The following is a 288,358-nucleotide window of genomic DNA, read 5'->3' on the forward strand; positions in this document are numbered from 1 at the left end:
TTATAGCTCAATCTCAAGGCTGTCGTAGGAAAAAGAAAGCGACAGCCGTTGGAATACTGTCATGAGGCGGTACTTTTGGTATGCCTGAGCGAGGTTCTCTCTGTTTATACTCTTTAGTGGCTATGATTGCCTTGAAAAGAACCTTTTGATATGAATTTTAGTTGGGCAGTTGGGACAGCCTTGATAACTAGCTGCTCAGGGAGCCTTTCGTTGTGTACTGGAGAACAAAGTTCAACGCCACGCGCCGAAAGCACTGCTGCGAACACCACCACACACGGTGATTGGAACCGAATCCGATCAGCGGTTGAGAGCAGCCTTTTTTTTTCCTTGTCGGGTATTTCCATCACTGCGACCATTTTTCTGATCTATTGTGATATATTCCCCTTTTTTTTCTTTAGCTATATCAAGATGCCGTATCACTATTATTAGGAGTGATCGTCATCGTTTAACTAATAGCATTATCCCAGCACGGCATTATACTTCGAATAAAGTGCACTGCCGTACTGGGAGTTGTTCTCCAAATGTCAAAGGGTTCTATCAGCCCCTTGTCGAAGAACTTACGCCTTTTATTGAAAATTGCCGGACAGTGGCATAGCAAATGTTCCGAGTCTTCCTTTTCTATGCCACAGAAGCGACATACATAATCTTGAAGTTTTCCAATCAGCTTCAAGTGATAACGGCTCGGACAATGACCTGTTATAAGACCTGCATATATACTAAGATCTTTCATAGAAAGTTCCAGGATTTTGTGGGTTACAGAAATGTTTGGATTAATAAATCGCTTCGACTGCCTAGCAATGGAAGTGTTCTTCCAGTTTTCCTCCACTTTTGAAGATTCCCACGCTTTTAGCTCCATTCTAAGAGATGCAGCCGATAAGCCACAAAAGGGCTCTGGCCCGATGAACTTATGAGAAGATCCGAGTCTTGCTAGTGCATCAGCTCTTTCATTTCCCTCAATCCCGCAATGACCAGGAACCCAATATAAGTTGACTTGATTATGACAAGACAATTTTTGAAGTGATTGAACACACTCCCAGACAAGTTTTGATGTGCATGTCGCCGACTTTAAAGCATTTAGAGCAGCTTGACTGTCGGACATGACGCATATATTTGAACTCTTATAGTTTCTACGCAAACATATAACGGAACACTCTAAAATTGCTTGGATTTCAGCTTGGAACACAGTTGGCCATCTGCCCATAGGAACCGATATGTCTATCCCTGGGCCAGTTACTCCTGCTCCCACTTGATTGTTCAATCTTGAACCATCTGTATAAAAAACAATCGATCCGGGCCACCAAATTGCCATGAATTACGCCCAGGGTCAACTACTCGAAAAAGTCGATTGAAGTTGTATCTTTTCTCCATCCAGTCTTCGTTGTTCCTTACTAGAGAGTTGATACTAACAGTTTTTAGAATCCTAAGATGTCCTCTAAGGTCTCCTTCAAAGAGTTTCACTGACCTTGTAATCCTTAGAGCACACTTTTCGGCTTCTAATTGTACAAATTGATGCAATGGTAGCATATAAAGCAGAGCATCCAATGCCTTCGATGGTGTACTTCTCATTGCACCTGTTATTGAGAGCAGCCTTTATAGCTAGCTGCTTGCGGGAAGCCTTTCGTTGTGTACTGGAGAACACCACCACTCATCACGCGGTGATTGAATAAACACCGTTTGATGAGACCGGATGGAATTCAACTTTGAAATCTGTGCTAGGGAAATAAATTTTCGCAGGCAATCGGTGATAATTTTAATTATCATAGCAAAAGTTGCACATTCGTGCAATTTTCAATACTGAAATTTTGCAAAATGATAAAACCTTAATTGCAAATAGATGCGTAGAAATATTTCTTATCGATTGGTGATAAAATTATTGAAATTGGTCCAGGGGCAGCTGAGTTATTAACGTTCAAAATCTTTCATAATTTCGTTACATGTTCCATTTTTGTTTCACAAAGTGTCAAAGTGTACCCCCATATAGAAATCACAGATGTAGTCCTACATAAAAAAAAACAATTACAATTAAATAAAAATTAAATTCCTACTCTGAAAAAAAAAATAATTATTATTAATTTTTTTTTTATAATTAACGGTAAAACGTTGCAAAATAAGCACATTTATAGGAAGCAAGTTTTCTAATAAAATCTATTTCTTGTTTGTACTGAAGAAAAAACTTAACCTTTAAAATCCAATCAATCTTTGTGGACATGAAGGTTTAACATGTTTCAGCAACTTGACATATTTGTATAAACAATTATAATCTAGACTACCATTTATTTTATTTTTTTTAATAACAACATATATAGCATATATATAGCCATTCCATAGCAAAACGAAATGGTGGTTCTCAGAATTTCGTAAAAAATGGTTAGTTTTGTTCCTTATCGCAAAATATTAGAACAGTATTTTTTATGTTGTCATTAGGGTGACCATTTCCATATTAGAGTAGTCCAAAAAATCTTTTTTTTTTCTCAAAAATAACTTTAAAAAACATAATTTTTGAACCACTAGGACGATTTCAAAGATCAAAATATCAAATGAAAGGTAATTTATAATTAATTATATATTATAAGGTTTTCATGATATGTAGACAGAGGGCGCAATATGTTTTTATATTTTTCCTTGAAAATTTAGGCTTTTTTACAAAACCATAAAAAATATCAGCGATGTGCTTTTTTTCTATTTTGAGTTATATCTTTTTAAGTTATCAAGTTATCGCTCAATACTCCTATGTGACTAGACTACCATGCGTCTCCATTTAATTATAGCGATTTGAACATGGTCACGACATTTGATATTTTGATCTTTGAATCGGCCAAGTGAAGTTATACATTAAAAAAAATCAACTTTTTTGACCACCTTAACATGAAAATGGTCACCCTAAAGACAACATAAAAAAATGCAGGTCTAATATTTTACGATAAGGAACAAAACTTCCAATTTTTACGAAATTATGAGAACCACTATATCGTTTTGCTATGGAATGGCTGTATATGTATTGCAAAATGTTATTGCTACAGGAGCCATTACATTTCCCTTTTCTTCATCTCAAAAATCAAACTTTCATTCTCAATGTGATTCGCATATTTTCATTTACCTGACCCAAACACACCACGCCAGTTTCACATAAGAGCGCTTACAAATTAGTTGATTCCACATCGTTAAGAATACAAAAGGATCATTTTCTACACTTGAGTGTAATAAGAGCAAGAATCATCCTCAATGCTACCGTCGTTGCCGGCTGACGACTGGCACGATAGCAAACGGAGCGGACTCAGTCGTTGAGATCGATCCGACGCGACAATGCCGACACATTTCGTGGGACCTATGTTGCTTGTCACGTAAGTTCATTAATTCAGCTTGAATATCCTATTTTAAATTTCGAATCCTCGTTCCGCAGAGTCCTGGTCAGCATCGTACCGCAGGAGCTACTGGCGCGCAATCTGACCTGTACCAAAAAACCGGAAGCCTTCTGGCAGGATGAGCCGGACACATGGTGCGTGATCGAGGATATCGATCTGGAGGAATCCTCCGAGGATATCAACTTCCCGGAGGTACCGAAGATCTATCTGAGGAATTTCAACGTTTCCTACCTGTCGCCGACTCTGCTGTTTAAGATGAAAAGTGTTCAACATCTAACCGTGGAACACTGTTCGATGACAAAGTTGTTTATGAAACCGACCCTGAGTAGTATGGAGATTAAGAATAGTAACATATCGGAGGTGATCATCGACAAGGACAGCAATTATGAGCTGCTGAATTTCAGCTTGGAAGGGATCTACCGGAAGACGTTTCCGAATAATTTCATAAGGTTGGTGCATTTGGAGGAGCTATTCGTGAAACACAACGACCTTGTCACGTTCAACATGAGGCAGCTGAATGGTTTGATAAATCTTAAAACATTGGATTTGAGCTATGACCGAGTGGAGCAGGTGATCATTCCGGAGGCGTTGAATCTTCCAAACTTGAAAGAGATGTGTTTGGCAGAGAATAATTTGCAAAAGCTACCCATGAATATACGTCGATTGAAGACGCTGGAGAGTTTGAATTTGCATTCCAATCAAATCGCTTTCCTGGAGATGAGTCACTTTAACGGGTTAAACAATTTGAAGAAGCTGGTTCTGAGTGGTAATAAGCTGCAGATCAGTACCATGGAGCCGGTCCACCTGCCTAGTTTGGAAAAGTTGGAGATGATTGGGTGTGGTTTGAAGGAGTTGGATATGCTATACTGGAAGCTGCCGGCTTTGAGATATTTTAACGTGTATGATAATAGCTTAGTGGCCATCATCAATTTTCCGGAAAGTTTCACAAAAGAGTTGGTATTCGTTCCGGTGGGAAACCGTTGGAGTTGCCTGAAATTGGAGGCCATCAGCAGCAAAGTGACGATCAAGGTGAAGGAACGGGATCATTACTGCGAACATAAGGTGGTGGATATTTGCTGCAACGGAGGCAATATTGACTTCAATTTGGTCGATACGTTGGACAGAAAGGTGCAGATGCTGAAGTTTCAAAATTCGATTCTCTACGAAAAGTTGGAAGCAACTAACGAAAAGCTGGAGAAGGTAATTGGCGTTGTAGATCAACGGGTCCTCAAAAAGTGATCAAGAAGAAGAAGAAGAAGCAACTGTGAAAAATGAAGAGCTTACGATTGTATGAATTTATTTGCGAAAAATATAATGTTGCAGTTTGCGAAATCGATGCTACGCTGGAGTTAATTTTTATCTTCGTTTGAACATCCAAAACGATCTACGAAGGAAGCGAATTTTGACGGCACCCCACCTAAAATAATGGTAATAATAGGTGCCGGGCAGCTGTGCTGCAATGCGCGGGAAGTTCGGATTAACTCCGCCCGTGCCGTCAAATTTTGTGAGATGTGTGTTATTTTCGGCTTATTTCTAGAGTTTCACCAAAAATACAACCTCTCTCCGTCCGCTGCTGATTCTGTTGCTGCTGCTGCCGCCATCGTGGACCGGTTGATCGTTGGATGTTTATTGTGATGTGAAACGCCTAGCCAATAATAGTAGCCACCCTCGCATCGGTGTCCATGTTCCGGGGCGGCTTTGGGCGATCACGACGACGACGACGACGACGGAGGTAACTAGCGGCGCATGTAGTCGAAGTTGAATGACCCACAAAATGCCGGTAATTTGCCCGCCGGGGATTCTTTGTGTTGGAAGGTGTTGGATGAAGTTGGCAACTTTGTTGTGAAAGCCATTCAATGAGTTCCCATGAACGTGAGAGAATACATTATCTTGCCGGACATATTAACCCGGTGTTTCATGATGAGACGTTTTTCTTTATTGGGAATAAATACGACAAAATCATGATTGAAAATATGATCACTTAGTGGCGTTTTTTTTTCTAAGTAGATCGATCCTAGAACGGTAAAATAAAATTTAAATTTTAAGAATAGAACTATGTTCAGTAGAGTGGGTCACCTTAGAAACCTCCTGCTTCCCCACTGATTTTTTGATCTGTATTAAGGTTCCCAAAAACTGTCCCAAATTTCAACGAATTTGATAACAATCTGGATTTGCTGGATAATTTTAAAGTTTGTAAGGAAAAATGTATGGGAAACGACACTATTCAGTTGCTCAGTTAAAAAATTACTCAATTTCGACAAAACCTGAGATTCAGATTGATCGCAAATAGATTCCACTTCTGTCCAAAAAGTTATTTTATTATTACTTTAGGCCAACTGCTCCTAAGATACGAATAGTTTCGTTCCGTTTCCCATGCAATCTTTAAAATTCTCCCGCAAATCCAGATCTTAACCAAATTCGTTCAAATTTTGCAGTTATGAGGGTCGAAAGAGCAAGGGGGACCAAGGTGTTGTGATTCGTCAAACAAACTTGATCCACCCTAAATGTTCAGCTTACTATGTTCAGAACTGGTGCAATTATCTGTCCAAATTCCTCATGCCAATCATCATAATTGATAACTTATTTTGTTGGCATTTGAAGCTCGAACATATAAATTAGAACATAATTATAACACTGTGGAACACTGCTTTCTGGGACAGAATTTGTTTTTGCCATATTTGACTTTCTTATGGTCTCCGGAGTTTCTTGGTGTTGCTCCTCGCTCTTAAAGACATCGGAAATATCACCGAAATAGCTATTTATAATGGTCCAGACAAATGATCCTTGAGTTATTTGCTACAAATGGTCCTTGCACAACAATAACGCCAATTTCTCAGGTTTTCAGTAAATGGCCAAAATTGGTCACAACATCCCAATTCGTAAAGAGGACGGTACCTTAAAGATGTGACGTTTGCGCGTAAGTAAAGCACTGGACAAAACTATATCACCTTGCTATTTTTTGACGTAGAACTACCTGATTTCTTTATGGGGGTACACTTTGTAAAAACCAACATGTAACAAAATTATGCAAGATTTTGAACGTTAATAACTCAGCTGACCCTGTACCAATTTCAATAATTTTATCACCAATGGATCAGAAATATTTCTACGCATCTGTTAAATTAAAGACTTTATCATTTTTCAAAATGTAACTATTAAAAATTGCACGAATGTGCAATTCTTGGTATGATAATTAAAGTTATCACCGATTGCCTGCGAAAAGCAAATTCCCTAACACAGATTTCAAAGTTGAATTCCATTCGGTCTCACCAAACGGTGATTATTCAATCATCGCGTGGTGAGTAGTTGTGTTCTCCAGTACACAGCGAAAGGCTCCTCGCAAGCAGCTAGCTATCAAGGTTGCCCTCAACCGCTGATCGGATTCAGTCCAATCACCGTATGTAGTGGTGTCTGGTCGTCGGAATCATCATCATCATCAGCAGCAGCAGCAGTGCTTTCGGCGCGTGGCGTTGAACATTGCTCTCCAGTACACAACGAAGAGCTGCCTGCAAGCAGTGAGCTGCAGCCCACATGAGCATCCATAGAAGGAAGAAGAAGCCGCACCGCTATTGATCGAAATCAGTACTGCCGATGTCCCATCTTTGCTTGATTTCCTATTCATATGGGACAGTTATGCTTTTATGGGCAGAGTAGCTCTTCGTGAGTTTCTGTGGGCCATCTATGTCAAGTGCGTCATACTAAAAAGAATAAACAGAGAGAACCCCGCTCAAATTCCTATTCCTACACAAAACACAAGCTCCTGCTGCAGTTAACAAATAAGATTTATTATATAGGACCACGTAGTCCTACGTCGTCATTGCGTACAACCCCATAGGGCTGTCCCTTGTAGTTTTTTTTCTTTCGAAAAAAAGATCAAAGAGCTCTAACTTTTCCGGATGTACATATGAAATTTGACTGCTGGTTAATCTGAATAAAGTTTTAGCAATTTTAGTAAAATGGCTCTTTTTTTGTACCGTAAAACGGGGTAACATTGATAGTTTTTTTAAGTATATTCTAAATATTGTTTACATCAATTAATGTTTCTGTACTGAGGATCCTAGAGTCAATTTGTTAGTAATATGTTTAACGAAAATTATTGCATTTGCATTATTTTTTTAGTCTTATGACCGAACATCAGCATTTTGATTTGGGGTTACTTTGATAATGCTCGATGAATGTAGACAAACATGCGTGAATCTCAAACAATTTAGTTCAAGAAATATGAAACTTTGAATGAGTATATAATCAGAACACCATAAGCAATAATAAGACAACATTGAATTTGTGATGGCTATATCAGAAACACATAAGTCATGGTTCGAGTGCTTTTTCAAACAGACAAGAAGCAAGAGAATTGTTTTTCAATATGTTTGACAAACATGTAACACAAACTAGGGGAAATGACGGCTTCGGCATGCCAGACTATTTTCGGAAACCCAAATTGAAACACTATTTTCACTGGATTTTCTTACGAAAACACTTCGCTGAATGCATGCAAACGATTCTTTATGCTTTCAGCTTCAATTTGACTATATTTTTACCACTGAGAAAAAGCAATCTAGCAAGGTTTTCTTGAAATGCAACACATGCACTACAAATTGTAGCAGATTTCGAGTTGCCGATAATAGAACAGTAGATTTACATGCAGTTGGAACGGTTGCCGAAGAAAAACTGCTTGCCGACAATACTCGCTCTCACTAGAGAAGATTGGAGCTTTGTAAAAGCGTTTCAAAACAGTTTTTGACAATTCTTTCGACTGAAATTGTTAGAGCAGCTGGCAGCAAAAGATTGTAAACAAACCAATACTGCATATGTGTGCGTTCCTTAGAGAAAAAGGCTATAGAAAGAAGGTCACTGCTTAGGTTGCCGAGAATACGTAAATTCCCCTATATAAAAACTATATGCGATATCAAGGGAAATGTTAAGCTACAATATGGAACAAATGTTACTTATTCGGAAAAAAGGCAGAGAGTAAATTAAATCATTATATTTTACTATCAAAGAAACCCGCATTATCAAAGATAATACCCCGTTTTACAGTATCCTTTTTAAAACTGCATTTTCTGGAAGTACAAACAATCAAATGAGCAATAGTTTTGCTCAATTGTAGTCAAATCATGAATCATTAGTATGGTTTTGGTTTATTCCAGACTTTACCGCAAGGGGCTATATAGTGAAAAATTAAATTCTTAAATTATTTCGTCGTTGAAAAAAAAAAATATCTCGTTTGCCGCACTGTTATTCATGTTTCAATTTATTTTCAAAATCAAATTTTAAAAATTTCATCATGTCATTTTATTTCTCAAGTTGTACAGTTGTGATAGGTTTCAAACATTTTAATTTTTAATTCATTTAAAAAAATTAAAATTAAATTTCCATTGCTCTAACTTTCCTGAACTGAGAAGAAGTATTTTAATGTTTTACAAATTCTAACCAACCAGGTACTCCAATGTTGATCACTGTCCAATAGGTCAGCGTATATATTAAAAATAAAAGTAATGTTTTAATTACTTTTAACAAATAATTTGCCTCAATGCGTAAATCGGAACATACGAAAGCTTGTATGAAAAAAAAATAATTTCGACGTGGTTCCATGATGTGGCCCCTGGTTTCAGCTAAGCAAGAAAATAACGATTAAAGTGCGCAAACAGCACCAATAACCATTCACTCACAAGTACCCTTTTGACACCAACAAGAGCGTTTCATACGACGCATCTTCGGCTATACATCTTTTCACCCAAGATGAGCCACAGCACGCTTAAAATCTCGGCAATGGTTTTCAAGTTTGTTTTCAAAACACGAAAACCATTGAAGCATCCATTCTCACTCAGACTTTGTCCAAGCACACAAGACTTTTCGGGGGTAAGCTCATTAGTATAATATGCTAACGCCAATGAGGTGGTGGTGGGGATGCGATGGAAGAACCCATCAGAGAGTATCAAATAAACATGCAAATGCGCTTTTGTTGCTCTGCTCCGTTATGTGTTTAGTTAGACGAAAGGGGGCAGCAACAGCACAACCATGACCAGCTTGTGCCGAAACAAACAAGCGAACCGAAATTGAAGTGCAAAATCGAGAAAGGCGAAATGTTGCCTGCCTGTGGGGTACTTACATTTAAGCCGGTTGTCGTTGATGTAACCAACCGCGGCAGACTACGGAGGAATCCTATTGATTGAATGGTTGTCACACAAAAGCTGACGCTTGTTCTACTTAGCGGTGTTTGCTCTTGCTGAGTACGAATGAAATCTGGTGTTTCTTCTGTTGAAGTTTGCGAAATGACATTATTTTCCGCCTCAAGGGTGCCTTCGAGAGGGGAGTAATGCAACCGACGAAACGATTACAATAGCTCTTAGGTACCAACTTGTCATTGAAACCATTCAATACCGCCATGCGCAGGTGCATTCGAAAAATCTTTCATCGCAAAAAAATACCATCGAGTAAACCTTACGACCTCTAGCATCCCTGAGCTTCTGGCACTGAGATTGCCCTCTTTATCCAATTGTTTTGCTCCTTTCGTTTCGACGTTCAATCACAGATGCCGCCGCCGTCGTTGGTCATAATGGTACCGAACGTAGATCTTGAACTTCACATCCATTATTGTGCGAGAATCATACCGATAAATTTGCGTTGGGGTAATTATCCTCCATCGCTCCATCACGACGACTCTGTGGCTCGGCAACGCTCAACGGATCGTGGAACAGTGAGTGGACGACCAACGGGATAGACAGGCGGTTTATGGCCTACCTACCATGCGTACGGTTTTAATTGATGATCGTTGAAATTGAACATGATTAAATTTGTCTTGCCAATTTAGTGCTCCCGTTTCACCGATTTTATACTTCATTATTGCAAATTAATTTTAATTATTTAACTTCTCTTTCTCTCTATCTGTTTTAGGTAAGTCGATGACGTGATGTGACACTTCCCTTCCGACTAATTTGGAACCTAAATTGCAAGTAAGCAGCATGAAATCCCGTCGGGTATGACCTTTAACTCAAATTACACAATGCGCCCATTGAATCAGTTTCGATTCGATTCGAATTGAGCTTTCGACTTAAGAATGTTCGGCAGCACCAGAATGTTGCTGTGTGAACACACCTTCGCAAATAGCTGCTGACGCATACCTGGCCTGGGGTCTGGTCTGAAATCAGCTGTGGAAGCCGCGGTGCAGAGTGAATGGAGTTCTACCAGCACGAGAGCTGGAAATGTGTGTCATTCGAAAGCTTCGACGAATCTTAAACTTTGCTCGTGGTTATGTTAACTACGGGGCTAGTGAATGCAAGAGTAGCACAGCTCAAGGCGGGAGAGTGAGAAGCTTAAGATGAACAGCAGGCTTAGCTCAAACTAAGCGTGGGAGAGAACATGAGAGGATCTGTTGTGTATGGTGATTGCATGAAGTCAGAAACGACTGAAGCGAACTCGGTTGTAGGTGAGCGGTATAGTACGTTGTGCATATGCATTGGTACAATTTTAATAATTCATGGAAAATTTGATACTTTTTTGACATAATTTAGAGACCTTCCTGTCTTTTTCATGACTATTCCGAACGTATTTCTGTTGATGCACTTTATGATGTTCGAGAATTAGGACTATTAGGACCTCACTATTATGTATCACCCAGGATTATGGATCACTTCCATTTGATCAACACGCAGGGCTACCTGATACATAATTGATATTAGCTTATCCATAATTGTACCATTGGTGACTGTATCTGTGTATTGCGAGTGAAGCCTTTTAATGGTTTTTATAGTACACTCTAAGTTATATTTGCCGAATATCGATTGTTTTTGCACCTCCGATGTGGGTACTCCGATGGTACTCAGATGTGCAAACCTCGTCTAAAAATGTCGAGATTCGGCAATCGAATCTAAGAATAAGGCTTTCTAAGTACTGCTTCAAATTGAATAAGCACTGATTTTTTAAAGCATTTCTAGAAACCAGAGTTTCTCATTATCTGTTTCTTAATGTAAACCTCTATGATGCCATCCTGTTAAATTTAATTTTTAATTTTAATTATTTCATAAAATTACAACCAATTTGACTGAAACTGATTTCAATCGATCGCAGAAAAGCTGAAGTTTTTGAATGCATAATGATTGATCAGAATTTTTTACCAGAGCAAAGTCCAACATCAAAATGACAGAAATTCGAAATCAAATTTTGAAATCAAAATCAAACTGAAATCATAATTTGTTTTCAGTTTACGCGATTGAAAAATTGTACAACAAATTTTGTTCGTTTGTGCTGTACATCCGATCAAAGTCGCATATCAAAATATTATCAAAATGGTATCAAATTTGTTTTTGACATCATGTTGATAACATGTTTTGTTATATATTCATATTTTGAAATGTTTTTTGATGTATTTGACAACATTTTGAATTGAAATCAAAAGTTATTACTTTACATAAAGAGCATGCACATTTGACTGATGCAAAATTTGTCATTTTCGCTCCACAGTGGTGAATTTATAGATGGATATGAACAAAAAGTTGGATTCCCCATAGAGCAGTTCCACACAGATTCGCAAATCGCTTCGGATCGACCTTTTACGATTATGATGAAACTTTGCACAGTTGTTTTTTTATTGCCCAACATGCCATTTTACATATATGGTTCCCTAGTTTTGCACACGACTAACACTTGAAAAGGGCTTATGCAAAAATGATACGCATCAATAGAAAAATATATATCTCGTGAACGATTTGTTTGATCGTGATGATGTTTCAGAAAAAGTTGCGGACAAGTATTGTGCCTTCCAAGAAAAAATATACACTGTAAAAAATTATATTTTTTTTTCCAAAAAAAAAAAAAAACAAAAAGAAAAATTAAATAGGGGAAATGACGGCTTCGGCATGACAGACTATTTTCGGCTACCCAAATTGAAACACTATTTTCACTGGATTTTCTTACGAAAACACTTCGCTGAATGCATGCAAACGATTCTTTATGCTTTTAGCTTCAATTTGACTATATTTTTACCACTGAGAAAAAGCAATCTAGCAAGGTTTTCTTGAAATGCAACACACGCACTTCAAATTGTAGCTGATTTCGAGTTGCCGATAATAGAACAGCAGATTAACATGCAGTTCCAATGGAACGGTTGCCGAAGAAAAACTGGTTGCCGACAATACTCGCTCTCACTAGAGAAGATTGGAGCTTTTTAAAAGCGTTTCAAAACAGTTTTCAACAATTCTTTCGACTGAAATTGTTAGAGCAGCTGGCAGCAAAAGATTGTAAACAAACCACTTCTGCATATGTGTGCGTTCCTTAGAGAAAATGGCTATAGAAAGAAGGTCGCTGCTTAGGTTGCCGAGAATACGTAAATTCCCCTATAAAAAACAAATATTTAAAAAAGATATGCAATTTGAGTAAACATCTCAAAAGGGCGAAAATTGCTCAAATTATGCGATAAGTGAATTTTAACCTACGAGTATCTCGAAAATAGCAACTTTGGGCAATTTAAGCATAATGAGCTTTTTTGTTGTAAATTTAATGTGTTTTAATATTAACACTATTTCAAAGATATTCGATAACTATTGGTAGTATTTTGCAAAATACTTATTTTTTCAATAATTCATAACTTTTTTGTTTATGATTTTCCCAGCAAATGCACAGTGTCAGTAGGTACCGTGCCGATTCAAATTTCGGACACTTAAACTCGAATTTCGGACACTTTTAAAAGTTGATTATCTCGGTCGAATATGATCCACATGACTTGTAAATTTTAAATTTTTTTGACTTATGCCCTCCACGATCATCTAACATTATTACTTTGTTTCTAACTGGATTTAATATTTAATTAAAAATGAAAGTGTCCGAAATTTGAATCGTCCGAAATTTGAATCGGAACGGTATTACTTTATATAAACTACAAAATAAATATAAAAAAATAATTTAAAAAAATTATGCAATTTGAGTAATTTAATTTTTGTGATAATTTTGATTTGTTTTTGTAAAAAAAATATAATTTTTTACAGTGTATTTTTTTTTTCTTGAAAGGCATAATACTTGTCCGCATCTTCTTCGTAGACACCATCTCAATCAAACAAATCGTTCGCAAGATATATGTTTTTCTATTGATGCGTATCATTTTTGCATAAGCCCTTTTCAAGTGTTAGTCGTGTAAAAAACTAGGGAACCAAATATTTAAAATGGCATGTTGGACAATAGCAAAAAACTGTGCAAAGTTTCAACATAATCGTAGAAGGTCGATCAAAAAATTAAAAAAAAAAATGTCGTTTGAAATGGAACTGCTGCATAGTAATTTCTATATAAACTTCAAATGGTTTGTGCCAAGTCAGTTTCTTAAAAAATAAGTTCAAATTTTGGGAGGCTAATCAGTATCTGAAATTTTCAAATTTTGCATCAGCACATTTATCACTGAAAGTTACTTTTTAAATTATTTTGTTTTGAGTCAAAATAAACTTGTTACCTAATGAATTCTGGTAGCTTAAAGATAATGTAATGAATTCTAGTAAAATAGTAATTAAGAATATATAGCAGTATTTGTTCATGCACAACACATGGTCAATTCTGAAGCCCTTTCTTGATAGGTCCTTTGACCATTTGTCGATCAAAAAATCGTCCAACTTGATTCGCTTTCTACCGCAAACTGTTGTGAATATACCGTGGTGGTGGAAAGCGAATCAAACCCTCAAACTCTCTAAAAATCTAAGACACCTTCCAAAACGTAAGCACAACTTTTAACAGAATGCCCTTATTTACAAACGATGATTTTAAAACACCCCTTTAGAAAAACCTCCACAACATCAAACCATATGGATTCTATTGTTAAATACTCTGATCTCAATCTTTAACCACTTCTAGCAAAATCAGTTAAAAACTTTTGCGAAGGATATTATACAGCTTCGAACTAAAAAGGGCGACATTTCATTAAACATTCATAACATTTGTACAGGCTAACTTTTAACGACATCGGTCATTACCTTCAAATCATGCATATATTTCAACGAAAATAGTAAGACATTTAAACAAAATTTGTCACAGTTTGCTTTCAGGCTGTGGACTCAGTTGCACTTGTATCTCTCGGCATCGATCATGTTTTGGTTATTTTGGTGCGTTTTGTTAATTGACTGCAGCTCGGTCAGTGCCCTTTGCCGTCGCCGTTGTTTGTATGTATGTATGTATGTAAAGGATAATTGTTGCAGGGCACAGCCATTAGACAGTGGACTGTCCACCTCGTATGCCTTGATCAAGTACGATACCTGATTGTATTCAAGTTACCACTGTATGGAGGGCCAACAACGGAGGGTGAACCCGTAAGCAGAGACATCCCGCGTGATCCACGGGAGCAAGAAGAATCTTCATCCAATGACAAAAATGTTCATACCCGATACAGAACAAGCCATCATACGAGGAGATGACCGCATGAGTGGGGAGAAAAGCCCACATTCAATTCACGGAATGTTAACAACAGGGAGTTGGCAACTCCACTCTCCCCATTCAAATCGCTTCAATTAGGCGCTCTGATGGTCCCATCCCTACCCAATGAATTTATATGATAATATAAAATAAGTATATGCACACTAAGATTATTTTACCGAAATCTGTGCAATTTTACCGAAATCTCAACAGCTGAACGTTCGGTAAACAGTTCGGTGATTTTTCACAGTTTGAAAATCTGTGAAAAAGCACCGAACTGTTTACCGAACGTTTAGCTGTTGAGATTTCGGTAAAATTTCACAGATTTCGGTGAAATAATCTTAGTGTGTGTATATGAAATTGACAATATAAAATATGATACGCGATAATTCATATAGTTTCTGTGGTTGATGGTTCATTTTAAATATACAAATGGTACTGCCAACGGCGGCTACGACGATGACAACGGCGAACTTTAAACTTACCATTTGTCTAGGATACAACACCTTTGCCCGGTACCTTCACTGGATCTTCATGTCCACCATCTGTCGCTGTCTGCAAAAATATATAATAGCAATTAACCTGTGTTGTGATACTTCCTTCAACGAAAACAAATGTTCTTGCATTGCCAAGGTCGCTGGTCCACCGAGCACTCGGAATGAGCGGTCCGTACGTCATTGTTGTGATGTAGAGATTAGTATGGGATGGTGTTATATGCAAAGTGCGAAAAGAGAATGGAAGAAATACAAAAGGGATTAGTTTCAAGACGTATATACAAGCTATATTGCGGCTATATGGTTACTTGGTAACTCATATGACCGTCAGAATGGTTCATCGGTTGCTAAGTGAAGTATTTCTGAAAGTGATGCGTTATATTTATCAATGTTTTGATTTTATCCTAACGTTTCCCAATATTATAACACGGACAAACAGAGTTGGATCTGTATTGAACGTTTCTCATTGTAAACACTACCGCCATCTTTCGAATACACTGTGATGGGCAATACACTCTACAAATGACTGTAGTGTGTAAACGTCAAACGCAAGAAAAGTGGCGGTACTATCAACTAAGAAATATTTAAATTTACCGTTAAAAGCTATTTCGATTAGCACAAATTAGCACAACGACGCTCTCTGACCAAAGCGCAGAGAGTGCCCTTTGCCGTCGCCGTCGGAACCAAAACTTCGATATGGTCGAAATAAAGAACACCATTTCTTTTGCCTATCCAAATGAAAGCGCAAAGCCCACCATGGGCGAGATTGCCCATTTCGTGAAAGCACGGGCTGCAAATCCAGGTAAAATGGATGCAACGTCCAGGATATCAGAGAAGAAAGCAGTGTTCATCAAGTTTAAATCTGAAACAAGTATGTATAACCCCGAGCAATTAATTTTCCATTATGCTAATGGAAAAGCAACGGGGGAAAGCAGGTACGGTTCATCAATTATCAAACTTGACAAAATTTCATGAATCATGGATACCGTGCAAACTGACCATATACACAATGCAATGGTCAGTTAACGGTCCCAGAAATGTGTTCATCATAAATTTGCAATATGTCATGCCGACATTTTCAGCAATTCTTAGGCATCCCATCGCCATCGTACGAATTATGCCAAATTCGGACCCTTGAACCAAATGATCGACTCAAAAAATAAGCACTGCGATAACATTGACTTTACAATTGAAAAAACCAAATTGAAGATTCTTAATTCCTCGCGTAACGTCAGCTAGTAGGATTTTTGTTTTAATTTGTTTTCAAGACATAGGGTAGAGAACTATTTCGGGCTAAGCGCTAATTTTGGACCTATCAAGCAGACAACATCAAATAAAGTCATGATTTCGGCGTTAACAGTTATATTATGCGTTTGGTAAGATACTTTAGTTCAAATCCTACCGAACGAAATATAATCAGAACGCATGATATGAATGTTTGCACCCAATATTTTTAAATACAAATGAAGTGCTCCGACCGAATCAATCTTTATCTTCATCGGATAGGCCGAAGTGAATTCATTGCGTTAGGCCGAGTTTGGCGTCAAGAAGCAGTGTTAGACTTTTACCAATATCTCAAAAATTTGTTTCTCCTTATCAAATCTTACGGTACGTACGTAAAGGTAAATTAATTTGGAAGCCATCAGTAATAATAACATTCCGTTTGGTGCTAAACTACGCTAGAAAGACTAAGTGCGGGTTGTGTTTAATAGGCCAGAAATGGGGGTAGTTGACCCTTTTATAATTTATATAACAAAGCCAAAATCGTAAATAATAGCACTTAAGGCAACTATTGTAAAACGGTCTACACTGATTGACGACCAACAAATACATAAATACTAAAAGTGATCAGAATTTAAATTATTTACTGTCAGATATCTCCTGAGCCGCTTTTGGCGTCCCGATAAAAGTGTTCAAATTTTGGAAAACCAGTTAGGATCTGGGCCCATATTATGTAACCAAGACAAAGCGACTTTTTCGTACAAGCGATCGTACGATAAAAAAACTTCGTTTCGATTTCCCCATGAGGCCCCTGCCTTTTAACTTTGAGCACTGTGGAGCAAAAATTAGAAACTTAGCATCAGTCTCGTGGTCGGTTTCTTATTACTGCAAAACCTTTTGTTTTCCTTGATTTGTTTTCCGTACTGAGTACCACCGCTACCGAAGCCAGGTAGTCAGCTCCCACACCTGGACCCTACCTATCATCCCATCAACTCATGGACCGGGGACCAACGAACGAAGGAAGGCGTGTTCAGAGATTTTATGCCTAAGTAAATCCCGGCCGCGCCGACTGTTATCGAGCTCAGGCTTACCACTACACTACCGGCGCTGCTACGGCAGAACATTTTCATTAGGCTAATGTTTTTTTCTCTCTGAAGTCCTCAACCGGCTCCAAATCAGCTCAATAAAGCTCTAGCTGAGAAAAATCCTTTAAGTACAAAAATCCTAACAAAATAGGGGCCATTGCTAAATGACGTAGTATATTTTATATCAAGTTTCCCGCATTGTAGCGTATTTTGTTATACCTAATAAATGGCCGGCAGAACTTCTGAAACTCCACCCTGGCCGTCTAATGCTACTTTATTAATGTTCCCTTAATGTTATATGGTAAATGTGACATGAACAAAAAATTGAGTCGGAACCGGTTGACCCCCGTTGAACAAAACATTCGAGATTTGCAGAAGTCTTAAAGACAAGATTGACGCACTTATCTCTAAATCCAAACTACGATAGATACGTTTTGAACATCAAACATCAAGGTATAATTTAAGAAAATGTATAAACGTAAATTTTCATTAGAATTTCAATATCTTTGTAAAATATTTTTAGAAAGATCAGAATGTATTTTTTTTTATTCGGGGTGGTAAGCTACCTGTTAAAGTCCAATCGGATAATCAGGGACAAAGGACAACATTTAAACATTTGTTGCAATCAATTGAAGACTGATTAGCTGAATATCGCTTACAAGCAGTTCCTGGCAAAAAGCAGAAACGAAATGTTTTGTATCTGCCTTCTTCGATTTGTGCGAAACTTTGCACAATTATTTGTTATGGGCAATGATTCACATTTTTGCTGAAATTCGGCCATTTTGGAGTTATATTTTCAAAAAAAAAAATAGGATCGAAATGACGTCTAAGACAAAGAGAAAAATGTTTTTTTATTTACTTTAACTAGAAGTTGGTAAAATCCCAAATATTTCAAAATACATTATGTTAAAACCTCAAGTATCACAAAATGTTCATGACCGATTTTTGAAATTATTTCTTCTAAAAAAAAAGTTTATGCAAAATGCAAACTTTTGGAATGTTCAAAACCATGGACATTTGAAAACTGACAAAAATCGTAAAACAAAAACTATTTGAGATATTTTTTTTTTACTTTTTATTAGTACGCTGTTATGTTCATTTTTTCAAAGAAAATGATTTAAAATATCTCAAAAGTTGTTTTCTGAGTATAAATTACACGAAAAAAAGTTTTAAACAATAAGTTTAAATATTTAACCAAAAGCTTTTATTCTACAATTTTTTACAATTTTTAGGTGTCCATAATTTTAAACATTTTAGGTTTAATAAACTTTTCATAAAATGAAAATTATAAAAAAATTATAATCGGACTAGGAAATTTTGAAATGTTATTTGAATTTTTACTTGAAATTACAATACCAAACTGTACGTATATTTTTCCCAGGAAATCATTATCTTTCTCTACAACTTGGTCTCAGGCGTCATTTCGATCATCCGCGCTGCAATTTTTTTGAAAATTTTCAAAGACGCCATTTAAGAAATTCCAATTTTGCTATTTTGAAAAGATTCGAAAAAACCGAATTTGAGCAAAACTGTGAATCATTTGGCTAGATTTCATGTTGTCGTGAAGTTGACTCAACACAACACAACAAAATAAATAATTTCAACACCTATTTAACAATATTAAAGCAACTGCCCAGCAAGCCCCACTGTGCCTACCCCTGTTGCGAAGAACTCAATTCCACCGCACACCCACCGTGAGAAGGTGAGCTACCACCGACGACCGGTGAGAAACGCCGATGAACGGTGTTTGCTGTAAGAAAAAATACAGAGCGCAAAAAAAAATAGCGACGACTTGACACGCGGCGGACTTCTCCGCGTTTGTTTGGCTGTCGGGCCGGGCTTGGCAGAGCTTGGCTACGTTGCTGGTGCTCTCGCACCTCACCGCAGCACCGTTTGTTGGTGTTCATTTTTAGTCTTACCGTAAGCGCTAACGTAGACGGACACGAGTTTGCTTTAGTATCTCGTGGCTCATTTTAGTACATTTAGGCATTTAGTTAGAAGAGATCCGCTTCGACGAATAAACGAAAGAACTTTAAGAATTTTTAATTTTGTCGACTCTTTAGTGCAGGTTTGTTTGATTAGAAAGTCGTAGAATTCTAACCGCGATCGTGAGTGAGTGCAGTCAAATTCAAACGAAGCGGAGACAGTTTGACATTTTGCTTTGATTTGACATTGAACAACTTTCAAGCTGCTTTGAAGCTGTGCACAGTGTGTCAGTGTGTTCGATTCTGATGGTATGCTGCAGAAAAGCTCCGTCCACCCAAACACTTCCGAACCAACGAAACAGGAGAGGTTGGGTGTTTCGAGTTCTTTAACATTACGGGGGCCGTCTGTTTTTGGTGGGTTGGTGGTGTGTATTTACGATGATGATCGAATGGCATTCGAAGACGCTGAGCTGAGTGTTGTTTTCTACTGTAATTTATCTTCGGCGCTTCGGTGAGAAGCAAAGTTGGTGGCTCTCGAATGTCCGACTATCACCGCGGAAGAAAAGTTCAATCCGGACGGTGAAAATTTCTACACAGCCACACATTCACCGCATGTGTGTGTTTATGTGTATTTGTGTTTGAAGGCATTCCAAGTGTTTTGAAAATAAAATATAGAAAAAGTATCAATCATATCGTTAAGGAAATTGGAAATTTGGTGAAGCCATGAAGGCGAAAAGAGGAAGCACAAATGTTTGATAGAGAAGAAGAAGAAAAATAAGAAGAAGAAGCGTGTCAAGTGACGACGAAGCTGCCAATTTTCGTGAGTTTCCGAACGTCGAGCGCAGCTGGTGGAGCTTAAACGATTAATTAGGTGAAATTTAACGGAAAATTAGACCAAATTTGAACCATGTGTGTGAGTCGGGCAGCGTGGTGAGGCGATCGCACACGGGCTTGGAGAGTGACGGTGACTGCCCAGCCCTACCCAACTACCAGCTGAGCGCGTTTGAAGACGTGAAGTGAGCACGCGAGAGGGAGAGACCACTCGGAGGGAAAATCATGGTAGGAAACTGTTTGATTGTGATTTTTGTTTGCACTGAACGGACGGCGGTGCAGCGTTGATTTACTGAATGAAGGTGGGTTGGGGTTCTCCCAGCCTAGGGGGGGAATGGAGGAGATGGATTAAATAGTTTATAGCTACCGATGTAATTGCTGCTATAGTAACTTGGAAGGAAAATCTCGGTCAAATCGCTGCTGCTGCTGCTGCCGAGTTGGGCTATCTTGGCTTGGAGAGATCTGATCGAGTGATGATTTTCGTAATAATATGTTGAAAAGTGCGTTCGTTATCTTGATCGGTGCACATGTTGGTCATGCCGGGTAATATTTAGGCACGTTTAATCACGGTTAATTATGGGATACCGCGCGGTGTGTGCACCAATAAAGTATAACCGCTGTTGGTTTTAAGGAACAGTGTTTGCCCAAGTAAACATACAGTTAATTTTTATTTGTTTTTATGTGCAACGCTAAGGCTGTAGAATGTAGGAACGATTGACGGTTTTTTTTTTCGAATTAATTTGATTATTTTATGCGTACGAATTTTTTCGGGTAAATAATTTAGATAATTTCATTAGAAGTTCAAATATTCTATCATTATTCATTTGCTTATGAATTATGTAAGATCTATATAGTTAGCTTAGAAATGTTGTATACACAAGCTGTTGTTGGTTACGAAGTTTTGTAATATTGAAAAAAATGGAAGATTAAGCATTGTAAGGTTCTCATGATTTTTGGAGACTGAAACAATTACCATAATTTCTTATATTACTTATTAAAGACTGTACTCGGAAAAAATGCAACACACACAAATTTTCACCAAAAATTCATTTTTAGTCGGATATTTTTGAAACTCTCAGGGAATAAATAAACACATATAGCTATTTTTTTTTTTTGCAAAGTTGGTTTATTCAACCTCCTGTCCTAGCCTAAATGCCCGCACCTTGGACTTAACGCTACCCATCAAAACCTGTGCAACACTTGCGGCATCTTTCTTACACACTTTCATCTACTCTTTCTTCAAATCCTTGTCGTTTTTGAAGACCTTTCCTGTTTTCCGGAGCTTGCCCTTCATAATCGCTCAGATCTTAATTTTGCATGTTATATTCAGCGATGTATGTTTTCTGAGCAACAGTTTTTCGGATTCGGATTCCTGATGTTTTTTTTTTGACTGTGACCCCTCATTGAGGTTGGTACGATTGTTAGTTAATTTTTTTGATTTTAATGTTTTGTCGAGTTGGTAGACAAGCTTTTTTAACAAGTTAAAACTGATTGATTTCTCCAAGGCTATTTTTCCCTGCAAGCTAATAAAAATATTTAGTGGAATGCTACATAATTGAATTTTTATTTGTACTACTGAAAGAGTACAAGTAGCGTGACAAACAGATTTAAAAAAATTAAGGAAACAATATTTAATTGAGGAAACAATATTTCCAATGGTATAACAACACTATAAAATGGATGAGATATATCATTTTGGAAAAAAGTGTCCACTTCATTTTCAGTTGGGTGCTTGAAGAGTTAACATGATCAATTTTTGTCCTTTGAAACTTATTAGGAACGATTTTCAGCTTTAGAAACTTATTAGAAGCATTTTTCGGCAACTTATTCTGAATGGTTTTCATCTTCTGCAACTTTTTAAAATCAGCAGTTCCCAGCCACATGACGAATCGGCAAAACTCGACCTTCTCCGATTTGCATGAAACTTTGCATAATTGTATATTGATTGTTAAAATTTGACCATTTTGGATCTTGTAAAATTTTCAGAATGGCGTCTTTGAAATTTTTCATATAGTTTTAGCACGTAAATGCCACTTCCGATTGTCTGAGACGAAGTTGTAGAGATGATGTTTTTCTTGAAAAATATACAAACAACATTTTCAGTAATTTTGAGTAAAAATAAAAAAAAAAATCATAATATGTACAAATGTTTTTGTCCAATTTGTTATTTTTTTCTACAATCTCATGAGAAATGCAAACTTATAGAAGATTTCACTTGGACATTTAAAAACTGAAAAAAAATCGTTAAACAAGAACTTTTGGTCATTTCAAAACTGTGCATTTTTCAAAAGTTTTTTTTTAACATTGTGAGATGTTTGTGTTCAAACATTTTTTTTTTTTTAATTTTTCTTGAAATAAATTAAATTAAAACATTTAACGTTTATTTTTTCTAGAAATACATTATTTTTCTCTTAAACTTTGTCTTAACATTCGATCAGAAATGACAACATTTTTTTAAAAAATTTCAAAGATGCCATTTTGAAAAATTTTCAAGTTTCAAAATGGCCGAACTTTAGTAAAAATGTAAATCAACAAAAAATGTAACGCAAAGTTTCATACAAATCGGAGAAGATCGATTCAAAAAATATGTTTTTTGCCTGGAACTGCTCTAATGATTTTTGGCTTCTGAAAACTATGATTCAGCTTCTTTCACTTTTATTTTGCTCTTATATATAGAGACCTTCAGCTTTAGGCTGTTTCGACTCCTATTTAAGTTTTTAAGAACGACTCTGTAACTCATGAAGATTGACTTTCGGCTTCAGCAACTCACGAGAAATGATTTTCAGCTTCTTTAGCATAGGGAAAATTATTGTTGATTGTTCTTACTAGGAACGATCTTCGACTTTTGAAACTTATTAGGAACGACTTTTATCGAAGTCATAAGGAAAATAAATTTTAAATATTATTATCAAGATCAAGAACCATTAAGATATTATAAAAAAGTTTCCAGAAGTCCTAACCAAAAGTACGAAAATAATGCTTAGTCTGAGTTTTCGTATATTTTTCAATTTAAATATTTTTGTTTTCGGTATTACAGAATTTTGAAAATGTCTCGGCCAAATGCCAAATTTGAGTAAATGGGTCATTAGGGTGATTGACCTGATTTAATAAAGTAAGTTGTCGAATTTGAAAATAGCACTTAAAATCTTGAATTGAACAAAAACTGCGCTACAGGGCTCCCGAACTAAGCTTCTTAAGGCTCGCAAAGTAAAACCAAAACATCTCTAGATTCTCAATGTCAATAGATAATCCATGTGTTTTCGGACTTGATTATTTCAATATCTTCCAAATATGTTGAAATCTACACAAAGTTTGAAGATCTTAAATTAAGGAAAATTGCCGAATTGCCAGAAATTTATTATCATACAATCTAATATAATCTAACACCAACACCGATTTTTCAGAAATAAATAATCATAGTTCTGAAATGTTGGTATTTGAAGAGTTTTAAAGATTCTAGGGCTAACTTAGTAAAATTTCCGACATCTCGATCTTATGTCCTGGCTAAGTGAGATACTAGCTAAGATACCGGCCAGCCTCGTAGTCTGCGAAGGGTTCGCAGGTCGCCTTCCACTTGGTCAATCCACCTGTTGGGTCGCTTTCGAGAACCATTTTCACTGGGTCGTCGTGCGGCATTCTTACGACGTGCGCAGCCCACCATATTCGTCCATTTTTTGCAATATGGACGATGGATGGTTCTCCCCAGCTGGTGCAAACCGGGGTTCATTCGTCTCCTCCACGTTCCGTCATCCATATGCACTCCACCGTAGATGGTACGCTACGCCTTCCTTTCGAAAACACCAAGGATGCGTTGGTCCTCCACGAGCATAGTCCAGGTCGCGTGGTCGTAGAGGATCACCGGTCTAATCAGCGTCTTGTAGGTTATCAACTTCGTGCGGCGGCGAATTTTATGCGACCGGCGCGTTCTCCGGAGTCCAAAGTAGGCACGATTCACTGCCATAATGCGTCTTTGAATTTCTCTGCCTCTGATACTTTTCGGCGGTCACCAGTGAGCCCAAATACACCTCGATTTCATCACCGTCAATCTGAACTCGGGGTGAGAGGCTAACATTATCTTCCCTAGAACCTCTTCCTCTCATGTAGGGGAAATGTATGTAATGTCGGCCTAAATGGCTCTAATTTGGGCCCATACATAAATTCAGCAATCGACTAAATTTTCAATAGCGACCAAAAATATCCAATATTACCGTCCCAATGATGTGTTCATCTAGATAAAATTGATAAATAGCAGATTTTTAGCGATGGGCCCAATCTTAGATCCATGGGCCAACATTAGAGCCATTTTCCCTATTTCATCTTCGATGCGTTGATAGTAAGTCCAATCCGCCTAGCTTCAGCCTTCAGTCTGATGTACGTTTCCGCCATCGTCTCAAAGTTCCGTGCCATGATGTCTGATGGACTTCCCACTTCCTGAAGATCGTGCCACTCGTGTTTATCCCAGCTCGTCTGATAATACCTTCTAACACGATGTGAAATAGCAGGCATGAAAGTCCACCACCTTGCCGCAGCTCCCGTCGAGATTCAAAGAGACTCGAGAGTGTCGCCGATACTCGAACAATGCACATCACTCGATCCATCGTCGCTTTGACCAATCATGTCAGTTCATCCGGAAATCCGTACTCGTGCATAATCTGCCATAGCTGAACTCGATCGATTGTGTTGTATGTGGATTTGAAATTGATGAACAAATGATATGTGGGCACGTTGTATTCGCAGCATTTGTGCATAACCTGCCGAATCACCAAAACTTGATCCGTGGTAGCGCGGGCACCCATGAATCCCGCCTGATATTGTCCCACGAATTCTCTGGCAAATAGTGACAGGTGGCGGCATAGAATTTGGGAGAGTACCTTGTAGGCGGTGCTCAGCACTGTGATTCCTGTACTTCCACAAAGAGAGAATATCTGAATTTCTATGAGATTCTAAAACGTTTTTGAAGTTATCTGAACTTCTTTGAAGTAACCCTAACTTATCTGAGGTTCCCCTGAACTTCCCAAATGCCCTTTGCGTTTCCATGAAAATGCGTGTTCCACTAAATGTTCCACTAAACTTCACTGAGGCTTCCTGAGTCACTTTGAGGTTTAAATATTTACTATGAGACTACAATCACATTCAAAAAGACGTAACTCTTTGGAGAACTTTTCCTTCAATACATTATCGTTTGTGAAGCTTGCTGATGACGCGATCCGACGGCAGCACTGTGGCAGTTGGTAAGTTGAACGATAATCCAGAACTAGCTGTTTATCAACTGTGCTACAATGAAGTACCCAGAGCTTCTCTGAATTTTACTGCACTCGATGGTCTTCCTTCAAATTCAAGGAACTGCTCTAAAGTTCGCTGATCGTCTTCGAAGATCTTAAGGTGATTCCTTGTAGAGTCCACAAATGGCCACCATGAGACTATACATGCAGTTCCACTTCGAATTTTCAATTACACAAATCTCGGAAATCAGTGCTCCATTTCTCTTTAAATGTCTACTTCATGTCTACTGCAGTGCAGCAAAAGTGGATTAACCATTTTAATGTTGCACGTATCGTAGAAGATGTGCTCTTAAAGTTTTGAAGTGGTTACGAGAATAAGGATCTAACAGCGAAACACCTTAAGCGTGTCTCAGATAGATTCTTTTGTAGAATTTCGGCAAATTTTAAAGAGGTTCTGCATAGTTCATAGCTGTTCTGGAGGAGCTCAGTAAGCGCCGTAGTTTGTTTAACTTTGCTAAAATTCACTTAGCATCTCTTAATTATTTGTTTTTTATTTCTCTGAAGTTTTCTGAATTACTGCGAGGACTGTGAATCTCAGAGAACTTCTGAGAGGTTTGGTAATGTACATAGAAGCGTAGTAGACTTTATCTAACATTTAAAAAAATTAGAGAGACTCTATAACCATTTTTAAGTTTCGGCAGATTTTCAATATGTTCTGCTAGGCATGTTCAGAGCTTTTTAAGGGACTTTCGACGACCTTATGAAATTCTAGAGGTTTTCAGTAAGCTTAAGTCACTCTTTAAAGTTAGCTGATTTTCTTTGAAGTTTATTAATCTTCTTCGTTCTATGATGGTCATTAACTATATCTAAAAATATCTTACTTGAAAGGATCAGGGAGCTGCTGAATGGAAGATATTATAAAGATTAGAGAATTTCTGAGAATTTCGGTTCGTTAGAAATACTACAAGGGACAGCCCTATGGAGTTGTACGCAATGGTGACGTAGGACTACGTGGTCTTATATAATAAATCTTATTTGTTAACTGCAGCAGGAGCTTGTGTTTTATGTATATATATGGCCCATTGCGACTCAGTAAGAGCTTCTGATTCCGATCATTAGCTGTGTGGCTTCTTCCTCCTTCCATGGATGGTAATGTAGGCTGCAGCTCGCTGCTTGCAGGCAGTCTTTCGTTGTGAACTGAAGAACATCACCACTCACCACGCGGTGATTGAATAAACACCGTTTGGTGAGACCGGGTGGAATTCAACTTTGAAATCTGTGTTAGGGAAATCGCTTTTCGCAGGCAATCGGTGGTTATTTTAACTATCATAGCAACAGTTGCATTCGTGTGATTTTCAATAGTGAAATTTTGAAAAATTATAAAGTCTTAACTTACGCAAATGCGTAGGAATATTTCTGATCGATTGGTGATAAAATTATTGAAGTTGGTCCAGGGGCAGCTGAGTTATTAACGTTCAAAATCTTTCATAATTTTGTTACATGTTCCATTTTTGATTTTCACAAAGTGTACCCTCATATAGAAATCACAGACGTAGTCCTACGTCAAAAGATTCAGTGGACTTCGAGGATCTTAAGTACGTCTCAGAGGGAGGGAGATTCTGTGAACTTTGAAGAGTTTCGGCCAACTTCAGAGAGGTTTTGCGGAGTTCAAAGCTGTTCAGGAAAAGGGCCCAGGAACTTAAAGAACATAACAGCTTTAAGTTCGCTGAAATTCACTTAATTCACTGAAGTGGCTTTTTTTTTATTACTGTGCAAATTCAGGCTAAATAGGGTAAACCTGCATTCTCTTTTTCGAATGGATTTGATCAAATAATGGAATTGTCTCATTTCTAAATGCTTAGATTTGATATAGATTCACAAACAGATGAGTTTTTGTTGAAAACAAACGCTTCACTTGGTTCGGTAGGAGCGCTTCTTTTTGTTTTTAGATGTGAATATACATACTATGCGTTCTTACCCAAGTCGTATTGCAAGTTTTATTAAGGTTTTAAAGCATTCTTAAATTATGGTTTACATGGCTGATTGAAGATCTTAAGTGTGTCTCAGAGAGATTTTGCTAAATTAAAGTTTCGATAAACGAACTAGAGATTCTGCGCACTTTAGAGCCAATGAGGAGTGTTCGTAGGGGTTTAAGGATCTTTATAGGTACGCAGTCAGTTCTGGACGGAAAGCTCAAGAGATTTGTTTCACACGGTCGTGGAAGTTATGATAAATTGTAGAGACTTCATGAATTTCTGGGGGCTTAATAAACGTTTTGAATCGTTTAACCCTTTGTCTGTACCTCTAAAATAAAGCTTAATTTCATTGCAAAAATCCTTCAAAACGGGTATTAAATAAAATTCGAAATATGTCTCAACTAAGAGGCAGGCATATCAAGAAGACTTTAGCATGCAAGAATATCAGAGAAAAAATCCTGTTGATGAAAAATCAAGAGTGCAAAAATAGTCTGGGGTCATATTGACCCCAAGATACAGAAAAAGGGTTTATGGTCTTCGTGAGATTCGATGAGCATAGTAAATATTCTGAATTTTGAAGTTGCTTATGGATACTTTGATAATGAAAATCCAAGACGTCGCCAAAGTGCTCCGAAGAAAGTTGATTGATTCAATCACTCGCTCAAGCATCCTGAGCGCCACCAGTGGTACATATGGCCAACGTGAAAGATTGACTCCGCCGCCATGACCTCCTAGGCCTGTCTCAGCTGCGATGACCTGCCGGATTCCAATCCAGTGCTGGCTTGCAGATTTCGTTTGCATCAGTTCGCAGTATTTGTGGCTGAATTTATGTTAATATCGGCTTCTAATGACATTGACGATTCAATATTCTAGTATGATCTCCATTTATTTCGTAAACTTGTAAAACCTTCTTGATTCGTGTGCATATCTAGCTCTTGGTTTAGCCGATTGATGCTATCAGGCTCCCGTTGCATTCATATTTGTTATCCGAACGTTTGATAGAAAGCATGTTGCCAAATCGGACACTTAGTTTGTAGCCTAAATATGACCACAACTAGTGCAATTCCCCTATTTCATTTTGAAAATATTGAAACTATATAAATAAGAAGTTCGTCACTTATCCCGCTGATGTCACTTCGATCAATTGCTATCAGGCTCCCGTTGCATTCATATTTGTTATTCGAACATTTGATAGAAAGCATGTTGCCAAATCCGATGCTTAGTGTGTAGCCTAAACATGACCACAACTAGTGCAATTCCCCTATTTCATTTTGAAAATATTGAATCCATCTAAATAAGAAGTTCGTCACTTATCCCGCTGATGTCACTTCGATCGATACCCTCAAGAAGCTACAGCTTGATGATTGGTCTAATTAACCCCATTAATGTGGTGTTTACATCTGTTTTGGTTTGCTAATACTAGTGTACTAGAACTGTACTAAAAAGCAGTCAGCATCTACCAGCATGAACTTTCTGGAGCAACTGCTAGTAACTAGTAACCAAAAGCGGCGCCGGTGATGTAGTGGTATGCGTGATTACCTCTCACCCCAGCAGGCCTGAGTTCAATCCCAGTCGGCGCCGCCGGGATGTTCTGAGGCATAACATCTCTGATTACGCCTTCCTTCGGAAGGGAAGTAAAGCCATTGGTCCCCGGTTCATGAGTTGATGGGTCGATAGGTATGGTCCAGGTAGGACTAGGCATCGGTAGCATTGGTGCTCAGCACGGAAAACAAGATCGACGGAAAACAAATCAATGAAAAAAAAAAAACTAGTACCCAACTGTTGGTTAAGCTGGTGGAGCTAGTAAACTAGCATAAAAGTAAACACCCCATAAGTGTCGTTTCCATTCTCACATAAATCTCGAAATGTGTAAGTATTTCAAATAACCTCAATTCCGACGAGCCAAGTTCGAAGACCTCTAAACTCGTTTGTCGTCACCGTCGCGTCGTAGTCTCAAAGTCCCACCAATGAATCACCCATTTGCGTGGCACCAGTGCCGACGCTGCTAGCTAGCAGCTGTTCCGGTACATTTTTCATTTGCCCAGATTTTAAACGAACCCCCGAGTAACAGTAAATGGAAAACGAAAATATTGGTCACGTCTCTTGTCCTACTATTTATCGTGGACTGTGAGCTTATGCTTTATGTTGGTCTGGTCGGTCGGTCGGTATCACTGGCCACTCTTTCCCTCCGTATATATCACTATAACTGCGGTCGCCCGGTAACCGAGTTTCCACTGGTTTAATTTATATGACTTCTTTTCGACACTGCAACTGGACAAAAATCTAGTCGCTACCCGTTCCCATCAACTCCTATTTGGAAATTTGACTAACCTGGCAACAGCAGTAGACATTTGCAATTTAAAAATTCACGTACAAAATTGTTCAATCGAATTTATGACTGAGTGGTTTCAAATTTCAATTCAACTCCTTGACGGTCACAAAGAAAACTGTAAACAGATAAATCACTGGCACGAATTCCACCGCGTGGAGCGCGGGTCTCGATGATGGTGACCAAATTTGTCATTTTCTCCCAGTATGGTTTGATGGCTTTCCCAAGATCTTGGAAGGCCTAGATATAAAGCCCTCATGAACGGCTACTGCTGCTGAGAAGCAGGAGGCGGCCTCTTTGAAGTTCCTTATTAAGATCAACCTCAAACGACCACCCCTGAGTTGCAAATAAAAAATATGTAATCATGAAAAAGGCTCCGCTAACCAACCGACTGCCAAATGGAATGTGTTGCAAAAAATAAAAAAAAAATGTGTGTAACCACCAAAACCGGAGGGGTCAAATCGCGTCGAGGAATGAAAATTGCGCGAAAATCCGTTTTGCTCACATTTAATGAGACAAATTCGATTTGGAGGTGGTTATGGAGGTGGTGGGCAATTTTCAAATAAAACATCAATTTAATTAAAGTTGCCTTTTTCTATGGAATAAAAAAAAAATCCAGATCGGTCACCGTAAGGATCGGTTGATTTGCCATCCGTCCGTTGGAACCAAATTGGTGGTGGCTCGATGGTTGGGTACAATTTAATTAACGCCCGCTCGTCGGTGGATGGTTGGAATTCGGAACATGTGCTCGGCAATACCAAAGCTGACTGAGATTAAGCTCCAGCAGCTTCCGAAAGGAGGGCAATTAATAAATTCCGAATGATTGCAATCGGCTACGTGGTGGCGGCGGCATGCTCGGTAATTTATGATTGATGCTCGCTGGGAAGGATAATTTAGGGTTGCGACGTCTTGCGTTTCTTTTGAGATTAATTGGCGTAACTTACAAGGTTTAATGTGTCGTTAGTGTCGTGCCATATTTCCATACTTTTGCATATACAGCTTTGTTTAGCAGGTAAATGTCTTGTATGTATTCGTGAAAATGCATGAGAAGCTTAAGCATGAGATTTATTTGCAAATTCTCATGCGAGCTTATTCCCTCACGAGAGCTCAATGAATGAGATTTATGAATGATTTTCCCAACACTGCTTGTCGGTACACACAATGCTCGCTAAATTTTCACTTAACGAACGAAATTCATGCCAGTTGTCAAATGCATTTAAAATAAATCAATGTTCATCAAGGTTCATCTTGACATTTCGAAATGTCCATTAACTGAAGCTTGTTTCAAGTAGTAAAGTTTCAATTGAAAGACATTTCAGCAATAGTCTTTCACTTAGCGAACGTTTAGTGTAGTTCGTCAAGTTTTAGAACTTTGGAGTCTTCAAAAACTCTAGAAATTCTGATAATTTAAAAATCCGCGATACTCCCTAACTTGGAAAACTATTGAAATTCCGGAAACATCCAAAACTCTAGAAAAAAAAACTTCAAGGGGTTGTGCGCAATGAAGAAGAAGCTCAACTCTTTTGTAAAATCTTGGTGGCAGCTGGATCAGCAAATCGGACCGGACAATCTCATATTCTTCGGTTCAATTATTGGGCACTCGTAAGAGTCTCGGCCGGTCTGCTGCTGGACAGGGGTTGAACTGGTGTCTGCGACAGGTTGGAAGGCCGCAGAACATCAGTGTCCACCCAGCTAAAGCGGAAGCACTGCTATCGATGCGTAGAAATATTTCTGATCGATTGGTGTTAAAATTATTGAAATTGGTCCAGGGGCAGCTGAGTTATCAACGTTCAAAATCTTTCAAAATTTTGTTACATGTTCTATTTTCGGTTTTCACAAAGTGTTCACCCATATAGAAATCACAGACGTAGTCCTACGTAAAAAAAACTATCTTAAAATAACAGAAGCTCTTTAGGCACTTCCGTAAAATCACAAGGAACTTCCTTAAGTTTGATTAACCTTGTGTTTAGTTTGTATTTTGTGTGTGTGTGTTTTTTGTATATTTGTTTCTGTAATAATTGTATAATTACAGAGTTGACATAACGTCGATAGGATTAAGTATATGTTCTAGAAATAGTGAAATTTTTGAATTATAAATCATATTCTAAATTTCCTTTTCCGATTTCCGATCCAAACAATTGTCATCCACTAACCTCGAGAAAACCGCGAGTAATCGGTCAAATTCTTTAATTTTAGATTTAAGACATTTATAATGTATAAAGAAATTGATAACTTGGCTCTGTGAAGTTTATTCGATTGAGCGTGTATAAATATAATAAGAAAAAAAAATTAAAAAACGAGGCACTTCGAGGCCTTGCAGAGTCTTGTAGTTCTCGGAGAAGCAAAAAATAGCATGTTATCAAAGTTGTTTTTTTCTTGGCGTTCCTGGACATTCCTTCTAGTACTTTAGATAAAGAAAAGTTTCAATTTGTTACATTAAGTTGATTCAAATATATTTTTAACATAAAGCAAAGGTTACAAAACATTTGTGGAAGAATTCTTGAAGAACTTCCGAAGAAGTTTTATGCAAATTTTGATTCCTCATTAAGGCGAAAGTTACCTGGACCTGTACCAGAGAAAAATTCTGAAACGTTATTGTTTGTGGAATGAAAACAGGTCCAATCTGCATTCATCGATTATCTTCAACGACATTCTCCTTAGTTAACCAAATTTGTTATCTAATAATGCACAAGTTATGAACGAATTTGATAACGAGAAGCATGCAGATAGGGTCTTCTAAAATGTTCATCTTGAGTTGTTTAAGAATTTCCTATGAACTCCTATCATTTTGATACAGGAAAAAACTGAATTAATTTCAATTCTACTAGAGTAATTCCATGTAGAAAGCTGTAGAAACTGAATATGAAACTATTTGAGCAGCTAAGACGTATTTCTGTACACAATTCTCAACAAGAATAAAAATACCCCAAAAAAAATCGATGCAAATTTAGCGAAGCAGTGAGTACGCTATCATACTACAAGTATTTGCTTTACTAATTCCGTTGTGAAATCTGCACTTACAATGCATCTACCTTACAATCCCAACCTAGAACTATTCTCTGTTTTGAAGCCACTTTCCATACAACGAAAGTGGTGGGATCTAGTTTTAGATAGCTGGTTAGGTGGTAAAACCGGATCTGCATTTCACAGCGTCGAGATCCCGTCTATAACCCCTGTCTGAAACCGACCAACCGTCCGACCGACTGACCGTGTGCTGTTGGTGCCAGAGTTAGCTAGCGCGCGTTGCGGGCGTCTCTGCTCTGCTCGCCTTACCGCAGCAGCCCTTCATTTGCAAACCATATTCGGTTTCGACTGTTGGGCGCGTTTTAGTTCATTCCCGGTGCTGTTTGCTCCAAGCTTTACTGCCACAAATTACCACCATCACCGCCTTATAGGTGTACCTATCTTCAAGCGTCTTCGACGTCGTCGTTGCCGCCGCATTTGTTTTTCCTTCTATGGCTCGTTGCAATCCGCGAGATTACGTGGTAAGTTCGAACGGTTCGAGCCAGCAGTGGATTAGTACAAATTACTGGCTGCATTTTTAAGACAAAAAACTTTCGCACCGGGGCTAATTTCAAACTGACTGCCATCATGCTGACTGCATTGGCTTTCCCACGAATGGCACCGATCCGTAACGCACTGTGACGCCGCCGCCCCGGCCGTCAAAGAAGCACTTTGGAACTGTTTTCAAAGTCATCAACCGCAACCGCCGCGACGACGATGACGACGTACATACCACACATGCAACATGGCACCGGGCACAGACACCAATTGGGACAAATTGTTTCAATTTTCTTGAAGGAAAATAAAAACAATAAACACAGCCATCATTGGCATTTAAAAGGCGCACTGTGAGTCAATCGATTGAAAGCGGCGGAGAAAAATGATGCGTGAATGTTTCCTATAGGCAGCGCCGATGTATTCATGTAGGTATTTTAGATACCTTCATACGTATTCGTGAAGCTTGTGTTAGGGCCCTACAAGGGGCCCAGCTTGCTACCCAGCAATGTTTGTGTTGTAGACAAATAGAAAGTATTGAATTGGACGTGAAATGGCTATGTCGCGGTTGATCTCGTGCCGAATGACTAGCGCATAGATTACAAGGGAAAACGACGTGACTATGCCAAAAATACCACGAAAGACCCGTGGATTTGTTTTGATTTCTAAGCAAACGTTCGCTTTATTCTGTGGTTAATCCGCGCGTTTATCAGTGTCATAAAAAGTCGTGGTGAGATATCCCATCCATGGCATGGAAAAAGCGCGGATGGGGGTGGATGGCATCAGTGGGGGTGTTTCGTAGAAAGCTTAAATATTGAGCAATGAGTGAACAGTTAGGGGAATTTGGATTAGGGCTTTGTTTGCTGTAGTCTTCCACGTGATAATTAATTGAATTCCAAAACTGATTAAGCCCGAGCTCGAGCGGCTTTACAGTCAAATTATGGCGTTGTAAATAATCAGTGAACATTTTAAAGGTGTTTTGGGAGTACTCTAAGTCTCTTGTTCGAGTTCATAGTGTAATTTTTAGGTAGTTTTGTGGAAAATTCCATGACAATTGTGAAGAGGATTCCAGGTCCATTTGTAATGAATCTTCTAAATAAGTTCTGAAAATTTCAAGGAGAGTTTTCAGAAGAGTGTAGAGGAGAACTCTAAGATTATTTTGCGTAGAATTTCAAAACAATTCTGAGGTGCTGATTTTCATGGGAATTGAACAGAGTTTAAATAAAATTATGAAGGAAGCTTCAGTATATATTTGGAAGACTTGTTAAAAATTCGAATAAAATCTTAGGATGAAATTTTTGGTTTTTTTGTGAGTTGTCTGCAACGTTTTTCTGCACAATAATAAATAATTTTTTAAAGGACTCCCAGTGAGAACTCAATTTGATTTTAAAGGAATTCAGAAAAGAATTCTGTGGTGAGAAATAATTCTATAGGAAACTATTGAGAAAATTTCAGAGAAATCTTGTAAAGAGTTCTGATTGAATTTTCGAGGTGTTAACATATGGGCAAATTTTGAAGACGCAGGATCAGGCATGGAACATCATAGTTCTTTGTAGGTTTTTATATTAGCTAAAACTTATGTGAATAACTCAAATCTGTATTTCTTATACATGATGACCCAGCACGGGCAGAACCCACCATTATTTTTCAGTGAATTTAAATTACATTCACTGAAAATAAAGTTCTGCCCGGTTCAGTTCTTCATGCAAAAAAGTTGTAGCTAATATCAAAACCTAAAAAAGCTTCATCATACTTTTACGGAATTCTGTTGATGAGAAAAGTTAGATGCACGAAATTAATTTGTATAATTTTGAAATTCAGCTGTCTCTGAATAATGGCATATTTATACCACAATAGATCAATAAAATCAATCAAACTAGTCGCAGTGGATTTATGTCCCGAACAATGCTGTCATGGTAAATTTAGAGCTGGTACTCATTGGTTGTTTCCTCAAATTCATGCGCTCCCTTTGAAAAGAGCCCATAATTGTGTGTAATTTGAGAATGTACACAAAATTCCATTCCTTCTAATCAAAACTACTAATTTTTCGGACTGCGATGTTAAATGTTTAACATTTCGGTCTGTGAACTTGGAATATGGGTCATTCCAGCTCAAGTGGGTACACCACCTGTGGTCGATGTCACCGATTTGAGCCAAACTTGGCCAAAACGCTTATTTTGGCATTCTGAACAAACGCCTTTTTTTTATTTTGCTCTAAAGTGCCTAGATCTTTCTGGGCTACAACCCTGTATTTTAGAGATTTAAAAAAATTTAATCTTTCAGAAAAGATTACTCCACAACCAAATAAGCTATTTGTGATCTTAGAACGTCAATTTGAAGGTTTTTGTTAATTCTTATAGGTGTACCCCAATTTTGGTTTTGTTATAGTAACTACAGTTAACAGGCTGATTATCGGCACCAAAAAAGCTCAAAACTACCTCTCACTCATCTGAAAAACTATTTGTCCAAATCATTTACCCTTGGAAACACATCAAGTACAAGAGTTTTCCAAAGTGTGGTGAAAGTTTGAGCCCAAAATATTAGGAAATAAAAAATCCCGCCCATGGTGAAAATAGGCAATTTTTTTTTTAATTTGGATACCTGCCGGTAATCAGTCTGTTTACTGTAGTTACTATAACAAAAACAAAATGTTTGTACGTTTATAATAATTTACATTGCAAAACCTTCAAATTGACGTTCTAAGATCACGAATAGCTTATTTGGTTGTGGAGTAATCTCTTCTGAAAGTTTAAATTTTTAAAAATCTCGAAAATACAGGGTTGTAGCCCAGAAGGATCTAGGCACTTAAGAGCATAATCAAAAAAGGTGTTTGTTCAGAATGCCAAAATAAGCGTTTTGGCCAAGTTTGGCTCAAATCGGTGACATCGACCACAACTTTTTTAAATTTTGTACCCACTTGTGCTGCAATGACCCATATGAAGTTTAACTTTCTTTTGTGCAGCGCAAAACGCTTTACGATTTAAACCTAAAACTAGCCCTAATAAAGATCTCAACCCATGAATCGAAACGTTGGCAATGGTAAAGCTGCAATCAGCACTTTTCTTAAAGACTTAAAGCTGAAACAAAGACTTAAAAGCTGAAATAATTCTTCAATACAGTACTTTCCCGATTTTGTCAGCCCCTTCTCAAATTATAGGCAATTAGTCTTTTAATAGTACGAAAAAAAAATGCTGTTGGTCATATAACGCCAGGGTTCGTTTTACACCACCTTATCCTACATATGGCTATTATTTGTAAAAACTCTTCTAAACCATCAAATAATTAGAATTATTGAAGCAATTTTCCTTTGACGGTAATGAAATACCGTCTCCACGTTAAGGACAGGCATTTTCCTTTGCACTGTCTCGCACCTTGGACAGTCGAAGACCACATGCTCCGACGTTTCATCCACCTTGTCACACTCCGGACAGAGGGGTGACGCTTAGTGTCCGAACCGATGTAGGTATTTCCTAAAACAGCCGTGGCCAGATAGGAACTGCACCCGGTGGTGCTTTACTTCTCCTAATCAATCTCTATCCCATATCTGTCTCGTAGACCAGAACCAGGCTCTGGAAGTAACTCCTCAGAATCCTGTACAGGTAGTCAGGGACCCTCATTCTATGCAGCGCTTTGGCAATGGCTTTTCAGCTGCGCTGTTGAACGCATTCTTGACGTCGATCGTTATCACAGTGCAATATAGATCTCCTCTTCGGTTCTGTTTGTCCATTGTCCGAATTGCATCCACGGTTGATCTCCCTTTCCGGAATCCAAACTGCCTCTCCGACAATCCAAAACAAAAGCTGATAGGGCTGATTAGGTTGAAGCATTGTCCCTTTAAATTGACGATGTTATTTATCTCCGTTGAATTCGAGAATTTGCGATGACGAAATCTCTTGAAAATTGAAAGTCAATCAAAACTTTATGACCAATTCAATGAAATATGTAATGCTCTTTTTTATTTTCTAAGAATAAATGTTGCTGACAATGAAGCAATGTTTTTTTACAAATGCAAAAAACAGGTTTTCTGTTATAAAAAGGATATTTCCAGCAAACAGCAATTCAAAACTATTAATTCCTAATAGTAGTATATTATATTAATGTAAATGAATTAAAATGTTAAAGGTAAAGGGTGATACGGTCAAAATTTGGTCAAGGGAAAACGCGTGTAAATCGGTGAAATCGTTTATTTAAAAAATCAAATTAAATTTGTTTTTCAACTTCAATTAGTATAAAATTCAGGAAAAATATTCAGTTAGGCTTCCGCTTTTCCAAATCCGAATTGCCGGGCCTTACGCTTGACCCCTGCCATCAGATTTTGTACAGCCACCTTGTCCTCCTTCTTCGCCGCAGAAAGCCAGTTTGCCTTGAACTGCTGCTCGCCCTTAGCAGTTTTTTTGGTCTTCTTTAGGTTCCGCTTGACAATAGCCCAGTATTTCTCAATTGGGCGGAGCTCTGGCGTGTTGGGAGGGTTCTTGTCCTTGGGAACCACCTGCACGTTGTTGGCGGCGTACCACTCCATGGCCTTTTTACCGTAATGGCAAGATGCCAAATCCGGCCAAAACAGTACGGAACAACCGTGTTTCTTCAGGAAAGGCAGCAGACGTTTATTCAAACACTCTTTCACGTAAATTTCTTGGTTGACAGTCCCGGAAGCTATGAAAATGCTGCTTTTCAAGCCACAGGTACAGATGGCTTGCCAAACCAGATATTTCTTTGCGAACTTTGACAGTTTCATGTGCTTGAAAACATCTGCTACCTTTCCCCTTCCTTTTGCCGTATAAAACTCCTGTCCCGGAAGCTGCTTGTAGTCGGCTTTGACGTAGGTTTCGTCGTCCATTACCACGCAGTCAAACTTCGTCAGCATCGTCGTGTACAGCCTCCGGGATCGCGCTTTGGCCGTCGTATTTTGTTTATCATCGTGATTTGGAGTCACTACCTTCTTGTAAGTCGATAGTCCGGCTCGTTTTTTGGCTCGATGCACGGTTGTAGACGATACACCCAGCTTATTTGCGGCATCTCGGAGAGAGAGGTTAGGGTTTCGCTTGAAACTACCGGCAACTCTCTTTGTCGTCTCAGCGGCTTCCGGTTTTCGATTTCCCCCCGATCCAGACTTCCTGGCTGTCGACAAACGTTCCCCAAACACTTTAATTACATTTGTAACGGTTGATTTGGCAACTTTTAGCGATTTTGCCAACTTTGCGTGCGAGTAGCTCGGATTTTCGCGATGCGCGAGCAAAATTTTGATACGCTGCTCTTCTTGCTTGGACGGCATTTTGACAACTGAAGAGTGAATTCCAAAATCAAAATAGGAGCAACATTCTACACACACACACCTTCAAAATGAGGGGTGATCAGGTTTTTTAAATGCAAAATTGAAAGAAATACGTCAAGTTGATATTGACCAAATTTTGACCGTATAACCCTTTACATTGGATGAAAGACCTGTGATATTTGAATGAAAAAGCACTTAAAATCGTCAATTGTTAATTTTACCCCGTATGCTCATTTTTCCCCCGTTTCCCCTAACATTCACATTACAGCGAAGTGTAAGAATAACAATTACACTGGAGTCGCTTTTTACGCGGGTAATATGTCCCGCGTAAAAAACCGCGTAAAAAACCGCGTAAAAAAGACCGTGTAAAAAAAAACGCGTAAAAAGCGACTCTAGTGTATAAAGATAAACCGCGTAAATTCTGAAATCCGCGTAAAAAAAAATCCGAAATGCGCGTTAAAAAAACCGCGTAAATTTTGAAATCCGCGTAAAAAAAAACCGTGTAAAGAAAACCGCGTAAAAAGCGACTCCAGTGTATTCATAGCGTAGAGCTTGAGAATCCATGTTTGAAAACTCAAAAATTTATTGAAATCTGTAGGCTGACAAAATCGGGAAAAAAAGCTGACAAAATCGGGGTAGACAAAATCACTGTATATTTGAAGCTTCCTGACATATTTTTCTGAAGCTTTCGATGCTTCCCTGAAGTTATTGGATCTGCCCTAAATATTTCTGAATTGAATAAAGCTCTCTAAACTTCTCTGAATTTCTTAGAACTTTTGAAAATTCCCGCATTTTTCCTGAAGTAAATTGAACATCCTTGAACTTATTTTTCCTTGAAGTTTTCGAGTTAAACGTTCTCTAACATCCCTCAACCTTTCTGAATTTCTCGCACTTGCATGAAGTTTTCGTTTCTTCATGAAGTTTCCTAAATATTCAAGACGTTCTCGAAACTTCTGTATCGTTCTATCAATTTTCCTGATTTTCATGAACTGCCCTGAAGCCTACATTTTCCTATTTTTTTTTTTTTGGAAAATTCCTAAATCGGTATTCTGAGGAACCTTAATATCAGTAGATCGGTATCAAGTTCGAAAATCAGTATATCTGGCAACGCTGAACGTAGGTGTCAGCAGTGCTTGTGCATTAAGGGAGAATGATAGCCAATTCCAAGCAGCCATCTGTTGGTTAGTTTTGCAAGTACAGATCTGGCAAACATAGCAGCAACTACAGGTGGTCAATCACGCTCAAGTTTCAGAATTCACAAAACATTCTGAACCATCCGAAATGTTCAGGAATTATTTCATTTTTTTTTTCAAAATACGACATCATGTATTTTCTGTTCAGTTATAGACATAATCTAGCAAGGCGTTATTCTTGCAATGTTTCGATCCGGAATTTAAATCATTCTCAGGTTTAAAGTAGTTACCGATTTTATCCACAAGTTTCACGAATTTCGGTAAAATAAATCAAAACTTAACTTTTGTCTTTATCTCTATTTTCAACTTGAAAAGCCAGCAAAATTAAGTCATCAAACTCGTTAACAAATCTCAATAAACCTTTACCAAGCACGTCACTTCTCTGTCGAACTTCCTTTCCAAGAAATTTAAAAGTAATCACAACTAAACATTACACGCGGTAAAAAGTTTTGCTGTGCACTCGGTGGTGCGCAAGAGGGAAAGAAAATTATAATGTTATTATAGAAAAGAGAACAAAAAAGTGAATCCCCGGTAAAGCACTCATACCCACCATCGGAGGAGCTGAGATATAATTGAGCTTTCAATTACCCCGAAGCTCGACGACGGAAGCCGGGGACTACAGTGAGCAAGACACGAAGAAGACTCCATGATAGAGGTAGCCTTGGAAAATACGACTTGAGCTAGATTCTCCTTCCACATCCACACAGATACACAGCAGTCAACCTTCTTCTTGACACGAGCGAGACTATGAATGAACTCGAATGTTTTGCATTGAGAACAACAAGATCATACAGCGGGGATGCGTGGGCGATTGCAACGTGTGCGTACGACTGCGATTTTCTGATCATCTGTTGTGGCGGAATGTCATTTCAAACACGCCGTAAACTAATTGAGATTCACTGGAAAGCCAGCGATCGTACTACTTGATACGGACTGGAGCAACATTTCAAGAGTGGTTTCTTTGTCGTCGAAGATGATCGTACAATTTCAATGTGTGTCGCGGACTCCCTCGCTCCATTAATCATCCGAGGGGGGGTGCTTTATTGGACATGGTGTCGGACCACCTCCGCAGCTCCGAGCAATAATCAAAACAAATCATTTCTGTCCAAAAGGTGGATATGGGAATCGGTTACACGCGCGCTTATTCACACACATACACCCTCTTCTGAGGCGCAGGCTTATGTGTCCTTACCGTCTGTCAGCGACATAAACTGGGCAAATTTACGACCTCGATCGCGATAAATTTTGCACACCTACCCCCAATATCTACCTATTCGGAAAGACTTCCTCTTCTCAGCGGTCATCGAAAGTGGGAATAACGTCCGCTTCGGTACTGCGTCGTTTGTTTTGTGTTAAATTCGAGTGGAGTTTCTGGAATAATTTTTAATCCATTGTTGAACAAATTTCAACGAATTACCAACGAACTCCTGGAGCTCCTTCTGATGGAATTGCATTTCTCGCCACTTATTAGGACGTTCTCCTTTAACATGGCTTGATGTTGCAATGTTGAACAGTCTAAGTTAAAAAATGCCCCTTATCTCAACCACTTCAAAATACCAGCACAAGATGAGTTCATAGATCACCTCAAGGCTTAACCAATTTAGCTACCGCCGATAATTTAGTCAAATTAGCACTCATAAATTTCACTATCAACAGAACATTTTTCCTACCATGATCCAAACAAATTCAGTGGCTCGCTTCTCTGAAAATCAACGAAAACTTGACTCGTAAAAATAGCGAAAACAGTGGGCGTCCGTTCATCGCAATCATCACCACCAAAAACGGAAACGGCTGCGCCTTGATTAAAAGACTTCCAACATGAAATGTGACAAATCTTGTTAGCTATCAGTTTTTTTTTGCTTCTCAGAACAATACCTTAACGACGAACCGAAAATAATCAAAGTACCAAAAATCCAAAATGGTTTGAAGTTGCTAGAAGAGAACGCGCAACATAAGCACTGCGACGAATGTCAAATGACGGCCGTCGTCATCGTCGTCTGACATTCGAGGGTGGGGGAGTGTGAATTGGTTCGGTTGACTGATTTGAATATATGCAAATTTAGCGTCGCGGTCGCGGCCATCACAGGAATCACCGGAGGAGAATCGCAGCAGCAACTTGATCAGTTAGTGAGTGAGCGAATTAAAGCAAAGTTTACCAACCAGCAAAGTAAAGTTGACGGGTAAATAAACCAACAAACACAACTTCTTTGGAGAACGTCGTCGTGGTCGTCGGGTTTGTGTGCTATCGCACAAAATATGAGAAGAAAATCTCCGTGACAAGTTGATGACATAATCGGACGGAATTTCTTCCCGCACGTAAGTTCCGAAAAAGTCGTCAAGAGTACAGGAAAAGGAAGAGCGGGAAGCTGGTCGAACAAGTTTATTTTGGTGGTGCGGAGGATCAAACCGCGCGACATGGAAAGTGCAAGTGTAAATTCGTTGATCAAAATGATGCAATATACGAGTGGGAAAACGGCTGTTGTCAGAGTGGATAATTGATAAGCGACGCGAAGGTGCAGAAGCAGACGGAAAAGGATACAAACACGTAATCGGATTTAAATTCAACTTTTGTGGATCGGTTTGAGAAACGAGAAAATGTTCGCTCCAAGGAATTCATCGCCGCTGCACATCTACAACAGCGACGAGGTCGCAGCGTATCAGGTTTGTTGGTTTTGTTTTGACTCGATGCTTCATGTTGATTGATCTGGGCAGTTATGCAAATTGGACTTTTTATGTACTTCGTTATGCGAGTGCTGAAAAGTTGTTGGTCGATATTAAAACTGATAAGAATATAGCAAGCAAGTTTATAGGTGCCTCACTAAGTGGGGCCATCATTCATATGAATTTCTTATCGATTTACATAAAATTAAGTAAAATGACATAAAAGAATAAGTGAAATATTGTGGATATTTTGAATACAGCTCACGAGGGTTTCTCCTGGTGTTTATGCAGAATTAATTTTCTTATTTCAGGTTCCATGGTGTTTTCGGTGGGTATGGGAAACTTATTTGCAATCAGCTCGTAATACAACTACTGGAAATGTAATCGCCAACTAGAGTTGAATCCCCCTTAATATGCCAAATTCCTAATCACTGTTCAATATATCCATGCTTGTTTTACTGTCATGCATCGGGAAGCGATAATAACGAAACTCTTCGCTGCATTACACGATAACAGTCAATAGACGCCACTAAATTCAGCGTGAATATAAGTATCTGACTGATACAGACAGACAGAGTAATTTGGAACATGTAATTTGCTACAGTCAGATATTAAAAGTAAGGAAAGGCCATAGAGTTACTGCAATTTTCCAGATGACATAAAACAGCCCTGAAGATCCCGGAATTTTCCTAAAGCTCTCGGTTCTCGTAACTTTTCTTAAGATTCCAAAACTATTGTGAAGATGTTCTCTTGACTTTCCTGAAACTACACAGTTCGAAAAAAAAACATGTAAATTTACGCCTAATCTAGCGCACATAAAATTAACGCGCCATTAGCATAATATTACGCGTGTTTAGAAAATTACATGCTACTTTTTTGGAGTCACATAAAATTACAAACCATCATCGTGGAATTTTCCATGATCGTGTAATTTTACTCCTCTTAGTTTAGATTGTGAATTTTCGTTGCTATTTTCTGACTTGGGTACTCATGATGGTCTGCTTTAGTTAGAATTAAATTTTATCCCCAGACCTGGCTAACTTTGAAATCAACCCAAGCCGATATCACTCAAAATCAGCAGATCAGATATTCAGAAACTATTAATAAAGTTTAATCATATGAGAAGCATTCCACAATTAATTTTCACTAATAAGTAACTGTAACATTTTCTGCAGAAAATCTTGTTATAACTATTATGTAATTCGAACGAAAAAAAAACAAACAACTACACAGCAAAAAAATAATTTTGATATCACGTCAAAGTGGATGCACTACAATCATGTCCAAAATATGGTGTAATATTACTTGCTAAAAAGGACAAAATTATCATTAATACAATGCATGAACTAACATTACGCTGCTTTTACTGCATTTGTTTATTTATGTGGTCATAAAAATTACATGAAATTTTCGACATGATTGTAGTGCATCCACTTTGATGTGATATCAAAATTATTTTTTTGCTGTGTAATTATCACGTATTGCCAACCAAACATTACTATTACCATCAATTTACAAGATTTTAGAATTGAAATAAAGCAGATTGATTGATCATGAAACTAAAAATCAATCAAAACGCACAAGAAAATGGCAGACTCATTTTTCTGCTTCCTGACAGGTACTCTGAACACGTCCAGAAAGTTTACGCGAAAGTCGTGTAAATATATATGAGATGCCGTGGAGAATTAATTGCGCAGTGCAAAATTCAGATATAAGTAGTAGCATTTTACGCGATGTCGTGTAATTTGCAATGATGAGTGAGATACACTTTATGTGCACGATATATTGCAAAAAGTTACGCGAGCCTTTTTTCTGCTAGTTTTTAAATTACACTTACGTTAAAATTCATTATTTTTTGCTATGTATCTGGTCTTCATTGAAGATCAGTGAATTTTATTCAAGTTCTCAGCACTTATTAAAAGTTCTCCCAATTTTCCTGGAGTTAATGGAACTGCTTTGAACTTCTTTCAAAGTTGCAAAGATGCTCACGGCACTTCCCTTAAAATCGGTGAATCTGTGTACCCTGATCTTCTTTAGACTTGCCTAACGTTAACGTACTGGAATTCTAAGAACTTCCTGAAGTTTTAATAATCATCCTGTAGTTTCTAATGTTCTTGAATATTTTATGAAGCTCTTGGTGCTTCTCTGAACTGTATTGTACTGTCCTAATAATCTCTAAACTTCCTTTAAATTATATAAACTTATGTGAAGTTCCCACAAATTTTCTGAAGTTTCCTTAACACCTCTGAAGACTTCGTGAAAACCTTGGAACAATTCGAAATTTCCAACTATTATTCTTATATAAATGGAACAACTTCAATGATCCTCAATACCCCTGATTCTTGGTTCTAGCATTTTCCTGATGGTCATAAAACTTTCTTGAAGTCTCAGAGCTGTTCACATCTTTCCTGTTACCAAAATTTGCATGAAATTCTCTGAGCTTCCCCAAGTTTTCTAGAAATTATTTAACTTCCCTGGAGTTCTTTGGACTTGGACTTCCCTAAATTTCTAGGAATTTCTTTAAGGTTCCGGTTTCTAGGAACTTCGCTACGGTTTCTTTTAGGTCAATGTAGATCTTAGATTTCCACTACAGTTCTCAAAATTTTCCTAATTTTCAAAACCTGCAATATTTCTAGAGTATCGGAACATTCATTCAATTCTCGGAATATCTCATAATTCCCTGCGACTGGAAGTTACTGCCATTTTCCTTAAGTCAATAGAATCTATAAATCTATGAAAATCTATGTCCAATAAATTCTCATACACATTTTCATTGCGTTATTGTAGTATAACTGCGGCACATACAATGCTGTTGAATTTCCTTTAAGAACATTGCTTCATTTTCCCTCCCCTTGGCTAGTTTTTGCACCTTGTTGCTGGTGGGCAGGCTTAATTTCATGCTTTATAGTGGAGTGTTGGAGACGGTTGGTTTATGGCCGGCGTTGCTGGTTCATGCCGCGAAAGAATGGTGCCATGGGCAGGCGATAGGGATTACTAAGCTTCACTCTCTGATGAACCACTGCATGAGAAAACCAAAGATCTAGTCTAGCACTGATAGTATCACACTTGTTACTCCTTTGTTTGAGAGCCACGTCGTAGTACGCTTACGTATAGTCACTGACGTTGGGTGCGATACTGGCGGATTTTGCCGCAAATCACTCTTATTTTATTTACACAGATAGATTTATTTAGGGTTGCAAGGAAATTATACTATTGAAATATTTCAGAAAGTGCCCAACAGTGCTCCTTCTACTTGCGTGACAAGCTTTCATTGTTGTTTTCTTTGAGGAACTCAGGAAACAGCGTTAAACACCATTGCACATGGTATTGTAACTAATCTTATATGTGCTTCATTTTGATTTGGAATAAATGTTTGAACTATGGCTCGGGATTTCCACTGTGGCGTGCTTCTATTGTGACATACACACCTAGAAATAACGAATTTTACACGTGACGGAATCCATCTTTGACATAAAAGATGAGACGTAAACAAACATGTCATGTAATATTAAGTGCTCCGAGACTGAAAAGTTCGTTGTTCGACAAAATGTACGTTTGATTGAGCTATATTTTGCGTCTGTTATGACTTAAATTTATGTCAAAATTGACGCTCGTATATGTCACTCTCAGAACACCTAAATTTACATGATTTTTTCTAAGTGTGTACCTATACATATTTTTGTGGTGTGATCATAGTTGGAGCATATACCCTATATAGTTTAAAAATCAGCTAGGGAACTAACTTCAAATGAAGGATTTTAGTCACTTGAAAGGTGTCACCTGGGTCGAACTAAGATATAATAAATAGGTATAGGTCAAAATCAAAAGTACTTAAAACACGTTTAGTTTTAGATTACAAGCACAAGTGCAGGTACTTAATAAAGCATGGGTTATGATTGATTAGGTGAATTAGGGATTTCAATAATTTATTAAATTAGACTAATGAGATATCATAATCATCAAATGAACTTAAATAAGAAACTCCAGAAAGTCTACTAAGAAGATTAACAAAAGAATTAGGATGCGGGGGTCCGCTTAGGGAGACAACTAACCTTTAAAGTTGTTGAATAAATCTTCTTCTTTACTCTTGAACTTCAATAAGGAAACTCAAGCAGACCAATAGCATTAAGCAGATTAACAAGGAGAGGAATAGTTTAGGAAATAAGTAAAAGTAGAGGTATGTGACAATTAATAACTTTTAATCTTTTGTAGGTATTGTTTTTCCCTGAGTTTATTGTACTCGATTACTATATTATTCTCTTAATACGCGAAATCTCTGATATATGCGGTTAAAGCATTTGGGTTAACATATTTCTTAGTGTTCAAGTACTTACATTTGTAAACAGCAGTCAATGTTAATCTATGAACTATATGTGACTGTAAAATCGATCTTTCCTTATGTGGCATTGATGCATGTTTAGCTTTTCGCGGCTGTCGGAATCATCGCGCCTACGTCTGCGGAGTTTACGCAGAAGTGATTCGCAATTCGTTAGAGCTTACCAAAAGTTTTTTTGAGCTTATGTAGTTTAGAATTTGTTCGGTACGGTACGGTACGGTACGGTACGGTACGGAAATTTTGAAATGATTGATAAGTGCGCTAAAACAACTAAATTGAAACAATAGAAAATAGAGCTCAATAGTAAATAAGTAGAATATCTAAGGAGGAAACCAAAATTAATCAACTAGCCAACATAGGCTATCGCATTTATTTTGGTGGCACTCTTTAAGGGGGTATTCCCGATCTTTTTTTTTTCAAAAAATCAATTTTTTTTTTCACGTTTTTTTTTGTACTTTAGACTATATACTTTCATCCCCCCAAGCCGTTTTCCCATCAGCGAATTCGGTGTCCAGGCATAGCTGACTAATGGTTAGAACCCCCAAAATGGTTTTAACTAAAGTCAAAACTTTAAACGCGTTTTTCTCGAAACCACATTTTTTTATCGGGCGAAGATTTTTCTCAGAAACTTTAAGAGATATTGACTTGAATCTTTGCGCATTTTGTTCCTTATTAAATTCTTTGGAGCTTCTCCCACTTTCAGCCAAAAATATTAACATTTAACATTGTTTGAAGCACCTTAAAGCTGTAAAAAAGTGGGCTATAAATCGCCTGTTTTTTCATATGGCCGCCATTTTGTTAATTTGCAAGATTTTTTGCTGCCAACGGGAGAAGCTCCAGAGAATCTTATGCAGATTATTAATTTCATCACGAAATCTGTTTCAGATGAAGCCGTTCCAGAGAAAAGTCTTCGCCCGTCCAGGCGTTTGCGGCGAACAGGGGTCTGTTTGCCGCCATTTTGTGACGTCAATAATGTCTTTTTTTATGTCGAAAAAAAATTATTTGTAAACTTTAATGTTCAATAAACAAGAATCCCAAAGAGTTAGGCGCATTACTATTCATTTTCCTTGAAAAAAAATTAATTGAAAAACAGGCCGAAAAAAGGCAAAAGATTGGGAATGCCCCCTTAAGTGATAATAAGCTGTTTTTTCTCTATGGTTGACTCGCGCGGCGTTCGCATTAGCGCGATTGTCGTATCTTACGTAATTTAGATGTTTAGCTCTAAACGGTTTTAATCGAGGTCGTTCCTTAAGCGGTTTTGGTGCAGGTTAAACCTTTGGTGGCTGTCGGAATCAACGCGCCTACGTCTGCGGAGCTTACGCAGAAGTGATACGCAATTCGGTAGAGCTTGTCAAACGCTTTTGAGTTTATGTAGTATAGAATTTGTTCGGTAGGTCGTGAAATCTTGAAATGATTGATACGTTCTTTAAATTAACTAATTTGATACAAAGCCCAGTAGTAAATAAGTAGAATATCTAGGCAGGAAACCGAAACTTTCCAACATAGGCTATCACATTTGTTTTGGTGGCACTCTTTAAATGATAATAAGCCTTTTTTGTCTCGCTCCGGTTGTCTCGCACGGCTCTCGGAATTCGCGCAGTTTTCGTAACTTACATAATTTAGATATTTCGTTCGAAACGCTTCTAAATTTATTAAAATGGGTCAAGTCTTGAAAACTCCAGCTTGATACCCTAAAAAAAGATCATTACTTCATTTTGATGGCTACCAAGCCTTTGGGAATTTGCCTTATTAAAGAGTTGTTGCATCTAAACAACTCTTAAATAAGGAAAATTCCCAAAGGCTTTGTCATAATGAAGTAATGATCTTTAGGGAAGTTCAGAGATCTTAAGGGCAGTTTTATTAATTTTAGAGCAATTCCAGAAACATCCTCAGGAGAATAGCGAAAACTTCAGTGAAGGTTTGTGTATTTACGGAAATATTAGGAAAAGTTCCATCAATTTCATGAACAAAAAAGTTCTGAGGAATGATGCCGAGAGAAGATTCATTAACCAACTGCGGAAGTATAAGAGTAGTTTTTAGAAACTTCCGGGAGATTTAAATTTCCCACAATTTTCTGATATTCATGGAGCTGTCCTGATAATTGACTGCCCGAAGTTCACATAACTACCCAAAGTTCGATATAATTAATGTTTTGGCTTCTTCTGAAAAGTTATTGAAATTTTCCTGAAGTTAATGGAACTAACCTTAAATTCTTTGATGCGTCCCTGAATGAACGCATAAAAAATAATTTGCTAGGAGCGTGAATTTATACAACGCGGTCGTATAGGCTTCGTTTTGTAAGTTATGAGCTAACGCATCGAAACTAACGAATTATTGATTTGTGCACGGTGAAATCATTGATATTATTGCTGTTTTCTGCTCGATAGAACAGAAATGGGCGATTACGGCGAAGTAGCGCTCTACTACTTCTTCGTATTTCAGCTTAATGGTTATCGTATTTTAGCTTATTGTGTGCTCTCAACTTAGTGTTCTAAATGCACTTCCACAGTTATTAATTGAGAGCTGTCGATGCCTGTATCATTTTTGCATTAGTATAATTGTGTGGCAAGTACAATCATACGCTATGCGCCCAGGGAAGTCGAGAAATTTTCCAACCCGGAAAATTCCTAGACCGGATCGGGAATCGAACCCAGCCACCTCAAATGTCCAAATTGTTGGCAATGGATTTGGAACTGTGATACATTGAGTATGTGACCTAACCTGAAATTAAGTCGGAATTCTTTATCGAATAATCGTACATTTTAGGCAGTTACTTATTTGACGTATTACGCGATACCATGATGCTATCAGAGACCAATGAAAAACCATTAGGTTGGAACTCCTGACAGTTGGTGCGCAATTTTTCGCCACGATTAATCGCACTGCTGCCACTCACCCGCTGCTGGATGTGCATGATAGTCAAAATATGCTAATTTCTGTGCATAACTGTTTTTAATACATTGTTATGTATTGGCTAGCCAATGTGACGACAAGACTACATTGTTTGGCTCTGCTACAATCAAGCGATTATTCTCTCACGTAACCCACGCCCGGTAAGGTAAAGCCCTCCAGCTGAGTGGTGAATAAGCTTTCTTTTGGGCAGACCACGTCGCTCATGGCTTGATGGTGGTGGCGGTGGACGGTTACGGACCTTTCAAGAGCAGGCGAAAGGTCTGCTGTTCGGAACGGCCTTTTTCTTGCTGGAATGAGATGAGGGTTCACTATCTTGAGTTGTAAAAACATGTGTGGTACAAAACCAGAGCACCTCAGTCAACTTCGAGAGCACAAAAAGTGTGAAAGTGAAACGTGACATGCTTCCTTATTGGGCTCTTTCGAAGAAGTTGGGTATCTATATCGATAACCGTATCTCTTTGGCTTTAAAGCGTAGGTCGTCGCTAGGTTCGTGATGACTAGGTATGTCTATCTGTTGATTATGAGGTTGGTCTAAATGTGTTGAGTTTGATGTGGTTGCCTGAAAAAAAGGGTCAATTAAACTGTCTAATGATGGATAATTTTTCACGCTATCTTATGCATTCGAGGCAATCATGTTGGTCGTATACTTTGAGGATATTATGTCACTGGCCTCTGCTGTTTATCTGAATTCAATAGAAGTTATTCAAACTAACTGAATGTAATTGCCTTTAATTGTCTCTCAATCATAACGCATGCCTATTGACTACATTTCATTGACCTCCCCCTAGTAAAGAATTCAAAAATACCAACGCATCAGCTGATCATTAGTAAAAAACCGAAAGTAAAGGCTTTCCCTTCCCTGTATATGTGAGCGTATGGAAATCACTATAATTGAAACGTTTTGTGCCCATTAACACAAGGCATAACTCACAAAATACTAGCAAAACGAAAGATGATGATGATGATCGCCGGAGGCTCCACTTCTCCACCGGTGGGCACTACAAAGGCAGAGCTCTTCCAATTATGATTGAGGTTCGAAAGACCGAAGATACGGTAGCTACTACTGCTGCTGCAATGCAGTGGAAGACCCAGGCGCACATAAAAAAGGTTCATTTCGAAAGTATTCGAAACGTGAGCACAATTAAACCAGCGCTCCTCCGCGGTGGTGAGCGCAAACTTGTACCACGGCTCGAAAGTTTGGTTCGATCGAGAAGGTTGCGCGGGTTGAGGCTCTATGCATATGTACGTAGATTTGATTTTTTTTTTTTTTCGGATCGTATGAACAAGCATGGCACTCTGGTATGCTCGACATTGAGATGGTAATTGTTGGAAATGGATTTTTTTCTTCGTTCGGAATGGGTGCACGTACTTGCTCAGTGCGCTCACCGATTCAATCGAGGACTGAGTTCAGATGAAAAATGATCCCCTTTCTTATACGGAGCGTACTAATTGAAACGAGCCGATTTTGCAATCCGATAGAGCGTTGTACAATTCTCACGACCTAATCGTCGCTGACAGCTGAGTGATAGCCAAACCGGCGCAAGATCTGATTGATAGCCGAATGGAAAAATGACCCATAAATATTTTGCCATCTCCAATCTTGTCGTTGTCGTCGTCGTCGTCGTCGTTGTCGATACTCTTTGAACGGTTGTCATGTTTCAATAGTCCGGCCATATTTGGCTGGGCTGGACTGTTTGCAAACACACATATTCCATTTAGTAGGAGACCGATCTGAGATCGACGACTACCAGCACAGCGATCAATCAATTAAAATAATTATCATAAACGTTTGAGATTACTGCACTGGTGTAGCCAGGTTTGAGCTCTGTTGGTTATATTTTAGTCATTGCAGAATATTGTGGAAATGTTATCTGAATTTACACTCATAATTGATTCACAAATTATTTCCTGACATCCTGGTCATCATGAGACTTATATCAACAATATGGTCCTCTCTTTGGTCGTCTCAGAGATACGACATAATGTGCGGTCTTGCTTCAAAAATGGCAGAAATTATAGATAAATTATGAGGGAGTCACTGGCGTAGCGAAAGTGGGTGGGGGGTGGTCTAGTGTTCATACCCCCCCCCCCCCCCAGAACCTTGTGACAAATATAAAATTGTCTTTTTATGCAAAATGTGACTCGACTTTTGCATTTTTTTTTCCATTTTTGCAGAATATGAATCAATTTTAGCAATGTTTACTAAGGACTACTTTGTATGACAAATATCGATGAACAGTTTGTTAGTTCAAGATCGACCGATGAAAATTTTCTTTAGTTGTCTCAACATGCAGGAAAAATTATTTTTCTTCAAATCGGTATGATTTTGGAATGCCGATTTTTTGTATTTAGTTCATTTTCGCAAACACACCTTTGGATGATTTAAGCCGAAGGGAGAATGACGTTGAACATCAGTTTATATTTTTTTAATGAATTTGTATAATTTTGGATAGTGAGTTACTAAATTTTTATCTATGAACTCCTGTTATAAACCTGTGCGCCGCACCGGCAATTTTTTAACACGTCGCAACCGCTTACAATTTTGAGTCGGCACACAGCCGTAGTAATTTTTGATGCGCCGACACTTTTAACTTTTGAAAGACGTGTATCTCGCGAACCACTGTACAAAATTATGCACAAAAAGGGCCTAATTCCTAGTATTATTATCATAGATCTAGGAATCTTTCAACTAGTTCTGGAGATTCGGCCAGAACATGTCTAGTCAGTACTTATCCAGAGACATAATAAATAGATTTCTAAATCAAGATTAATGGAAGTCATAATGAGTTACCAGGACTTAGCGAATCCAAACACATAAAGCAACCAACGATACAGACAAAATGGTTGCTACGAGTACCATGACAAACTCGCTCTATAACATAGCTCGATCCGAGTGGTAAAAGGATAATGATATATTACTTGCCTGCTTTGTTGCAATATACACGGATGAGGACATAGCTTGATATGAATCGAGAAAAGACATAAAAAAATTCCCATTAACACACGTGTATCATCTTCGGCTTTACTTCGTGAAGCAGCTTGCCAACAATTTGCTCGTTTCCTTCTACCGCCCCGAGTGAGTTGTGTCGCACGGGCTGCTTGTCATGAAAAAGAACGAAGAAGATTATATCATTATTGCTTTGCACTTCTGGCATAGCGTTGTTATTCGGTTCGTTGATCGCTTGTCATTTTGCCATTTGGAGATATTTTCGATTCCTTGCCAGGACTACATTGTTCACATCCGGGCATGCTGCAGGTTTCAAAGCCCACCATGAGGAACTTAGTCACATTATAGATCAAATTTCTTTCGTTGGTGATATAAAGGGCCCAGGCCTATGATGATCATAATCGTAAATGTTCCGGAAACCCCATGGAAAGTGGCTGAATTATGACATTTGCTTGAATCTATTAAATGACTCATCGAGTAGCAAGATGGACGTTCAAATGTGTTCCCCCGAGAAAGTAAAAATATTTGGATTCTTAATACAAGGTTCTCAGAATTTTATGTTTTATGGTTGAGTTAATAGTTTCATGATCGATCGATAAGGGGTGCTAAATTTACCCGGAAATGTCACCCATGCCGATGCACGCCGCCGCCGCTACAAATTAAAGGCTATCGCGTCACACCGATACGCCACGGTCACCAAGGCAAACATTTTTTCGACGCCTGAATTACCATAAAGTATTAAATAAATTTAGCCATTTATTTTGAATGATAATCACCCGTAAGATGTTTTCAAATTCCACCTAAATGTTTGTTCCTATTTTTCTGGATGTTTTTATTTTCAACTTGTTCAAGAAGCTTCATTCAACTACTCCAAGAAGTGTCATCCGACTTCCCCAGAATTTGTTTACCAACTTTCCCAGATTTCTACTGCCTTTCTTCGGTAGATTCTTCTTATTACTTCCTTAAGTTTCTTCTGATTTCTTTTGACTGATTCTTCAGGCATCCCCCAAAATATTTGTATTTAACTTCCTTCGGAAGATTCTTCCAACTTAAGTTAAGTTAAGTTTTATCTGTATTCCCTGCAACTTTTGATTATCTTTCCGCCGAAGCTTGTTCTAGTTTTATTAAGATGTTGTTCTAAGATTTTCTTTTGGCTTCCTTCATATACATTCTATCGACATGGAAATTTCTTTTGACTTCCACTGAAGGATACTTACAATTTCTCTTGGAACCTCTTTTCATATTTCCCCAGAAATACTTCTACCGACTTTCGCTGGTAGCTTCTTCCTACTTGCCCAACATTTTTTTTTCGACTTTTTTCTGGATATTTATCTCCCTACAAAGCTTTTTTATATTGAGGCTCCGATCACCTATATTATAGGTTGTATTTTTTTTTATTAATCGGCAAGTTTTGAAGTAATGAAATTGGGTTGTTAGCGGAATGCTTAAATAAAACAGCAAAAAAGGTTATCTTCCCACCTTTAGTTTACTTAAATCTTTGGTTTTCATTAGTTAGGTAGGTTCTGATTCAACACATTGTAGTTTCACTTTTATACCTGTGATCTTGACTTTTTTACCTAGGGGTTGAGTACTTAAGGGGGTTAGGTTTTGATAAGTTCTTTAGTGGGAATGACACTGATGAAGACAAAATTAATTAAGTGGAATTATTTATTGAGCAATTTTTTTGTTTTTTGACGCAAACTTTTTTTCAAGTTTACGAAAATAAACTTAAAAATTTGTCACGATTTCAGCTTATGTGTAACTTATCCAATTGGTGTAATATTAAAATAACCAATTTCAAAATTGGAACTGTTTTACATTAATGCTGATTAATTTTCGGTGACTCTAATTCTAGATTCAAACTAGGAGTTGTAATGTATTATTTTATAAGTTGTTTATAGGATATCAGAACAATTATGATACATTATTTTTGTATTTCGAAAATCTTACATATAACACTTTACAGCATTAGTGTTCACTCGGCTGTCGACAGAATAAGGCCTAAATGCCCCTAGTTGGCGCAATCGACTAAATTTTCAATAGCGACCAAAAATATCCATTAGTACCGTCCCAATGACGCGTTCATCTAGATAAAATTGATAAATAGCAGTTTTTTAGCGATGGGCCCAATCTTAGATCCATAGGCAGAGTTGCAACCTATCACAATCACTATCATCAAACAGCTGATGGTAGTAACGCTTTGTACATTCCTATCAATGTGCTCGTCGAAGCTCTCTCCATGACCATCCATCAAGTTGACGAAAGAAGTAAAAAGCAACTGGTGAATGTCGTCTTCTGTTGTGATCCATCACCGATCTGGTCATTCCTGACAATCACGACACTCATCTGTGCTCCAGTTGCTGCTTTGCTTGCTTGTGTGAGTGTGTTGGTGAGTGAGCCCAACAGCTTCCGTTTAATGTTGCTTGCTTTGTCTGTAACCCACACAGTCGCGCCTGCCGAGACGAACTTGGAATGCGTAGGCATTGTTTTTATTTTATTCTGTCGTTTCGCTTTTTCTCATCATCGAACTGCAGAAGTCTTCATTGTTTTCGATGTGCTTTTCATCATTTCAATTTTTCATTATCAGCAGCGAGTGTAACGTTTTGCTTGTGAGCAGCGACCATTACTGGTGATTGTTATTTGCCATGGCTCTACCTCTCACTGCGTGACAAAACGTTCTGTCAGCGATAGTCAGTTGATGCGAAGACGAGTGTCACGTGAGTGTCATGATATTTTGCATCACTGTCCATAGGTCAACATTAGAGCCATATTCCCTAGATACAGGGCTGGTAGCAGGTCACTTTTTAGTGACTTGGTCACTATTTTCAAGTCAGACACTAAAAAGTCCCTTTTTTCATCAAAAAGTTATTAAAGTCACTATTCCTTAAAATTTAGTCACTAAAGTCACTTTTTTACGACCAATGTTGAGAGTAAAGAATTTGACTTTAAAAACTCAGAGTGAAGTCTGACAAGAAGAGTTTCGAACATATGAAAACGTTAACTGTTGACGGAATCTAATATTTTGATTTTTTTTATCTTGAAATTGTCATAGACCTATTATAAATTTTCAGAGATTTCGAAAAAAAGTTCTAGACCCAATATTCTGGCTATTCTACATTGAGATTTTAATAGTTGTCCAAGTCTACTCTGCAAAAAAAAAGTTGCGTAAAATTCACCTGAAAAGTCACGTACATATTTTCAATCACAATTTTCAGGTGAATAATACGTGTTTTGGGGGAAGCATTACATTTGAGTGATTCACATAGAAATCAATTGATTTTCACGTAAATTTTATTGGACTTTCCGATGATCTTCAAATTAGCATCTTTTAAAAGTTACGGAAATTAGCAAGTAAATGTTACTGGATCAAAATCCAGTAACATTTACTTGCTAATTTCCGTAACTTTTAAAATATGCTAATTTGAAGATCATCGGGAAGTTCGATAAAAAATTTACGTGAAATACAAATAGCACCCCTATAGTTCGGCAATTAATAATTGTTAGCACCTCGAACAACCCATTCCCGTATTCTGCAATTTCATTTTTGAATTTATAAATTAACGCTTGAAAACACGAAGAAACCTGGTAATATCAACTTGTTCAACAACGACGAAAGTACACTTTCTTCTATCGCCATTTTCTAATTACGAATACGACGAAAAGTTGTTCATACCATGAAATCACGAAAAACTTACTTTAATTTCACTCAACCTTCACCAGCATGACATGTGGACTGGTCCAGTCAATCAAGTGGAATTCATTACCATGTCTTTGCATTTAATGTGCGGCACGTGAACCTTATTGAATTCCTATTTTGAAGAGCTTACCTGAATTTTCAGGTAAAAATTACTTTTCCCGGTGGTTCAATGTATAATGTCGGTCTAGGAAAATTTTCAAACTCTCAAAATTCTTTCAAAGGCCAGAAATTTGAATAATCTTTAACCCCCGGTAGCTTTAGTATTTGTCCAATCATCGAGTAAAAAAATCATGTCTGATTCTTGAGTTCCTTTTTAAGTCCATTAAATTGTATTGTATCATAGCAAAAACAATAACAATTGTACCATAGCAAAAACAATAAAATTTCTAGCCAAAGCACACTACTGACATCTAGCTTCGTGTTCGCGGGAAATATTTACATAGCTAAGCTATGAAACCGTATGCAAAAGCTGTGAATTGGTTCGTGTCCGATCTATTCTGGACAAATTATTTTTATCTAGATCAAAAACTCTTATGGTTTTGACAGTTCGGATCACTGCACGTTTAAATCTGCCGTTTACGATTATCGGGTATAAGTTAGAATTAAGTGTCATGTCGGTTTGTCGGTGCTAATATTCCGGTAATACAAAAACAAAATTCCAGGTCCAGGTCTTAGAAAAAAATCAAAGAATTCTAAAATGTATACCTAAATCTCCAGTTTTTCACGATCGAGATTTTAAGTCCTAGACGCATTCAATTTTGTTTTATGTCCGTGATCATTCCATCTGGGAAAATTTTCCACGTGCTATAATAATGAGATTTTTTTTAAAACGGCGGTCTAGAAAAGTTGTCTAGATCCCAGAGTTATGATTTTTTTTTCTAACAAATTCGTGATCTGCGGAGTGAGAAAATATAGGCTAGAATTGAACCGTGCTCTTGCTTATTCAATTTATTTTTTATAACAAATTTATGTAGTCCTTATATCATTTGTTTTATTTTTAAAATGCATGAAAAACACCGGAAACCATATCTTTCCAATCAATAAATGTCACTATTGGTCACTTTTTAATTGTTTAAAGGTCACTATTTGGTCATTATTTTCGTAATTTTGGTCACTAAAGTCACTACTATTACATCACATACCCACCACCAGCCCTGCCTAGATAAAACCAACAGCCTTTAAGGAGCGTTATCGGCAGTCCTTTGGCTCCTCTGAGCATATCTTATTAAACGCCCTTGGGAATAGTCCAAAAAAGTTCTTCGAAATTGCCATGGCATCTTCTGCACATGTCTGAAAGTCTTCCGATCCTCCACATTTTCAGTTCATTAGATTTGCTCTTTTATCCAACGGGACTTGCCCCAAAGCTTAGAAAGCTGTCAACTAACAACTGTGGAAAAGTTTTTTTTTATTATTATTTGAAGTTGAAAGCAGGAGCTAATTAACAGTTAGGACACAAAATAAAACAAACAAAACGTTGATTTATGTCTTACGTTTCGCCCCCTTGGCTTTCACCAGCTACGCCAGGTTAGATGTGAGATCTTACAATGCCTCAAGCGAACGATCAGCACGGCAACTGGTGGAAATTTCGTCCATTCAAAACAGAGAATCACTTGTTCAGGTGAGGTGGGTGGGGTGTTGACTGTACCTTGCTCAGAGCGATACACGCTAGACTCTCTCACACAATGCGATGGGCGCTGAGCTGAGGTCACAGAAAATAACCCGCTCTATCTCCGGTGCAGTGTTGGTGTTGCCTAGAAAATAAAAAAAAGCCCCGTAGCTTTTGATTGCAACATCGCTTAGAAACTCGGAGAATGCCGCCGCCAAACGATTACTGGAGGAGATGTAAAAAAGCAACAGATGTGACGTGACATGGTACGGCAAACACTAAATTGCGCACTTAGAGAACACTGCTTTTTTGCGATTGTAGGGTAAGCGTGGAAATTGTGGGATAGAATTGATTTGGTCAACACGCACTTTTGACAGTTTGAAGAAGAAGTGAAGCCAAGTGAAGTGGTGACAAAATCGGGTCATCGCTGTGACGAGCTTTGTTTTGATCTTGAGTTTCTATATTATAGGGCAACAATTTCCAATCAGTCCCTCCTCGCCGAAGGGTAGTGCACAACCAATAATGAATTCAACACCAGGTTGCAACGCGTGTGATTTTAAAGGGGAATCAAGAGATGAATACCCGCCATTATTGTGCTAAGTAATTTTTGCACGACCGTCGAATCTGCGACACAGATCTCGGAACGGTGTAAATCATCAGTACTAAGCAAAAGCAATCAATGAATCTCCCAACCCTCGTGTGCCTCGTGAATGACCAATCACATGCGTGGGTCTTCACTTTGTAGTCGTTCGTCCACTACTAACTGTCACTGTGTATCTGTTTACAAGCCAATGATATCATTGAAAGGTAAACAAATACGTTCGGCTAGATCTGATCTTTTTTGCTTGCTTTGGTCCAGAGCAACTAAGAAGGACCAATATTGGAACTCGGTTGATTAATAGTATAACGTCTTGAATAGCTCTGATGGAAATAACTTCCATCAAACGGATCATTCATTTTAGCTTTGATGACATAATCAGAGGTGCCTTATATGGCGTTTTCCGTGATTGTGTGTAGAGAGACAGGATACATCGTAAACTTAATGAACCTCGTAGAGTACTTATTTGCGCGCGCTCTCGGATTTCCATTTGAAACAAGACCATCGATACAACGCACCTCTCAGCTAGCAACACCCGGCTACGTTATCTAAATCTTAAAAGCACTCTTGCTTAATCTTGTATCGGGAGCTGTAAAACCAACAGTTCCATAAAAACCTACTTATTCAAATCACTTCAACGCCCCAACCAGGAGGTAATCGAGTTCGCTGACAAAAAAAACACAACCTGTTGCTGAGTTGCGGAGTGCGATTTCCTTCGGATATTACCTTCTAATAGCTTCGAATCGTTACGGCGAAATTGAGAATAGTTTTGCATTGTCATTTACGTGCTCGCGACCCGCACCGCGTCGTTCCCCGTCGTCGCCTACGCTACTACTGTTTAGCCTTTGATCGGATACCCCAGAGATGAAAGGCGTACATTATTTTACGACAGACTATTGAGGGAGGCGATCGATGGACAAGTTCAAAGGTGTACCATGAAAAATCACTTGATTGTCAATTTTCTGGTTGCGTAACAAAGCGCGGAGGATGATGACTTGGCTGAAAGGCTTTCCACGTTGGGTGGATGAATTATGACTCGACAAGGTGATAAAATCTGTCATGATTTGTTGCAAAAGGTGAGCGGAAAACAGTATCAGATAATTAAATTATGGAAAAAGATCGAACATGATAGTAAGAACCTTTTGAACCAGCCCCGACTGACGTAAGGGCAGTCATAGCTTTATGAGTGATTGTTATTGGTTGACGTAAGTGATGTCAGCTTTTTTGCAATTATTCTATTAGCAGATAACTGATTATACAGTTACCTCTTCGTATCTTGATATTGACGGGACCATCGTGATAAGCCGAGATCGAGATTCAGAACAATTAATCACTGATAAACTATTGAAATTGGTATGGTTATTGGTATGGTGGATTACAATCTAATCGCCTGTTTCCCATTGCCCTTTCGATTTGTATTGAGGTACACACAACTGTACCAAATTTGAACCCCCCCCCCCCCTCCATCTCTCCTCCAATCCTGAATCGATTCGACTTTCGTGAATAAAAATATCTAAACGAGTATCAAATGAAAGTTACAATTGTCCCATAGACCGGCATTGAATTTTTTTTTTGAATTAGGTCCACTGGTTCTGGAAATATGGTTGCAACCAAGGTTGCAAATACTCATTTCAGCTAAAATAATGATTTCGGAATAATTAAATCAAAAGATGGTATGATGGTATGTTTTACTTGTAACTTACAAGAAGAGGTTACAAAGTATGCGTTTGAAATATAAAACCTGTAAATTTTGCATTCTATGAGTCACAATCAGCGATTTTCGGATCGCTGAGTGAGTGAGTGAGTGAGTTAGTGAGTTTGTGAAAAATCGCTGATTGTGACTCTCATGAAGTGAAATAAACAGGTTTAATATGTCAAACACATTCTTTGCAACCTCTTCTTGTATCCTACCAATTCAAAATATGATCATGGCATCTAATTACTTCATAATTTAAAAAAAAAAAACATTGTTTAAGCTGAAATGAGTATTTTCAACCTTGGTTGCAACAACACAGGCAATGATCCAAATCGAACTGAAAACAATACGTGATTAGTGGGGTTCATATTGGGTACCCATGACCACATTAGACATTAGACCGGGGAAATTGGTAATATCTTAAACGAGTTAAAACGCATCAAAGTTTGTTTCTTTGAAGAACTCGAACTGCTGGTACAATTTGGATCTTTTGCGTCTTAAACGGAAAAGGGACAAATGGTACAAAAAGTTTTATAGATCAAATAATGACAATCATTGGAATAGGTACACAATCGAGCGTAATAAATATTCACAATCGATAAAGAAAACTCGTTGTGAATATGTTCAAAGGAAGATTGATCAGCATCAAAACAACAGCAAAGAGATATGGAAAATTTTGAAATCTTTATTAAAACCTAGTGATTGCAAACTGCGGTCCATAACATTAGAATTGTCAGAACAAGTAATTGCAGCTAAGTTTAATGATTATTTTATAGGCAGTGTTTTATTGATTAATCAATCCATTGAATTGGTCGATGAACCTGACGAAATAAAACAGCCAGTTAATAGTAGTTGTAGATTTGAAGTTTTTCACCTAATTACATTAGATGAACTTAGAGTTATTTGTTTTTCATTAGAAAAATCGGCTTGAGTAGATAATGTTAATGCTAGAGTTATTCAAGATTACTTTCATGTCATTGGCCACATCTTGCTGGACCTTATTAATGAATCATTGCAAACTGGACATGTGCCACAAATTTGGAAGGAATCCTTCTTCTTCTTCTTCTTACTCGCATTTCAAGCTTATTGCGTATGGCATATTAGCTTATTGCGTGCTCTCAACTTAGTGTTCTAGATGCACTTCTACAGTTTTTAATTGAGAGCTTTCGATGCCTGTACCATTTTTGCATTAGTATAATTGTGTGGCAAGTCCAATCATACTTCTATGCCCAGGGAAGTCGAGAAATTTTCCAACCCGAAAAATTCCTAGACCGGACCGGGAATCGAACCCAGCCACCTCCAGCATGGTCTTGCTTTGTAGCTGTGCCTTTACCGACTGAGCTAAGGGAGGTCCCTTAGCTTAGGAATCCTTAGTGGTTCCTATTCAAAAAGTTGCTGGAACGATTAAAGCCGAAGAGTTTCGTCCCATCAACATGTTGCACATATTAGAGAAAATTTTAGAACTTGTTGTTAAAGACCAGCTGTAGGAGTATTTAAAATAGTAATAGTTTGTTGATACCAGAACAATCGGGATATCGGGAAGGTCATTCTTGTGAAACCGCGTTGAATTTGGTATTACCGAAGTGTAAAAATAACTTGGAATGTAAAGATACGATTGTTGCTGTTTTTTTGGATCTTAAACGCGCTTTTGAAACAATTTCTAGGTCCTTATTGTTAAGATTAATAAAGCGCTTTGGAATTACGAGTACTGCATTTAATGCTATATGTCTGACAGAACTCAACGAACTGTTTTTAATGATTCTGTTTTCAGTCCCGTGGGGAATAACCTTGGAGTGCCCCAGGGAAGTGTATTGGGGCCCCTGTTATTTATTATGTATGTTAATGACTTGCGACGTGTTTTACGGTTTTGCGACATTAATCTTTTTGCATATGATACTGTGTTATTCATTGCAGCTAAGGATTTAGATGATTCCGTTTTACACTTAAATGAAGATTTGCGTTCTCTAAATAGATGGTTGATGTATAAGCAGTTGAAATTGAATACAAGTAAAACTAAATTTATGGTTATTTCGCGGAATCAAGTAAATGAGAACGTCTCCTTTGTAATTAATGATGAGACTATTTATCGCGTTCGGGAGATTAAATATCTTGGCGTGATTATTGATGACAAACTGAAGTTCAACTCTCACATTGACAATGTCATCAAGAAAATTGCCAAGAAGTATGGAATTCTATGTCGACTGAAAAACGATTTAACTATTGCCAGTAAAATACAGCTATACAAATCAAACACCTCTCCTCATCTAGACTTTTGCCCTTCCATTTTATTTCTGGCCAATGAAACACAAATATCAAGATTACAGCGCTTGCAGAATAAAATAATGCGTTTGATTTTGAGATGTAATAGACACTTCTTCAACTTTGATACTAGACGCCTTACAATGGTTGTCGGTGAAGCAAAGAATTATATATTTGACTATGGTGTTCATTTTTAAAGTAGTTAACAGTTTGCTGCCTCGATATTTGTATGCTCGAATTGAAAGAGAAAGTGATTTTCGTAGATATAATACTAGAAACGTGGTTGAAATAAGAACACCACACTTCTTGACTTGTGCTTCACAAAATTCATTATATTACAAAGGAATAAATGTTTCAATTCGATGCCTAGGCATATCAAGCGTTCAGCAATACTTAAAGAATCTAAAAGACACTGCATTTCACACGTTAAATCTGTCGTTTGAACAGTTATACAGTGATTTTTTTTTTATGAATTGGCAAATTATGTATCTTGACGAAGTTATCTCTAACGGATTATTTTGTATGGATAGCTGTCAAAATGACTTTTAATAATTATTGTAGCACTGCAAAAACTATTTTTGTTCGCCACGATGGTGATGATGGATTTTTTAAATATTTGATTTAATAGTAGTAGATTAATTAAATTAAAAAGTAATCTACGAAGGTTTGAGGCTCGCGCGCGTATTACGGATATAGAGGTCTAAATTTAACATTTGATAAAAAAATGTTGAGCAGTCCTGACATTGCAGAAAATTATGATAGCATCACATTGTGGGGTTGCTAGTGTAATAGGATGCTCTGTTGATTATTCATTAACTCTTGATTGCTTGTAATACTTATGAATATTTTAGGTGGACAAAAAGGCGAACTAAGAGGTGGACGCCAGAGCTTTTCCACCTTTATATCGCTGTGAAGCACCTGTAAAATTTAGAAGGAATTTATATCTGTAACTGGAACCAGTTCGATTTTGTTTGCTAACCTGGTTAAAACGTCATATTTAATTATCTTTAAGATAAATCGTCAAGCTCAAACCTTTGTAGGGGTAAGAGGTGAGACCATCATCATCATCATCATCATCATCATCACTTAACAAAATTTAAAGTGTCCAGCATTATATTGGTAGTATTTTACATTTTGTATGGGAAAATGTATGAGAATCGAAACGAGCCTATTTATTTGCTTGCCAAAAATTCAAATATTGGCTTAATTTTCACCTCTTGGAAATAGATTGGGAATACTATGCGTAACAACTCGCTCTAAGACCTCAAAGCGATTAGATTTATGAGAAAAAAAGTTAATATTATATGAATTTAGACCTATTGCTCCGCCCATACCTACATGCGTATATATGATCTTGTAGGTACGTGTGGAATACTAAGCCTACAGTGGAAGATTAGTAAATTTTTGTACAAATATCAAATAGATTTGCAATCTTCGACAAAGTTGTTCTGAGAATACTATCAATCAAAGTCCGACATATGGTGAAATTTGAGCAACATTTAGATCTTTGGTAAGCAAATGATTAAAACCGTTCCGTTTCGCATACCTCATACTAAAATTTAAAATTCTTCCGCAAATTGAGATTGTAACCATTTAAAATTAATTTTGGACAGTTTTCGGGGACGTCAAAACGCATTGAAAACAGTGGGAAACAAGGGGTTACTTTGAACCACCCTAATGCTCATGTTGAATATAAAAGATCTGTTGATTGAAAACTTATCAGATATTTCGTCGTAATTGACATTTTTTTTTTTAAATGTAACTCTAACATTATAAAAAAAGAATTTAATAATTATATTTAAAATAAAGAAAAAAGCTAGTTTGTACAAAAAGTTCACAAACTCTAGGGTAGACAAAACCAGGAGTGGACAAAAACCAATTTAAATATGATTTTCATATAACCCATCGATCAATCAATCGATTCACCAATCTCAATTGCATCTTTGAAGTCGCTCACTTCATTATAATTATTCTCTTCCTCTCGCCTCAAAAACACCAACGGATAATCGCGATAATCGCGATTGTGTGAAGATGATGATGATGATGATGACGTCGTTGATATTATCGATAATCTTTACACATCACATCCCTTACATATATCTCTGATTGGAGCTGTAACGAGGCCGCGGTTAGTTCATTTTAGTGCGATTTGAGATGTGCCCATCAACTGGATCAAGCTTCTTCCCACCCCTTCTAATGGCTGTGACCAGATATTCGATTTACATAATTTTCAACCGGTTATTATAGCTTACGACTTGCCCATACATTCCCACATGGCGCATATCTACCGGCTGCTGAGTGCTGCAGCAGCAGTTTTTGCAAATTGATTTCGGGGCTACTGCTGCTGCTGCTGCTGAATTCAACGTTTGGCATTTGAATGAACCACGTCCCGCATATTGCAACATAACCCCTAAATTCGTGAGTTACGTGAGAATCGATCAGCATTGTTATTGAAAGGTTTCCTTCCCCTTACAACAGGAAAAATGGGCACCCATTTTTTCTGCGAATCGTGATAAATCAAATCTAAATTACAATACTTCGACCTGACATAATGGGACTAACGATTGTTCTGTTTTCTTTTCTCCTACAATTTCAGGTAAGTGGCCAGGATCATAATCGGGAGCCGTGCGCAAGCTGTTGGTAGTAGCTTTTGGAATGGAACACAGTTGAGGAGGTAACACTTTTTAAACTCTTTGAACTTCAAGCGCCGACGTGTCGACCCCATCGTTGCAAAATGTTCCGTGTAAAAGTCAAATGATGAAAAGTGGTAATCGTGTTGAAGCCTTCATTGAAAAGAGGTGAGATGTGAAAACTTCTGAGGAAAAAAAAGATGAAATTTGCATACAAGCAGAAGAAGGCTCGAAGGAAATTAACAGAGTCAACGGTGCGCAACAACCTTGACTTCTACCAGTCAGTGGCGGTGTGGCGGTGCGGCGGTTTTATAACGTCTGGGGATTTCTAGTTTGCAGGTTTTTCGACTTTTCTCGTGGCTATCTGCTTCTTCCTTTTTTTTCCACTTCTCTAATGATTATGATGATGATGCTTGATGGTGGTAGCTATGACGGATATGAGTTGGTTGGTGCTCTGGTTATTAATGGAAGTGAAGTTTAATGTGGAGTACTTTTTGCATGGATGAATACGGGATAGTTTATTCTGGCCTTGATAATCCACTCTAGCAAACTTATCTTGATTAACCTTGTTTGCTAAAATCTTAATGTAGCCATGAATCGTTGCAATGACGTATCATTTCCGCTCTTCAGACACCTAGATACAAGAATACAAGGTGTGATTTTTTTTCCGCCGCTTCCATCAGTTTACCTGCAACAACCGCCGTAGGTACCAACAATCGATTCATATACAGTAAGCAAAACAATTGGTTAAACGATCGCTCTAACAAGCAAAAACACCCCTTAGTCTTAGTCCGTTACACGTGTTTTCGTCTTGTTTCACTAGAGCCGCCGCCGCCATTCACCGCCACCGGCAATGTTGGTTTTGGTTTAACAAATGCACAACACATTGCAAGAAACGGTCCGCTAACGGAGGATCCATCATCCGTTGTACGAAGGTACTGCTTTGGATTAAATTGGACCTACCAATTGGTGTGCGGAAGTATGTGCCGCTAGGTTGCTCTAAAAATAAACTGGCGAATAAATTAGAGAAGGTATAATTTACGAAGTCGGTGTTAATTTGACGGAAAATTTTAATGACATCTTTCGACGGACGGACGCTTCATCTTTAAAGTAATCTGTGGAACTAAGCGAAGGCTCATCGTGATAGAAAAAGTCACGTAACCGTGACTAATTAGCTATACATATTTGTTTTTGATAAAGTTTGTAAGTTTTTGTAATGTGCGAGTATTATAAAATTATCGAAATTAGTAGACTCTTCTTCATCCTGGATGACTGTTTACTAATTCCAATTGAAACTTATGCCTGCTCTCAACTAGTTTTCTTTTTGAGCATTTTCAAAGTTGCGTATTGCGAAGCAAAGCCTTCCATTGCAAGACTTCGTATATTGTATGACAAGCCCAATTATACCCTATGTCTAGAGAAGAATTTTGGAAAATTTCAATCCAAAACAATTCTCGACCTTACCGGCAAAATTAATAATAACTACTTTTTACATTGTTTCCATGCCTAATATCACTCTTCATTCCTCTATTTAACATCGGTCTCTGTTCCGCAATCTAATGCCTAACACCGACGGCCATCGATTGCCATCCATTGACGGCAATAGAATGTGCAGGAAGGCAGCTTCCACACCTGCGTAGGATATCGCACCCATTCAACACACATGGGCCGGGACCAACGGCTTTACTCCCCTTCCGAAGGAAGACGTGATCAGAGTTTTTTATGCCTCAGAAAAATCCCACTGACCTAGGCTTGGATTGAACTTAAACCCTTTGGGGTGAGAAAGTAGTCATACTTACCACTACACCACCGGCGCCGGCTAATATCACTCAAAACAGCAGTAAATTATTTTGGTCCGGTTTTTGCCCTAGCTACTCCTCTGTGTGCCGGATCGGGCGTAATTCCTTTTGAGATGATTCATAATCATAATGCTTCTGGGGTTGATCTGCTGACCCTTGATTTCTTAAGTTGAGTCAACGTCCATAGTTTTTTGTTTGTTTGACTGTTGTTGAAATTAACTCCTACTTCTTCCTGGTTTTGACTCCTGTACAATTTTTGGTCATGCCAAACGAAAACCCTAACTTTACCTTTAACAATGGTGCAGTGCCTTCCTGTTTTTATGTGAACACATGTTTTTTTATTTCTTTACTATCTAAATAATTCGTCGAAAACTTTATTCCATTTGTGATTCTACCAGTTGAAAAACGTTCTAATACATTTGTTATCATTGTTCTTGATTTCTTGATTTTGTGAGTTTTTAACTAATCGGAATATGTGATTGGCATTGGTTTTCGAAATCAGTTTTTAGTTCAGTATTTTGACGTAGGACTACGTCTGTGATTTCTATATGAGGGTACATTTTGTGAAAACCGAAAATGCAACATGCAACAAAATTATGAAAGATTTTGAATGTTGATAACTCAGCTGCCCCTGGACCAATATCAATCATTTTATCACCAATCGGTCAGATATATTTGTACGCGTCTGTTAAATTTATGACTTTATCATTTTTCAAAATGTCACTATTGAAAATTGCACGAATATGCAACTGTTGCTTTGATAGTTAAAATTATTGCCAGCGAAAAGCGATTTCCCTAACACAGATTTCAAAGTTGAATTCCACCCGGTCTCACCAAACGGTGTTTATTCAATCCCCAAGTGGAGAGTGGTGGTGTTCTCCAGTACACAACGAAGGCTCCCCGCAAGCAACTCACATGAGCATCCATAGAAGGAGGAATAAGCCGCACCGCTATTGATCGGAATCAGTAGCTCTTCGTGAGTCGCTGTGGGCCATCTATGTCAAGCGCGTCATTCTAAAGAGTATAAACAGCGATAACCCCGCTCAAATTCCTATTCCTACACAAAACACAAGCTCCTGCTGCAGTTAAAAAATAAGATTTATTATGTAAGACCACGTAGTCCTATTATTTTTTTTGAAGTAGAACTACGTCTGTGATTTATATCTGGGGGTACACTTTGTGAAAACCAAAAATGGAACATGTAACAAAATTATGAAAGATTTTGAACGATAAGAACTTAACTACCTTTGGACCAATTTCAATAATTTTATCACCAATCGAACAGAAATATTTCTACGCATCTGTTATATTTAAGACTCATCATTTTTTCAAAATGTCACTATTGAAATTTGCACGAATGTGCAATTGTTGCTATGATGATTAAAATTATCACCGATTGCCTGCGAAAAGCGATTTCCCTAACACGGATTTCAAAGTTGAATTCCATCCGGTCTCACTAAACGGTGTTTATTCAATCACCGCGTGATGAGTGGTGGTGTTCTCCAGTACACAACGAAAGGTTGCCTGCAAGCAGCGCACTGCAGCACCATAGAAGGAGGAATAAGCCGCACCACTATTGATCGGAATCAGTAGCTCTTCGTGAGTCGCTGTGGGCCATCTATGTGAAGCGCGTCATACTAAAAAGTATAAACAGAGATAACCCCGTTCAAATTCCTATTCCTACACAAAACACAAGCTCCTGCTGCAGTTAACTGGCTGTCCCTATTAGTTTTTTATATAGAAATAATGACGCGATAAACATTAACTTTTGTTTTTAATATGTATATATATATTTTAAGCAGTGAACTTGGAAGAGCGATTGATTTCAAGCTTATGGAAAATGGAGGGTGGCTAATTATACATCATTTGGATGAGATTCTTTCCAGTTATTTGTTTAAATTGAATTCAATATTTTACAAATAACGTCTCATTAAATTAATTTAGAAGCTCAGCTACCCGAGCAAAGCCGGTTAACAAAATGAAAGCAAATCGATATTAAAGTTTGCAGTTCCTATCATAATGAAAACTCATTTTGATTTCAATTGTCGCGACAGAAGTCTGATTTCATACTGTGCCTTCATTATGCAGTCAAGATATTTTAAATCAAAACAACTTAACTTGAAGTTCTGCTATTAATTTCTTGTTTAAAATTTGATTTAAGTTCATCTGCCGAGGTGAGATTTGAGATCAAGTCTTTCAGCATGAAAAGCATGGATGCTAACCATTTACGCTAGGCCCGTATTCAGTTAAACATTATGAATGCAAAACCAGCTATTAAATTGATTTAATTGAAAGCAGGATTTGTTTTCCGTTTGATTCAACAGTGTAAAATGTTGTTCTCATTTTTGCTGTATTAACCGTTAAGTAAACCAAAATGAAATCAAATGGAGTATTCAAAATAAGTTACATCATAACAGCAAATTCTGATTTCAATTTGTTCTCTAACTTTGCTCGGGTAGCTTGACGACTGTCTTTTTTGCTTACTGAATAGAAGATCGTATGTTTAAGACGTATTGATCGGAAATATCAAATCCTTCTCAAGAGCAGTTGTTGTCGTCGTGTAAGGTTGCTGCCGGAACCGAAATCTAGTAACAGCAAGTTGAACGGGAACTCGTAATTTGTTTGTGATATAGGGAACTCGGTGGCCTAGTGGCAACCGATTTTGCTTATTGAGCAGAAAATTATTGGTTCAATCTCAAATTCTTTTTTCCCCTTGATTTGTTGTTCCTTCGATCTTGTTTTCCGTGCTGAGCACTAATGCTACCGACGTCAGGGAGGCAGCTCCAAAACCTGGACCCTGTCTATCGACCCATCAACTCATGGACCGGAGACAAACGGCTTTACTTCTCTTCCGAAGGAAGGCGTGATCAGCGATGTTATGCCTCAGAACATCCCGGTGGCACCAACTGGGATTGAACCCAGGCCTGCTGGGGTGAGAAGTAATTACGCTTACCACTACACTACTAGCGCCGCTAATCAATCTCAAACTCCTTTCACATTAAAGAGTTGCAATGTTAATCGGATTTATTCTTAATATGATATAAAGCGTATTGAAATTCGGTTGGAGGAACGAGTACGTAAAAGAAATAATATTCGAGTTTTAGGAAAGACGTGTTTATCGTTAACCTATAACAAATCCTTCTCAAGAGTAGTTTTTATCGCAGTAACAGCAAGTTGAACAGGAACTTGGTCGTAATTGTTCTGTGAAATAAGGAGCTCGATGGCCTTTTGGCGACCGATTTTGATTACTGAGCAGAACGTCATGGGTTCAATCCCAAGCTCCTTCACATTATAGAGTTATGCTTTAAAGCGGCTTTCTTTCATTATATGATGTAAAGCGTAACGGAATTCGGTTTGTTACTCATTAGGGGTATTCTTGTAAATTTTCAAAGATGCATATAATTATTTTAATGCATCAAGAATACTTAAAAATTGAGTATTTTTGAAAACTGTTAGCGCCCCTTAGTTATATAAATTTGACCATTGGTGACCTTTTTTTCTAGTTAAATAACTATAACTTCTTAATGAGTGCAACAAAAAATGTTTTATGAAAACCAGTAGTAGTTTCAGCGAAAATTGCTCTCCTAACTAATACATCTACAATTAGGTCATAAAATCCTAGTTCAAATTCAAATAAGGCCAACATACCTGTCATATGAGATCACTAAAGTTTATCCATAAGGCATCTGTAGTCAACTGAAGAAATATCTGGAGATCACACATAAGCCCTTTTTCAAGTTGATCCACGAAATACCTGGGATTGACTTATAAGGCCTTTAGAGCCTATTTTTCTTCAGCAAAATGTATTTATTTCAAATAAAAAAAATATGTCGTGGTAAACAGATGCTTGGAATTGGAATTGGGGTCGGGCCGGCTTTTTGGTTAGCATCCATATCTCTTCCGCCAAAGTCACAAGTTCAAATCTCATCCCCGTACAAGCCACGAATGACCCAAGGGTGTTAAGGAAACTATGATTTTAAAGAATGTGCTTGAAATCGGTCAACACAAATTAGTTGCACATCATTAATAATCAACAACTCAAACACGTGACGTGCTCAATTGACTTCCCAGAAAGTCTATTTCACTCAGTTGGATTCAACCCCGCCAAAGCTATTAGAGACGCAAGGTTCGCTCGTTAAGTCCGATTCCTGTCCATTTATTAACCATGAAATTGTTCAATTCAAATGGAATTCCTGTTCTATATTTATTTCACACTTTACCTTCGGACCCATCGGACTCGGCAGCTGTGGGAGTGCTTCCAGGTAAACAGAACTATGAATCAGTTTCTCTGCCGTAGCCCACGCCAAATTCCTACTTCTTGCGCACATTCCGCCCTATGAGCATTTCCAGGTCAAGTAGTAAAACAAAAATCAGATTCAATCTTTTTCAATTTACTTGAAACTTTGCATAACTGTTTGTCATCCATAATTCACATTTTTGCTAAGATTCGGCCATTTTGTATTTCGAAGCAAAAAAACTTCAGGATTGCATATTCGAGATCATAACTTGAAAACGCCACTTCTTATCAAAATGACAACTGAGACAAAGTTGTAGGAAAAAAATAATTATTTTTCAGAAAAAAAACTTAGTAAAGAATGCGTGCTATAAAATCAAAAATGGGTTTTAAAACATAAATATCAAAAAAAAAATACAATTTTCATCTTTTTTTAAATATTTGGTCTGGCTTAGCTTTGGCTTATGAAAAATGTCAACTTCTGTGAAAATTTCAAGTTGTGAAATGTTGCACAGAAATTAGTTTGAGGGTCTAAAACATTGTTTCCTTTTCAAAATTTTACAAAAAAAAAAGTTCAAAAGTTTGTCCTAGAGTTGTTGTTCAAGGATATTCGTTAATTTTTATGTGTCCAACTTCAAATTTTCACAGATGGTATCATTTTTCATAAGCTTTTAAATATATTTTTTTTTTATTGATGAGAGAAATTTATTGATTTAAATTTGGATTTTTTTCATCCAAAATTAATTAATTTTTTTTCACCGTATTTATTTTTACTGAAAAGTAATGTTTGCTTCTAAAACGTTATGTCAGACGTCATTTCAATTGGAAGTGACGTTTTCGAGTTTTTGATTGTCGACAAATCTCGAATAAGCCATTTTGAAGTTTTTTGCGAGATTCTAAATTGTCGTATTTAAGAAAAAAAATGTGAATAATTGACCATAACAAACAATTCCGCAAAATTTCATGTAAATCGGAGAAGGCCGCATCAGATCGATTCGTTATTTGGCGTGGAATTGCTCCAATGCCATTTTCCATATCGGAAAAACAGTCATCTGGTGTTATTTATTGGTTTTTTATGGCACCTATAATTGAATCGATATAGTTTCCCCCTCTCTCTCTCTTCATTATCGCCAATCGAGCCAATAAAAATATCTTCCGCCATTGATTGGAAATCGTTCCAATGCAAATCTTTTACGCTGTTCGCGTTCGAGTTGTAGGCGTTTTCCATCAGCTCAGCGTCGTCACCATCAGGTATCACACCTCTATCCTGCACGAGAGGCGACCAAAGAAGCGATGGCTTATCTCGTTCGCAGCTTCAGAAATTCATCCATATTCAACAGCCAAGTCCGCATTGAAGCGCATCGGTGGTAAACGTGTGAATTTGCAGAGGTTGATCATTTGGCAAACCTGGGATCCCGGGATGTCTTTGGTGTACTCCAGCACTCATATGATTGTTGCTGAATATGAAGAGGCAATTCAATTAGAGTCAATTTCCATTCGGGAAGGCGCGTTTCGGGATGGTGTTCTCTTGACAATGAAGTTTTTTTTCGCCTTGCCGTTTTCGGTATTGAAACGTAGGCTGGTTGGTATGTTGGAGCTAGAGAGGGCCCACGTGCAACAGGTGAAGTGGTAGTAGTTCAACAAAGGTTTACAGATTCCAATAAAGTTGAGCTTCTCTTTTGCCAATCGTGCGAGGTGCATGGGTATCTGAATTGCTTTGTAGGCAACTCACAGGGTTGTGAATCAGTCTGTAGCAGTCGAGCATTCCAAAAGCACCATACTACTGCTGCTTCGGTCGGGTAGGAGGTGGTATTACCAAAGTACAAAGAACAACTCTCTGCGAGAACGTATGCCTACTGCTTACGAAACACGCGGAAGGAACGGTTATTTCTGATGGATAAGCTAATGCACTTAGGTTATAGCACTATTGTGGCATATGGGATCCATTGCCGTCAATCACGTCAAAAAAGATGAAGACAAACAAATTCTTTGCTCACGAGTTAAACTACTAATGCTGTAATAAACATTCTACGATGCTGTCTGGAAACTGATTTAAGGGGAAGTGTGCCGAAGTGAAGTCAGGTATGCCGAAATGGTACCGCACCCTACAGTGTGCGTTGTTAGTGCAGTCGTTGTTTGGCGTTTCAAAGTACATCAAGGCTGCTGTTGTGCGGCTCAACGAATCGCAAAATTTAATTGAAATGCTTTTGAAACTGAATCTGTTCGTTTAAGTACCTACTTACTACAATGGATCGTTCGGTTTGGTATATATGCCATATGCCTCGCATGTAAAGATCCAAGTATTATAGCGATAGAGAGCTGGCTGTAAAGCAACCATCAAAAGTTCGCGCGGTAACCTTGAAAATGGAATGAATTTTTAATCCAAACTTAACTCCACCGAAGACTTCATCTGCAGCAGCTGTGCAGTGTTATAATACATTGCCATAAAAATCAGAGCGCTATCATTCGGGGGCTTTCCGATTTCCATATTTAGTAGGTCGTAGCAATGGGGAAGGTCATTAAACCAAGCTAAGAGAAAATGTTTTTTTTTTCACTTTGATTCGTGAGGTTTCAGTTGGATTGTAAATGACGTCAAGCAATACAATCTTTTGGGTACTATATAAAACAGTTAGATTTTTTTCCAATATGAAGGATATTAGAATTGCTGTTTTAAGATATTCTACCAAGCGTAGGTAGCTATGCATGGGCAAATTATTAACTTGCAGAAGCACTTCGGAAACAAAATAGTCATTCTCGTGGAATCTGCATGTAAACTAGTGACTGACAGCAATATGACGAAACAGGAGAGAAACTGAGAGTATGTGAAAATAGTTCTTTATCAAATTCAAACCCTGAATGTCATAAAAACAGAACGGCAAGGATCTGCCCATTATGTTTTTTTTTTCTTTTCTAGAATACTGTAATCAGAAATGAACCATAGTCTTTGACACCATTAAAAGAACAACTGAATAATTTCACAAACACACACAGTTCCCCTATCGTTCATACCTTGCCTCTTTCCAGAACAGAAAACAAACAAACTTAATTTACCAGCTCCAAATTGAGAGACCAAAAACCTCAAAACAAGGGCAAAATAACTTACCCAAAGTTCAATCGCCTGGTCTGACTCAACGTGTAACAATCGGCGCTACACTGCAATGAACCTACCTGTTTGCCCGTGAAACCATAACAGTGAGAACACGCCGCATTCGTACATACTATACTTTATCTCTTTACGAGCGTGGCTCATTAAAACCGGCAAAGAAATGGTGTGAACAATGATCCAAGAATTACAGTTAAAACGAGTTGCGCTACGTTTCTCTGAGTCAAGTGTAGAACACCTCCCGAAAATAAACGCGGGCTGGTAGCGATAACTCACTCTGCGCGTCAGGTTAAAGAACTTCCTTCAGCAGGCAATAACCGAAAAAGAAAAAGAAAAAAGAGCAGCTAATTGAAGTTGGTTCACATTGGAAGCCGCCGCGCAAAACGCAAAGCCACGGGAAAGTAGTGGGTGTGCTTCGCGTTTCGACTAATTTCAAACTTTTGCGCACTTTCGTGTATGCTTCGACAACTCATCGAACGAATACACGCGGAAAAATGAATATTAATCCAATGAATGGGTCGTCTTTCTCTCTCTCTCTCTCTCTCTCTCTGCTTCGGTTCAATTTTTTATTGTATTATTATATCGCTCGTCGGATACATTGTTTTATGCATCCGTCGAAGCGTAGTGCACTTTTTTGCATTTCGTTTCTGCTTTGCAGTGAACACTACAATTTGCATAAATTTACGGTACATGCTGTCCTCTGCCCGTTTCCGATAGTGCAGTGGGTGGCTAGATCAGGAAAGTACAACAATGCAGGAAGGAATCGCCCGCCGCTGCTGATAGACGAGCACCTTCACCGATAGCAGTATGTAGTAGGTAGTGCCAACCCGGGAAAAGAAGGAACCCCTCTCGCCGACGATGTTCAACGGGCATGAAAAATGAGCTTGCATTTTCCTGGAGATTTTCACTCTCACTCGTCTACGTGGGAACTGGCTGATGCAGACAAAAGAGACTCAAGGGAGTTTTCCCTGTCCTGTCATCTAGTGGGGGAAAGTGGCTTTGTTTCTAGTTCCTGTTGAGAGATACGTGATCAACATTAAGTAGGATTCAGGTTGAATGGCGAAAATCGTACGCTTTCGGTGGGTTCAAGAAAATCTTGGCATGATTGACCATGAGGGGGGAAAAGTGCATCCACCCGTTGGGATATTCTCACGCTTTGCCTAGCTTTGTCTGCACTCTCGGTCGTCGAGTGAAAATAATGATGCGTAGTACCTGGTTAGGATTTGCATAATGTTGCTCTTCAATCATTGGCTGCAGCTCCCGGTAAGCTAATGCTGTTCGTTCACTAGTTACGTTACATTTGATTCAGGAGAAATGGCTATATATGGTCAGAGATAGTAACGTAAAAAATGTACACACCAAAAATTGGTCGGGGAAAAATACGTTCCAAAAAACTATGCAGGTTATCATGTTGGCAAAATATAGCCAGTTTTGAACCAGCGTATCAGGCTTTATTTCGAACTGAGTGAACTTTTTCCTTATCTATGAATTTGTTTATGCACAAAGTCTTTTTTTTCAATTATTTGGCTTATTGACCGATACTAAAAAGGGCGTGAAATGAGAAAGATATGTCGAATATTAAGAGTTTTCATGAAAATTTCAGCTTTTTCCTTATCATGTCATTTTTTGACCTTTTTCACCTGGTTGCATGGAACTTTTTCAGAAATTTATTGACTTTTTGCAATTCAATGAATGCACTTTTAATCACTACTTACTGTGGTCATTCTTATGATTGGTATAGTAACGATATCCCAAAATCTTCACAACGTAAAGCAATATCAGTTATCGGATGCGTTGATCTTTATTTTTTGATAATTCAATCATATTGATTTATTATCTGAACATTTGTTATGGTAGATTGTATGGGTTTTAGCGACTTTTAATGCCATTTGAGTAACAGAAATTGTCATTTTGTTATCACTTTGTATTATCATTTTAGTTTTCCGTTTGGTCGAATGCCATTTGGCCGAAGGGGTCGTTTGGCCGAATTCCGTTTGGCCGAATACCATTTGGCCGAATGGGTCGTTTGGCCAAATGCCATTTGGCATTCTTTTTTTTTTTTGAATTTTTTATTTATTTATTTATTTAGATGGATGTCCACATCAACAGACCATTTTGGTCCTAATAATGTTTTACTTAAGACTAACATTCATAATTTAAGTGGTAAGAGAAAATCATAAAATAAACTAAACATTCACTGGACACTAATAATAATAATAATAATAATAATAATAATAATAATAATAATAATAATAATAATAATAATAATAGTAATAATAATATTAAAAGAAGATCTTAGAGTTTTTCTAAACAATTATTGTTCGTCGCTTTAGTAAAGACCTCAGTAAATCGGTGGTGTAGCCTAAGGCGAGGGATATCGTAGTCGAATACCGAGGCATTCTATTGAAGGTCCTTTGAATGCCATCGATAGCGGTATGCATCCCATAATTTGTCCGGCGTAGAGGTAAGCGCAGCATATGATTGTTCCGTAGGGCTCTGGGCTGGACATTTATGGCGAAATCCTGCAGAACGGCGCGGCAATCGATTCTGTTCTGAAAAATGTCTGCTACGAACAAGGCTCTGGATACGTTTCGTCTAGACCGCAGGGTCTCCAGATTGATAAGCTGGCAGCGGCTCTCGTAACTGGGCAGATGATAAACATCACGCCAAGGTAGCCTTCCGCTAGGCAAATCTTACGAACCTTCATTGTACAGATTCGATCCTTTCCGCGCCATTGAGGTATACTGGATTCCACACTGCAGAACTGAATTCTAGAATTGGGCGCACTAAAGAGCAGTACAGCGATTTTAAACATTATACGTCGGTTAAGTTCTTAGCTATGCGTATGATGAAGCCCATTGTTCTTGATGCTTTATCAACGATGTACGATACGTGTTGCTTGAGGGTAAGTTGGGTATTCAGTATAACTCCAAGATCCTTAACATGACTGACGCGTTCGATTTTCGCTTCCGAGAGGGTATATTTGTAATTAATTGGTTGCTTTTTCCGTGAGAATGAAATCACTGAACATTTACTTGGGTTGACTACCATTCGATTCAGTGCACCATCCGGTAAAGCAGTTAAGTTGATTTTGCAAGAAAAGAGCATTAAATTCTGATTGGTCTTAATTTTATGACAAGCTGCGTTTACTAGGGAACTACTAGAGAACTACTTCGGCCTAATCGCCCATTTTGGGCCTATCGAGCAGAAAACTTCAAATAAATCCATGATTTCAGAGTAAACAAGTCAATTATGCGTTTGGTACGATACTTTAGCTTATAAGGTACGGAACGAAGTCACTGAGAACGCGTGATATGAAGGTTTGCACCCATTATTCCCAAAAACAAAAGAAGCGCTCCGACCGAATCAATTTTTATCTTCATGCGATAGGCCGAAGTGAATTCTTTGGCGTTTCAATGGCGTCTCAATGCGTTAGGCCGAGTTTAAAATCCGTAGGCCGAGTTTGGCATCAAGAAGCAGTGTTTGACTTTTGACAATATCTCAACGATTGGTTTGTCTTTATCAAATCTTACGGTACGTACGGAAAGGTAAATAAATTTGGAAGCCATCAGTTATAATAACATTCCGTTTGGAGCTAAACTGCGCTAGATTAAGAAAGAGTAAGTGTGGGTTGTGCTTAATAGGCCAGAAATGGGGTAGTTAACCCTATGCAAAAAATAACTAGAACAACAAAACTCCAAGGAACTGCTCATGTTTGAAAGAAGGAAAAATATCTTAAAATTGTTAAAATATTTTTTTTTAATTTGCTGCGTTTACTGTGCAAACAAGATCCTCAAAACACAAAAGAACTGCTCATGTTAAAAAGGGTGGCTAAAAAATACCAATTACATGACTAAAAGCTTATCTTTAAAAGAATCCATCGACAGTATAAAATTTCAGTACAATTTAACAAAAAAATCCTATATTGCTAATGTCAAAAAACCAGAATTGTGCCATTTAGGAATCTAGTAGTGTTCAAAAATTGGAAATCTCTTTTCAAGTATTCGGTCAAACGGCATTCGGTCAAACGATCAATTCGACCAAATGGCTGGACACCGTTTTTCCAACTCCATTTTATGATTCCATGATATTCAGCTATGTTTTTACGAATATCTGTAATAGTAATCGGGAAACCTGGAAAACCCACGAATTCGACTAAAAAACCGGGAAAATAAATAATTCTTAATTGTGAAAAACACGGCTTCGTCACTTCTTAACCTATTATCGTCAGGGAGCTGATTTTTGCATGAAGATGCATCATCTTCCAGAGTATCGCTTTGCAAAAAAAAAAAATACATTGTACGACTTAAATTTACCGTCAGACGAGGCGTGGTAGCTCAGTGGTTACCGTTTCTGTTTACTGAGCAGAAGGTCGGGATTGAATTTGATAAAGAGTCACACATTGTTGAGATATAGCTTAACATCTAATACTGCTTCTTGATTCTAAATTCGTTCCCCGAGTTTCAATTCCGTCCTAACGCATTGAAACGCCATTAGATTTTCTTCGTCATACGGATAAACGTAGAAAAAGGGGATACGCTAGGAGCGCTTCTTTTGTTTTGAGAACAATGAGCGTAAATATTCATACAATGCGCTCTAATAGGATTTATGTTATATCTAATGAACTAACGAATTGGAACAAACCTTTTATTGATTTGTGCACGGTGAAATCATTGATATTATTGATCTTTTCTGATCGATAGAACGATGTAGCGCTCTACCCTTCTATCCCCACTAGATTTAAATGAAAACGGATTCTGCTTTAACCAACCGATCGCATCATTTACCACAGTTGAATCCTGATCTAAAAATAACCCACCTCACTAACACAACTATCCTCTCCGTGAAAGCCATGGAGATGCAGAGGTGTATTCGGTCTCTAGTAACAACGGCCGTCGAACTAATCATCCTTCCCTCCCTAAAGCTGGGTTTGGACTAGGCAAGTCAAATGATCAACTCAGTTGAATTCAATTGGCTTGAAAACTTGAGCCTTGTTCAACTTTTTTTCAATTCAAGTGAGTTGATCTAGTCAGTTGAATGGCATGGTTTACACGTTCAAGTCAGTTGAATTCAACTGACTTGATCAATTGACTTGCCCTGTTTAAACCTAGCTTAAAAGACCGTGAGGACGTGGCCGGCGCTGTGATTGATCTATAAATAGATTGAATTAGTGTGCGTGAAGATGGAAAGCTAATCCCATGCAACATCTACTTGATTCTCTCTGTACAAGTGCATTAGTTCTGATCAATCACGGTGGAGCAACTACAAAATGCGCGGTCTTTTTATCGAAAAAAAATCTAAGACTTACGTCTGAAGATAATAGGTAGAGGCGAGCCTAAGTCGTCATTTCCCCTTATATGGTCACTTTAATCATAAGTTGTATTTTTATGTTTTAGTAATGTGCAAGTTTGAGATCTTCAGTACAATAGAACCTGATATGCAGACGACTTTATGGAGATGTTAAAATGTATGAAGGACTGAGGAATAATTTCAAAGATGCTGTGTTTCATTTGAGAGAAAATCTGAGGGATACGGTATGAATTATGATAAACTTGGTACCTGATCAATTTGAAATCTTGAAAAAAAAACAGCCCGGGATTTTAAGGTGATCTCTTATCACTTTGTGTTATTTTAAATAATTTATGAGCAACTTGGAATTTTTGAGAATTTTTTGGAAATGTGATTTGAATTTTTGGCAGTTGAAGATCGTCAGAATGATACCTGATTAAGCTGAAGTCTAAACCAAATATCTTGAGGATATTTTGGAGATCAATATAGTCTTTTGAATGATTTCTGAGCAACCTGGTATCATAAAAAAATGGCTGGAAGATATGATTTGAATTGTCGGGCAGTCGAATATGAGAAATCTTTGATTACCTGAAGGTCTTTTCAATATTTTTTTAACAAACTGGTATGACTGTTGAATATTTTCAGAACTATACCTGATCACGCTGAAGTCTAACAGATATATTTTATTTTCTTGATTTGTTTTCCGTCGATCTTGTTTTCCATGTTGAACACCAATGCTGCCGATGCAAGGGAGGCAGCTCCCTCACCTGGACCCGGACCTGGAAGGCGGGATCAGAGATCTTAAAGTCTGGAACGCGCAAAAATGGGTCAACTTCAAATTGGTGTATTTCTGTTAAAAATTCATTTAAAAAACCTGAAATGCTGCATTTGGAAGTTGAGTGTATATACAATGGTTGCTATGATGAGTTTTCACCATTCGCTCTTCAGTTTTCAAAATGACTTCCAAGCAAGAGAAACAGCGTGTCAAAATTTTGCTCGCGCAGCAAGAGAATCCGACGTTCTCCCACGAAATTTATGTGAAGGCGGATTTTAAGCAGGAAGAGGGACGGTGGCTGAAATTTTCAAAACCATCAAACTATCGAAGTTCCCGAAAAAATATATCGTCTAGCAGGCCATATGCACGTGTGGTCTAAAAAGCGGCATTTTCATTACTACGGGAACCAATCAAGAAATCTACGTGCAGGAGTTCCTGGAAAAGCTGCTACCATTCCTAAAGCAACATAATAGACCTGTGCTGTTCTGGCCGAGCTTGTCGAGCTGCCACTATGCGAAAAAGGCAATCGAGTGGTACGATGCGAACAACGTGGTTGTGGTACCCAAAAACCACAACCCTCCCAACAGCCGAGAACTCCGCCCTATAGAACGGTATTGGGCCTGGGTCAAACGGAATCTCAAAGAAACTAATAAATCCATGGAAAACGAGCAGCAGTTTAACTGGCGTTCGGAGGCGAATAAGGTCGATGAGACCTCTATGCAAAATTTAATAGAAGGGGTTAAACGGAAGGCACGGCAGTTCGGATTTGGCAAACCAAAAGAATAAACGAACATTTTTTCCTTTAAATATATGAATTGCACTACGAAAAGAAATATAAGAAGATTTTTGTGATATGAATTTTTACTGAAAGAAACGTAGTTGAAGATGCTAATTTCAAATAACAGACTAAAGTGGTAATTTTTATACGATTGATGGAGGAGATGAAAGTCTAGAGTTGATAGTTCCGTTAGAGTACGGCAGAAAGAAACGATTTTTTGCGCGTTCCAGTCTTTATGCTTAAGAACATTCCGGCGGCGCCGACTGGGATTTACCCCAGGCCTACTGGGTGAGAGGTAATCACGCCTACCACTACACCACCGGAGCCGCTATTTTAACAGATATCTTGAAGATGTTTTGGAAATCTATGATTACCTGGATGTCTTTGGATTAATATCTGAGATTTGGTATTTGAGAAAATAACAGAGAGATGTAATTTGAATTGTTGGGCAGTTGGAGATTTTCAGTTTGATACCTGATCAACCTGACGTTTAAAACAAGTATCTTGAGGATTTTTAGGAAATCTATGATCACCTGGAAGTCATTTGAGCATTTCGGAGCAAACTGGTATCTTGAAAAAATCTTCAGAATGATGCCCGATCAAACTAAAGTCTTGAACAATCCTTAGAACTTTTTGGAGATCCATGATCACCTGGCTTTAGAATAATTTCTGAGAAATTTAGTAGGGAAAATGTTGGTCTTAACCTATTATCGTCAGGGGGGGGGGGGTAAACAAGGTCCTTGGGAGCTCAATTTTGGTATGTGGATACATTGTGTTTGAGTGCATCTATTGGCCAAATTTGAGTGCTCTAGGACTTTTTTTACCTCCCTGACGATAATAGGTTAAGGTATTGCCGAAGCCAACATTTCCCCTACTAGATCCCCCCAGTTTAAGACCTTCATAATGATTCTTGATCAAACTGATAAATATATTGAGGATTTTTAGGAGATCTTTTCAATAATTTCTGAGCGAACTGATTGATGAGATGTCCTCAAAAGTAAAATTCTCAATAATTATAAAAAATGGTTTGAAAAGATCAGGGGTTCAAGTGTTTTGATGTTGTACTTATTCTATATATCAATTTTATTAAAAATTTCTGTAACTTTTAATAATTTGAAATGTAATCCTGTATTGATTCCCAGTGAAACTAAACACAATTAGGTTGATTAATTTCGAAAAAACAAACCAATTTTTCACCTGAAAGAGTTTCGTTTTCTGAACACAAAAATGTATTTATCGATACCATAGACATTATTAAATTTTTAAATATTGATAAGTTTTAACGTTCGACACTAAATTAACTTGAAAGTCTCCTTAATAAAGATATAAAAAAATATATATATATTAGCTGACAGGTCGCTCCCATACAAAGTTTTTGTGATTTTTGTTAATGTAGTCGCACTTATTTAAAATAGTTCCAGTGCACCAAAATTGATGAAATTTTGGAATTCGGTTCCATTTTTAATCCAGTTTACGAATATGTATTTACCTCAATACCCCTAGCTAACCCAATTGCTAATTTTATGCAGGTGTTCTAGTTATATTGGTATGTGTATAAAAAGCGATTTAAAATTTCGTAGAAATCACATACTGCTTCAAATATATTGTTTGTTTTTTTTTTTCTATGTTGCGCAGAGCTTCAAAAAAAGAAAAACAAAAAACTGTAACTGAAAGTGTGAGTCCATTTTATAAACTCATCAGTCCTTATGAAAAATTTCGATGTAAAATCTTACCATATTGCTGATTTTCTTTGATTATAAAAATTTTAAAAATCACGAAATTATTGAACCGGGGGTCCCATCTTGAACCGGGATTCAAACCCACCGCATCCAGCATGGTTTTGCTTCTTACCCACTACTATTCCGATGAGGCTAATGGAGAAAATGCATATATTAATGCACCACTTGATTACACAAGTAGCTAGAATGCATTGAAATTGATTGGCATTGATCCAAATACTAATGTAGATTAACAAGCAAGAGCTGATCCATGGCTCTCGAGCGGACACCACCGGATCAGATCAATCCAGAACGCACCGAAGTGTGATGCCAGCTGACAAACAGTAACTCAATATTCTGACCGCTCATCGGAAACCTACACAACAAATTAGTTCCGACACCAGTCGGAGGCTGCAACTCAATTGGCTGAGGCAGGAATCAAATCGCTTCGCAGCCTAGCACTGCATTTGTAGGTCGTCTCTCAGCCGTGGCTTTTTATGGTCCTTGCGTCTGCTGCTGTCCACGACGCAATAAAGTCGTCATCTTCCAGTTGTTGAGATTGCTAATTAGTTGACACCGCCACAGCATCAGCAGTCAGCCTACCAGATTTAAATATGACATGTGTGTGTATGTGCTGCTAAATAGAAGTCGGGTGTCATAAAACTCGTATTAATTATCAAACCAGCTGCCGTGTTTGTTTTTCCTGGACGGTGTGGATGAAAATGAAGTTGTTTGTTTCAGGAATTTATTCCAGTCGGGGACCTTGGAACGTGCGGAATCGCCCACTTTGGGGGGAGGGGAGTTCTTCAGCCTTCAGCCGTCCTTCTTAGGTTGGGTTGTGACACATGATGGAATGCCTGCACTTCCCTTGAGCGGTACAGCAGTTCACGAACAATGGGGGTGTAGTTCAATTTCCGCTTGTCAAAACTCTACAAGTACACTCACATGAGGTTACTTTTCGTGGGGGATTGGCTGAGTGACGGCTAAAAACTTGCAAATTTGCATTGCGAGAAGAATGAAGTTTTTGAGTTCAAATGTGTAGTCAAATATTGCGCTGAACAACCAGAGATCGCACTCACTCAGGAAACGATAGTTGTTGCATCCAATGCAACATCACTTCAAACACGGATGACCATCTCCGATGAAAGTGAACGCTGAAACATATTCCGGTAGTTTCTCCAGCGGAAAAGATGAAATTGCCTTTTAAACATGTGTTAGACGACTGCGCGGTTACTGCTGATTTCCTGGCCTTTTTCTCTTACGGAGAGCAATCATTACTCAAACCGAAGTGGTCCCTTAATTAACGATTCCGAACTACGCCACTTGACCCCGGTAAAAGTAGAAGTGGCAGCGAATAGAGCAACAGCATTGCCATCGTCGCACTTTCCACTTCGGGTCGTCCGTCAAAAGGGTTTGCAAAGAAGCAGTCGATGAACGAAACAATCCACCGTTTGCACATAGGAGTATTCGAACCAAAAATTTGGTCAAAACTGTAAATTTATGATTTTTTTATTGACATAAGTTTATTTAAATATTATGTAATGATTTATCTAATTAAATTGTTGTGATAACATCTATCATAAAAATACACTTATTATAGATAAATATGACGTTCCAGACTCTGAAAAACTTGATGCTATGAACAAAACTTAAAAATAGAACAAAAGCATATTTTTCGAAAATTGTAAATAAATAGCAAAGAGAAATCAGAAGAAAGATTTTCTTCTACCACTATGTTTCAAAGACATTGTTCAGGGACAACACAGGTGTTAATGTTATGTATTTAAAACAACCAATTTATTACTCAAGAGCTTCTAATAATGACATTTGGGTGGGTTTATAAAGCATTAATCATTGTTACTAAAAACGACAAAAAAGCGTGGAATTCGTGTATTTCGCCAACACGAACTTTTGGCCAACTTTTTGAATTTAATACTTCTATGTGCGTTGATTGCTTCCGGATTTCGTCACACTTCGAACGAACGGTACTCGTCGAGACCAAAAGTGATTTCCCATTTTTTTTTTGCGCTCACCTCGCTTTGGCCAATCATTAATGAGGAAGCGTGTCCCGAGGCAGGTGAGAATAGGCAAATTTAATTACCCCTCATGAACACAAACATACACACACAGTTGCATATGAATAAAAGAAGAATTCGCGCAAAGACACGCCACAGGGGACAGAGAGAAAGGTAACGGACCTCGGACAAGACTCTGTACAGCAACAATGAATTGGCCATCGAACGCTAATCGAATTATGCAAAATGGAGTGTTAAAATGACTCGCTTCATGAGTTGTGTTTCCGCTGGCTTGCGCGCACCATGCCACATGCCACACCAGACCAGACCGGATTCAGAATTTCCCCGTCCGTCCATCCATTGCATACACCTATATGTGTCTTGCTGCTGGTGGACGTAATTCAATTACCTATACGACCGACAAGCTTTGGGCAAGTTCTGCAGAGTGGGCAGCTTTACGATTGGGGTGTGTGTCTGCAGAACGATATTGGTCAACACACATGGCCGGAGTCCGATGATGGTAGGTATCGAACTTAAAATGGCTTAACGCGTGACTCGTGGCCGTATAATGAACCTGCAGCAAGGCATACATTTCTAACAACACTGGTACATGATTTGCTAGCCTCCTCCCTCGAACAGCAATTTGCTGCCCACGCTATCATGCAAAAGTGACACTAACCCTATTTGTGGTTTAAATCGCAATAAATTTTCCCGTTTAGACATAAACAATAGTTACCTATTATTTTTAAAAAGTCACCGACGTCTACCGGATGGGCTGATATCGCGTCTGAGTTCGTTCAAGTTGGATTTTTTAGATCTTGAATTTCTATTAAAATAACAACAATCGTGTTATTTCATTGAATACTTAAACTTATAAGTCAGTCCAAATGTTTACTCGTTCAATTAGAAGCAGTCCTAAGCATTGTTTCGATAGCTAATGTCAGTGTTCAAACAGTTATCGGTATTTCTATTTGCAGGTATATGTTAATGCGAACAACAGTCTGAAAACAACTCTCGACCAGTGTTGCTATCAGTACTGGTTTACTACAGTACAATTGGAAATTTCACATTTTTGACGTAGGATTACGTCTTTCGGCAATATATTGGGGGTGAAATTGAAAAAAAAAACAAAATCAACCGCGTTACGAAAAGTGGTTAGGTTTTGTCCTCTTATAACTCTGTCAATAGCGGATGGATTTAGCGGCACCGGTGGTGTAGTGGTAAGCGTGATTACTTCTCACCCCAGCCGGCCTGGGGTCAATCCCAGTCGGCGCCGCCGGGATGTTCTGAGGCATAACATCTCTGATCACGCCTTCCTACGGAAGGGAAGTAATGCCGTTGGTCCCCGGTTCATGAGTTGATGGGTCGATAGGTAGGGTCCAAGTGTGGAAGCTGCCTCCCTGGTGTCGGAAGCATTGGTGCTCAGCACGGAAAACAAGATCAACAGAAAACAAATGAAGGAAAAATAAAAACGGATGGATTTTAATTCTAGACAAGCCAATCGATTGGAAATTTTTCTTAGGTCACTATTGAAAATTACACAAATGTTCAACTGTTGTAATGGTGATTGAAATTATCACCGCTTGCCTGCAAAAAGCGCTTTCCCTAACACAGATTTCAAAATCTAATTCCATCCTGTCTCGCCGAACGCTGCTTATTCAATCACCGTTTGTGGTGGTGTCAGGTCGGTCGTCATGAACAGCAGCAACATTGTTCTCCAGTACACAACGAAAGGCTGCCCGCAAGCAGCGAGCTGCAGCCCATATGAGCGTCCATTCACCGAAGAAGGAGGAAGAAGCCGCACTGCTACACAATCAAATCCCTCCGCAAGCAGCTAGCTATCAAGGCTGTCCTCAAGAGCCCTCGATTCACCAAAGAAGGAGGAAGAAGCCGCACCGCTACTGATCGGATTCAGTTGTTCGTCGTGAGCCGCTGTGGGCCATCTATGCCAAGCGCGTCAATCTCTTTCCAAACAACATACAGCCCGCCAGCCTCATCCGTGTTGAACACCCTAATAGCTCGCCTTGCTGCCAGCCACATCACCCCCAAAGCTCTTTGATAATGTACCCAGCAACCAAACGTTTTTGGTCAAATGCGTAACAGTATTGAAATGTTACATAACATTTTTCGCAATGACTGAAGACCACATGACCTTGTCAATTGACCAGAAACACTTCGAATTAAGGTAAGATTTTATTCAGGACGCTAGAAAAAATCTCGAATTTATATGATTCCTCGTGAATATCTCGCGATTGGAAAATTTTAGCAAGAAATTCCTCCAATCAATTTTTGTTTTTTTTTTTATTATCTATTGAATAAACCAAAAATTCATGCGTTTTGAGCGCGAAAATGCGTAATTTCGTCATCAGAAAACGAGGCGTTTCCGTAATGGGAAAAGTGGTTTCCCTAACACAGTCGCCAAATATATTCCACTCTCCCCATCCAATATGCAAATCGCTTCAATCAAGCGCCCTGATGGCCCCATCCCTACCCAATGAATTTATGTTTATATAAAAAAATATGTTGAATATAAGGATATACTATAACTGCTGCCAACGGCGACTACCATGACGAAAACAGCGAACTTGAAACTTGCCATTTCTATAGGATATAACACCTTTGCGTGGCACATCCACTGGATCTTCATGTCCACCATCTGTCACTGCCTGTAAAAATATCTAATAGCAATTACTTGTTTTGTGTTACTTCCTTCAGCGAAAACTAATGTCATTGTCATCTGGTATAAAGTAGTTGGTCCACCAAGCACTCGCAATGAGCGGACCGCAGATTAGTATGAGATGGTGTTTTATGCAAAGTGCGAAAAGAGAATGTAACAAAGAAATACGACATTTTAGCCATCATACACAAACTAGCAGCAGTTCTGCGACTGTCGACAAATGCAAGCAAGAACGTTTCTTCTTCTATGCTTTTACATGCGGTCGTTCAAAAGTGTATACCTGTTCACTTGCAGCCTGAGTTGCCAACAGTTTTTCAAAACTAACTGGAAAAATACACCCCATCAGTGTTGGTAAAATCAGAAATCAATTGATATTTTCCCGCTCTCATGCGCTCGCAATATCACGCGTGATATTGGAACAAAATATCATGCTTGATATTGATTTTACAAGCTCCTTTGAAATTGCGAGACTATTCACAACGTGCAAAATCAAGCTGATTCCATTGCACATCGTTTTCTTAGAAAGAGAAAGCATAGTTCGCTATCTCTTTTTAATCTTCACCGATGGCAGACGCGAAGGGACTGCTGCAAGCTGTTATGGAAGTTTCGGTTGCATTCGGGTGTAAAGCAAAAATCAATAAACTCAATCTCACCACAGTTTGGTGAGATTTACAGTTGGTGAGTTTTGTTAGCTTGATATTCCGAGCTGCGATATCACAGCTTGCAAAATCAACCGCAGTAGTTTGCTTGTTGATTTTTTGTCTACGAAAATCAAGCGTGATCTTAGGCGTTGGTGAGATTTGATTTTTTGATATTTTCCCAACACTGCACCCCATAAAACTGGAAGAAAACTGGATCGTTGTAAACATTTGGTAGTTAGTCAATAGATTTAGCTGTCACTTTCCTGCAACTCGTCAGATCCGCATCCAATGTGGGTGGCCCTTAAGGAACTAATTCCAAGGAAGTTCTGGGAAGAAAGTGAGAAAAACAAAAGTGAAAAATTTAAATCTACTCTCAAGGTAGTTCTGAGGAACTCCAGATTCCATGTGAATCCTGAGTAGAATTCCATGAAAATTATGAATAGGGTTCAAAGAAAACTTTAATTTAAATTCATAGGAATTACCGAGGTTAACTACCAAGGAATTTTTAGAACATTTGGAAGAAAATTTTGAGGAAAAGTTCAAAGTAATTCAAAGAAATAATCCATGTGAATCGCTACAAAAAGGATTACAATTAAATCTGATAATAATTCGAGGAGAGCTGCAAAGGAATTCCACAGACAGTTCTGACCTGAATGCCAAGCAAATTTCGAGGAAAATATAAAAAATGTGAGGAGAGCTGCAAGTGAATTCCCAGGAGAAATTCAAATTGGATTCAACGAAAATTCTGAAAATAATTCCAAATGGATTTGGTAAAAGTATTCTTAAAGAATTCTAAGGAAAATTTATGGTAACTTCACAGACAAACAGACGTTACTCTTTAAATAATTTTTCCTTAAAAATATCGTCATGGAACTCACTAACGACATCTCGCGTACTATTCGCGGAAAAAGCTTGCTTGCCAAGTTTCAAACAATGTTGCATACCAGTTTGATAGGATGTATATTGAAGCGTCAAAGCGATCCGATGCCAGCTCTGTGGTGAGAGAGTTGCGAAACTACTAATATTTATATTGCACCTCAAATGCGTGTACGACGATTGAGGAGAAACAGTTGCGTCTGTTTGTATGTGGTTATTTCAAGGAAAAATTTTGAGAGAATTGAATTCCGAATTCTGAGGTTAGTTCCAATGGATAATTGAATAATCTCAAAGGAATTCCGAAGAATATTCCAAGGATATTCCGCTGATATTTTTTAGAAAATTTAGAAAGGATGAGGAGCATTTATGAATTTATGCGACTTCTGAGCAGAATTAAAAAGAAATTTTTATGGTAATTTCAGAATATTACTAGCTGAGGAGAACTCCAAGTGATTTTTTTTAAGTAGGACAGTTTCACCTCGACCTTTACCTATTTGCATAAAACTTTGCAAAAATTCGTCCATTTTGGATGTTTTTTTTTTCAAAATGGTGTCATTGTCATTTTTTAATAAATTGTAGGACGAATTGTCTTTCTGGAAAAAAAAAATGTACATATGATTGTTTTTTTTTTTTGTAATTTTGAGTAAAAATTAAAAAAATAACACATCTTAAGTATTTCAAAAAACTATGTCTTTTTTTTTTTTTTTAAAAGGTAATAAAAAATGAAAACTTTTGGAATATTTAAAACCATGAACAATTGAAAATGGACAAACATTGCTTATGGTCAAATATTTTGGAGTGGATCCAGAGAGTGTGCTGCAAATGATTTTCAAGAGTATTATGGAGCAAATTATATCGGAATTTTCTCATAAACAATTTAGAGATTCTGGTATCAGAAAGAAAAAAAACCACAATGATTCTGGAAGACAAATAAAATTCTGATGCTTCGATTTTTTTAGATGTTGTGCTAAGAAAATTGTATTATCCTGGATTTAGAAAAATCTTCAAGATTCAGAGATTTTTATTTAACATTAAATATGTTGGACATAGAGAAATTACCTAACGGCGCCGGTGGTGTAGTGGTAAGCGTGATTACCTCTCACCCCAGCGGGCCCGGGTTCAATACCAGTCGGCGCCGCCGGGATGTTCTGAGGCATAACATCTCTGATCACGCCTTCCTTCGGATGGGAAGTAAAGCCGTTGGTCCCCGGTTCATGAGTTGATGGGTCGATAGGTGGTAGGGTCCAGGTGTGGGAGCTGCCTTCCTGGCACGTCGGTGGCATTGGTGCTCAGCACGGAAAACAAGATCGACGGAAAAAAAACAAACCAAAGGAATAGAGAAATTACCAACATTAGGGAACATGAGAAATTTTCAAGTTTCAAAACTAACAAAAATATTTGAAATGCCGAACATTGAAATGCGTATAAGATTGTAAACTTGAAATTAATCAAATGCCTGAGGCTTCATTATTTTAATTCTTGGATTCTGGCACTTTGAAAACATTCAAGATCTTGGACTTCGAGCTCGAAATTTTATATTATGTTTAGTTATCTTCAGCAAATGTTAAAGTTCTACTTTTAATGGTTTTGACCACAGAGATTGGCGGAACAATTTGTTCTGAAACGTACTCCTACTTAGACATAAAGTTATATAAATATATATAACATTTCCAGATTTCAAATTCAACGTTTCAAAAGTTTAAAGTGTAAACATCTTGATCATTCTATACTGGTAATCGTACTTCAAAATGTTTTGCTATTCAAATAAAAAAAAAACTGGATAAAACTGGATGAATTCTCAAAAACTGGAAGATTTTAATCTTTAACTGTTTGACTGGAAGCGTCCAAGAAAATTGGAAGAATCCAGTTTAAAGTTGGCATTACTGCTTGCAGCCGTGAACACTCTCAAAAATTTCACATCGGGTGATTATTTTGAAAAAAAATGTAAACATTACCCAGTACTGCTCTTGACCTCGAATGGAAAAGGGCGTATCAGCTTTTGTAAACAATACTTTGTAAGCCCTTTCCTCGCAAATCGAAGGCCATCCACGCAAATTAATGGCATCATCGTTTAGGGGAATTTCAATTGTTGGTCGAGAACTGTTAAGTGCGCACATCCGATAAATTTTGAATACAAATAGGATAACCCGAGACCGCAATAACTAGTCACTTCTCAATTTAAATCCCTGCAATTCAATGCAACGTTATTGCCCTGGATGCAATTTCATTTCACTATACTTAGAATGCCACCATCTTCACAATGCTCCTTTATATTTCAACGAGCTTGCCAACCAACCGGAAGCATAACTCAAGGATGATTTTTCAAAAGGATGTATCTGCTTTTGTAATCCAAGATTCAAACGTCAATTTGTCGAAACTATTAGCTAGCCTATGCCAACTAAGACCACCATCAAAAAGGATAATGTTTCCCCAACAAGATAGTGGTATTAAATTGCGTGAGAGAGCTAAGAGTTTCGACAAATTGAGGTTTGAATATTTGTTAACAAAGGAAATACGTCCATTTGTAAAATCATTCTTGAACTACCCTGCTTGCACAGCCCATTGACTGCCGTCGTTCGAAAGTCGTTCCACTGCACTCTGAGACGTCCTTCCGGGACTAACTCTGAATCGATGCATGGAAAGCATCCTCCAAGAAAACCAACGCCATCATTCTTCTTGTCCTACTCGACGCTTTTTTCTACACTTTATGTCTCTATTCATCCGTTTCGGTTCCGATCCGAAGAACAGCGAGAATAAAAAAGCTAAATCTTTTATTTGAATTCCCTTCCAAAGCAGTCCTTCGGGACCAAAAGAAGGGAAGAAGCACATTTTGAACATCCGCCCAATTCACGGTTCGACCCCCGGTCCTTTCGTATCCTTCAAGGACCATATCATCGGCTCTCGGAAAGACGACAATCCCGCTCCAATTTCGTAGATTTTCCTCGAAGAAGCAGGCAAAAATATCAGCACGCGTTCGAACGCGGTAGATTGACCTCCGGGGAAATATTTTCACGCCTTTTCCCTTAGAACTTTGTAACGAATAAAGATAAACGGACATTTGCGTGATGCGTGTGCGTAATGGTATGGTTCCGAGGAAATTAAAAGGCGAGCACGAAGCAAAATAAATAAAATATTAAATCTACCCTTGCCAGCAGCAAAACAGCAGCAGTAGCAGCAGCGGAGTGGCAAGAGACGTGTAATGAATACGATGATCCGGCCAGTTGGGAAAATGAGTGGAGTCGTAAAATTTCGCGGATGACTTCGGGTGGTGAACGTGATAAAGATTAATGAGATGTTGAGTGTGTTTCGTGGCGGACCACGTGGAAGAAGTTAAACTGACGTAATTTGTGTTGATTTTTCAGCATTCCGCGAGCTGACAACGTGATTCTGCAAGTGTAGTTCTTAACACTCCGAACACGAAGCCACCGGTAAAATGTGTTATGGCAAACTTGCATTTATTAACGAATTTCAAATCTATTGGCGCCACTTGAAACTACAGACTTTAAAGATTTATTCTATGTTCAAAGATTCAAAATCTATTGATAAATTGCTGAGCAACATTGTCAATTGGCTGTTACACATTTTACCGGAGGCATCGTGTTTGGAGTGTTAAAGGGATAATTGAGAGGCCAACAAAATTACATGCGGAATTTGTGGATTATTCTTAAGAAGTAAGGGAGGCTTTCAAATGCAGCTGGAAAACGAATTAATCGCCGAAACTCAACTTTATTTTGGTGGTATGGTGATATAGAACACTTTTTAATATTTTTCGGTCAACTGGTTCCGAATATATGACCGTAACATGTTCCGGCGAATACGGGTTTTAAGCCTAAAACCGACCTGAAACGTGTCAAACACATCATGCGATACATCAAGTCACATGAGAATTCAATGGTGTTTATGTTGGAAACATCCGGTCGTGTTCCAGGTGTACTCGGAAAAATGATTACCCGAGCAGAGAATGAGAAAAAAATGGAAACAAAATTTGATATTTTAACATAAGCGTTCTTGATAACATGTTTTCAGTGGCGTCCCGTAACCTCACTTTTTACCTGTGCACCAACTTTCAAAACCTGATTTAATGCCATATTCAAACTCTAATCGGTTGAAGAATACACTTAATCTTCTTGTTTACTCGATATCTATCCATTGCAAGCAATATTTTGATATTTTTTTATGTTTTGAGAGTTGGTGCACAGGTAGATTGAGGTTAAGGAAATGCCACTGCATGTTTTGACAACCGTGTAGTCGAGTTAACAGTAATCATAACAAAAATGATATCAAGGTATATGAATGATATTAAAATGATAATAAATCCATATTGCATATTGGTATTTTCGTTAATAATACACAAAATTAGAAATCAATATGTTACTGTAACGATGGCAGAAAATTCTATTATATTGCGTTATTAAAATTTCTACAATATTCAATTTCTACCCATCGAACATATTTTTAAAGACATGAATGACGAGATTTAATTTATATGATTTGTGCAATAAATTTCCAGGTTGATTACTATCAACAATAATAAATTAATGTGGTAAAGTAACTGTTAAAAACATCATTGTCTTTTTGTTGTTCATGAACGGAGCTGCAAGCATCCTGATTGATATCCTCGTAGTCATTATTTTATTAAAATTAACTACAGTATTTCTTAACAACTAGAATTTATTAGATAACAAGTTTATTTTGACTCAAAAGAAAACAAAAGTTTTTAAAGGAAGCTTTCAGTGATAAATCTACATGCATATAATTTTGTTATCAATTTTTTTTAGATATACTAAAATAATATCAAACTATGAATTCAACCGAAATTAAAAAATAATAACATCAAAATATGTTATCAACATGATTTCAAAAACATAATTTGATATAATTTTGATATCCTACTTTGCTAGGGCAAGAGTCAAAACCCATCATGCGTCATTTCAAATCACATGAGAATTCGAAAAAAGGTTCAACGGAAGTCATATCGAGTTCTCAGAACCACATTGGTCACATCTGGGCATGTTCCAGATACCACCGACGAAGTGGCCAGTTGCTGACTTGGACCAAACCCACCATGAAGGACCCAATACCGCATCAAATGACATCAGAATTCAAAAGCAAATTCAATGGTAGTCATTGTGATTTAACTCCAGTTGTCTACTATGACATTTACCGTCATTTCCACGCCAAATGATGAATGGATCAGACTCGACCTTCTTCGATTTGCATGCAACTTTGTATAATAGTTTCTTATGGGCAATCATTCACATTTAAGCTAAACTTCGGCCATATTGAATCTTGCAAATTTATCAAAATAGTATTTTGACGTTTTTCAATGAACATCACTTCCTATAAAAATGACGCAGCAGTTCCAGAAAAACAATTGACACTTCTCAACAAGGGATTAGGATATGCGATCTTCTCAAAACCTGACGTGGAAGAGGCCATCGTTGACATGGAGACTGCAATCACTCACACACTTCCTATTCAATTACACGAGACTGCCAGGAATATTATTTCAGAGACAATACAAAACGGAAAGGGACATTCACTTAGTAAAACCGAAAAAGGGGAAATTCGAATTCTCAAAGAACTAAAAACAAGGTCGGTATTCTATAAAAAAGCGGACAAAGGTAATGCAGTAGTGATTTTGGACAAAGAGGATTATGACAATTGGAAGACGGAAAAAATTAATAATGGTCCATACAAACAGTTGAGGATTGACCCCCTCCCATCTATGGTATAACATGTGGATAAAACGTTGAAAGAGTGCAAGGCGTTTATTGGCAACACTACGAATCAATTGAAAGTTTCAAACCCTATTCTGCCTAGGATCAAAGGTTTACCAAAGATTCACAAACCAGGAAACGAAATGAGGCAGATTATCTCGGCTGAAGGATCCCCCACTCATAAGCTTGCCAAATGGCTAGTAAAGGAATTTCAAAATGTGCCTAAACCCTTTACCATTCGCTCAGTTAACAGCACACAGGAATTCGCAAATCAACTACAGGCATCAGGAGAGATTCGGGAAGATGAAGTCATGGTTTCATTCGATGTCACAGCATGTTTTCCGAGTGTACCAGTTAAGGAAACCATCAGCCTTTTAGAGGACTGGCCTCTGAAGCAACGTGAGGATTCTACTTGGAAAAACAAAGTTCGGTCATATCTCAAGCTTTGTATGGAGGAAAATTATTTCATTTTCAGAGGAATTAGTATATAAACAATCCAAATGTGCTCCTATGGGCAATCCACTTTCTCCATTTTTATGTGAATTGCTCATGGCTAACCTAGAAAATACTCTGGAGGATAGGAATTTGTTGCCCAAGTGTTGGTATAGGCACGTGGATGACATTTTTAGCATTGTCAAAAGGGAAGAATTATCAAAAACTTTGGAGGCTATAAGCAACGTTCACAAGGACATCAAATTTACTCACGAAGAAGAGAGAGCTTTAGATCAGTTGGTTGTACTTGCCACACAATAATACTAATGCAAAAATGGTACAGGCATCGCAAGCCCTTATTAACTGTGGAAGTGCACTAAGTTGAGAGCACACAATAAGCTCATGCGATAAGTAATAAGCTTGAAATGCGACAAAGAATTGAAAATTTTAATAATAGCGATGAATTAAAAAGAACACTTATGTGTGAATTCAAAAGGTTCTATGATGGCTAAGTTGCAAATCTGCCTGATACGCTTTCAGCCTTCTTTCAGAAAAATAAATCTGCAAATTTCCTAATCAAATACCGAAATCAATCTCCCGATATTTATGGCGAAAATTCAATTTCATTCGAGCTTTATTGCCACCCTCAATCATGGCATGCCGGAGGATTTTCACCACCGATATATAAATGACTTTTCCACCCCAACGATTTCCCACTTCGCCAAATCCGACAAACTTAACACGAGTTGAGCTTTGGCAGCCCCTCGACTGACGTGCGGATACCGCCGCACAATGGGGCAGAAATTGAAATTTCGCGACAAAATCAAAAATATTTTTTCACAGCAATGTTGCAAAAATACTTCATTTTTCTACTAGGGTAAATGTACCAATGGTGGCAAGTCGGTGCAAAGTCGGTTAACAAAATGAAAGCAAATCGATATTGAAGTTTGCAGTTCCTATCATAATGCAAACTCATTTTGATTTCAATTTTCGCGACATAAGTCTGTGCTTTCATTATGCAGTCAAGATTTTTTAAATAAAATCAACTTAACTTGAAGTTCTGCTGTTACGTCTTGTTTAAAAGTTTATTTAAGTTCATCGGTCGTTGAACTAACTATTATTGTTTTGTTTAACACATTTTAGGCTTGGTGACTTGCCCGGGGTGACATTTGAGCTCAAGTCTTTCAGCGTGAGAAGCCAGGCCCGTATTCAGTTAATCATTATGCATTCAAAATCAGTAATCTAATTGATGTCATTGAAAGCAGGATTAGTTTTCCGTTTGATTCAACAGTACCAAAACGGCCAGGCCTACTGTGCAGTATTTAAGGGGCGAGATTATTCAGAAAACATCGATGCTTCAGAATAAAATAAATGGATGAAACGTGGACATCTCGTACCGTACGTTACGTTTTTGTTAATTATATGATTGGTTGGTCGTTGGAAGCATCTAAGCTAGAAAGTTTAAGTGATGCTTCATTTTCCTCTGACGGTTGGGACATGAGCATTAACTCTTGTCCTAGCTTTTTATGGCTAATGATTATACCGCCATTACTCGCTTTGCTTTTGTTAACAAAACTTCTTGCGGCCTTTTCTCGTGAATCGTCTACGAATGCAAAAAAAAAAACACTATCGGAAAGAGGCAGCTTTCCCATGACTGATGGTGTACTGGGTTTGCATAGGTGAGCTCCAATTCATGAGCGAAGGCCGCAATAAGTTTTGTTTACAGTCGTTGATAAGGCCATTTACATGTTCTACTTAAACGGTATTGCCAAGTATCCAACCTGAAATCTTGAAGCTTGTACTTGGTTCTGATGATTTCTGTAGATTTCTGCAGATTAATTAAGTGGAATAATTTTAATCAAGAACATATTTTGAAGATTTTGAACATTTTCTCAAAACTTTCAACATCTTCTCCAAGTCATATTATTCCTTACCAAAACGTCTGATGTTTATGCAACTACATCATGAAAAAAATTAAACATGGAATAGTTGTTATAAAAGAAATTGAAACACAATGAAAAATATATTATCCTCAATTTCAATTTTCAATATTTTCCAAATAAGCTAGCTGTGGAACTTTGGCATCTTCCGAAGAGTTGCTCATTTTTTCAAGATAAACAACTTTTCTGAATAAATAAAGATAGAAGGATTATAAATTTTCATTTAATTCTAATTGAATAATTCAATAATTAGTAATTTCAATGTTGTAAAATAAATTACTAATGATTCGCTCTTTATTTATACAATTAGTAGCATGGTGGTAGAGCACCCATCAAGCGTACTGAGAGGTGTGAGTTGGATTCCCACCGGTAGGCAGTGCATTTTTTATTTCAAAATCTTTCATCAAAGCACATGTTCTCTTGCCTTCACTATCTTTTCCAAATTTATTTGTATAGTTATTCCACTATATTTAGACGCCCACATTCCCACAGTAAGATAGAGTAAAAAGTTAGATTTTGGGGCCATCTATGCAGATGAGTTGCGGACTGTCGGTTTACGCCATGCTTCATTTAAGAGCTATTGGGTTTTGGCGTCAAAATTGCATTTCTGTCCCACTGTGCGCCGCCGAAGGCAGTTCGAAGTTTGAAATTACCTTTTACGTACTTACCACGCGAGCCCCGATGTATGTATGCATACGTCAGTAAATTCCATTGCGCCCACCCACGCTCTTCATCGACATCGCTGCGTGCTTTGCTTTTATGCATTTTGTTCCGGTTGGCAAGTAGTTCAGTATGGACTTTTAAGTAAACGCGGGATTGCTCAAGAGAGACTTCCAATAAGACGACGACGGGCGGAAGTCCAAGTACGGTAAATGCAAAATTTGAATAAACGAAAGCTTCTAAGCGACCGTTACGATGTGGTCAGCGCTGGTGATGGCGAGACCGCATGGGAGTCCATGTTTGGGGTTTTCGGGACGCACGATTTCACAAATAGTTGGGTAGTTATTATTCAGCCCTCAGACGACCAAAAACAATCGCTAATGGTCATAAAACGCTTTCTGAGGCATTATGTGGAAAATCATCCAAAGGTCAGTTTAGGGTGGTGCGAAACGCATATGACCGAGTTCATGCAATCACTTGGAGGTCTCGTCCAACCCAGTTCGGAGCGGGCACACCACCGACCAAAAAGGGCAACTATGATGAAGCAACTCGATGAATGCGCTTTCGGGGGCTGAATGTATGCTTTATGGGTAATGTTTTACATGCGCGACGGTATAGTCACAATGCGCCATATGGTACGAATGGCTCGTAAAATAAACAAACATCTAGCGCGAGCCCGGTTGGCAGCTCCTGGGCGTTTTCCCTTCGGACTATGAACGCTTTGATGCTGTGAAAAAGGCGCTTTGCTGTAGGACTATCTGTATAGGCGCACATGCATAGATGTTGGCTTTCGTTTCACATTCCAGATTTGTGTACACGAGTTGGCATGAATTGAATAGCATACAGCTACATAAGCTCGGTGCACTTTTTGCAGTTTTCAACTTCAAGAAAAGGAGCCAAAACGAACACTGCACAAGGATCGTGATGAATGGTTGAGAGGTCGTTTGTTATATATAACGAATTTCTGAATACATACCTACAACAAACACTCTAGCAAGCGGTAGGAAGCCAATTGGATCCACTTCGGATGGTTTGAAATAAAAAAAAATACTTGCTTTAAACCAAAGTCTTTCGATGCGGAGATCAACCCCGAGATGCCAATTATAAAACCTACGAAAAGGTAGGTCATTATTCTGTCAAGATTTTCCAGTCTCACCACCATCGCGATCATATGTTTGGAAATGCCATGGACTTGATCATGCGCGTGAGTGCAGGTTGAAAGTTGGTCTGGCCGCCGCAGTGTTTTGACGGAGCTCAATGCCGGCGGCGTAGGTGTACGCCCAACTTGCAGTCTAATCACGTATTAGGCCCACAACAGCCACTTATTAGTGCTGGATAGCGTGGTAGCAACAACATCAGCTGGTGTTTCGTGAATTTTGATCAGCTTTAAAGGTGAGAAGATCATCCTGCGTGTCGGTTGATAAATTAGTTAGATTGCGGTAAATAGCATGACATTTAGAACAGTTACTCAAGTTGCGGAGGATATACTTGTATGACAAGCTATAAGCCTGAGTATCATTTTTCAGTGAAATAACCCGAGCAGGAGCGAATATCTCGATACCTTAAATTGGTATGGATGAGTCTGACATAAGAGGTAAAATACCAAAAAATAATACAAAAAAAAATGTTCCCAAAATCCCATTACAATACCAAATTATGATAATACAATACCAAAAACAATAACACACAGGTGTTCTTTTGGTATACAAATATCAATTTGTGTTATTTACAAAGCGTTTTGCATGCAATTTTCTGATTTTATTCTTTGGTATTTTACCTCTTATGTCATGCTGGTCATCACCGAATTTTGGTATCAGGTCAGATTTAGGTATTCATTAGTTAGGCCGGAACAAATATCAAGTTTTTCTTTTGTCACCTCCCCCTTCAAAATTTTGGAATATCACCAAGGGGGAAATAAAATAAAACTTTCAGTGTATATTTATTTTTCGCAAATTCATTTCGGTATGGATACTCGCTTTGCTAGATTCTATTATGTTCTTGTTGTTGTTGTATCACCTTGTTCTTTTAAAGAATTTTCACATAAATTGGTACTTGACCAGTACGGCATAACAGGTCTTTGAAATCGGATCAGCTGGTTTCAGTTGTTGAAAACGATCGAACATCATTCCTAATCTTGTTTGGCAACTTACTAGGTAAGCCGCCTTCAATCTGATCGATCTCTCTTGTTCGTTGCGCAAATCTTCATCTTGTTACAGTCAGGTTGCTAGCAAGAACCATTTTCATTGGGGCGTTATCCGACATTGTTACGATGTGCCCAGCCCACCGTAGTCGCCCAATTTTCGCATTCGATCTAAATTTCTTAACTTACAAACCTGCTGCAATGACACTTAATGATTCAATTCTTTTGTACAGTGATTCAACAATTTCCAAGCTAAATCCAATCTTTTAAAAATTGGTTTGAAATTTTTAGAAGTGAGACCAAATCAGAAACGATTCAGGAAATTCCTAACTAAGGTGACACTTTTCAAAGCAGATTTAAAACTGAGTCTGCACTTGTTTGAAGTGAGTTTAAACTTTGGAATAAGTCATCAATATTTTTCTTACTGAGCCTAAACTTTTCTGTTATGTTATTCAATCCTTTTTTTAAGTTGTCAAAGCTTTCCTGAAGTGATTCAACATATACTGAATCCAAGCTTTAAATAATTAGTTTTGCTTTTTCTGAAGTTAGGCAACATTAGCTGATTAATCCTTTTCCTAAATGAATCCAAGGTTTCCTGTATTGATTCAACTTTTTCCGAACTAAAACCAAACTTGTCAGAGCGGGTTTGACATTTTTTTGTTAACTGCTTTGGCATTTGGCAAGGACACAATCTTGCTTGTAGAAAGTTTTCCGAAGTGAACCGATAATTTTTTTTAGCCTAAATTTTCCAAATGGTGTCCAACCTTTTCTGAAGTGGTTCAAAACCTTCCTTAGGGAGTCCAAACTTTTCTGTTGAGTGATTGAATTATATTGAATGTTAGTCTGAGCTTTCCTGAAGTGATTTACCTAACTTTTAACGTAGATTCCGCTCCCTTAGATCCCTTCCTCGTTCTTGTGAGATTCACATCCTTTGAAAATTAGGCTGAGATTTTAAAGAATGGACTTTTGTGTGTTCATACCTGATGGTAGATTTTTTTTTAAGTAAGCACAATTGTTGAGAAAGTTGGGTTTACATTCACAAAAAGTACGTATTTTTATAGAAATGTGGATTTTATCAGCCAAGTTGGATTTTGGCTCCGTCCTTTGAAAAACAGGCTTGGATGTTATAGAATAGACCTTTGTGAGTTCATACGTGATGGTGGATTTTTTTGAAGCCAGGTGGGATTTCGGTTCAATCTTTTGAAATTTGTGCTTGGATTTTATAAAATGGAACTTGCTGAATACCGGAAGGACGCACCTGGTTAATATTCACAAAGGTTTCAATAGAAAATTAATTTTTCTGTTTTGCCGAACTGAATTTTGGCTTCTATCTTTGAAAAATAAGCTTGTATTTTAATAGATGTTGCTGAATCCATACGTGAGGGTTGAATTTCTTCAAGTTTTCAGAATACCGAGTTTAAACTCACAAAAACTTTGATTTTCTGTTCTGCCAAGTTGAATTTCGGCTCCGATCCTTGAAAACAGACTTGAATTTTATAGAACGAACTTTGCTGAATTAATACGTGATGGTAAATTTTTTGAAGCATGCACAATTTTTTAGAAAACTGGGTTTGAATTCCGCATGATATTATGCTTATTACGAATATCAGAATCGGAAATGAAATTCAGTCCTAGACCAATATCTTACGACAATTGACATTGTTGACAGCACGCAGCACTGCTTCCGGAACGCCAAAAGCTTCTGCAATTTCTACTGATAGGGACTAAAATTGTCTGAACTTTCGAAAATTCAGAAAATTTTGGAGCTTTCTAAATTGCAAGAAATCTAGATTTTTATATGTTGATACTCCTTGAATCGAGCACAAACGTATTTCCTAAAGTTCAAGAATTACTTAAGCTGGAAATTAAAACTCCAAAAATTCTTGGAACTCTTGAACTTCTGGAATATTGAAAAATTTGCGAATATACAGATGTTTCTGCTTCCAACATCGAGAACAATTATTAAAGAAATTATTACCCGAAATCCAAAATCTGCGGGAAGTACTAGGAACTAAACAGTCGAAACAACAAAAATTCTCGCATCTCCGTAATCTTTCGAATCTGTGTGAACTGCTGGAACTGCATGTAACTCTAGAAACTTCTGGATATCTCGAAACTCTGAAAAAATTCTTAGCATCGGTGATTACTGAAACTTTAAGAACATTTGAATCATCCATGATGTTTTTAAAATTTGTGAAACTCAAGAGATTTCCTGAAAAATCACAAAACTGACAGCTCCAGTTGATTATGTATTACTATTTTTACGTAGCAAATTGCACTTGACAAAATAATATATGGCTTTTGGATATTAGGGTGGTTCTAAAATATCGATATTGCTTCACCATGCTCAACCGATTCTAAAGCAGGTTCTGATCATTCTCCCGAAATTTGAGTTTATTTGGATGCGAACTCGTGCTGACCTGGCCCTCCATCCCCTTGGCTAGTTTGTAACCTGGACGTTGGTGGGCGGGCCTAATCTTATGGTTCATAGTGGAACGTTGGAGATGGTTGGTTTAGGTTCGGCATCGTTGGCTCATGCCGTGGCAGAATAGCGTCAAGAGCATTCGATGAGGATTACTGAGCTTCCCCTCTCTTATGAACCATTGCATGAGAAAACCAAAGTTCTAGTCTGAAGTGATAGTATCACACTTGTTACTCCTTTGTTTGAGAGCCGCGTTGTAGTACGCTTACGTATAGGCACTGACGTTGGGTGCGATACTGGCGGGTTTTGCCGCAAATCACTCTTATTTTTTTACGCAGATAGATTTATTTGGGTTTGCAAAGGAATTATACCATTGAAATATTTCAGAAAGTATCCAACAGTGCTCCTTCTACTTGCGTGACAAGCTTTTATTGTTGTTTTCATTGAGGTTTTACTCAGGGAACAATGTTGAACACCATTTTTGTAAATGGTATTGTAACTAATCTTGTATGTGCTTCATTTTGATTTGGAATAAGTGTTTGAACTATGGCTCGGGATTTCCACTGTGGCGTGCTTCTATTGTGACATACCCATACGTAACTTTGTGGGACGGCATAGTGGAAACGTGTGAGTGTAGTTGGAGCATATACCCTATATAATTTAAAAATCAGCTAGGAAACTATCTTCAAAGTGAAGCATTTTAGTCACTTGAAGGTGTCACCTGGGTCGAACTAATATATAATAAATATAGGTCAAAGGCAAAAACAACTTGATACACGTTAAATTTTAGATTACAAGCACAAGTGCAGGTACTCAATAAAGCATGGGTTATAATTGATTAGGTAGATTAAAGATTTCAATTATTTATTAAATTAGGCTAATGAAATATCCTAATCATCAAACGAACTTAAATAAGAAAATTTAGGCAGCCTAATAACATTAAGTAGATTAACAAAAGAGTTAGGATTCGGGGGGTCCGCTTTGGGAGGCAACTAGCTTTTAAAGCAACTGGCAACTAGCCTTTTCATATATTGTCTGTTTATTTTGATGGTTGCTTTAAAATATCAATTTGGTATATATGTGAAAGGATGATTGGGTGGGAGATGGATTTTTGATTTCTTCACAGCACAAATCTAGTACTATGTGTCATTTCCTCAAAACCGGGGGGGTTTACCGGGAATAACCGACCTCTCCAATTCCTTCCCATGGCGTTCAAGTGGTCCGCATAGACTATTCAGCCATTACCCTTCCTTTATCCTCGGCTTTGGATTGACTTGCGCTCCCATTGCCCCACCAAACGCTGCAAAATGAAAATGAAAATGAAACGAACTCGTACTGACCTGGCCCTTTGAAATATGTATGGGAATTACTATTGGAAAAGTGATCTTTTTGTTCTCATCGTCGTAGCACTTCACCATAATTATTTACGGGAAAGCTCGCTATCTGATATCTTCTGTAATTTTATTAACTACACTGCCACTGCCAACTACATTAACTACACTACACAGTCCCATATAGATTTTAATCAGGCATGAGTTATCTATTAAAATCAATTGTTAACTACCGATATTTTACACTGTGCACTAAAAGTTACATGCTTTGTTGAGAAAATATCGTGAAAAATATCAGAACTAGGTTGTCCCATCCAAAAGAATCCATAGGTTCACAGCATATTTTCAATAGCGTTTTTCTCTGATTGCTGTTTTTTTCAGATGGGACTGATATACTTTTATAGGCAGTACAACTTTGCTGAAAATCACTTTTTTATGATTAGTTATTAATTGATTAAGAAGCCGATAACTTTATGATATAATTAATTGACTGCTTTCAAGGCAACACTGCACCTTGCACTTATGACATAGTAGCCTGGATTTTTTGCCTTATTCTTCGCGCCAAGCACACCAATGTTGCCTGCTGAGAAGTTTATGGAGCATGTCAGAAGAATATCAACTTCCTAATTAATTAATTACTAATAATTAAATTAATTAAATCAATTAAATAATTCAATTCAAATCCGGTCTTCAGCAAAGATGTAACTAAGAAAAAATTTACATTAGCATAGATAACAAACTTTTTCGTAGATTATTACAGCGAAGAACTGTAACGATGAGAACAAAACATTTGATTTCCCCGTAGTAAGTAATTGCTATACAAACTTCAAAATGAGCTCAAATTTTAAGAGAACTACAAAGTTCTGATCAGGGCTGGCAAATGTCATTTTCAATGAAAGATCTCACGTGATATTTACAGAGATACTTCGGATGAGAAAACGATGACAGAGATTTTCTTTAAAATCTCATCGATTTTTTTTTGTCATGACAGAATGTGACAGTGCTGTGATCATCATGATTACTATTGCTATAAAAGTTACTTGAACCAAGGAAATCTTAAAAATATATTCAGCCTACCGATTACTTACGGTTACTTGCTTAAATTCATCTAAATCAGTTAGAAATGTTGATTTCAAAACTGCATAAGATTTATTCTCATCAGTGCTTGATCATTGGAAAATGATAAGAAAGCTTATGATCGGTCGTTTCGTCTCGTGAAAGTGAGAGGACCTGTTTTCTCATTGTCACATGACGGCCGTGATATTTACCAGCTCTGGTCCTGATTTGAAATTGATTAAGCCTGGTGGAGCAAAATCGACATTTTTAACCACCCTAATAGATATGATTGCAATTAAGGAATAACATGCAAACTAACAGATTTCCCTTTATCTTCCATTTCAGATCAAACTAAAGAAGATCCTCGGTTTGACAGTATGCAGCAACGCAGGCTTGGACGTCTCGTCGTCGACAGGTGTTTTGGCCTATCCGGCTGGGTAAGTTTAACATCACATTTTCCCTTATTCTCAATGCACTTCGGAGCTCGAATAATTCATTCCATTGCTGGTTGACTCTTTTGATACTCAACTCCTCCACTTTTATTTTTCGATTAAGTCTATCTACTCGAAAAGATCTCCCCATGCACCTCGAAAGAAGAAAGTTACTGAGCCAGTCAGGCCGTCAGTCAGTCAGTACGTCATATTGATGCCGAAGGTGATGAATGCATGAATGAAATTTGGTGCAGCAAATGGTAATGAAGGATGGCGGTTGAAATTTGCTCACGTTTCTGTGAGCTTGAATCGTTTTCGGAGGATTTCTTCAAACAACAAAATCCCAACGCAGGCCGACAGCGCCGCCGCACCTTGGGAAAGTATGTAAATCAGATCCTGCAAGAAGTGCAACGTGCCTGTCCGGTTCGAAGCCAGATCTGAAAGCTCTCCGTCAGTTTTGGATCTTTGATATTCATCACGTCACGCATATGTAACCAATCGACCAGCCAACGACGGTGAGCGGCACGGAACAGCAGTGTGACCATATGCAAATCGATGTTGTCGGGGGCTCGTTGTTGTTGAACGCGTGAATTAAGGTTACCATAAGAGGCCCTCCTCGTGCTCGAACTGAACAAGCTTCGATGCCCCCTGAAATGCTATTGTTATGGGTTGTTTGAGAATTGCATGGCTAATTTTGGCTATTCGCGAACACTACCCTCTGTTGTGGTAGTATTGACAGAGCATGAAGATCACACAAAGTGGTCTCTTCCAATAATGCAGCATTCAGATTAGATCATGCTCGAGTTTGGCGCGATAAACGCACGTGTGCGTGCAGAGATTGAAACCGCCTCGTGGATGACCAATTTGACACCCCAAAATGCCCCTGATCATCGAATCAACATTCGATGTTAGGTCAAAATCTGCATTGGATCAGAGCGTGCAGCGAAGCAAGATGGTTTTCCCTTTCCATTCCAATTGGTCACGACCCGATTAGATAATTCTCTCTCTGCACTGTTTGCCTTGTATTTGTTATGGAAATTGTTGAATTAAAAGTATGTCTCAAGGTTTTCTGGCTCTGGCTGGCTGTGATGTGAATTGTTCGACTGTTGATTCTCTTGTGTTCGGTTAGCGTGCATTCTTGGCAGATGTACGCACATTGGACGAGACTTTTGTATTCATTGACGCCAATGACCCGACAGAGATTCGATCGGAAACGCCACCCGCGCAATAGCCTTGTGTGGTTGACCGTCGTCGGTTGAGTTCGCTGCACGGGCGCACAGGTAGAATCTCCATATGGATTGGTCGTCATCGTTCTGTCGCCCATTTAACGATTTTGGGTTGAGTGTGATTCGTACCGCACCAGATTCTGACTGTTATGTCTTATTTTCCAGTCAAAACTCTTTGTTTCGATTTTCGAACAAAGAGGTGAAAAATTGTTACATATTTAATGTGTCCTAGGGGTTCTCCATAAACCACCAGGGGGGAGGCGTTTGGCGGCCATACAAATTTAAAATAAATTGTTTTGAAGTTTGTCCTCTGCTACAACAAACTGCTATGGGACTGTTCATTAACTACGTAGACAGTTCAGGGGACTGGCAATTATCCACGGCCCATACACATTTAAAAAAATTGTGTATGGACATTTGTCAACGCAGGGGGAGGGGGGCAATAATCATAAAAAAAAACTGTCTACGTAGTTAATGAACAACTCCTCTTTAGATTTGTATTGAGGTTTCCATAAATTATGCTGATTTTGGGCGAATTTATAGACGATTTGGATTTGCGAGTGAGTTCATAATTTGCATGTTAAAATGTACACACTTAGAAATAACAAATTTTTCACGTGACAGAATTCATAAAGGATGAGACGTAAACAAACATTTCATGTAAAATTAAGTGCTCCGAGACTAAAAAGTACGTTACTCTACGAAAAAAAAAACATTTGATTGAGCTGAATTTCGCGTCTGTTAAGACTCAATTTTATGTCAAAATTGAAACTCAAATATGTCAGTCTCAGAAACTCATATACGTCAATCTAAATTTACATCAATGTTTCTAAGTGTGCAAGGTAAACGAAATGTGAATATTATGGTGGTTCATGTTCATGTATGGTGGATTACAACGACAACCCCAGACAAAACACTTTTGAAGCTTTAATATTTGATTTAAATTCGAAATCTAAATGACCATGCATTTTTATTTACATTATCATGATATGATTGCCAGAATTAACTTAGAATTCTGCTCCTAATTATCATGGAATTCTGCTTAAACTAACCAGAAAACTCTCCTTCTAATTCTCTTTGGAATTTCCTTGAAACTCCTTCTAAGAATTTGACTGAAATTCTTCTTTGAAACCTATTCTGACAATTCTTCCCACATTTTTTTTTTAATTGTAGTCAAAACTTTTAACAGAACTTTGTTGTTCAGTAATTTCCAGGGCTTTCAAAACATAAGATGTATGTGCATTACATTAAATGACTCAAAGAGTTCTGAAGATATTTTTCTCAAAAAAAGCTTCCGAAAATGTTCAGTTGGTCACGTCTTTAAAAAAAAAAGCACGGAATCGACGGAAAACAAATCAAGCGAGAAAACAGTTTTGGGTTTTCGCTCGATAGGGTAGAGCACTACTTCGTCGTAATCGCCCATTTCCGTTCTATCGATCATAAAAGATCAATAATATAATTGATTTCACCATGCACAAATCAATAAGAGGTTTGTTCAGATGCGTTAGTTCATTAGCTACTACAACATAAATCCTATTAGAGTGAATTGTATGAATATTTTCGCTCACAGAACAAAACAATAGAAGGGCTCCTAGCAAGTCCCCTTTTCCTACGTTTATCCGTAGGACGAAGAAAATCGAAAGGCGTTTCAATGCGTTAGGACGAAATTCTCGTAGAACGAATTTAGAATCAAGAAGCAGTATTAGATTTTAAACAATTTTTGACTCTTTATCAAATCCATGGAAAGGTGAATATATTTAGAAGTCATCTTTGAGAGAAATTTTCAATTTTTTGTTCAAACCCGTTCAAAAAAAAAGTAGGTAAAGCGCGGGTTGTACTTAGTATGACTCCTATGCGACTACCATGCGTCGTGACCATGCTTCAGTCGCTATAAATCAATGGAATTGAATTACTTTAATTTTTGAAAATACAAATCTATTTTTTGGGCTGCCCTAACATATAAATGGTCACCCTAAGACAAAATAAAAAATACGGGTCTTATATTTTTCGATAATGAACAAAACTACAATTTTTTACGAAATTCTGAGAACCACTACATCGTTCTGCTATGGGTAAAGGGTTTAGTAAAGGGTTTTTTTTTTCCAAAAGGGATGTCCTAACTTTTGTTCCATATTGTTGAAGCTACAAGTGTCGAATTAGCTGTCATTTATTCAGTGTGTCTTGCCAAATTGCCATAAAGAGTTTTAGCGTCCAACAGCACGTGCAGATGATAAAATTGTTTTATCAAAGTAAGTGTTCTTGGCGAGCAACGTTTCGAGCGCTTCGCCCATTTTACAGTCGCAATAATCGTCCTACCGAGAGGACTATTCGCAATGTGGTGAACAATTTCGGTGAAACTGGTTCGGTGAACGCTCAACCACCGCAGGCTTTAACTTGGCGAATTCTGCGTCGAGGCTTGGGTCTGCACCCATACAAGATCCAATTGATCCAGGAGCTCAAGTTTAACGATCATAGACAGCGCCGTAAGTTCACTGATTGGGTTTTGGAGCAGTTGGAAACAGACCCCGAAAAATCTTCTTGAGCGACCAGGCCCATTCCTGGATGAACGGGTATGTGAACAAGCTGAATTGTCGAATTTGGGACAATGTCAATCCACACGAGGACCACCAAGTGGCAATGCATCCCCAGAAAGTCACCGTTTGGTGTGCATTTAGGGCCGGAGGCGTCATTGGTTCGTACTTTTTCGAAAACGACGCTGGCGAGGCCATCACCGTCAACGGAGAGCGCTACAGGTCGATGATTACCAACTTCTTCTGGCCTTAAGTGGACGATATGGATGTGAACGATATGTGGTTCCAACGATGGTGCAACGTGCCACATAGCGTACGACACAATCGATATTCGGCATGAGCGATTTTTGGGCATGGTTATTTTGCGCGGAGGCGTTGTCATCTGGCTACCAAGATCGTGTGATTTAACCCCGCTAGACTTTTTTCTTTTGGGGCTATGTTAAGTCGCAGGTCTATGCCAATAAGCTGCAAACCACCGATGCCCTTAAAACCAACATTACTCAAGCCATCAACGAGATTCAGCCCGATTTGTGCGCCAAAGTAATGGAAAATTAGACCTCTCGGATGCACGGCACCAAGCGAAGCCTGGAAAACTCAGGGAATTTTATTTTGCAACATGAGTGGACATCCTCAGGCATATATACAGTCAGGAATCCTTATTGCCGGATTCCTTATTGCCGGTATCTCTTATTGCCGGATCCTTATTGCCGGGCTATCCGCGAATAAGGATACCCACAGCTTATGGGATTTTCACTAATGGGGGCTGTAGTGGATTATCTCATTTGTTTCAATACATAAAGCTATACTGTCTTCGACAAAGTTGCTGTACTGGGTTAGACCAACAAGCCTGTGCCATTGGATTTGGGTTAAATTGAGAACTACGCCGCTAGAGGCGCTTCACTTTTATGTTACTTATGACGGGCGCTATAATATATGGATCATATTTCCAACATAGAATATTTCGTGATTCTGACCATATAGATAGTTACTGTCTTGAGCAAAGTTGTTCAGGTGACCAAGTCCTTTCGGATGGTGGCCATATTAGTTCAGAACTCTCTCACTACGCAGCGCTAGTGTGCATGTGCAGTTCCTATATAAACTGTATCTCGAGAGCCTGGCCATATAGAAAGTTGCTGTTTTCAGCAAAGTTGTGCAGGTGAGCAAGTCCTTTTGGATGATGTTCATATAAGTTCAGAACACGCTCACTATGCGGCGCTAGTGTGCATGTGCAATTCTTATATAAACTGTATCTCGAGAGCCTGGCCATATAGAAAGTTGCTGTTTTGAGCAAAGTTGTGCAGGTGAGCAAGTCCTTTCGGATGATGTTCATATTAGTTCAGAACACGCTCACTATGCGGCGCTAGTGTGCAAGTGAATTTCCTGTATAAGCTGTATCTCGAGAACCTGGCCATATAGAAGGTTACTGTCTTCAGCAAAGTTGTTCAGAGGACTAAGTCCTTTCGGATGATCGTCATATTATTTCAGAACTCTCACACTACGCGGCGCTAGTGTACACATGAACTCCCTTAATATGTTATGTCTCCAAAGCTTGTCCATATAAGATGTTGCTGTGCAATGTGAGAACAGGAACCGGAAAAGGGATGACGTGTAGAGGCCGGAAATCGATGTCAGATGCCATTTTGGAATCCAAGATGGCGGCCATCGGTTCAAGAAAAACTGTCAAATACCGTACAATATGGATATTTTTGGAAAGGGGACGACGTGTAGAGGCCAGAAATCGATGCCAGACGTCATTTTGGAATCCAATATGGTGGCCATCGGGTCAAGAAAAACTGTCAAATACCCTATAATACGGGTATTTCCAGAGAGGGAACAACGTGTAGAGGCCAGAAATCGATGCCAGACGCCATGTTGGAATCCAAGATGGCGACCATCGGGTCAAGAAAAACTGTCAAATACCCTACCATATGGGTATTTCCGGATACCCACGACGTGTAGATACCGAAAATCGATGTCAGACGCCATTTTGAAATCCAAGATGGTTGCCATCGTTTCAAGAAAAACTGTCAAATACCCAACAACATGGGTATTTTCGGATAGGAGATGACGTGTAGAGACCGGAAATCGATGTCAGATGCCATTTTGTAATCCAAGATGGCGACCATAGGTTCAAGAAAAACTGTCAAATACCCTTCAATATGGATATTTTTGGAAGGAGACGACGTGTAGAGGCCGGAAATGGATGCCAGACGACATTTTGGGATCCAAGATGGTGGCCATCGGGTCAAGAAAAACTGTCAAATACTCTACAATATGTGTATTTCCGGAAAGGAAACGACGTGTAGAGGCCGGAAATTGATGCAAGATGCCATTTTGGAATCCAAAATGGCGGCCATCAGTTTAAGAAAAACTGTCAAATACACTACAATGTGGGAATTTCCGAAAATGGACGACGTGTAGAGGCCAGATATAGATTCCAGACGCTATTTTGGAATCCAATATGGCGGCAACATGTTTTTCATAAATAAGGCTTACCAAGAATATTGCGTATAATTTATTGTGTATAGCGTATCACTGAGCAAGATCGCAACATAACGTGGAAAATTCCTCAAAACAATAAAACGCTTTTAATTGTTTTGTTTTATTTTTTTCTATCGTAAACTACAGATTTATTCCTGGACCCCTCTACAGTGAATATGGTTGATATTTTCATCCACCACCTGGTGCGGCAGAAATCGAGTTAAAACTAAATCAACTCTCGAAGGTCGAAAGTTTCTGCACATTGGACAGCAATGTTGAACGGAGTGCAAAAATGCAAGATTTGCTAAGGGAAGTCGAGACCCATCTCACGGTGTGGAAGAACGAGAGTGACTAGAATGCATAAAACATGAAAGCGCTGGTTGGTTCTTTGTTATCGAAAGAGAAAATAAAATGTGGAATAAATCTGTAGCTTACGATAGAAAAAACAAAACAAATCATAGCATTTTATTGTTTTGAGGAATTTTCCACGTTACGTTGCGATCTTGCTCAATGATACGCTATACACAATAAATTATACGCAATATGCTTGGTAAGCCTTATTTATGGAAAACATGTTGCCGCCATATTGGATTCCAAAATAGCGGCTGGAATGTATGTCTGACCTTTACACGTCGTCCCTTTTCGGAAATTCCTACATTGTAGGAAATTTGACAGTTTTTCTTAAAACCGATGGCCGCCATCTTGGTTTTTAAATGGCGTCTGGCATCGGTTTCCGGTCTCTACACGTCCGGAAATACCCATATTGTAAGGTATTCGACAGTTTTTATTGAACCAATGGCCTTCATCTTGAATTTCAAAATGGCATCTGGCATCGATTTTCGGCCTCTACACGTCGTTTTCTTTCCGGAAATACTCATATTGTAGAGCATTTGACAATTTTTCTTGACCCGATGGCCGCCATCTTGGATTACAAAATGGCATCTGAAATCGATTTCCGGTCTCTACATGTCATCTCCTATCCGAAAATACCCATGTTGTTGGGTATTTGACAGTTTTTCTTGAACCGATGGCAACCATCTTGGATTCCAAAATGGCGTCTGACATCGATTTCCGGCCTCTATACGTCGTTCCCTATCCGGAAATACCCATATTGTAGGGTATTTGACAGTTTTTCTTGACCCGATGGCCGCCATCTTGGATTCCAAAATGACGTCTGGCAACGATTTCCGGCCTCTACACGTCATCCCCTTTCCAAAAATATCCATATTGTACGGTATTTGACAGTTTTTCTTGAACCGATGGCCGCCATCTTGGATTCCAAAATGGCATCTGACATCGATTTCCGGCCTCTACACGTCATCCTTTTTCCGGTTCCTGATCTCACATTGCACAGCAACATCTTATATGGACAAGCTTTGGAGTCATAACATATTAAGGAAGTTCATGTGCACACTAGCGCCGCGTAGTGTGAGGGTTCTGAAATAATATGACCATCATCCGAAAGGACTTGATCACCTGCACAACTTTTCTCAAGACAGTAACCTTCTATATGGCCAGGTTCTCGAGATACAGCTTATACAGGAAATTCACTTGCACACTAGCGCCGCATAGTGAGCGTGTTCTGAACTAATATGAACATCATCCGAAAGGACTTGCTCACCTGCACAACTTTGCTGAAAACAGCAACTTTCTATATGGCCAGACTCTCGAGATACAGTTTATATAAGAATTGCACATGCACACTAGCGCTGCGTAGTGAGAGAGTTCTAAACTAATATGGCCACCATCCAAAAGGACTTGCTCACCTGCACAACTTTGCTGAAAACAGCAACTTTCTATATGGCCAGACTCTCGAGATACAGTTTATATAGGAATTGCACATGCACACTAGCGCTGCGTAGTGAGAGAGTTCTGAACTAATATGGCCACCATCCGAAAGGACTTGGTCACCTGAACAACTTTGCTGAAGACAGTAACTTTCTATATGGTCAGAATCACGAAGTATTCTATGTTGGAAATATAATCCATATATTATAGCGGCCGTCATAAGTAACATAAAAGTGAAGCGCCTCTAGCGGTGTAGTTCTCCATTTAACCCGAATCCAATGGCACAGGCTTGTTGGTCTAACCCAGTACAGCAACTTTGTCCAAGACAGTATAGCTTTATGTATTGAAACAAATGAGGTAATCCACTACAGCCCCCATTAGTGAAAATCCCATAAGCTGTGGGTATCCTTATTCGCGGTTCCTTATTCACGCCCCCGTTACCCCGGCAATAAGGATTCCTGACTGTACATAAAGGCTTTGAGATCTAACATTGTTTTTCAAAACTCTTGATTTAGATTTTTTTTTCTTCTTCCAACTCTGTACTTGGAATATTCTTGCAGATTGTGGGATTTCAAAAAGAGATTGAGATTTTTTGACGTTGATAACACTGTGCAACAAATATGAACTTTTTTTCTAGGACTGACTTTCTTGTAAAAGTCATGAACATACCTATACCCTAACACGTCCTAATTTTTTGGTACCGCCCTCTTTATGAATTTTTGTTTATTGTCCCGATGTCGGTTGTATACTGCCTAACTAAAGCATGTTACGACATTGCCGTCTAAGAGTTTTTTTTTTGTAGAAAATGAATTGAGAAACATTTTTATTTTTTAGAACATTTGAAAACGATATCTTGTTGCCTTACCCCTCGTCTGGGTGATTTTTTTTTAAATTGGGTATCCCCTAAAAATCTAGAATTCATGTAAATTCACTGTAAAAACCATAGTATGTACTGGTATGTTGAGATTTCCATAAAGTAATTTCTTTAACAACCCAAAAAAATGCAAACACTCTCAATTCGATAATTTTAATCATACTTTATAGTTATTTTATTCAATTTTAAAAATATATTTACAAAACATATTATAATTTACAACATTTCAGACCAAGTTTTTTTTTTAATAAATTGAAGAGCAATGATAAAAATCAAATACGCGGACTTGAAAAAATTTAGAAAATCAGATGCTTGAAAAGTTTTTTCAGATGAAGTTAAGACTAAGGGAAATATTTGAGATGGTGAACTTTGAAAAATAGAAATACTCCCTTTCTGGGGCATGTAAAGTTTTCAGTGTTCGAGTATTAGACTTAAAAAAGGCGAGATTCGAATTTAAACAAAATTTCTCCATTCACACTCAACCGGGAAATGTAAGACTCCATTACAGATTTGCATAAAACGAAAATGTTGTAATGTTTCACTGCATGAACAGATTTTGAAATGTGGTCGCTGGAAGGTTTTTTAAATAATTTTGTCGTTTTTATTGTTGCTTATTTTTCGAACAAAGTTTCTTTTCCCAACTGCACTGCGACTAAAAAATCATCTCATGAAGGTTTTATACGAAAATTTTCATTCTAGAAAATCTTGCTTTTTCACTACAGTCCATTCTAAGAACTAACATAACATTTCTTGTAACAAAACATGCAGAGGATGTAAGAAATCCACCCTTGAATTCAATTTTCATGCCACTTTTTTGCGTGCATGGATTGAAATGTCAATTCAGGGACTTTGAATAATTTTTGAAATCTCAAGCTTAATTTCCAGATGCTGGACTTTAAATAAGTTTAAATATACATACCAGACTTCGCAAACTGAACTTTTGGACATTAAACAATGTTTTATGAATCCGAAAACTTGAAAAATTGGCATGATGTGATTTAGATATGGACAAAGATTTGACTTAGGATCAAATTAAAGATCGCCATCATTGGAACAATTCAAAATCCCAAACTTCGAACATATTCCAGAATTGTGGAACCTTGATAATCTTTTTTGTTTTACTGTAGTAATTTAGTATTTTTATTAGTACATTTTAGGTCACGCGTGATCGAGACTTACCGTTATTCTTATCAGATTTCTCCTTCTAACTGTATTTCAAAGTCAATTTTTGCATTTTTTTTCTGCGGTGAAATTAGAAAATGTATGTGGGTTCTATATTTTTTTTTTCAATTTTTTTTTCTGATTTTTTGACACTAGTTGCATCAAACATGGTTTTGTTTGAACATCGGAAAAAATAAAAATAAGACCGTGTAAAAAAGAGTTGGGTGTATGAGAAAACCAGGAAGCAAAATTTCAAAAGTTTATATTCCCTGCTGTTCGCTAATTTTTTAACATATTTTTATATGGAACCTGAAATAATATTTCATGTTTAACTAGTAAATTTATAGTTGAATCTTCTTTTTCCTAAAAAATGCACAATCCTATTTTTTCTATATTACTCAAGCGTTTGGCATAATGACCTTTGGTATACAAACGTGTGACATAAACATCGTGTTACATAACGATTATTATCACAAGCATAATGATCATGGTCTTGAAAATCATTGAATTAGCGAAAATGATTAAACAGACAATTTAGACGTTTGGGGAGTTGGAAAATGTCCACGGAAAACGTATGAACGTTTGTCTACGCAGGAGAAAGCAGGTGGCTTAAAATCTCTCAAAAATTGTCTACGTGGTTTGTGAATAGCCCCTTGGGAGCATGCATTAAGTACATCACGTGTAAATCTAAACCCTCTCCTCCCTTTCGTCATGCTTTTCCTAAACCTAATGCATTGCTTGTCACACATGTTATTGCATTTGACCTAGTAACTGAAAAAGTTTATGGCCATTATGCTGAATGCTATTATGTCAAATGTCACTAAGCCGACTTATGAAAAGTGTAATTTGGTATTCCTGAGATTAATCTGAAGTCTGATTTCGGCTTCTCAATCTAATAATCTGATTTAGTACGTTTGTTATTCGTCCCAACGTTTTAAGTGCTGAAATTTTGGGCATGAGCATGATTGACCGCCCACGGTTGCGACTCTGTTATTGCCAGATCAGTTGTAGTTACACAGAGCACCAATAGACGATGCTTGGGACTAGCAATCATCCTCAATGTGTAACAACTGGTGATCTCAACTAGGCAATACCAGCGCCGGCAGCGTCCGAACACAGGTCAAGAAAGGAATGGGTAGGAATGTGTTGACGTGACATTCACTTTGATGGAAACCGAAAACACCTCTGCCCTTCCTCGAGGAATCACTGGGATATTGGGTAAGAGGGTTGGGATTGCAGCAGGGTTCGTTTTGGTAAACGATAAGTTGAATTGATGTCCTAACGATCATATAACGCGAAGAAGCTTGAGGTTGAACCCACGATATTCTGCTCAGTAAGCAAAAATATTTTCCACTAGGCAAACGAACTCCTTTGTATTCACATTAACAAATAAAGCGATTAACGAATCTTGGATGTGGAGGGGCGTGAGATTAAACTCATGATGTTCTACTCAGTATGCAAAAATCGTCGCTCTAAGGCCACCAAGCCCCTCATATAACATCACGATCGCGTTGTTATTGCAACCATTCAAAACCGACCCCGCCGGTGACGGAAGTGACGATGTTAAATTTCACAAAACTCACGATAATCAAGCAATGTTACTATAAGCCTCCTTAAAATGACAGGGCTTGGGATTCATTCAAACTCAAACTCGACGGTGGTGTGTTTTAAGTGCTGGAATTTTGGGGACAAATAACAAACGTGTCGTTCTAAATTAGAGTGTTAGACTGATAACCCTAAATCAGACATAGTTTTAACTTCTACAGTCGACCACTACTCCACTACTTTGGGTCTTTGAAATATTTTCAAGCTCCCTGTTTGTGAAAACATTACAAAATTATATCTTTAAAAATCTGTAAAGATTCTGGTAATATTAAAATTGCTCACTTGGTTGAAAAAAAATATTTGTGGTCTTGAGAACTTTTTCATCATGCTGAATTTTCATCTGAAGACTGACATTTCAAGCTTTTTTAATAGCAGATTTCTCCTTCTTTGAAACATTACCGGTTCTCCCTTGTAGCCATAATGTTTGATATTTGTCTTGGATGAAGTATGCATTAACAAAATATTGTTTTTACTGCTTATTATTTTCTCAAACCGCGACAATACAAATGTCGCATCAGTGATAGGTCTATAATTGATTGATTGATTTCTTTATTATAGATTGAAAGATAGGTACATACACATTTTGGCCTCAAGACCTATTTGCCCTAACCATGCTTGGCATACACAGTTTTAGTCACGAACTGTTCATTTGCTAATAACTTTGCACACAGTTGGCAGTTCTTTTTGAAGCAGTAGATAGAATAGAGTGTAAGATTGTTATAGATATGTAAAAAAAGTAGATTTTAATGCTAGAGTAGAAAAAGTAGATTTTAATGCTAGTAGTAAACTGTTTTTGTTTTTGCGTTGTAAAAATGAGGTGAGAAATGCTCACTACACATCTCGGAGTTTAAGTGTTAAATTGATTAGTGTTGATTCGAATGATAAGATTGACCTACTCTTTGCATGTCTACAGTTTACTACGTTCCTACTCTATCAATTACCTTGAAGAAAACAAAATTTCAACAACTGAGTGAAAAGTTATTAACAAATGAGCAGTTGGTGTGTACAACTGTGCATGCCAAGCATGGTCCTAACGGTATTCGAACAAATGGCCCATCATCGTGTGTGTATTTATTTCTCATGTGAGCTTTGGTGCTAACTGCAAACACTAAATATCATCCATATTCTTGTTTTTGTTCGACATTTTCCATACATAATTTTCTTTTGTTTGAAAAATTCGGTTCGAGCAAAATCAAGAAATATGGGTGTACATCATTGAATCAAACTTTACTTGTGTAGACCGAACCTACGTTTGCAGTACTTGATAATCACTCTCAGTTTCGCTTGCATGCCTCCTCGAGATTCGATCACTCACGACGGATCGTTCTTGTTGAAAATTTCGTTCCGCCCGCACACCGTCTACGTTGTCACCGCCCGTAAATGGTAAATAGTTCAAATAGCAAAACAAGCAATCGTCACCCGTCGGTAAACGATGAGATAAAATTTTATGTAAATTTGGTTGTGTTGTTTACTTTTCCTTAAAATGCCATTTTTTTTCGGTGTCCAACGTACGCAGCAGCAATAATGCTTACGCATCCCACCTCAACCCCCCAAACAATCGAAGCCGGTTCGAGGCGAGTGTCGATGTCATCGAGCCCGGTCTTGTGTGGGACGAAAAGGTTTCATAATCACTTTACTTAGCATATGCGATGCGATGTGAGGCGACGACCAACCGACGACGACGACGCGTGAATGCTATTCATCTTGAGCTTATTGAGGGAGGGTGCGAGTAACCCTGAAAATTGTAAGCTTTCTGATGTCCAGAGGTGTCAATATTGGCTGAGGGTCAAATGGCTGTATATTGGAAGGGTTTCGGACTTCAGTCATTTGGCATAGCAGCAGGTGTAGCAATCGTGTTTGTTCATGTGTTCATGTGTACGAGCAATAATTGTGTAATTTATTGACTGACGAGATGGCTTTTGGCTATGGTCCAAACGAGACGCTCTAACTATTTCGAGTGATGTTAATAAGTGTTGGAAACTTTCTTCATCTGGTAGCAAGCAGATGGTCGCAATTTCGTTTCTTATTTGATCAATCGATACAACTTTGCGTAGGTGGAGCCCAGTTTTTTTTATAATTCTAACGAAAAGTAGGTTTGTTATTTTGAGCTCTGGAAAATTCCTATAAAATTTCCAGAATGTTACAACCTAAGCAAAAAAGATACATTCATACACTTATAAATCACACAATCAGATCTAACCAATCTTTCTTCCAATTTCCACTTCCAGATGCACCGTGGTCCTGTTCAACTCCAAAAAGCTCACACAGTCATTTCTGCTCAACACGGCCAAGAAGGCCATAACAGCGGTAGCGTACTCGCAGTGCGGCCGGTACCTGGCCACCGGTGAGTGCGGACACAACCCATCCATCAAGGTGTGGGAGCTGGACGTCAATGGGAATGGCAGCTACGAAAACGGTGCCGCTGGCAATATCGTGGCGGAGTTCTCCGGCCACAAGTACGCAGTCAGTTGCGTTGCATTCTCACCGACGGGCAAGTATCTTGTTTCGGTGGGCTCACAGCACGACAACATTGTGAACGTGTTCGATTGGAAGGCTAATTTGAAGATTGCCTCCAACAAGGTTACGGCCAAGGTCGTTGCTGTGAGCTTTAGCCAGGATGGGAATTACTTTGTGACGGTGGGGAACAGACACGTCAAGTACTGGTACTTGGAAGGTAGCCGGAAGTACAAGGAACCGATCCCGTTGATGGGAAGGAGTGCGATATTGGGGGAACTGCGGAATAATGATTTCTGCGCGGTGGCTTGCGGGAAAGGGGAAATGTCGGATAGCACATACGCCATTACGAGGAACGGGCATCTGGTGGAGTTCAATTCCAGGCGGTTGCTGGACAAATGGGTCATGTGCAGGACCAATGCGGCCAACTGTTTAGTCACCAGTACAAAGTATATCCTAGTGGGATGCGCCGAAGCCATTATCAGGTAAGTCACGATTAGGTTTCCTTCTGAACGTAAGTCTAAAGGTCTGGACCTCTCAGAGTATTCAACGCAGAGACCTTGGAATACATCACCACCCTGCCGCGGACGCATTTCCTGGGAGTGGACGTGGCACAGGGTCTCCACATCAATCACATGATGACAACTCCACAGAATGCCAAGTATCCGGACACGATCGCGATCGTGTACGATGAAAGCCGATGTAAGGTGACGAGCGTCTACAACGATCATAGTTTGTACATTTGGGATTTGCGGGATATTCGACGGGTGGGTAAAAGTAATTCATTCCTGTACCACTCGGCGTGCATCTGGGGTGTGGAAACTGTGCCATTTAGCTATCTGAAGAACAATGTATCGGATACGCTGCCATCGGATAGCTTCCTGACGTGTTCATCGGATGACACTATTCGGGTGTGGGACATCGAGAACGGCGAAAGCACCGAACTCTACCGGAAGAACATCTACAGCAAAGAGCTGATGAAGGTGATCTATATCGATGAGGAGCTGAACCATATCAAGGATGTGGACAATCCGATTCACAATACGGAGAAAAGCTCCAGCTACGACGGAAGGAACGGAGTACGATGCATCAAGATTAATCCGGACAACAGTCAGTTGGCTACCGGGGATAGGAGCGGTAACATTAGGATCTACAATCTCAATAATCTCAAACTTATCACAACGATCGAAGCGCACGATTCGGAAGTGCTGTGCCTGGAGTACACCAACGAAAAGATCGAACGAAAGCTGCTGGCCAGTGCTAGTCGGGACAGGTTGATTCACATCTTCGACTGCGAGGCCGGTTACAGGATCCTGCAGACGTTGGACGACCATTCGAGCAGTATTACCTCGGTACGGTTCATCGGATCGGGCAAGCAGTTCCAGATGGTGTCCTGTGGTGCCGACAAATCCATCATCTTCCGAAACTTCCAGAACAATGTCTTTCTGCGGGGCAACAACTGCTCTGGTAAAAATACGCTTTACGATATGGAAGTCGATAGTAACTATAAGCACATCTTGACAGCGTGTCAGGATCGGAATATCCGAGTCTACAGCACACAGAATGCCAAACATACCAAGACCTTCAAAGGTTCACATTCGGACGAAGGAAGTCTGATCAAGGTTAGTTTGGATCTGAGTGGCATCTATATTGCGACTTCCTGCACGGACAAGACTCTCAGCGTTTACGATTATTACTCCAACGAATGCATGGCCCGCATGTACGGGCATAGCGAGCTGGTGACTGGGTTGAAGTTCACCAACGATTGCAAGCATCTGATTTCCGCTAGCGGAGATGGTTGCGTCTTTGTATGGCAGGTTCCACATGACATGATAGTAACGATGCAAGCTCGTCTTTCTCAGCAAGCGCTTCGATCCGGTCATCAACCAATTCCGCGCCCATTATCCAATCCATTCACTGATGCCATCCTAGATCATTCTCCGCCACATACCGAACAGTTTGGATCACCTCCAAACAATCTCTTCATAGAGGACGCTCCAGTGACGCCGGGCTATCGATTTTCCGACGTCGGACAGTTGCCTCAATGGGCCAAACGGAAGCCTACGGAAGATCAGTCCAATTCACCCGTTCTCGGTAGTAGTCCCAGCCAGAGCCAGAACTTTGGCGGTCCTCCAAAACCGCGAGGACGTTGGGGTCAGAAGGGACAGTTCGATGAAGCATTGGATCTACGCAACATCGTCGATAGCCCATTGAACACCACCTACAGCAGCGACAAAACTGCATTGCATCATGCGAATAATAACAACACTCCAACTTCCGGATACAACAGCGGCAGCTCCAAAGACGTCTACAGCAACGCCTATCTGAGCGAAGATAGTTCGATCGACAGTGGCCGGGAAAACCGACGAGATATCACATTCCTGCAGCATAAGAAGATCTCCGAGACGAAGGCGCTGAATTCGCTCAATTCGGAGTCGAATACGGAGCACGATGGGGACGTGGAGGACATTTCCGATGGTGAACGGACCAGTTCCGAGCATGGAATGGTGTACTACCCGACGGCGGCGCCGTCCACGCCAACGTAAGTCGTTTGTTGCGAAAATACCTAATTCTTCCTAAATGAACAATTTTTCTCGGCAGAGATTTCAAAATCAACGAGATCGATGTTAACGAGCTGCGAAAATCGGTCCGACGGCAAAAGCTGGAGAAGCAAGGTTTGAGCACCGCTGTTCAGCTGCAGATGCAGAGCGCTGCCTCCACCGGAACCGGGACCGGTACGTCGGACGACGAAGACGAAGGATCGACCCCGAGTGGAGACAACGCGGACCGATCGCTCGCGTCCACTTTGGGAGGAAGCTCCGAAAGTATACCACAGCAGACATCGTCGACCTTCCTGCAGGCCGCCCTCGACGGACCGGCCAGCCTTTCGGACAAGGAACGAGGTGAGTTGATTCAATTTCTTGTTTAAAAAAAACTCATTTCAAATCGATTTTCCCACTCTTCCGCCAGTTCAAAGCCGCAAGAGCATCAGCGCGATGCACAACAACGATGCCAAAATCACGACCAGCATCTCCAAATCGTACGCCAACAACAAAAAGGAAGAACTGATGAAAGTTATCAACGAGGCCAAAGCAAAGCTGGAAAATGTAAGTACCAACCATTTCCAACAAACTTTCAAGATGAACTCTCTTTCCCCTCTTCCCCCTTCCGCACACAAAAAGAAGCTTCAATCGTCTGGAACATTTAAGCAATATGTCTCGTTTTATGTTTCAGTTTTTACGTTTCGTTCAACAACTCATCAACCCTTTCTCTCTCCTTCCTTCCATTGCGTTTATTCTAGGGGATTCTAATTCATAGTAAGCGTGACGTTAAATATTCATTAAATCTAGTTCATTCTAAGGTGAGAAACAGCGGTTCTTGCAGAAGAACCGACCCGATTACCCATTTTTCTCTCTCTATCTCTCTCTCTCTGTCCCCCTCACATTCACTGACTACTTCGCGGGCGGATCTCTCGTATACTAATATTTAAACTACTAGTACCGAATAACACACAACCATTATCGATGTGCTTTCAAATTAAATTGCTGCTGTTGACAATGTTATCCACCTTTTTTATGTCCTTTTAACAAAACAAAATGTGCTTTCACACTCTGTTCGTTATGACTTTATGGTGGGCATCCCGGTGGACCACGATGTCCAACCAAGGCCGCTGGACCCACACAATATGCCTCCACCGTCAATCATCTGTGCTTCATCTGTGATTGTGCTGGATTGAGATATCAATCATGAGTTTGATTTGTTGGAATCATGTACCCTCCGGGTACGGTGGGTGCAATTAATCTTATTGTCATTCCCATGCACTCTTTTGCTGTCGGCGATCTATGTTGATGCTGGTGTTTGTACGGCTGCTGGTGACTGGCTGTTTTGTGGATAAATGTGTCTTGAGGCAGTAGCTCTTGAATTTAGTGATTTGTTTCCAATTTGTTGCATGGATTTGAGGCATAAACACAATCAAGTTCAATTTTTGAATAATACGTAGTAGAAATGCGTTTATCATTGGAGTGAATTCATCATTTCATCTTTCGTGGTACCGATGGTCAGGAGATAGGCAGGGATAGATTAATGATGTAAAGAGCTGGTTATAGATAGTTTAGTGGTAATTTTCGGGCATTTTTTATTTAACTTAACATAAATAATACCTTGCAATTTTTAGTTGCTACTCCGCGATTGGAGCCTTAGGTGCCTAGTCCAGGGTGGCAAGGGCACCAGTGAAACCCGGAAAACCGGGAAAAAGTTGGGACTATATTTTCACCTGGAAAAACCAGGGAAAGTCGGGAATTTGAAAAATCTTCCAGGAAATTGATGTTGTTTCTATGATTTAAATAACTTCTGAATTTCACATCGGTGATAATTGTGAAAGTTTTATCAAAACGTATGTCATTTGTATAATTAGGTCAAAACTAATCATTTCCCACAACTGAAAAATTGCTGCAAGATGAACAAAGTTTACCTAAAGTGTTCAGTAGACGTATTGCCTATTTATATAATTTACAGTTTTTTCACGAATCAATTGGATTCGGTGAAGATAATTGATAATTGAAATTAACAGCTGAGCATAAAACGTAGCTAATTGCTGAGCCATTTTCAATTAGATTTATGTGTAATAGTTAAGCGGTCGCTTATTAGAGTGAATCAATAGTTTTCTTCCTAGCTTTATACTATTTTGGCTACGTTTTATCAGATAAAATTAATCCAAATGAGGGAATCTAAGCCTAAAGCAATTTCTAGCTGATTCTATATCTAAATCGTTCAGTTTTTAATCTATCATTTTCGGGTTTGCACCCGGTGAGAACGTTTTTCATATTGTTTCAGTTTGTCACTTGATTCGCTCTACTAATATAATATAACTAATCTTACACCAACACAGCCAGTTCATGAAAGCATCCTGGAAAATGATATATATACCTACATAATTTTTCTTGTCTATTTGATATATGTTTCACATCGAAGATGCGTTACACAAATCAAAACGGCCAGGTCTACTGTGCAGCATTTAAGGGGCAAGATGATTCAGAAATCGGGCCTGTTCAAATCGAACATTTAAACACGATGCTTCAGAATCCAATAAATGGATGAAACGTGGACATCTCGTACCGTACGTTCCGATTTTGGTTATTATATGATTGGTTGGTCGTTTGAAGCATCAAAGCTAGAAAGATTATGTGATGCTCCATTTTCTTCTGACGGTTGGGGCATGAGCACTAACTTTTGTCCTAGTCTTTTATGACTTATGGCTATAGCGCAATTACTTGCTTTCTGAAAAGAGAAGAGGGAAATGAAAAGGAGAAGGACAAAGGGAAAAGGATTATGTGAAATCTATGAACATAAACAATATTTTTGATTTGAAATATACAATATAGAAATGCATAACGGCGCGGTGGTCACTACCCGAGTCTTGTCACTATTATCAAGTCATAAAAAGTAACAAGGACTAAAATGTGATCCTTTGATTACTGGAAAATCCTGATTCCCTAGTTTGAAATTGTCACGACTAGGGTTCGGTGTTAGATCTTATACCAGTAACGCACCACAAAAAGGTGATCTCCCAACGTTACTGATTTGAAAAGATAAATATTTACAAAATGAAACGAACTCACCAAGTTTAGCCAATTGAACCTGAAGGCTGCCTGACATGTGTTGATGTAGAAGTCCAAATTGTAGACGAAGCTTGACGAAGATCAACATGAACTAGTCCGGTTTATGGTAGTTGCGCGGTTGCGTAGTTGCGCGATTTGAGATGTATGTAGTCGATTTTTGATGTGCATTGGTAAGCCTTTTCTTGGCCAATAGTCAGGTTCAACGCTGTGACTCAACGAATTATGGGACGCCTCGTGGAGGTTCTACTTGGCTTTGGAACAGCTTCTTAGCGGCAAATAATAATGACCTAGAATGAGGAACTAGAAATTGTCTCCTGAGCCTGGTTATGGCCAGATCAGCAACCGATAATAGATAAAAAAAAACTCCACAGAAAAAACAAACATCGAACACATGCACAGTCTACTCTCTTGTCACTTGATTCGCTCTACTGCTGTAAATATTAAGTATATGTGCAGTCATCTTCTTAGTACAATCAACACTTGTTCAACCATCTTTTAGCTTCCAACGATGGCTGTTTTTCTTTTCCATTGAGTGAATGAATTTACCACTAATTGATTAATTCAAAATCGATCGAAATACTCTTTCTTCCAAAACAAAAACACAATGTTTTGTAATCGTTTTCCCAACTTTCATAGAAACAGTTACAAAAATACTTCAAGGTAAGAGTGAATGCCGTAATACTTTATAGTTCTACTTAAGCTTAGTGGTCCATACATGCCCTCATTGTGACTTCAATTTATATGTATTTAAAAACTTCAAAATTGGCTTCACGTCGAGATCTTAGGAATATTTTAAAAATGCATAGATCTGAATCATCCTTTTTTATAAGGGTTCAATGTATTGCAGTAGTCTGACAAGCTTAACTCTCAAGGGCCACCCACATTAGATCCGTTTGCGTTGTGTTGACGTAAATTTGACAGTTAGACAATAGATTTAGCTGTCACTTTGCCGCAACGCGTCCGATCCGGATCTAATGTGCGTGGGCCTTCAGAGTAGCAATGGTGAAAACTAGCGCACAACATCCACACGCTGTATTGGTACACAGAAAGTGAATAACGGATGGCAACTAAAATTTTGGAATTTCTTTCTCAAGCTGTCAAAAAAAGACAAACATACTTGAAGAAGGTCTGATTTATTGAAATTAAAGATACATTGTCCATTGTTGAAAAAAAATTAGTGAACATTTGAAAACGGTCCGTAATCGGATGTTCGGCGAAGCTTCCGTTTGATGTCGGAACAGGAACGTTGTACGGCCTTCATGTCAACTTTGCGAATGCATCTCTTGATTTTACCAAACAACTGTTGGCAATTCGTGGCTCTCCAGTTATTTTTGTACACCAAGGAGCTCAAAACCCCGAAGAAATCTTCGATTGGGCGACACTGAGGCAGATTTGTCGGGTTGTGGTTTTTGGGTACAAATGGGATCGAATGGGTATTCAGGAACGATTGTGTTTTTTTGGCGTAATGCGATGACGCTTTATCCGGCCAAAACACGTATTGTCCATCAGCATGATGTTTTTGTAGAAACGGGATCAAAATTTTCTTCAAAAATTCGTTCTGGTACACATATTGATTGATTGCCAAACCAGAGGGTTTGAACCATGGCACGAGAAAGAGAACGAAGTCCTTTTGCGTCCATAATTTTGGCTGGTCTTCCACTACCTTGCTTGCGAGCAGTTGTTGGGGATCTTAGGATATAGTAAACAGTCGAAGCCGCAACATTTTCGCTTTTAAAATGTTGTACCGTATACTTTTTGCCGAGATTTCTGTGCAGTTCGTAGAACTGCACAACGCGCTCGCGAAATACTTCTTGTTTCGACGGCATTTTGAGCAAAACTGAGCAAGCATAAACAAAACAGAAAATACTAGCAGAAAGAGGAGAGAGAGAGCTAACACATACACACTCTTATTTCTCTCTGAGCTCGTTTGTTGTTGAGCATAGAGGCCTCGAAAAAATTCCAAAATTTTAGTTGCCACCCGTTAGATCACCCAAGTAACAATTATGCATTTATGACCTTGATTTAGACCTGTATAAAGCTTTAAAACCTTGATAAAACTTCCAAGGCAGCTGAATTGATAAAGTTCCAGGAGAAGGACTGAAAAGCTGCGTACCTGTTGATCTCTTTGATCCATGACGATTTGCTGAATCTCGTAAGGGACAAGGAAGGAAAAAATGGGCCCAGTTTGCTGCTTACTGAAGTCTATACAATATGAGATCATTATCATACGATTATCACTATCACGCATTTTACATTAGAGGCTGTTCATAAACTAGGTATACAGTTTTTGACTTATTTTTGACTTCACTCTCCTCCCACTTAGAAAGTCTTCAATACATTTTTTTATTCATTTGGACCGTAAACTTTTGCCACCTCTCGCTTTTAAACTATCTACGTAGTTTATGGATAGCCCCTTATCACAATACATGTGTGAACACTATCATTGTCGTTCTATGAGTATGGTTCTATCAGAGCAATTGTATCCGACCTTTGGTTGACTGGGTACAATTCTTTGCCATAATTCAATGTGTTAAACCATATTCCATTTCTAAACCCTAATGACAAAACAACATATATTGTTATAAAAAATATTCATTGTTAACAAACAACTGGAACATTTACCAAAATTATATAAATTCAGTGTCAACATATCAAAGGGGCGTTACTGCATTTGTGAACAATGGCTTTAGCCGTCGATTTCTCGCGAATAAAAGCTCACTGATGGGGCGTCCCTTGCTCAGTCGGTAAAGGCACAGCTACAAAGCAAGACCATGCTGGAGGTGTCTGGGTTTGATTCTCGGTCCCGGTCTAGGATTTTTTCGGGTTGGAAAATGTCTCGACTTTGGGCATAGAGTATGATTGTACTTGCCACACAATTATACTATTTAATGCAAAAATGGTACAGGCATCGAAGGCTCTCAATTAATAACTGTGGAAGTGCATCTAGAACACTAAGTTGAGAGCACGCACTAAGCTAATATGCGATAAGCAATAAGCTTGAAATGCGAGGAAGAAGAAGATGAAGTCAAGAAAATTAATGACACTAACATGTAGAGGAATGTTTCCTCTATCAGCTAGCATTATTAATTTGGAGGGGTGTGCTTTTAGTGTCGAGAAATCGATGGCTTAATATATTGTTTATGAAAGCTATTACGCCCCTTTGAAATGTTGGCACTGAAATATTTTATAATGTTAACAAAAAATCAAAACAAAGAGGTATGAAGAATCTATCTTATGCTATCTAATCTCTTCAAAGCTTGCTGAAACTATAATCCTCGTTGGATATCTTAAAAATCCGCTGAACTGCTCGGACTTTAAAATACGTTCTCTGAACCTTCCGAGTTAACCAAATTTTACAGTTTTTTTCTTATCTGAATATTCTCCATTCATATTCAGGCTATTCAGGCAAAAATAAATAAGATATAGATCCTAAGTATTTATTGTAACTGAAATAAATAAATCTTGATTTAAAAAATCCCTCGAGAATACTCTTAGAATTCCTTCTACTCCTACTCCTTCTAAAATTATCTTAGTAATATAAATAATCACCGTGAAATTTCGCTTGAAATTTTCTCCATATATTTTTGACGTAGAACTACGTTTTAGTCGACTATACTGGCCATAATCGCATATCAGTCCCATATGGATAGGAAATCAAGCAAAGATGGGACTGATATGCGATTATGGGTAGTATACTGGGGTACATATAAAAAAATATGTGTGGTGAAATAGTGTTCGGTTTTGAAAGCTTGTAACTTTGTCATTTGGAGATTACATTAAATTCCAAATACGCCAATCGATAAGATATTACTTAACGAATCTGCTAAAATAAATACTTTTCCAATTTTTAATCGAAAAAACTTTGAAAAATGCACATATGATAATTTTATCACTGTTTTCATGAACTAAACGTTTTTCCCAAACCCAGTCATCATAAACGAATACCACTTGGTTGCACATCATTCTGCTTGAACCTGAAAAGATATAAAACAGCGCTGCTTTCCTGACTCTGCTCATAGACTGTTGAGCAGTACAGTCGACGTTTCTTCTCTCGCTCTCTTCGTTCGTTCGATTGCGTTGTTCCGTTTTTTTTTAACTCTCTTGAAATATTCCTCATGATTTTTTTAATTCTCTTGAAGCTTAGAGATGTTCGGAAAAGCTAAGCCATCTTTAGAAAAGTTCAAGGGAACCTTAGAATGACTCAAGGCATTAATCTCAGAGAAGACTAGAGGAACACAACATAAGTTTAGTGAACGTCGAAGAAATTCAGGAAACACTAGATTTGTCTAGGGAACTTTTAAAAAACATAGGAATCTTCAGAGAAGTCAAAGAGAATTTCAGAGAAGCCCGAGGAAACTTTTTGAGAAGCCAAGACGATCTTTTAAGAACTTTCTGGTACTTCAGAGAACTTCTAAAATAAAGAAGAATAGTTTGAAGAAGCTCTGCGAACTTCAGCTAAGCTCAAGAAATTTCAGAATAGCCTACCCGAGCAGGAACGAATATTTCGATACCTTAAATTGGTATGGATGAGCCTGACATAAGAGGTAAAATACCAAAAAATAATTCCAAAATAATGTTCCCACAATATCATTCCAATATCAAATTAAGAAAATGCAATTCCAAAAGGTACTCTTTTGGTATCCAAATATAAATTTTCGTTATTTAAAAAGTATTTTGCATGAAAATTTCTTTGGTATTTTACTTCTTATGCAGTGTTTAAAACATTCAGGTTAAATGATTTATTTTCATATGAATATGACTGCCTGGTGAGAGTGAACGATTTACTGACAGCAGAGCACTCAGTCAGCATGTTTATTCTTCCGTGATGGTACCCAATCCTTGTTTTAAATAACTGAGCGTACATTTTCTATGGAAAAATGCCTCAATTACAAATGCATGTGTGAGTGAAGGCAAGCGGTGTGAGTCGCCTGTTTGGCTCTTTCATTGCCACGTCCTTTACCGTATGGTACATACGGTCTGAATAGAGCAATGAATTGAATAGAGCAGTGCTTTCACACTCAACCTAAGCAGTCAATAATTTTACGCTCTGCTCTTATGTCTTGCTGGTCAACACCAATATTTGGTATTAAGAACAGAATTAGTTATTAATAACTTATTTTCTCTTACTCGGCATAGATAACCTCAAAATAATCTCAGAGATAGGAATCGATAACGGAAACCTATGTGATGTTTAGGAGATCTCCAAAGAAATCCAGGAAGAGACGCCTGAGCAAACTTTGAAGAAGTTCATGGAAACCTTAGGCAACTTGAGAATACTTCAGAGAAGATGCATTGACTCCGGAAAAAAATCATTAAACCTCAGGAAGATACAGGTTTAAATGTAATTTTATGTGGACCAGAGGGGAAGTGCACAAGTTTTTACACTTCTTAAAATTTGAACCAGTCATGACTTCTTTTTTTTTCTTCGGATTTCATGCTTTATTGTGCATCGCATATTAGCTTATTGCGTGCACTCAACTTAGCGTTCTAGATGCACTTTCATAGTCATTAATTGAGAGCTTTTGATGCCCGTACCATTTTTGCATTAAAATAATAATTGTGTGGCAATCATACCCAGGAAAGTCGAGAAAATTCCTAGATCGGACCGAGAATCGATCCCAGCCGCCTCCAGCATGGTCTTGCTTTGTAGCTGTGCCTTTACCGACTGAGCTAAGAGAGGTCCAGCCATGTGATATGTGATTTAAATGAGATAGTGCTTCCATTGCGTATATGGGATTGTGGCACAATTGGTGCATATTCCATAACTGGAACATGTGCCCTTTTAACTTTCTAAATAGTTATTATTTCATTTTAATGCAGAGGGAAAAGTCGGGCAAAGTGAATCTTTTTCACCCAACCTTTAAAATTCGATTCATCTCATCTCTTGACAACGGAAAAGTGTAGAACTTTTTGTCTTTTTCAAAGCCATACCCAACAAACAACTTGTGCTGATTAAAGGCTGAATAAGCATATGTTTGTTTTAATTAGCTCTTATTCTACTTCGAATGTTTGTTGAGTAGCAACTTTGTATACCGTAAATTCAATTACATGCAAGAATAAATTGTATAATGTGGATATTTTCTCAGGTTTAAAACAACTCGGTCCTTGTATCTGACTGATGTTTGAGTTTCGTTTACTCAAATTCGCATAAAACTTAGGTCATTGATAGACAGAGTAAATGTGAGTGACATTTACTCATATTTAAGTAAAATGTTACTCAGTCTATGAGTGACCTACGGTGTTTTTGTGAATTTGAGCAAACGCCCAACAAACAATGGAAACAGAATAAGAGCTTATTTCAGGTAGAAATGTGCTTTTTTCTGCTAAAAAATAGCTTATTCAGCCTTTAATCAGCTCAAATTGTTTGATGGCTGGAACTCAAATATGTGTCCAGACTCATCGATCGTGAAGATCAGACCTATCGCATTTCATTCACCAGATCTTAAATCAATAGAAAAGTGACGAATAAATTTATTTGCCGAGAATTTTACAAAATGCTTTGACTTACCTACCAAGTAACATCATTTGGAATCGACCTCTGATGACATTGACGATGGAGTGTGGCGTTCGAGATCCAGTTGGGATGCCACCAGGCATTAATTATATATCGCAGGCATTGGATAGTGAAGACCTACAGCTTTTGAGTGTTCTCTGATGGTAGGCACCTGGTTTCGGTGGTGTATAGCTGAACAGTTGGAGTTGAAAATCTGGATTTTGGTGCGTTGACTAATCTGATTTGATTTGCTTTATTAAGCTCGTAAGGGCAGCCCTAGTCTTTTTGATTATTGGTCCCGCCGTTTTACGTTATCTGGCTGCCAAGATATTGGAAAATTTCAACTTTCTCCACTGCTTGCCTTACTACTGTCAAATTTTAAGGGTTATCCGTGTCACTCAACGATTTGGTTTTGTTGAATATCATTCAATTAATATATAGCTCTGAATTGATACACTGCAAGCAGCACTGCATATTATAGATAAAACAGTAATGTTTCCCATAGATTCGTCTAATTTATCCTCAGTCACCGTTCTTGCTTTTTAGTTTACAATACCTTTAACTAGACTTGTCATTCCTAACGAAAGCTTCCATCTTCGTCCTCATCTAAATACTCCATTCAAAGCCATCTCCTAACCTCAAACTCAACAAACACATGTCACAAAGAACTGGACCAAATACGAGACACAACCGAACCCATTCACCCGAAATTTCCACCGGCAAGAAAGATGATTTATCGATGGCCATAAACCGGGCAAAGGGAGCACCAGCATAACACAATCAGCACAGAGCCAGCAAAAAATCCAAAGTCTATGTCCTACATGCAAGCTTTTTCGCTACCTTTGCCTTCGGTCCGTCTCTACATGTTCGTCGTTGTCATCGTAGCTTACATATTCATTCCATACATAATGCCTTACTGATTCATGTTCCCGAAAGAAAGAAAAAATCCCCATTCAAAACGACGAGATCACATCTAACGGTCCAATGCTTCTTTTTACCGATGTCCAATGTCCCCCCATTCCAGGTTGGCTACCGATCCGGCCTGCGCGCTAGTCAGAGCATATCCGATCTAAGTCACTCGATGAGTCCCGCCGGCGGTGGCGCCGGTATCGGTCGAATGCAGAGGATAGGTAAGTTTTTCACGGACACGAGCCCAAGGTTCGTTTTCTATTTTTTTCCTAGAACTACACAGTTTGATTTGACCACAAACAATACACAGTTGTAAACACCAGCTTCCTATTCTGCCAGAATATTCGCTGCTGGTGGTGGTGGTGGTGGATTCTTGTTTTCTCTCCCTTAAAACGCTATTTTCCACAACCCGCTTTATAACGATTTCACCCGAAAAGCTTTTTGGTTTTGGTTTCCAACTTTCACAGTACTTGTAGATAACCTGGTTTAGGACTAACCCGCTCTGTAGCCAACGTCAGTTAGACGATAGTACGACACGCGCTGATCACATTGTGTACACAAGAATATCTCCGTGCTAGTGTTTCGAACAGGAAAAGTTCCATGCAAACATGACGACATCATACACTGCCATTGATTTTTTTTTCAACAGAAACATTCTATATTTCACTCCTCCCCACATACCACCAAAGAACGAAAGCGTTTAAATCGCTTTGTTTTCTCTACTTTTATCCTCATGCTGCTCGATCGCGCAATCTTCGGGTTGTAACGGTAAATCAAAAATTAATTCACCCTAGGTGACCCATATTACCATCGTAATCATCCTCCACCTCCAGTGCCAAGTAGTCACCATAATTATTTGAACTGTGCAGCCTCCCGGTCCCGTCTTGTTCAGAACTGCGCTATGATCAATCAATTCCAACAAGAACTCCCACCGTATCCAAAGAACCTCGGAATCTACTCCAAACCGGACGACGGAGATGAAAGCAGTGAGGAGGAAAACACGCTGGTTCGACCGGACAAACTAGAGCTTCCAGAACTTCCGCCGGTGCCGGCGGATAAACTCCGGAAACATCCGGGAATATTGAAGAACTACAAATCTTGTCCGGTATCTCCCGTTCACGAAGAACAGGAGTGGAGTATTATATCCTCTGTCAATCAGGACGCAGAATCAGGTCCGTCGAACGAAGGAACTGCCCGCCGTTCTCATCGGCAGGGCCGCCATTCTATGTACTACGAAGATGCCAAATCGATTCTGGATATGATCCATTCGGATACGGAGAAGATGATCCAGGAAATCACCAGCAAGTACGGTGATCTGGACGACCTGGAACCTCCTAAACCTTCTCAGGAACCACAACCCGCGATCTCAGCGGATCGTGGTGAACCCAAACGGTTGGAAAGAGTTAACAAAGCGCTGGAAGGCCTAAAGAACACCGCTCGGAAAGAGCGACATGAACATGGATTCCTCTCCGAGGATGACCCCAATTTTAGCTCCGATTCGTTAGAAGACTGTAGTCTAGATTTAGACGTGGGTAAGACTGAACACGGTAGAAGTAAACGAAATATGTGTGCCAAACATCAGAAACCTTCTCGACCGATGGGCTCACTGCCAAAACGATCCGTTTCGGATTACTTTATCTATGATAGCTTCCAACCGGCACCGTACCGCAATGTATCGCTCTCCGACATACTGGACGAGGATAAGCGAACTGCTGACAACCGCTTCCTAGAGACTCAGCGTCACTCCAGTGCTAGCTTTTTCCTTGGGCAGCAGTACCCGGACCGGAAAAGCCAGGAGAGCATCCTATCGGACGACTTCGGCAGCGGCGGAGTCAGCTACTGCAACAGCATGGAGAGTATCCTCTCGGATGACTCCGAATGCAAATCTGCTCCATTGGAAGTGCTCTTCGAACGGATCAAACGCGAACGCAACTACAGCAGTAACTACGAGTACAAACTTGAAGCCGGTTGCAACTCAAAGTCCTACGGATCAAGTCCGAACGCCGGTAGTGGATTCGATTACTTCATGCAGGGTGACTATTTCAATCAGGATACTCCGGAAAGTTACGCCCTCGAAAACATTGAAGCCAGCCGACGGATTGCCGAAACTCGATCACCTCAGCACAAACGCCAGGGCATTCCCGGTATGCCGACTTCGATCAGCTACCCTCGGTTTATATCAAGTTCAGCAATGGCTGCCTCCTGCATTGCTGAACAAGACTCAGAGGAAGACTTTATTCCTTCGTTGACTTCAAAAGCCGCCCAGTACGGAGGAGCAACCGTGAAAAGCCTTAGTAAGGACTTTGCCAATCAGCGGAAGCAAATGAACTCCAATCCGCTGTACAACTGCGAAGGTAATGAACTATTTGTTCGGAAGACGGTAAACGCGACGAACCAGGTTACCCGATCCGACATCTTCGGTACCGAGTCGTCCGTGTACGTGATGAAGAAGTCGTGTAGTTTTGAAATCGAAATGGGTGGTCGGAGGATTGCAAGGAATTCAAAAAAATTCGAGCAGAATTTGCAGCGTTTCGAGCAGGAACGGCAACAGTCGGACCGATATCAGCCTGGTGGGACGTTGGAGATGGATTATGTTCCGCATAAACCACCGGTAGCTCACCGACGATCGTCCAGCATGAAGGGTCGCGGTAGGGTGCGGTCCAAGGAAAAGTTCAACACCATCATCGGACAGATTGCGGCTTCGGGGTTCGAAGACAACAAGCTACGGGATTTTGTGAACAAAGACTACATGCCAAAGGATCTGTGCGTGCCGGGTTCTTCTCGAGGTAAGAATAAAGACGGGAGTGAGGAGAAGTCATTTGAAATCTACGTCGCCGAGAAGGGAGTATGCGAAGACGATAACATGGATAGTTTGGAACTACTGTCCAAGCAGGATTTGCGCAGCAGAGACCACTCCGTAGACTCGCTGGATAGTACTCATCAAGCACACCAGGAAGGCAAAGAACCCCCGGTTAAGGGTAGAACCGAATTGGAAAAGTTAATCGACTTCAGTCTGATGTCATCGGCTGAATACAGCAAATTCCTGGACATCGAAAAGAAGATCGACATCATCAACAAGCTGGTTGAGATGGAGGAGCGTAAACTGGAGCAGGGACGGCAGGCGAAGGAAAGCCGAATGAAACCGTTCGAGTGCGATTCTCGCCAGAAAGGCTACGTCAAGAGTTTGACCGAGAACTTCGACAAGCTGGCTAAGGACGCGCAGGAGGAGTTGGAAAACGAGAAGAGCTGGCACATGGCCGTACGGGCCAAGATGAAGCGGAACTTCAGCTTGCCGGACGTGCTGGAGGGAGCGAAGTTTCAGTCGTTCGATTTTGACGATGTCTTCAAGCAGAAGGACGAGGATGAACTGTCGGAAAAGGACGAGCACTCGCTGGGATATGTGGATGGTGAAGGTGTGAGAATGATGTAATTTTTTACTTGTACAGTTACTCCATATTGGTGTTTTCTATATGGAGATGCGTTCTATGATTTCATCTTTGTTCCATTTCATATTTTTGGTGGAATGTTCGTGAATGTGTTTTTTTTTTCTCTTTTGTTACAAGTTATCTTCTATTTCCGTAAATTCTGAGCAAGGATCGCGCGCAGATCGGAAGAAATGTTGCATGGAAGTCTTTTGTTTTAGGTTCGCTTATTCATCATCTCAATGTTGCCTATTTATGTTTATGGTAGAGAATTTTGCGTAGAAGCTTGCACTGTTGCTACTGTAGTTTGAGTTCTGTAATTGACCGTCACTGTTAATGTAGCGTAGGAATTGTGATTTTCTTAGAAATTCATATTCGGTTTTGAGCTTATGTTTATTTTAGTCAAGTTTGTAGTGTTTACCTGTATTACATTTGCGCCTAGCTAGGAACATCTTATTCAATCATTACCTAACTTTTAACAAATTTGCTAATCGACAATACTAAAATGCCAGTTGAGATTCATACTCTTTAGTCTGGTTGAATGATTATGAGTTGGCATTCAAAAGACTCTTTTAGTCCTGACTAAGATTAAAGGAAATATCAATAAATTTGTTGATGACTTTAAGGACATTCAACAGAGCATTCATAGATTTTTGTACTGGATAGTTAGGTAAAGATGCCTACAATTAGATCGAAGACAACACATCCAGAAGACTGGCATCTCTTTCAGAATTTAGGAGATAAAAACAATACTGCTGTGCTTTAGGAAAGTAGAACGACCACAAAGTAAAATAAGCAAATTTAACTCTTCGAGACGAGGAGACAATACGGGGGCGAAAACGAACCACTTTTCTGTCAAACGCGAACCAGCTCGTGATTGGCTGATTTGTAGTGCGTAAGATAGAGATAGAGATAGATATAGATGGAAATAGAAATAGAGATAAAAGAGTAAGAAGCCAGTTGTCTCCTCTTCCTCTTAGGCTTGTACCTTTGACTGGTAGATGGTGAAGTTGTGTCTGTTTCTTAGCAGGAAGAGGCCAGTTTTTTTTTTGTGATTATGTTGTCATCGATGAGGTTCTAATAAATGCCCGCCCTTGTTAGAAATAGTTAATCATGCATTCAACCACATAATTCGACCATCAAGTAGTAAGTTCATAACTGTAAAAATCCTCCGCAAGATGGTGCTAGGAGAAAAGTTGGCTTCGGCAATACCCTAACCTATTATCGTCAGGGGGGTAAACAACGTCCTTGAGAGCTCAATTTTGGCATGTAGATACATTGTGCTTCAGAGCAACTATTGACCAAATTTGAGTACTCTAGGACTTTGTTTACCCCCTGACGATAATAGGTTAAAATATTGCCGAAGCCAACTTTTCCCCTAATGCTTTTTTATATTTGAAAGAAATAGTTCTTTCCCTGTCATTCGATAAATCATTAGTTAACTTATGTTTCAAAAGAAAATCACAATGTCTCTACAATGCTTCTATCGCTCTAACGAAGACCTATAGTGTCTACACCAACTCTGAGATACCATCTTCAGCTGTATAAAAAATGCTTTCAGCTACTCATCAGCTGTCATTCCCGAGCAACGAACTCGTAATTTCCCATCAACCAACGTAAATGTTCTAGTTTCGCAATTCATCTTAATAGTCATTCCTGTAGACAACTTTTTAGCGTGCATCCAGTTCCAGCCAGAAACTAGATTGATACTCAGTAGCATTCTTTCACAGTAGTAGTAATTGCCTGTTGTAACTAAATGTTCCAAAAAATCATTCCTTCTATACACTGATAAATTCGAACTGACACTCAACTGATAATGTTCTAAAACTAAACCGATTTCTCTTTCAACCATTTTTTTTTTCTCTTCCAAAACAAAAATCTCTCTCAAATCCAAATCAAATGATGATGATGATGATGATGAAATTCCAAAAATACCGAAAACCCTACGTGAATTATTGATTATTGACAATATGCTCCATCCTCTTCCTCCCAAACCTCTTCGTTTTTTTCCGTGTGTAGGCGGTAATCCCCGAAGCTTAATCTCTGCGCAAGATAGTGATGAGTCAACGATTAGACGTGCTTGCTCGCTTAGTGATTTGAGTATGGGAAAAGGTAAAACCATAGATGAAGAAATTTTGATTTTTCTCCTATCTTTTTCGAAGAAAGTAAAGAATTAAGCCATTTTTAGTTTGTAAGAATTGCCTTATTAAGTTTAAGTTACTTTTACCGGTCTCACAGTATAACAGTTGGCTTTGAGTTTTGTTTTTTTTTCAATAGTTATTCAATCAAAAAATAATCAAAACAGATTTCAAGTTAAATTTTTCATTGACAAAAACCGTTTTTTGAGTGTTTTGATTGATTCTAATCCGGTTAGCTTATGATTGGCTTAATTTTACGATTGGAAGTATACTTTGGAGCGCTTTGCTAATCTTCGTCTGCATTTTGACAGCCACTAATTACAAACCAGTGCCTAGCAGTCGTGGTATAATCCAGCAACGGACTGCCCCGAAGCGAAGCACATCATCGGTTGGCAAAGGTGGTGCTTCCCTGGCGTCCGGTATGGGAGTGCGGAGCGTGTCCGTTGGAATGTTGAATCAAGCGGTAAGTTCTTTCTTTGAAATTGAAGATCTATGATTATTTTTAATTCACAATCATTTTACAGAGCGACTCGGAACCCGAACCGACAACCCGGGGAGGGCTCTTGAAACCGACCATCAGTTCCCAGAACAAAATGAATGGAACCAACAGCGTAGGACTAGGAGGAGGTGGTGGAAAGTACGTGAACCCCCGCAGTGCAGCTGGTATCATCAATCGACGGAAGGGATTGCAGAGCGCCTACAGTAGTGGTATGGCATCGAATAATAACAATTCAAGTCGAAAGTTTAACCTTCCGAGTTTCTAATTTGCAGTGAACATCGCGTCGGCCGCCCAGGATGAATCCAGCTCGGAAGAATCGCCCACCAGTACGGTAAGTACGGTGATGACCAAGCCGGCAGTTCCGCCCCGACCACGAAGCATCGCCCTAGAGCACAAACGGATAGCGAACGTGAATGCCAGTCTGAATGCGAAGAAAGCCCCCAGCACCAACATGGAGATGGAGACTATGATCAAGGATGGCGATTTGGATAATGCCGACTGTAATTTAACTTATATTCTAGAAATTGTTTACATTTTCTAACGAAAACCTCCTTCACCTCGTAGTAACCAACCAACTGTGCTCTAACATCATCAACCAATTGGTACAAACGACGACGTCGGTGATTCAGCTGCACCAGCGGCTAAAGTCCAACGATGAATCCGGTGGCGGAAGCGGAAGGAACAATTCACTCATGATCAAGGAACTGGAGAATGCGGTCATCATGACGCAGAACATGCTGACGAAAGTTACGAACAGGTGGGTTCGCTTGTTTACGAGTTTTAGTAGGGGATGAACAATTACCTGACGCATAGTTCCGCAATATTTACGTTCATTATGTCTATAAACCACGTAGCATTTTGTCTGATTGTAGACGAAAATCGTCCGTTCTTGGTATTTCTTTATCAGGACGTCGTCTTGGGGCAATCAGGTTTTTCTCAATTCTTTTACCTATTATCGTCAGGTGGCAAATGTAGTGCTTGAGTGCTCATTTTTTGTACAAGGATACCATCAATGAATCAGTCTCCGCTCATGCCCCACTTTAGTAAAAAAAAATGGCTATTTTTCGGATCTCTTGCAATAGGTAAATCAATTTGTATAGACATACTTACACGTTAAAAACCATTAACACTCATTGGTTATTATAATTTTTTGCTGAAATAAGTCCTATTGCTGAGAAAAACGTCTTTTTCAGTTGCATGATCGATTATGCCCCTCCTCCTATCTATAGAATACTGTGTCTTTTATCAAACCAAACGTTTGGTTTCGAATAAGTATACATTTAGTATAGCATTAATTCTAGATCAACAATTGAAATAGGCGGAACAACCAAACGTAAACAATGGCTTTAAACGCAAATTTCTCGAAAATCTAAATACATCCACGCAATATAACACCAGCATCTGAAAGAGGACACTTCCTTTATCGAATGGCTTTGTTGATTTGCGTGGTTGTATTTTGAATCTCGAGAAATTTACGTTTAAAGCCATTGTTTACGTTTGGTTGTTCCGCCTATTTCAATTGTTGGTCTAGAATTGACAATTAGGGGGATTCAGTTATTCAACTTCAACATCATTGTAAGGCGTCGAACCGTATGCATTTTCAAATGCTTGTTAAACATTAATTTGAATTTCCTACCTCGAGTTTAATGACCTTCTCCAACATCCCGACCATTAGATGGTGACGCATTTCCTCTGACTGCATTCATGTTTGTAGATTAGCATTGTAGTCCCTCCAACATGAATAATTATGCTATAGAACTGCTTGCTATGCCCCGCCCCCATCAGCAAAGAATCCGGGATATAATAATTGAGGCGCGGCATAGCAAGCCATTCCATAGCATTATTCTCCAAGTAGGAGGGACTTACAATGCTAATCTAAAAGCATGAACAGAGGTACCGTCTTTTTTTTTAACTCTTTATTTGTTTCAAATTCAAAATAAATTACATTTCATTTTAACCTAGGTGCTCCAGTTACTGCAGTAACGTACCAGCCTTAATTGTTATGATATATATCTAAATGTTTTTACATTGTTCATGTCTTGGCAATTCAGTATTTTAAACAGGTTTTTTTTAACCTGCATGTCAGTATAACAATTGATATCTTAAAACTAAAAACTAAAACTAATCTTATCTAAGTATAAAGGGAATTAATCGTTGCAATTGAGGATTGCAACGACTTTTGCCTGAAATTATTAATTATTTTGTTGGACATTTGTTCTAAAGTCTCAACATTCGAAATTCTATGTACTTCGGTAGTACTGTACCAGGGAGGCAACTTCAAAATCATTTTCAGAATTTTGTTCTGAATCCTTTGAAGTGTTTTTTTTCTGGTAGTGCAGCAACTAGACCATATTGGCACAGCGTAAAGCATGGCCGGTCTAAAAACTTGTTTAAATATTAGAAGTTTATTCGTCAGGCAAAGTTTGGATTTCCTGTTTATAAGAGGATACAAACATTTAATATATTTGTTACATTTAGCTTGAATGCCCTCAATGTGATCTTTAAAAGTTAATTTTTGGTCAAGTATTAATCCAAGATATTTCACTTGGTTTGACCAGGAAATTGGAACTCCGTTCATAGTGACTATGTGACTACTACTAGGTTTCAAAAAGGAAGCTCTAGGCTTATGTGGAAATATTATAAGTTGAGTTTTGGAAGCGTTGGGAGAAATCTTCCATTTTTGTAAATAAGAAGAGAAAATGTCTAAACTTTTCTGCAGTCTGCTGCAAATAACACGAAGACTTCTTCCTTTAGCTGAAATGCCTGTGTCATCAGCGAACAAAGATTTGTGGCAACCCTGAGGCAAATCAGGGAGGTCCGAAGTGAAAATGTTATACAATATAGGCCCAAGAATGCTACCCTGAGGAACTCCTGCCCTAACAGGTAGTCGATTAGATTTGGAATTTTGATAATTTACTTGAAGAGTTCTGTCAGTTAAATAATTTTGAACTAATTTCATAATATAAAGTGGAAAATTAAACTTTTTCAATTTAGCAATCAAACCTTCATGCCAAACACTGTCGAATGCTTTTTCTATGTCTAGAAGAGCAACTCCAGTTGAGTGGCCTTCCGATTTGTTTGAACGAATTAAATTGGTAACTCTTAAGAGTTGATGAGTAGTTGAATGCCCATGGTGAAATCCAAACTGCTCATCTGCAAAAATTGAGTTCGTATTAATGTGAAGCATAATTCTATTTAAAATTATCTTTTCAAAAAGTTTACTTATTGAAGAAAGCAAACTTATTGGAAGGTAGCTAGAAGCTTCAGCTGGATTTTTATCCGGCTTCAAAATTGGAACAACTTTTGCATTTTTCCATTTATCAGGAAAGTATGCCAAATGGAAACATCTGTTAAATAATTTTACCAAGAAAGACAAGGTATTCTCTGGGAGTTTTTTGATAATAGAAATAGAAAATTCCATCATCACCTGGAGCTTTCATATTTTGAAACTTTTTAGTTATAGACCTTACTTCGTCCAAATCAGTCCCCCAGGAATCATCAAAAATATTTTCCCGAGAGAAAATATTCAGAAAATCCCGAGCAACCTGATTCTCAATAGGACTAGTAAGACCCAAACTGAAATTATGGGAACTCTCGAATTGCTTAGCAAGTTTCTGAGCTTTTTCCAAATTTGTGATCAAAATTTTACCACCTTCTTTAAGTATTCCAGCGCTTAAAGAAGGTGGTAAAATTTTGATCACAAATTGAGGTTTTGAGGTTTTTTCAAAATTTTTGTGAGTTTCCAAAAGGGTTTGGAACTCGGGTCTAATTTAGAAATATTATTTTCAAAAGTTTTGTTCCTCAGGGCAGAGAATCGCTTTTTAATTTGTTTTTTGCAAATCCCGCCAGATAACTTTCATGGCAGGATCGCGTGTTCTTTGAAATTGTCTCCTACGGACATTTTTTAAGACGGATCAAGAGCTGAAGATCGTCGTCTTTTATAATTGAATCAAAATACTACTGCTTCAACTATAGAAGTAGTCAGAGATTCAAGAGCATAATTAATTTCATCTTTGGTTTGCAAAGGAATGTTTGGATCGAAGTTATATTCCTTAAATGTTCGATACTGCTCCCAATCATCTCTATGGTAATTGAAAGTAGAGCTGTTGGGATTATAAATTATTTCTTGGGATATTTTAAAAGTTACTGGAAGGTGATCAGAACCGAAGTCAGCATGGGTAACCAATTGGCTACAAAGTTGACATGAATCAGTTAAGACCAAATCAATAGTGGAGGGATTTCTTGCAGAAGAAAAGCATGTTGGGCTGTTTGGATATTGAATAGTGTAATAACCTGCAGAACAATCATCAAACAGAATATTACCATTGGAATTGTTTTGAGCATTATTCCATGAGCGGTGTTTTGCATTAAAATCACCAATAATGAAGAATTTAGACCTATGACGGGTAAGTTTCTGGAGGTCACCCTTGAGAAAATTCTTTTTCTCGATCGAGCATTCCAATTTACAATATTTAATGCTTTAAAATCCATTACTGAATTTTAAGGTCATGACAATATTATTTGCAAATTTTACTCCAGTTTGAATAGCATCAAACATGGAGTTAGATTTAAGCATATCAGAAATCATGTCAATTAATGAATTCTGTAAAAATTCCATTTTGGGGGCAGTAATGCTTCCTAAGTCAAAATTGTCAAAATTTCCGTTAGAACGTTGGTTAGTATTTTGATTTCTACCCGCTGCAATAGCAGCATAGGTAGCTCCATTAACTCGCTGAACATTGTTAGCAGCGAGGGGAGTAGGTACAGATGAAACATTTGAAGCAGGGGTGATATTTGTACCTACGGGTACGAATGTAGAATTTGTTCCTCGCTGACCGTTGTTAACAGCAGAGGAATTTGTACCTGGTCGGAAACGTGGAGCGTTTCCTACCTGACGGTTAGAACGAGATTGTAGGATCGCTTTGCGAGTCTTACATTCCCAAAAATTGGATTTGTGGTTTTCACCACAATTTGAACATTTAAATTTCTTAGGATCTTCCTTCACAGGACAGTCGTCCTTTGCGTGAGAGGAATCACCACAATTCATGCATTTGGCTGGCATGTAGCAATTTTTAGTTCCGTTACCCCATCCCTGGCACTTACGGCACTGAGTGAGGTTTTGGAAATTTCCTCCAGTCTTCCTGAAGTGTTCCCACTTCACTCGGACATGGAGCATAAGGCTAGCTTTTTCTAAGGCCTTTAGGTTGTTTAGTTCACTAGACTTGAAGTGAACTAAATAAAAATCATTAGAAATCCCGTTGCGTGAATCGCCAGGACGGGATTTCATTTTCATTTTGATTACTTGGAGTGGCACAACTCCAAGTAATTTTGCCAGTTCATCTTTGATCTGATCCAGGGATTCACCGCTGGGCAGTCCTTTCATGACAACCTTGAACACACGTTCAGTTTTGGTGTCGTAAGTAAAAAATTTGTGCTTCTTCTCAGTAAGATACTTGAGAAGACATTTAAATCCGTCCAAGGTTTCAGCCAATACACGGCATTCACCCCGGCGTCCAATTTGTAGTGAAAACTTAACTTTCACGAAATTCAAAAGTTCCATGCGAAGAGAATGGAAATCGGTAGTGGTTATCACAATAGGGGGAATCTTTTACTTCTTGGCATTAAGCCGGGAAAGTTTACTAGAATTTTTCTTGTATGATGGATCATTCTCATCATCCGTGAGCAAATCAAATTGATTATTCAAATTAATTTCATCCGAAGGGGGGTCAAGAGTTTGCCCCTTTCTTTTGCGTTTAGGCGCCATGGCGGCAGTAAATTTTTATCCAAATCGACTTCCAAGCAGATTACTATAAGAATCTGAAGGATCGAAGAGGAATTTTCCAAATCGATATCCAAGAAGGATTACCTCGGGTAGGGTCCAAACAAGGATCGAAGAGGAATAAGGGTTGAACAAGGTAGAAATTTTTTACAGGTTGAGCACTGAAAAGTGCTGTTTAAATTTGTTGTAGCTTTAGGTAGTAGTAACACTTCCTTCAGCAAAAAGCAAATAGATCCGCACGGCAAGAGAGCACGATGCGGACTGATAGAGGTACCGTCTGATAATTTCAGTGCTTGGTACTGAAATCTGTAATCTGTGATAGGGAAATCACTTTTTTCCCATCACAGAAACATCCCGTTTTCTTTTGCAAAATAATGGATATGCGTTGATAAAACACCCGAGATACTCGCGATCAATAACGAAGAAATTTTGCATAAAATAGGTGCAAACATGTGCAACCCGTTTTTTGTGTGCTTTTTTTTGCGTTTTGAAGCTCTACCTACCAAGCCCTACCTTAACTACCTTGAAAATTTACTCAAAACCCTTTACAAGATTTTATTAGAATATTCTCATGCATTTCCTTTGGAATCATTTCCCTTCATAGGTATTATCGCTATACGTTTGAGATTCTCTCCCAGCGCAGTTTTATAACTTTACAGGCACAGATAAACAGACATAACGCTCGCAAGTTGTTCATCGAATAAGCATTTAACGGACAATTTAAAAGTATCGTAGTTCGTAGTGCCGCCACCTGTGGCGCGCATAGTCGTTTGACGTTTACACACTACAGCCATCTGTTCAGCGTACTACCCACCACAGTGTACTCAACAGATGGCGGTAATGTTTAAGCGACGATGTTTTACAATGAGAAATATTCCATGTGTTATGTCTGTTTGTCTGTGCTAGAACTGTGATGGAGTGGTACGAAGCAAATCAAGTGAATATTGTACCAAAAACCGGAAATCCGCCATTATTGTGTCCGGATTATTGTGGATACAGACTTTATTACCAATCCGAGGGCGGCGGATTTGACTCTCGGTCTGATCAAGTCTGATCTTTCGGCTTAGAAACTTTATCGACTTCATGCATTCATGCATAGGAAACTCTCAATTAATCACATCGTCTGGCAATTTTCACAGAGATGGCGCTGTTTCGCTGGTAGGAAGTGATAAAAATCCCCATATAGAAATTAACAGAAGCAGGAATAATTCGCTTTCGGTGCATATTTAGATAAAAAAAAAGTGAACGACAACTTAAATAAATTAGTCAGGGACTCTGTCGTTCAGTTTTTTCCCGGAAATTATTGTTAAATAAGCTACAAATAAATAAAATGATTTTTCCCCATACAGTTTTACCTGCTTTACTATCAGTACCCAGAGAGCCAAAAAATTCCAAAAGCCAAAAAGAGAGAAAATTTGCCCTCACGACCTCAATCTCTCAACACGTCATGTATTTTGATGACACTCGATTTGTGATTTCCCTTTCACAGATTACAAAATAGGCGAATCCAATAGGAACTAAGCGATCGTTTCAGCCTCTGGTGGTGAATAAGGGAACCATCAAAAGAGTGATGAGGGCTGAAATTTTCGCCGTGAAGCATACGAAGAGGAAAATGTTTTTACCTTTTCTGATTAATTTATCCATCACAGGTGTTTGTAATCATCATCCACATGGAATATTTTGTTTCCTGTATCGATTTTGCAGTGATCCGGCTGGTTCTTCAACATATTCTTGTTAAGAAAGTGAAGATTTATAAAACTATCCCAGCGGTTATGATCTTTCGGATTTTTGATGTGGTGTTATTTGAGCTGTAAATCCGTTCATACATGTGAAAAATACTAAAATAAGACCCCTACCGATGAAAATATGCAAGATACGCATAACAATATGCATTAGTTTGAAATGTAAAAAATGTAATTTCGATGTAAACAAACGGTTTGGATTACGTTTCCTCTCATAATCGCTTAGCGCACTCTACATTGGTGGTGCCTTTTTTATACAGGGAGGAATCTGCTCCCAGACACCTGAGAAGATAACTCAGGGTGTGAGTATGGGAGATGTAGCGCTCCCGACCCACTAAACCTTATCCTGTGCTCTAGGCTATGGCGCATCACTAAGTGTTGTGTCAGATGTGACACTCGCTACTGCACAGTGAGCAGCTGTGCAGGGCATTCCTCTTGTTGATCGCTGTTAGTTGTTCGCCTGAGTTCTAGAGCAGACGTGATAGCCAGCCAACTGTCCAGGGCCAAACAGGACAGATGTGACCGCTTACCAGCTGCGTGTGCTAAGCACTCTAAGAACCCGGTGTCACTCCTGCCTTTGCACAACGAGGGTTTGTGCAGGGTTTATCAACCTCCTGGGATGAGCTGGATGGGGTTCCAACGTCCTTACTCTGCGGTAGTTCGTTTAGCCGCAATATCTCTTCCTTGGGTTCGATAATTAACGTTTCCAGGGCACACCACGAGGAAGCGAACTACTTCATGCCCCTCATTGGTGGTGCCTAGAAACAGCCTATAGAGTGCCTAACACTACAAAACATGTCTGGTACCTCTATATATGCATTTAGATTAACATTCGTAGTCCCTCCTTTTTTACATACTTTGCACAAAAGATACTTTCTGCTCCGCCCCCATTCATAAAAATCGGTGGGAAATTCTGTGAGGGGTGAGCTATTTTGTGTGCAGAATGTGTAAAAAAGGAGGGACTTCAGATATTATTCTAAATACATATATAGAGGTACCAGACATGTTTTGTACTGCAGTGTCCTCTGTGTACAATTAACGGAAAAGAGATTGTGTGTTGTTTCCGATAGATGTCACCGCAAACAATAGCAGTGACATCGGATGGAACATGAAAGCAGAAGCTTGACAAAATGAATAATTAATACCTGTGGAAGTGCTGCAAAGAATGCTAAGTTGAGAGCCGTGGTAGATTATTGTGTTGTAAAATTCGTATCAAATTAACCTCATCTTCGCTTTTCAGGAACATCGGTGGCGACAGCATCAACCTTAACAACAGCACCAGTATGTACGAAAAATGCAACGACATTCTGAATCAGGTGCAGAAGCACGTGAACAACAACGGCTGAATTTCGGCAAAAGTAACAGCAGCAGCAGCAGCAACAGCAATATCTACGACTCGTAACTGCCCAGGATACACTCTTCTAAAATATCACACTAACTGTGTAACATTCTTCCAACAACATTTTTCCCGTTTATTCGTACATTTTTCCAGTCTAGGTCTAGGTTTAAGAACAAGGAACAATGAAAGTTACAAGTGTCGTGTGGTTGTTTGTCCGAAATTGTGAATGTGATTTTAGATTCTTTTCAAGCAGGATTCCCGGAGGATAGAACAGACAATTAATCAGATCAGCTTTAAACAAACCCACAGAAAGCTGCATGTGTGAATTGTGAAACTTTAATAAACACTCAAGCGCTGAAAGTTTTCTTAACAAGGGAAATCAAAGGAATTGGGTGTGATTACGAGAACAAATATGCTGTTGAAAAAATTAAACGTTGCGTCCAGTTTAGTTGATAGTTGATTAGGTTTTATCCAGTTTCTTAGGAACAATAACGATTAGATTAGGTTGCGGTTTTTCCTCAATAGTTGAGAGGAAAATTCTGTTCGATGAAGGAAGACAAAAAGCCATATCTAGATTTGTTAGTTGAACGTTGAGTAGAATCCTTCTTTTCCGTTATGCCGTTATCAGAGATGATATAGGTCAATGTCGTTTTTAGCGCGCTTTCAGCTTTTTTAATCTAAATTATTAACGATTACTAGTTAGTAGGGAGTACAGTTATTTTAGTTACATTAGGTTTATTAATTCTAGTGGGGACGGAATGGGTTGCAGAGTTGAAGCAAGGCCATGTCCATTTTTCTGACGGCCAAAGGGTCCACCCGATTTTGGATGGGAATCGTTTAGCTTGAGGATGTTCCCTTTTTACAAGTTAATGAAATTAATGTTTGAACATACTAGCTGTACAGTGTAGGTTCTAATCTATTGGAAAACAACTCGTTTAACAAGTTTCTAGTACTTTTGAATGGTAACATATGGAATAACCACTTAATACTTATTAAATCATATTGATTTATCCTACTAATTAATAGGCAAAGTTTTAAGAGCAACCAGAACAGGATATACACTCTTTCCGATACCTACTCGAAATCCAGCATGTCTTTCTGTGTTTTGTTTCCATTCAGAGCCAATAATTTTATTTAGAAAATATGAAAATCAGTTTTTTTATTTCTAAAAAAAATATTGCAATGTTCTAAACAAAATCACAGAAACCTCAGAAGAAAATCAATTCTACAAAACAAGGTTCAACACAGTCAAAAAAAAAACAGTGATTTCATCATAGATACAAACTTTGCTTTCCACCACTCACCTCAAAGTTCATCGTAACACTTTGTATACTCACCTTAAATAATGTTGAAACATTGGAAACAGAATGGAAGTAAGACACTCACCACAAAACTACCTTGTCATGCAGCAAACTAACTAACTAAACTAATAATCGGTAAGCAAGGCAAACAAACAATCGAAGGCTATTAATAACAAACAAACAAACATCTTTGACAACAAAGCAACAAATCAACCTTACTTAGCTTTTAAACTGTTAAGCTTTAGTTAACCTTTTCAGAGAAGCACTAGTAGAGCGAACATCATTGAAAATTAACACAACAAACAAAAACTAAAACTTAAGAAATGAGACAGAACAACGCTTATGAATCCATTCAAATGGACTTACTATAGGAGGTAAACCGGTGGAATTGGTGAGGAATTTATCCCGAACATATGCCAACACACAACAAGTGAAGAAGCCACGCACGTAAAAGTTGATGATGGATTTTGAAACATGTAGAATTATTTCCTCTTTTTTGTACGATCATAGTAGGAGGTAAACGTGGGAAGGCAGCGAAATGCAACTTACACTACTATTAAACTACTCTCAACACAATGCATTGGAAGAAACTAATTCGAGGGAAACGAGAAGAAGAAGAAAATATATTTAAAAAGTCATATTTTAAAAACCAAATAAAACCGTAGGCGTTTGTTCTTTTTCCCTGCTTTGAGTCTCTAGTTAACAGATGCTTCCATACAATAACCAATTCTAACACCCAATTTGCTTTCTTTTCTGTACAAACACTAGAGCGCTGCTTGGTACGAGGGGCACATCTCTGCTTCCCAAGTGTTGCTAGGCTTAGGAGGGCAGATGATCGTGAAGAAGAAGAAGATGAAGCTGATGGGCTTGGCAGAAACCGTATTCCTTCTTTAGATGGGGCTTGGTGTTTAGAGAAGTGCAATGCAGTGTGCCGTGGTCGAACGGATTTGAGCGGAGGTGAGTTACAACTAAGCAAACTAATTTTCCCCTAATATATGCTCGTCTAACGGTAGATTTTATACGGTCCTAAAAGTCATAAGTGAATAAAAGTAAGTTGTTAGGTTGATGAGTAATAAAACTAGTGTAAATAGAGAAGCATAGCGGATCACATTCAACTGATGATAGTGTATATAGCGATAAAATAAAGATCAGCCGTTGTTGTTCAATGATAGGTACTGATTTGATGTCTTCGAAAGTCCATTTGGGGGGTTATCAAATCTCGTAAATTTTATCTAAATTTAACGAAAAGATTGAAGTGGGATGTTTTCACGAAAAATCGACGTGCAGATTTTTTAGAGTGTATGTATATGATTGAATAAAATTAAATGAGGTACCGTGATGTGCCATAATTTCGCACATTGCCTTAATTGGAATATTTTCTAAATTATTATTTTTTTCATACACTAGTAAATAATAGCCCCATAGCACATTATTTTGGAATGTTTAACAAATTGCGCGAAATTACGACATTAGGTGCGTGAAATTATGGTACTTTAAGGTACAATAATTATCTTAAACAGTAGACTCGGAAGTGTGGAATTTGAAATTAAAAACATCAAAAAATGGGTCTGGTACATTTGGCACAAGAACGTTTGGCAAAAGGACATTTAGTATAAAGACGTTTGGCATAAATGACACTTGGCATAACTTGGCCGGGACCAACGGCTTTACTTCCCTTCCGAAGGAAGACGTGACCAAAAATGTTTATGCCTTAGAAAAATCCCAACGACCTCGGACCCATTGGGGTGAGAAAGTAGTCACGCTTAACACTACACCACCGGCGCGGTTCTATAACATTCCCCAGAAAACCATTCCCCAGAACCTCATTCCCCAGAATGCACCAGTCCCCAGAAAAGCATTCCCCAGAATGAACCATTCCCCAGAAAAGTATGCCATGTATTAGATTGACTATTTTTGTTTATTATAGTCACTCCTGGAATCTTCTTTCGCGTATATAAAAAGAAGAGAAAAACTTCTGAATGGATCAAGTGCTTTTCCCTTCTTTGAAAATATAAGAAATGGAAATAATTAATTCTTTTGATATACGATAAAGAAGGGAAATATTCCCTTCTTTTAACATATAAAAGAGAACATAATTAATTCGTTAAATATACGATAAAGAAGGGAATATTCCCTTCTTTTAATATATAAGGAAAATATATAATCAATAGTTTTTCGCAAGGGTTTCGGGGTAATGCCCATTCGGGATAATAACGTGTGGAATAATGTTATAAATTTGTAATCGGTAGTTCAACGTTCCATGCACCGATTTTTTAATCCATCACGAGAAATTCTTCAACTCAGGTCGAACAATTCTTCGATTAGGTTTAACAGTTTTCGACTGGTTGAATTGGATTGCATAATAGATCCTTTGACTTTTTAAATGACGAACGAAGTGCTCGAAAACTTGAAGGTTGTCATTTTTTAAAGAGCTAAATCAGTGCTAACATTTGAAAACGGCACAAAAGCCATTTGTAAACAAATGGTTTGTGGGCCCTTTACTCACTACTTGAAGTACACCCACGCGACTCAAAGCAACATCGGGTAGGGGAAATTTTCCCCTTCCTGACGATGCTGTTGGTTTGCGTGGGCGTTCTTCGGGTAGCGAGTAAAGGGCCCACAAACCATTTGTTTACAAATGGCTTTTGCGCCGTTTTCAAATGTTAGCACTGAAATAATGGTTTGGAATTGATAAATACATAGTACCATAAAAGTAAACATAGTGTATTATCAATACTAAAAAAAAAAGAAAAGTGAAAATTAATAATTTCATCATCTTTTCTGGGGAATGGTACATTCTGGGGAATGTTTTTCTGGGGAATTATATAGAATCCACAGGCGCCGGCACGACCTTTCCATGGAGCTGACGGTTGGCAGTTCCACTTCGGCGTTTATTTTAAGGCTTCCGATTCGTCGTCAAGGTGTCCCTGTACGTTTTGGGCACCGTATGGCGCGTTTCTAGGAAAATTCAACATTTTAGCCAGCTTGGACCACGATGGATTATTTTGCTTTAAATCTTGATTTAAAAATCGAGATCAAAGTCTATGGGTTCGAAAAAAATATCGATGTGCTCAGACAACGAAGCTTTATCAGATGATACCTATATAAAAACCGATAAATTTTACGAAAATAATGTACCCAGTTAAGAATGTTAGACAACATATTGCATAATAAGATTTGACTCAAGACAGATTCTCTCCACTTCCCCTAGGGAATCCGGAACATGTCCGAATGTAGCCAATTTAGTTCTTATGATCCCAAATGGTTATGGCTCTGAATTCTCATGTGATTTGGTTTTTCTGGGTTTGTCCAGGAAAAAATCCCGAATATGAGAAAAGTAAAGATTGAATTCACTCATTCTATTGGTACTACTCCTAGACTGAGTAAAATTTTCGTCAATTTTTCTCATTTTTCGGCAGATTTATGAGGTTTTCCACAGGAAAGCATGAGGCAAATTCATTCCGCTGAGTTTCTGCCCTTTCTGCGATGATGAGTAACCTAAACTCACATTTGGGTTATTTTCATTTGCATTTCTCAGTTCCTAGCTAAATTTAGTCAAACTCAACTCAATTTTGAGTTGTTTTCATCGTCCGTGTACTTCTTTTATCCGAATTGTCAGTTTGAAGCGGCAGATGGCACTGTATCGAAAAGTACATGTCCTTGCTCACGAAACAGATTGTGTGCGATGTTGCTGTGAAGTACTAGATTATCAAACGATAAAAACGACCATTGAGTCGAACTCAAATTTGATTTTCGTTTACTCAAATTCGCAATAAGTAAAATTTTCCTCGATTTTCCTAAAATATCTGTTTGATTGGAAATTGATGAAAATTTTAACTAGCACGACGAATGCGAACGACTCAAATTTGAGTTAAGTTTACTCATAAATCACATAAAGTGCAGGAACTCAACGATGAGTAACTTGACCTCATGTTTTTCCAGTTTTTTTCCAGGAAGAATTCGAAGTTTAATGGAACTTCCTGGAGACGCTGGAAGAAACTTCCTAAGGTAGATTAGAAGAAACTTCTGGATAATGTTGGATGTTAGAGGGTTTACGAAATAGTCGAAAGAAACTTCAAGGAGAAGTTGAAGAAAAATCTGGAAGAAAGAGTTCTGGGGGATGTTACCACAATATTCCCCGAGGTTACGTTTTATAATGAATCTGTAATTTTCATGATATTCATAAAACGTCCCTGAAAACCCGCAGTGTCCCTGAAGTTAGATTAGATTAGATTTCATTATTAAAGAAACTTTCAGCCGTAGTCTCCGTTTCGTCTCTGGAAAAGAATTTATGAAAATACAATTAATCCAAATTCATTTTCTTCATTCATTTTCTTCCTTATTTTTGCTGCTCGTCTTTATTGGTGAGTTCGGAACTGACAATTCGTCTTCTATGCCTTCCATTGAATTTTCATTTCCTGCTGATCCATCATTCTGGTAACCCTGGTTCGTAACATTTCGTTTCGCATTGTTGTGTTTTTGTTTCGTTGACAACCTTCGTTTTGAATGTTTCGAAACATTCCTGACATGCACTTCAGCCGGCGCCGGTGGTGTAGTGGTAAGCGTGACTGCTTTCTAACACCCCGATGGGTCTGGGTTCAATCCCACCCGAGGTCGGTGGGATTTTTCTGAGGCATAAAAATCTCTGGTCACGTCTTCCTTCGGAAGGGAAGTAAAGCCGTTGGTCCCGGCCCATGTGTGTTGAATGGGTGCGATATCCTACGCAGGTGTGGAAGCTGCCTTCCTGCACATTCGATTACCGTCAATGGATGGCAATCGATGTCCGTCGGTGTCCGTAGATTGCAGAACAGAGACCGACGTTAAATAAAGGAAAGAAGAAGAAGAATACATGCACTTCGGAATATCCCATAATAACTCGAAACTCCTTGAAAGTTCAGCAATTTCCCTGAAGTTAATACGGTTGTTTATAGTTCTCTGCTCATCCTTGAAATATGTACTCGAAAATCTCTCATAATTTTCTTGATATTAATGGAACATCAGCATTGAAGTCCTCCGATCTTCCCGATTATATTATTTTTTAAAAGTTCTCGTAACTTCCATTCAAAAGCACGGAACTAATGCAAAATTTTCTTATGTTCATGCAACTTCCCTTAAGTTTCTAAAACTTCTTCTAGGAACGTTTTTAAAGCTTTAGGATATTCCTTAAGTTTATCGGAACAACCTTTCAGCAATTTCCTTGAAATTAACTGATCTGTCCTGATGTTCTCAGACCTTCCCTAAAGTTCTCTCAATTCTCATGAAACAAACGGAACTGTTAAATTTACCTGATGTTCTTTGGATTTGCGAAGTTTCCGAAAATCCTGGGTTCTCGAATTTCAACAGAACAGAAGTTATCGGAACTTACCCTAACAGATCTTTAAACTTACCCAAAAGTCAGGACTTTTCTGAAGTTTCAGAACATCTTAAAAGTTTCTGCAGTTTTCCTGTAGCTAATGAAAGCTCTGGAACCAATCCTGATGTTCCGGGGCAGTTGCATAAACGTCAGGCGGGAGAAGACGGAAGAACCTTTGGAGCGGAGCAAGAAGAAATTTCCAATGGAAGTCGAAATAAACTTCCAGGAGGAATCGGAAACTAACTAACGAGGTAAGGTGGAAGATAATTCTAACGGAATGTTGGAATAAACTTTCAAGGGTAGATTAAATAAACTAAAAAGGATCGTACCTATTTTTTCACTCAGCAAAATTATTTCTCGATTCTCAGGAATTACCGGGATGAGCCATCAACTGATCTCAGATACCTGGCTAGCTAAAACGGCAAGGAAATGAAAGCACTAGAGTATTAAGTAAAGACATTTTTATAGATGAATGAAGGCTCAAACAATTTCAGATATCCAACAAGATAAAAGTCTCTCACAAAAGTTTTTTTTTTAAATGTTTACTTAAAGATGATGTTCTTCAATTTTGGTCAATTTTAAAGTGTCCATTGTGTTCAATATCATAAAAGTTAGCATTTTTGATAAGCTTCGAACAAGCGCTATTTTCGTGCTATGATTTATTGAAAAATATCAAAAACGCCAATTTGAAAAAAAAATAGGCTATCGTCAAATTCCAGCCCAAACTTGGTTCATTGTCCCTAGCAAAAAATTATGCGAAGTTTTATAGAATTCTGGAAGAATGATTGAGCTCATAAGCTGAAAACTCTTCCGTAGACTGTATTACAGAATCCGTACATGCGTTGATCTATTACAGATTATGAATATCTTTCAAACATAACTAAATGAGTATCTTACATTCTCCGGTTTCGCATTCTCAACTTACAACTCATCCGCATTCAATTTTGCCGACATCAGTTTTACCAAATCCTTCACTTCCCCAAACGTACGATCTATTTTCGCTATTTGCTTCCCTAACATCCCAACGTTATCCTCAATCCTTCGCAAATCTTCCTGCTGCTTTTCAAGTGTCCTATGAATCTGCCAATTCTGCTGCTTCACTACAAGCAACCTCCGGTCGGCTCTCCGTTCCGAATGATAGTCACTCCCGACACAACAAACGTTCTTCACAAATCGCCTGCAAGTCTGACGGTCCTGTTGCACCACGAACTTGACCCGGGGATGCTTGTCCTGTAGCCAGCTGCAACTCCAGGGATTCCTATCGCCGTACAGTTCCAGCTCCGGGCCCTGATAGGAATCGTTGAAGTAGCTTTCAAGGTATTCCAGTTTGTTGTCTTCGACGTGTAGCTTGTTTAGTTTGGGTGTCTCCATACCTAGTAGCTCCAGTTGCTGGAGACGGCAGGATTCAAGTCTCAAAACTTCCAAAGCTGGCAGGTAGACTTGAGTAAGGGTTCCTAATTGAAGATCGTTGAATCTGAGATCCAATACCTTTAGCTTAGATAGCCCATTGAATCGACTCATTTCCACGTATTCCAGCTTATTATGGCTCAGAATCAACTGTTCCAACGATCGTAACCGGCCAGTTTTCATCGGAATGGACTTCAACTCGTTGTGACTTAAATCTAGCTTGAGCAAATTGGGAAGATCGATGGTTCTGATTTCAAGCTCCTGAATGTAATTCGCACTCAAGTCAATGGTTTCAAGTTCGCGTAATCCACTGAGCTCCGTAAGATTTATTTTCTCCAGCTGATTATTGGCCAAATCAAGCGATTTTAAACGCACCAGTTGATTGATACGACGTGGAAGATTTCTCAGCTCGTTGTCCACTACGGCTAGCGTATGGATAACGTATTGAAGGTCCGCATCGATTACGATCTTCCGAGTGTGAGCCTGGGATAGAAGAAGATTCTCCAATACCGGGAAAAGGTCAACCTCGTGCAGATTGGATTCGTAGATGAACAATTTCTCCACGTTAGCCTTCGTTGAAAAGAACTTCGGTAGTGAGAACGATCCGTTGACACCAATCAGACTGAATTTGCTAAAACTGGGAAGCTGCACAGTGGTCAAATCTGCCGAGCTGTTCCATTTTTGCCGTGGCATTACTATTATGCATGTTGCGTCCGCTGCAGAAATACGAGAATCTGTTGCTGCTCCGTCACATTCTACTTGCAGGGCCTTTGGTTCTGTCCGAATCGATCCCGCCAGGAAGGAAATTCTACAAGACGAGAACTATTAAGTGAAACTTCGATGTTAATTACACTAGGAAAAGGTATGTTAATTACACTAGGAAAAGAATGATCATCTCTGATTGACGGCTGAGGCTGTACTGTGATTCGATTCATTTGTAATTCATGTGATAAGATGGTGCATTATCAGGATGAAATGGATTACGAGTGTACGAGCTCTGATTGTTTTTGCCTTTAAGTCAATACTACTTCTTACCTATCGGGCTGTCCATAAACCACGTAGATAGTTTTTGACAGATTTTAGACTTTCAACCGCCCTTCACTGCTCTCGCTGCATGACAATCAAACTTTTTTTTTTTCAAATCAATCTCAACCTTTTGAATCTACGCCGAACGGAAGATTGCCAACAAACAATTCTGTGCCAATATTTCAAAGGGGCGTAATTGTATAGGTAAACAATGGCTTTAGCCGTCGATTTCTCGCAACTAAAAGATCGCACGTAATAATTAATTACACCAACAGGTGAATGAATGTTTCCTCTACCAGCTAGCATTGTTAATTTGGAGGAGTGAGCTTTTATTTGCGAAAAATCGACGGCTAAAGCCATTGTTTTTAAAAGCAATTACGCCCCTTTGAAATGTTGGCACTGAATTTGTGTTTTTACCTGTAGTTTTAATTAGTTTATAATTCAATGTTCAATACGCAACAATGCTATAAGAAATATTAATCTACCAACTTCATCTATTGTTTTGTGTTTATGCCCTGTATTGTTTTGTTTTCTTCGGCTGCTCGATGTAGGTTGCCCGCTGAATGTCAATCGGATTCAATCTCTCTGATGGCCACGGGTGTGGCTGACGTTCACATTGGCGGAGCATTATCGCACAATTTTTAGCTGAAGAAGCATCTACAGATCCTGCTCATATAAATGGTTCCCGTCTTCAGCAAAGTTGTTCAGATTGATAAGGCTTATCCAGAGACAAAGAGTTAAGCTCAAAATTCACTCACCACGCAGCGTGACATTCATTTTGAATTGTGTGTCAACTTGACTAGATAGAATGTTCCCCTTCTTGGGCAATGTTGTTCAGATGAACAAGACTTATTTTATGGTAAAGAGTTTAGTTCAGAATTCACGCACCAGGCAGCCTAGTGTGACATTCATTTTTCATTGTTTGCGCTTACTTAACATATGGGCTAAATACACGGCCCATGAGAATAACCTAAATTTGAATATAGTTTACTCATAAATCGCAAAAAGTGCAGGAACTCAGCGATGAGTAAATTTGCCTCATGTTTTTCCAGGTTTGTCCAGGAACAACTTCGTGAGTATGAGAAAAGTAAAGATTGGATTCACTCAGTCTATTGGTACTACATCTAGACTGAGTAAAATTTTCGTCAATTTTCGTCATTTTCCGGCATATTTTTGAGCTTTTCCACAGGAAAACATGAGGCAAATGTACTCATCGCTGAGTTCCTGCACTCAAATTTGGGTTGTTTTCATTGACCGTGTAGAAGGTTTACATCTTCGGAAAAATTGTTCAGATCAACAAGGCCTCTTTCTACTTCCGTTTTTTATTACGTCGGCCAGTGCTGTAAATTCTCAAAATCAATTGACCATTTTTGATGAAAATGAGAAAAGCAGCTATCCGCTATCAAATGGGACCTCCTTCGAATGGGTGATATCAGTTGTTTAGTCATTTGACGAAGGCATGGATCATTTTCATTTGAGAAACGCTTGATATCATTCAATTGAGTGTAACCTACACATAAACGAAGCTCTGGTCGACATTCCGGCGAAAAAGCTAAGCCAACCCGACACCAACCTGACTTCTACCAAACCCCAACTCGACATTGACCTGACATAAACCCAAATTTGACCCGACAACAACACGACATTGGGTCGACATCGACCTTAAATTTGCTTTAATTTGATCCGAAATCGGGTCGACTTGTCTGTTCGAGACCATTTTGCTGGGTTTCTTCCATATTCCACTGTCGTATATCAAATGATAGTGAGTGACTCAATTGACAGTGACGATGAGCTTCGAATGAGAAAGGCGCTCCTCAAATTATGGTGATGTGAGAATTCGGTTTTACAGAATTGATTGAATGGTTGTATTGGTTCATCTTCAATCGAATGATATGAAAATGAACAGCACTGACGCCGACTCTCGACTGTTCTTGATATATGTCCACAGTTGTTAATTGAGATCATGTTAAGCCTGTCCCATATTTGCATTGGTTCTCGGCTCCGTGAAAAAAAGGAACTTCCCAGGACTTCGCCTACAAGTTCAGGGGACTTCAGATAAGCTCAGTGAATTGGAAAAAATACAGTTCAGAGAACTTTGTTTGGGTTCATGGAACTGAGTTTATGAAACCAAGGAACTAAGCTGGAACTTAAGCTCAAGAAACGTCAAGGATGTACAGGAATCTTTGTAGAAGTTCAGGAAACTTTAGGTTGAGACACCCAAAACTAAACAAGCTACACGTCGAGGACAACAAACTGGAATACCTTGAAAGCTACTTCAACGATTCATATCAGGGCCCGGACCTGGAGTTGCAGCTGGCTACAGGACAAGCATCCCCGGGTCAAGTTCGTGGTGCAACAGGACCGTCAGACTTGCAGGCGATTTGTGAAGAACGTTTGTTGTGTCGGGAGTGACTATCATTCGGAACGGAGAGCCGACCGGAGGTTGCTTGTAGTGAAGCAGCAGAATTGGCAGATTTATAGGACACTTGAAAAGCAGCAGCAAGATTTGCGAAGGATTGAGGATAACGTTGGGATGTTAGGGGAGCGAATAGCGAAAATAGATCGCACGTTTGGGGAAGTGAAGATGAGTTGTAAGTTGAGAATGCGAAACCGGAGAATGTAAGATACTCATTTAGTTATGTTTGAAAGATATTCAGAATCTGTAATAGATCAACGCATGTACGGATTCAGTAATACAGTCTACGGAAGAGTTTTCAGCCTATGAGCTCAATAATTCTTCCAGAATTCTATGAAACTTCGCAAAATTTTTCGCTAGGGACAATGAATCAAGTTTGGGCTGGAATTTTTCAATGATTAATAGCACGAAAATAGCGTTGTTTGAAAGCTCATCAAAAATTCTAACTTTTATGATATTGAACACAATGGACACTTTATAATTGACCAAAATTGAACAACATCATCTTTTAGTAAAATTAAAAAAAAAAAATTGTGATAGACTTTTATCTTGTTGAATATCTCAAATTGTTTGAGCCTTCATTCATCTATAAAAATGTCTTTACTTAATACTCTGCTTCCATTTCCTCGCCGTTTTAGCTAGCCAGGTATCTGAGATCAGCTGATGGCTCATCCCGGTAATTCCTGAGAATCGAGAAATACTTTTATTCAGTGAAAAAATAGGTACGATCTTTTTTAGTTTATTTAATCTACCCTTGAAAGTTTATTCCAACATTCCGTTAGAATTATCTTCCACCTTACCTCGTTAGTTAGTTTCCGATTCTTCCTGGAAATTTATATTTCAACTTCCATTGGAAATTTCTTCTTGCTCCGCTCCAAAGGTTCTTCCGTCTTCTCCCGCCTGACGTTTATGCAACTGCCCCGGAACATCATGATTGGTTCCAGAGCTTTCATTGGCTACAGGAAAACTGCAGAAACTTTTAAGAAGTTCTGAAACTTCAGAAAAGTCCTGACTTTTGGGTAAGTTTAAAGATCCTTTTTTTTTCCTTTATTTAACGTCGGTCTCTGTTCCGCAATCTAGTGCCAATCACCGAAGGACATCGATTGCCATCCATTGACGGCAACCGAATGTGCAGGAAGGCAGCTTCCACACCTGCGTAGGATATCGCACCCATTCACAACACACATGGGCCGGGACCAACGGCTTTACTTCCCTTCCGAAGGAAGACGTGACCAGAGATTGGTATGCCTCAGAAAAATCCCACCAACCTCGGCTGGGATTGAACCCAGACCCATTGGGGTGTAAGAAAGCAGTCACGCTTACCACTACACCACCGGCGCAGGCTAGTTTAAAGATCTGTTAGGGTACGTTCCGATAACTTCTGTTCTGTTGAAATTCGAGAACCCAGGATTTTCGGAAACTTCGCAAATCCAAAGAACATCAGGTAAATTTAACAGTTCCGTTTGTTTCATGAGAATTGAGAGAACTTTAGGGAAGGTCTGAGAACATCAGGATAGATCAGTTAATTTCAAGGAAATTGCTGAAAGGTTGTTCCGATAAACTTAAGAAATATCCGAAAGCTTCAAAAAAGTTCCTAGAAGAACTTTTAGAAACTTAAGGGAAGTTGCATGAACATAAGAAAATTTTACATTAGTTCCGTGCATTTTAATGGAAGTTACGAGAACTTTTAAAAAATAATAAAATCGGGAAGATCGGAGGACTTCAATGCTGATGTTCCATTAATATCAAGAAAATATTTCAAGGATGAGCAGAGAACTATAAACAACCGTATTAACTTCAGGGAAATTGCTAGAACTTTCAAGGAGTTCCGAGTAATTATGGGATATTCTGAAGTGCATGTCAGGAATGTTTCGAAACCTTCAAAACGAAGGCTGTCAACGAAACAAAAACACAACAATGCGATACGAAATGTTACGAACCAGGGTTGCCAGAATGACGGATTAGCAGGAAATGAAAATTATTCTGAAGGTCTTTAACTGTTCCAAAAATTGAAATGACGTCTCCAGATACTCTCCCAAGGTTGCTGGTTGATCAGGAAATCTTCACAAGCTCTCCAGCTTATTGAAGATTTCAGTTAAGTCCTGTGAATATTCAGGTCCCTCAGCAAGCAAATTTTTTCTAAGATCAATTGCAATTATGTCCTCGGAGATCATTACAATTCACTTGAAACAATTCTTAGAATTCTTTTGAAACTATCCTCATCACAATTCCCATCTAATTTTTCTCGAAATTCTATAGGAAAGCTGCAAGAAAAGAAGTTATTATCTGAATTCCTTTAGAGAATGAGAAATCCTTTTAAAAAATATTTTAAAATTCTCATGCAAACCGAAGCAATTGTAGTGACTAACAACCTCACAACTGGAATGCTAAGCTTCATAGTCGATGTTATCAGAAGCCGATTAAAACGGAAATTCGAGAGCTTAGGCGGAAGTGGGTCAGACACGCACTACAGACGATTGGAAATGAAATATGAAAGCAAGTGCTGGATTCGACTCCGGCAGAACATCGCAGCAGAGGTAGATCCAGGGCGCAGCATATCGGTGGAGCCTCAACAAGGAAATCAAGATGTAAATCTTTCAAGTTTGCCCTATGCACCACTCGGGTGTGTTCAGGCTGCATGAGTGAGTATTATGTGTCGATCCAACTTACATGAAGCCCCGTAACGTGGGTAGATCACCTTTTCGTGGTACGTTACGGGATGTAAGATCTACCACCGATTCCTAGTCCTGACTACTTCAAACTAGGGGGACGGGATTTTTCCTTGTTACTTTTTATGCCTAGTTGATAGTGACAAGACTCGGCTTTGTCTACCAAGGATGATCTTGAAACAAGGAAAAAAATGAGTTAGTTGTCTTCATCTATGTGATTCCTAATCTTCTATTCGTTGTTCCCTAGTTTGAAGTGATTGAGACTAGGGTTCTGATGCATGGTCATTATCGGTGTCATACCTTAATTTTGTTGCTAAGGAATCCGATTTTGACTGACAAAGGAGAGCGCCTTTGGAGGGCGTTTCAACACACCGAAGGGTATAAATAGTGGGACTTTTCAATTAGAGTCGGATCCTTGCGATAAATGCAATAGTGGCAACTGTAAAAAATCGAATTCTTCATCATTTCTCATTGATGGAGGAGTAATACGACATGCACTAAACTAAGGACACGGGATATACTACAATAGATCAATTTACTGGTCGCAGTAGTGTTAAGTCCCGAACAGAGGGGAAAAAAACTTACATGAACCATTTGAAGATTGAATGTGGAAATTATTATGAGAAAAAACATATCTAAAGTGTATTTCTAGAGTTACATATGAAATTTTCAGCAACTCAAATCACCTATTTATGTTACCCAATCACAAACTTCAAATTGCGTTAAATCCTATTCGCAAACAATTTACCGCATGATTTGTTATTATGAGCCATGCAACCGAGTGTGGTTTGATGTCACCAGAAAACAGTAATCCTGAAGCCAAACAAACCATCACTCCGAATCCGCATCACAATACAATCGCATTCGCTTATCGTTTTTTGTTGTATCCATTTGTAGGTACCTACCGAAATGAGGAAGACCCATAGGAGCACATCCCTTTAAAACTAACAACCCACAATCTGTGTCAGTGTCAAAGAAGGGCACCAGCCAGCACATGTCACTACACGCGGAAGCATCCTCCTAATACAGTAGAGAGTGACAACAATGTACGTCGACCATAAAGTGGGTACACCACTTCTTTCCTCCGAAGAAGACCTTCTGGGCACAAAACTTCAACCCACAACTGACTCACAAAAAAAAAAAGAAAAAGCAAACCCTTTCGAGAGGGTTCACGTTCTCTGCATACACACCCAGCAGAGACCCGGGCAACTCAGGGCTGTTGGAGTGAAAATGAATGAGCAAACGCCTTATCCGAACCCCACCCCACCCTAGTTTAGTTGATGGGAGAAAGGATAACGAGTACCTAGATGTATGCGATCCTCTTTTCGGTGTGTCTTTTTCCATCCCATCAGCGATTCCCAGCTCAGTTCACTCGCGCACAGATCTCTCTACTCGAAAATTGCCATGTTGCCGCCACCGCTGCCGCCAAGGAGTTGGGTTCGGTTCGCCTTTGGCCGGGTGCCAGCACAAAAAGCAGGGAAAAGAGATACTCATGCGCATCGCATCCAAACAAACAAACCCATCCAACCCTCATCCCACGGACGACGGCGACGAGAGGCACCAACATCGACCAGAAACCCAGTCAACCATCATCGGAGGCAAGATGCGGAAATTGCGCTTCGACCGACCGGAGAACGGCGAACTGGTGAAAAACAGCTCCGGTAAATATTTGCCCAAGATAATTGATCTCGTCAGTCTCGGCTTTTGTACCGTCGTGCCGTGGAGGTGTACCTTTTCCGCCTCGCACTCAGGTCTTCTATATAGGCACTAGGTAGGCAGTAGCAGCTCGTCGAGCATAAACTCGATGTAAGCAAATAAACTTGAATAATACGTACCTTCGGGACGTAGCAACCTATTTGAATTTTGAACGCGGCGCTTTCCATGTCCATTGCAACTACATAGGACCTAGAGAGGTAAGGACGGTGAAACGATTGAGTACATAGGCGACAGATTATAATTGTTTTGCTGTGAGCAATGGTACTGGACTGAAATTTAAATCACTTTCACTGTTTCCCGATGATGTCTGGCGAGGGAAAACTGCAGTCATATTTTTAACTGCTCTTTCTTTTTTATTGTTTTTGTTTTTCTGTTTAAGATTTAGGTTCGTTATTCGTCGTTTGAACTTGATTTTGATTTTCTGTATATGATTGTATCAATTGGTCACCGCATTCGGGCAGTTAAAAATTACGTTTCCTACCACTCGAACTTTTCCGAGGAACAATATTTAAAGATTTATTTTTCTAGAAAATACACTTTCCTTTAAAAAAGATCAGCAGACGCATCCGTTCGCGGAAAGTTGTAGATCAGGAACCCCAAATCAGTTTACCCAAATCAAGGAGTGGTGGAAAAAAGGAGACTTGTACTCCGCCTGGATTCCGCAGAACTGACTATACCCAGAATTTTCCACCTCTCCCGGGGTCATCCAAAATCCCCGATGCCCCAATTTTAAGAACAGAAGCCCCTTATTCAGCTGGGTTGTTCTCATTTGATAACATTGTGGGCGGTATCCTCAAGAACCTTGATATTTCTGACCCTCTCAAAAGCATTGTTCTGGCAATGCTTCCTACTGTGAAGACCCTCTTGAAGCAATTGACATTGAAGTGGCTCCTCCTTAAGGCATTCATTTCCTTCGACGGTTAATTTTCATTGATCACTGTTCTACTATGGAATTGTCGAAGTCTTATTCCTATATTTGAATCTTTTAAGTTTTTAGCTCAGAATCATGACTATCATGCATTTGAATGGATGGACATTGAAGATGACGGTACTGAAGCAGAGGGTTATATTTAGGGGGTATGGTTATGAAAATTTCTACCATCTGAACACCCCCCAAATCGCGATTAGAGGCTTATTTAAGGAGATATATCGATTTAAAGGTTTGGGAAACCCACCGGCCGACAAATTATGATTTATGAAATATTTTATACTGGGAAATTTGGGTATGAAAATTTCGAGCATCTGAACACCCCCCAAATCGCAATTAGAGGCTTATTTAAGGAGATAAATTGATTTAAAGGTTTGGGAAACCCATCGGCCGACAAATAATGATTTGTGGAATATTTGATACTGGGAAATTTGGGTATGAAAATTTCGAGCATCTGAACACCCCCCAAATCGCGATTAGAGGCTTATTTAAGGAGATAAATCGATTTAAAGGTTTGGGAAACCCACCGGCCGACGAATAATGATTTATGGAATATTTTATACTGGGAAATTTGGGTATGAAAATTTCGAGCATCTGAACACCCCCCAAATCGCGATTAGAGGCTTATTTAAGGAGATATATCGATTTAAAGGTTTGGGAAACCCACCGGCCGACAAATAATGATTTATGGAATATTTTATACTGGGAACTTTGGGTATGAAAATTTCGAGCATCTGAACACCCCCCAAATCGCAATTAGAGGCTTATTTAAGGAGATAAATTGATTTAAAGGTTTGGGAAACCCATCGGCCGACAAATAATGATTTGTGGAATATTTGATACTGGGAAATTTGGGTATGAAAATTTCGAGCATCTGAACACCCCCCAAATCGCGATTAGAGGCTTATTTAAGGAGATAAATCGATTTAAAGGTTTGGGAAACCCACCGGCCGACGAATAATGATTTATGGAATATTTTATACTGGGAAATTTGGGTATGAAAATTTCGAGCATCTGAACACCCCCCAAATCGCGATTAGAGGCTTATTTAAGGAGATATATCGATTTAAAGGTTTGGGAAACCCACCGGCCGACAAATAATGATTTATGGAATATTTTATACTGGGAACTTTGGGTATGAAAATTTCGAGCATCTGAACACCCCCCAAATCGCGATTAGAGGCTTATTTAAGGAGATATATCGATTTAAAGGTTTGGGAAACCCACCGGCCGACAAATAATGATTTATGGAATATTTTATACTGGGAAATTTGGGTATGAAAATTTCGAGCATCTGAACACCCCCCAAATCGCGATTAGAGGCTTATTTAAGGAGATATATCGATTTAAAGGTTTGGGAAACCCACCGGCCGACAAATAATGATTTATGGAATATTTTATACTGGGAACTTTGGGTATGAAAATTTCGAGCATCTGAACACCCCCCAAATCGCGATTAGAGGCTTATTTAAGGAGATATATCGATTTAAAGGTTTGGGAAACCCACCGGCCGACAAATAATGATTTATGGAATATTTTATACTGGGAAATTTGGGTATGAAAATTTCGAGCATCTGAACACCCCCCAAATCGCGATTAGAGGCTTATTTAAGGAGATATCAAACTAGCAATTGGTGTTTTGTTTGCAGCAATTGAGCAGTGCAGAAACTGAGAAAATATAAAAAATATCCATTAGAATCGTACATATATCTATGGATAATATCAAAAACGAGATTATACTGGGTAACAAAGGTTCTATACACCTGCCCGGTGGATCAATTTGGGTTTTAAGGAGATATATCGATTTAAAGGTTTGGGAAACCCACCGGCCGACAAATAATGATTTATGGAATATTTTATACTGGGAAATTTGGGTATGAAAATTTCGAGCATCTGAACACCCCCCAAATCGCGATTAGAGGCTTATTTAAGGAGATAAATCGATGTAAAGGTTTGAGAAACCCATCGGCCGACAAATAATGATTTATGGAATATTTTATACTGGGAAATTTGGGTATGAAAATTTCGAGCATCTGAACACCCCCCAAATCGCGATTAGAGGCTTATTTAAGGAGATATATCGATTTAAAGGTTTGGGAAACCCATCGGCCGACAAATAATGATTTATGGATTATTTCATACTGGAAAATTTGGGTATGAAAATTTCGAGCATCTGAACACCCTCCAAATCGCGATTAGAGGCTTATTTAAGGAGATATATCGATTTAAAGGTTTGCGAAACCCACCGGCCGACAAATAATGATTTATGGATTATTTCATACTGGGAAATTTGGGTATGAAAATTTCGAGCATCTGAACACCCCCCAAATCGCGATTAGAGGCTTATTTAAGGAGATATATCGATTTAAAGGTTTGCGAAACCCACCGGCCGACAAATAATGATTTATGGAATATTTTATACTGGGAAATTTGGGTATGAAAATTTCGAGCATCTGAACACCCTCCAAATCGCGATTAGAGGCTTATTTAAGGAGATATATCGATTTAAAGGTTTGGGAAACCCATCGGCCGACAAATAATGATTTATGGATTATTTCATACTGGAAAATTTGGGTATGAAAATTTCGAGCATCTGAACACCCTCCAAATCGCGATTAGAGGCTTATTTAAGGAGATATATCGATTTAAAGGTTTGCGAAACCCACCGGCCGACAAATAATGATTTATGGATTATTTCATACTGGGAAATTTGGGTATGAAAATTTCGAGCATCTGAACACCCCCCAAATCGCGATTAGAGGCTTATTTAAGGAGATATATCGATTTAAAGGTTTGCGAAACCCACCGGCCGACAAATAATGATTTATGGAATATTTTATACTGGGAAATTTGGGTATGAAAATTTCGAGCATCTGAACACCCTCCAAATCGCGATTAGAGGCTTATTTAAGGAGATATATCGATTTAAAGGTTTGGGAAACCCACCGGCCGACAAATAATGATTTATGGAATATTTTATACTGGGAAATTTGGGTATGAAAATTTCGAGCATCTGAACACCCCCCAAATCGCGATTAGAGGCTTATTTAAGGAGATATATCGATTTAAAGGTTTGGGAAACCCACCGGCCGACAAATAATGATTTATGGATTATTTCATACTGGAAAATTTGGGTATGAAAATTTCGAGCATCTGAACACCCCCCAAATCGCGATTAGAGGCTTATTTAAGGAGATATATCGATTTAAAGGTTTGGGAAACCCATCGGCCGACAAATAATGATTTATGGATTATTTCATACTGGAAAATTTGGGTATGAAAATTTCGAGCATCTGAACACCCCCCAAATCGCGATTAGAGGCTTATTTAAGGAGATATGTCGATTTAAAGGTTTGGGAAACCCATCGGCCGACAAATAATGATTTATGGAATATTTTATACTGGGAAATTTGGGTATGAAAATTTCGAGCATCTGAACACCCCCCAAATCGCGATTAGAGGCTTATTTAAGAAGATAAATCGATTTAAAGGTTTGGGAAACCCATCGGCCGACAAATAATGATTTATGGAATATTTTATACTGGGAAATTTGGGTATGAAAATTTCGAGCATCTGAACACCCCCCAAATCGCGATTAGAGGCTTATTTAAGGAGATATATCGATTTAAAGGTTTGGGAAACCCACCGGCCGACAAATAATGATTTATGGATTATTTCATACTGGAAAATTTGGGTATGAAAATTTCGAGCATCTGAACACCCCCCAAATCGCGATTAGAGGCTTATTTAAGGAGATATATCGATTTAAAGGTTTGGGAAACCCATCGGCCGACAAATAATGATTTATGGAATATTTTATCCTGGGAAATTTGGGTATGAAAATTTCGAGCATCTGAACACCCCCCAAATCGCGATTAGAGGCTTATTTAAGGAGATATATCGATTTAAAGGTTTGCGAAACCCACCGGCCGACAAATAATGATTTATGGAATATTTTATACTGGGAAATTTGGGTATGAAAATTCCGAGCATCTGAACACCCCCCAAATCGCGATTAGAGGCTTATTTAAGGAGATAAATCGATTTAAAGGTTTAGGAAACCCACCGGCCGACAAATAATGATTTATGGAATATTTTATACTGGGAAATTTGGGTATGAAAATTTCGAGCATTTGAACACCCCCCAAATCGCGATTAGAGGCTTATTTAAGGAGATAAATCGATTTAAAGGTTTAGGAAACCCACCGGCCGACAAATAATGATTTATGGAATATTTTATACTGGGAAATTTGGGTATGAAAATTTCGAGCATCTGAACACCCCCCAAATCGCGATTAGAGGCTTATTTAAGGAGATAAATCAATTTAAAGGTTTGGGAAACCCACCGGCCGACAAATAATGATTTATGGAATATTTTATACTGGGAAATTTGGGTATGAAAATTCCGAGCATCTGAACACCCCCCAAATCGCGATTAGAGGCTTATTTAAGGAGATAAATCGATTTAAAGGTTTGGGAAACCCACCGGCCGACAAATAATGATTTATGGAATATTTTATACTGGGAAATTTGGGTATGAAAATTTCGAGCATCTGAACACCCCCCAAATCGCGATTAGAGGCTTATTTAAGGAGATATATCGATTTAAAGGTTTGCGAAACCCACCGGCCGACAAATAATGATTTATGGAATATTTTAACCTGGGAAATTTGGGTATGAAAATTTCGAGCATCTGAACACCCCCCAAATCGCGATTAGAGGCTTATTTAAGGAGATATATCGATTTAAAGGTTTGCGAAACCCACCGGCCGACAAATAATGATTTATGGAATATTTTATCCTGGGAAATTTGGGTATGAAAATTCCGAGCATCTGAACACCCCCCAAATCGCGATTAGAGGCTTATTTAAGGAGATAAATCGATTTAAAGGTTTAGGAAACCCACCGGCCGACAAATAATGATTTATGGAATATTTTATACTGGGAAATTTGGGTATGAAAATTTCGAGCATCTGAACACCCCCCAAATCGCGATTAGAGGCTTATTTAAGGAGATAAATCGATTTAAAGGTTTAGGAAAGCCACCGGCCGACAAATAATGATTTATGGAATATTTTATACTGGGAAATTTGGGTATGAAAATTTCGAGCATCTGAACACCCCCCAAATCGCGATTAGAGGCTTATTTAAGGAGATAAATCGATTTAAAGGTTTGGGAAACCCATCGGCCGACAAATAATGATTTATGGAATATTTTATCCTGGGAAATTTGGGTATGAAAATTTCGAGCATCTGAACACCCCCCAAATCGCGATTAGAGGCTTATTTAAGGAGATATATCGATTTAAAGGTTTGGGAAACCCATCGGCCGACAAATAATGATTTATGGAATATTTTATACTGGGAAATTTGGGTATGAAAATTTCGAGCATCTGAACACCCCCCAAATCGCGATTAGAGGCTTATTTAAGGAGATATATCGATTTAAAGGTTTGGGAAACCCATCGGCCGACAAATAATGATTTATGGAATATTTTATACTGGGAAATTTGGGTATGAAAATTTCGAGCATCTGAACACCCCCCAAATCGCGATTAGAGGCTTATTTAAGGCGATAAATCGATTTAAAGGTTTGGGAAACCCACCGGCCGACAAATAATGATTTATGGAATATTTTAGCAAAAAAATATTAAACCTTTTCTCAGCCTTTTGTAACTACGAAAGCGTCATTAATTTCAAATTTTAAATTTTAATATCTAATTTACTGTTAATATATCTTTACTTACCACAGGACATGAGAATGGATAGCAAGCTTAGCAAGGTGATAGAAATAAAATTATCACTTCCATCCTTCTGCAAAGCCATGCAGCAGTGACATCATCTAACCACTCTCCGCGCATGCATCGTCGTTGTCATCTATCGTAGGGTGTCACGGAAGAAATATGCCGTCCCCAGAGTGAAAGGAATCCAATACGGGGATGCTCGAACTGCACTGCAGAAAATGAACAATGGACAATAATCCTGGCATTCAGGCAAGGTGCTGAACCGTATCAAGATTCAAATACCATTTCCTTCTGGGTAGAAAGATGATGACGCCGTTGTCGGCGTCATCATCATCGTCATCCCTGTTTCCGAGGAAACTGAAGCTGAGGCATTTTATCGGTTTAAATCTCCGGGAAACAATCCCAAAAATGTACCGTAGTTGGAAACTATGTAGAATTAGCTCGTCGAAGTGCGGTCCTACGGTGCAGTATGTGTACCGCATGTAGATATTTTCAAAACTTCATTACGGAAATTTTATGTGAACGGTTTGAATGGGATCTAGTGTCTTGTTTCCGCTTGATGTTCGAGAATCGGTGCACAATTCAAAGTTCAAAACAATTTCCCATTATTATGTAGGTATAGTACGAAGGGTATGCAAGCCAGGTGCCATCGTTCACACCTACGATGAATGCGGAAGGAAGAAGAATAGGGATTTATCAATTATGTGTCAGGTGAATTTAAACACCTTAATGCGACACCGAGCAGGGATTTATCTGTTCTGCTGTGTTGCGGCGCTAAATGGTTGATTATGTGCAGGATCCATTGCCCTGGAGTTGGAATTATGGGTGAGAACAGTGTCACGTGACGGATCGCACAATTGGGAAACCGTTCTTTGTGTGTTTTCTGCTTCTGATCGTTTGATAATAATCCCACATATTTGCTGCCGAACATATTCCAGGAAACATGAAATAACGTTAAGCGCTAGTTTTAAACAAATCATTGAAACACACAGGACCAAATGAAAATGATCACTTCATCAGAAATAACCGGTTTCCTCCATTTGAAAAGTTAGTCAGTAACAACACGCTCGGTAACAAACATCACCAACTGAATGTATAAAAACACCTTTTGACATCGAAAAAGAAAACCTGCAATCACCCATTGCGATTCCTATCTCTTTCAGTTTTCACGCGCTCGTCGAAATGATCCCTCCGGGTTGCCATTTGTGTTTGTCTTTCAACGTGAATCATCACTGGTATACCCAACCTGAAAACAGCCTGAAAAGCGACGCACCAGATGTGTTAAGAGATCTCAGACACTTTGTCAAGTGAGTGACAAGACTGCGAGATGAGCCCCGCCGCCGTCATCCGTGTATCTCTATTCAGACAGAACCATGGACCAACTGCCATATGGTACTGATGCAATGGCGGGAAAGGTGTTCCTCCTCGTCGGTCGATCCTAAATGTAGAAACGCGCGTGTCTGACTCCGGGTGAATAAAAGCCACTCGTAGAAAAAGTGTGAACTTTATTCTGTTTGTTAAATGAAAATTGATTTTTCCGACACCGGAGAGGCGCATACACATTCACGAACGAGCGAGTCCCGGTCTGACGCATGGCTTTTGTCAAGGACACGGTCTGTCGGGCTGTGGAGCAGTGGGTGGCTTGACGTAGTTGCCAGCCGGAATAAACTGCCATCAGAGCCATTCAGAGCCATTTACACAGTTTATATGGCAACACTGTCCCGCCTAAGTGACGGCATCGTTGGAAGAGATCCTCGTCGGGGCAAGTGCGAAAAAAAGAGCGAGCTATGAATTTCAAATGGACGTATGCAATTTTTATGCTTCACCGGTATTCATTGTGAAGATGTGTGATGGTATGAAACACGGCAAGACGCAGACGGTCCTCGAGTGGTTGACTGGCTGGCCGGTTGCTACCGGGTGCCAATTGGATTGAATGGCGGCATGTGCCGAACAGCCATTTTTTCAATCTCACTAGTTAAACAAATGTCTGCATGGAGGACGAAATGTCTACCGCCTGATGGTTCCTGGTTCGGGGCACATTTCCCTATTCAATCTGGGATGTGAACAAGTTTACCTACTTCTAGGGCCACTTGAGTTTTGGTCCTTTTTATCCATCCGACCAACGACGACCGGGTGAGCTCGTTCTATTCTATATGTATAATACTCAGTCCTAGCTGTCCATGGGTGAGCAAACGAACGTCGCATTGTCGCATCGTCGATGGGCGCTGAGGTGACACTTTTCAATTTAGGAAATTGGATGTTTTAATCTTTGATGGGAGTCAAAGATTGCACTGCTTAGAATACCTAAAGTTGTAAGAGAACGCGGGTTGCGATTCGCTTTTTAATCAATTTCCTGTTTCAGTATTATTTAACCAGCGAAGCTGTAAGTGTCAGCATACCCTATCAGTTTTTTTGATCTTCCAACACATTCCAAAATTAGCTCTTCCAACCCTGATAATTAACTGACGATGATTTCCGGATAACTCAAGAGAAGTAAAATTAAAAAGATTCAAGCAAACCTCACTCATACAGTTCTAACAAAAGATAGGATTTACGCTACAGTTGCAACGATGATGAGCAAATCCCAAAATCGAATGGAACTTCCCATCCCCTCGGATTAATTTGATCATGCCATATTTTCGCTCTGTTGCACCCATTTTACCAGGTTTCACAACTCATCGAGATATAATTGGCCCGACAGAAAGGTGGAAAAGATCAAACGAAATGAAAAATAACATTGAAGCGAGCAAATAAGAGTTCTATATGCGAGCAAAAAGTGCAATTGCAAACTACCTTTCTGTGTAATTTATATTCATTTATGTTTGTTTTTCCCAGCCAGTTTCTGATGGTCCCCACTGCTGGATGAGGCAGTATACATAACTACTCATTTTGCTCACGGCATTCGGGTTGATTTATTTGCACAAGACATTGGTTTGCTCATAACAATAATTCCACTCTCGAGTGTTTGAGGTTATGTTTGTTGCGTTAGGAAAATAGCAACTATCATGCATTGTTTGTTCTTTTTGCTACAGGGTTTGTTGATCAAAGTGCTTAGAAAGTGAATGATCTTTAAAAGTTTATCTGTTCTGACGGGTTTGTAGTAATGATATGGTGAAATTTGCAATAAATCTCTAAAGTATTTAAAAATAACGGAAGGATCCCAGACCCCTTTTCATGATTCAATTGATGGAGTCGCATAACGCTTCAAAAGATCGCATCACTTTTCAAAATGAATCCAGATCTAATTTATCCTTCCCATAAACCTTTAACGACTTTCCAGTGACAGTCATAGAGATGCAGAGGTTTATTCGGTCTTTATAGTAACAAAGGATGTCGAACTAACGATTACCTCAAAAACGTGGCTGGTACTGTTATTGACCATACAAATCAACCTTCGCAATATGAACATTATGGGTCAACTTAACAATCCCCTGCTCCCCACTGCTCTTTTAATCTGTGTTGAGGTCCTCAACAATAGAGTCGGTGTAAAGCGAGGGGGGCGACACATCTAAATCTCAATTTTAGATGTTAAAGAATCTCACGCTAGCGAATCAATATTCGAAAAATCTTCTTGCATTTCTCGCATCTACATGCATCGTGCATCATATTTTTGCAGGAAATCTTCAAAATCCTCATCAATCTTCTTTCTATCTACTCAGCGTGCGAGCAGCTAGCCACAGCACAACACAATCTTTACTGCAGCGTAGATAGAGTCGTTCCCCTTGGTGTAAAGGGTGTCCCACATCGAATTGCATCACGGAAAAAACGCTGTAGAAAATTAGCTAGTTGACCGATCCTTTTCAAACTTTCAGACAATAAAATATAACCCATTAGTAAGTTTTTGGCATATTTATTTCATTCAATCGCACCTTACGCTTAACTCCACTCATTAGGTTCTGTACAATTATGTCTTTCTCAGATTTGACCTCTTTGGGATGCTTCCGTAGTGCCTCCTTCATATTAGCCCAGTATTTTTCGATGGGCCTTAGTTCCGGTGCGTTCGGGGGGTGGGGGGGGGGGTCTCATGTCCTTGGGTACGAAAGTGACCCCGTTGGCTTCGTACCACTCCAGGACAACATTTGAATAGTGGCCCGTAGCTAGATTCGGCCCGAAAATCGTAGGGCCCTTGTGTCCCAGTAGTCACGAACGGCGCACTCCGTTTGCCACATGAGCAGATCGCTTGCGTAAATCATGTATTTATTGGCAAACTTTGAAAGTTTCTGCTTCCTTACTTCCTCCAGAACATCAAACTTGTGCTGGGCGGTGAAGAACATGTAGTCCCGGAAGCTGCCGGAAGTCCGCCTTGACGTAAGTCTCATCATCCATGATGAAACAATGAGGCTTCGTCAGCATCTGGGTGTAAAGTTTCCGGGCCCGTGACTTTCCCACCGTATTTTGCCGTTCGTCACGATTTGAAGCCTTCTGCACTTTGTACTTATGCAGTCCCTCCCGGTCCTTGGCTCTCTGAACGAAAGACTTGGACAGATTCAACTTTTTGGCCACATCCCTGACCTAAGCATTGGGATTCCGCTTAAATGCTTTCACGACACGCATGTGATCCTGATCACTCATAGAACATCCATTCTGACCGCTGTCGTGACAGGACCGAGGTTTCCAGCCTCGGTCACGGCTACACGAATCTCGGCTGATCTGCTTCCAATACTGCTGCTCCAACTACTGCTATTTTATCGCTGCTGCTGCTGCTGCAGTTAGTTACAAGAATGACTTCAACGAGACTTTTGACTTTAAATGATATTTATTTCTGGTATTTGTGTGGTTTTACATGTATGAATTAACAAGTGACACAGATGCGTCTTTTCAACTTTAGTTCATTGGAAATTTTTAATTATTATTTAAAGTTTCTAGTCCTATCAGGCCTGTTTTTAAGAATGACCACCTTGGTGGGATTGGTTTGTTTTAAATTGGAAAAGGGAAACTACTCATAACTACTATTTACAACTACAACTAACCTAGAACTACTATATACACCTAACCTACTATATACAAATTGCTTATCAAAGCATGTTCTGATACATTACATTTTTGTGCAAATTTAGTCTTAATTTCGTTTATTCTGGAATCTATTTTGGCAATGCCTGCCTCTTCGTGTAAATTTGTTATTCTAGTGTCAAAAGGACGATCGAGTATCATCCTAAGCACTCTGTTTTGTGCCACCTGGACTTTGTTCCTGTGAGTTTGAGCACTTGATTCCCACACCGGTGCAGCGTAGAAAATTGCAGGTGCTATGATTTGATTTTAGACAGCCAGTTTGTTAACCCTAGAGAGGCGGTATCTGCGAGAAATCAGCGGATACAAACACCTAACTAAGCTGGAACACTTAACTAACGTCTTTTCTATATGCGAGCGGAACAGGAGCTTCTCATCGAATACCATTCCAAGGTACGTAACTTCAGCAGACCACTCAACCCTTGTGCCATCCATGACTACTGTGCAAGAAGGTGCCGGTATCAGTTTGGGTGATTGCCTATGCAGGAACATGATCGTTTGGGTTTTGGAGGCATTGATTTTGATTTTCCAGGTTTTTGCATAGTCAGCAAAGGTGTCAAGGCATCGTTGTAGTTTGTTTGTAATTTCACGAGGCATTCTGCCCTTGACTGATATCGCGGTATCATCTGCGAACAGGAGGAACACGCAACCGTCTCCGAGGGGAGGAATGTCAGAAGTATACAAGCTGTAGAGCAAGGGGCCCAACAAACTGCCTTGCGGAATGCCTGCCGGGATGGAAAATTTGTCGGAGAGACAACCATTCAACGATACTTTGAACGACCTGAAGGTAGTCACGGGTAATTTTGACCAAATGCAACGGTAAATTGTAGTTACAAAGCTTGTATATAAGTCCGTCATGCCAGACATTGTCAAACGCATTTTCGACGTCTAGCAAGGCCATGGCTGTGGACTTGGATACAGCTTTGTTACTTCGAATGTTGTTCATCACCCGTACTAGCTGATGGGTGGTGGAGTGCCCCTTCCTGAACCCAAACTGTTCCGGTAGGAGAATATTGTTTTCCTCCACAAACTTGAGCAATCTATTGAGTATGAGTTTCTCGAACAATTTGCTCAGCGCTGAGAGGAGGCTGATAGGTCTGTAGCTTGACGGCAATGCTGGATCTTTACCGGGTTTGCGGATCGGTATTATTTTTGCTATCTTCCAGATGCTTGGAAAGTAGTGCAGCTCCAAGCATCTGTTGAAGATGGCAGTTAAAACTATATAGACTTTCATGCTAAGCCTTTTTATGATTAGGTTAAATACGCCGTCAAAACCGGGGGCCTTCATATTCTTTGAATATTTCAGCGCTGAGCAAATCTGTTCTACCGTAATTCTATCCTCCGGAGGCACGGCACAAGGGGAGTAATCTACATTTTGGACGCATTGCGTCACCTGGTTTTCGAGCGGACTTTGGATAGTTGAGCCAAGCAAATGCGATGCAGCAATATGATTGCCAATCGCATTTGCTTTCTCTTGTGGGGTTATGAGCCGATTGTCATCATTTCCGACTCTGAGAGGTGGAACGGGTTTGGGATGAGTTTTCAGCACCTTGGCTACCTTCCAGAATGGACGGGAGCGGTCATCCAGATTCTGGACAACACGCCCGAGACTTTCATTTCGGAGTGAGTCCAGTCTGGAAGCAATCTGCCTGTTCAGATCGGCCATTTCACGTTTCCTCGCTAGATCTCCAGTCCTCTGAAACTGGCGTCTACGCACATTTCTCAAGCGAATCAGTAATTGGGTGTAGGAATCAATGGCAACAAACTTACCCCTCACAGGAACTTGTCGAACACACGTCTCGTCAGCCACGGATATGGCCTGGTGGAGTCCTTCCAGTGCCCGGTCGATGTCCTCTACGGTGTCAAGCGGCGGATTTTCATCGATGTTTCTGTCGACCACATGCCCAAACTGCACCCAGTTGACATGATGGTAGTCTTTGCGCAGGCTTTGAGCAGGTGCCACGTGGGTGCCGACTTCAGCCACCACCGGTTGATGGTCGGAACTGAGATCGTTGATCGCCATCGGTTTGGATAGTCCAATGTTCGATAGAAAAAAGTCCAACGTGGAAGGGTTTCCCGCCGGAGAGATGAATGTCGGTTCATCAGGGAATTTCACTGTATACAGCCCATGCTGCGAGCGGTCGAAGAGCAGACGTCCATTCTGATTCCGCTAATAGTTCCGCCATGCTTCGTGGCGGGCATTTAAATCGCCCCCAATGACGAATCGTGAGCTCGTGCGAGTGATGGTGGTCAGATCATGCTTGAATTGGATGCCTAATCCATTACTGGCAGCACACTGATCCGGTGTGCATATCCTTCCGTTTTGTACTGTGCAATTGTCTCCTTCACTTTAGCTTCGAGTAATGGATCTCTGCTTAACCGCGTATTTAACGCTCTCATTCGTCGTACTGCTTTCACTGCTTTCACTGCGTTCACTCGTCTTGTTGTTGCTTCCATGATTTCACGGGCACGTTTGTCTTCTTCGGCTTCTGGCTTGACTGTAACACTTGATTCCTCGACAACAAAGTATTGTTTCATCCATTCGTGTAGCTCCCGATTTCCCGGATCGCCCACAAGGTGTAGGTTCAGCTGTTCCAGCACGGTACCATTATCGGAGTTCTTTCCAAAAATGCACCAGAAGTCGAACGTGCTCTATCCCTATGATAATTCCCGGAGTAGCATCCTTATAGCTGCGAACCGGTAGACCCTTCAGGTGTTGATAGGCGCTCTGCAGATCTTCGTAGCACATCGTCTGTGTTGGCAATCGCTCCTCCTGTACTGTTCGCACGTTGTGGAGTTTGAACATCCTGCCTTCACCGCCGACCAGCACACTGATACGTTGAAATTCACTTCCCAAGTAACCAAAAGTTCCGCATTCAACACTTCCATGTTCCATAAAGTTCAAAAAAGTTCCGACAGAACTTTTAAGTTCTATAAAGTTCAAATAAAGTTCCAACAGAACTTTCAAGTTCCGACAGAACTTTCAAGCTACATGAAGCAATCCACACAAATCTTTTTTTGTAACAAAATTTAATGTACGTAAATATGAAATAATCAGTGGCCCGAATAAATCATAATTCTTATATTTATGCAACATTATATATAAAAAAAGTAATTTCCTGGATTTGAACCCGTGTATTCGGCATGTGATCTACGATTGCTAACCACTGCGCCACAAGTGTGATGGAATGCCATGCGGGCAAACACCAATTTAAATTCATCAAGGTGTTGTGTTTCGTCAGTCAGCAGGCTCAGAAAACTCCAACAATAGGCGGGACAACAGCTCACTTTAATATATTTCAGATGACGTAGTGGTTTGTGCTGAGACTCTCACGCAAAAGGACTGGGTTTAATTCTTCCAACTGATCCATTATTACTACTAATGCTGATAAATCAATACACATTAATACCTGCCTTTAGAAATAACTTTCATAAAAATGCGAACTTAATATAGAATTGGTGCAGAGGACAAAAACCTTTTTTAATTTATTTTCTAAATGTTCCGTTCAAGTTTCGCCAGAGGCTGCTTAGAATGCTCTTCAATTATGGTACAGGAACTTTCAAGTTCTTATAACGACTTAAAAATGAGGCTGCTTAGAATTCTATAGACCACCTTCAACCAAGGTGCTTAAGCCATAAATAGCCTTTTATCAGAACTTTTAGTTACTTGGGTTTCCTCTCTCGATATGTTGCGTGTCCAACTCAATGAGAAGCCATCGCTTGGCCCTTTGATATCTAACGCTGACGCAATGCTGGACTCAAGCAGTGTAGAAGAAGACCCGTCGTCTAAGAATGCGTATGTGTTGATCTGCTGTCCGTTACCGTGAATTGTCACCGGTAAGTAGCGAAACAGGGAATATGCCACCGAATTGTGTAGATTCTGGTGTACTATAGGCTTTGGTTTCTCGGCGGACCCTGATGCAATGGCTGTTTCCTTATTATCAACTGGTGGACTACTAGCGGTATGCAGAAGTTTATGATGGTGCATTTGCAACCGTCTACGCCACATTCCTTCTTAGTCCGGCATGGCCATTTCCGATGAGGCATAAGGCAACTCCTGCACAGGTTCTTCTGCTTAACTGCCTTCCACTTACCATCGATGTCAAGTGCCTTGAACTGCATGCAATCTGCAATCTCGTGGTTGACTTTGGTGCAATAGAGACATGTTTTCTTAGACAACTCTGATCCGTTCTTCTCAACGCTTGTCGATAACTTCCTTTCCGGTTGATCCTCCGAATGTACATATACAGTTTTGGCTTCTCCTTTGGTGGTTTATTGGATTTTGAGCTCAAGGAGAGAGTGTCGAGTGGTAGTGTAACATCCGAGGCCATCACTACTAACTCAGACATGAAAGCGCTGAACATCGCCAGGTTGACGTAGGAGTACCTACTTTTGTAGTAAGACCACTGCATTATGAGCTGAGGTGGAAGTTTCTCGATAAGCTCATGAAGCAATGTCGGTTTCCACAGATGATCTACTAGGTTGGCGATGGACATGTGATCCACAACATTCTGTACTGCTAGACCGAACGTGATCTGGGACTGCAGGTTGTCGGACTTCGGCGGAGGAACTGCGCGTAAGTTTTGGAGAAGAGAGTGATTCAAGACTTCAGGACGGCCGTACAACCTCCGCAATATATTGATAACGAAGAGCACCGACTGTGGCATCAGCAACCTGCTTCTCACTGCATCTGAAGCATTTCCCTTCAATCCACGTTGTAGTCACTCCAGATTATCCGAATCATTAAACCCACATGTCTCTGTAGAGTTACAGAAAGAACTGTAAAAGAGCGGCCAATCCTGGGGGTCGCCCGAAAAGTTTGGAAGCTCTCTCGGTATCACTTGTCTTGCAGCTAGTTGTTCACGAAGCACCGGCACAGTTGACTGTTGGAACTGTTGCCGTTGCTTGAACTGCTGTTGTTGTTGTTTATATTGACCAACTGGAGGAATACCGGAGTATGCTGAACTCGAAACTGGTTGTGAAGCCGTCGTCTCGGGCTGAACTGGTTGAGCTTACATTGTGTGATCGACCCAGCACTGATAGTGGTACGGAACTGTTGCCGGGGATGAGTGGATATATGTTACTAGCAGCCTGCGGAAGACTACTGACAACTCCTTCACTCGAATACATTCTCGGCGCACTGCTTGTTACCAGACTGCCAACGAACTTTGGCCCCAGCCTGTTCTTCCGAAATCCTCTACAGAATTCGTTGTGGAAGCTGACGCTGGACCAGCTCTATCTACCACAACCGCATTTTTCCTTCCGTTTGATGCTCAGAGTTTCGAGTAACGTTTAATCACACGACTCACCGGTGTTTGCACGATTCCAAGTTGTTTTCCGATTTCCCGATGATAGAGTTGAGGATTTTCCAGGTGCTTGCGCAAAATCAATTCACGATGTTGCTTTTCGGGTGACGCCATTTTTTCCAACTTTCTAAAAACGGACAGTGTAAACAATACACTTCTACCCTAATTTTCAAGAGAAAATACCCAATGCATAATTTTCTACAGCGTTTTTTTCTGTGATGCAATTTGATGTGGGACACCCTTTATAAGAGTCACGCGCCAAGTGCTTTCTCGCTAGAAGTGATTTGAAGTTGACGCAGAAGTCCTCTGTTGCCAAATGAAAAGGAAGAGAATCTTTCGAACACCGTGATGCGAGTTCGACTGTTTCTCTCTTGACGTGACTCTTAGAGACAGACCCAAAATAACGCTTTGTCATTCTCAAAATAATATCCAAGGACGTTATAAAAAAGCGGCAATTTTTGAAAAACGTGATTTAGATGCAACCCCGATGAGATTTTTCAAGTAAATACGATTTTTCATGGTCTTAGCTGAACAACTATTTCTAATGCATCGAAATATAGTGCAACCCAACCCTATTACAACCTTTTCCATTTTTTCTTGAAGTTTTTTTTTCAAATCTCTGAAGTCACGATTTTTTCGGTGCCTAATGGCATCCCGACCTTTTCAGATTTGAATTTAACTTTGTATATGTTGGTTACTCCTCAAGATGACACTTTCCATTAAAAGTTAAAGAGCTTATGTAAAAAATGAGATTTATTTTTTTTTCAATCCATCATAACTTGAAAACGGTATATTTCCAAGGGGTGGTCACTTTGCACATCCATTTCTATTCGCTGGAAACTAGCAAAATATTGCTGGAAACCCAGAAATCCTTCCAGCAGAGGCTAGGACAAGAGTAAGTGTTCATGTCCCAACCGTCAGAGGAAAATGGAGCATCACTTAACCTTTGTAGCCTAGATGCTTCCAATGACCAACAAATCATGTAAATAATTACAAAAATAGAACGTACGGTACAACGTGTCCACGTTTCATCCATTTATTGGATTCTGAAACATCTTGCTCCTTAAATGCCGCATAGTAGGCCTGGCCGTTTTGGTATGTGTGGCGCATCTTTGATGTGAAACATACAATACTGGACAAAATAAATCATACGCTCAACCCAAAAAAGTACATTACATCATATTTTTGCTATTTTGCACGCAATTTCAACAGTATATTCAGAAAGGTCAAATATTTCTCATGGTGCATTCAATTAGCTGAATGAAAATTTTATTTTTTAGCCATCGAATAAAAACAAAATCTGAAGATTTGGCATCCAGGCGTAATATTTGACAGTTCTTGTTCCGGGAAGCGTGCACATCGCACCATTGTGTTTTGTTTGCGTCATTTGAAAAGTGAAAAATGTCGGGAAAGCAGATTTCGCTCGATGTTGGAGCTGTTCAGCACATATGGAAAAAAGTACGAAACACGAGGAATTGTGAGGAATTTATACGGACAAGGACGTCATCGTGCGACAAGTAATCGTGATGACATCAGAATTGTTCGAATAGCTAATCAGAATCCGAATTATTCGTCGAGGCATATTGTGGAATCGATGGATCTCAATGTAAATCGACGTACTGTTCGCCGGCGACTTAATGAGAGCGGTTTGAAAAGCTGTTTGGCATCGAAGCGTCAACAAGCGGAACCAACGGAAGCGACGGGAATTTGCTAAAAAGTACGCCGGAATGACTGTGGACTTCTGGAAACGAGTTCTGCGGACGGATGAGAGCAAATTTGAGTTATTTGGACAGAAAAGGCGATCAAGGGTTTGGCGAAGTTCCGGTGATGCTCTTAAGGAACCATGCATTCAAAAGACGGTTAAACACGGAGATGGAAATATCATGGTATGGGGAGCATTTGTGTGGTTTGGTGTTGGAAGATTAGCTCATATAAAGGGAATAATGACTGTAGATGTATATATTGACTTGTTAAGTGAAAATCTGGAAGTTTTGCTACTGAAAACTGGCCTGGAATCCAATTACATTTTCCAACAAGATAATGACCCAAAGCACACAGCGAAGAAAACAACGGCATTTTTGAAATCAAATCGGATCAAAACGCTGGAATCGCCTCCCCAATCTCCCGTTCTCAACCAAATTGAGAATTTATGGTCTTACTTGGACAACAAAGTGGATAAAGCATCGGTTTCCAACAAAAACGTTTATTTTGAAGCACTTGAAGCAGCGTGGGAGAATATCGATTCAGGATATCTACAAAACCTCGTCGAAAATATTCCAAGACGGTTGGAAGCAGTGTTGAAAGCAAAGGTCATACCAAATGCTGAGAGTGTTAAAATGTAAGTTGAAAGTTGAATTAAACAAGAATTTTCAATAAGAAATCAGGCGTATGATTTCTTTGTCCAACTCGAAATTCTCCTTTTACAACTTATAAATGATGAAAGTCCTACAATATTTATATTGAATATTCTATACCTACACAGTTTTAGCGAAAAACATACAGAAGTATTGCAGAACAAACAAGAAAAATGATGATCGTATATCCAAAATTTTCCAGGATGCTTTCTAGAACTGGCTGTGTTGGTGTTAGATTTGATTAGATTAGATTAGATACGTTCAAGTTCAGAAATCTTGGTAGAAATTTAGCTGTAGTTTATGTAAGCTATGGACAAATCGAAGAAGTTCAGGAAACGTCGTAGAAATGTACACAACTTTCCAGGATTACGCAGAACTTCTCACAAATTCAGGAATCTTCATAGAAGCTTAGGGAACTTCTGATATATTCAATGGATTGGAAAGAAGTTCAGGGAGCTTTGTTTGAGTTCAGGGAATTGAGTTCAATTTCAAGAAACTTTGCTGAAGTACAGGAACCTTCATATAAGTTCAGGAAACTTCGTCAAATTTTAGAGAACATTGATGAAATTCACGGATTTTCAATAAGATATAACTTAGGTCCTCTGAATGTGTTTAGAGCTCTTGAAAAATGAAATGGCTGATGAAGTATTATTCCTCAAGAATGAAATTCAGGAAGTACACACTTTGTTTTTTTTTACCAAGCTCGGCTGTGCAAATCTCGGCAAAAATAAGTTTCACTGAGATCTCAGCAAAAGTGACATTTGATTGCTGAGTCTCGGATAATGCTTAGCTGAATCTCAGCAAATGTTTGCTAAGATCTCAGTTAAACATTTTTTGTCGAGCTCGGTAGAAAAAACGAAGTGTGTATATAATTCTGAAGATTTTCAACTGTTAAAAATTTGATATCTCCAGATATTCCAGCTAAATTGATGGTTTATCAGATATTATCATGGCTATTTTTTTAAAGATCGCAGCTGATATCATCAATTTTAATACAGTCGTTCGGATCATTTTTCAAGATTTTGTCCATTCTGAAGTTCAAATGGCGTACTCTGATATTTGCCCAAGATGACAGGTTGATCAGGTCGTATCTCCAGCTTATCGAGGATTTAATTATTTCCTTTAGATACGTTTAAAGGCTATAGGTTGATTAGGTTTTATTGTTAAAATCTTCACTATTCATAAATTCAATTTACGTCCTTGAGATATTCTCCCAGAATAGCAAGTTGTTCATGATCTCCAGCTAATTACTAAGTATTATTTCGTAAAAATAAATTAGAGGTAAGTGAATGTAAATGAATGCACGAAACGAATATAAATGATTTTCCATCCCTGGGCAGGACCCTTATCAGGACCCAGTTTGCAACCGTTTGAGCACTATGGAGGGAAAATTTCAAATTGTTGCTCATACTCATGCATTTATTAAACATTCTGGCCTAAAATATGTATTGATAAATCAAAATTAGCTTAGGCTCACTTTGAGCTGGCCTGCCTTGGCTAAGTGAATTCGACAGTGAGCATGCATAAGGGCGTATACGCGATGATCGATTCTCTTCGTCGATTTTCTCTTTTGTTAATAACTCGCTAGATTTAACGTTTCTCGGTGCGTTTGCTGTTGCTTTTGATAGTTACTACTCTGCATTGAAAAAATTCTAGAAAATGTTTTCGCTTAGCTGTAGCAATGCAAAGAGAAAATCGATGATGAGAATCAATCATCGCGTATTCGCCCTTATGCATGCTCACTGTCGAATTGATTTCAGTTTTCAACGGCTACTCTAACTATTCCGAAAAATCATAATCCAATATCGCAGCAGTCGCTGCTTCGGCTCTTTCGTAAACACAAATCCTGAAACAGTACCTAATAAATCTGAAGTGCTCCAGGTGCTCTCGCAATTCCAATTTATTAGGTAGCAAAACAGTTTGCCTGCGTGGGATGTTATAATCCGTTCATGTTTCGAAAAACGAGCGCTCCACTAATGCCAGAATGCAATTCAAAAGGTGAATGGTACTCGAAATATTGCTACTTCCAACCTTGTGCCGTCAGTCTTCGAAAATTTGCCCCTGTTCATTCACGCATCGATGCCCATTGAACAAGTTTGTTCTTTCTCTCTCTCTCGGCAAATCCATACGCCGTTCGTTCACATTCAATGGGATTCTTCGGAATACACGGATCCAAATCCGGAAATCATCACAGCATGACCCTCTCAGTCGCATCCAATCACCATCGATTCGAATGCTTCCGAAAATATGCCGGTTGTTGAGCTATTGGACATGCATAATTATCCGGTTATTCACACGTTCTCGCATTTATTTGTTTCAGAATGTAGAGTTCACATCGTTCCTCCGAGGCTCGTGTAAGGGAATGTCGTCCTACTCTCGTCTCGATGGCCATTGTTCCCGGTTCCCATTGTTCCTTGAGCTGTCGGTAAATATTTTCATCTTAAATACAACTCTAATGATCCTTAATCGCTCCACAATTAATGTATTGATTTGCTTAATACATTAATACGTAAGCGATTTTGAGTTGTGCTGCTATTCTCCTGACCATGTCCTTCCGAGCCTTGACAGGAGGGATCCGTAAACAATACCTGCAGCATTATCCTTTCACGTAGCATATATTTGTTTTCCCTCCCATCTGCACTGGACCAAACCGGATCGCCACACAAAGCACATAGATATGAGGACACAGCACGACACGACACCCATTTGTATATGTAAATGTTTTCCTTTCATTCCTAAAACAAACAAAAGAAATGGGATCCTCTCGGTTTTTGGATATTCTCGGCATCCTGATGTTGCAATGGATGGTTTTACGCTGCTACTGTTCCGAAATTGTAGGTCCAACCCTACACAAGCCGGGATCAAGTGAAATGGACGATAATTCGCCTAATTATTTTTTTAATGCTATTCTCCACCCACTCATTAGCAGTAGTGGTACCAATCGGTACACATTGGGACTTTTTGCATCGTTTGAAGTTTGCGCTTTCTTCGCTTCAGTTTATCTCATCGGCTTTTCGGTGAGTATGGAGAAGGTAAGGTTTTTCTTTTCGGATATCGATTGTATGAAGCGGCGCCGGTGGTGTAGTGGTAAGCGTGATTGCGTCTCGCCCCAGCAGGCCTGGGTTCTATTCCAGTCGCCACCGCCGGGATGTTCTGAGGCATAACATCTCTGATCACGGCTTCCTTCGGAATGGAAGTAAAGCCGTTGGTCCCCGATGCATAAGTTGATGGGTCGATAGGTATGGTCCAGGTGTGGGAGCTGCCTTCCTGGCGTCGGTAGCATTGGTGCTCAGCACGGAAAACAAGATCGACCGAAAACAAATCAAGGAAAAAAGTCGATCGTATGTATTTACAGACATAGCTATATAAAATAGCCAATGAACATAGTTTTCTTAACGTAGTAAAGTTTAAAAAAAACTAGCTTGATGCAAAGAAGGTGCAGATTTTCAAAAAAAAAAATCAGTGTGATTTCTAATCATTTATACTTTTTGAGTAAATCTGATTCTTTCGAATTATCGCTTGGAATTCACTGAGCCCTCTATTTGAAATATCTGTCTAAATTCTGTAATACAGAATGGTGGAAGGTTAAGTATTCCACGAATGCCAATTTTCGGTTGACTGACTAATTTTCAATCTTACAACATCTTGCTCAGTCTATAATAAAACAAAGACCAAGAAACAACGAAACGAAAAAACTGTTAAAAGGCTGCTAATTGTCGGATATTAACCTTATGCAAAACATACAGCAACAATATTATCCAGAGAAACAAATCCCAAATAAAAACAATAAGCCGCAAGCAAATCGCTGCTTGCCCCTTTCGAGAACCCCTTCAATATATATATATATGCAAAGAACACTTCACTTGCTGCTCACTCGCTCCCTTGCAGCAGTTTTGCTGGTAGGCCAGGCCGGATTTGTTCGGTTTAATATGTTTACATTTCAAGGGGTGCAGACGTAAATTAATTGTTACAGTTTTATTAGTTTCGAGTACCCCTGCTTGTGCGTGTGCAGTTTTCGGTGAGTCCCGAAGCCGCCTTCAGTGGTCGTCATCGTCGTCGTCGTTTAAGCATCCTGATCCTGAACCACCACACTGAACCGGGAGAGGGCTGAAGTTAACCGTATAAATAATTCATCACTTCGATAATGGAGCGAGTAACTTTTAAGTATCTCTTTTACGCCGATTTTCACCCTCTGCCTTGTTTCCGTTTTTTTCTCGGCCCCTGGTGGTGGGAACTCGTTGTGGAAAAGTTCCGTGGAAGACGTCCGTCGTGGGTGTCGGAGAGACGGGGTTTGGTTTGGCATTTGGAGGGTGTAAGTGCAGCGGCGCGCGTTTGGACGGAAATGAGTAGGGCAATAAATAAAACCAAATTACCAGGAGGGAATTTAGCCACGCAAAGGGCTAGAAGGAGCCGGGGGTTGCCAACAGTTACTTGTTTCGACGGTGGAGGAGTTGAGTTGGCGGGAAAACATGTGTCGACGGGTGTTGAAGTGGATGGAAATCGATTACGGGGTGAACTAAGCCCATAAGGAAACGAAGGAAGTGGGAGTTGGAGTGAGGATGTAGAGAATTATACGGTGAGGGAAAATTGACTGACCGCATCGTAACGGCAGGCGTTCGGAAGAGTGTGGCCAATAAAGACATGCCAAACTTATTCGGTGTCGTTTATGATAGATTACCATGGAAGGCTAATTGGTGTCCAATTGCGGGTTAAACGATGTCGAGTGTCATAAATTTGTATAAGGCACGAGCTATTTTCACAATCTGTATATCAAGGTGGGTCAAGTTTGTATGGCAGATTGTCGTCCTTAACGATGACCAGTCGTCCGACTTGGATGTCAACGGATGGTTTGATGCCCTTTGAAGAGCGAGCTTGGAGTTGCTGCAGGTATTCGGTGTTCCAGCGTTTCCAAATCGCCTGAAATCGTTTCTGCACCAGCTGCCAACGGTTGAGCCTGTTGTCTTGTGTTTGCTTGTAGTCGGGTTCTGGGATCGATTGCATATTCGCACCGACCAAAAAGTGGCCTGGCTTTAGAGCCTCCATATCAGCTGATTAATTAGACATCACGGTGATGGGCCGGGAATTCAGGCACATTTCGACCTGGGTGAGATGTGTCAGCATTTCTTCTAGAGTGATGGTAGTATTAAAGGGCGAACATGAAATTATTGCGACACATTCAACAGGGCATAACTTTTTTACCATTGGGTAAAAATCAACCAAATTTTGCACACTTTTTCATTGATGTGTATTGTGTACATGCTGTCAAACTCGAAGTCGTGTTTTTCGATTCAACAAAAATGGAGGTGAACCAACGCGAGTTGAGAGAACAAATTCTTTCCAAACACCTGGAATTTCCTGACCTGTCGCACCGGCAGTTGGGAAAAATGTTGAACATTCACCATTCAACCGTCTCCAGAGTGTTGAAGCGGTTCCAGGAGCGGTTGACGTTGGACCACGGCAAAGGAGCTGGAAGAAAACCGGGACCGGAGAACAAAAAGACGGAGGGAAAGGTGAAGCGGATGATTAAAGCAAATCCCAACGTCTCAAGCCGTGATTTGGCTAAAAAGATCGGCATGTCGCAGAGCTACGTCCAGAATGCAAAGAAGAGAGCTGGACTACATACATACAAGGTACAGAACTTCCCAAACCGCGATGAGCGGCAACAATCGACGGCTAAAACTCGGGAACGGAAGCTCTACGAGAAGATGCTGACAAAATATGGCTGCTGTGTGATGGACGACGAAACGTATATAAAAGCCGATTTTAAGCAAATTCCGGGGTTGGAGTTTTTCACCGGCAAGAGCAAGTTCGATGTGGACGAAAAATTTAAGAAGAAGAAAATGACGAAGTTCGCCTCCAAATAGCTCATTTGGCAGGCCATCTGCTCTTGCGGACTGAGGAGTGAGCCTTTCGTGACAAAGGGCACAGTAAATGGCGAGATCTACAAATCTGAGTGCCTTTTGCCGTTCTTGCAGCAGCACGACGAAGCTCCGCTATTTTGGCCAGATTTGGCATCATGCCACTATTCTAAAAGTGTCCTGGAGTGGTATGAGGCCAATTCTGTCCATTTTGTTCCAAAGGACATGAATCCGCCAAACTGTCCGGAGCTGCGCCCGGTGGAGCAGTACTGGGCAATAAAGAAGCGGGAACTTCGGAAGAGCAAGAAGACAGTCAAAGACGAGAAGGACATGTTAAGAAAATGGAAAAAAAAAACTGAGAAACTGGTACCGGATGACACTGTAAAGACTTTGATGGAGGGCATCAAGCGAAAATCCGTTCAATTTTACACTCAAGGCTCCATCGATTAACTTTTCTTTTGATTTTTGAAGTAAATATATGTATAAAACTACCCTAAAATTTTGGTTTGATTCTAAACATTATAAGAAAATTGGCATGACATTTTCGGTGTCGCAATAATTTCGTGTTCGCCCTTTACCCACTTCCTTCAGGAGATGACCCTTTGCTGATTTCACCGTCGAAGTGAGGCGCGCGTGGTGGGATGAATTTTCAGTTGATTTCTGCATTGGCACACCAGTCGAAGATGAGTTTTCGGCTGATGTCGTCGGTCTTCAGCAACTTGTAGAGGTGGTGTAGTTCGTTTGCGGCGCCTTTGAAGTTTGTAGCATAATCCGAGTGGAGTTCACAGACCTTGTCACGCCGCGCAACGAAGCGCTTTAGAGCAGCCAAGAATGCTGCTGTAGAGAGATCGCTAACGAGCTCCAGATGTACGGCTCGTGTCGAGAAGCAAACAAATACTGCGATGTATGCTTTGATGGCTCCTGCCCTACGGTGTGGACCTCGCAGGAAAATCTGGCCGCAGTAGTCTACCCCTGAGACTGAAAACGGCCGTGACGGTGTTACCCTCTTCTTCTTCTCCTTCTTCTTTTTCTTCTTCTTCTTTTTCGCATTTCAAGCTTATTGCATATCGCATATTAGCTTATTGCGTGCTCTCGACTTAGTGTTCTAGATGCACTTCCACAGTTATTAATTGAGAGCTCTCGATGCCTGTACCATTTTTGCATTCCCAACTAACAATTTTCACAATGTAAACGCTTTACTCATTTCATTTATACAGTCTCAAGCTGTATTCAAACGTTATCGATATGAGGAAACCTTTACTCAACCTCTATACAAGCAAATCTGGCGAACTTAGTCAGCTACTTATGGCTGTTGGAACGGTCGGGAGAATCTCTTATTGCATATCCATTAACGCTTCTATACAGCTGTTATCCTGCTGTTTTAGTTGTGTGTGAACTTGAAAGGCGCTTATTCAACCTTTTCCCGGTTATCCAATAATCACTACACAAGCTTTCTCTTGAAGCCGGGTTAAATACTGTTAACGCTTTTTTATGAAGGAATTTATTGAGTTTATTTTGCTGTGAATCAAATTAATCGAAATTAGTTACAAATCATCACTAAATTATTTACCCTGCACCGGAACCTGGAATCGAACTCGCGACGACCTCATTAGCAAACCTTGACACTACCAACTGTGCTACGCCAACACTTTGAACTTATGTAAACAAATCAACATTCCCTTCTACAACAAAATCGCTGAGTAGAGGCTTTACACATGAATCACTTTTCTCGACTAGTTATAAAAGAACAGAGTAAAAGCTGTAAAACTGCACACGTCTAAAAATAAACCTAGTTGACTGTGAAAATGCTTCCGAAGTTGCTCTAACACAGTTTATAAGCTGAGTTCAGGTTGTTTAGATGTTGAAAAAGCACTTTTGATGTTTATTTTTCAGCAAGAGTGGTTGGTTGTGTAGAAGTCATCAAATGAGTAATATATTCACTTTGTTAGCTTTGTTTTGCAGCTACAAGTTAAAAGTTGGGTAGTGTGTGTATAGAAGCGACATTAGCGTTTATTGGCTGATGTTATTCAGTGCGACTGACAAATTGAATAATGGTTGTGAGAAAGTTGAGTAAACGCTCTCCAAAACTATTTTGCTAGCTTTTGCTTGTAGCTGTATCTGCAGCTTCTTTTCAGTTACTTTACAGCACAACGCTGGAAAAGTTGGCTTACAAAGCTGAAAATGTTAGTTGGGTTGGTATAATTGTGTGGCAAGTCCAATCATACTTCTATGCCCAGGGAAGTCGAGAAATTTTCCAACCCGAAAAATTCCTAGACCGGACCGGGAATTGAACCCAGCCACCTCCAGCATGGTCTCGCTTTGTAGCTGCGCCTTTACCGACTGGGCTAAGGGAGGCCCCCAGGTGTTACCCTGGACCTCGGCAAATCTGCTGTTGTTTGGTGAATCAATACCGGCTTGCGGTGGAAGTAAATCTCTGCCACGAAGTAGCCAGAAAGGTGCTTGATGGTGCTCATCATTAACTGCGGTCCTGCATGCATCAGTGTTCGATGGTAGTCGCCGGCCAATAGGTGAGCCAATCGGTGCTTGCTGGAGATAATAATCGGGTGCGCCGGAGTATTGGAGTCGGCCACCGACCCTGATGAGGCCACCCTTCGAGATTTCTGGGTTGACGAATTTCATTGGTGATGATGTATCGACCGGTTGGCCGCTGCATAGGGCATTTAGCTCTGCCGGGAATGTTTTGCGCTGGGAAAGCCGACACACAACAAGTTCAGCGGCTTGAAGATCAAAGGCAGTGAGGCACGTGAATGATTCGCATGATGCCTTCGTAGATGCCGCACCAGCACCATCGGGACGATTTTTGACGACTGATGCATGCAGCACACGCATGTACCGGAGGAAGTACGCCAGGACGAGCAGGCCGTTTACGGGAATCCAATCCCATTCTACCCAGGATCAAAGGTCTCCCCAAAGTCCACAAACCGGGAAATGAAATGCGAGAGATCGTGTCTGCAGTTGGTGGCTAGTCACAGAGTTCCAGAGTATGCCGAATCAGTTCCAAAGTAAAGCAGTAACACCCAGGACTTCGCCCAGCAACTACAATCTTCAGGAGACATCAACTAGGACGAGATTATGGTATCTTTCGACGTCACAGCTCTTTTTCCCAGCGTACCGGTCAAGGAAGCGATCAACCATTTGGAGGACGTACCTTAAGCTGACCCGCCTTTGTATGGAAGAGAACTACTTATCTTTCCGAGGTAACTTCTACAAGCAGACGAAAGGAGCCCCAATGGACAACCCCCTATGCCCCTCCCTGTGTGAACTTTTCATGGCCAACTTGGAAACAAATCTTAATGATAAAGGACTATTACCAAACCGTTGGAGGTTTGTTGACGATATCTTCAGCGTAGTTAAAAGGGAAGCCCTTCCACAAATTTTAGATGAGATCAACAGAATTCGCAAGGATATCAAATTCACTCACGAAGTAGAAAAAGACGGGAAACTCGCATTTCTCGATATTCTAGTCATCAGGGAATCGTCATCATCATCTTCGCTTGAATACAAAATTTACAGGAAACCAACAAGCACTAATAGAGTTATCCCCTATACTTCCAACCATTCGTTCCAGCAGAAAATGGCCGCCTTCCACCACATGATTCATCGGATGCAGACTTTTCCACTCAGCGATACAGGAAAGGTTAAGGAATTACAGTACATCTTCAAAACAGCGAGACTCAACGGATACAAGGAGACCACAATCCAGGCAATCATTGATAAAAAAGCGAGAATTCTACAAAGGAGATTATTTACAACCCTCACCGCAGAACCTGAACCTTTGAAACGAGTGTCCGTTCCATTTGATCAAGATATCACTTGTAAACTAAGACCACAGTTAAAACAATTCGGATTAGATTTAGTTTTCACCAGTAGACATAATCAGTTGAAATCATTGTTAGGATCGACAAAAGACCCAGTTAATTCTTTAGGTAAAGCAGGTGTATATAAAATAAGCTGTAATCATTGTAACAAAGTAAACGTAGGACAAACCAAGAGAACTTTAGCAAGTAGATTTAAAGAACATATGGTGGAGGTTAATAAGGCCAAAAAGCAAGAGGCAAAAGGCTTAACATATGATTTCAAATCAAAGGTTGCAGAACACATCTTCACAGAGGACCACCAACTATCGACGGAGGACATCACGATTTTACGAACCGTATCTAAACCATGGAAACTGGATAATGCAGAGAGCCTCGAGATCAACAAACAACGGAATTCATAGTTGAAGATGCTAATTTCGAATAACAGACTGAAGTGGTAATTTTTATACGATAGATGAGGAGGAGATGAAAGTATAGAATTGATAGTTCCGTTTAGATTACGGCAGTGTGAAAATTGCATATAGAGAGTAGATAGCGAGCTAGGACAACTTTTTAAGGAAGGTACAAATCGGTTTTATCATCTCTCTTTACCTAACTCCCTCTTTGGAGAGGGATGGTGGGGGGTGTGTCCCTCCGCCACAACTGGCAAAAAGAGATGATCGCCGACCAACGATGTGTTTGAAACGGAATTCAACTTTTCTCAACAGGGATCAAGGAAACGGACACACATGGCTTTTCAAGTTACTACCTCGGACACATCAACGAGTAAGCAGCGGAGTACCTGCTCCTACAGGAAATTAAATTTAAGTTTACCTAGCTTTTAAGTGAAAATGTAGGGGAAATGCAGGTAATGTCACCCTAAGCGTCTCTAATTTGGGCCCATACATAAATTCAGCAACCGACTAAATTTTCAATAGCAACCAAAAATATCCATTGGTAACGTCCCAATAACGCGTTCATCTAGCTAAAATTGATAAATCCGGAGTGATTTGAGATTTGGGCGTAATTGCATTTGTAAACAAACACGTCAATCACCGATTTCTCGCGAATAAAAGCTCAATCTCGAAAAGTAATAACACTACGAGGTAGAGGAATGATTCCTCTGTCATTTGGTATAGTTTGTTTGTGAGAATGAGCTTTTATTCAAGAGAAATCAGTAATTGACGTGTTTGTTTTCAAAAACAATTACGCCCAAATCTCAAATCACTCCAGAAATAGCAGATTTTTAGCGATCGGCCCAATCATAGATCCATAGGCCCACATTAAAGACATTTCCCCTACCTGTGTTAATATATATTCGGTAAAATGCTATGTTTTTGTTCATTCGAGTATAAGTACAAGATACTGAAGAATATGAAATACGCGTATCTGTCAAGAATAAGCAAATAAGGTAGTGGAATTAAATGGAAATTACTAATCTTTCTCTCTCTCTCTCTCTCTCTTTATACAGGTACCGATTCCGCTAAGACGCCCACATTCATCAGGTTTTTATGTTACTTCATACATGAAGTTTGCGATTTTCAGAGTTGGTTGGAAATGCTATCTAAGATGAAGCTTTAGAGTGGTAATTTATTAGATAGAGAATGATCTTAGAAGAGGGTAGGATTTGTGGTTTTCTCCACAATTTGAACATTTAAATTTCTTAGGATCTACCTTCGCAGGACAGTCATCCTTTGCGTGAGAGGAATCTCCAAAAGTCATGCATTTAGCTGGCATGTTGCAATTGTTTGTTGAAGGTTTTGAAAACTGCCTCCAGTCTTGCTGAAGTGCTTCCACTTCACTCGGACATGGAGCTTAAGGCTAGCTTTTTCTATGGCCTTAAGGCTGTTTTGTTCACTAGACTTGAAGTGAACTAAATAAAAATCATTAGAAATCCCGTTGCGCGAATCACCAGGACGGGATTTCATTTTCATTTTAATGACTTGCAGTGGCTCAACTCCGAGTAATTTGAACTGATTCAGAGATTCACCACTGGGTTGACCAACGCAGTTCAAAAGTGTCCCTCTTGGCATTAAGCCAGGAATGTTTGTTGGAATTTTGGCTGGATGATGGATCATTATCTTCATCTGTGAGCATATCTAATTGATTGCTCAAATAAATTTCACCAAAAGAGGATCAAGAGATTACCCTTTTCTTTTCCGTGTAGGTGCCATGGTGGCAGAACAAAGCTTCTCTAAATCGACTTCCATGCAGATTACTACAGGATCGAAAAGGATTTTTTCAAATCAATAGCCACGCAGGATTACCTCGGGCCTACCCGATGGATCGAAGAGGAATAAGAATCGAACAAGATAGGAAATTTGCATGTAATATTTAGCACTGAGAAGTGCTGTTTAAATTTTTTGTAACATTAGCAGTAACACTTCCTTCAGCAATAAGCGGATCAGCGGATCTACACGGCAAGATAACACGATGCGTACTGAAGTGTCCTTATATTAATTACCACTATTGTATTGTAGTCCATAAAGACACGGTGCATCTTACCAGGGGTGCCGGTTTGATTCCCGGCCCGATCGGGTATTTATATGGGTTGGACATTTCCGATAGGTTTTCACAGTTGTATCTCTCACTTTCGAAAATCCGACATAAAGGATTTGGGCCTGATGACCTATAGTGTTCTAAACTTAGAAAAAAATCTAGGGGCTTTTGATCATGAGTAATATTTGAGTTAATTTTGAGCAACTCTGAGTAACTTGAGTTGCTCAACACGCTCAACATGGGATGCACGGCAACACAGCAACCTTGTTGTGTTTATTCCCCAACTGTCAAAGAAAGACGTTCAACGGTGATAAATATTTCTAAAATCTGCAGCTTCCCATTGTCGAAAGGTGAATCCTGATGAATGTGGGCGTCGTAGTGGAATAGCTGTATAAATAAAGAGAGAAAATGGTGGTTTACACTGGATAACCATCCATAAATAGATCCCATAACCTTCCTACTGCTTCGTGCAAATCCTTTGTTAGCTGTTTTCATTCGAATCTAGTGTAGGTCAGGTTATTGATCGACGTTGACCATAGCATTTGCAGATTCAAAATATGATAAATTTGTCGAAGTACATTTGGTTAAATTAACCACAGTTTGAATCTTCGAAAGGCATCAAAGCTATGATTACTACTCTGTAATAGTATTCCCTGACTTTTTTTTCTGAATGCCCAAGAATTAATGCAGAACTTTGAGGCAGTAACCTCATAGTTCTGCAATAATACTTGGGCATTCAGAGAAGTCTAGAAAAATAATGCTGGTTGTCATGATTTTCTGAAAAAAATCTAGTCTTTGGTACAAGCAATGTAAATATTTACCTTATTTGACAAAACCCAGGTCATCATGACGTTTGATTATTGAAAACAATTTGAATGAAGAAAAGAGACCTACTGCTGTTATGATTACCTGGATTTTGTCAAATAAGGTAAATATTTACACTGCTTGTACCAAAGAATAGGCATTTCTATTTGCCACTAAGTTCGACCCGAGATTAATAGAAAAGCAATACATTGTCATCGTATAGCCATATTTAAAATTTTATGTTTCCATAAAACCAAATCAAGCTCTAATCCATCTTGAGTTCCCAACTTATGCATTCTTAATTGAAATTATGCAATTTGCAATTGTAGACATGCAGAACCTCTGATTTGCCAAGCACATGAAGGCCTCATAAAGCACGCCTTGCCGGATTATACGGATACATTTTTCATTTCAGGCCATCTTCGGATATTTCCTTCAAAGCAAAGTTCTTAGATTTTGCTTAGATTTCATGCTGCGAATGAATTCAATTCATTAAATAACGATTTGTATCAAGAAATTAATAAAATAATTCTAATTCTCCTTCTCCTCTGCAGTGTTCGGAAAAAACTCAAAAACTCAAATCTCATGCATGCAGTTTTGTCTTGCAAAATTCAACGTCGCAAAAATCACCGATGAGTTTTCAGGTTAAAAAATTCATTGCTTTATATTTTGGCGTTATTTATTGTTATTACTATTGTTTGTGCAACAGGGGTTGAAAATCGAACACAACATGCATAGGCATGATATCAATTGACGTTTGAGTGGTTTTTATGAGTTTAAAGCTGGAATGATTTTTCGGCGTTGTGAGTGTGAGTGCGTGAATATGCATGAGAATCTCAAGCGTGAATTTTGTTTGCCGCATTTGCACGCGAGTTTATTCTCGCAGGGAGGCTCAATAAATGAGATTTGAGATTGATTTTCCGAACACTGCTCCTCTGACACATAATGTTTATTCACACTGTGATTTGTATTTGTTGATGTATATAAGGCCAGACTACTTTGATCATTGTTGAGTAATTGTGAGTTACTCAAATTTACTCGGTGCAAAAATATTAACTTTGAGTACAGCTGGCTTGCCCCTAGAAGAAAAAAAATCTAAACCTAATTCTGACCATGGATACTCTCTAAAATCAAAAATATGCCTCGCAGGTAACAGACTGCTATTCAAAAGCAAAGATAATTGTCGAAGACACATGTTTCCATCACCTTTCGCCTTTCGACATTCTAATCGTCAAATGTAATAAAAGAATCAACTGCAACATCAATACAAGAATGCTTCACAGCAGCTCCTGAGTCGCTAAGAAGGATGTGTTTTCTGTGATTCGCGCCCATTCCCGCACACAATAAGAGCGGACCCAACAAAAGAGAGCTATAGGGGGAAAATATTTCATAATAAAGAAATTAAAAAGTTCATACCGATTAAATCGTGTAGCTCCCGTGGCCCGTATCAGACGGTCGGATTGGTCTTGTTGTTGTGTATTATTCGAAAGGTAATAATCTCCTCTCGACGTGCTGGCAGTGTGCAAAGGAATCCTCGCAGCATGATCATATCCTTCCATTCATTCACTCCAGTCCAGAGTGCCGAGCGCAAAAAAAAAAATAGGTGAGACGAAGCGATTTCGTATGAAAGGAATTTCACAGATTCTGATCCTCGGCTCCGGATTGACCTCAGTGGCTTCTCATGGGGATCCTGTTTTGCAATCAATATCGGCAGGGTGACCCCGTGCTCGGCATTTATCTCAATGGGATGCATCCATGCCTTCTTGGGTGTGGCGTCTGCCAAGATGCGATGGGAATTTTCGTAAAATAATTACATGGTACGGTGAATATTTTGGTGGAAGCAACATCTAGGACGCTTGAATACGGCGAGGAAAAAAGGGGATGATCTTGTCTCAGTGTGCTCCAGAAGTGATGGGCTGGCCACATTGTTTTCTCTTCCCTGCCAAGCTAGAGTGGTGTATGGGAATTTTCTCGGGATTCTTAAACTATCGAACGACTTTGTGACTTTGGTGGGAACGGAAGCAAATATGTGGGGCGGGGCTTCGCTACTGGCAGTTCAACCCTGGGAACGTACTCGTATAATCGTACAAATATGGACGATTCTCAATTTCATGGTTTGCACCACCTCAGCAAAAATTGGTATTACACTAATTGCTTTGCCACTCTCGTATTCTGCGTTCCATCCACGTCGTAATGAGGCAATAATTTTCCCATTAATATTAATGATGTTCACACAAATTTCCACACTTGCAATTTTCATAGCACGGTTCTATAGGTAACCATAATCGCCACGCTATGCGCGAGCGAGAAACACCCACCCACGCACTACCGCCCGACGGTTCGTTGCCATTGCTGAGCTGAAATGAAAAAGAAACGGAACACGAAATGATAAAAGCAATGAATACTAAAGTGGAAATAATTGCACCGGTACACACAATCATCACCGTCATCATTTTCTTTCTCTCTGTTCTCATTTATGGGGACCCGCGCCGCAGTGTTTTATTGCAGGGAGCGGAAATTATGGTCTGATGCTTCAAATATCTCAAGGGTGGGTGGTTGTGCCGGTTTGTACTAAGTATTCGGAGCAGGGTCGGTTAACAGCTAAGTATGGATAAGGTTTGCCACGTACAGTGTTCGGAAAATATCAAAAGATCAAATCTCGTATTGTCGTTTTGATATCTGTCAAATTGCATGACATTTTTTTAGTACATCATCATGTTTATAATTGTGGATCTTAAAACTAGGTGTCGCATGACCACTTTTGGCTTTGCTTTGATTCACCAATTACAATTCTTGGCAATCTTGGCGAAAACCAGAACCTGTTCACCAACGCTTTCGTTAATAAGAAGACTGTAGTGTATGTTTGTGCTTGAAAAATTACTTTACACCGCTAGGTGAATAATTTCAACCTTTGATCCCATAGATAGGGTCTACAATATTTTGTTACGCTTCACCTAACATTGAGTGTCGAGCGAAATACGATATTTTCTAGGTCTGTTAATTGAACCATAAATAAACAGATCAAAGCAAAAATCAAACCTCCTACGTCCGTACAACAAAGTCGTGTAGTGATGCGTTTTGTTTTGATGATTTAATAATGTACACACAAATTATCAACATAATTACGACGTCCCTGATGAAAAGCGGAGGATTCATTACTTCAAAGAACTACAGCAAAAATCATTCTTCCGTTACCATCATTCAGTACAACTGAATAGTTGGATATTTTTTACTCTTTTCCTCTTTCTGCGAACATAAGGCAAAAGGCACGTAGCAAATAAATTACAGCCTCAGATCTAGATTTTTGCCCATTTCCACAAAGATGAAGGAATAAAAAACCTAACGCTTCTTCATTCCACTACAGATGAGATATGAAAAAGAAATTGCTGCTGCTTCAACCTAACTCTACTAAAAAACGCAGGGTACCTACCTTTATATTTAGATACAGCTTTTTTTTTGTACTCTTGCAACCATTCGAAAACCTCTCGTTGCACGCCAAGCGGGGAGTGAGAAGTACAAGAAAAGGACACACAAACGCAAAACTGACAAAGCGACAAAATGATAACTGCAATCACGATAACGAGCAAAAATTCCTTCAAAGTGAAAAGCATCCAGGTTGAGTTTTTCCTCACCCACCGTCCACCACCCAACTCTCACCCACTGACATCCACAGTCAGTATTGCTGCTGCTGCGCGCCAAGGGCTGTCAATACTACGAGGAATGGAAAACCGCCATCGCTTATAATATTTATGATGAGCGAAAATATAAGAGTGTATGTTTGCAGAAGTGGTGGTACCTACATACAAACGCACACACAGTGCGAGTGCGAGTTTTGACGGAAAAGCATCATGACACGCCCACCTGAGAAATCAGACAGCAACAGCAACTAGCAGCAGCGGAGGAATATGTTTCCATAGGATTTTCCCGCCAAACCCGGTCAAAAGGTAGCGTTTTATTTCATATATTTCAGTGCTGTTCATAATCTGCTGATGGTGCGTTTATTAATTCATTAGGGTAAATATTTCATGCATGTTTATTACGCCATGGAATATTTATTCGGTAAGATAACTCTATAACATTTTATGTATAATATATTCCAGGGCTGTGAAGTCGCCCAAGTAGCAGTAGCAAAATGATAGCAAAATAATATAAAAATTTACTATCAGATCTTATTAGGTTATTGGAATGTTCGTCAATAAATCAATTCAATAACATAGAAATAGCTTATTTTGAAATTATATCATAATTTGCATAATAGCGTAATCACAAAGTCCAATATATATTTGAAAAGCATAGAAAGAATTTCATCACACATTTAACTTTTCTCAATTCTATTTTCTTCAAACTGACTAAAATTGGTAATTTACAAGATGATATTTTTTTTTATTTAATTCCGTCTATATAGGTATTTGGAGGAACATAATTAATATAATCACATCAAATAATCTATTTAACATAACTTATTGAAAACATATAAAGATACATCGGAGCAAACAGTTTTGCATGGATCTCATTCTCTGCTTGTTCGTCAAGCAGTACAGTCCGGTATTTGCTCGCTCTGTCGAGTTGTTCGATAGTTATTCCAAACGTTTATTCGCGTCGTCAGTAGTGTCGGTCGCATCGTGTGATGGGAAGACAGCGCTCCCGGAGCAGGCTCCGTGAGAAAGCGGAAAAGAACAGTGGTGAGTGTAGCACGAGTGTACCTATTTCAAATAGGTACGCTACTCTTCCCACCGATGTTGGAAATACCACCTCCGCCACGGTGAAGCGATCCAAAAAGAGGAAGAAAAACCAAGGCCAGTCCGATGGTGCGAGTGGACGTGATGACGTCACAGCAACGAACGCCAGCGACATCGGTGATTTCGGCGACACCATCGACAACGAAAATTCTGCCGGCCCGAGTGCGGCAAAAGTGAAGCTACCTCCATTGGTGGTAAAAAATGCTCATCTTAATGAGCTCATCGCGGATCTAGCGACGCTGGGCGTTAAAGCCGAATACAAGTTGGGCAGAGTCGGCACCAAGGTGGTGCTCCGTACCAAAGCGGAGTATGACTTGGTCGTCGCCCACCTGAGGACTTCCAAGGTGGAATTCTTCACCCACGACATTCCCGGTGAGAAACCATTCAAGGTCGTCATCAGGGGCCTACCAAACTTTGACCCGAAGTTTATCGAAGCTGAAATCAGGGACCGGTACAAGCTGGCCCCAAGTGCCGTCTATCGGATGACAAGAAGAGACGAGAATGTGTATCCGGATTGCCTTTTCCTGGTACACTTCCAGAAGGGAACGGTGACGCTCAACGCGCTGAAAGCCATCCGCTCCATTAATTGCATCATCGTCCGCTGGGAGCCATACCGTGGCGGCCATCGCGATGTGACTCAGTGCCAACGGTGTCTGAACTTTGGACACGGCACCCGCAACTGTAACATTAAGCCACGCTGCGGCAATTGCGCTCAAGACCACGCCACTTCCGACTGCCCTGCGGATGAAGCCGTGGCGTTAAAATGCGCCAACTGTGGTGGTGCTCACCAAGGTTCCGACAGACAGTGCTCCAAACGCGAGGACTTCAAACGCATCCGAAAACAGGCGGCAGTTAACAACCAACCAGGACGCAAGAAGGACAAAGTCCCGGCATTTCGGACGGAGGATTTCCCGCCTCTTCGTGCTCCTCAGCAAAGGCAAGCGAATTCGCGGGTGCATTCCGCTCAAGCAACTTCTGGTGATTCTGCTGGCCAAAGCTCTCCATCCCCCCCTGGATTCTGGAGACAACCACCAGCGCAAAACAACAACCCCGATCTGTTTTCAGCGGATGAACTGATGGAAATTTTCGTCAACATGACCGGTGCTCTACGTAAGTGCCGCAATAAGCCCGAACAGATCCAAGTGCTCGGTAAGTTCATCATCCAGTATGGTGTCTAAACCGCTAACCATCGCTACTTGGAACGCTTGCTCTGTAAGAGCAAAACAGATTGAGCTTGCCGACTTCCTCCGCAAGCATAGCATCGACGTGGTTCTTCTAACCGAGACCCACCTAAAGTCCGGTGACAGCTTCTGGTTGCCTGACCACAACATTATCCGGCTTGATCGCACCAGCTCCAGGGGGGGTGGTGTAGCGGTCATCGTCAGAAAGGGAATTAAGTTTTGCACTCTGCCCCACATCCGCACTTCTATCATCGAGGCCATTAGTGTGGAGGTGGAATCACCAACTGGAAACATCCGGTTCATCGCTGTTTACTGCCCACGCCAGTGTACCGCAAGCAACGGATTAGGAATCCAATTCAAGAAGGACCTGACCGCCATCACCCGTACTAGCTCCCGATTCATCGTTGGGGGCGACCTGAACGCCCGCCATGAAGCTTGGAGGAACTATCAGAGGAACCGGAACGGATGTCTATTGTTCGACCACGCACAACATGGTCTGTACACTGTGCAATTTCCGGACGAACCAACTTTCATCTCTCCGACGGGAAATCCCTCCACGCTGGACTTCTTCCTGTCGAACATCGGACTATCCAAGCCGGAGGCGCACAACGATCTCAGCTCCGACCACCAACCGGTGGTGACTGAAGTCGGTGTCAATGTGGTTCCTGCTAGAAGCTGCCTGCGTAAAGACTACCACCATGTCAACTGGGTGCAGTACGGACGAATGGTGGACAGCAACATCGATGAAAATCCACTACTCAACACCGTAGATGACATCGACCGGACGTTGGAAGGGCTCCAACAGGCCATATCCATGGCTGACGAGGCATACGTTCGACAAGTTCCTGTGAGGGGTAAGTTTGTTGCTATTGATTCCCACACCCAATTACAGATTCGGTTGAGAAATGTTCGTAGACGCCAGTTTCAGAGGACTGGAGATCTGGGCAAAAAACGTGAAATGGCCGATCTGAATAGGCAGATTGCTTCCAGAATGGACTCACTCCGAAATGAAAGTTTCGGGCGTGTTGTCCAGAATCTGAATGACCGCTCCAGACCATTCTGGAAGGTAGTCAAGGTCCTGAAAAATCATCCCAAACCCGTTCCACCTCTCAAAGTCGAAAATGATGACGATCGGCTTTTAATTACCCCACAGGAGAAAGCAAATGCGATCGGCAAGCATGTCGCTTCATCGCATTTGCTTGGCTCGACTATCCAAAGTCCGCTCGATGATCAGGTTGCGCAATGCGTTCAAAACCTAGATACCTCCCCTTGTGTCGTGCCTCCGGCGGATATGATTACAGTACAACAAATTTGCTCAGCGCTGAAATGCACCAAGAACATGAAGGCTCCCGGGTTTGACGGTATATTCAACTTGATCTTGAAGAGACTCAGCATGAAAGTGCAGTCTCTTCTAACCGCTATCTTCAACAGATGTTTGGAACTGCACTACTTTCCAAGCATCTGGAAAGTAGCAAAAATCATACCGATCCGCAAACCCGGTAAGGATCCAACATTGTCTTCAAGCTACAGACCCATCAGCCTCCTTTCAGCGCTGAGCAAATTGTTCGAGAAACTCATTCTCAATCGTTTGCTCAAGTTTGTCGAGGAAAGCAACATTCTCCTTCCGGAACAGTTTGGATTCAGAAAGGGGCACTCCACCAATCATCAGCTAGTACGGGTGATGAATAACATCCGAAGTAACAAAGCTGTATCCAAGTCCACAGCCATGGCCTTGTTAGACGTTGAAAAGGCGTTTGACAATGTTTGGCATGATGGACTTGTGTACAAGCTTTGTAACTTCAACTTTCCTTTACATCTTATTAAAATCACCCGTAACTACCTCCAGCAAAGGTCGTTTAAGGTATCGTTGAATGGTTGTCTCTCAGACACGTTTTCGATCCCAGCAGGAGTCCCGCAAGGTAGTCTGCTGGGCCCCTTGCTTTACAGCATTTACACTTCTGACATTCCTCCCCTCGGTGACGGTTGCGTGTTTTTCCTGTTCGCAGATGATACCGCAATAGCCGTCAAAGGAAGGATGCCTCGCGAAATAACGAACAAACTTCAACGATGCCTTAACGCCTTTGCTGATTATGCCACCACGTGGAAAATCAAAATCAATGCCACCAAAACACAAGCGATCATATTCCTCCATCGGCAATCGCCCAAACTGAAACCGGCTCCATCTTGTACTGTAATCATGGATGGCACAAGGGTAGAGTGGTCTACCGAAGTTACCTATCTCGGGATGTTGTTCGATGAAAAGCTCCTCTTCCGTTCGCATGTAGAGAAAACTGTAGTCAAGTGTTCTACCTTGGTTAGGTGTCTGTTTCCGCTGATTTGCCGCAGATCCCGCCTCTCAAGGGTGAACAAACTGGCCGTCTACAAACAAATCATAGCACCTGCGATCCTCTACGCAGCTCCGGTGTGGGAATCATGTGCACAGACTCACAGGAACAAAATCCAGGTCGCTCAGAATAGAGTGCTGAGGATGGTTCTTGATCGTCCTTTCGACACTAGAATAACAAATTTACATGAAGAGGCAGGCATTGCCAAAATAGATTCCAAAATTAACGAAATTAAGACTAAATTTGCACAAAAATGTAATTTATCAGAACATGCTTTGATAAGCAATTTGTATATAGTTGGTTAGGTGTACATAGTAGTTGTAGGTTAGTTGTAGTTGTAAATAGTAGTTATAAGTAGTCTCCTTTTTCAAATTTTCAAACAAACCAATCCCACCAAGGTGGTCATTCTGTAAAACAGGCCTGATAGGACTAGGAACTGTAATTAATAATAATTGAAATTTCACAGGAACTAAAGTTGAAAAGACGCATCTGTGTCACTTGATAAGTTATACATGTAAACCACACAAATTCAAGAAATATAGATCATTTAAGTCAACAGTTTTGCATGCTCGGTAAAAAAAAGAGAATTCAAATTAAAAATGGTAATCCTTTCTATAGTAACGATGTTAACAAAGACCGCTTTTCTAAATATCTATACACACTAAGATTTTTTACAGGAGTCAGTATTTTTTTACTGGGTTTTTGAATTGCTGAAAAAGTCGGTAAAAATTCAAATGACCGTTATCCGTAAGGAATCAATGAAATCGACCAATTTTATTTTCTATCATTAAATGGGGTTAACAGAACTAAGTATGTACAAGTTCAGAACAAATTTTCTCATTAATAAATTTTCCACAGATTTTTAAACTTTTACCGAACAGTTCCGCAATTCAAAAACTCGGTAAACCCGTACTGACTCGATTAGTGTGTACACTGTAACTCTACTGTCTGTATCCCGGTTAAAACTCAGTAGCAAGAAACCTCTCGAGCTGTGTCTCAAGGTCGGCTTATTTTTGGATAATCTGGAGGGGTCACCTGACTAAAAGCTATGAAAAGTTTAAGTGACACAGTAATCAAAGGGTGTATACTAATTATTTATTAAGAAAAGCTATAGCAGTTGTGGGATTTCTAATAGTAGTTCTATTGAATTTTATGGGTGTACAGTGGGTTTTTACTATGGGGGTTTGATGTACCGGTACTGAACTGCTGCCGTTTATTCTACTCCGCCGAAGACTACGCTGCCGATGATACTACGTACGACGAGCTTGACGTCAGGCGAATCAAGCCTGACAGGGTAGTGATGTTTGAGTTTACTTGCTAGTGGATCGGTCAACAGATCGACTTGACTTGATGGCGATCTGCGGTCTCCTGGCATCTACCCTCGTTGACAAGAAACACGAGAGTCCAAGCAAGGCCGGAGTGACTCTGCTGAGAGGGGTCCTCTTTTGCGTTTAGAGCCGTCTTGGCCCGAGGAATGCGGCGATTTTGGCCTTGCAAGGCCAAAGCGAAATGATGTCCTTTACTGTTAGGATTAATAGCCAGTAAGGACCAATAATGACTTAGTCGGTTGATTCACAAAATGGTGCTGTAACGAATGGTACCACAAAAAGGTCCTGATTGAACAGATAGATATTCCCGCGATTCACCACTCACTTTATATTTCTTTAAGGACACTTGGTTTTAACAACACGGACACGAACGCCAGATACTGATTGAGGAATGGCGGTTTTCCTTCGCGCTTTTCCCATCCCATTGTTCTTCTCGTGAGACGTTATTTTCCAACCATTTTGAAATCACAATTTTGCCCGAATTTTGTTATACCTACTGATAGAATACTCATACCCACTGTACTGTTGTACGGTTTTATACAATTTCCAAATTTAAAACAATTAATCCTACTAACAAATTAACAATTTCATACAACGACTACTAATCCTACTAATCCAACACCAAATAACCTTAAGAGACGTGACGGTACATTTAACAACTATGCACAAATTAAAAATCTAATATGTTTTGTAGCAAACGGTTACAACACTTATCTCAATAAATGCTTTTTTAACGGTATTAAAGTGATATGTTACTGATGCTCATGTTGTTGTTTAATAAACTTCCTTTTATGAGAAAAAAAAACATTATTTATTGATGACACATCGAGCAGTTTATTTTTTTTTGCATGTAATTTTAAATTTATCTTGCGAATAATAACTCAGAATATTTAATCCAAGAATAGCGTTATTAAAAGCTATATTATTTTTAAAACTGATTCTTTTAAGCAAGTCTGGCAAATCATTTGCATTAATTTACATTCATTTGTCTCTACCTTTTTCCATTATCAGAATTCCATCCCAACTTTTGTGAATAATTAAAATCTGTATCTCTTATGCATGATGAACCAGAGTGAACAGGACCCACCATTGTTTTGCAGTTAATATATAACTAAGAAAACATTTAGCTAACATCAAAACCTACCAAAGCTTCATACATAATTTTACAGAATTCTGATGCTGCAAAAAGCTAGAGGCAAATGAATGTTAATGAATACACGAAATGAATGTAAATGATTGTTATTTAATAATTTATTATTATTATTATTCTTTAATTGTTGAAATAATTAAATAAGGGATTTGGATGGATAAAAATGACAAGACTTATGACAAAATAAACATCAATTAACATTGGTAAACTTGTAATGCTTAACTATTTGCAAACCTTTAACCTTTGTAACCGCTGAATGTGCAATAATCTGCCAAGATAAAATAATGAAGTAATGAAATTGGGTTGTTAGCGGAATGCTTCAATAAAACAGAAAAAAGGTTAACTTCCATTTAATTCCACTTAATACGAAATACGTATATGTCTGGATACCAAAATTAATTAAGTGGAGTTAAATGGAAGATAACCTTTTTTTACTGTTTTATTTATGCATTCCGCTAAAAACCCGATTTCATTACTTAATTATGATGGCTACCAAGCCTTTGGGAACTTTCCATTATAAGAGATTTGAATGGATTTTTCTCCTTAACTGTACTTAAATCTTTGGTTATTATTAGTTAGGTAGGTCCCGATTCTACACGTTGTAGTTTCATTTTATACCTGTGATCTTGACATTTTTACCTAGGGGATGACCACTTAAGGGGGTAATGTTTTTGATAAGCCTTTGTTGGGAATGACACTGATGAAGACTGCACATTGTAGTCGAAATACGTATCTGTTATGTTAAATTTTTTAAGTGGAATTAAATGGAAGATAACCCTTTTTGGCTGTTTTATAAGATAAAATTATATGATTATTTAGTAAGAAGAAACATTCTAAACGTGTTTGAAATGCATTGTTTCGAGAACGTATTTTTATTCCAAAACTGTTATACATGGCCAATAAGAGTAACCCAAAGCGAGCGTCACTTCTAATCAGTTGTATAAGAAATTTATAAAATCGGCAGGCAGTGTTGTAAGCGGTCACCATATTCGACACATTTTCTGAGATAAACACCTGCCTTTGCTTCCAACACTTGCAAAACAAGCTATCAAAGTAGTGACAACAGTGGTGTAGTGTCATTGCCTCTCACCCTAGAAGGCATGGGTTCAATCCCAGTCGGTGCCGCCGGGATTTTCTGAGACATAAAAATCTCTGATCACGCCTTCCTTCCGAAGGAAAGTAAGACCAATGGGTTGAGTTGATGGTTCGATAGGTAGAGTCCAGGTGTGGGAGCTGCCTCCCTGGCGTCGGTAGCATTGGTTCTGAATACGGAAAACAAGATCGACGAAAAACAAATCAAGGAAAAAAGCTATCAACGTACATTACCAAACTAAAATGTCATATGACAGTCTCAGTATTTTGGTTTTTCTCATAATAAGGAGCTGCTAATGTTGTGCTTGGGTGAATTCTAAAAATAGCAAGCAACGATGTCCTAGTAATAACATTTCTGATCAAAAATGGATTATGTTACATAAAATTGAGGAATTAGAATGAAACCCTAGGGGTGTAAAACATCAATCAATCAAGTCGAAAAATCTCACGCTAGCAAATCAATCTACATAGTTGAAGATGCTAATTTCAAATAATAGACTATAGTGGTAATTTTTATACGATAGATGAGGAGATGAAAGTATAGAAATGATAGTTCCATTAGAGTACGGCAGTGTGAAAAATGCATATGGAGAGTAGAAAGCGATCTAGGACAACTTTAACATAAACATAACATAACAAACTAACATAAACCGTACATGGGTTAACTGTTGATTTCGATCTAACAAACCTATTCATTGCAAATATATAATTCCGAAGTTATTATTTCATATATTTTTATAAATTTTAAAATATACAGAACTATATCTATTGTACGGCATGCAATAGATACACACTTATCCAGTCAGTAATTTTTACCGAGTTTTTGAATTGCGGAACTGTTCGGTAAAATTTAAAAAAATCTGTGAAAAATTCAAAGTTGAGAAAATGTGTACGAAAATTTACAGACTTACTTCTTAGACTTACTTAGAAAAATAAAATTTGTCGATTTTATCGAATTTTTACGAATAACGGTCATTTGAATTTTAACCGAGTTTTTCAGTAATTCAAAAACCCAGTAAAAAATACTGACTCCTGTAAAAAATTCTAAGTGTTTATAGTTCTGTATCTGTTGTGCTTTGTGGTGCAACAAATAAGTGGATGAATTAATGTTTTGATTTGATATATTAATTAAGGACAAATAAGCACAATTTGAAATAATCTTAAGAAATCAAAATTATTGAAAATTTCAGTGACAAGTAGTTTTTATTTAAAAAAAAAATTCTAGATTAATTCGGCCTTTGAAAAAAAAAACGATAACAGCTTAGACCAGTGCGGGCATCATCCTTACTCAAATGATTTTTTTTTCGGCAAACACGTGATGTTGGAATAAAATATCAAGCATAATATTGATTTTACAAGCTCCTTTGATATTGCGAAACTGTTCACAACATGTAAAATTGTAGCTACAAGTTGACTCAACACAAAAATGATTCCATTGCACATCGTTTCCTTAGAAAGAGTAAGCATAGTTTGCTATCTCTCTTTACTCTTCACAGATGGCAGACACGAAGCTCCTGCTGGCAGCAGTGATGGAAGTTTTTATTCATGTTCAGGTGTACAGCAAAAATCTTGAAGCTCAAACTCACCACACTTTGGTGAGAATTATAGATGGCGAGTTTTTTTAATCCTTTAAATTTGTCGAACCTCTTAACGGAATCCCTTTATGAAGAGCTTTGAGTGGGTTGGTATATTTCCTTTTAATTCCGTTATAATTGCTTATCTTTTGACAGATACGCGTATTTCGTCTACTACTTGCAGACTTCATCAGTGCCAAGTACTCAACACCACTGAAGAATCCATCTTTAATCTACGAGTTATATACTAATCAATAGGTACTAAAAATCAGCAGGTATCCACTGTCATGTCAAAATTTACCTAAACAGGTACCTAAATTCAGTCTCCAACAGGTAGAGGCATGCTACGATGTGTTGTTTTAGGTAGCATGCTAAAGAGTCTCGAGTATCCGTTTCCTTGATCTCTATTAAGCAATGTTGATGGATTATGTTTAAATATTTCTAGACTTTCGGCTACGTCTAGTTTCCAAGGTGAAGATACAGTCCGCAGGATATTAATGTTTTCCTTAGTCAAATTGTGGCCCTTTTTAACGATATGTTCTGCAACCTTGGATTTAAATTCATAATGAAGCCCTTTATCCATCTCTTTGTTAGCCTTTTTTACCTCTGCGATGTGTTCCTTAAACCTTGTTTCCAAAGTCCTTTTCGTCTGACCAATGTAGATTTTATTGCAATCTGGACAAGAGATTTTGTAGACTCCGGCTTTCCCTAAGACATTTATTGAATCCTTAGTTGATCCTAACAGTGACTTCAGCTGATTTATCCTACTGCTGAATACTAAATCGAGGCCAAAACTTCTAAACTTTGAAATCAATGGTTTGGTAATGTTTTTGTCGAAATTCACCGCTACCCGTTTTAAACCCTCAGTTACTGGAGTAAGAGTTGTCGAAATACGCCTAAAATGATCCCTTGTTCTTTTATCGATTACTGCTTGAATTGTTTTTTCTTGATACCCATTAAGACTAGCGATTTCAAAAATGTGAGCTATTTCCTTTGATTTGCCTGTATCACTAAGAGGAAGAGTTTGCATCCTGTGAACCATGTGGTGAAAAGCGGCCATTTTGTGTTGATGGGAATGGTTTGAAGTGCTTGGTATTACTCTCTTTGTGTTTGTTGGTTTCCTATAGATTTCGAAATTGAACGAAGACGTTTCCCTGATGATGAGAAGATCTAAGAAAGGGAGTTTGCCGTCTCTCTCTTCTTCGTGAGTAAATTTGATGTCCTTGTGAACGTTGCTTATGGCCTCCAAAGTTTTTGATAAATCTTCCCTTTTGACAACGCTAAAGATGTCATCCACGTACCTATACCAACATTTGGGCAACAAATTCCTATCCTCCAGAGTATTTTCTAGGTTAGCCATGAACAATTCACATAAAAATGGAGAAAGCGGATTGCCCATAGGAGCGCCTTTAGTTTGTTTGTAGAAATTTCCTCTGAAAATGAAATAATTTTCCTCCATACAAAGACGAGTAAGCTTGAGATATGACCGAACTTTGTTTTTCCAAGTAGAATCCTCACGTTGCTTCAGAAGCCAGTCCTCTAAAAGGCTGATGGCTTCCTTTACTGGTACACTCGGAAAAAGTGCTGTGACATCAAATGAAACCATGACTTCATCTTCCCGAATCTTTTAGTTTTTTTAGCATGATGTCAGAGCTTCCACTTGTAATATCATCCCCTATTGTTTGCTTAATGATTTATCTTAAGGATAATCAAATTAGATTATGCTCATTGGTGAGATTTGATCTGGTCATATTTTCCCAACACTGGTTGGGATCAATTGTGTTGAAGGATGTAACCAATTTCTTTTAATCTAGGTACATTATGATTTTATTTGAAACTAGCTTCTCCAAAAGTTTTTTTTACAATTTTCGATACAAATTGCCAAAAAATGTGTTTAATTATAGGGGAGAGCTCCTTTCAATTCTGAGCCCCAACATACATATCGATGCATATTATCTGATTATGAAGTTTGAATTTCACATTACTGCGCGACCACACATTTTTCCTCTTACCATCATTGATATGGAAAAAATGAAATTTGTTTGTTTTTTTACATCAGAAGAAAATCAAATAAAGATATGGAATCTACATCTTGGGGAGAGGTAGCTCATCGATTCTTCCGGTTCGCCTCCTAGCATCGTGCTATAAGGTACCAGGCGATAACCAGGGTAGTTGATCGATAGCTCGATGACGTCATTTCGTTGGCGTCTGCAATAGGAAATTCTCATAGCAGGCGTTGACGATGGGACGTTGTCGAGTTGTTGAATAGCAACTATCGTGGTAACTCACCGATTACCTGTCGATCTGCCAAATTTGGAAAGACGTCTGCATTGAATTGTCTCATATAATAATATTCCGCCCACTATATCACAAAAAATTGCGAGTAGCTGAGTGGAAAGGAGATAAGTTTAGCATTGGGTACAGGACCAAGTCTCCCCTGGGTGGTGCAAGAAGATGAGCGCAATAGAATCATCAAGTTGCCATAAGGCACGGGATGAGACTATTGCATGGCTGGGTAGTCAAAGTCTTCCATACGTTAGTCATTTCAGGTGGATTAGAACAGGTTTAGGTTTAGGGTGGGCGTTGGCCAGATTTGGATTTGTCAGATATAATCCTAAATAGGACCTAGATTATTTAATACACTAGTAACCTCAACTAATCAACACTCAATCGGTAAAATATCAAAATTGCGGTAAATTTGAAAAAAAGGTAACTTGGAGTGTAGAGCGCACTGCCCACTGGACGATTCTGAAGCCTGACCAATATATATAGATACATTCATACCATTGGCATTTTATATTTGAGATAAGACAGAGACAGGATGCGGAGGGCCCGCTTAGGGGGAGCGTAACCCATGTTATGGCTTCCATTTATTAAATAGTTCAGATAGGCTGGAAATGATAGGTTCATGTTGAGAAAATGTACCATATGGTGCCCGTTCACTGATCAAAATTAAATTAGATTCAAATCGTCAGGCCCTGCCCTGTAATAAGGGGATTGACGATGATTTGTCAAGTTTCATTTTGCATTTGCATATAATTGTAAGTTTCGGTTTGCTTTTGTAATTGTAAGATAGATAGTTTGGCTCAATTGAAACATTGAGTTGTATAAACTTGACGAATCATACCTCTAAAATAGTAGTAGTTACAGTGCCGCATTATCTAACAACCACTGCCTGCAACTAATGTTGGAGGGGTCAGCAGGGCTGATTACGGATCAAAACTAACATAACTCTAACACTGAAATGATCCCGAAACTAACACTCATTCATTGCACTTTGAGTCATAAAGTAGTTTTATTTATTTTCCTACTAATCTATCTACACACTTAGTTTTTTCTACCGAGCTCGGCTATGTGGGTCTCGGCGGGGAGGGGGTTTCGCTGAGATCTCGGCGGGAGTGACATTTGATTGCCGAGTCTCGGATAATGCCTTTTCTAATAATCTGCCTACGTTTCTTTTATTTGTTATCTACTTCATCCCTTTTTTATTTGTCTGCTCTTCTTTCCTCTTCTCTTCTTTTGTTTTGTTTGTTTACATATAACTAATACTAATACCTCCTTGTTTTCTCTCTAATTTGTCTACTATGTCCCACCATCACGATGAGAGATGAGCTACCGTACATGGTACACGCTCATATACACTCCCAAAATAGTATGCCGCAAGTAAGTATATCACAGAGGCAACTAAAGATCCAGAAACGAAAACCGATAACGCTGAAGCTGTGGTGATTTATATGACTAAATAGTATTATTTATTTATACTAACCTAAACACAACGTGGGGTGACCCAAATCCAAACGATCACTAACCAAAATAATAGACTTATCTTTTTTCAGCAGCACTACACCAGCCAGCAAAGTTCAACAATCCATCGTTGCTTATGCCTTTGTTGTCGTTTGGAACCAGTTTTGCGAGGTAGGCAACGATTGTGCGTATTTCTCGCGTAACTTTTGAAAAGAGCCTATTTATAGCCTGAACAATACGTAAAGAGCAAATTGAAACATTGAACGTCGCGTGAAAGTGGAACTTAATGAAGGCCTAAGTACTTTTTCGTAGTTTTTAGTTTTCGGATTTGAAAGATCGTCGGTTACAGTGGCCTGCTTACTGAGCAGAAAAACGCGGTCCCAGGTCCTTACATATCAAAGAGATTTATGGTCAAATCGCTTGTGTATCGTGTATTTTGCGAAACTCGTTGTTGTCGTTGGTTCCGAGTTTGAATGGATACAAAAATTTGAGCAACGGTATTATGTGATATGAGGGGCTCGGTGGCCTTAGAGCAACCGTTTTTGCTTACTGAGCAGAACATCATGAGTCTAATCTCAGGCCCATCCACATTCAAGATTCGTCAATCGTTTTATTTGTTAATATGACTACATGGTAATAACAGCAACTCGGTGATTGAAAAGGTGCTCGTCTGCCTAGTGGCAAACGTTTTTGCTTACTGAGCAGAAGACCGTGGGTTTAGTTCCAAGCTCCTTCGCGTTATATGATCGTTAGGACATCAATTCAGCTTATCGTTTACCAAAACGAACCCTGCTGCAAACCCAACCCTCTTATCCAACATCCCAGTGATTCCTCGTGCACAGCAAAAAAAATAATTTTGATATCACGTCAAAGTGGATGCACTACAATCATGTCGAAAGTATGGTGTAATATTACTTGCTAAAAAGGACAAAATTATCATTAATACAATGCATGAACTGACATTACGCTGCTTTTACTGCATTTGTTTATTTATGTGGTCATAAAAATTACATGAAGTTTTCGACATGATTGTAGTGCATCCACTTTGATGTGATATCAAAATTATTTTTTTGCTGTGTGGAAGTGCAGAGATGTTCTCGGCTTCCATCAAAGCGAGTGTCATGTCAACACAATCCTTCCCATTCCTTTCTTGACCTGTGTTCGGGCACGGCCGGCGCTGGTATTGCCTAATTTAAGATCACCAGTTTTTACACATTGAGGATGATTGCTAGTCCCAAGCATCGTCTATTGGTTCTCGAACGATTGAATAACTGTCCATCAATCTATTTTTTTAAATACGATACAATGTTTCCAATGTTATAAATTAATGATTTTCTGTCAAATTACCAGTTATATAAAAAAAAATCGTACCGCAAGTAAAGGATAGTATGAACTTTCATTCTATTTGGCCCATTTTTAGATATAAACATTTGAAAATTACGTATTTTTCTATGAAAATCGTTTATAAATTGCCAACAAAATGAGATAACAACTAGGCTGACTACTTTTACGAGAAATCAATGTATAAAAAGTTACTGTAGAAAAACCGATTTTTGAGGGAGCACCATAAGTCACTTATCAAAAATCAGTATAAATCATTAAGCATTTGAGATAAAAATTGCTTCCTTCCGCAAAGTTGCCTGACATAACTTGTTCTACAACTTTGTCGAACATTATGCCGGGCTATCTCGAACAACTACAAAGTTTATATGTGAAAATCATCAACCGTATGGACCACCCTAATGTCTTGAACATACAAAGATTGGCTAAAATAAATGACAAACATTCACGAAGACACTTTATACCTAAAACTAATTATTTAGGCACAAACAATTTATTCCACTTTAACTATTTAGTTTGTATTACTTCTGCGTGAAGTAAACGATTTACATAGTTGAAGATGCTAAACGTCAAATAACATACTTATACTGGTCATTTTATACGATAGATATAGGGGATGAAAGTATAGAGTTGATAGTTCCGTTAGAGTACGCCAGTGTGAAAATTGTATATAGAGAGTAGAAAGCGAGCAAGGACAACTTTGAGGAAGGTACGAATCGGGGTGATCATCTCTCTTTACCAAACTCCCTAGTTGGGTGGTGAGGGGTGCCCCTTCTCGTCACCACTGGCAAAACGAGATGATCGCCGATTTGCTCATGTACCTACGATGTGTTTTGAAACAGTTCTATTATTTTTTACCGCACTCAAGTCGTTATCTGAAGGAATTGAATTTATTCCACCTAAATTTCTCGATCACTGTGCACTGCTTTCCCGTTTTTGTCAACACGACCTCATCAGTTATTTAATCAGTTCAAATTTGTGCTAGGGCTTTCTGGACATTTATTTATGAAATACCAAGTAGAGAGGCAAGTACTATTTCATATTATTTGTTAGAATATAAATTTATATTTTTAAAATATCTAGAGAAACCACAATTATTCCATAGGTGTTTGAAGGATTTTCTAGAAAGCATAGAATTTAGAAATCATGTTTTTTTATTAGAAAAAAAGGAAAAATTACAAGCAAAAAGGTAACATCTCACAATCTCAGTCCTGTTGAATAAATTTAGGAGGAGCTATCGATTTATGTTTTATGACTATACAAACATTATATTTGGGTTCCATATTAAATGTCAATTTTGAACCTAATTTCACTAGCTTAAAATGTGCCTTCATCTTGTAGTTTAGCAAATAATAATTTCAAACCCCGTGTCAAGTGCGTTTCTTCAGAGCTGCTTCTAGTTCTATAATTTATAGCAAAGCAATGCCGAGCAAACGAGGACAAAGGTACTGCTTCCAGTTTCCATAGTTGTTCAAACGCAACCAGCTAAATGAAGGTAACGAAAAAAAAAGATGAGAGCCTCGGCTCGATATCTCGTCAAGATTTCATTTGATAATGGTGTTGACTTATTCAAACATCAAAGTGAAATGCAAATACGCATATAGAGCACAAGAACACTCGAAATCGTTGCTGGCTGCTGCTGCTGCTGTGGCAAAGCGGGAACAAACGACCATCGCAGCGGAAGCACCACCAACAACAGAACGTCACAGATAGATTCCTAGATAGGCATGTATAGTATGTGGTGGGATACAAAAGGAAGGGAAAGAGAAAAGAGTCCCTTTCAGGTTTTGCGATCCATCCATCCACCCACAATTCGCTCATCGCGTTCCTTTCAATCCGGATGGAAGTTATGAATATCAATTGCTCCAGCAGGCACCGGTGACAACGTCAAACGATGAACGACGGCGAAGACCACGACGACGCCGATGTGGTTGCAGTGATTATGTATATTTAATGCTCATCCTCTATTCACCGTTAATTCGAACAGATTTATCTCGCTTTCCCTTGAGCAGCCGTTCTGGGGTGTGGGTGCCCTGGAGGTAGACTGACGGTGGTGGGCGCCTAGTGAAGTAATGCGTGGCGTTTCGACTTCCAGAGCTAACCCAGGGTGACGCGATTGTCACGGTCGAGTGCGAATCGAAGAGCCAAGGAAAATATGGAAATTTAAAAGCATCAGTTATTTTTCTAGTGCAGGATCACTTGTTTGTTATTCCCAGTTTTCGTTCCTTGCTGCATTGTTGTGCAGCAGTCGGGCAATGCAAGGACTGCTGCTTGAAGGGCATTGTTGTTGTCCCGAGTCGTCGAGAAGTGAGTGGCTTGATGAGCGCCGGGTATGAGTGGATAAATTATTATTTTTTGCGCGCTTCCTTCCATTGTGGGTGGATTTTCGTCGCCGTCGTTGATGTCATACTTGAGCTGACGAGAGATATTAATTACAATATACCACTTGCTTTGATCTCGATAGGAATCGACATAATTATGACGACTGTTGAATGCACTGAAGTCGTTGACGTATTTCCGTGTTTTTTTTTTTTTGTCATCACAAGTCCTCAACCGATGGGAATATGGACGACGTAGACTCAAAGTGTGTTTTAGATCTTGATTCAAGAGCAACTCTCCGAAGACCTGTCGTCGGTTCCTTTGACGTGTGATTGGCTTTGTTAGGAGTGAATAATTGCACGAGACGCATCGTCTGGTTTTGACTATAATTGCTTAAAATTGTGTTTCGTTTATCACAAGGGAACGGACAGTAATTCAGCCGAGATCCGGATATAGTTCTCGCTAGTGAGAGTCAAGGTACGCTAATGAGCAATTGTTTTTCTTTTTTTTTTCCTTTATTTAACATCGGTCTCTGTTCCGCAATCTAGTGCCAATCACCGACGGACATCGATTGCCATCCATTGACGGCAACCGAATGTGCAGGAAGGCAGCTTCCACACCTGCGTAGGATATCGCACCCATTCAAACACACATGGGCCGAGACCAACGGCTTTACTTCCCTTCCGAAGGAAGACGTGACCAGAGATTTTTATGCCTCAGAAAAATCCCACCGACCTCGGCTGGGGATTAAACCCAAACCAATTGGGGTGTTAGAAAGCAGTCACGCTTACCACTACATCACCGACGCCGGCTAATGAGCAATTGTGTTCTGGTTAAAAAATATACTTTTTAGATGTATAGGCTCATAGCAAGAGCTTTTTTTTAATTGTTCTATTTGCGAATAACATAGTTTTCAATTGTTATAATTGTTTTTTTTTCGAATGAATACTTGGTTTAAATATGTAGTCGTGAAGATATTTGAGGAATTTTATTAGGTTTTTGATTTTTTTTTCAAAAACAAAACACGCTAGCAACCCTAATGCTGATGTCTGCTACATTTAAATTAAATTACGAATTCTAGTAGTTAACTTATTATTATTATTATTTTTCTTTATGGCTTTGACGCTCTTGCACGAACTGCTCTCTACTTTGAAACAGTACAACATTGCACGTTATTTACAACCAGGGTTGCTTCCGCTCACTTGCTATTAAACACTGTTTTTCGGAATTATGAAATCATTAGACGATGTAATGATATTTTGTACTTGTCATTCCGTCAGTATCGCATCTCCCCGCATTGTCCAGTATTAGATTAGGTTGGGTCATAATTAGGGTGATTCAAAATTTTGTAAATAGTATATATCTATAATTTTTTTTTTCTCTTGTTTTTTTTTTCTCGTACTATTTATAAGTAGAGCATAGTTAGGGTGATCCAACAACATTTTTTTTTTTTGTATACATATTTTTTTTTTCTTTTTTTGTTTTTTTTTCCTTCTTTCGTATTACTCTTTATTAGAGTAAAACTATATAATTTTTTTGTATTTATTTTTTATTTTTTATTTTATTTTTTTTTGCATTTTTTTGATACTATTTGAAATTACTGTAATTATTTGTAAAATATTTATTAAAAACACCATTGTGGCGATATTTAACCGCAATGGATGAAAATGATAAAGGCGGGGGATGGTCGCTTTCCATCTCAGACGACGAAACTCTTAATTCCTCACACGAAAGTCTCGAGGAAGTTGTGGAAATGGAAACCCTTGACGTCCCAGTTGACTCGCTCTCCAGCAAAAATACTGGAGCATATCCCAAGAAAAGGTATCCCCCACAACCCTCTCCCCCACCATCACCTCCTCGTCCTGCACCCCCCACACCATTGCCCCCAAAAATCTCTGCGCTCCCCCGCCTAAAGGCTTACCCAGAAGCCTCGAAAGGCCCATGGGTTGTTTTTTTCCGGCCCAAACAAAAACCTTTGAACATTCCGAGGATCTCTAAGGATCTAACAACACATTTTTCGGCCGTTACCGATATTTTCAAGGTAACACCAATAAAACTGCGCGTTACCGTTGATGACCGGAAGCAGGCTAATCAAATTGTTGCGTGCGAGCTTTTTTCATTGGAATACCGAGTCTACATACCCAGTAGTGAGGTAGAAATTGAAGGAGTGGTCACCGAAGCGAGTTTGACTAGCGATGATTTCTTGGGTCCCGATTCCTTCGGAATCTTTAAAAACCGTGCTCTGCCGAAGGTGAAGATATTGGACTGCCTTCAAATGCAGTCAGTATCCGTAGTAGGCTCCAAAAAAACTTATTCCTTGTCAAACTCGTTTCGTGTGACCTTTTCGGGTTCAGCGTTACCTCACTACGTCGCTATTGGCAAGGTTCGGCTGCCTGTACGTCTGTTTGTACCTCGGGTAATGAACTGCTCGAAATGTAAACAACTTGGTCATACATCGGACTACTGCTCGAACAAACCACGCTGCGATCAGTGTGGCGAGCAACATCAAGAGGGCCCTTGCGGTGCTCCTCCAAAATGCGTGTACTGCAAGGAAAGCCTACATACCCTGACTGACTGCCCGAGGTATAAACAGCAGGGAGAAAAACTTAAGCGGTCTCTGCAAGCTCGCTCCAAGAGAACACTAGCAGAACTCTTGAAGAATACCGCTTCATCTTCTCAGACCACACCAAAAAGCAGTAACACGTTCTCCATTTTGCCAGTTGATGATCTAGACTCTGACTCAGAGGTCGGTGAGGGTAGTCCGTTTGTCTTTAAAGGCAATACGAGAAAACGAGCAAAACAACACAACACCGAAAAGCCTCGTAAGGCCACTCGTACGGACCACCCTTCCACCTTGGAAAAATCAAGAGGTAACGGAAATGCACCGAAGCCCATTCCACCGGGTTTTCAACCTTGTAATTATGACAAGAACTTTCCGTCACTTCCAGGATCATCTAAAACCCCAGATGTCCCAGTTTTTCGGCCAGAAAAGCAGCTGAATAATCAGCAAGAACATGCCCCCATGTTCACGTTTTCTGGTATTGTGGATAGCTTCTTCAGTATATTCAATGTCTCTGACTCAACGAGGAGCATTATTAATTTAGTGCTGCCAATGGTGAAAACTCTTTTGAAGCAACTAGCTTCTAGGTGGTCCTTCCTTGCATCGATCATATCCTTTGATGGATAATTCTCCGAATGAGGTCGGGGATATGATCTCTGTTCTTCAGTGGAACTGTAGAAGTCTTATGCCAAAACTTGACACATTTAAATTTTTAGTTAACAATTTACTTTCTGATGCATTTGCCCTTTGTGAAACATGGCTCTCTTCAGACAACGATCTTGCTTTCCACGATTTCAACATTATTCGCCTTGATCGGGCAGATTCGTATGGAGGGGTGCTTCTGGGGATTAACAAGCTCCATTCCTTCTACAGAATCGATCTGCCTTCGGTGACAGGCATTGAAGTTGTTGCATGTCAGGTTAATATTCGAGGTAAATGCCTCAGTATTGCCTCAGTATATCTTCCACCGAGAACCGCGATCTCTCGTCAAAGTTTCGCGGATATCTGCACGGCTATGCCGGAGCCACGGTTGATCTTGGGAGATTTTAACTCTCACGGTACAGGCTGGGGGGAACTGTACGACGACAACCGCTCAACCTTGATATACGACATGTGCGACTTCTTCAAAATGACAATTCTAAACACCGGGGACGCAACACGAGTAGCCAAACCTCCAGCAAAAATAAGCAGATTAGACCTCTCACTTTGCTCGAGTTCACTATCGTTGGATTGCTCGTGGAAAGTAATTCAAGATCCCTACGGTAGTGACCATTTGCCAATCAAAATTTCTATTACCAATGGTTCATCTTCTACTCGCTCGGTCGACATCGCGTACGATCTTACGAAAAACATTGACTGGCGAAAATTCGCGACCGCGGTTCTTGATGCCAGTCAATCGGTTGACGTACTTCCTCCGCTGGACGAGTACTCCTTTCTCGCGCGTGTCATCATCGATTCTGCGCTACAAGCACAGACAAAACGAGTTCCGGGTGTTTCCGTCCGCAAGCGACCTCCCACCCCGTGGTGGGATAAGGATTGCACCGACGCGAACAGCGAGAAGTCCGCCGCGTTTAAACGCTTCCGCAAACACGGCAAGGTCGGGGATTTCGAGCGGTACACCGACCTCGAGAAAACTTTTAAGGACTTAATTAAAGCAAAAAAACGCGGTTACTGGCGTCGGTTCGTCGATGGTTTGTCGCGAGAGACTTCCATGAGAACACTCTGGAATGTCGGCAGGAGAATGCGAAACGCGTCTACACCGATTAACGAAGGCAAGGAGTACTCGGACAGATGGATTTTCAGCTTCGCGCGGAAAGTTTGCCCGGATTCGGTGTCGGTTCAAACCAACGTTCGTGATCGTCCGTCGGGTAATAACGAAATAGATTCCCCGTTTTCGATGGTGGAATTCTCACTTGCTCTCCTTTCATGTAACAATTCAGCTCCAGGAATGGATAGAATCAAGTTCAACTTGCTTAAAAATCTCCCAGATGTCGCGAAGAGACGCTTGTTGAACTTATTCAATCAATTTCTGGAGCACAACATTGTTCCGGATGACTGGAGACAAGTAAGAGTTATCGCCATTCGAAAACCCGGTAAACCCGCGTCGGATTATAACTCGTACCGTCCCATCGCGATGCTGTCCTGTATACGGAAATTGTTGGAGAAAATGATTCTTTTTCGTCTAGACAAATGGGTCGAGTCGAATGGTTTACTTTCAGATACGCAATTTAGATTTCGGAGAGGCAAAGGAACGAGCGACTGTCTTGCGTTGCTTTCAACTGAAATTCAACTGGCCTATGCGCAAAAACAGCAAATGGGTTCAGTTTTCTTGGACATTAAGGGGGCTTTTGATTCTGTTTGTATCGATGTCCTTTGGGATAAACTCCACGATAGTGGGCTTTCACCAATTATGAACAACTATTTGAGCAACTTGTTGTCTGAGAAATATATGAGCTTTTCTCATGGAAACTCGACAACTTCACGAATTAGTTACATGGGTCTCCCCCAGGGCTCATGTTTAAGCCCCCTTCTTTATAATTTTTATGTAAAAGACATTGATGGTTGTCTTGATGAAAATTGTTCGCTAAGGCAGCTTGCAGATGACGGGGTTGTGTCCGTTATAGGGCCAAGTGCACCGGACCTGCAAGGACCATTGCAAGATACCTTAGACAATTTGTCTACTTGGGCTATGAAGCTGGGTATCGAATTCTCTCCGGAGAAAACTGAGTTGGTTGTTTTTTCTAGGAAGCATCATCCTGCACAGTTACAGCTTCAACTAAAGGGTAGAACAATCACTCAAAGTATATCTTTCAAGTATTTAGGTGTCTGGTTCGATTCCAAAAGCACGTGGGGAAAACATATTGCGTATGTGAAACAAAAATGCCAACAAAGAATCAATTTTCTTCGTACAATTACTGGAACTTGGTGGGGAGCACACCCGGAAGATCTGATCAGGTTGTACCGAACAACCATCTTGTCGGTTCTAGAGTACGGTAGCTTCTGCTTTCAATCCGCGGCGAAAACACATATCCTGAAGCTGCAACGGGTTCAATACCGTTGCCTCCGAATCGCGCTTGGCTGTATGCACTCGACGCATACGATGAGCCTCGAAGTACTTGCGGGTGTTCTCCCACTGACGGATCGTTTCGCGGAACTGTCCTTCCGGTTTCTTATCCGTTGTGAAGTAATGAACCCATTGGTAATAGAAAATTTTGAGAAGCTGCTCGACAGAAATCCTCAAACAAGATTCATGAGTCTCTATTACGAGTACATGACGCTGGAGATTGGCCCTTCTTCATTCAATTCCTCTCGTGTTTGCCTCCAAGACTTTTATAGTTCCTCTGTAAATTTTGATCTGACCATGTTGCAAGAAATCCGTGGAATACCAGATCACCATCGATCGATGGTTGTTCCCTTAATTTTTGCAAACAAGTACCACCATGTTAGTAACAATAAGAGTTTGTTCACAGATGGGTCAACTATAAACGCTTCCACTGGATTTGGAGTATTCAACGAATGTCATAGCGCCTCATATCAACTGCAAAAACCCTGTTCCGTATACGTTGCGGAACTAGCAGCCATATTTTACGCAGTAGAGCAAATTGCCTCACTACCATCTGATCACTATTTTATTTTTACTGATAGCCTTAGCTCGTTGGAGGCTATTCGATCAATGAGGCCGATGAAGCACTCCTCGTATTTCCTGACCGAAATCCGAGCTAAATTGAGTACTTTATCTAACTGCTCCTATACTATCACCTTAGTTTGGGTCCCATCTCATTGCTCAATTCCGGGCAATGAGAAAGCGGACTCGCTAGCTAAGGTGGGCGCTATGGAAGGCGATATTTTTGATCGACAAATCGCCTTTGCGGAATTTTTCTCAATTACCCGTCAGCACGTCCTCACCAACTGGCAACAAAAATTGAATGAGAGTGATCTGGGAAGATGGTTACATTCTATTCTCCCACAGGTATCGAACAAGCCATGGCTCAAAGGATTGGACATGAGCCGTGACTTTATACGTGTCATATCAAGGCTCATGTCCAATCACTACTCGTTAGACTCGCATTTCTTCCGAATCGGGCTCGCAGGCAGCAATTTGTGCGCTTGTGGTAGTGGCTATCACGATATCGACCACGTACTTTGGTCATGTACCCTCCATTGTGTTGCTAGATCCGAGTTATCCGCATCCCTCAGGGCCCGAGGAAAACAACCTATGCGGCCCGTTAGAGACATCTTGGCGAGCCGAGATCTCGACTATTGCAATTTAATATATGTGTTTTTAAAACGGATAGATCTGAGGATTTAGTAGTTAGTGTCATCTTGTGTTCCCCCAAGTTGTTAGCTGCCCATCGGTGTACCCCCATGTTTGTCTTTTTCATCAGTTGGTCGCTTAGTTCGAGATCAAGAGCACATTGCTCTCCAAACCTTGTGTTCTCAATCCCTACCCTGCCATCCATTTGTTACAATTTGTTACCCCTAACCTCGAGATAGCCGTGAGTAATCGGCCCCCGCTTTGCTAACGTTAGTCTTAAGAAATTTTGTAACCTAAACAATGAATATCGGCTCCGCAAAGCTACGGCAAATGAGCCTGGAAAAATAAACACATTAAAAAAAAAAAAAAATTTTGTACTTGTAAGTAAAAAGAAAAAGGTGTAAAGTATGTGTTTGACTCATAAAACCTGTAAATTTCGCTTTCAGAGCGTCACAATCAGAAATGTTGACAGGTTTTATGTGTCAAACACATACTTCATGACCTCTTCTTATAACTTACAAGTACTAATTATCATTATAACATCTAATGTTTTCATAATTCGGAAAAACATTTTTTTATAGCAAGTGACTGGAAGTAACCCTGTTTACAACCAATGAAAATCATAACTGAAGAAAATTCCTCACAACACAGAAAAATTGAACCGGAGCATGGAGGTTTGACCAAAGTTAACTGAATGATGGACCTAGTGGCAGAGTGGACCCGGATTGTAAATCGATGGGCAGATAATCTGGTTTATTTCGGTTTGAGGTTCTGCTACTGCCTAGACGACTGAATCCGCTTTCGTTACAGTCGTCCAGTCATTATAAATTATCCCTCACCCTACGGAAGAATAAAGACAGACCGAGCTATCTGTCCATCAAAGGACTGCATGAGTTGAGAGCATAGTATCCCGAGCAGAGTCTGAGATCAAATTGAGAATTAAATTTGATGTTGTGATGTCGCTGATAATGGCTACTAAGGTTGCTGTCGTGTTGGTCGTTCTAACGGTTAACATATCAAAATGAAGAATAAAACAATCTTCCTGTGACATCACATTGAAAACTAATTCTGCTATCAGAGACAGCAAACTGAAAACTCAATTTGATGTACATTTTTCCTGTTGATAACAACACAAGTATTGAAAACAAAACTGTTACAAACATATTTTTGAAGAGTAAATGTACAGCTAAATGAAAACAAAATTTGCTATCAAATTTGTCAACTGCGTAAACTGAAATCAAATTACGATTTCAGTTTGATATTGATATCAAAGGTTGATTTCGATTTGCTGTCATTTTGATGCTGGACTTTGCTCGGGATGGTATTTAGGTGTATTGTACAATTGCCTCTGACCTGGTCGTGCTTCCATGATTCAACCTTCACAACAAAAGCCCCGAAAAGCAAACATTTGCTGTAGTTTTGTTCAGAAAAGACAGAAAACATGTGTTTTTATGAATCGGTCTCATGGATCATGGGCGGGGGCGGAAAGGCCCAAAAAGAGAAAAGCATTCTTTGAAGAATTTCGGGATGCAAGTTTTCCAATTGTAGCAGCGTCCTAATTTAAGTACGGTGTAATCCGGTAATCCGATAGGAAATCGGCTTGGCCATCCACATCGACTGACATTCTGAACCGAAATAGCGAAGAAGAAGAAAAATAAGAGGAGGGATGTGGTTATCCTTTGCCAAAAACAAGATGTTTACACATTTCTCTTGAATGCGGTGCCGATTGTTATTGTTTCAGATGGTTTTATGTGGGTGGAACAAAAGTAAGATCATTACCGGCTATTAGGAGCTCAAATTAGCCTAAATATTTGCTCAACACGTACGGTAGTTTATTGTCTTTGTGTCGTGTGGAACGAAAAGAATGATCTGGCCCGGATAAGGCAGAAAGTAGATGAGCCGGAAAAAGGTAGAATACCGATAGAAGCTTTCGGGGAATTTACATTTGCTGTGGAACTGCTCACAATGAAACTTTTCATATGCTCGAAACGATTAACAGTAGAGCACTTAATATATCAAACCTGATCAAATTTATTTTGGTGAATTTTTCCATCAGAAATGACTCGAGCATCTATATGAAATGAACAAAAAGGTTCACAACAAATAAATAACAGAAAGTTCTTGTTTTACGATATTTGTCAATTTTTAAGTGTCTATGATTTTAAGTGTTCCAAATGTTTAAATTTTTCATGAGCTATTTAAAAAAATAAGAAAGGTTAAGGACATTTTGAGATATTTAAGTTCTTAACACTTTTTTAGAATTCTTACTTCAGGCTATTAAAAAATAAAATACATTAATACTTTAATTTTCTCTGAAACTTTGTCTCAGGGGTAATTTTGATCAGAAGTTCCGTTTCTATGCATCTTTTTTTTAATGTCAATGACGCCATTTTGAAAATTTCACACGATGGAAAAAAAATTGGAATTATTGTCCATAGCAAACAGCACATAAACGCATACAATTAGCAATCTGTATAAGATTCCTAGGCTAATCTCCCACTCACATAAAAAAAATATTTAACAAAATGGCGGCCATACGAAAAAATGGTCGATTTTGAACCATTTTTAACTGTTTTCGGGCACTTGAAAAAAATGTTAAATATTATTATATTGACATGAAAATAGGAGTTTAGCCAAAGACAAGTATAAATAACCAATATTAAAAAGCTCAAGTCGATAAGTTTTATAGTTTCTAAAAAAAACTTATCAGCCACAAAAAAAAGTGGTTCTGAGAAAAACGCCTATATTGAGGGTCGGCAAAATGCTCACTACAGAAGCGTTAAAACCCTAGAAAAAGTTAATCATACTCAATCTAGTGTTGATAGCGGTGCCGGTGGTGTAGTGGTAAGCGTGATTACCTCTCACCCCAGCAGGTCTGGGTTCAATCCCAGTCGGCACCGCCGGGATGTTCTGAGGCATAACATCTCTGATCACGCCTTCCTTCGGAAGGGAAGTAAAGCCGTTGTACCCCGGTTCTTGAGTTGATGGGCAGACTTGGTAAAAACACCGCTCGGTGCGGCTCGGTGGCAACCTACTCATGTATGCACAGCACTGGGTTTCTTCGATAAAGCACCCGGTGTCGGTGCAGCATGTTGGCACGCCACCGAACCAAAAGAGAAACCCGAACGCGGTGCTACGGGCTTCGGCTCGCCACCGTGCGGCACGGAGCCAGCGGTTCGCTCATGATTTCGTATCTTTCGTTGTTGGTGTTGCGCTATGGTCCCATTTGCGTTTTTGTCAAAACTGAGTTTTTCAATGGAAGTGGTAGCAAGTAGCTCATAGTTTCAGTATACTCGATGAACTCAAGAAATTTGTTCTGAAATAGTTTAGAAAAATGGGCAAGCAGGTTTTCCCTTTACATAAGAATCCATGGTGCGAAGCAAACTTAAAACGCGTTCTTAATTGCGTCTGTCATTTCTCTCGACAGTAACAGCATAGAGGTAACTCTAAGACCACTGGGTCCCGAAGAAAATCATTATTATTTTTGGCTCACTCAGTACCAGAACAACGGTCCCAAGCAGTCCCAAGCTATTTCACTCACCCCTGCATGTTCTGCATGAATCCACACACCCCTGATGTTATCTGTCAAACTTTCATAGCGAATCAAAACAAACATAGTGTAGTAATAGAATTTCAACTAGAATAGGGTACGTTAATCGTTTGCTTGGGACCAATAGGCTACTAAAGTGGTGAGCCAATTTAAAATCGTTAGTTTCGTATTGATTGTTGGTAACAGGGTTCGTTCGGATACGGATGTGTTGGCCATTTTCGTTGGCACCGTCGAAAAATGTTCTCTTCCGGCAAATATAGACATTTTCTGATGGGAATTTTCGGTGGAGTGAAAGGATAGTACAAAGTCCGCCATGTTTCACGCACAGTCTGACATTTGCTTATGGATTTTCTCATAGGAGTAAAGAGCTACAGAGTCGCCGTCAACGCCAATTCTCGTCTACAATTATGTTTGGTACATATTGTGCCGCGTTGCGTAAACTAGAGAAAAATTTCTAAATAACGTTATAGTGAAGCAAATTGTATTCGCCAGTGAAAAAAAGAACAACAAAATCAACTTTTAATTGACCTTTGCGGGAAAAAAAAACTATGGTTTTAAGGCAATAATATTTGCCGCATTAATGCTACATGGTGAAAATCGCTGTTGCATTAATTCGCATTGACGGCATTGGCTTTTCACAGAGTGATAGTTCCTTAGGTGCTGTTAAAAAACTACGTAGACAATGACAAATTTTAAAATTTCAGGGGTTTCAAGAATCCCAAAAAACTGTATACGTAGTTTATGAACAGCCCCTTTGAGATTTTTCATTTGAGCGACAGAGTACGGAACAGCCCGCCATGCTTCACGCACATAATGACAGTTGTTTGTGGGGTTTTCTCATAGGAGTAAAGAGGTACAGTATCGCCGGAAAGGTCAATCAGAAAAGGAACGAAAAAAAAATAGCAGACTGCGATAGTGGAAAAAAAGAAGAAGAAGCACTGCATTCTGTCTGGCACCGGACCCTGGCACGGGGCCGCACGGAGCGCACCGAATAACCATAGCACGACAGTGTTCACTCGGCTGTCGACAAAAGCAGACCACTCTTGATGTGTGCTACGCGATCGGCAGCAACCATTGTGTGGTCCTCCACATTGTTCTTCATCAGCAGTTCTTTCGGTCGATGCGTCGTCGACTTTGGAAAGCAACCGTTTCGTGATGAGTGTGTGAGTGCTGGCCACGTTTTGCGTCCATTGCTGCAATGGACGCGCTCTGACCCTCGTTGGCGTACAACAATTTGCCATACAATTAAACTACTGGAAGCGGCTCCGGTTCTGATGGAGGAGGCTTTTTGGATAGCGGAAGATAAAGTGTTTATTGTGTTGTACCTTTTGACTATATTTTTAAGATGTATTGTATAGTATACCAAGAATCCTCGGCTCTGTAAAGTTAATTCGGTTGAGCCTTACCAAATAAATTAATGAACAAAAAAAAAAAAAACCATAGCACGGCACCAAGCCGAATAAAACGGCTCCGCGTTCAGGTTTCTTGTTCGTATCGGTGGCGAGCCGACAAGAGGTACCGAAACCGAGTGCGTGTTAGCTTTGAACGGGGAGCAATATTTTTGCACGGCTCGCAGTGCCGGTGCGTGTTTTCCCAAGTCTGTTGATGGGTCGATAGGTAGGGTCCAGGTGTGGGAGCTGCCTCCCTGGCGTCCGGAGCATTGGTGCTCTGTACGGAAAACAAGATCGACGGAAAACAAATTTTAGTGTTGTTTTCATGGAACGTGTACCGCCATCTGTCAATTTCTCTGTTAACTCACCATCTAAACTATCTGGATCGTTTTATTTAGTGATTTTTTAAACGTAATGGGTCTATCGTTTTGCGCAGTTTTTTTCCAGCATTTCTTTCTTCCGGATTAATGCTAGAAACAGGTAAACAGGTTTCTAAATACCGTGCACACTTTTTAATTTGAGCCCGACTAATCTGAACGCCGTGCAAACTAAAAATTGCTCAAACGTCATTCAGATTCCATAAGCTGGAGGAAAGTGAAATGGGACGATACGAAACAGAATGTAGAATCAAAACAGCAAATAAGGCTACCATAAACATTTGCTGATGCTTTTAGGGTTACTAGAAGTGCAAATTAAAATTGTACCCCATTAATATCGAGAGGGGCGACACATCTAAATTTCAATTCTAGATGATCAACAAATCTCACACTAACGAATCAAACTTCGATAAATTTTCTTTGATTTCTCGCATCTACTTGCATCGCACATCATCTTTTTGCAGGAAATCTTCATCATCGACATCAATCCTTTCATATCTACTCAGCGTGCGCGCAGCTAACCACAGCAAACACACAATTTTTCCGACGTAGATAGAGTCGCCCCTCGGTTAATATGCATGAAGTGCCGTTCAAATTAGCGGGGGTTCATGGTATTGTATTTTTTTACGTAGGATTACATCTTTAGGCAACATATTGGGGGTGCAATTTAAAAAAACAAATTTCATTATAGTTGAAGATGCTAATTTCAAATAACAGACTGTAGTGGTAATATTTATACGATAGATGGAGTAGATGAAAGGATAGAGTTGATAGTTCCGTTAGAGTACGGCAGTGTGAAGATTGCATATAGATATTAGAATAACGAGCAAGGACAACTTTTAAGGAAGGTACAAATCGGTTTTTTCATCTCTCTTTACCAAACTCCCCCTTTGGAGAGGGATGGTGAGGGGTGTCCCCCCCACGCCACCAAAAAAAAAAAAAATAATTACTTCACCAAAATCGACCGAGTTACGGAAAGTGGTCAGGTTTTGACCACTTATAACTCTGTCAATAGCAAATGGATTTTAATTCTAAACTAGCCAATCGATTGGTAAATTTTCTATAAATTTGCTAAAATGAAAATTTTATCAATTTTCAATAGGTCTTTTTTGAATATCACACAAATATCCAACAGTTCCAATAGTGATCAAGATTATCACCGATTGCCTGCAAAAAGCGCTTTGCTTAACACAGATTTCAAAATTGAATTCCATCCGGTCTCGCCGAACGGTGCTCATTCAATCACCGTGTGTGGTGGTGTCCGGTCGGTCGTCATCCACAGCAGCAGCAGCAGTACTTTCAGCGCGTGGCGTTGAACATTGTTCTCCAGTACACAACAAAAGGCTGCCCGTAAGCAGCGAGCTGCAGCGCACATAAGCGTCCATTCACCGAAGAAAGAGGAAGAAGCCGTACTGCTACTGATCGGATTAAGCAGCTCTTCGTGAGTTGCTGTAGGCCATGTATACCAAACGCGTCAAACATTATACAGCTCGCCAGCCTCATCTGTGTTGAACACCTCAGCATTTCTCAACCATTAACAAAACAATCCTTTTCAGGACCACCATAAATTATTGTTGTTTAAGAGTTAATTTTCATTGAACGATCGCTCGCCTTGCTGCCAGCCACATCACCACCAAAGCTCTTTGATTATGTGCTCAGAAACCAAACGTAAGATTTTCTAGACCAGGACGCTAGAAAAAAGCAAATAAATCTCGAATTTATATGATTGATCGCAAATATCTCGCGAATGTAAAATTTTAGCAAGAAATTCCTCCAAACAATTTAAGCTTTTTTTATTATTCAAATTCTATTATTTCAATTGTCATCAGAAAACGAGACGTTTTCGTGATGGGAAAAACTGGTTTCCCTAACACAGTCGCCAAATATTGATACCAAGCACGTAATCCTACGTCAAATCTACGAATGTCTGGGCAAAATTTTTTCGCAACCCGTCACTCAGCAAGCAAGAGCAACGAGAAGAGCAGTCTCATTTGTTGTATGCATTCAATTTTCCCCTTTTTTTGTGACGTATGATGGAGGAAGCTAGTACAATATTCCCCCGCTCATCCGACACTCGCAAATCCGGCGACTCGATAATCTGGACCCCGTTAATCCGTTAATTTTCAGATTTGTGCTGTAAGCGTGCTGATTTGATTTTTTTTTAGTATGGATTTGACAGTCGGATTAGCGAGTCAACCCCCGATAGTCTGGCCATGATTTTGTCACATGAGCGGGTGATACTGTAACTTGAAAAACGTACGAAAATGACCTATGTGCTAAATGTAAACAATGTCCTAAACGTCGATTTCTTATGAATAAAGACTCATTCTGGCAAACCGACACCAGCATCTGAGATAAAGTTTGCTCTATCAGATGCTATAGTTAGTTTGTGTAGGTGTGTTGTAATTCGTGAACAATCGACGTTTAAAAGCATTGTTTACGTTTGGCTTGCATGCCTTTTTCACATGTTGTTCGAGAATGTTCTGGTGAACTCAAATCTGAGTAAATCGATTACCCAAATTTAGTTTAACGATTCTTACAAGGGAGGGAGGTGTCGCCAACCTCGAATAACTGGTTCCAGACGTAAACAAGCCATAAGAAACCTACAGGGTTTGTTTAGATTTGGAACCAATTTCATACAAAAATGATCAGTAGGCTGATTTGACAGCACGTCCCTCCCCAGGATTATTAGTGTGTTGACAGTTTGCTTCCTGTCATTTTCCAATCAGGTGTGTAAAGGGGGATGGTAGATATAACACCGACAAACCGACATGAATGATCATACAAATTACAAAGAAATTTCTGATCAGAGCATAAAACTGACATCTGCCGCCGTGTTCGTGGAAAATATTTATCCTAGTCACGAACACGCGTACAAAATGTATGAGTTGGTTCGTGTCTAATCTATTTCGGACAAATTATTTTTATCTAGATAAAACATTTCTATTGTTTTGACAGATGGGATCGCTGCACATTTGAATCGGCCGTTATGGATTCTCGATCAACAATTAAGTTTAAGTTTCATGTCGGTTTGTCAGTGGATATAAGCTGCCTTTTATTTTATTTAAAAATCATGAAATCGTGAACATTGTTCCGCAAAACAAACGTAACGCCTGTGCTACGTTTCACCAGGCATAGAAACGTGAACTCTGTTCTAAAAAAAAAAGATTTTGTTCTGGCAAACGTGATTAAAGTTCATGAGTTGTGCTTAATATCGTGAAAATGTACTCGAAAATGGAAACATGGTTCATGGATTGTAAAACGTCAACATTAAAATAACTTTCAATGTTTTGATTGTATCGTACAGCATGGAAGTGGAAGGAAACTGAAAACGGCAGAAGGCTGAACCAAGGTGGCTACATATAGGTGTTCTAATGTGTCAAATTCGTGATTCAGCCATGTTGGATTTTTGTATGGGACAGCGACCGAGTTTGTTTACAATTTGCTCTAAAACCGCATTTTCCCCCCCGCGACCTCCTAGCCTATATAGTGACAAAGCTGTATCACCATTTATATACCCACCATGGACTGAACTGAAACAACCGAACAATTCTCGCGTAATATTTGAAAAGGGCCTATCCTCGTTGATCGATTCTCTTCATCGACTTTCGCAACATAAACGAACTTCTCAATAAGCTCGCAGCACAGTTCGACAGAAGATGATGTTAGCTTGCGCCTGAAACAACACACTGAATGAGAAATTCATTTGCAGTTGGGTTATTCGCGAAAGAGAAAATCAATGAAGGCAATCGATCAACAATGATAGGCCTTTTTCTCGTGATGCTCGAGAATTCAGGTTTCACCCATACCCCAAATTGACAGCAGGCGGAAGGTGGACACTTTCAGCTCACCAATTCAACGGATCTTCGGTCACCATGAACGCAGCTACCACCACGTTCATGTTCATCATAACAAGCAACAAGCACTGATCACGTCCCCACCGATACTAGCAGCATCCGAACTAGCGAAAAACATACCACCGCCTCTGGGGCAATCTTCAAAGTTTTCTCCACAACTGGTACCGCTTTGTCGCTTTGGAACAGGACGTTCACTGGTTCACCCTTTCCTTTGAGAATTTCGGCCAGCATGATGAACTCCACCATCATTCTGACGATTTGGCTCAGCTGAATGCACTAATAAGCAACATACTATACTCGATACCTGTACATAACAGCTGCAGCTTTGCATGAGATCCAAGTTCACGTTTGCAAGAATGAAAATCACAATATTATGGTTTCATGGTGTCGCGAAATCATGATTTTATTTTTTTGTGCTTTGCGTTATGAAATCGCTAGTCACGCTGAACAGGCGTGAACTTGGTTCAGGAATTAGAGATTCAATTCATGAACATTCGATTTACTAGATCACGTTTATGGGAACTAAGTCATGAATTTGAAAAAAACTACACAGGATCCATCTTATAGCATAGCAACGTCAGAAGATAGGAGCGTCTCATATCAAACAAGTGAACATTATAAATTGATTAAAGTTCTGATACGTTTTAAGCAATGTTTTAAATATTGTACATTTCATCTTTGTAAGCAATATTTCTTGCAAGATGCTGGATTGCGTGATATGAAATATAAGTTTCCACTCATCAATGTCTACATCATAAGTAAAATCCAGAATTTTTGCGGTGTAATTATTATCCTTTTTTTCAACCACTTTAAGGCAACGTTAAATTAATTTCAACAAATTTAAAAGACCAGCAGGCAAATTTAATTAACAAAGCACAAAACATGAAAAAAATAATTTTGTCTTGAATTTACGCTGAAAGCGTTTTTTATCCAAATAAATTCGCGAAAAGGCAAGATAATAGCAATATCCATAATTTAATAAGGGACTGAGAAACAGTCGCATTTTTTCTCGTTTGCTTCGAAAAACAAAAAAAAAATGGCAGAGTTCCCAACTGAAAGAGCTATTCAATGCATTCCAGAGTTCAGAGGCGCGGCCTCGGAATTACGATCGTTTTTATACCAGTGTGATTTCTTTGCTAAGAAATTGCCAGTAGAAGAATCGCATGAACCTTTAATTCAGGTAATTTTGATGAAATTGAAAGATCCGGCATCAGGGTATTTCAAACGCATTTATGCGGAAACATGGCCCGAAGTGAGAACCAATCTCGAAAGAGAATTTGGGACAAATGTTAAACTGGAAGAAATTTTTCAGAAAATCGAAACTTTGGAACAAGGACCAAACGAATCCTTTCAAGATTACAAAGATAGGGCATTAAAATTAAAAGAACACGTGGATGAATATGAAGAAAATAATGCCAAAGGCAGAGACTCATATGCACTACGGAATTTGAGGATACATTTTTTGGGAGGTTTGAAAAATAGGAACTTGAAAAATATGGCAAAATCACAGAAAAATAACACCTTCAATGAACTAGTCAAATGTTTACAGGAAGAGTGTATCTACGAAAAACAAATTGAGGATATCGAAAAGAGACTTCAGTGTATTCACATCGCTGAAAAATCAAAATCACAAAGGAACCGAAATAATTGGGATAATCATGTTAATCAACCCAAATATTTTAACCGGTATCAACGAAAACATCAACAAAACAATTCGTTTGATAGAAAATTCAGACCTCATAGGGATTTTCCGAATAATTTCGTTAGGTCTAATCAAAGGCCGTTCAATGGAAATCAAAATGGTTACAGGGGCACGAGTTACGAATACCAAGAAAATAATAATTTTAGCAGAAATATGAATAACAATAATTCACCGAATAGGTCAGACAATTACAACAGGAATGATAACGGAAACTACAACATAAATTACCAAGGTGAATACAGCAATAGATACAATGACGAAAACCGCAGAGAGAATTTCAGTATCAGAGATAATTTCAACACAAGACATAAAAAAATAAAATTCCGGAATCCTGGAAAGACACATGTTACAGATTCCAATGATCAATGTTTTCACGCTGGGATAAAATCTGACCCAATCATTACAACAAAGCATAAATATCCAATGTTCGGTGGAAATAACGGAGATTTCTACTGGTATATGTCAACAGCAGAAAACCCGGAGTTCTTTTGCAGATACTATTTTAACACAAGTAAAACCGAAAATTTTATGCACAAAAGTATAGCATTGAAAGTGGGAGCAAAACTGATAAACCCACTTAGTGTGGCATATACAGAGATAGACGGAGAAGAAGAAGAATCATTTGGAGACATTTGGGTCAATTTAAAAATAGGCAGAAGCAACATACCAATAAAATTTAACTTAGTTCATAATTTAGCTGTACCAGCCACAATAGGCACAGCATTCGCAAGAGATCATATCGAAAGTATAGGTGGGAGCTTCAGATTTGCAATCTTCAAAAGCTTTTCTCATCCTATAAATAAAAAATATATTGATTATATACATAGAGAAAGTAGTGTGAAAGACATTAAACGATATGTGGAAATTGAACCATACGTTTTTAAAAAGGACATGGTAGGAATCACAGCGGATGAAAATATAATTGAGAGAAATAAGGAACTCTCAAGTAAAAATAGTCATGAAATAGAATTTAATTTTCATGCAATAATGGGGAAACAAAATAAAAATAAGCAATATAATAACAGCGAATCACCCCTTTATAATATAATATCAAATAAAATAGCACTTAAAAAAATCTATTCTAGAGATAACTTATTTTATGTCGAGATACCTACATCTAATAACCCCGCATATAGGCTGAGATGTTTACTCGATACAGGTTCATCAGTAAATCTGCTCAGATATGAAGCAGTCAAATCGCTAAGAATAGACCAAGTAAATACAAATGATACTATAACAATAGCGGGAATTGGAGGAAATACAAAAACAATGGGATCAGTTAACATAGGTTTAATCATAGGAAACATAGTATTCCCAGCAAAATTTCATTTAATGACACATTTATTAGTACCATGTATACTCGGAGGAGAGTTCCTTCAAAAACATGTAGCACAAATTGGAAGAAATTTTGAATATGCTATTTTTGAGCTTGACACTTGCAAGAAAAACTATAAAGAAGACGAGTGTAAAGATTTTACACAAATCCATACATTCAATGGAATGGAAACAGATGACCCGTCGGAAAATGATTTTTATCATGAAGAATATAATGAAGAAGAAAGTGAATATGACGACAGAGAAATGTTGGACTTAAATGCTGACATAGACTACGATGTTGTCAAATACAAAAATATTAAAATGCTTCAAGGACACGAACGATATAATAAAATCTTCGAACAGATCGAACTTGATCATTTATCACGAAGCACTTTAGAATCAATTGAATCAATTTTAAGTAATTTTAGTGATGTGTTTTTTCTTGAGGGTGATAAACTGACCCACACAGATGCGGCAGTGCACGAAATAGAAACTTCAACGAACGTACCCATTAATAAACGGCAATACAGATTCCCAGAAGCAACAAAAAAGCAAATTAATGAAGAAATCGAAGAAATGTATAGGCAAGGTATCATCAGACCAAGTAAAAGCCCATGGAATGCACCAGTCTTGTGTATACCAAAAAGGGACTTGGATGCAGCTGGAAATAAGAAATATCGAATTGTAGTGGACTTTAGGGCTTTAAATTTGATAACTAAGCCTTTTGTATATCCAATTCCACTCATCAATGAAATCATGGATAATCTTGGAGATAGTGTATATTTTTCAACATTGGATTTAAAGTCGGGATTTTATCAAATCCCAATCGATCCAAAAGATGCCGCTAAAACAGCCTTCTCAACCCCAAAAGGACACTTTGAATTTACAAGAATGCCTATGGGATTAAGGAATAGTCCATCAACTTTTCAAAAATTAATGAATACGGTACTATACGAAATCGGAGATGTTCGAGCCGTTGTTTATCTGGATGATGTCATCATTTCAGGAAGAACAATCGAAGAACATAATGAAAACTTATATAAAGTGTTGCAAGGACTACGCAAACATAATTTAAAATTGGAACCGGTGAAATGCAAAATTTTGAAAACAGAAATCAAATATCTTGGTCATATAATAAATCAATATGGTATAAAACCAACCAAAGAAAATGTAGAAAGTATACAAAAGATGAAAAGTCCATCTACAGTGAAAGATGTTCGATCATTTTTAGGTACAATTAATTTTTATGGAAAATTCATTCCCAACATTGCAAAGTACAGGAAACCTTTGAACGATTTATTGAAGAAGAATGTAAAATTTGTATGGACACGTGAATGTGAGGAAGCTTTCGAAATGCTTAAAACATGCCTTATATCTGAACCTTTGTTAGTAAGGCCTAATTATGAGGATACATTTGTCATCACCACAGATGCTAGCAATTACGCGATAGGAGCGGTGTTATCTAATGAGAAAACTGTCGATAGACCGATCGCCTTTGCGAGCAGGGCATTAATAGGTGCAGAAAGTAGATACCACACAATCGAGAAAGAATTATTAGCGATCGTTTGGGCGGTTGACTATTTTAGACATTTTATATTTGATCAAAAATTCATTGTTTACACAGATCACAGGCCTCTAATTTCAATTTGGCGGTTAAAGGAAACGTCGCCCACATTAACAAGACTGCGACTTAAGCTGCAAGGTCTTAAATGTGATATACGCTACAAACAAGGGAAAGAGAACATTGTTGCAGACTTTTTGTCAAGGCTACCATGCACGAAGGAAAACAAAAACGTCAACCAGATTCAACCAACAAGTTATTGTCAGGGGCAATCAAGGTTACAACGTTGTAAGGTTAAAAAAGGTAGCGTAGACATTAGGAATCAACAAGATACGTCGGTAGAACAAGAGCAGGTAGTTGCAGTCGTTACGCGACAGCAGCAAAGAATGCAGAGGCAGACAACCGAAACAAAAATAAACAACAAGCGATCAAGCGATTCCACTGACCAATATTTGAGAACTGACCAACCTCAAAGGGACTCAGTTTTTAATGAATTAGTTAACATGGATATAAGTGACAATGAAAACACCACAAAGAAAGATGATAACCACAACTTATACAATGATTTTAAAGCAAGCGTAGAGCAATCATTAGTAAACACAGATGAACTTTTGATTTCAGGGAAATTAACTAATGACTCAGCAGATGCTACATTAGTTATATTAAATAGTAGATCAGCCTACAAGGAAATTTCAACTCTGTGTAATTTACCACATGGGTTGAAGGATTATGATAAAAATGGAATTATAAATATACCAAACGAAAAGATTACAGGATTGATTATCGAGGGGAAAAATAACTCTTTGCTCAATGGTAAAAGTTTCCTAAAGAAACTCAATAGGAGCTTTATGGAAGGTCCTGACTATCTAAAGGAAGCAAAACATGTCCATATATTATCATTTCGCAAAATAAAACAGTTTGAACTATTACAAATGATACAATTTATATCATGGAAATTTGATAAGAAAATTTCTTTGTACAATGCAGACTCTGAACGTATTCAAATAGAGGGTAAAGAAATTGAAACAATTTTACGAGAATTTCATGACGCACCCCTAGGTGGACATGTAGGAGCAAAACGTATGCGAAAGAGAGTTGGATCTCTTTTTACATGGAAAAATATGAGACGAGATATTGAAGATTATGTAAGAAAATGCGATTCGTGTCAGAAAAACAAAATTTGCAAGTCCAACAAAATTCCAATGAAAATTACTACAACAGCTACAGAGCCGTTTGAAAAATTATTTATGGATATCGTTGTTTTACCCGAATCGGAATGGGGTAATAAATACGGATTAGTCGTTCAGGATGATCTAACCAGATATTTAATTGTCGCATGTATGGAAAACCAGGAAGCACAAACAGTAGCAAGAACTTTTGTCGAAAATGTAATCTGTAAATTTTAAACCAATCTGTAAATTGGTGTCCAAAAGAAATAGTGACCGATCAAGGTGCGAACTTCATGAGTAACCTCATGAAAAACATATGTAAAATTTTGAAAATTAAAAAAATCAACACAAGTGCATACCATCCACAGGCGAATTTAGTGGAACGTTCAAACAGAGAGTTAAAAACCTATTTAAGACAATTTGTTGGAGGGAATCAAAGAACATGGGACCAATTGATACCATACTTCAACTTTGAATACAATACAACGATTAACTCTTCAACAAATTACACCCCATTTGAATTATTGTATGGACGAAAGGCGAAAATTCCTACATCCATATATAAAAAAGGTAATTCCACAATGGACTATCATGATTACATTGGTGAAATGAAGAGCATTTTGAGCAACATTCATTATAACGCAAGAGAAAACTTGAAAATATCAAAAGAAAAGCGGAAGGTTCAATATGACAAAAATTCAAATCAATGGCAACCAATGTGGGGAGATTTAGTTTTAGTGCAATCAAACCCTATGGGGGTAGGACAAAAATTGCAGAGTATGTGGCGTGGCCCATACACAGTAATGGAAATTCCTAGTGAACAAACCGTGGTAATACAGAATGGGAAGAAATTAGAAAAAATCCACGTCAATCGTATAAAGCGATACAATGATTAATCAATGAACAATGAAAAGTACGCGGAACAAATTCGTCAGTACCGATAAATAATTATTTATTTATCGCTTATTATGTACATAATATTTGTATTATAATTAAGAATAGAGAGACACACATATTAAAATAATAATTAAAATTTGGATGTTACTCCAGGAGATGGCTATGAAAATGGAAAGAATACTGCGAGCAAATAATAAAAATATTAGGGAAGTGAAAAAAAAAGTGATAAACTATAGCCTATGTATAAGAGGGATACATGGAATGTTTGTGAGAGAGTGCTTTAGACAAGGGAAGACGTTCCCGGAACGAATGATGTATATGGTGATGATTAAATTGAATAGTAATATAAATAAATAATAAGAATAAAAATCGAATGGATATTATTGACTAAATGATAATGACCCCGGGGTATGTAGATATAAAATTAAGTATTGTTATTTGAAAATGAATATATGGAATAAACAGAATGATAAGAGACAATTGAAAATTGTAAAGAAAAAATTATATATTAAATTTCAATTGGGATTAATAAGGATTGAACAAAATGTTCACAACATACATATATGGAGATGGAAACAGCGAAGCTTCAGATAAAGTTTCAAGAAAATGAAAACAAAGGTAAAAACATATAAAGTTAATAATAGTAAAAAGTATTTTCTAATATAATTAGTGATGAAAACATTTCAAAGAGATACAAAAAATTTCGACCTATATGTAATGCATGTAGTAATTGAATGATTCAGCTAATAAAACAAATGTATTCATCAAAAAAGAGCAAAATATTTTGCAGTACGATTTTGAATGGATCGAAGAGCTAAGGATTGACATTACAGCACACAATATGGGTTAAATTACTGAAAAACAGTTACAGATTTATACAATAATTTCATTAAAAAAAAAAATTAACACGTTGAAAAATAATACTTATGACAATGATGAAAAAAAAAACGATGACAAACAAGATCAAAGTGGACAAGAAGATTGTACCTACAAAGCGCTTTGGACTAACTGTGCACTAGAATCTCACAGCGAGATTGAATACAAAACAATTTTGAACGGAAAATACCGTCAAAACACAGAATTAATATACTGTAAATGATCCCAGAGTCGTGAATGATGTTATGGTTGACAAGTTATTAAAGGCCGTTTTATTTTTTACAGACCGTTACAGATGTGGAGATGAACAATTGGACAATGGCATTTGGAATCAAGAATGCCCGAGAATTTATGAATGAGTCTAACTGAAATTTGAGTTTACTTACAGATACCCACCGTTTTCACTCAATTAGCGAAGACGAGCACTTGCAGCAATTTGGCCACGTACAAGACATTAATTGAATTGACTAAATAAAAAGTTAAACGTATGGCCAGAGGAACCTGGAACCGAGCAAAGATGAATCGAATTACAGATACGTGCCGTTTTAAACCTCATTAGGAGAAAGAGAGTACTTGCTGCAATTTCATGACGTGGCCATCCAGATGCTTTGATTAATTGGTGAGTTACAACTACAGACAAAAAGAGTTAAACGAAGTAACAGAAAAAGTAGGGTAATAAAATAAAAATACTAGCAAAACATGATGAAAGATATCAGAATAAGAAGTATGACACAAAGGAACAAAGTTAAGAGTAAAACAAGAAGTGTAATATCGACAATCAGATAAAAATGTTCAGTTAAAGTAATTAATTCTGAATTTGTTTGCAGAAAATAGATAGCATACTGATTATTTATTGTGTGGATGAAAATATGAAATTGAAAAAAATAAGAGCAGCAAGCAACTAACGAAGAATATTATTAATCATATCATGTCAATGATATCAAAGTATGTAAACCAAGTTAAAAAAAAAATATTATAGTTGATTCAAAAGATGAGTAGAAAATAATTTGAATATACCAAAGTTATAGTTTAATGAATGTTTTAGAGTGAAATTGATAAAAAAAAATATCCAAAAGATAATTATTGGTGATACAGTGAGAAAGGGAAAATCGATTTTGGATATCCTTGGATGTACCAGGTGGCGAATCTAAGAGACCGTCAACAGCGAAGGAAGAGTCACATTCACAATGGCTAGATGACAATCGAAAGACAAATCATGCGGAAGATTGAAGATTGACGGTGTTGGGTAGGATGATCGGAAAAGTACAAGGAACAGGAAGATGGAATCGAGTGGTTTATCGAGGATAACAGAATTGATCAACACATTATACTGTATAGATGAGATCTTTGGCATAAGCTCATCACACAGCATCTAAAAAGAGAAACTACTTCAGCAACGGTTTCGCAAACATCATCATAAAACTACAGAACATACAACGTAACGTTTGATATGACATCATTAAACATCAAACTCAAAAATGGCAATGAAGCACAATCAAGTACACAACTAACGCATGGTATGGCACAAACAATAAATTGACTAGCTGCATATATAAACACAGATAGAAAACAGTCGTGGATAAAATCCAAAACAAGTTTACATCTTATAACGAAAATCATCGAAGATGTGGAATCATACTACACCATAGAGAAAGTTGAAGTTCTAATAAGACTAAAAAAGTTTCCAACAGAAACATACATAATGACGAGATGCGATCAGTACAAGACATAGATATGAAAGACGATGAAGAGTAACCTGAATGCGGCAAACAACGAATCATAGATGGCGGGGAATGGCAGATACACCCACACCTGATATTTGATATCAACCAAATGACGAGTCAGGAACAGTTTTCAATCGCATGGATGAACGAGCAGAAACGAAGGAGCTTTTACGAAAGGTACAATTAAGGATCACCCTAAGGTTAGGAGAAATATGGCATGAAGAAAGCACGAAATTTCCAAATGGAAGATATTTTTGAAAAATGATTCTCAAGCTCAGTAAGTAAGGGGGGATGAAACAACCCCAAATTCTAACATCAATCCTTATAGTGAATTATTCGTAATGGTTCTATACAATGTTAACATTAAATATCAATTGCAACAAGAATGGTATAACTCAACTAAACGCATAATTAACGTAAGTCAGTTAGGCAAATTAGGTTTTATTTTCCCGCGCAATATTTTGTGATCAATCTTTTCTAGATTAATCTCAAGCTCAATAAGTATAGGGGGATGCAACGCCCCATTTTCCGTGAACCCAAGATTCACTGACTCAGCGTAAACGTAAGCATAGAAAAGATTAGCAAATGAATAACCACCACACGCCAAACAGGTGGAAATGTTTTCATTCGGTTATGTAAACAAATAAACATTGAAGGGCAGCGTAACGTTCATAGTGGCGCTCCAAATGGGAACAAATAACAGGGCCATGCAGAGTAGCAAAATTAAATATCAATATAAACAAATGAAGACGCCAGAGTATGTCGCTACGTTCGCACAGGGTATACACTATGTACTAAGAATTAAGAGAGAGAAAATGTCAGCCATATGGAAAGTTCTATTAGCAGGCGGATTCAGGTGACTTAAGAAAGGCACAGTAGAAGTAAGAACCATAATAAGAAGATCCAGTAGAAAAAAAATTAGCAAATATAAAATAGTTACCAGCGCATATCCTTGAGAAGAATCTCTTCGATATTATTCTCAAGCTGGTTAAGTAAGAGGGGATGCAAAGGCCTCAAATTCCAATATCAATCTGAGTAAGAAATTAACCAGTAATAGACCCCCATACGGTAGTAGAAAATACACAACTTAACAGCAGCAGTGACAATGTTGCACATTTCCAGGGTCAGTTGTTTATAAACAGTTGCTACCGCGTCGTCAGCGATGCGCGCTGGCTTAACTAGGTGCTTCGAGAAAGGTCAAAGTAAACATTGGTGAGTAAGCACCCTACATAGCCGTTCCTACCGCGAGGAGCATTAATTCTTGTTAAAAAAACAGACACCGACTTTCCAAGAGAAAAACTATCTGTCTCGCTTTATATGTACATACTGGAGAAAAACTATTGTGTAGAGTTTAAGTAACAAATTCATGTATAAAAGGTTTCGAATAATAAAGAATCGGAGCAGTTGTTCTGATGAGTTATTATCCGAGGTTTGCTAGGTGCGGACGAGCACAGTCTCAACCTCAGGATAACTGATTCATCAAAGAGCTTTTTCCATACAGTAGAAATGGAATTGCACTGTCTTTCATTTTACAGAGGAAGAAAAACCACGCGAGTTGTTGCTCTACGTTGGGCACTTCACCACGGGAGTGAAATATGGATGCGCAACGGAGTATGGGCGCTTCACATTCTATGTGATGATTGATAGATTTCATTGGATTATCAGTTAAAAACTATGACTGCGATATGGAATGATTTCTATCGTAATTTCACATATGAATATTGTCTGATATATTTTATATTGAAAAACTGTTTATATGTCATGGGTGGGAACAGACATCTAGAGACTAATGGAAATTCATATAAGTTTGAACTTTAATAAAATCCAGTACAATATGTAGTGACCAAGTCCTGTGTACGTGCTAACTTCGTAACAATCGTCAACAGAATGATTTTCGTTTGTTCTCATGACGGACGCGAAACCCTAATCGGCGATTGATCCTGATTGTTATCTCTGTCTAGCCTCTATATAACATTCCCTCTAATGTAAACCGGGCTGAACACATCATATGCATATTTCGCTCCAAAAGTAGACGCACTCGCAAAACGCGAGACTGTCTGCCCGAATCAGATACTAAACTATCCGATTTTCGTTCAATTGTCATTCTCGTTGCTTTCGATGTTTAGTACAAATAAGTCGGTGTTATCATTTACTTGGCCATTTATTCATTATTATCAACACATTTAAGCATATCTAGTGAATTTATTTACAACATCTACCATATCCACTACACAATACACCTGTTTTCGTGAACATTGCTCACTAAAAGATGTATATCTTTTATGATAATCATGTATATTTCATTGAGGTCGCTTTTAACGATTTTTGACGTTTGTTGATATGTCGCGTGTAATAAGACATGTAGAAACTATTTGACAGGCATTTAAGTTTGCACTTTAGGAAATATATGAAATAGTCCCTTAGATTTTTGGCGTTTGCAGATCGTAAACAGATCTATCCCTATGATTAGATAGTCAAATAGATTTGAATTTTAAATATTAAAGGCTAATTGCTAACAAATTAGTGTATTGAATAATCTTTATTTTTATTATCCCACTCGTAAGATACGGGGTTCCAGAAAACAATGTCTTAAAATTTAAAAATCAAAGTTACACTCATAAAATAAATCACGTAGCCAGTGGAAAATATCCATGTGAATTTAACATAACTTTCATGTGATCCCATAATTGGAAATTGCAACACTAAATCACATGAACTTTATGTGTCCAATGAAGTCTATATGATTATTCACATACAATTTATTATGTTACATCATATTCTTTATTTTTTTTTCCTTTGATTTGTTTTCCGTCGATCTTGTTTTCCGTGCTGAGCACCAATGCTACCGACGCCAGGGAGGCAGCTCCCACACCTGGACCCTACACGAAACGAAAATCAATTATTTTATTCATGTGTTTTACTTATACATTTTTGCCAAAACATCAGCCTTATACATTCCATAAGACAAACCACATAGGTCCTATAAGAATGCATAAAAGGTATGTGTGACCGCTTATACATTTCATTTGACACATGATTTTCATTAACATTTTGCAAGGCGTTGACTTATACATTTTATGAAGAATCAGCAATAGAAATTTGCCAAAAGGTATAAGGAGATTTCTATCCGTGTACCTATCGACCCATCAACTTCATGAACCGGGGACCAACGGCTTTACTTCCCTTCCCAAGGAAGGCGTGATCAGAGATGTTATGCCTCAGAACATCCCGGTGGCGCCAACTGGGATTGAACCCAGGCCTGCTGGGGTGAGAGGTAATCACGCTTACCACTACACCACCGGCGCCGCTGTTACATCATATTCAGATACACATCATTAATTTCGATATTGGAAAAAAAAAAATTATATGCGTTCCTAATAGAAGCTATGTGAACACTTTTTTCAGTGTACTGCAACATTTACTTTGCTAAGATTCTATAGATGCACCCCTCGAAACATGGGAAAATCCGAGGGGGACGACTCTATCTACGATGCAGGAAATATTGTGTTTTGCTGTGGCTAGCTGGTACGCTGGTACGCTAGCTGGTACGCTGAGTAGATAGAAAGAAGATTTATCACGATTTTGAAGATTTCCTGCAAAAAGATGATGCGCGATGCAAGTAGATGCGAGAAATGAAAGAAGATTTTTCGAAGATTTTTTCGCTAGTGTGAGATTTATTGAGCATCTAAATTTGAGATTTAGATGTGTCGCCCCCCTCGGGAAAATCTACGAACCCTTCATTTTATCTGTCAAACGTTAATAGAGAATCAAAACAAACATAGCGTAGTACTAGAATTCCGACTAGAATGGGATACGTTAATCGTTTGCTTGGGACCAATAGGCTAGTGAAGTAGTGAGCCAATTTCAAATCGATAGTTTCGTATTGATTGTTGGATTAACTTTTAATACCGCCCCTGTTTGGATAATCTGCAAAATGTTTACTTAGTGTCGTGTTGATCAACTCTGATGTCGACTTCAAGGCAGCTGGACATTCTTGATCGGGATTTAATCCAATTGGCTCACTACTTCACTAGCCTATTGGTCCCAAGCAAACGATTAACGTATCCCATTCTAGTCGGAATTCTAGTACTACGCTATGTTTGTTTTGATTCTCTATTAAAGTTTGACAGATAAAATGAGGGGTTCGTAGATTTTCCCATGTTTCGAGGGGTGCATCGATTAGCTTGTGACCGAAGATAGTACCAGAGCTGAGCCAAAAAGTTGAACACGTTTCTTCGGGACCTACTAGTCTTAGAGTTACCTCTATGGTTAATCCGAGTTGGAGCTTACCGTCATTAATGTAAGCCTTCTCACTAGTACTGGAACTGTTTTATTGCACACAGGAGAATGTTTCTTTCCTTTATTTAACGTCAGTCGCTTTTTCGCAATCTAGTCAAATCACCGACGGACATCGATTGGTCTATTTTGTGCCAAACGAACTGTCAAAGCCAGAGCCAATCGATCAGTGCCTATCGTGATTGCATTGGCAGTGTTGCTAGAATCGCCTAGGCATAGGTTGCAAAAGGTAGTTTGTTTTGAATCCGCTCCTTTCTTATACAGGGTGCGTGACGAATTTTTGCAGTAAATTTCAAATAGTAATTTCTCATGCTTGTGCATCATGATTAAGATATATTTGGCAGCACTGCATAGCTTATACTGTTAGGTGTAAGATTTAAACAAACAATGTTGAGTAAACGTAAAGATGTCGAAACAAGAGAGCAATCTGTGAGCCGTTGTCGCTTTGTTGCGCGCCGGAGTATGCATGAAAGAAATAATTCGGTCGGTAAATGTGTCTGAAAGAACAGTGTATAATATTAAAAAAGGCTTGGGAAAGTGATAAGACGGAGCACCTGCTCATACTGCTAATAAAGCACAGAAATGGCTTACGGAAAATATTTCGTAAATTTGGGAGGAAGAAATTTGGCCCCCAAGCAGTCCCGATATCAATCCGTTGGATTATTTTGTATAGGGCGTCGTCCAACGGGATACCAATAGAACCCCTCACATCACACTTAAGTCGCTAAAAGCTAAAATCAAGGCAGTGATGACATCTATGGATCGAAACATTTTAAAACGTGCATACTGCAGTTTCCGGAAGCGTCTAACTACAGTCGTCGAAAGGGAAGGCAATTTTTTTGAATAAATTTACTTACAACTTCCATATGTTGCGAAAGAAAATAAATCGCACAAAATTCATTGCTAGAATAACTAACTGGTGTATTTTTTCCTCAAATATGCCATTTACTGCAAAAATTCGTCACGCACCCTGTACTAGACCCTCTCTAGTCGAAACACAAACAATTATGCAACGTTTCATGCAAAAAGAAAAAAGGAAGGTCGCATCAGATCGATTCGTCATTTAGCGTGGAATTGCTCAATAAACAAATCAACAATACAATTTCTAGCTATTGAAAATTCAGAGACAAATTAGATTTTGGCGTCAGATTATTAGCTTTCATAGTATATTAGTGTTGATTTTTTTTTTCTGAAATGGCAACATGAAAAGCAGTAGCCTTGAAAATCTTGGTGTCGAAATGTCAAAAATATAAAGACAACTCTCACAAACTTGATATAGGGAGCTGCACCGTTGGGGTAACCTCACTTTTTTGACATCTGGCAGTGGTTTGTTTACATGGACTTAGAAAAAAAAAAGTTTAAAAAATCTATTAATTTTTTTAAAGATTTATTGGAGAGGAATATTTTTCAAACGAATATAGTCGGATATCATATCTTTTAATTCTTTTTATTTAAAACCTCAAATCCACTTGAATTGACTAACAAGCAAAGGTAAACAAACCACCACTGGATGTCAAACTGATGAATTCGGGTTCATCGCGTTCATTCGTGACGTCAGCGTGCAGCATCCTATTGAAAGAAACATCGAGTGAGGGAGGATATCGAGTTACGAAGTTGAATTTTAGTTAAAGTAGTCTCGATTTGCATCGAGTTGGAGATCGAGTAAGAAAGAGTTGACTGTAAGTTAAATGAATATTTGCATCCTAATATACTTCTTATTCCAGCTTGATTGTTAAATAGCTAACATTGTCGATGCATTATTTACATCTAGCGGTACCTTTTTAGAAATGTGAAACACGTTTCTGTGATCATCAGTTTTTGTAAGTGACATGCGCAGTAGTCTACACAGTACAACATTTCCCTATGAAATTGAGAATATAAGTTTTGTCATCAAGAGTGTCATCCGTAAAATTCAAAATTCCATCCTTTTAATTTTTCCATTGTGATTTATTTCATATAAGTTTGAAACATTCTATTACACATATGTCTAATATAGTGTTAAAATGTTTTTACAAATAAATTCGCTTTTCTCGATTTTCTCTATGCTTACACCTAGCAAATATTTCCACTTTGGGATGCAATTGATTTGTTTGCTGCATGTGCGTGCGTATGTGTGTGTGTTTCTACTACTACATACACATCCTCCGCAATTACCCTACTAAAATACACATCTAGAAGATGGAATAAGTTTAAAACAATCACTGTTCGCATGTTTGTTGTCTCTAATGACTTTTAAATACCTATTTACACCCTTAGCATTAGTCTACTTAAACGTTGATCACTCACTCAAATCACTGGCTCAACTTTCAAAGATTGGTTTTCCTGTCTATCCGTTCATCGATCTAACATCGTCCTAATTTCTAGCCTCTCCCGATAATAGCCTCTTGCATTCCTCCCTCCGCGACATATTGCACTGTTTTCTTATGAATCGATTTCTTCTCGAAACACTGGTGGTCCCATCATGATAATTAGTTGATCAAAATGCTCTTGGTCAAGCTGGTCAGCTGTGGTTGCTGCGATTGCTGCAGCGCCGACGGTTGTTGATGTGGTATCAGCCCAGCAGCATGCTGTGCTGATGGGTGGAGATGGGCGCCGAAATTATGCTGATAGTATTTCTGTCAGAAAACCTTCCCTATGAAGGGAGCATCCAGCCGAGCTCCACGGGAGTTGGGCATCAGGAAAGGACTGCTGTAGTCTCCGGAGCGCAGTGCAGCTGCCGCTACGGCCGAATGGTGGAGGTTTGATAGGGTGGAAAGTGGCGAGGCAGATAGGGCTGCCAGAGAGGTGGCAGACGAGGGCTGTGAGGGTCCTCCTGGCCAAGTTGCTGAATTGTGGGGAGTTTGGTCCGACGGTTGCTGTGATGATTGTTGCTGTTGTTGCTGCTGATGGTGCAGGTGGTGGTGATGCTGACGTTTGAGACTGGCGCTAACGCTGACGTCGTGCAACTTTCGCATGTGCTTCTTAAGGTCGAAGTTTCGGCAGAATCCTTTGGCGCAGATTTTACACGTGAAGGGCTTCTTGTCGTTGTGGGTATGCATGTGAAAGGTAAGATTGTAGACCTGGTGAAATGCCTTGTTACAAATGCTGCATTTGTATGCCTTATCGCCACTGTGAGTCAGTTTGTGGTTCTTGTAGTTTCCCTTCTGGTGGAAGCCTTTTCCGCAGAACTCGCAAATGTACGGCTTATAGCCGGCGTGTATTCGAGTGTGTGTGTTCAGAGTTGAAGACCGGTTAAAGGCTTTCCCACAGGTTTGGCATTTGTGTGGTTTTTCCGCCGTATGAATGATTTTGTGCCGGCATAGAGTCGAGGCCTGGCGAAATCCTTTACCGCAAATTTTACAGATAAACGGTCGAGCACCGGTGTGGACTGGCATATGTCGCGTGAGGTTATAGTGTGCGTTGAACACTTTACCACACTCAGGACAGGCAAATGTCTTTTGCTTTGCGATGGCAGCTGCCGAAGCGGGGTTGCTAGAGTTCGTCGAATTGGTAGAACTATTCAAATCGCTAGACGACGCTGATGAAGACGTCGAAGAATTAAGATTCGATTTCTTGTGATGGCCGATGGAATGCTGCGGTGGAGACATGGATGAAGCTTCCAAACTCCGCAATGCATTTGCCGTCGGAACGTAGGGATGTAAGGCCGATGCACTGTTTCCACTACCGGCCGTACCGACAGACGATAACGAAGAAGCATTTAGCAATGAAACCGGATGCTGAGCAAGAGCTGCATACTGAGCAGCGGCGGCGGCACACATTAATTGACCCGGATAGTAAAGCAACGGATATTGACTCAGTAGATCCTGATGGCGATTGACCACGAATTGATGCATGGAACTAGGTACGTATTTCTTGAACGCCGACTCATTCACCGTCATCCCCGACGGTTGTTCATAGCTGGGGCTGGAACTGGCCGACGGGGGACTAGCTGACGGAGCTGGATGCATAACCTCACGCTTCTCCTTCCTCCTAATTTCCTCTTCCTCATCGTCCCTATCATCTCTTCCCATAATGTTCGCTATGGAAAACTTCAACGTTCCGCCGCTGGTTCGCTGGATTTTGACTGGTTTCTGATCAACCGGTTCCGGCTCGATGCTGGTATTACTGTTCGCTGACTCCATCGTTGGGCTTTTGGATGTAATCGGCAATCCTGGTGGGCTACACGGCGGCTGCATACCACGTGGACTCTGGAAAACGAGAAATGAAAGAAAATATGAGAATTTTTCAATCACACACATGAATGGAGGGAAAAGGTGGGCAGGTCACTCGTGTGGGTTTGAATTGAAATAGGCGCCGCTGGATGCCACCTTAATGATTGGAGAGCTATTCAAATGCTGTGTGAGGGGAAAGAGTTATGCGACGCTTTGTTAGGAGTTCGATAGCGGGGTAAAACAATTGACTCGGTGCCGGGGAGAGAGGAGTGAGTGGGAATGAGGATATTAAATCAAATATAATCCATTTCTCAGAGCTATGCCACGAAGGGGTCATGTTTGCAGGAATGTCACGTAACACTGCCGACGGTGTCGGTTTTTCAATGGAGGTATATTTCTATGTGTATTGGATAAAATTAATTGTTGGCATAATACATTAAGCCGGAAGACAATTGACATTTGGCACACGCCTCTTTTTCTTACAACATATCACGGATGGCATTGTCCATTGTTCGACGATAATTTTATGGTCCAACAAAAATTTGTTAAATGTTTAAATAGAATTCAAAAAGGGTTTAATGGAAATAATGTCGGTAAAAAATCGTCGACAAAATTAGATTCATTATGTTGAGTATACATTCGATTGAAAAGTTTGTACGTACTTCTAATTTGGTTGATGTCATTACAAAAGTTTGGATGTATCAAAAGTTTAAACATTTCAAATAGAACTCATTTCATACACAGAGAACCTTGTAGAATTATTTTATATCAGTCGTAATACAACTCATGAGTACAACATTTTCAAAAACAGCAATGTTGCATGTCATTGTTAACTTTAATGTTTTTTTGATACGTTTCACGGAAATGGATTGTATTTGCAGCTCTACATATTGCGCAATTGCACCAGAATGCGCTGCTCTAAAAATAATCTGTTTAATTTTTTTTTTTGCTCAGGCCAGATATAAAAAAAAAAACATAATTTTCAAAGCTATATCGCCGTTAAAATGTCGACACTATATTCTTTTTTTTTAATGTAGCGCATTTCAAGGTGGGAAATTTTCATTTTACCTTGCCTGATTGAAAAAAAAACTGGGATCATTATTAGCGCAGTAGTCTACTATGGTGAAAACTATCATCACTGTGTTAACTATCATCATAGTAACCACACATTAAATGATAACACTCTTAACTCAGTCAGTGCAGGCGAAGCTACAAAGCAATACCATGCTGGAGGTGGCTGGGGTCGATTCCCGGTTCGGTTTAGAAATTTTTCGGGATGGAAAATTTCTCGACATCCCTGTGCGTAGAATTTGATTGTACTTGCCATACAATTATTCTAGTGCAAAAATTGTACAGGCATTGAAAGCTCTCAATTAGTAACTGTAGAAGAGCTTCTAGAAGACTAAGTTGGGAGCACACAATAAGCTTATATACGATAAGCAATATGATTGAAATACTAGAAGGAGAAAAAGAAGAAGAAGAACTTGGAAAAATGCGAATCAAATACAGATCGATCTTAATCAGTAGATCAATGGAATAACAATAAAATTAAAAAATCGGCATTCGAAAGAGGAACTTTTGAGTCTACTACTGAAATGTGTCATTGGAGGCACTTTTTCATGCAAAACATGGATTAATTTGAGCGATTATTTCTATGGGTCACTTTCTCTTACTCTTTTTGTAAGGAAAACATCTGGACACCCAATTTTATTCTAGACTTCACAATGAAAAACTTAATTAAAAGCGTCAAAATGACGGGAAAACTCCCCTCTTTCGAATGATGCATATATGAGGATCAAGCCGTTTTTTAGTTTTAGTGATATTCCGATAAAGGCACGATGCAATATTAATGAAAATTAAGAACATTATAAAAGGAAGCCCCTAATAGCAGCAGCCATGGCTGCCAGATATCACGGATTATCATGGATTATCTATGACATTAATGGCTGCCAGCTCTCCTTGCCTTCCTGCCCTTTTCGTCAAGCATACCACTATTACGGCAAGTGATGATTAAATATTGAAAATTCTTATGATTAAATTAAATTATGATTAAATATTGAGAACTACTTCGGCATAAGCGCGTATTTCCGTCATTTCTAGCAGAAACTTCAAAAAGGGGAAATGGCTCTAATGTCGGCCATCGTACCTGGGCGTCATATTGAACTGTGTAAACATTTTCCTTCTGTACGTCAATTGGATTTTGCATTTTAGCCTTTCTTCAGTCAAGTGCCATTTTTTTTTTGTAAATTAACACTTCATTAGCATATGGTTTTCTTTGCTATAATTTAATCATAGGTTATGATTTAACTGAAGTTAAAAAGGTTGCAATATAAGAAAGATCGGACCAATTTAAAAATTTAATTTTCTCGATTATCACACCTTTTCCTGCATCGTATCATTCTCTGACCATTTTTGCCTGATTTAAATATTATACAGTGCATGTCAGGACAATAGAGCTACCTTGTATATTATTGTCATTAAAACATTCAGAGTTGGTTGGAAATGCTAACATGAAGCTTTAATGTGATAATTTATTAGCTAGAGAATGATCTTTAGAAGAGAGTAGGTGGATAGTTCCGTTAGAGTATGGCAGTATGAAAATTGAATAGAAGTTGAAAATGAGCGAAGGGCCATTAATGCGACAGTTTTTAAAGTTAGACGCACATCTTTTGCCTAACCCGTACGATGTACGCGGAGACTTGAAGTAGGGTAGAGCGCTACTTCGTCGTAATCGCCCATTTCCGTTCTATCGATCAGAAAAGATCAATAATATCAATGATTTCACCGTGCACAAATCAATAATAGGTTTGTTCCGATGCGTTAGTCCATTAGCTACTACATAAATCTTGTTAGAGCGCATTGTATGAATATTTACGCTCAAAAGAAGCGTTCCTAGCGAATCCCCTTTTTCTACGTTTATCCGTAGGACGAAGAAAACCTAATGGCGTTTCAATGCGTTTGGACGGAATTGAAACTCGTAGGACGGGTTTAGAATCAAGAAGCAGTATTAGATTTTAAACAATATCTCAACAATTTGTGACTCTTTATCAAATCCAACGGTACGTATGGAAAGGTAAATAAATTTAGAAGTCATCTCTGAAAGAAATATTCCATTTTTTGTTCAAACCCGTTCAAAAACGATAGGTAAAACGCGGGTTGTGCTTAGTAGGACGGAAATAAGATCAAAAACCCTATGTCTCGAAGTCTACAGGCAAAAAATGTGCGTCCTTCTTTTGCTCATAAACTGACTGCGGCTGTGGAATAGTTCTAGCGACGTTTTCATCACACAACATTGTTGCTCTGCTGTTTGTTATCCAATCGTTATGAAATTTTTAGAACTTGATAAATAACCAATATTTTATCGTTCATCTTAATTACACGTTGTTTTAAAATAAAGCTTCTCACATATTGGCGAAAATGTAATATTGCCAGTAACACCGGCTAGGTGTATCCTATGGCTTGCCTTCCCTAATAATATGATTCCATAATTCCCGTGACATTTATAAAAGACAGCTGAATTCGTTCAGGCTGGATTTATTGATTTATTTGTTCAGCCCTTCGATGATGGAAAATCTTTGGATTTATATTATAATGAAAATTTGTTCAGCCTTTGTTCAGGCTAGATCTATTAAAATAAATGATTTAAGTTTATGTTCAGCTCTTCGAGGATGGAACATCTTTAGATTCACTTATTTTTCAGCCTTTGTTCAGGTTGAGTTTATTGTTTAAAATTTTATTATCAGCCCTTCGATGATGGAAAATCTTTAGATTTCTATTATAGTTCGAGCCGTGTTCTCCACACAAAAAAATAATTGAGTTTATTTCTTTCATTAAGGCCTAAATCACAATTTGAGGACGAAATCCTAGCTCAGTATTTTTATATATAGAAATAACGACGCGATAAAGTTAATTTTTTTTAAATATCTACATATATGTTTAAAGCGGTGAACATGGAAAAGCGATTGATTTTAAACGTATGAAACATTCGGAGGCTGGCTAATTACAGATCATTCTGATCAGATCCTTTCCAGTTAATTGTTTAAACTTAATTATTTTTTTACCTTATAAAGTCTTGAGCTCGGCTAGCTTATTGGCTATCACTTTTGCTTACTGAATATAAAATCGTCTGTTTAAAATGTGTTGATTGGAAATCCATATCAAATCCTTCTCAAGAGCAGTTGTTGTCGTCATCTGTGAGCTAGCCGCCGGGACCGAAATCTAGTAACAGCAAATTGAACGGGAACTTGATCGTAGTTTTTTTTTATGATATAACGAGCTCGGTGGTCTAGTGGCGACCGATTTTGCTTATTGAGCAGAATATTATGGGCTCAATCTCAAACTTCTTCACATTATACAGTAAACAAATACGTAAAAGAAGTAATATTTTAGTTTTATGGAAGACGTGTTGATCGGAAATCCATATCAAATCCTTCTCCTTCTCAAGAGCGGTTGTTGTCGCCGTCGTTGGTGAGGTCACCACCGGGATAACAACAAGTTGAACGGAAACTTGATCGTAATTGTTTTGTGATATAAGGAGCTCGGTGGCGTATTGGCGACCGATTTTTGAGCAGAATACCGTGGGTTCAATCCCATGCTCTTTCGCGCTATTGAATCGTTAGGCTATCAATTCAGCACATCGTTCACCAAAACGAATCCTGCTGCAATCCCAACACTTTTATCTAACATCCTAGTGATTTCTCGTGGAAGTGCAGAGGTGTTCTCGGCTTTCATTAAAGTGACAACATATTCCTACCCATGGACCAGTAATCGGACGTGGCCAGCGCTGGTTTTGCCTAGTTTTAGATCACCAGTATTTACACATTGAGGATGATTGCTAATCCCAAGTAACGTCTATTGGTTCTTTTTGTAATTACAGCTGATATGGCAATAACGGAGTTGCATCCACGGGCGTTCATGCTCATGCTCATGGTCATAATGTTGCCTATAAATGATCAAAACACTTATGAATATAACCACAAAAATTTCACAAGGATTGGTTCAACAAATTGTTGTAGCTCATAGAATGTTTATAAAAAATTTAGTATAAGCTTTTTCGAATTTGTGTTCGGAAGATCGAAAAAAAATATAAGTCCGCCTTCGTTGATTTTACCTCTAATTTTACAAATAATTTAAGAAAAATTTTTTGTTAAATTAATCACTGTGTCCAGCCGAGATAACTTGGTGATTTTAGTAATCTGTTTTACTGCTCATTGATGAATTCATGAGAATATTTTAGGTATTTTAAAAACAAACATACTTTGTTGATACTTTTGAAACGTGCATACTAGACTGATGCAAAATTTGAAATTTTCACTCCACAGTGCTTAAACGGTTCCAAATTGGGTCCTGCTTAGCCTCCCAAAATTTGAACTACTTTAGTAAGAAACTGACTTGGCACAAACCATTTCAAGTTTATATGGGAATTACTATGGGAAAACTTATGTTATGTTTATATCTATCTAACAATTCACCGCATCACTATGCTTTTAAAAATGAAAGCAGTAATTATAGCAAATTTTCTCAGCTACAACTTTGTTCAAAACCACTTTTCAATCAAATGTAAGGAACAAAAATTTTAATGATTCAAGTCACTGATGTCTTATAATTATGCTCATTCATCTGTTCAGCAGGCAACATTCGTGTTTCTGGTGCGAAGAATAGAGCACAAATATCATGGCAGCTATGTCACACTGGAGAATACAGTGTTGCCCACAGAACAGCTGCTTGATCATGCCATAAGATTATCAATCTCTTAATCAATTAATAACAATTTAATTTGACATTTAGCTGAAAAACGATGTTCCGCAAAGTTGTAGCTTAGAAAATTTCCCGTAAGAATAGTTATAGAAATTTTCAAAAAAGCAATATGGAAAATGGGTAGAAGACAATGAACAAAAAGTTTGGTTTTCCCATAGTAATTTCCAAATAAACTTCGAACAGTTTGTGCCAAGTCAGTTTCTTACCAAATGAGTTTAAATTTTGGGAGGCTAATCAGGACCCAATTTGGAACCGTTTAAGCACTGTGGAGCGAAAATTTCAAATTTTGCATCAGTCTAGTGCATACCCATAGACATACATCAAATTAAATAAAGGATTGATTAAGAAAACAGATGATTTCTACTGTGACTAAATTCAGTATTCCTTCAATTATTATTAGTTCAGGACAAAAAATAATGCACGGTTAATCTGTTAATATGCTTATACAAGCGAGTTTAAATGCACTTTTGGTATGGTTACACTGATCTGGTAACATTAGTGTGCATCTTTCCAATGTGGTAAAGATCCAAATCAGCCCTGGGACCTAGCAGCCTAATTAAACTACCTCAAGGTTTTGCCAAAACCGAGGGAAATTCTCAAGTTATTGTTATTGACGATGTTACTATTGCTCTTTACTCCTATGGAAAATCCCATAAGCAATTGTCATTCTGTGCCTGAAAAATTGCAGACTGTATCTTACTCTTTCGCTCCAACACGAATTGTGAGCCATCATATTGTCAAGTCAAGCTGTCAGAGCAGATTAATTGTTATGTGCATATGCAGCGATGCCAAATTTTTGGGAAAAAAATCATTAGAATATTTGCAATAAAAGAACATAAAGGGTTTCACCAACAATCAATACGAAAGTAACGATTTTAAATTGGCTCACTACTTGACTAGCCTATTGGTCCCAAGCAAACGATTAACGTACCCCAATCTAGCCAGAGTACCAGAGCTGAGCTTAAAAGTTGAGCACGTTATTTCGGGACCTTCTAGTCTTAGAATTACCTCTATGGTTTCACCATCATATTGAGCTTGTCTGTGTGTCTAAAAACTCTTTTTTTGTGTAATACTTGAAAAATGGAGATTTTTAGCGGTTGTCTCATTAAATTGATAAAATTTGCGAATAGTTCTGGTGTCGTGTTTTCCCTCCGGTGTTTTAGACAACATCGATCACTGGTAGAAGTTCGAGAGAATCTGGCAGACCAGAAATGTGGAGGATCTGAATCTGATTATTGTCGTTTTAACAGCGTGAAAACGGGCAAAAAGTGTTATAAGCAGGACATACTAAAGAAAAGTTCAAAACCGACCAAGGACGATCTACGGAAGGAAATTGCCGCGTGAAGCACGGATTCACAGAACAGAAGGGAAAGTGTAAACAAATCAGTGAATCAAAAAGTGGTTCGTTTTTCCAAGCAATGTGTTGTGGTACATAGGGAAAATTCGGTAAGATCCTTCCATTGCATTATTTTATGATTCAATATTGTACAAATATTTACACATTACACACAACTACACATAGTAACTCGGAGCGTTTGGTACGGTATTTCCACGCATCCTTCCACCCCTGTAAATTCAAGAAATGTTCGTATTCATTTCCAAGAATCATCTTTGCGGCAAATACAACGCAGTAGGCCTGGCCGTATTGATGTTTATAAAGGGTGATACGGTCAAAATTTGGTCAAGGGAAAACGCGTGTAAATCGGTGAAATCGTTTATTTAAAAAATCAAATTAAATTTCTTTTTCAAGTTCAATTAGTATAAAATTCAGGAAAAATATTCAGTTAGGCTTCCGCTTTTCCAAATCCGAATTGCCGGGCCTTACGCTTGACCCCTGCCATCAGATTTTGTACAGCCACCTTGTCCACCTTCTTCGCCGCAGAAAGCCAGTTTGCCTTGAACTGCTGCTCGCCCTTAGCAGTTTTTTTGGTCTTCTTTAGGTTCCGCTTGACAATAGCCCAGTATTTCTCAATTGGGCGGAGCTCTGGCGTGTTGGGAGGGTTCTTGTCCTTGGGAACCACCTGCACGTTGTTGGCGGCGTACCACTCCATGGCCTTTTTACCGTAATGGCAAGATGCCAAATCCGGCCAAAACAGTACGGAACAAACGTGTTTCTTCAGGAAAGGCAGCAGACGTTTATTCAAACACTCTTTCACGTAAATTTCTTGGTTGACAGTCCCGGAAGCTATGAAAATGCTGCTTTTCAAGCCACAGGTACAGATGGCTTGCCAAACCAGATATTTCTTTGCGAACTTTGACAGTTTCATGTGCTTGAAAACATCTGCTACCTTTCCCCTTCCTTTTGCCGTATAAAACTCCTGTCCCGGAAGCTGCTTGTAGTCGGCTTTGACGTAGGTTTCGTCGTCCATTACCACGCAGTCAAACTTCGTCAGCATCGTCGTGTACAGCCTCCGGGATCGCGCTTTGGCCGTCGTATTTTGTTTATCATCGCGATTTGGAGTCACTACCTTCTTGTAAGTCGATAGTCCGGCTCGTTTTTTGGCTCGATGCACGGTTGTAGACGATACACCCAGCTTATTTGCGGCATCTCGGAGAGAGAGGTTAGGGTTTCGCTTGAAACTACCGGCAACTCTCTTTGTCGTCTCGACAAACGTTCCCCAAACACTTTAATTACATTTGTAACGGTTGATTTGGCAACTTTTAGCGATTTTGCCAACTTTGCGTGCGAGTAGCTCGGATTTTCGCGATGCGCGAGCAAAATTTTGATACGCTGCTCTTCTTGCTTGGACGGCATTTTGACAACTGAAGAGTGAATTCCAAAATCAAAATAGGAGCAACATTCTACACACACACACCTTCAAAATGAGGGGTGTTCAGGTTTTTTAAATGCAAAATTGAAAGAAATACGTCAAGTTGATATTGACCAAATTTTGACCGTATAACCCTTTATCATGTCTCATATATGCTGTAAACATAAATTAGACAAGAAAAATGATTAAACCTCATTTAACTTAATAATTTTCCAGGATGCTTTCTCGTACTGGCTACGTTTGTATTAGATTAGATTAGATTAGATTAGATTAGATTAGATAAAGGGTTTCACCATGATATTCCACTAGTTGTTTCGAATTTATTGTTAGTTGACTGAATCACATGCTGTTAAAATTTTTGAACTACACAAACATTTCTTATTAAAAATATTCCAAAATTTCGCGATCACTGCAGATCGCAACACTAATTGCAAGATCTTTAGGCTGTCTTTAACAATTGATTTCTCAGTTCATGCATTTTGACGTTCCACTGCAATCGATAGGGACTGATCGAGTAAGACAAAGTTGACCTAGGGGCATCCCACTCTAAACTATAGCTCTAGTATCAATTAAGTATGTCCAAATATCTGATAAGTATTCTTAAGTATTTGTTAGTATTTTAAGTTTTGAATTTTTTAATCGTGACCGTTTACTAATGTAGATTGTTGTTGTATATTCCGTTACGTTTAATCACGTACTAAAGCATATTAATACTAGTTTCAATCTATTTTAAAATAAAGGAAAGGAAACAGCAAAAAAGGGATGAATTGAAAAATAAAAGAGTTGGTTGGAAATGCTAACATGAAGCTTTAGGGTGATAATTTATTAGCTAGAGAATGATCTTTAGAAGAGGGTAGCTGGATAGTTCCGTTAGAGTACGGTAGTATGAAAATTGACTAGAAATTGAAAATGAGCGAAGGGCCATTAACGCGACAGCTTTTTTTTAAGTCAAACGCACATCTTTTGCCATACGGTGTACGCGGTTGGGCAAAAGATGTGCGTTTGGGTTAGGCAAAAGATGTGCGTTTGACTTTAAAAAAAACTGTCGCATTAATGGCCCTTCGCTCATTTTCAGTTTCTAGTCAATTTTCATACTGCCGTACTCTAACGGAACTATCCACCTACCCTCTTCTAAAGATCATTCTCTAGCTAATAAATCATCACACTAAAGCTTCATTTTAGATAGCATTTCCAACCAACTCTGAAAATCGCTAACTTCGCGTATGAAGTAACATAAAAACACTTTGAATGAAAAATAATAGTTGATTTTTCTAAATACGCACACACAAAATCCCAGATGACACCGGATAAATAATCGAATGAAAACTGTCTAGCAACGGTGGTAACAAACTAGCGCTTAATAAAATGCGAGAAATACAAAGTTTAGAGTGGGATGCCCCTAGGAGTTGACTGTATGGTAAAGTGCAAAAGTTGACTAACATTTAGCATAATAGACAGGTTTATATGTGCCCCAAGCAGAGCGCCAACTTCATGAAAGTACTGGGATTCAAGATGTATTGGAAAATAGTTCATATTACAAAATGGTTGGAATACTACCTTTTGTCATTCTTGAACCGTCTTGTAAAAAGGTAGATTAGCGTGAATTACTGTAATACTAAAGTGAAGATATCTATTTTTTTTTAATTTGCATGTGATATATCTAGCACAGTGATATTCTTATGATGTGTTTTGAGAGGTATATCGATAGTCAAAGTTGGTTGTAAAATATAGTAAACGGGCTGCTTTGGAATAAACTGAAACTTAGACTATGGAGAGATTCAATGTTGGTAATTAAATTGATGATAAAGCTATTTAGATTGTGATAACGCGGTAATTGAGATATGACGTCGATCAATTTGATGAGCGTTTATCATAAATACCATAAATGGTATGTAAATACAATGCTCAAATCAGGCCACTAGATTTAAGAATTTAAAATCCAGGTTTTTCTCCATGATAGTTTTACAAGATTGATGAAAACAGCTAGATTTGACAACAAAAAATTAATACTAAACAAAATTGAATTTCCACAATCCTACTCCTAATTTTTAATGATTTTGAGATTGAGCGATTTAAAAAAAACTATATCACGAGCTATTTTATTAAATAACACTGGATATCGAGACAGAAATCAGGAAATTGTCGAGATCTCGAGAAAATTCTTCTAGACTCTGGACTTCGAAACATTTTCAAGATTTTTTACCATTCTTTGAACCATTTTCAAAATTATAAGACTAAGGATTTCTTTTTTTTTGATAACATAGATTAAATTAAATAGTTTAAGCCCCAATTTCAGACTTCAATCGCAGATCCTGGATTTAGAAGTAATTGCAAGATCCCAGATGAAAAAAAGTGAAGATTTTTAACTTGACCACATTTATAGGTCTCTGAGGCTTTGTTAAATATTGAAAACCCCAGAATATTAAAAAAAAAAACTGATAGAAAAGTTTGAAAAATCCAAATCTTCAATAAACTTTTAGATCTTGGACTTCAGACCATCGTTTGAGAGTATTGCTACTACCGTCCTTTAGGCCGATTCCTTAGTGAGAGCGGAGCGAAGAAGCGAGTGAAGCGTTGTAAAGAGTGTAAGGAATAATATCAATAATGGAAATTCCCATTATTTATATTATTCCTTACATTCGATTCAACACTTTGCTCGCCTCTTCGCTTCTCTTTGCTCGGCCTTACCCGTATTGACCGAGATTTAGGATTGATGTGGGCCTCTTAGTTGGAAGTAGCACTATCTCCAACAATCGAGAACTGTCCTGGTCACGTTCATGCAACTGATGGGGATGGGAAGGATTTTTAGTTGCACACTTACTTAAGAGAGATGTAGATAACTCTACGACCTCTCATAAGTGTCGCAGGAGTTTGGTGGTTTGTTAGTGGGGATGATTAAGCCATAGGATACATTTGGTAAACGTTACTGGCAGATTTTTATAGCAATGGAGATAGAATAAGGCGTGGTGAAAACTTGCAAATAAGGGGACGGGCCTGGAATTGAACTCCCGACCCTCTGCTATGTAAGCAGAAAGGGTAACCACCGTTTGTTCGTGATCTCAGACTTGGACAAATTCTAAAGATCATGATCCAAAGATCTAGATCAAAACATTTCGGAAACCTGTCACTTCATGGAATCATCTAGATGTTAAAACAATGAAAAAAATTTCTAAAATACTAGACCTGGATAAATTTTCAAAATAAATTAGAACTTAAATAAAATTCCCGTTTATTTCCCGGTTTTTCCCGATGCTAAACAAAACGTTCAAAATTAAATTTGAATTGACGGTTAGATTGAAATTTTACGTTGGAAATAGCAGCTTCCACAGCCAGAAAATGCAGTTTTTATTTTGTGAATTACGTCTTTTATACTTCAAAGCTAAAATTTAAAAAATAAATGACTATTATTCAAACGGAGCATAGTAAATAAACGAACTAGCTAAAAAAAGACTATTATTCGAAGAGAGGGGGCTGAAATGATACTTTGCTCCTATTGTAAATTATAGGGGAGGGGTGAAATTTCCATGAAATCCCCTTGTTTGCATCACTTAACTGACCTTTACCCTAATTTGTCATTTTTCAGCTAGTTTATCTCTCTTTAATTGCTGCAAAAATAATCGTAATAAAAACAGATTTGTTTGTTATTCTCATAGCAACAACACATTCAGTAGTTGTAGTGTAGGGAACATAATTTTAATTAAGATGACTTAATTGGAATCTTTAGAACTCGACAGAGAAATGGATGCTAACCATTAATACCAGGATCATCCTCAATAATAAACAATTGATGACAACTGTTCTGTGTTATCGGGAACAGTTATTTAAAATCAAACTTTTTGTTTCTTTGCTATGCTTGAATCAATATAAGCTGAGGTAACGAATTCAGAATTCAAATTTATACGATTAGGGTCCATGCATTAATTATGTCATGCTAAATCGAGCAAAAATTACCCCCTCCCCTCCCCCCTATCGTGACGTTTTTCCTATACCTAATGCACTGCTTGTCACAAAATCATAGACCTCCCCTCCCCCCTTAGAGCGTGACATAATGTATGCATCAACCCTTACTTCAATTTTGTAGTGGTATGGTCCTTGAAATTTATAATTGTAATAACTACATAAAAAACAACGATTACAAAATTGTGTACCCAACGTATGAGCGAGTAAGTACGAGGAACATTTTTCTCCTTTATCTCTTAGAAGGTTCATTATTCTTAAAAATTGTCGCCTGCAACTCTATCTAGTCGATTCCCAGCATGAACATGTAAACAAAGTACTTACGAAATAAACCATGTTGCACTACCGGGACCCGTTTGTGGCGTTGATCAAGTGCCCCTCGAGCAACGTTGGAAGCAATCCTTGTTCGCCAGCAGAACCGCCTCCAGCTTTCCGTCACCACAGATTAAAACTCAAAATCACTTAAATTAAAAGTTTCCTTCTTCTGCCGGAGTCATCCGTTTTACGTTCACTTTGTTCATACGCCCTACATACGTAGCAGCAACATACAACAACACTTCACTCAACTCGTCTTTAAGATGTTCTTCGGCCGGGAAGGTGCCAAATGCGGGTGGCAAAACTGAATTAGGGAAATTAATTCAATTGATTACAAGACAAGAGGCTGCCGGGGTTTCACACAAAACTGCTCTCATCCACTTCAATCGTGTTGTTATCCAGTGCGTATGTTGTGAGCTTCCTACATGCACAGCACAACGTGTTTGTTTGTCAGAGCACTTGAGCAATCTTTTACTCATTCCACACACCGATTCACTCAACTATAACGCGCTACGCTTCTATCCATATCCTTACACATAAACAGTAGTTCACTTTTCCGTTTCCGTGCGGACAAATGGCTACCGGGAATGCAACCGGTTCGACAGCTGAAACTGGTCTGAGCAAACAACAATCCCACTGATAGTACTCGAGCAAATCTCGGTCAGTCCTCTCTACGATCCACACAATACGAGTCGAGGGAAAATTGCAAATCTCCACCTGAATCGAACACAGACCACGGATGAGAGCGAGAGCGCACGATGTTCACCGTTCGATGTTTTTTGAGCTTTTGAACGGTGACTGGCAGAGTCCTTAGATCGTAACCTTCCAGTTTGCTGCCCTCGTGGTGTGCTCTTCTTTTCCTACCACTACATACACAAAGCATCCCAGTGCACACCGAATTTGCGCATAATCGTAGCACATAGACCCATACTGACAGAAAGGTAGCAGCAGTAAAAAAGGCACCGAGCATAAAAAGGTAAAAACATCCCTCTGCCTGCTCACCACCCTGCGCTCTGAGGATTTCCCTTTGGATTGCTTCGCTTCGAGCACGCAATCCTCCGAGCCATTCATCCTGCCAACCGACAATGAGCAACGAGCCGGAAAAAGGACACAGCCATACATAGCGTTAATGCTATGTACAAACATCTTCTCGGCACCCGGCACAGCACCCCTAGTCATGGCAAGCAGATTGTGAAAGCATATACCTAAATAGAGAGCTAAGAAGGATGCCTCGCATCGTCGCATGGTGGCATATTATGGCGCTCTACAGCACGGCTCTGTCGGTGTATTGGTGTCTGGCCTTTTTACGCTGAACAGAGAGCGAGAGCAATCACAGATTTCCCGTCCTAGCATAGTAGGCCGGGTGGTGACGCCCCCTTGCAGCTGCTGTAGCACCTTTATAGACCACCCTCTCTCGCTCTGTCTGCCTTGAGCTGCTTCTGCTCAACTCGTGGACCACTCTGCCACTTTTTTCATAATTCGTCTTCTTTTGGGTGTCCTTTAGCCGTATACATAGGCTCAGCGGTGATGGTGCTGCTGGGTGGTAAGTGGACGAGCGACGGCGAAGTCGACAAAGTGGTAGTTGTTGCTTGTTAGCTCATTATGGAACCGGGCGGAAAACTAACAGTAACGAAATGTTTGAGCAAACACTGGACCGGAACCGTAGCTAAAGGAAGGCGAGTGGGCCGGTGGGTGGCAAAGACGAAGCTATTTGTCGTCAACGTCGTCGTCGTCGTCAGCGTCGTCGTCGTCGTCAGCGTCGTGTTTGTCGTTGGAGAAACGATGCGAAGAAAAGTGCAGCGTTGTGGAAAATGTACAACTCCTCTCTGAGGTGCTTGGCGTCTTAACGAGTTCGGTTCGTTTCGTTTTCCAACTGGATGATGTTGAGATTGATTGTTCGGGTCTCGGAATTGAATTGAGCAATGAATTTTCCCTTGTGCTTTGCAAATATATGGATATAATGTCATTTAAACTTCTTGTGAAATTGTTTCTTAACATGCATAAAAATAAATGTAAGCTTTATAATCAATTTGACTCCACTTAATTTCCTTTGTGTGTATAACTTATGGTTTTAGACTGAAATTGAAAATAAATATCATCTCAAGATATTAGAGCTATGTGCATTTATGTAATTTTGTGTGCATATTATTTTTTTTTTTATTTATTTATTTAATACAAGTATTACGCGTAGTACAAATAACCACATGTGTTCTCAAAGCTCGTACTACACTGAGAGATGATCAGTTCCGTCTCGAAAACATTGATTTTTAAAGTATACGTATGAGGCAGCTTGTTTGCAATTCACAGGCAGTTCATTCCATAATTTCGCAGCACGTTGATGAAAAGAGCATCTGTAGATCTCTGTACGACATCTAGCGAGTGTTAAATTTCTTGAGCGAGATGACCTCAAAAATGAAAAGAAATTATGCAAATAAACAGGACCTTCATTCAGAATTTTGTAAGTTTGGGTACATACTCTCAGCTTCACGTAATTTTCATAAGTGCAACCTAAAATCCCCTTGTGATTGATGCCAATATGTTCAAAGCGAGGAATTTTATAAACATATCTTGTAACAGCATTAAATGCAAGTTGTAATTTTCGAGTATTATTGGAGGAAGTAGATGTATATAGAACATCAGCATAGTTAAATAGCGGAACTAGAAGACTTGGAGCTAATTTCAAACGAATATGTTTAGGAGTACAGTCTCTCAACAGCACTAATGAATGCAGACCAAAAAATACTTTTTTTTGAAACACTGTTTACTTGTGCAGTCCAGTTCAGATGCGAGTCCTTTGTTATTCCCAAATTCTTAACAACATCTGAATATGCTATTGCGGTATAACCTATCATAATGCAAGAAGCATCTGAAATGTTTACTGATCTATTTTTAAATATGATTGTTTGAGTTTTGTTTGCATTTAATTGTAAGCCGTTTGTTACACTCCATTCACAAATTTTTGAAATATCCGAATTAACACAACGTACGATATTTTGTAAATTTTCGACTTTACCAGAGAGGTATAACTGAACATCATCAGCATAGAGATGGTAAGCACAATAATTTAAAATACTTGGAAGGTCATTGATGAACATGGAAAATAACAGTGGACCTAGAACAGATCCTTGTGGCACACCACTTGTTACATTCAAAAGTTCCGATTTTGTATTATTAAATTCAACATATTGCGTTCGTCCCGTAAGATATGAGGAAAGTAAGTTTACAGAAGTTGTATCGAGATAGAAAAAACTACATAGCTTCCGACATAACAATTTATGATTGATAGAATCGAAAGCTTTACTAAAATCCAAAAGAACTAGAACTGTTAGATTACGTTTGTCAAGCGCAGTTTTTATATCGTTTTCTATTTTAATCAAAGCTGTTGTAGTACTGCAATGTTTACGATAACCAGATTGTAAAGGACATAGTAACGTATTATGAATCAGATAATCGTTTAATTGTTTAGTCAGAAGACTTTCAAAAATTTTGGAAATAGCAGGTAGGTTGCTAATCGGTCTGTATTTTTTTTTTTTTTCTTTGGTTTGTTTTTTCCGTCGATCTTGTTTTCCGTGCTGAGCACCAATGCTACCGATGTGCCAGGAAGGCAGCTCCCACACCTGGACCCTACCTATCGACCCATCAACTCATGAACCGGGGACCAACGGCTTTACTTCCCATCCGAAGGAAGGCGTGATCAGAGATGTTATGCCTCAGAACATCCCGGCGGCGCCAACTGGGATTGAACCCAGGCCTGCTGGGGTGAGAGGTAATCACGCTTACCACTACACCACCGGCGCCGTTTAATCGGTCTGTAGTCCTTGTTGTTCATTGGATTATCAATTTTGCCAATAGGTACAACACGTGCTATCTTCCAAAGCTGTGGAAATGTTGAAGTTGTTATAATGTGTTTGTATAAGTTCGTTATGGTAGGAAGAATGACAACAAGAGTTTTTTTTTCAAAACGCTGAGTGGTAACTGGTCAAAGCCGATAGAATCACTGGACGCGGAATTGAAATCGGTCAGGACTTCTTCATTCGTTACATTCCTAAATGAAAAAGAAGATGACGAGGACCTACCAGCCACAGATTGTTCATCAAAAGTAATAGGAGCTTGATTTGACATGAAGAACTGATTCAATGATTTGGCAGTGATGTTACACACATCACCACCACCTGCTCTACTTTGAGTTTTTGAAAGGCCCAAACGTTTTATATTCTCCCAAAGTTTATTGGAAGAAAGAGAAGGGTTAAGGAGCCGAGAGAAGTAAGTGTACTTAGATTGTTTCACTACACGGTTTGACCTATTTCGCAACCTTGCAAAAGCATTCCATTTAGCTGCGCTGGGTTTATCTGTTTTCCATTTATCATAAGCTTCAGATCGTTTTTGGAAGAGATTTTTGATGTATGGATTAATCCATGGAGCACTAGGATCAACAGTAGTTTTCATTTTCAACGGGGCATGATCATCAATGACAGAATAAAGCATATCGTTTTAAATTTGTAATTTTCCATCAACTGAGTTGCAGTAATAAATAGCATCAAGATTATACCTTTGCAAGTCAGCTATTAAACTATCGGTGTTTATCTTGTGATATTCTCTTGTCCGATACACAGCTGGAGGTTGATGAGGTACCTTGACTCTGTAATCGAAGCAGATCAAATCATGATCGCTAACACCTCCTATAGAAGATTGAAAGATGTTGCTAACGTTAAACGTACAATTTCCAAGTGCATAATCAATAAAAGATGAACTGCAGCCTGATTTATGACAAGTGGGGGAAAGAGGTAAAATTTTAACAGAAAGCGATTTAACCATATCGATTAACTTGTTTGTAACAGGTGAAGAAGTGTCACACAAATTTATATTGAAATCGCCCATCAATTCAGTAGCACTGATTTCCAGCACAAGTTCGAAAATACTGTTAAGTTTAGAAACCCTTACATCTGGAGGTCTGTAGACAATGCCACACACAAGCTTTGAATGAACTTATTTAACAAAAAGGTAATCAATTTCATCACCAGCATCAGACTTAGCAAGAACCTTATACTTTGCTTTACTGTTTAGATAGAAAGCAACTCCTCCGCCTTGCTTCTTATTGTCTAAAAGTCGATCAGAACGAACAATGTTGTAGCCATCTAACTCAACAAATTTGTTTGTTATTGAAGACTTCAACCAAGACTCAACAATCCCCAACACAGCTAGCTTTGAGTTCTGAAAGAAGGTTCTGTAATAATCAATATTTTTAACAATGCTGCGAACATTATGGAAGGCAATTTTAATGTAGTTCCTAGCGGGTTTCTCAATAAAGTGTTTCATGATCGTATCATAAATGCAACGTGAACTAACCGATTCATAGACATCATCGGGCCTTACCTCGGAACTGATCATCATCTCATTTGTTAGGACTGCTGAAGGCTCACTGGTCGATTCGCGTTTTTTGATTCGAATTCACGGACCTGAACGCCTTCGGGCCAGTAGAAGGAATCACTGACAATACCAACCAGGTCATCAGATACCGTCACCTTGAAGGAGATGAATGTTAGCTCATCGATGTTTTTGTTTCTCGGAACTAACTTGGCACAGCGAAGTGTAGAATTCTTAGCGTTCGAAATCTCTTTGATGTATTCCAGGATGTCGACTTCTGTTTGATCAATGGCGAATGGTGTTACATAGAAAGACCTCAGCACTTCTTCAGTCTGATCACGTTGACGTTGGTTCCTATTTGCAACTCTCAGACGACATTCCGTTTGTGAGTTTCGTTGTTCATCATCTCCCGGGTTAGTGGTGACCGTTGCAGCAGATGATGAGGAAGAGAGAGCGGTGGAGGTGGAAGCAGTAGCAGCAGTTGAAGTGGAAGCAGTAGCAGTTGAAGTGGCAGCAGGAGTACTGGCAGCAGCAGCAGCAGCAGCAGCAGCGGTAGTAGCAGTAACAGTTGCAATAGTATTGGTAGATGCAGTCGAAACGGAACTTGCAGTATTTTGGGTGCCTGTGAGTTGGTTCACAGAATTGTTTTCCACGATAGGTGATAGAGCTGCCAGACCATCCTCACCAGCTGATGAGTGCTCCAACTGCGATTGTAAGGAACTGCCCAGGTTTATCCGATCAATACTCGAATGAAAATCCGCAAGACCGCCACCAGAACAGCCGGAAAGTAATTGCTGGAGACGATTGGATGCACTGGATTCCCTTCTGTTAGATGGTACAGCCGATAACATAGTATTGAGAACTTTCAAATTTTCTCCTTATTGTCCGATGCGCAGGTCCATGGTATCCACACGTACCAGAAGATCCCTTAAAGTTTTCAGCAGCACTGTCTCTCGGTCCATGACAACAGGATTGAAATTTACTCGGCAGATGTCACAAAACCACAGTAGTCCCACATTCGCCGTCCAGGCTTTGTGATTCTCATTCAGTTTATTATTATAGAACAAATCTCAGCTATCGAATCATGGAGACTGTAACCGTTCAGATTGCCTTACATTCCTTTTGGCTAAAAAAATGTTATATGAAATTATGGAATAATAAGATATAATGATGATATTTTCTATGTGTAAGAAACAAAAATAAAGATTTAAATGTTTGTGTTTGACACATAAAATCTGCAAATTTAGCTAATTTAGCAGAGTCACAAAATTGCGAAGAGCGAAGAGTGCGTGAGATAAATGACAAAATCGCTTATTGCGACTCTCATGTAGCAAAATTGGCAGGTATTATGTGTCAAACACAAACTTCACAATTTTTTTTCTTGTTGCTTACACAAACAAAATATTACCATAATACCGTTCCGATTCAAATTTCGGACGATTCAAATTTCGGACACTTTCATTTTTAAATAAATATTACATCCAGTTAGAAACAAAGTAATAATGTTAGATGATCGTGGAGGGCACTAGTCAAAAAAATTTAAAATTTACAAGACATGTGGATCATATTCGACCGAGATAATCAACTTTTAAAAGTGTCCGAAATTCGAGTTTAAGTGTCCGAAATTTGAATCGGCACGGTATCTTATTATTCCATAATTTCATAAAACATTTTTTTAGCCAAAATCAATGGAAGGCACCCTGTAACTTACAAACCTTCAATTCTGTGTTTTTTTTTAATTGCACCATGTGATCGGTCATCGTTCACTTTTCAAGCGTGTACATCAGAAGTGACTAGCTAGTGGAGTAAAATTAATACCTAGGGAATCTAGTGCACCGATGTCACCGCTTTCTGGTTGGCGAGTCTCAGAACGCCAGTGCACGCTACGGTACAAGTGACTTTCTAGTCATGGTTATCTAATTGCCAAGGACCATTGTTCCTCGTAAAGGAGAACATCGCTCTCGGGCAGACGACGCTAATCGCTAAGGGGAGATTCCCTGCCCGGTTCAACAGAGGACAGCATCAGGACTACCTCCACAACCCGTCATACCAGGCCACCACCAAAACACCACACCGCTAAACCAATCCGTCATCGCTGTAGTCGCCGGTAGACCAGTCGGTTCTGGAATTTGATACGGGATCAACGGTAAACATGCTCTCGTCGGTGAACAGAATTACCGGATTTTTTCACATGTTTTGTGGAAGCTGACATTTGTGCCTTTAAAGTTTCACGCTAAGGCTTCCTTAGAGTATCACCTTAAGGAAGTTCAAGATTTTCTTGCATCGTAGCTCCCGGATGCGGTTGCTAATCATGTGAGTTTTTTCCGTGCCCTCGACTTCGCCCCGCAATCTACCTTTACGATCTTCCGTGCTGTAAAGTCACTGATCCCGTGTTCCTTTACCATTTACCTTATTGAACGCACTGGATTCACCCGAATCTTCCTTTTGATAGCAGCGATAACCCCCGGAACCCAAGCTGACCTCAGACGACCTGTGGCCACCTTCGCGGATAGTAGTCCTTTCTTTTCTTGGTCTAAAACCCTTTTGACGGTCCACCGGGACACTCCCACGGCGATTGAAATGTCTTTTCAAATCACGAATACGTGCCACCTCGTCATGGTGCAACTGTCAAACTAAGTAAATCATTTTCTTTTATACACAGCCTACTGTATGAGCTATAGGTTACGTGCATACAAAGAAAACCAAGGCATTGTATGCACAGGAGAAACGGGAACCTTATTTGTACGATGGTGCGAACATTATCACGCATACGGTACATAGTAAAAGATCGTAAACTGAGAGGATATTGATCACCGTTTCACCCCGTTTGATCGAAAAAACTGTTCAAAATCAATACTATTTTTTTAAATGTATTAAAGCAGACGATGGTGTGTTATAATGCAAAATGCTTTCAGCAACTTGATCTATTCCACGGCCGCAGACAGTATATGAGCAAGTCAAACACGCACTCTTTTGCCTGTAGATTTGAAGAAAAACTTCAAGTCTCCTCATCCGTTAATGTATGAGTTAGGTACACGATCCGTTAATGTATGAGTGTAAAGGAGCGGAACTCCCAAGTGACAATTTGGGTTTTATGAAGGTTCTGTAGACCATGATTTGAACTTGTAGAATGCTTTAAAGCCTCGATAAAACTTGCAATGCTACTTGGGCTATCAACCTACCCTCTTCAGAACATTCTCAAGCTAATAAATTATCACTCTAAAACTTCATGTTGATATTAGATAGTATTTTCAACCAACTCTGAAAATCGTAAACTTCACGTATGAAGTAACAAAAAACACTTTGAATGTGACAAAAGTCGTTCAACAAGAACTTTTGGTAAGATTTTTGAACTTTTTACTAGTTTATATTTTTATGTAATTTCTACACAGGAAACATTTTATTTTCAAATCTAATAAAGACTAAAAAATCTAGACAATCTTAATCGTTATAGTATTTGTGCAAAAATTCCATTAAAAAGCTAGTCAACAAGAAGTATAAAATTATGCTATTTTAAGATTTCATGGTTTTAAATACTCCATGTGCTTTACTTAAAAAATATTCATGTATAAATATTGAAGACGTACTTTTTGAGATACTTCAGTTTTTAACACTTTTTAGAAAATCTACTCAAAATTTTTATCATTTCTATCAGAAGTGACATTTTTGTGCTACAATTTATTGAAAAAATGTCAAAGACGTTATTTTGAAAGAAAAATACAAGCTCAAAAAAGGCAAAAAAATTGTAAAAATATTAATGATTGCCCACACAAAATTATGCAAAGTTTCATGCAAATCGTAAGAGGTCGAGTCTTGAAATTTTATTTTATTTTTTATCCTTATTGGCCTGGATCTGGATTTTTGACACACGATTATAGTGGTGTGTTCATGTTAAGAAATAAAGCGACTTTACGAATCTTAAATATGAAGGGAAATGATATTAATCCCATATTGTTCTGCTTAGTAGAAACGGTTCCTCTAAGGCCACCAAGGCCCTCATAGCAAGCAATCCCAAGTAAAATTTTAAGTTTTATGAAGTACTACAAAACTTCTATAAAACAACATTCATAAAACCCTGGTCAAGGCTACTTTGCCATTGATGCATCCACGAAAACCTCATTAAGACTAGAATCTGTCTAGTTGGCCCATCCTGGAGAATGTTCCGAAGGGTATATTTTCGAAGCTCTTCAAGATTGATTTACTGCAAGAAGGTTGTATGACGAACGTATTGAGAACCATTTGAATCCCGTATTTAAGCTACAATAAAAGCTATTTGGCAACAATAAAAACCCCTTTAAAGCCATTTTCGCTAGCCACTTGCTGAATCTACTAGAAAAATCGTCAATCAAGATAGAAAAGGATTCATAAATACCATCCGATCATAACAAAATAATGGAAATATAATCCGATCATATAAAAATCCTATTCAATTTTCAAAATTATTAAAATTTTTCTCTTAAAGTGGCTACAACTACGTGCCATATTAAATCTTAAGTGAAATGTACTTGAAAACATCGAAAAAAATAAGTACGCCTCGGAAAACGTCGATTTTGCTTATTATTTTTAATTGAGAAAAAAAAATAGTTATTCTTGAAATTAATCATTAAGCTCAGCTGAAATATTTTTTTATGATTATCGTATTTCAAATATCTCCTCATTGCTAATTTGACCAAAATAAAGTTATATCCAAGGAAAGACACATTGAAAACGAAGATTGTAAACATCAAACAAAATAATTGGAATATGGCGGTGGCTTAAAATTTGGTTTTCATGGGCCATTTGTGAAAAAAGTTGTTTTGCTTTAATGAAATCCCTAACAAATTCACAAGGTTTTGAAATGGCTTTTATGAAGAAAACTTCCTGACTGAATTGTATTTATATAAAGCCATTTTGCTTGATCCCAACCCGTTCAGATTTATGGCAGCATTTATGGAGGCAAAGTTACCTGCAAAAAGTTAAACGTCAAAGTTTGTTTATCTTTCGATAGTTGCGTTGTTCGATCACAACAGATTTACTCCAGCGTTCTTCCAGGCGATTTTCTCACGCTGGATTGGAAGCAGTTACTAAGGAAGTGTGCGGAACTGGTTTGCAGCATTTCGCAATATTTCGTATATATAATGGAACAGCTGGATGCTCAACCGTTCCCGTAAAAGATCCCCTTCTTCCGGATGGTTCCTGAATTGCACCATCAAACGATGCAGTTTGAATGAGGTACACTTGAATGAAATTTCGAAACCTTTTTACTGCTATAAATCGGAAACCAGCCAATCTCCACTTACTGACAGTTTCAGTGGTTTGCTGTAAGTACAAATGCAAATTATTCTGTTCGTCCGATCTGGAGAATGCTGGTCTGTTTTTAGACTATTTCATAAAGAATCAATACCGGTTTAAATGTGATGCAAACGCCAGCAGCTCAGTAATTGCTTAAATTGACTTCCCTTGGGTAGTTAACATCGCTTAAATTTTTCATCCTACTTCGTTTATTCTTCGAGATTTCCTTGTCATAAATTTTGCTTTTATTCACTATGAGAATCCAATATTTAAGGTCGAATGGTTTTATGGTTGCTTTTATAATGATAGAACAACTTTATAGAGTATTTTATTGAGGCATTAATAAACAATTGCTAATGAAGTTTATGATTGATTTACAGAACAGTTTTATGGGGGGATTGAGAGCTTCTATAAATTTATTTTTAAAACAAGAAAGATTTTGACTTTCTCGACAGACTATAAAAGGTTTTCAAAACAGCAATAAGCTGAATTATAAGCCAGGACTGTTTTACACTTTGAAATGCTATATTTAAACTAAATGGATTGTTTATTTCCTTTATAAAACCATCATAAAACAGAGTGGATGCCAAGTAGCTGCTGAATTGTTACTTGGGATGCGACGCTAAACCTTCATAATATGGAGGGGCTTGGTATTGAATCCACGATTTTCTGCTCAGTAATAAAAAAAGGGCTGCTTACTATATGTGCACTCAGAGTGAGCGCTCACAAATCACAAAGTTACTAATTACACACTTAGAAATAACTAATTTTACACGTGACGGAAACCATCTTTGACTTAAAAGATGAAACGTAAACAAACATGTCATGTAATATTTAGTGCTCCGAGACTGAAAAGTTCGTTGCTCGACGAAAAGTACGTTTGATTGAGCTATATTTCGCGTCTGTTATGATTCAAATTTATGTCAAAATTGACGCTCGTATATGTCACTTTCAGAGCACCTAAATTTACATGATTTTTTCTAAGTATGTGTGATTCTCTGAAAACGATTTTATGTGTCAAACACATACTATAACAACCAACAATCAATACAAAACTAAATATTTTAACTTGTATCAAAAGTTCAAGCACAGACAAACAGACATAACACTCATAAGTTGTTCATCGAACAAGCATTTAACGGTCAATTTGAAAGTATCTTAGTTGGTAGTACTGCCACCTGTGGCGCGCATAGTAAATTCTCTTGCGTTTGACGTTTACACACTACCGCTATCTGTTCAGCGTACTACCCACCACAGTGTACTCAACAGATGGCGGTAATGTTTTAGCGACGATGTTTTTCAACGTTTTATGTCTGTTTGTCTGTGGTTCAAGTTCTACGACTTTTGTCAATTTACAAGTGTTCATGGAATTCAATATATGAGGCCTCCTTTAGCTCAGTCCATTAAGGCACAGCTACAAATGCTGGAGGTGGCTGGGTTCGATTCCTGATATGGTCTAGGAATTTTACGGGTTGGAAAATTTTTCGACTTCCCTGGGCATAAAGTATAGTTGTACTTCGCACACAATTATACTTATGCAAAAATGGTACAGGCATCTAAACCTCTTAATAATTAGCTGTGGAAGAGCATATAGAACACTAAGTTGAGATATAGCATTTTGGAAAATAAAGTTTAAAAAATAAAAGAAAGATATTTTTCAATTTTTTTTACGCATTTTCTAAAGCAATACAATCCATTTTAAGTTCGGCTCCGTAATGCTACGGCAAATGAGCCTTGAAAAATAAACGAATAAAAAAGATAACAAAACAACGAATCAACAACCAGCTATTTTAGTACAGTGTTGCCAGTGTGACTGAAAACTATAAATTAGACAAATTACCATAAGAAAGGGAAATAATATCCTTTTCAACAAAGTAAAAACTGTACAAACCATATATATCAAAAATAGTGAAAAGTATGATTTTGGTTTGAGACTTGACTTAATATAGAATATCTAGATTTAGCATCAATGTAATCCGAACAATTCCAAAAGGTGTACCGTTTAAAATCCGCACACACAAAATTAATTCTCAAAATTTGAGTTTTAATCCGATTATCACCAAATTTTCAGGGAGTAAAATGAAACAATTAATGATAGTTTTGTTATCATTCATTTAATTTATTTTGCCTTTATATGCGAATGTGTGAACCTACGCATTACCCTAGCCATAAGCTTCTGCACGACCTCAGAATCGACAGTTTTTTGCATATTAACCCATGCTTTCTTCATTTCTTCTACATTCTTCACCACTTTAGGTTGTGTTACAAGGTGCTCCTTCATAATGGCCTGTCGTGATTTTCAGCGGGCCTGTCGGGTGCCTTCACAAAATGGTGTTGCTCCATGGTGTCAGGTGTGGGATGTCTCAAGTCTGAGGGAGCCTTACTGGGTGTCCCGCTGTCCAGTACTGTCCGGATGACCACTGGGTTGTGATTCCAGATCGCTTTGGGGCCGTGAGATAAACTCAAGGAAACCCTCAGCTGGCCGAAGCGTATCGCTCACTGTTCGTCGGCCACGGAATATGGACACGGCTGCTGCTTTCCTCTCCGTCCGCCGAGCAGATCCGCCACGGTTGTGGCACCGTCTGGGTGTACTGGGAGTTCGCTGAATGGGGATTGCAGATCGCTTAAAGCCGCAGTGAGATAAACTCAGAAAAACCCTCAGCTGGCCAAAGCGGTTGCTGCCTACCGATTGAATGAACCCGGGTGGGGCACTGCTGCTTTTAGGGAGATGTGCTCTCCTCGCCGTCCGTCAATTGAATGAGCCCGAGTGGTTAGTTTAAATGATCTTTATTTCAGTTCAACTTGGATGATTACCATATACATTTGTCTAAGTGATTTAATTGCTTACACGGTCGACCACCTTGGTGGGATTGGTTCGTTTTGTTTTTAGAATTTGAAGAGAAACTACTTAATACTACTATTTACAGCTTAAAACTTACCTACTCTACTATATACACTTAACCTACTATGTACAAATTTCTTATTAAAGCATGTTCAGAAAGATTGCATTTTTGGATAAATTTGGTTGTCATATCCTCAATTTTGGAATCTACTTTGGGAATTTCTGCCTCTTGATGGAGGTCTGCTATTCTTGTGTCGAATGGACGATCTAGGATCATCCTCAACACTCTATTCTGTGCAACCTGGATTTTGTTCCTGTGGGTCTGAGCGCACGATTCCCACACCTGGGCGGCATAGAAGATCGCGGGGGCTATGATTTGTTTGTAGACAGCCAGTTTGTTTTGCCTTGAGAGGCGGGATCTGCGGCAAATGAGCGGATACAAACACCTAACCAAGGCGGAGCACTTAACTAGGGTTTTCTCTATGTGCGAGCGGAACAGGAGCTTCTCATCGAACAACATCCCGAGATAAGTAACATCAGCGGACCACTCGACCCTTGTACCATCCATTATTACGGTACAGGAGGGAGACGGTTTAAGTTTTGGCGATTGTCTGTGAAGGAACATGATCGCTTGGGTTTTTGAGGCGTTGATTTTGATTTTCCACGTGGTGGCATAATCAGTAAAGGTGTCAAGGCATCGTTGGAGCTTGTTCGTAATTTCACGAGGCATCCTACCCTTGACGGCTATCGCGGTGTCATCTGCGAACAGGAAGAACACGCAACCGTCTCCTAGAGGAGGGATGTCCGACGTGTAGATGCTGTAAAGCAGTGGTCCCAGCAGACTCCCTTGCGGAACACCTGCTGGGATCGGAAATTGTCCCGAAAGGGAACTATTCAACGACACCCTGAACGACCTTTGCTGGAGGTAGTTACGGGTGATTTTCACAAGGTATGGTGGAAAGTTAGAGTTACAAAGCTTGCATATAAGTCCGTCGTGCCAGACATTGTCAAACGCCTTTTCGACGTCTAACAAAGCCATGGCTGTGGACTTGGATACAGCTTTGTTACTTCGGATGTTATTCATCACCCGCACTAGCTGATGATTGGTGGAATGCCCCTTGCGGAACCCGAACTGTTCCGGAAGAAGAATGTCATGTTCCTCCACAAACTTGTTTAGTCGGCTGAGGATCAATTTTTCGAACAGCTTGCTCAGCGCTGAGAGCAGGCTAATCGGTCTGTAGCTTGACGGTAGTGAAGGGTCTTTCCCAGGTTTGCGGATCGGGATGATTTTTGCCACCTTCCAGATGCTTGGAAAGTAGTGCAGTTCCAGGCACCTGTTGAGGATGGCAGCCAGCAGCGAGTGCACCCTCGCGCTGAGATTTTTCAACTCTAGGTTGAATATTCCGTCAAACCCGGGAGCCTTCATGTTCTTACTGTGTTTCAGCGCTGAGCAAATTTGTTCCTCTGTAATCCGTTCTTCTGGAGGGACGGCACAAGGGGAGGCATCTAACGTCTGGACGCACTGCGCAACTTGGTTCTCGAGTGGACTTGGGATTTTGGAGCCAAGCAAATGCGACTGGGCAATGTGCTCCCCAATCGCATTGGCTTTCTCTTCGTTGGGGATAAGCCGTTCGTCATTGACTCTAAGTGGTGGAATGGGCATGAGGTGAGACTTCAGCACCTTGGCAACCTTCCAGAATGGTCTGGAACGGTCGTCCAGGTTCTGAACGAGCCGCCCGAAACTCTCGTTCCGGATTGAGACCATTCTGGAAGCGATCTGCCGATTCAGATCGACCATTTCGTATTTACGCTGCAGATCCCCAGTCCGCTGGAACTGGCGTCTACGAACATTTCTGAGCCGAATCAAGAGTTTGGCGTGGGAATCAATTGCTTGAAACTTACCCCTCACAGGAACTCGTCGAACGCACTCTTCGTCAGCCACGGATATGGCTTGATGGAGACCCTCCAGGGCCCGGTCGATGTCCTCCACTGTGTCGAGCGGTGGGTTGTCGACGATGTGGCGGTCGACCACGCGCCGAAACTGGACCCAGTTGACTCGATGGTAGTCCTTCCGCAGGCACGGTGCAGGGACCACGTTGCAGCCCAGCTCGGTCAGCACCGGTTGGTGGTCCGAACTCAGGTCGTTGACGGCAACCGGCTTGGCTAATCCGGTGTTTGCCAAGAACAGGTCCAGCGTCGATGGGTGATGTGAAGGTTGGTTCGTCCGGAAACCAGACGGAATAGAGACCATGCTGGGAATGGTCGAATAATAGGCGGCCGTTCTGGTTCTGCTAGTAGTTTCGCCAGGCCTCGTGCCGGGCGTTCAGGTCCCCTCCGATTACGAAGCGGGCATTGGTGCGGGTTATGATGGCAAGGTCGTTCTTGAACTGGTGTGCTGTACCATTGCTAACGGTACATTGCCGCGGGCAGTAGGTGGCGATGAACCGGACGTTTCCGGTCGATGTTTCCACCTCTACGCCGACGGCCTCGATGATGGAAGTGCGGTACTGGGGTAGGGTGCAGTACTTGATGCCTTTCTTGATGATGACCGCGACACCGCCCCCCCTGGAGCTGGTGCGATCAAGCCGGGCAATGCTGTGGTCGGGCAGCCAGAGGCTGTCACCGGTCTTGAGGTGGGTCTCGGTGAGAAGGCCCACGTCGATGTCGTGCTTGCGGAGGAAGTCTGCAAGCTCAATGTTTTTCGCCCCTACGGAGCGAGCGTTCCAGTTGGCGATCTTTATGGCTTCACGGTCCATAATTGGTGACGAAGGAGATGATAGCTTGGAGCTGTTGTGTTCTTGTAGTGCAGGTGCGCTTGATGATGATGGCCTGGGCCAGCAGTGTGACGATCTCATCCGTTGACAGCGGAGAATCGTCGGAAGCTTCGCCGGTTGTACCGGCCAATCCCGGAGCAGGGGGATCCGTCGATGGGCCGGAGGCTTGACCGGGTACTGCAGCGGCAGCCGACTGGGCAGCAGCCAACTGTTGGTTGAGCGGGAGCGGCGCCAACACTGGAATTGGCCGTGGTTGGACCGGTGATAACGGAGGAAAGTTCTGCGCGTTGTTTTCCGGAACCTTCATGCGACCAGGCTGGTTGTTGGACGAGGCCTTCTTCCGGATCTCGGCGTATTCGGCCCGCTTCCTCTCCTCGCCGTCCGTCAATTGAATGAGCCCGAGTGGGGCACCGCTGCTGCTTTTATGGAGATGTACTCTCCTCGCTGTCCATCAATTCAATGACGGGAAAATGATAATGCTTGCTCTTATAGTATTTGCTTTGCTACTGATTAAGCCGTCAACCAATCGTAATCATCCAATTTTCGGAGGACACAAACAGATGTGATTACACAGTAAGTTTACTTTTAGTTGCTATTTTATATTTTATTATCATTTATATTATTATGATTACACAGCATCACTTTCCTACATGGCCCAGTATTTTTCTATTCGGCGCAGTTTGTTTGGGGGGTTCAGATATTTCGGCACGAAATCGACATCATTCGCCTTATACCACTCTAGCACGTTCTTCGTGTAGTGGCAAGATGCTAAATCCGGCCAGAAGATCGTCGGACCGTCGTGAATCTTCAGGAAAGGAAGAAGCCCGTTTTTTGAGACACTCTTCCAAATAAACCTGTCCATTCATGGTGCTTGCGGTAACAAAAGGTATACTCCACTTTCCACAAGTACAAATCGCTTGCCAAATTAAGAACTTCTTGGCGAACTTCGGCATCTTCTGTAAACCAACGGTTAAATGAGTAAACGATAACTGTGATATTGGACTATAGACCATGACAATGGAATTTTTATAAAAATATAATTGCATTAACTTTGAGAAGTCGCATTTATGGTTTTTAATCGAGATGTAATTATTTTGGCTACACTGTATGTTCGGATTAGAACGGTCGGAAAAAACTTCCCTGTAGCGATTTGTCGTTAATGCGCTCAAAGCTAAAAAAATATTTTATTTAGCGATTTCATTTGTAAATATTAAGTACTCACAACTTACAATTTTAGTTAATCCTTTTGACCAACTGGTGCGAACTCCGGTACTGTCTAGCATCAATCTGTTTCTGATAATCTAGTGTAAGCTTTAAGTTTTAGGTTTAAATTCATAGAAACAATCAAACTTACTATTTGTATCGACAAACCGATAATAAACCTGAAATTTCTGTTTCAGGTGTATGCAGCTTCAACATAACCTATGAAATCAAAAATCACTTTTAAGATTGCCCTTTTCTCACTTCCAAACTATGTCTGCCGTACAATTCTTTTGGTTAACTTCAATACACTCTATTTTCCTTTTGTTTCAATAGTTCTCTGTCCAATTGAAAATGTTAACTTGCTTGAAGTGACGTTGCCGAATTCGCCTGTGTCAGCTGTCACTCGTTGGACGGGTGGTTTGCTACAGTCGATCCCGAGCGGTTCGAACACTGTATAAAAACTAAAGTTTTAGGATCATAGTGCAGATATGTTCCAAGGAATAGCTGTGAAAATTTATTTTGTTGCTCTCTTTCTTTTATTTTCCAAAATGCTATCTCACATCTACCATGCTTTGAATTATGTAAACAACGCTGTGGATCATGATGCTGCTAACAAAACAAATATTTGATTGCATCTGCTTTAAAAAATCACAATTAAAGTTTTCATTCGCTAAGAAGTAATAAAAAATGCCAATCGTTCGAAAGAATAGGTCTGGAGAGTGGTCCAATTCACTTTGAAAAAATTAAAAAACACCTTGTCTTGTTTTATTTTTTTCATCCAAAAATCCAAATTAAAATATTTGGCAACTCTGTACAGAAATAATAGTTTTTTTTTAATAATGCCTTTATTTTTCCAGGCTCATTTTCTGTAGCTTTGTGGAGCCGATATTCATTGTTTAGATAGCAAAATTACTTAAAACTAACGTTAGTAAACCGGAGGCCGATTACTCGCGGCTATCTCGATGGTAGATGTAACAAATTGTGATAAAGGGTAGAAAAAATAATAGTTTCAAATCTAGATTTCTTATAAAACAGTACCCAACGAAATCGTTAGCTTCATTCGGTCCGGAGATATTAACAGAAGAATATAGTGCTTCTTGAAAATCACGAAAAATAAAAAAATAAATGCACCACGAAAAATAAAAAATGCATCACCATTGATCAGCACCTGAATTTGAATTTTTTAAATTTCAAGCTAAATAAACTTCCGCTTTAAATTTTGTCCAAATCTAACTGGAAAGTTTTGCGGGGAATGGCCCATATTTTTTTTTTCATTAAAATTTAACTTTTCTCAACAACTTTGTCTCAGCCGTCATTTAGAATCATAAGTGACGTTTTTGTGCTTCAATTTAAGGGCTGTTTATAAAATACGTAGACAGTTCAGAAGGGGGGGGGGGGGTTGGCAATTATCCACTTCCCATACAAAATTTAAAAAAATTTGTATGAACAATTGTCTACGCAGGGGGAGGAGGGGTCAAGAATCCCAAAAAATGTCTACATAGTTTATGAACATCCTCTTATATAAAAATGGTCAATGACGTCATAATTTTAAACTTCTTGATCCTTTATTTGTTTTTCCGTCGATCTTGTTTTCCGTGCTGAGCAACAATGCTACCGACGCCAGGGAGGCAGCTTCTACACCTGGACCCTACCTATCGATCCATCAACTCATGAACCGGGGACCAACGGCTTTACTTCCCTTCGGCATCGGCAACGGCATCTGAGAAGGTCGAGTCAAAAAATATGTTTTTCGCTGTTTGACCTGGAACTGCTCAACTGCCATTTATGATTTCAATTTGATCTCCAGCTCGGGAACCGATTTGATTTAAAATTTCTTATATCTGCCAAAAAAATGTAACATACGTTAACCGTTGATACCTAGCGAAACAGTACCAACTCATTTCACCCTTTTTCTAAATCATCGCAATAATTGATTCACCGCCTGAAGGTTTGTTGCTCACAATAAATCCAAACATCATGGGGTGAAATTTAAAATCCACCCAAAAGTAGCCACTTACGGGAAATCTAACCTTGCATGTGTCACACCCTTACGATGGGGTCAGTTTTGATTGAGTCAGTTTTCCCTTCACCAAGATGGGCAACGGCCAGCTAGGCGATTAGTTTAATGAACTCCAACTCTCGTTCCATTGATGGCACCATGAAGAGAGCTCTAGTTGACCGTTTGACAATGTTTGGACAGAGTTTACAGATTTCCACGTATTTTTCCCACTTGACATGTAATGTATGTCACCGGCAGCATGTGAAACCCACAATCTATCCCACCCACGACGGTTGACGACGACAATGATGACGTGACGTGTGCGAGCGATTTTAAAGCTGACAATTTCTGTCATAAACTCTCGCACCCTAAGCCATTCCCGTTCCCAGCCCTGCTGCTGCTCGATTGAAAGGATTTTGTCGCTTGTCGGGGGCCGTCTTTTGTGCGGTGTGATGCTGAACGTGACGCTTATGGTTCCCGCCACCACCTACCAACTGCTGACGACGCGACGCACCGTGGTGACGGGCGGTTGGAACGCTCTTCACGCTCCATGACTGACGTCGTTGAACGGTTTCTAATCCTTTTAAAATGTGAATGAAATTAGAGTTTGAAATCTTCGCTGGCTGACAGGAACAAAACAAACATCAACGATGGAACTTAATTTTCGACGGTGGTTGTGAATCGTTGGCAGCAGTTTCTGGCGTGACAGCAATATTATTACGGTGGGACATTTCCCGGGCAAGGGAATATGTTTGGAAAGTTTTGAACAATACTTAGGTGCTGAAGCGTGGGAGTGGGAAAAGTTGAGCTTTTGTTGGTAAAAATGTCGGATGCCCGGAAAAGGCCTACGGATTGGGTGAGTGGCAAGGCTTTCAATCCGAGTTAGATAAGTTGATGCAAATGTGCAAACAGGCAAAACGATGTCGAACCAATAATTTACGGTACACAGCTGGGCATTTTGTAGGTGGCAGAGTGAAGCACAATGCATTATTATCAGAAGCAAGATTAGAAACATCTCATTCGATGAAAGCAATGAGCATCGGATCTACTATCTACGTTGCTCTATTCTTGCTGCTCTTAAGTAGGTACAACATCATAGGTGCCAGTATCCCTACACTTGGTCGATGTATGAATGACAGAATGCCGAGTGCAACCGTATGTATACAATGAATATTTAATGGATAGGCCAGTGGATTGGCCATCCATAAAAGACGTAGCATATTGTTGACCAATTTAAACACCTCCCTCCACGTAGCGTATTTTGCTATACCAAGGCCATCACAACTTCTGAAACCCAATCCCCCTCCCCAATCAAATACTATGAAATTTATCCATGTTCCCTTATGCACAATGCATATCTATAAAATACAATATTTTCCCCATTTACAGGGTTCCAGTTGTGTTGGTCTTCATCAAGAAATTCCATCTGTGTAGATTATATCACGTACGTAGCATGTCAAAGTATGTGAAGACCAGAGCTCATTCCAGGCAATGTGGTTAGTTCTACGGGTTTATCCGTAGATCTACGGATTTTTAGATTTACTACAGATCTACGAACCAATTATAAAATTCTACAGATTTTCTAGGTTTTTAAAGATTTTTTTTAATTAGAAAAAAAAATTCGTATTCACCCCCAGTTTATCACTTAAAAAAAATCATTTCGAATGACTGTTTTGGAAAATGGTAATTGAATTTAGCAATAATTAACGCAATGGAAACAAATTTACCTAGCTACGGATCGTACTCCATGAAAAGTTAACAACACTCCTTCCAAGTTGTAAAAATTCCATCTGTGTAGATTATATCACAAATGGACTGTACGTAGCACGTCAAAGGGTATCTTCAAGGAACCAATTTGTTTGTATGTCCTTTACGTGAAGGCCAGAGCTCCTTCCAGATTGTAAACTCACTATTTGTAGCTATGGAACAAAAATGTGTATGGATGGTAAAATTGAACACGTGCATTTACACAAACCTACAATTGCTGTCCAACTCGAAACACCTGGTGACAATTCCCTTTGGAATTGAATCTTCAAGAGCACAGATGTTGTCAGACTGTTGATCCACCTCCTAGTTGAAAAATCTCTTTACTTTCTGCCTGTACGCAAAAGTCACGCTCACTTCTTGATAGCAAACACGTGCGAGCGGGTATCCCAAAAAGGTAGATCGGCGCTGGTAATTTACATACCTACCTTTACCAACGCTCAACTTGGCTTATGCAGTATGACAAACGGGTTACATCCTCTTTTAAGGACATCATTTCGACGTTCAATGAATCAAAGGACCCTCGAAACAAGTGTACATTCTAACAGGACCACTTTTTGCTTCTGCTACGGCTGCTACAGGAAAATTGCAGCTTACTCAAATTTCAGCATACCCTTACGGTGCCCAGACCAGGACCAGGTTCAAGCTGTACTGCCTTGACAGCGAAGGAATTTTGCTGCTGTTGTAATGAAAAGAACCCAATTTGTTCTCGGTTGCATCTGGCGTCGTCGTCAAATTGCGGAAGATTGGTGATGAAGCACGCCTCCGTATGTACGTCTGTTGTACCTATGCACACAATTGTGTGATTGCGATGTATCGTCGGCACGAGCCAACTGGCTGAAATAATAATAATTAACCGGAAATCAAAACACGCGTCCTTTCTTCAGATTGAACAAGAGGGCCAAGACGTATAAGCATCAGGCACTTCCGCTCCGAAGACGGCGCGACGACGAAAGGTGAGCAATTCGAACAATGGAAATGTGCTAGGAACGACAAAACGCAACCAACGCAGCGTCTACCAGTGCTGATAGAAGAAGGGCGATCGAAGGATAACAATGCCGCTGCTGCTGGTCTTGCCGAGCTATTATTAAAATATCAAATTATTCGCTGGCTTAAATCGGGGAAGGGTAATTCCCGAGACGTCCTGGCCCGCTTAAACGGTGGTGGACAGCGTTTTCAAGGTGGGTGTGATGGGTAAAGTCTGTGAGGGTTTTGTACGTGACATTTGCATCAGTAGCGATTGTCTGAAATGTAGGAAAAATACAACTTATTGGTGAGCTTTGGGAGATAAGAAAAGTACACTATCCCATTTATAGCACCAAGTTCGATTCCTTGGACAATATGATTTGAAGTTTTCAATTTGACTGCACTGTATAACCTTTCATTTCAGATTTTAGAGGAACGTTCAAGAGTCCATAATGACATGATTTCCACAGGGTGTGTCAGCACACTGGGACAGTACTTCTTCAGATTAAGTTGGGGACGTATGGACGTAAGATTAAGTTGGGGACGTATGGTGCATTTTTCGTACAGAACATCAACAACACCATAGTGGTAAGCGTGATTACATCTCACCCCAACAGGCCTGGGTTCAATCCCAGTCGGCGCCGCCGGGATGTTCTGAGGCATAACATCTCTGATCACGCCTTCCTTCGGATGGGAAGTAAAGCCGTTGGTCCCCGGTTCATGAGTTGATGGGTCGATAGGTAGGGTCCAGGTGTGGGAGCTGCCTTCCTGGCACGTCGGTAGCATTGGTGCTCAGCACGGAAAACAAGATCGACGGAAAAAACAAACCAAAGGAAAAAAAAAAAAAAATCAACAACACCAAAATTGAGTAAACCTAAATTACTCCTCGTTAACATGTGTAAACACATTTTCAAGTTTCCGCTACTTTCCCGCCTCACAGTGGTACGAAATAAAAAAAATGGGTCCTGGCCATTTGCGACGAAACTATTGATGTTTTTTTTGATGTTTTCTAGAATGATTCTTGATTTTTGAGAACTTTATTTTAGTGGTAAAAATTGCTGCACTCCCTTAAAAATAGTGTTAAAAAACATAAAAATGGATCGAGAAGACCACGAGTAATCGGTCAAATCCTTTAATTTTAGATTTAAGACATTTATAATTTATAACGAAAATGATAACTTGGCTCTGAAAAGTTTATTCGATTGAGCCTGTACAAATAAAGTAATTAACAGGATAAAAATGGATGTAAATCCTTAAAACGAAGAGTAAGCGATTTGCTTTATTATGCAAAAATGTGCATTTTAAAAGCACTTACAACTTTGCAGCGCATCAAAAAAAAATTAAAAATTTAAACAAAAAAGATACTCTAAAAAAATGTTTTTTTAAGGGGGTACTATCATTTTTAACGTCCACTTGAGGGATACAATTTTTTATCTTACACTAAGTTTCTTAAAATGACTTCATCTACAATGTTTCAATAGAAGTTCATAAATTTTAACAAGACATAAACATTTTTTTTATCTGAGTGTATGCCCCGCTTAAGTAAAAAACTTCATTAACCAAATAAAGTACTTAAACAATTAAGAGACATTCTAGAAGACATTAAAATGCTACACTCAATAGTTTCGTTCGGTTATTTGCCATGTCCTACTTTTATTTCGTCCCACTGTGCGCCTACTTTTATTTCGTCCCACTGTGCGCCTGCGATGATTTCGTTGTTGTTCCAGAAACTCTGCGCCTGACTAGACCGTTTGCCCTTATTATTGCTCTGCACCACTTGGAAGTTTGTTACTCCGTTCAGACAAAGGTAGTGCAATCACAACCTTTAAGAACAAGAAATTTGTGTAAGCAAACAACCAGCAACTGCCACGTTGAAGTCCTCCTCCGTCTCCTCCTTCTCCGGCAGGAGGTTTGGAGTTTGTTGTATGCAGAGTTAATGTACACGTGCATCCAGCCCGCGTGATAGAGACACGCTTTCTATAAGATCGTAGGTGCCTGGTACATTTCGAGACGTATTATTTCGCGTTTCTTTTTTGTTCCTACGTGCCTCATTCGTGTCACATGAGCTGTGTCTCATGAGCTTAGCTCGGCGAGCTCCAGGGAGATCGGCAGCGTACCTACGTCCTGCGTGCATGCTAAAAGTGGCTGGTTGGTGATAAAAAAAAACAGCAGGGAACTGTTGTAGTCCTGTCACATTCTCATGTTGCTGGTATAACTGATTGATTTCAATCAGTTGGTATTCAGCTTTTGAGTATTGGAAGATGAGTTAAACGATTATGAACCAATTACCGGCGGGGTTATTTGTTACCGATCCATGCATATGGAATTTTCATTGTTCAAAATATTGATTTAGCTCCACCAAGTTCAAACGATTTCAAATCAGCTACTGATCATTCTCACAAAATTTGTTCTCCTTAGGATGCGAACTCATACTGCACTTGGTCCTTTGAAGTTTATGTGGGAATTGAAAAATTGAACGTTAGGATAATTAGTTATTAATTGATTAGGAATATGATGTTCTTCTGACATTGTTCATTTACTACTCAGCAGACAACATTGGAATAATAGGACAAAAAATCGAGGCTATTATGTCATAAGAGCAAGATGCAGTGTTGCTCTGAAAACAGCCGATTAATCCTACCAGCAAGTTATCAACTTGGAAATTAATTAATAACAAATTTTCTTGACATTCAATTAAAAGGTGGTTTTCAACAAAGTTGTAGCTAAGAAATTTTCACGTAAGAGGGGAGGGGGAGGGCTCTAATGGATAACTTTTCCGTAAATCATTATGGTGCAGGGCTAGAACGATGAGGACAAAAAATACACTTTTCTTATAGTAATTCCCATATAAACTTCAAAGAGCCAGTGCAGAATCAGTTCGCCACCAAATTAGCTCAAATTTTGGGATATTGATCAGCCTGATTTGGATCCGATTGATCTTGGTGGATCAAATTGATAGGTATTTTGCAGCTGGCAGAGAACGAATAGTTCGGAGGGCCCTTTAAAAAAACTTCGTTGTTGAAATTGATTCGTGTGACTTCATCCATCAGTATTTTCAGCCTTTCAAGCTGTAGCCGGCATCACTTGTAAATTAAAACATGTATTTAAATTTGAGAACTGTTCAAATATATTTAGACAAAAAGCATGGTGTGTTCGTCCCAAGTAGTAGTCAACCTGAAAATATGATGAGAAATAAGAAAACTAGATTGTAAATTTTGGGATGAATCCAACATATTTGTCACACTCAACGGTCAGTATCTGAATCGAAAACTATGTTTTTCAAAATGTTTATTTAGTGGGCTCAATATCTTTGAAAGCTTTGCGGAGCCGAAGGACTAAACAAATATTACAATGGAGATCTAAATCGATTTACTATATTTTTTGTGTACTTGCAACGCATCGAATCTCGACAGATCCGCAAACCCTTTCTGCCGAGGA

General features: G+C 39.1%; 4 protein-coding genes across 4 annotated transcripts; 2 read left to right on the forward strand and 2 right to left on the reverse strand.

Annotated features, from left to right (window-relative positions):
• Positions 1-2,879: 2,879 nt before the first annotated feature.
• On the forward strand, positions 2,880-4,710 carry LOC135705834 (decorin-like). Its single transcript, XM_065227681.1, has 2 exons — positions 2,880-3,341; positions 3,401-4,710. Exons 1-2 carry the CDS (start codon positions 3,304-3,306, stop codon positions 4,599-4,601), a joined length of 1,239 nt encoding a protein of 412 aa, XP_065083753.1. The 5' UTR covers positions 2,880-3,303; the 3' UTR covers positions 4,602-4,710.
• A 36,953-nt stretch (positions 4,711-41,663) lies between these two features.
• Positions 41,664-149,394, forward strand: Wdr62 (WD repeat domain 62). The gene is made up of 15 exons (XM_065227643.1): positions 41,664-42,457; positions 105,091-105,182; positions 119,071-119,781; positions 119,838-121,838; positions 121,898-122,199; positions 122,267-122,403; positions 122,598-122,657; positions 132,432-132,537; positions 133,111-135,729; positions 137,758-137,850; positions 138,188-138,339; positions 138,401-138,584; positions 138,648-138,875; positions 138,940-139,132; positions 147,137-149,394. Exons 1-15 carry the CDS (start codon positions 42,392-42,394, stop codon positions 147,240-147,242), a joined length of 7,050 nt encoding a protein of 2,349 aa, XP_065083715.1. The 5' UTR covers positions 41,664-42,391; the 3' UTR covers positions 147,243-149,394.
• A 5,098-nt stretch (positions 149,395-154,492) lies between these two features.
• On the reverse strand, positions 154,493-156,078 carry LOC135705722 (leucine-rich repeat-containing protein 15-like). Its single transcript, XM_065227562.1, has one exon. The coding sequence runs from the start codon at positions 155,987-155,989 to the stop codon at positions 154,811-154,813; it is 1,179 nt and encodes a 392-aa protein (XP_065083634.1). The 5' UTR covers positions 155,990-156,078; the 3' UTR covers positions 154,493-154,810.
• Positions 156,079-247,712: 91,634 nt separating this feature from the next.
• On the reverse strand, positions 247,713-263,462 carry erm (earmuff). The gene is made up of 2 exons (XM_065227682.1): positions 262,747-263,462; positions 247,713-249,973 (listed from the first exon to the last, which is right to left on the reverse strand). Exons 1-2 carry the CDS (start codon positions 262,756-262,758, stop codon positions 248,405-248,407), a joined length of 1,581 nt encoding a protein of 526 aa, XP_065083754.1. The 5' UTR covers positions 262,759-263,462; the 3' UTR covers positions 247,713-248,404.
• Between the last annotated feature and the right edge of the window lie 24,896 nt (positions 263,463-288,358).

Source organism: Ochlerotatus camptorhynchus, unplaced genomic scaffold (genome assembly GCF_037179485.1).
Source record: "Ochlerotatus camptorhynchus isolate MF236.1 unplaced genomic scaffold, CSIRO-AGI_Acam_v1.1 ptg000274l, whole genome shotgun sequence".
Taxonomy (NCBI): Eukaryota; Metazoa; Arthropoda; class Insecta; order Diptera; family Culicidae; genus Ochlerotatus; species Ochlerotatus camptorhynchus.

What these genes read in the sequence shown, in the direction of transcription:
- Wdr62 (XM_065227643.1), top strand. Translation starts at nt 42,392, where the DNA reads ATGTTCGCTCCAAGGAATTCATCGCCGCTGCACATCTACAACAGCGAC. An exon ending in GGGATATGTGGATGGTGAAG is followed by an intron (nt 135,730 to 137,757) that starts GTGTGAGAATGA and finishes TTCCGTGTGTAG; the next exon opens with GCGGTAATCCCCGAAGCTTA. An exon ending in TTGGAATGTTGAATCAAGCG is followed by an intron (nt 138,340 to 138,400) that starts GTAAGTTCTTTC and finishes ATCATTTTACAG; the next exon opens with AGCGACTCGGAACCCGAACC.
- LOC135705834 (XM_065227681.1), top strand. Translation starts at nt 3,304, where the DNA reads ATGCCGACACATTTCGTGGGACCTATGTTGCTTGTCAC. An exon ending in GGACCTATGTTGCTTGTCAC is followed by an intron (nt 3,342 to 3,400) that starts GTAAGTTCATTA and finishes CTCGTTCCGCAG; the next exon opens with AGTCCTGGTCAGCATCGTAC.
- LOC135705722 (XM_065227562.1), bottom strand. Translation starts at nt 155,989, where the DNA reads ATGCCACGGCAAAAATGGAACAGCTCGGCAGATTTGACCACTGTGCAG.